At 36.2% G+C, this 288,358-nt stretch overlaps 6 protein-coding genes and 2 long non-coding RNA genes across 20 annotated transcripts in view; 5 read left to right on the top strand and 3 right to left on the bottom strand.

The window, feature by feature from the left end:
• olfm3a (olfactomedin 3a) overlaps window positions 1-14,575 on the top strand; it is a 24,872-nt gene extending 10,297 nt beyond the window's left edge. Inside the window, 5 exon segments of the mRNA NM_001111172.1 lie at window positions 688-831; window positions 8,929-9,084; window positions 9,310-9,529; window positions 12,400-12,506; window positions 12,672-14,575. Of these exon segments, the coding sequence (NP_001104642.1) occupies window positions 688-831; window positions 8,929-9,084; window positions 9,310-9,529; window positions 12,400-12,506; window positions 12,672-13,349 (1,305 nt within the window). The 3' untranslated portion in view covers window positions 13,350-14,575.
• The window catches only part of LOC137490644 (uncharacterized), a 127,595-nt gene extending 77,840 nt beyond the window's left edge, over window positions 1-49,755 (bottom strand). For 2 of the 7 annotated variants that reach the window (XR_012399450.1, XR_012399452.1), the window contains exons 1-3: window positions 49,678-49,755; window positions 48,299-48,374; window positions 46,112-46,189 (exon numbers count right to left, since the gene is read on the bottom strand). This is a non-coding gene — a long non-coding RNA (uncharacterized lncRNA). Of the gene's footprint in view, window positions 1-44,929; window positions 45,268-46,111; window positions 46,194-48,298; window positions 48,375-49,677 lie in introns of those variants that run through there. The other 5 variants (XR_012399448.1, XR_012399449.1, XR_011008654.2 and 2 more) reach the window with 4 other exon arrangements.
• tecrl2a (trans-2,3-enoyl-CoA reductase-like 2a) lies at window positions 45,196-55,501 on the top strand. Of its 4 annotated transcripts, XM_001339010.7 has the most exons (13): window positions 45,196-45,296; window positions 49,219-49,269; window positions 49,347-49,398; window positions 50,199-50,243; window positions 51,509-51,612; window positions 51,687-51,802; window positions 51,907-52,012; window positions 52,202-52,274; window positions 52,351-52,394; window positions 53,441-53,498; window positions 53,577-53,665; window positions 53,732-53,777; window positions 53,891-55,501. In XM_001339010.7, the coding sequence occupies exons 1-13, from the start codon at window positions 45,273-45,275 to the stop codon at window positions 54,016-54,018; spliced, it is 936 nt and encodes a 311-aa protein (XP_001339046.3). In that variant the 5' UTR covers window positions 45,196-45,272; the 3' UTR covers window positions 54,019-55,501. The 4 variants fall into 4 exon arrangements, with proteins under 4 accessions (XP_001339046.3, XP_073796986.1, XP_073796984.1 ...); XM_073940885.1 differs by lacking the exon at window positions 49,347-49,398; XM_073940883.1 differs by lacking the exons at window positions 45,196-45,296; window positions 49,219-49,269; window positions 49,347-49,398 and adding an exon at window positions 49,606-49,855.
• Window positions 55,502-82,303: 26,802 nt separating this feature from the next.
• On the top strand, window positions 82,304-83,873 carry LOC110438354 (uncharacterized). Its single transcript, XR_002456638.3, has 3 exons — window positions 82,304-82,381; window positions 82,452-82,602; window positions 83,603-83,873. It is a non-coding gene; the product is annotated as an uncharacterized lncRNA (long non-coding RNA).
• Window positions 83,874-125,699: 41,826 nt separating this feature from the next.
• abca4a (ATP-binding cassette, sub-family A (ABC1), member 4a) lies at window positions 125,700-140,054 on the bottom strand. The gene is given in 8 exon segments (NM_001002206.1): window positions 125,700-126,108; window positions 126,143-126,412; window positions 131,104-131,231; window positions 137,090-137,229; window positions 137,307-137,448; window positions 138,841-138,934; window positions 139,099-139,208; window positions 139,961-140,054. Coding segments are annotated over 7 exon segments (843 nt in total). The 5' UTR covers window positions 139,165-139,208; window positions 139,961-140,054; the 3' UTR covers window positions 125,700-126,105.
• A 3,346-nt stretch (window positions 140,055-143,400) lies between these two features.
• Window positions 143,401-257,649, bottom strand: arhgap29a (Rho GTPase activating protein 29a). Of its 4 annotated transcripts, none has more exons than XM_688135.10 (23): window positions 257,537-257,649; window positions 252,494-252,870; window positions 191,221-191,364; window positions 178,571-178,667; window positions 175,535-175,607; window positions 174,229-174,289; window positions 172,760-172,906; window positions 171,046-171,110; window positions 170,814-170,924; window positions 169,999-170,079; window positions 168,686-168,856; window positions 166,424-166,561; window positions 163,967-164,157; window positions 159,556-159,710; window positions 156,090-156,218; window positions 153,004-153,102; window positions 151,168-151,331; window positions 148,725-148,913; window positions 148,485-148,622; window positions 148,152-148,384; window positions 147,741-148,056; window positions 145,476-145,590; window positions 143,401-145,390 (listed from the first exon to the last, which is right to left on the bottom strand). In XM_688135.10, exons 2-23 carry the CDS (start codon window positions 252,777-252,779, stop codon window positions 144,459-144,461), a joined length of 4,035 nt encoding a protein of 1,344 aa, XP_693227.4. In that variant the 5' UTR covers window positions 252,780-252,870; window positions 257,537-257,649; the 3' UTR covers window positions 143,401-144,458. The 4 variants fall into 4 exon arrangements, with proteins under 4 accessions (XP_693227.4, XP_009295801.1, XP_073796982.1 ...); XM_009297526.4 differs by having other exon boundaries at window positions 145,476-145,587; XM_073940881.1 differs by lacking the exons at window positions 191,221-191,364; window positions 252,494-252,870; window positions 257,537-257,649 and adding an exon at window positions 186,781-186,889.
• A 5,717-nt stretch (window positions 257,650-263,366) lies between these two features.
• Window positions 263,367-274,651, top strand: fbxo45 (F-box protein 45). The gene is given in 3 exon segments (NM_200595.1): window positions 263,367-263,856; window positions 268,707-269,063; window positions 274,355-274,651. Coding segments are annotated over 3 exon segments (876 nt in total). The 5' UTR covers window positions 263,367-263,523; the 3' UTR covers window positions 274,541-274,651.
• A 7,096-nt stretch (window positions 274,652-281,747) lies between these two features.
• Window positions 281,748-288,358, top strand: part of nrros (negative regulator of reactive oxygen species) — an 8,482-nt gene continuing 1,871 nt past the window's right edge. Inside the window, 3 exon segments of the mRNA NM_001003775.2 lie at window positions 281,748-281,869; window positions 286,063-286,183; window positions 288,122-288,358. The exon segment at window positions 288,122-288,358 is cut by the window's right edge and continues 1,871 nt beyond it. Coding sequence (NP_001003775.1) covers window positions 286,076-286,183; window positions 288,122-288,358 — 345 coding nt within the window. The 5' untranslated portion in view covers window positions 281,748-281,869; window positions 286,063-286,075.

The raw sequence follows: 288,358 nt of genomic DNA, 5'->3' as shown, positions 1-288,358 counted from the left end.
AATCCCTAGGAGGAGTTTGTTAAAGTACAATGCCAGGAAATAGCAAAAATGGCACTTTTTCGGCAGAGGAAGTTAAAAATACCTGACTTTCTTTTGGGTTTGAGATTTCGCTCCAAGAGACTTTTTTGTAGGGTTTGGCATGTTGTGTGTGCCAATTTTTGTGTGTGTGCGTTAATCGTAGTCCAGGGGTCAGTCTGTCAAATGTGCATGTCAAATGTGTCCCACTTCCCTATAACAAATGTAAATTTACGCACTTTTGGGGCGTGTGAAAGTTTTTTGTGAGGTTTCGATTATGTTTAGACCCTCAAAATCGCAATTCATTCCGTAGAAAAAGAGCAATTCCAATAGGGCCTTCGCACCATTTTGGCACTCAGTCCCTAATAAAAATAAGAAGAAGAAGACAGAAGAAAATATAGATTATAGAAGAAGATTAAATGAACACTAAATGTTAATTTTTCTTGCCCAAAGTTACTACACAACTCAAAATTAGATCAATGAAAAGTGCTTTTTCCCTACAAATGTTTCCTTTTTGAGGCATTAAGGTCTGTTCACTGGAAAAGCCCATAAAACTTCTCATTGAAACTGAACAATGAAATCCACACAACTCTGACATGAGAGTGAATGGTAGAAATGTCTTTGCTGGGTGAGCTAGTTTTTTCAAGTATGTGTGTGTTTGTGTTTGTGCAGACGATAGGTCCTAAGGAAGGATGGCAGGTGTACAGTTCGGCACAGGATGCAGACGGACGCTGTATCTGCACTGTGGTCGCACCGGAACAAAACCTCTGCTCCAGGGATGCCAAGAGCCGACAGCTCCGACAGCTGCTGGAGAAGGTTTTATGCATAAACACACTTTTATTTTCTGCTCTGTTTTCTTTTTTTTCTGATTTATATCATATATATCACATATTGTATACTGAAAATGTTTTCATATTTACACCCAGTTGAAAGCTCTGACATCAGTAAGATTTTCAGCAATAAATGAAATGCACTGAAGTGGCAATGCAGATTTTCAGACTAATGCAAAACATTTCAAAATATTTCAAATAAACGCTGTTCTTTTGAACTATCAATTCATCAAAGCATCCTGGAAAAAAGTGGTTTCAATAGCAGTGTTAATAAGAAATGTTTCTTTAACTAGTCTCTCTGTAGGACTCTCATACTTTCATCATTTCATCTCTTTGTTGTCTATTATGAGGGAATTTGTGAGTGCACTGAACTCAATCAGTGAGCATTTTCAGCATTGACTATTTTAAAATCTTATTGGCTGCTCCATTTAACTTAAATCTTTATTATTGGTTAAAGGCTGGAGGGGGTGCCATGAAATTGCTGCATTTAAAGTTATTTATATTGTCAAGGAGTTGGGATTCTCACTCAAATCAGATGATTTGCACTTACGACAGAGTATTTCTTTGTTAAATATTGTACTTACAGGTTGAAGCTCATTTTTAAAATGAATTTTTGAACATGTCCTTCAGGACACTTTACTCTGTATAAAGAAGTCACCGGCACCGCACATGACTTGCTGGAGAATTGCACCAAAGAAATGCATTTTCGGTTGTAAAGCAAAGTTGATCTTGTTAATTTAACCCTTTCACGTGCACGTTTTACATACTTTCATTATTTTGAAGGCATCACTTTTATTTTTTCCAAACTGTAGCCCTGTGTTCTCCAGTGAAGAGAATTGAGCTGCTGGATTTACAACATGTCAGTTCATCTACTTCTTTCAAAATAAATGAAAATAAGTGTCTATTGACAGGAAAAAAGAATAAAGTAAACAATCTAATGCATCTGTTATTAATAACATAATCAGATTTTGTGCAAAATTATTATATGTTCTTCTTTCATAGACATGAGCTTGCATTTTATGAAAAGGCATAAATGTTTTGGTTTGCTATTTAATATACAGTAAAGTCAAAATTATTATCCTTCCTTTTTTCATTTTCAAATATTTTCCAAATGATGTTTAACAGAGCAAGGATTTTTTCACAGTATTTCCTATAACATTTTTTCTTCTGGAGAAAGTCTTGCTTGTTTTATTTCAGCTAGAATAAAAGCAGTTTAGAATTTTCAAAGCCATTTTAGGGTCAATATTATTGGCCCCTTCAAGCAAAATAATTTTTTAATGGTTTACAGAACAAACCATTGTATACTTTGACTTGCCTAATTACCCTATAACCTGCCTAGTTAACCTAATTAAGCCTTTAAATGTCACTTTAAGCTTATTACTAGTATCTTAAAAATATCTAGTAAAATATTATGTACGGTCATCAAAGATAAAAATAATCAGATAATTAATTAGAAATTATTTATTAAAACTATTATGCTCAGAAATGTGGTAAAAAAAATAAAAAATAAATAAAAGTTTTCCGTTAAACAGAAATTGGGTGAGGGGGTGTACAGGGGGGTAAATACTTCAGGAGGGCTACAATTATGACTTCAACTGTATGTAATAAAATGTCTGCAACCTAAACAATGATTATTTAATTGACAACACTGATAATTTACACTGATAAATACTTCATTTACAGTGATCGCACAGGTTGTAGTCAAAGCTGCACCACACTTGTTGTTTGAATAGTCTTTTTCAACAGATTCAGAAAGCTGTATTTTTCTCTTAGAAGTATTACAAAACTACCTTTCAATGAAAAGATTGATGTTGTACTACTCTACTGTGTACGTTCTCAAGATTAATATTACTTTTTCTTCGGCTTAGTTGAGTGAAATGAACCAGCAACTATTCCAGCGGATGCCCCATACACTCCCAAAACAACCATGCTGTATGCTCTCTCATTCACACATGCACTCATACACTACAGCCAATTTTGTTTACACAATTCACCTGTAGTGCATGTCTTTGGACTGTGGGGGAAACCGGAGCACAGGGAGAACATGCAAACTCCACACAGAAATGCCAACTGGCCCAGCAACGACTCGACCCAGCAATATTCTTGCTGTGAGGCAACAGTGCTAACCACTGAGCCACCATGCCACCTCAAGATTAATATGAAAATTTAAATAGTATTTGAATACATCCCTTCAAACAGATCTAAACGCAGTTCACAAATGTATGCGCAATTTCACAAATGAATGAGGGATGTGCAATATTTATGATACATGTATTTAAAAATACATATTTTAAATACAAAATAGTATTTTGTAACTTGTATTTTATGGGGTTTATGAAAAAGGCTTAATATTTTGTATTAAAATACTTTAGTGTCTTGTATTTTTGTATTTTAAAATACTGTAAAATACTTTGTGTGAAGTCTACATGATGACATCATAAAAATGCAGCCACTGATTGCCCCTTTTTAGTTGTTTGCCTAGGCTTGAGATCAGACCAGAAAATTGATTAAGAAGGTCATCAGTGGTTGGAGTATGGATGGAAATTATGCACACATAAAGAAAATAAGAGACAAACGGTATGGGCATATTTAAGAGCAAGTTAACAATAATTGAAAATAGTGAGCACGGGGAGAACGCGTAAACTCCACACAGAAAGGATGGTTGGCTTGGTAAGGACTAGAACCAGTGATGTTCTTGCTGTGAGGCAACAGTGCTAACTACCGAGCCACTGTGCCACCCATCTAGGAAAGGAGGAGGAGTAAGGGTGGAAGGGGGGATTCTTCAAAACGAAGATGGCTGTTATATGGAACTTAGGGTATTTATAGTGGCTTAGGAATCGTCTGATTGGTGAATCATAAATTTAAAAATGTGGGACCGGCTGCAAGCAATCATAAGCACGTGATCCTCTCGAAATAAGTTTATAAATAAACTTTACTTATGGTGAAGGGATTGATCCAATATGCCTATTGATGGAAGGTTTGCGAAGATATGTCATGCTCCCTAGTTAAAGTATTTTGTAGTACATTTGTGGCTGCTGTATTTTGTCGTGTATTTTGATACATGTAAAAGTGATGTATTTGGTATATTATTTTAAAATAAATTTCAATGTATTTTTGCCTATCTTAAAAATGAACAGTCTGCATTTTCTCTTCATTCATTACAACTATTATAGTTTCATTTAATTGGCATTTTTAATTTTATGGCATCTTAAATTTGTGGGGCTCTTTATGTTCAGTTTGGTTGTATGTTTGCCACAGAAACCCATAAGTGTCTGACCCTGACATATACAGATTTCTTTTTTCCTTAATATTTTCAATGAAATTACTTAAACTTAGTAACTCTAATGTCAATTTGCAAAATATATAGATTTTTTCTGTCTTAATATTCTCATGGTAAAATAAAACTACTGAACGTTTATAGTTTTTGTACATGTTATGGCCTCATTAAAAATGTGTAGTAAAATCATGATGTTATTAACCATGCATTGCAAATGTAGTGCAAATATTTGAAACATCCCGAAGCCCAGTAATAGCCAAAGCTTTAGTTTCCTCTCTGCCTTTCTCCCTGCTTTCTCTCCTTTCTATCAATCAATGCACACACAAACCGGCACCATTTGGCTAGTACATATTGTGTGGACAACTAATGTACTGTTTTGCCTCAGGGACTCGCACACTTGCACTGGAACTACTGTAGCCTGCCACTAATACTGAAATGAACACACACACATATACAGAAACACACTCACACACACACACACACACATACTTGTCCTTTTGCTCTTTCTCTCAATCACACATTACATATTCACCTCCCCTATGGTTTTTCTCTTTTATCAATCTCATTCACACTTAGGACCTTTAAACACACACACACACACACACACACACACACACACACACATACAGAAAAAGTGCTTCCACCGTGTTCGTGAGAGGCTGATTTTATGCAGGTCATTAATACCTGATTTTATGATAAATGATACATGCCTCAATCCAGCGGGAGCCTGACTGCCGTTAATATTGATATGTACATTTATTAACGCCTCCGTTTTCCCTATAGCCCGAAAAGAAAGTGCGGGCCTACAGAGGACGCATCTCATTCATGATTCATGGGTTTCTGCTTTTCAAGCGCCCCAGTCAAGGTAGCTAATCAGACCGTTTGACGGGGACAAACAATGTGCGATTGTTGCAACCTTTCAGGGTTTTTTTTTTTTTTTTTTTTTGATCAGCACCTTTTTAAAGATTCATTAATTGTAGTCAGTTTATCCACAACTTATGCAGAGAGAGGTGTCTTTGAAAAGTGCCTCCCATTACTTATTACTCAGATCCACTGAGGCTAAAGTTTTAATTTACACAATAATAAATTCATCTACTCACAATTGTGTCACTTATATAATGCATCTTCCATGCAAATGTCCACAGTGACCAGTGATTAATGGAACAAAAAACAAAGGAGTATGGTTCATTTAAATTTTCAGTGGATTTCAATATTGATTGGTGCAAAGGTTCAAATAACATGCTTTAGTTTACATCTACGGTGGTTCCTTCCGATGTGGCGACCCCTGATTAATAAAGGGGCTTTATTAAAAAGCTGAAAAGAAAATGAATGAATGAGTTTACATCTACACTACTGTTTAAAAATTTGGGGTTTGTATTTATTTTCTTTGATTTTGTGTAGTCATCAACATAAGCTGCATTTCTTTGCCATGGAACAGTAAAAAAAAAAGTTATTGTGAAATATTACTTATTACAGAATTATATATTGCATAATATTACTGTACGTTTACTATTTTAAAGGGATATTTCACACAAATATGACAATTCTGTAATGACTTTACTTAGGGTTGCTTTTTTTGTTTCAAACCTATTGGAGTTTCTTTATAAAACCAGTAGACATTGACTTCATGACCATTGATGTACAGTACTTTTTCCTATTATGGATGTCAATGGCTACTAGTTTCCAACATCCTTTAAAGTAAACAGATCAAAGAAAGTTATGAGGGTTTGGAACACTCAGTTAATGAAGAGTAAATTTTAATTTTGGGGTTGTACAATCACTTTAAAGGGCACCTATGATGAAAATCGTCTTTTGGGAGCTGTTTGGACAGAACTCTGTATAGATAGTGTGTCCACAGTCATTGGGGTGGTATAAAGACAATAAGTCTCATTTTTGTAATTTCCTGACATTAAAATAGGATCCAAATCCCTCTCATTTTGAGGCCCTCCTCAACGTGACGTAGGTCTGTGGTTTCTACGTCCACCGAATTAATTGACAGCCGTGTATTAACTTGTATTATTATTATTATTATTATTAACCGTGTATTATTATTATAATACATATATGTTATACATGTATTAACGTAGTAACATGTATAATCATATCAACAAGACAGGATGTCCACAAAGCTGATTAAAAGATCTGTTCAGCTCTCTGTAATCATCATGAGTTTTACAAGTTTAAAGCATTTTTAAAACAGTGCATGCTTGTAAGGAATTATAGCGATTTTACCATCTTTATCACCACAGCCGCATGTCAGTACAATTATAAAAGAAGATGCTTCAATCCTGGTTGGTTAAATCAGGTTTATTTGTACATTGACATAACGGATATCCATACAGCAGTGTATATTATCGTAGATCCTTTCACATTAGCCATGCAAAAACAGTGCAAAGATTAACATGTGCGCTGTGTGTGTCCACTGTGTCTGTGTGTGTGCGCGTGAACTTTGTAATGACATTGTCTGTGACTCATCGTTGCAGAAAAGCTTGAATTAACTCCACAACAAATACATCAAATAATCATTGGGAAAGTTCTTACTGTAGTTTTTCTCACAAAATTTACATGAGATCTGCTTCCTTCATGTCTGTCACTGCTGTTTATATGATGAAGCCGAGGCGGAGATTGAGGCACACTCTGACAGGCACATGGGAACGGTTGGCGGGGAGAACCAGCATTAAAGGTGCAGGCAACAAAAACAGCTATTGTGTTGAGAGCAGAATTTTCCAATGTTATGATAGATATAATAAATAACCTGATGGGTGTTTTGAGCTGCAACTTTACAGACACATTCTGGAGACCCAAAACACTTGTCTTAAATCTTGAAAATGGGGTAAAATAGGTGTCCTTTAAAGGTATATTACCAAATATGACATTTTTTAATGTCTGTCACCCTATTTAGTTTAAAACCTATTTGGAATTTCTTTAAATGACCAGTAGCCACTGACTCCATGACCATTGATATACAGAACTTTTTTTTCCTATTAAGGATGTCAATGGCTACCAGTTTTCAATAAAAATAAACAAAACAAAGAAAGTTATAAAAGTTAGGAACGCTCAGGTTTGTTAATGAAGAGTACATTTTAATTTTGGGGGAGAAGTATCCCTTGAATATACTTTAAAACACTTATTATTATTATTATTATGAGTTTTCAGAATACATTACCAAGTGTTCAATCTCACATGGTCCTTATGAAATCATTATTATGACTGGATGATCAAGATACATTGTTTTAAATATTTCTTCTAAAAAAAGTTTTGCAACAACACAATAACTGAGCCATTGTACGTATACTGTAAGTCACGAGATGTTCATTTAGTATTATGTCCTGTAACTAGTGGTAAAGAGGAAACCGGGGGGCCTTTAAACAGCATTATTTGTTTAAATTTCCTGATAAAATGGACAGAATAAAAATGATAAACTTCTTATTCAAACTAACAAAACCCAAGGGTGCCGGATATTAAATTATACAACTGAAGCAGCTTAACTGAAAAGACTAATCTTGGGATTTAGCATGAACTGATATTAATCTGTTAAAATTAAGATAGATGTGAAGACTTTTCTAAAATTCCACATAGTCAGTAGTAAAACAACATAGCATTCGTTTGGTACACATTTACACTAGGCATGGGACGATAACCGCTTTCAAGGATTACCCCGGTTTGGAAAAGTCAGTGTTAAAATGTTCTGTTTTGCCATTTTAAGGTGTATCCACATCAACAGTTACTGATCAGCCCACGATTCAGCAAACATCTGAAAAACAAACCTCTTCCTTACCAACATCCTATAAACCTGAACAATGCAGTGGCTTATTTATATACGCAAAAAATATATATATTCAAAGATGCCTTTTTAAGTTTAAAACTGTGCGTTTATTTAACAAAAAACATACACTCACCGGCCACTTTATTAGGTACACCTTTCTAATACTGGGTTGGACTCCCTTTTGCCTTCAGAACTGCCTTAATCCTTCATGGCATAGACTCAACAAGGTACTGGAAATATTCCTTAGAGATATTGGTCCATATTGACATTATAGCATCACATAGTAGCTGCAGATTTGTTGGCTGCACATCCAGGATGCGAATCTCACATCAGTGAGTGATGTGTACGACGTGGTCATAAAGGGATAGACATGGTCAACAACCGTACTCAGGTAGGCTGTGGCTTAGACACAATGCTCAATTTTTACTAATGGGCCTAAAGTGTGGCAAGAAAATATCCCCCACACCATTACACCACCACCAGCAGCCTGAAACGTTAAGACAAGGCAGGATGGATCCATGCTTTCATGTTGTTGATGCCAAATTCTGATCATACCATCCAAATGTCACAGCAGAAATCGAGACGCATCAGACCAGGCAATGTTTTTCCAATCTTTTGGTGAGCTTGTGCAAATTCTTAGCTGACAGGAAACCCTAAAAATGGTTGTGCGTAAAAATCTTAGTAGATAAGCAATTTCTGAAATACTCAGACCAGCCTGTCAACCAACAACCATGCCATGTTCAAAGCCACCTAAATCACATTTCTTTCCCATTCTGATGCTCTGTTTGAACTGCAGCAGATCATTTTGACCATGTCTACATGCCTAAATGCATTGAGTTACTGCCATGTGATTGGCTAATTAGAAATTTGTGTTAACAAGCAGTTGGACAGGTGTAGCTTATATAGTGGCCGGTGAGTGACCCGAAAGACCTGAGCTGAACAATTTAAGTAGGTGTTAAGTAGGTATTTGTGTACAATTACAGCCCAACCGTTAGTTTTGCTAACTGCTAACGTCATACCTTGTGATCTTTGTGACATAGGTGCAGAACATGTCTCAGTCCATTGAAGTCCTCAATCTGCGCACACAGCGTGATTTCCAGTATGTCATGAAAATGGAAAACCAAATGAAAGGCTTACGGACCAAGTTCCGGCAAATTGAAGAGGACAGGAAAACTATAATGGCCAGAAACTTCAAGGTACGTATTTATTAGGTTACAAAAGACCGGCTGCTAGAAATGCAATCATCAGCATCGGTCATGAATATTGTATGTGCCATGTCAAAATGTTAAATATATGTATGCCTGTAATTGAACAGCTTTCACAACAACCGCATAATGGAATGCATTTTACAGCTAAATGCTGTTTATTGGAAGCAACCTGTAAAGTTAACAGCCTCTCTTTTTCTGTGTGTGTGCCTACAGGAGCTAAAGGATCGTATGGATGAACTCCAGCCATTGATTCCTGTGCTGGAGCAGTACAAAACAGATGCTAAGCTGATCTCTCAGTTCAAAGAGGAAATCAGGAATCTGTCTGCGGTTCTGACGGGCATCCAGGAAGAGCTGGGAGCTTATGACTACGAGACCCTCTATCAGAGAGTCCTCAGCCTAGACAGCCGTCTGCGAAACTGCATGAGCAAACTCAGTGAGTATAATCCAGTTACAATAAGAACTGAAATGTAGATGCAAAAAAAGGCTGGCGATAAAATGATGACTGTAATTAGCAAGTGTTTGATATAATGTTTATGCTCCAAAGCGGAACTAATTGCATTGCTTCCCAGAGGGCACCTTGATGTCAAAACAACATTCAAAAATACATTTTAAAAATGTCAAAAATGCTAATCGATATGATATCAAAATCTCAACGTCCACTTGACATTCACACATTGATGCCCTTCATTCATTCATTTTCTTTTCAGCTTAGTCTCTTTATTAATCAAGGGTCGCCACAGCGAAATGAACCGCCCACTTTTCCAGCATATGTTTTATGTAGCGGATGCCCTTGCAGCTGCAACCCATCATTGGGAAACACCCATACACTCTCATTCACACACATGCATTATGGCCAATTAAGCTTACCCAATTCACCTACAGTGCATGTCTTTGGACCTGTAGGGGAAACTGGAGCACCCTAAGGAAACCTATGCCAACACGGGGAGAACTTTCAAACTCCACACAGAAATGCCAACTGACCCAACTGAGGCTTGAACCAGCAACCTACTTGCTGTGAGGTGACAGTGCTACCAACTGTGCCACTCACATTGATGCCCTTTTGACCACTACATTTCGATTCAAAAAGAAAATTTTCATTTATTTTGTATCTCAACAATGCATGTAAACTACCTTCATGACAAAAACTGCATCAATCTGACATCTAACATTGCCGTCAAAAAAAGTCTTGTAATCGATTTTTGACACATTTTTTGACACCAATGTCAATTTGATGTCATTTTGACATCAAGGTAATCAATTCACATCAAATTGATTTGCATTTTTGACATGTTATTACGCACCTTTTTATGTAGTTTAGACATCAAGGTGCCTGCTGAGATTAATTGCCATTTATTGATTTTCGCATTAATCAGCAGCAGAGCGCATGTTTAGGTTTGTATAAATATGAATAGTTCTCAAATCGATCATATGATTGCCTAAACATGAACATAAATTTTAGTTTTAATCTGGATTAAACAGTGCTGATATTCTCTAAGGCACTGATAAAGATGAGAAACACTGAAACCAATCCAGTTAAAAAGCTACAGTTGAAGTCAGAATTATTAGCCCCCCTGAATTATTAACCCCCCTGTTAATTTTTTCCCCAATTTCTGTTTAACAGAGAGCAGATTTTCCATTTCTACACATTTCTAAACATAATAGTTTTTATAATTTATTTCTAATAACTGATTTATTTTTTCTTCGCCATGATAACAGTAAATAGTATTTGACTAGATATTTTTCTCAGGTAGATCTCGAAACTCCCTTGCTGTTGTAGCTAATGAAAAATGGGGATTGCTATGAGATAACTAGAGATAACTACTAACTAAGAGCATGTCGATGGTGCCGATTTGGATTAGTCAATAAACTTAAGTTGCATGTTTTTGGATGGTGGGAGGAAACCAGGGGACTTGGGGGAAACTCAGGCGAGCATGGGTAGAACATGTAAACTCCACACAAAAACGTTGACTGGCTTGGTAAGGACTAGAAACAGTGACACTCTGGCTAACCACTGGGCCACCGTGCCACCCATCTTTGGTTGGTGAATCATAAACTGAATAATGTGGGACCGGCTGCAATCAATCATAAGTATGTGATCCTCTCAAAATTAGTTTATAAATAAACTTCACTTAATTTGGAAAGAAACAGATTTGCCATTTGCTATCTGCAGGTTATCAATATCAACTGATGTAAACATTTGCATTGTTAAATTAATCTTTTGGCCTTATTGTCCAGCACTATTCACAGTGAAAGCTTTTTGATTTGATTTTATAGAACAATAGTTTAGTTTTATATTATTTTGAATGAATAAAGGCTCACAATGTATTCCATATAGAGATATTTACAGAAGATAAACCCCTGCGTTCAAACACATCAATACATGGAGGTGATAGAATGGAAAAATAATACCGGGTTTGAACTTTAGTTGGACTGTTTTTAAAGTGACATGTTATCTTTAAAATGCTACACTCGTGGCAGGCAGGAAGCTCAAAAATGATGTGAGACAGGTCAAAACAGCCAGCGGCATCTGTCTGAATGTTTATGGCTCTACTGACAGAGCTTACAAAAAGTAGCAATTTATTGTACACCTAAAAATTCTGCAAAAACACAACTTTTTCTGTTTTAATATATTTTAAAATGTAACATACTCCCTGTTTCTTTTTTCAGAATTCTTTGATAAATAGAAAAGAAGCCGTTTTGATCATTTTTACCTTTACTGAATAAAATAAATAAAAATATTTGATCTCGAGATATTGAATGACAGTGTACTGTATGTGAATGCTTATTCAAAAAACAAGTTCCTCTATGATTTGTGTGGCATTGTGCATTTATATTTATTGAAATTAAATTAGTTTGAAGCACATTACAGTACAGCTTCTAAAATAAAGTCGCAAAGTGATGTTTTATTTAGAACTAAAAATATCCCGCCCAAAGCAAATTATAAAAGCTCAGCTTCTACCTCCAGCTACAGTTTGTCTGCACTGGATATTCAATTAATTCAATGCAATGAAACAACAATGGGATTTCAAGCGGCCCTCAAATAACCCTCCTAATTCTGAAGTGCTAAAAAGCCTTACAATATTAATAAGTTGGTTAGGCAAATTTAACAGATGTTTCAATATGTTATTAATATCTCTGATAATTGCATCCTTGCATTGGGGGTTGAACGCACGAAGCTAGTACATCATTAAGAGTTGCTGTTGTTTTTCACAAGCAAGTCTTAAAGCATGAAATTGCTTCTCGGGAAAGAAGACAATGTTGTTAAATAATAACATATATTAATTTTGAGGTTTTGTTTTCCAGCTTGTGGTAAATTAATGAAAATCACAGGGCCTGTGACTATAAAAACATCTGGAACAAGGTTTGGCGCTTGGATGACCGACCCGTTTGCTTCTCCAAGAAACAACCGGGTGAGTTCTGAAGGAGGCGGAACTAGCCTGATTGATGTTCTGCTATATATCGCTGATTAATCTTCTTGCCTTGGGTTACTAATTCCTGCTTTCCACCAGGTGTAAAATAATTAAGTGTGCCGCTCATCTACATACTTCAATCTCACTCTTGTCGTTTTCCAACAGGTTTGGTATATGGACACTTACACCAACAGCAAGGTGGTTCGAGAGTATAAAAGCATTGACGACTTTGTCGCCGGCCAAGAATCGCGTACCTATTACCTCCCCTTCAAATGGGCCGGAACCAACCACGTGGTCTACAATGGCTCTCTGTACTACAACAAGGAGCAGAGTAACATCATTGTCAAATACAGCTTCGATACCGGACGGGTTCTCACCCAACGTGCCTTGGAGTACGCCGGATTTCACAACGTCTACCCCTACACCTGGGGAGGCTTTTCGGACATCGACCTCATGGCGGATGAGCTGGGTTTGTGGGCTGTATATGCCACCAATCAGAATGCAGGAAACATTGTGATTTCGCAGTTGGAGCCGCAGACGCTGGAGGTTCTCCAGACGTGGAACACGGAATATTCCAAAAGGAACGCAGGCGAGTCTTTTATGATCTGCGGCACGCTCTACATCACCAATTCCCACTTGACTGGAGCCAAGGTGTATTATTCCTACAATACAAAGACCTCGACGTACGAATACATGGACATCCCATTCCACAACCAGTACTTTCACATCTCAATGCTCGACTACAATGCTCGAGAACGAGCGCTTTACGCTTGGAACAACGGACATCAGGTCATTTTTAACGTCACGCTTTTTCATGTCATCAAAACCGAAGATGATTCCTAATGGACTTGCGGATGATTTGGTTTTCTACTCATTCATGGTTCTTTTTCCAAAGTTAAACAGACATTCTTGCCTTTTTATCACTGTTTGAGTCTGAATGATAAGACACGAAGACTTAATTATGAAACGCCATTAAGAACTGAGTTCTTTTATTCATCTGCTCATAGCTGCTCTGAAAGTTAGGCCTTACTCGCAATATTTTCCAGACGGATTGCTCTACTGCATGAATGTCTGATTATTTCGCCATTTGTTATTTGTGATCTTTGTATATTAAGAAATCCCATTTTCTTATATAGTGACGTGCTTTTGGCGGCTTTAATTTCTCCAGACTTCTCTGGTGATCTCCTGTTGTGTCAAGTTTAGTTGTACAAACTGTAGAGCTCTGAATATGAAGCTATGTAAATGATTGTAACATTCATTGTCACTGTGAGAGGAAAGATTTTATATTAAATCTAGAAAGAACAACAATAAATCAACGTGAACATAACCACAAATCTACATCCATAAACGTAAACAACAGCACGGGAAGGAGCTGTGTGCGACACAGAGCAATTTTGTCAGCATCCAACCTGAATTCACAGGGGTTATAATGAGGTCATTTGCTGATGATTGTGACAAGCCCGACCGAGGCTGCGTTCACATTCATTTACGGCCAGCCCTCCTCACTTGATGACTTTGAATGCTGTCCTTTGGCATTTTCAATCAAGATCAAGGGCACGGGAGCCGGGAGGGGATGATTCCAACTCCTCTTGGCAATTTCCTCTCCCTTCATGTCTCTGTCAAGCGTCTGCTTGGGCACTGGGAATTTAAATGCACTTTTACCGTCATCAATTCAGCACTGGGAATAGATCACCCACAGGGATTTACTACTGCTGTTTCCTACATCGCACCAAGTATATTTCTTATGAATATTTGCTGCTTGCAACACAGTCTAGCAGAATGTGAAAGTTATTGTGGAAGTTCTATTGCCTATATAATATTACAGATTTTATAATCCTGTAACAAAGTATATCTATACATGGTCATTTATTAATTACTTTTTTTATTGTAATTTGTGAGTAGCTTGTAACAAGACTTAAAATCACAACTTGTTTTTTGTAAATGTCTTCAGTGAACCGACCACAAGAATCAACTGTGAACAAATCCGATCACACTGTTCACTGAAATGAAATACCTCAAAGCTATAATTTACAAGTAATCTGCTTTAGAAATTTTTCCACACAAAAAAAATAAATAAATAAAAAAAATAGAACATAGCAGTTTGGAAACTAGAACTATTCATTGCTCCTATGAAAGCACAATTTCCTATGGGTGTGTAAAAAAAACTAGTTGGCTATTTTTTGGACCTCAGTTTAATAAGGCTTATTTCACAAATGCACAAATTGAATGGCTCAGCAGGGAAGCAATATCTATATGCCTATAATTTCTTCATCATAATACTGTTTTATCAGATGACAAATCCAATACGGATTGATATTCACATTCAGCAGCCACCTGATAGTTTCGGTTGAAGCAACCGAGTGCATTGTGCTCCACATCGCAACTCATTTCAAATTCCAGAGAATGTGCAAAAATATGAGAAACTCAGTGGGACGCCATACTATTTCTATTCTCCATCCTTACACTGATATTTTTAGCCCCTTATTCTGTAACCGAATGGAAAAACTTTCCAGTGGAAGAAGCACAAATCATTTCATTTCAATCCCATGAGGCTTACCTACACAAAGTGATGTTAAATTCATGCTTTATGATAGTATTACTGTGAAATATTCATATTCAGACATTTGGTAGTATGCCTGTTTTCTGTTTTTTTTCTGCCATTTTACAAGCTTATTCTGCAACCCAGGCTGATTCTGAAAACGTACCCCTATATACTAGAGATGCGCGGATGGGCTATTATTTCATCCGCAACCGCATCACAAAACTCATTATCCGTCCGCCATCCATCCGCACCAACATTTTTGACCAATTTTTAAAACCGCACCCGCCCGCCATTTGCTGATTGGGCTCTTTATTTGAATGGCTTATTCCTTTTTTATTATACAGTGAATGTTTCTTTATTGATTATTAGATAATAGAGAGTGCCTTTAATGTAAACATGTATTTAATCCAAACTTGCAAGTCAAATCCAGCATTAATTGACGACGCTTTAAAGTGACGCTAAACGATACGAGGACGTGTCATTTTCGCTTGATTCAATTCCTCGATCCTCGAGTCTTTTCCTTGCGTCCTTCCTTCGCATCCCTCGAAACGAGGATGCACAAATAAGAAATGAGAAGCACCCTATAAAACTCTCAGAATATCAGCAGTGAACTCCGTCTCCGGTCGGCGCACAGGTTCAAAAATAAATAAATATCCCACATTAAACGCACTGTACTGTACAATTTCATTGTAGCCTAATAGAAAACGCATTTTGACACATCATTTCAACATGCTGCTGTTTAGCCTACTACTAAATGCTTATTTCACTTTATTTTTTAGCAAATAGATAGAATAAGTCATTTACATTATAGCCTAATAATGTTCACATTTGCAGTTGTCTATAGCAAGCCCAAAAACGTACCTGCTTCCCTTGCACATCTAATTAATGGGCACAGTTTTTCGACTATTTATTTATTTATTTATTATTTTTGTTGTGGATGTTTTTGAGCTTGTAGAAATCGGAAACAACACCAATTCTGCGACACAGATGAACTTTTATTGATATCTCTATCAGACAATGCCTATTTTGTATGCCAAAAGAAACAACAGGCAGTAAAAAAATATTAACATAAATATCTTAATGTAGGCATAGGATATAGTCGCATGCTTTGGAGAACAGTTGAAAAAAATATATATAAAAACGTCATATCGTAGATATAAGCCTTAATAAGAAATTATATTAGAAAAATAAATATGCTCATTCCGAACATCGAGTCTGACCAGACTAAACTGGCTGTATGACAAGGAACTTAGGATCATCCCCACAAACTTGAAGTATAATGAAATACTACGCCATCACAGTTGCGACAGAAATTCTGGCAAAATAACCTTAGCCTCGGAACGTAAAAGCGAGGCCAACATGAATAGAATAGGCTAAACCATGAACGTAAAATTATCAGCTGACCGAACTCAAAAGTTTATATTAAACATGGGCTATCTGTAGCCTAAAAAACATAGGCTAGTTGGTTTAATACACCTGACCTAGGTCTAGCTTGAATTTTTCTTGGCACTATGCAGGAATAAAATGGCATCTACAGTGTCAGGATTCAGACGAGAGCGCCTGGCCTCTATAATGCGCCCTGCTGCACTGAAGGAGCGCTCGCTCGCAGCACTTGTTGCTGGAATGCATAAAATTCTCTTGGCAAGGTGCTGTAGTCGTGGGAATGCCTGGCCTTGTTTCTCCCAAAAGGAAAGTAGATTTTCCTCTGCTGATCTGTCTATAAGGAAGTTTGTAGAGGAATACTTCTGTACTTCATCCAGAATTTGTGTATCCGATTCCTCCTCCCATTCTGTGAAGTCAGTCCTAGGCTTTTTTGTTGGTGCGCCAGCTATGCCTACAAAAGACAGGTGAAATCTTAACAATTGATCCACGTTAATAATTAATCCACGTCAGTATACACAGCCTAATATTTTACACTTAATGAAAAATAACCTACACAATCGAGAATAAATTAATTTATGAAACATGGATTAAAATTAAGATACAATTAATACAAAACGAAATTCGCTTTAAAGAAAGGCTTTGCCTTTGATCTTTCTGTTTGAGGTCTCTGTGAAAGTTTGAAAGTCTCAGTGCCGCTTTTTAGAGTGGTCGCGTCCGTAATGGAGAACTGTCACATGTTTTTCCTCATAAATGCAAACACGAAAACTAAATGACAAAAGACTTTTAAAAAAGGACAAATCATACATTAATATATACATATATATATATATATATATATATATATATATATATATATATATATATATATATATAGAGAGAGAGAGAGAGAGAGAGAGAGAGAGAGAGAGAGAAGAGATTTATAGCGTTTTGAAAAGGAAAAAACAACTTATTTATCATTAAAAATACTGTTGTTGGATTTATTAATCATCTTTCAACATGTTCAGAGTCAGACTAAGCAAAAAAAAAACTTTATCCAGGATAAATTGAATATTCTCAAAATGTGTGGGTATAGGTAAAATATGTCATGTTCCTGAAACCTTTTGAAATGAATTTATCGCGTTTTGAAAAAAACAGCTCCTCAATTATAAATTATTATTACATTACAATACAATTAATGAAACAAGTTATACTATATATATATATATATATATATATATATATATATATATATATATATATATATATATATTTGGCACTTTATAACGAAAAGGTTGCTGGACCCTCATAAGCAAAGTATCGACTCACCTTCTGTTGCTGGCATAGGCTCGGTGACAGGGTCTTTTCCATCACTTACACGGACGTCTTCCTCTGGTAGAAGGTCACGAACTTGCTTCATCACCTCTCGTCTGTCATCCTCTACCAGCATTTTCAGGGACTTAAATTTCGGGTGGAGAAAAGTGGCGATTTTATGAGTAGCATTAGGGCACATCTTCTCATCAAGAAGGGCAGACGCGCGAGAACGGATACTTTTCATGTAAGGTGGGTCTCCAAACTTGGGCTCACAGTGTTTTTTGAGTTTAGAAAACCATAGCAACACCATGTGAATGGTTGGGTAATGTTCCCCTTCAAGCTCGCTGATTGCTAACTTGAAAAGGGTGAGAAAGTCGATCAAGTGTGTGAGTTGATCCTGGTGGATGCCACCAAGGCGATGTTCTTGGTCTCTGTTCTTTAGCAGCTCTCTTATGTCTTGGTATTGTTTCTGTATCGATTCCAACATAGTGACTTTGCTGTTCCATCGCACATCACATTCTTGATTTACAGTGTGCTTTAGGCTGGCGATAGCACCGGTTCTCTTTAGGTATGCAACGAGCTCTTTGCAGTAATCGATCATGTCGACTATATCTTCAATGCCATCGGACTCGGAGTCATTCTTTGTACTGAATGTATGTCTTAGCACCGTGTTAAGGATGTGTGCGGAGCACGGAATCCAGTGGTATGAACGAAGTGCAGCCTTTATGTTCGCGCCCTGGTCAGTGACAAAAACAATTTTGTCTGTTTGTATTCCGTAGGACGTTAACACACTGGTTATCTGCTCATTAAGGTTTTCGCTGGTTTTTTTCAGGGTAGGGTCAAATTCCACCGTTGCCAAAATACGATTTTCCAGCTTCCACTGACTGATGTAGTGACACGTCAAGACTGTGTATGCCCTCTTTTTAAACTCATCTGTCCACATATCTGTGGTTACGGCAATACCACCGTTGCTGGTTAAAGCTTTCTGGATGGCCTCTGAAAGTTTCTGCTTATCAATGGAAGCCTGCTTCTTTGCCCGATCGCACACTGTTTGCCGATGGGGTAAGATGGCACCAGCGTCAACAGCACCAAACTTAGCTCCAATGTCAATCAACGTCTGGGCCACTTGGTGAAATCCTTTACCAGAAACAATATCGAACGGGCGCATATCAACAGAGCACAGGTTCACACATGCATCCGTCAGCTTTGATTTTACATCCTGTGGTACTCTATTGGGATCTCGACGGACAAAACTTGTCAAGGTGTTTGTGGAGGTTTGAGGTTTAGCAGCACACTTGTGATGCACCATGTTAGACGTACCCGTCTTGTGGCTGTCATGAACATAAACTGCTTCACAGGTTTTGCAAATTACATAGCCTGCACTGGTGTCATCCTGATTTACCACTTTGTAAAACTTAATCCAGGCAACACTTTTCTGACCTTCTATTTCCTTTGTTTTTAATTCTCCTTTTTTGAGTTTATCACGTACCTCCTTCGCCGGCGTTGCCATCTCTGATAATAACAGGCAGTCGATTTGCATTGACTCGACTAGCCATATACTGCCTGATGAAAAATTGACTATTTCAAAGTGTGCTCGATTTTTTTGGATGTAGGTATAGTCAGATCATATTTAACAATTTATAATTTTTTTTAATTTGATTGATACAACCGCCCGCCACCCGCCCGAATTTAATTAAAATATTATTTTTCGTCTCGTCATCCGCCCGATCCGCGGTTTATCCGCGGAGTCCGCGGCTGTAACCGCCAACCGCGCATCTCTACTATATACATTTCTGGAGAGCGCCAAATACATCCCAGGAGGTATGTTTTTTGCAGTTTAGTTCGCAGTCAGCCTGATTTTAACTACGTTTTCAGATTTTACTACATTCTCACCCTAATATTTACTTGATCGTTTATTCTTTTTTTTTTTGTCTTTTTTCTTTTATTGTACCTATTCCTATTTTATGGAACCATTTTTTGTCTGACTCAAACCCTGTCATCACTGTCAACACTGCTCTGCGCCTCAAATCCTCCAACGTACGTAACAAGCCACTATACAAGCTGGTAAACAGTCCTTTTAAAGACGAAATCCAGCCATATGTTTCTCTGGCTACATAATTCGCAATCTCCAGAAATGTATAGAGGGGTTTGTTTTCAGAATAAGCCTATGTTGTTTTTCTGACAACAATTTGTAGAAGTAATTTATTATACTAAAAAAAATACAGGGTTCCACACAATAGATTTGTGTTGAGAAAACATGAAGGAATCAAGGTAACTTAATTGTTTTATATTTAATCCATTAAAATTTAAGAAAACTAATAAGTTGTCCACAATTAGGTTACAAACAGCAGACGTCATTTGAGCGCACATGAAAATTATTTCAATCTCTCAAAAGCAACTCCTTACAAAATTAAACTGCATTTAAATGAAAATCAATTGCACAGAATTCCTGCTATCTTTTTGATGAAATGAAATCATTCTGAAATCTGTTCTCCATTCACGGCATTTGTTGGAGCTGTCTCTCCATTGACTGGTGCTTCAAAAAAATGAAGCCTGACTTTTAAAAAGAAAAACACAGCCAGAAGGGAGTCTGCATAATACATGAACAAACTTCTGACTTTTCAGTGACTTTAAGAAAGTGTTATTTTATTGAGTCTTCTCACACAGATTAAACACACCAGGTCAATTACATAATGAGAAGGGGAGGAAAAAAAACGAACACCAGTCTGGCATTCGCTCTTTCAAGAAATAAAGTCTGCAACACTGATCAAAGAAATCTGTCTGTTGTCTTGATAGCATCTGTCCTTAAAACATTCTCATTCCGAGAGATCGGTACTTTTGTGATTATGCAGATGAGTTCGAATATAGCAGGGCTTTTGAGATTCAAGGCTCATTCTTGTGAGCGTCAGATCTTTTCTAGAAAGACAAACTTCTTCAAGTGTTGCTGCTCTCAAGGGAGTTTCTTCTCTGGCCCTCTGAACCACAAATTAAAAGGCAGATAGCGTCAACTTGGACTTTTAAGTCTCAAATGTTTTTCTTCAACAGCAGGCTTATCTCCCAGCAGAACTTTCAGATCACACATCTGCTGGTGGACTGGAGTCTTGATTAAAGGAATTCCCTTTTCTTGTGAAATTGAACAATTACTGGTAGTTTAATCACCCTAGTTTTATAGTTGTAAACATCAGCGCCAAATGGTTTAAATGCAGTATCACCATTAACGATGGATGTTAATTTAAGATTGTATGTTTTAGGGCTATCTGTTCTTTTTTGGCACTAATTAAAATATATACAGATCATAAAATGAATGATTAAAGTCCCTGTGAACTGGGAGCTGCAATTGTTATTAATTTCATTATGGAATGCAGCTTCTAGAGAAGCAGTGGGTGTGGCTTGTTTTTTGTACCGCAAGCTGAATGGACATAGGAAAGCAGATATTTCATTCAAAAGATCGGGAAGGGGGTTTTAGAAGAGTTATTACAACCTAACAGACTCCTCCTGCTCACCATTTCTGTTTGTTGTCAAAACTGACAGTTCTAGCAGCGTTAGCCATGCCCATTCTCTCAAAATCATGTTATCCAATAAATTAACTGGGAACAAACAGGAAGTGCATTTTCAGATTTCAATTAAAGATTAGAAGGGCAATTTTTTGTTCTTAATGACATGTACAGATTTGTTCACGACAAAACTAGTAATGTGAGCTAACAAATCATATGGTTAGTTTAGACTTCTTAGGGACTTTAATATCATTTAAAGCAATCATAAATCTTGCACCTAAATTTTATTTATATTTGAAAAAGATTTGAAGAATAAAAGCAATTTTATTTATTTTATTTTTATTTTAACGGTTTGTGTTGGGTCAACATGAAGGAATTAAGTTAACTTATTAGTTTTTACAACTTTAAGTGGATTGAACATAAAACAACTAAGTTACCTCAAAAAAAATCTAAAGAATTGTGTTGTTTGAGCTCATTTTAAAAAAAAGCCCTTTTAACAAACACTATTTTTTGGAGTGTAGTCAATTTAGTAGAAATATTTTTCACTGAAAAAATGTCAAATATAAAGAATTATTTTTCATGTTAACCAAAAGTTATAAAAACTTATCATAAAGCACCCGCTTCAAATGTTGTCACTCGATTGAATGGGCGTTATCATTGGTTATCAGCTGATAGATATGGGTTAGTAGAGGCCTTCTGTGCCTACTAGTAGGTTCAAAAGGCTGTTTTTATCCAGCCACAACGCCCATTCAATCAAGTAACATTTGACATTTGAACAAATAACATTTGAATCTGCTGTAATAAAGCATTTGATAGCATTTAGTAAATTCAAATATTTAATATTTATATAAATATTAGAAATAAAACTAAAGTTAGTAGAAATATTTCATTGAAAAAACTTGAATATAAAGAATTATTGGTCATGTTAATAGTTATGAAACCTTATTATAAAGAATTTGATAGCATTGAGTAACCTCAAATATTTAAATATTAATAAGAATATAATTATTAAAAACAAACCAGTGAATTGCTTTTTGGTTTTTGCTTTAGTAAATATTAGAAATAAAACTAGTAAAGTTAGCAAAAATATATTTCATTGAAAAAAACTTACCATATACATAGAACTATTGTTCATGTTAACTATAGTTATAAAACCTTATTATAAAGTGTTAACCATTATTCTAGATCACTGAAGATAAAGCTTTGAGTATAAAACTTTTTCTCATATGGTAGACATGTTTTGTTTGGGTCAAGTATATAAATAATTGCATCAAAATAATTTTTAAATAGAATAAAATGCACTCAATTAACATGTCAAATTACGGCCCTGGAATGTAAATCTGACACATGCAATTTGCTTTCATCCAGAAATCCCCACAGCTCTAGACAGAACTCTGTAATTTTAAGAAAAAATGATGAAAGCAAAGTCTCATCATACATGATCAAACTCAATATGTCACCGCATTAAGAATGTGTATGGGGGGGGGGGGGGTGTATTTACAGAGCAACCTTTGATTATTTCTCTACATCAATTCCAAAACTGCTTTTTTGCTATCATGTCACTGGCCCAAACTAAAGCTGAGAGTAATTCTCCAGTAGATCAACAGAGGTCTGCATTTCAATTAACATTGAAAAAGAGTTACAAAAAAGAAAATCTACCACTGATTTCCATATCAATCAGCGTAACCTGTTATTCCTCTATGTACCTGTGTGTGCGTATGTTATTCGCTTCTCACTGCTCCCCAGTGTTGTGATATTGGCATTCTTTATGATTCCTCCACTGCTAGTGACGCCCAGTGTTATGTTAGGAAATGTAAAGTGTTACGGTTTTTCCCCCCCTGACAAAGGCGCATCAAATCGTTGAGAAGGATCTTTGAAATGGAGAGAGGTAAGCGCCTGAGGGAAGGGTTTTCCACTGCCATGAATTTCAATAAAGACGCTGGGGAAAGGCAGGGAACAATCAGCACCAACTCCATAGTCCATTTCTGCCTAATCAGGTCACATCAAAACTAACAGTGTCAGATTAATATTCTCTCCCTCAATGTTCAATTACTGCATATTCTATTTAAAAAAAATAAAAAATCCAATTATTATTCTTATCATTGCTGTTTCTTATCTGTCTTTATGTGCCAGCGGGCCATGTTTTTCACCCTTGAGGTTTTTGCCATCGATTAGAATGTGAGATTCAGATTACTTTCGTGAAAACACCACATAGATTTGCAGATCATCATAAAATGGACACAAATCTAGTTGGAGGGTGACGCATTTGGTGGAGATGTAAGCATAAAATTCATTTAAAGTGTGCTGTGTGCATACAAAAAGGTGGTTTCATAACCGAGATGAAACAAAGGCACAGGCAAATCAATCTCTTGATTGAAATTTATGCAATGCAACTCAAAGAACCTGTTTCTGAGGGAGACGGAATATTGAAATCAAGGCGAAGACTCTCTTTCATTCTTTAGCAAGACTCTGGTATTATTTTATGTTTGAAAAGTTAATCGAAACATCTTTTTAACTATTCTAAATGTTATGTCTAAATGGTCCAGGGAAATAAATGGCTTCATTTATTTGGGGGTTTAGAATTTTGGAAGGGAGAAAATTATATTTGAGCAACTGAAAAATCAATATTGAATTACAAGATGAATGAAATGAAAACTCAAAGCTCAGCCAATGAACTCTCAGGTAATGGATTTTTAAAAATGTTAAAAAAAAAATTAAATAATTTTTTTTTTTAAATTAAATATATATATATATATATATATATATATATATATATATATATATATATATATATATATATATATATATATAGAATTTTAGAATGAACTCTCAGGTAAAGGATTTTTAATAGTTATGAAGTGATTATAGTTATATATTATAAAGTGTTATAGTTATAAGCTATACTTATGAAACCTTATTATAAAGTGTTTACCATTATTCTAGTTTATTCCAACAGATTTTTTAAATGTTATACTAAAATAAATTTTATTCATCCAAAATTTAATGCTTTTTTGTTAACTTAAAGTTATATATTATAGATTTTTTAATAGGCTAGCTACCTTCCAGATACGTTCACACAGTAACAACTCATACATTTAAAGTCAGAATTATTAGCTTTCCTGTTAAATTTAAATTCTTTTAGAATTTCCCCCATTTTTGTTTAAAAGAGAGAAGATTCTTTTCAACACATATTCAATTATCTACTTATCTAATAATTGATTCTTTTATCTTTGACATGACGACAGTACATCATTTCTTAGATGTTTTTCATGATACTAGGATTCAGCTTAAAGTGCAATTTAAAGGCTTAACTGGGTAAACTAGGTATAGTCCAAATTTAGTAATTAGGCAAGTCATTGTACAACAATAGTTTGCTCTGTAGACAATCTGAAAAAAATGCTTAAGGGGCAAATAATATATATCTTTAAAAAAAAGTTGTGCTCAGAAAAAAGCATTCATGAAAATTACTATAAATTGTGTATTAATTATGCCTGTCTAGTTAGTGAGGGAAAAGGTTCAGCATGACTGTTGCATGGTCTAAAATCTAAAAAGGTTTATCTCTACTCTCTTAGAGTGTACTCGCACTATGCAATCCGAACCATGCCCAGGCATGTTTGACAAGTGTGAGTGCTCTGAATCAGACCCAGGCACAACTCAGTTGACCAGCTCTGGGCCATTTGGTAAAGGTATGCCAGAGCACTTTTGGCATGTGCTTTGGTGCGGTACGCTTGTAGTGTGAGTGCAAAGCAAGCCTGAATGCAAAACCAAAGACCCAAAGTTACTTTTAAGAAACTTTTACATATGGATTTATCAATCATTCTTACTGTACAATGAACGCGAACTGTCATATTTTATCAAAGACGCAAATGCCATGCTCCACAACAGCTGCACCTTAAACAAACCTCCTAATACATGCAGCTCGGAGGGCGAACAGTGGTTCAAGGAAACCATGCCTATTGTGAGTGCACCCTTAGTTAGAAATGGCTGCGTGCATGCCGAAAATTGGCATGAAAATATGTTATGCCATTTAATAGACTTTCTAATTTTTGGTACTTCAGTCATTGTTGGGACACTCAATCTGGAAGCATCAACAACTTATATCAAAATATATATCGCTATCGTTTAATATAGAAAATAATTATTGAGATTGCATTTTTGCCATATCGCCCAGCCCTACAACAAATTGCCAAAATTAAAGGCTAATGCAAATAAATGTAGTTTTTAGGTTTAAAATGGTGTTGTATAAATACCATCTTAATGACAAAATTCTATTTCACTCTGTGTGGTCTAGTATTGTTGGACTCTCTCAGAAAAAGGAAAGTTTATGAGTATGTGCAAATAAAAAATTATTAGATTTATTGCTAATGTAACTGGATGATACATTTCAGAAAATAATGTATGCTTTTAATTTATAGGTACATCCTAATTGTTCTCATAAATTGTACCACCCCTACTACTGTATATTTCAGCTGGAGCTCCAAAGTTGTTGGAGGGTTTTGTGCTTTTCTTCTCAGGGGTGTTGGTGGATGTTTGTGGAGGATTTCTGAAAATGATTTTTTATCGTGAATTGCTGGTCAGCTAATAGTAGAACGAAGTGCTAAACATGTCTGTATATCCAGGCTAAGAAGCACTATAAATGCAAATTGAGGGAACAATGTAAATACCATCACATTTGCATCAAAAGGCAGACTGAGCGTGGTACTTAATTGGAAAATTAATAGATTCCACTTGATCAGCTCCAATCAAAGGGATGCAGTTTGATCAAGTGTTGTATCGAATAATTGCTGCGGTTTTGTACAGAAAATTGGTCAAGAAAAACTAAAACCTTTAAGATGTCCCTGAATATTGTATTGCGCTTATGGAAACTGATTTTTAAAAAACTGATGAAGCATTGAAGACAAAGCTGCGATGCTAATAATAGTGGCAAGTCTGGCGATTGAGATGAATGAGAATTAACTATGTGCACGGATGATGAATTGTGCTACCTGCAGTACCAGTACCACCTAAGCCTTGCATCCAACAAAAAAAAAAAAGAAAAAAAAAAAAACAATTGAACCTAGTTGGCTGGCTATATTGCACACAATTCCCTACTCATCCCTTTGGCGTTGACTTACAATGGCAGTTTGCTATAAAGGGATGCTTAAAATGTCATTGAGAATAATGGATCCAGTTCCTGTCTCTGCCATGCAGGTGCACTGCCAGCAACGGCATCACTTCAAACTCATCATTCCCATGCTGATCACTCTCCTGCACGAGTCCAATAATAAACTCTACTTGAAGCCAAGCATCATTTGAGACCACAACAAGGTCCCAAGGGAGAAATGAGCAGGTCGCTGAGCGGTTCTGCAAAGTAACTGTGAATAATTGTTACAGCTGCAATCAAGGCATTGAATATGAATCCTGAATAAATTTATTACCTCACCTTGTTCCAGTTTATCTGGGTGCCTTCTGCCTCCATAATTGTTTTCAACAGGGAGCAAATGGGGCATCATTGATTCCAAATAGATGAAAGCAAGTCCAAAGCATGTTGGATGTTTTATTTGGTTGGCAACTTGGGTCAAATGAACGAGAGAAAGAAGAAGAAAAAACATGGCTTCAAAAAGACCATTATTGTTTGCCCTGACCCCTTATCTTGTTCCAACAAAGAGAGATGAACTTGCGTGTTTGTGCAAGGACTGTGGTGTTTGTTGATTGACTGTGTTGTGTTATCGTATGTTGGCCAAGGTCATGTTTGAATGACATACTATATTGGTCAGTTCCATCTCAAATAAAAAAGGCAGCTTAGACACAATTGTGCTACAGTGGGTGGTTTACATTACAGGTAGTTCAAGTCTGGTCTTCATAAAATCTGCTTACAGATTTTAATAAAACTAGGCGATGCATTTAATTGGACATGGATAAAATACAGACTTTGATGAATAAAAGTACAGTTCAGTTTATTCAGACATTGAAAAACTTTGACAAGGGACAAATTTAAGGTTAGACAACTGGGCTGGAGCATCTTTACACTTGCAAGGCTTGTTGGTTGCTCCTGGTCAGGAGTCGTAAAGATTAATTAAAAGTGATTCAGGAAGGGACAAACTAATGAAAGAGTGCTGGGTACCCAAGGGTCATCACTGCACAAGGACAAAGACTAGCCTGTGAAGTCCGACTGAACAGAATAAGCACTGGAAACAAGTCGCACAAAATTGCAATGATGGTTACAAGAGGAATGTATCATAACACACACTCTATCACACTCTACAATCAAAGTGACTATGAGGAGTCCTGTCCACCATAAAAATGGGCACAGACATGTCAGAATTGGATCTTGAAGCAATGGAGGAAGGTCACCAGGGCCTGTATGAACAAAATATTTCATCTTCCCAATGAGTTATCCTGAATAGCAGTAGAGTTTTCTCCTAAAACCTGCTCACAAAGCTGCTCAGGCAAACTTTAACTAAAAAATCGGTAAAGTCTTAAGCTGAAAGTAATGCCTGACTCACACTGATTTCTTTAATAAGCATAAATGATTGTAGCATGAAGAAGACGACCATGTCAAACTGCAAGATCCTAGTTGTCATAAGGTCAGACTGAACAACAGTGAAGAACAGCAAACAAAGCAACAGCAAACAAAGACAAAAAAGCAACAACAAAAAAACTCACCCTAATTTGATGTCATCCATCTGTGATATTTTCACTATCCCGCATTCTGACATGATAACTCACAGCAAACATAAAGAGATGCTGTAATTTTATTGACAGCATGCCTCAATAATAAAACCATAAAAAATGTTTTTATATTTCCCTATGCTAGTTTAAAGTTGTTGCGCTGATTACATAATCAGATTCTGTGCTCCTATTTGTTCTTGGTTTGATGATCGTCATAGGCGAATCTGACACTACCAAAACTTCATTGCAGCAAAAATTGTAATCGCAATAGCCAATAAGCAACAGTCGATGAACATGTCAATCCAACAATCAAAAACAACAGATTTTAACCTAGAATACAGAAATCTTTCCCAATTTTTTATTTCCCAAATTTGTCTCAGACAACCAAATCGTGTCTGAAATTGCAAAGTGTAAGCAGGGCTTAATGGCATGTTTGACCTTGTTGAGGCAATTAACATTTGGTCAATGTTTCCTTTTCAAAGAGTCCTCTTCACTGAATTAGAAGCTATTTTTGTACCAAAATGCAATGTGCAGCACTTCTAGAGCAAAGATTTAGGAATCCCAACCTTATTCGACTGACACAACATTTGTTTTAAAGATTTTCTCATAAATCAGTTAGGAGCTACTTCAGATGCTTTCTGAAAAGGGCCCTTGGTCCTATAGAAGTGTAATGCTCTGGCCAATGTTCTGCTAAAAAAAAAACAAGTCTTGTTAATTTGCTATGTGCTACCTATCTAAACATTGCTGCAGACCACATACACCCCTTCATAACAATGGTGAAAAAAGTGGCCTATTTCAGCATATGCCACACTCCATATATTGTTCTGGAAGAATTTGGATAACATGCTTAAGAGTTCAAAATGATGCCCTGGCCCTAAATTCACTAGATCTCAATCCAGTTGAGCATCTGTGGGATGTGCTGAAACAGCAAGTTTGATCCAAGGTCGGTACACTCTACAAGACTTGAATCATCTACTGCTTACTTGGTGTAAGACAACAAAAAACACCTTCAGGGTCCCTGTCGCATTGTGGTCGATGCTGTTTTGGCAAAACACAAAGATCAACAGCATAGTAGCGGGGATTCAGACTGTGAGTAAGCGATCACCTTTTTACACCATTTTTAACCATTTCACTGATGAATAAAGCAATGATATGGTGTCAAGTATGAGATTTTTTTTATAAAACGTTCACATAAGTTAAATCTGCTTTACTTGTGCATGACCTCTCAATTCAAACTATTGTAATAATGTATGCCAATTTCTAAAATACAAAACTCATAATAGTTTCCTAATACTGGGTTATTGCTGGAAGGGCATCCGCTGTGTAAAACATATGCCGGAATAGTTGCCAGTTTATTACACTGTGGCGACCCCTAATAAATATGGGACTAAACCGAAGGTAAATGATGGAATGAATTTAAAAAAAAAAAACTCATAATAGTATATATTTTAACAATCTAGGCGCAAAGTTTGAAGAGCATGACACAAAAGAATTCAGGGTTTGTCCAAATCCACTTTAGCTATTTTAAGGAAGGAAAATTCTTCACTAGCAAGAAAACAGGTAAACAGACCATCTGCAGAGCGAGGATAAAACATTTGCCCCCTCCATTCGGCCTCTTTACTTTCTATTTACTTTTACTCTTCACGTTACTCTTTTACTTTCACTCCACTAAAGACATCCATTAGTTTACATATTTAATTTTATTTGTTAAGTGCAAAGACTTGTTTTAAACGATTTCTAAATCCCAAAAACACATCGTATTCTTATGCCCCATATGGTGATGCATATGTCTTAAAAACGTATTAAAACAAATATAAATGTGCAAATAATAAATAAAACTGCTAATAATAAAAATAACATTATAAGAAAAATGCAAATTGTCATGAATAAACTGAAAAAGACCCGTGGACATGAAGCCATGGTGGATGTGTTATTTATATTTATGTAGTAAATAATAATTTTTGTAGCATTTTAATTATTCTTTTCCATATATAAAATATATTTGTATTTGTGTATAACTAACAGTTACTCAGAAGAGCAATGCACCAACAATGCGCCTTAACACACCTCCTTAATAAAGCGTCACACCCATGAGTCCATGGATTTGCTTTTTAAACAACAAGGTGCAAAACGCGAAAATTATAGTTGCACTGGTCTGAAAATAGCAACAATCCATGCCAAACACATCTTGCGCTATATTGTGCCGGGTGTATGATATGGTCTTAAGTGCAGTTTATTTATAAACTAATTTCGAGAGGATCACGTGCTTATGATCAACACGGCTGGCACCTCATTATCTCTGTAATTTGCCCTATAAATAACCAGAGCTTTTCACTTCAATTACCTATGCCTTGAAGTCCCTTATGCTTTTACCTTTAACCTTACTTCTCTTTTTTTTTTTTCCGATAGGGCGACACTTGCCTCACAGCAAGAACGACTATCGGGCCGGTTGCCGTTTCTGTGTGGGTTTTGCATGTTCTCCTTATGTTTGCATGGGTTTTCCCCGGGTTCCCCGTTTTCCTCTCACCGTCCAAAAACATACACCATAGCTCATCAAGTAAACCAAATTATCACCTAAGACAACCATAGTTTACACTTCTCACACAGCGACAAGCAGGAGAGTTCTCGAGACCTACCTGTGCTTGAACTCCCCTCTCGCCCTTCTAACAGGAGGGAGCCCCGGGCTCTAGGATATTACGAGCTCAGGGCTCTCTCCCGGGACAGCATGCCAATTACGCTTTATTGAACATCAGCTAAGTGTGAACTCTTGATATGTATAATGTTAAGAAATCAGTATTAAGTTGGTACCACCATCTGTAGAACTTGTTTGGAGCCCAGCATTAGGCAGGTGGTCATGATGTTCTGGGGTATATTAGAATGCATATCTATTTTATATTCATATATATATATATATATAGGTAAAAGGACTGTAAATAAACATTGATAATTTTAACATGTTGATTCAGTCTCCTTGGAAATTAATTAGCGGAGTCACTCACCTGTTTTCCATTACTGAACAGTCTGTATGGCATGGAAAATGTTCTTCAGGTCTGTAATTACTTTCCCCTCTATGCACCGACTTTAAACGAATTAACTTTTTGTTCCACAATGGAAAAAAACATGTGAATGTGTCACAGACCGCATGGTTCAGTGCGCGCCTTTCTTTGTAAATAACATCATGTAATCTTGCTTCTCGACTGAGAGAAACAGCCTGTGACATGATAGATGGGCGGCAGAGATGAAAGATGCTTAATCACGTAAGATGTTTTTAAAAGTCTGGTGCATTTCAAGGACTAGATATTCATTCTATGTGACGATAAATAAACCCAGTCTGAAGTCTATTTTGGTGAAGAAAAAGCCATGCGGTATAGAAAGGAATGCAGAGGCAGAAAGGGGACGGTTGTTCATCTGCTTGTTTTCATCATTTTACTTTTCATCAGATGGTCTTCTGGGATTGCTGTGTTCAGAGGAAAAGGTCTGTGGGTCCGGTTTGACCTAACGTACTAGTGCCATGGTAACCGCCAGCTAGCAGGTGATGAAGGGCTTACCGAAAGCTACAGGCAAGACTTGCTTGAAACACAAACATAAAAACACATCAGTGTGAATCAGTGCTGTCAGGCTGGACTCCATCACCATCAGGTTTATAGTTCTGCTTCATCTCAAAGTGTATGTGACCTTATATTGAATATTTATTATATTGAATCCATTTGCTTCATTTTTTTACATTTGTTTTTTGTGATGCTTGCTACAGATGGTACTTTAGATACACTTTTTGAAACCAATTGAAAAACCAATTGAAACCAAGTAAACAATATAAAATATATTATGTTATCATAACAATCTAATGTGGCAATAAGATCGTAATTGTACTGTGCATTTACACAGTGGCCATATTTATCGATGTAAACACACAAAAAAACAGCATTAACATTATACCAGACATTGTAAAAAGGTCATTCCCAGCCACTATACTTTTCTGACAGGGTATTCGAGTGTCATCGAGTATCAGAATGTTGTGGCACTACTATACAGGAGTTATTATTATGGATTATAGATATCGAAATTTTGCAGTTTTTATTTTAGCAGGGTTCTTTAAAGCATGATGGTAAAACACGAACAAGGTTATGAATGTATTAAAATATCCTTTTTGTTGTAAAAATCCATAATAATTTTTTTTTTTTAAATCTAATATGTGCATCTCCTTACCTCCAGGTGCAGCTATACTGCCGCTGAGACTGGTGTATTCTGAGAAATTTTCTTACCCTTTGTTTTTGAGTGTGGTCCTTAAAAATCTTCATTCAAAGGGGTGTCTACCCCTTCCCCTTAGCCCTATGCCTTCAAGTTAAAGAGAATTGGAACACGCCTACCCCTTCACGTGAACGTGAAAAATGAGAGGTAGGGGAAGGGCTAAGGGGTACAATTGGGATTGGGCCCAAATAGATGTTAAATTAAATATTGTTGATCACTATTATGATATTATGGTCAGTATATTTAATATTTTAATTTATTTAAAACATGTTGGGAGGGGGTCTTAAAATATAAGTATAATATATTAAATAATTATATAAATATTTTTGAGCTTGTATTTTTAAACTAATTTCAATAGAGGTTGAAGTTACGACAGGGTTGGATGTTTCAGCAGGACAATGACCCAAAGCACAGTTCTAGATCTACCCATGAATTTACTTAGACACGATACAATGTTCTAGAATGGCCATCCCAGTTCTTGAACATCCTTGAAAATGGATCTATTTGAAAAGGGCCTTTCACACTCAGCCCCCATCAAACCTGACTGAAGTGGAGAAGTTTTTCAAAGAAGAATGGTCCAAAATGCCTTTAGCAAGAATTCAGGGACTTATCCTTGACTATAAGAAGTGTCTACAGGCTTATATTACAGCAAAACATGGCAGTAGAAAAGATTGATGTAATTACTCTATTGGAATACCCTAATTTATGCACCTGTGTGTTTTTGTTAAGATTTAAATTGCATCGCTTCTGTTGATTAAATACATGTTATGTCAGAACTGAAATGTTGCTTTTTCCCTAGGGTATAACATATCCAAATGAAATTGATGCTTTGAAAGGCCAGCAGGCTATGGCTTGCATTTATGAAAATTATCAGAAGTGGCCAAACTTTTGCATAAAACTGTATTAGTGCTGCACAATATATCATTTTAGCATCAATATCGTAATATGCATGTCCACAATAGTCACATTGCAGGATCTGGAATGTTAGGTTTAAATGTCGAGATTATATTTGACCAGGAGGCCCAGTTTTAAACGTGATATTTGTGGAGTCACTCCAGAATTGAACTATAACGGAGTGAAGGTTTATCATTCGCATATATTAAGACCTGTAACATTGTAAGCATTCAGGCACAATAAATTGTCCATTTCTATGTTTCTTAAAGATTTATTTTTCATCAAATTATTTACTTCACTACAATGAAGACTACAGTGTTTTTACGTTTGATTATTCAATTTCTAAACATGAAAGTTGTTAGACTCCCCATAAAGTGCTGAAAATATGACTTTTATCTTCGCTCTATTGTATAAATCTATGCTTTTATGCTGTTTATTTTATGTGTGATTCCCTCCCATACAGAATTATCCCAATCAATCTAAATTAATTAATTCTATCCAAAACTATTCAAGCTATCTGTTGAAATTGTATTAATGTCGCACAAAATATTGCAGAAAAACAAAATTACTCAATGTCATATTTCTTCCAATATCATGTAGCCCTAATATACCATATTATTTAATATAGATTTGAAAGTTTGACTAAGCATGGCTTCTTCCCCTCACTGTATTAAACGAGTCGAAGGTGTGTTAAAGGTGATTAATCCATGACTTAGGCCAGTAAACAACCACCCAATAAGCAGACTGTTGTTGTTTTTTTGTTTTTTTACTTGGACTTGGCATTCCTCTCACCACTGATTAGCAGAGGCAAGTTCAGCTGAGGTTATTTTCTTATATCTCTCTCTTTCAGCATACAGCTCTGGCGGTTCCCCACCTCCACTGAGCTGAGAGAGTCTGGACTTCATCCAGATATTCAATATGCCAGGAGCAATGATGTACTCTGACATAGCAGGTGTGGAAGAGCTCTCGGTCTCTCTTGCTTTGAGTGAGGGATCCTGCCATGCTGTTAATAAGAGCTTGACTGTCATGGTTGACCAAGCTGGAACAAGCGATGACTTCATCATAAAACAGTGAGCGGGGACTGGCCGAGCCTCGGAAAATGGGCCACGAAGAGAAATGGATCACGATGCTTTCAGCTCTCGCTGTTCAAAAATATGAATGAAACCAGGCTTGTAAACATCAGGCAGAATAGCAAGCATGTGCACATCAGAGTGCTCAGATCACTGGCTTTGGTAGAAAAGCCTGGTTGAACATAAAGAATTTATGTGTATTGTTGACTTATTTGGCCAGCTAAATAACAAGTGCTGGGATGTTTTACTCATAATATGGATCAACTCAATGCTGGGATGAAAATTTTAACTTTAAAATTGAATTAACATTTTACCCTGGAGTTAATTTCTTACTGTACCGAGCATTTTGTAGTTAATTAATTCATTTTCCTTAAGCTTAGTCTCTTTATTAATCTAGGATCGCCACAGCGGAATGAACCTCCAACTTATCCAGCATATGTTTTACGACATCCATACATTATTTACACATATACACTATGTACAATCTAGCCTACCCAATTCACTTATACAGTACCACATGTTTTTAGACTTGTGGGGGAAACTGAAGCACCCGGAGGAAACCCATGCCAACACGGGAAGAACATGCAAACTCCACAGAAACAGCAACTGACCCAGCCGAGGCTCGAATCAGCGACCTTCTTGCTGTAAGATGAGATTGCTAACCACTGGGTCACCGAGGCACCCCACTATTTTGTGATGGAATTTTTATTTATTTTTTCATATATTTAAAGTAATCGTATTGTGGATATGACTGTCAATAAAGTTTTATTTATTGTGGCTGAAATACATTTGTTTGTGACACAAGAATACGTTAAAAACATAGGTTTCACCTGGTGGCTGTTTTTAATATCATGCCTAAAAAAGTTTTGTGATATCAACTTCAAATTAGGAACATAATGTGGTTTGACATGTCAGAAATAGGTTGTTTAAATTTCAATAATTGTTTAGGAACATACACCAATGCTAAATTGCGTTAACCCATCATTGGGTCAAATAAAACCCAACATAGTTTTTTTTTTTTTTTATTTAAAACATTTTTTGTATATATAAGATTAAATATATAAAATAAAATCCGTTAATAGAAGATTATAAATAAATGAGTTCTGTATTGTTTTGTTCCCAATAAATACTCTAATTGTAAATATATTATATCTTTAATTTAAAATTACATTGCAACAATTATTGTTTTTAGAATAGATATACAGAATTTTGTATTATTTAATTACATGCAAATAACTAAATATATATGTAGCATATATAGATTCATTTTCTCTTCGGCTTAGTCCCTTTATTAATCAGGGGTCTGCACAGCGAAAGAACTGCCAACTTACCCAACTTATGTTTTACGCAGCGGATGCTCTTTCAGCCGCAACCCAACACTGGGAAACACCCATGCACTTTTGTATTCACACATATAGACCACAGCCATTTTAGCTTTTTCAATTCACCTATAGCGCATGTCTTTGGACTGTGGGGGAAACCGGAGCACCGGAGGAAACCCGGAGCAAGGGAGGAAACACAGGGAGAACATACAAACTCCACACAGAAATGCCAACTGAACCAGCTGGGGCTCAAACTAGCGACCTTCTTGCAGTAAGGCAATCGTGCTACCCACTGTGTCACCGTGATGCCCCTAGCATGCATATATATGTGCACAAGTTGAAGCTTAACATTTATAGTCAGAAATATATACCTTATATGGCATTAATACAGTTAAATCAAACAAACAATCTAACCAAAACACATGAGTATGAATCAACACATTTACAAACACCATTTTAGAAAATGGCAGGTTTTGGAGAAAAATGTCTTTTTAAAAAAAGTGTCAGTTTATGCTAGATAAACTTAGATTAAACCCATTAGAAACCATTTTTCCCTATAGAACAAGCTTGAAATCTTCATTATACTGATGAGGAGTAAAAAAAAATAGTTGATCAAAATGAATCATATGCTTATCAGTCATAAATGCATATTATCCAAAAAACTTCTTTGCATGCAATTAATGCAATGATCGTCTAACCATGCTTTGGCTTCTCTGCTTGCTTTATTTCTGAAGGGCACTCTATCTAAAGTTTGCCTTTACATGTAAATTTTTTGTTTATAATTCTAAATTGCTAGAGGGCTCACTGACACCACAAAGTTTGATTATCCACTATAGGTGCAAAGAGATTTGATGGCTCTCTTAACTGCAAATGCACGTAACAGCAGCTCTTTTAGAGCACTTCTGGCATTGCTTTTGCTCCAGCACAGAGGTACTGCTGAAGACCCAGGCCATTTTTTCATCCTCTTCCTGTGGGGTATATGCCTGCATGTAAACGCTAATGGCCACACAGTGCACCCAACTGTCACCCACCCCTGTTTTATCGTACTGCGACTCAGTCGCCTCCGGCAATAAATCTGATCGCCACCAAAACACCAACAGCAATCTACACATTTCACAAAGCTGGATGCCTCGGTGCAGCGCTCGACTGCTCGCTTTGCATGCAAATGCAGGTGAACAGAAGAAGGTGGGGCGTCCAGAGAGGACCGCAGGTTTTTCCATTGCTCAGCACGCTCACGAAAGGACCAAATGCCTGTGAGCACTCATATGTGAAGACAGACGCGAATGATTGGGAAAGATTCAGGAGTTTAAACACAAGGTGTGCGGGCTGAGTAATTGGGTAATAAATCACCGGAAGTCTGGCTGATGCAAGTTACTGAAATAAGAAGTCGCTTTAGAGGCAAATGATTCATAAAAGTTGCAAGATTCTTTTTAACTGGGCAGAATTTGGGGTTTTTGTCAGATAAAGATAGGAGGTCGGGTTGTGTTGCAGGTCTTTTTGTGTTAACAGAAACACAAGACTTGCCATTGTGGCGACTCACAGATGGAGACATCAACGTGGCTTTGTTAAATGAGACATACTGAATACATTTGTTTACACAGACTCTAAATATGAAATTCAATTCTTTAACAACAGTATTTTTCAGCCAAATGTGGGAACAAAACATCAGTTGGACGGGCAAAGAATACATTTATTTCCGAGCATGAAAATAAGGAGCGCTGGAGGGATTTCCCTGCTGTGCCAGCCGACTAACATTAATTTACAAATTAAGTTAAGTCCCATGGTATAATGAAGGGAAAGTGGTGTGAAGCACAATGGTTGCTTTTAGTGCCACATCAGCACATTTTTATTCACAACGATCTTGGTGACATTAAGATGAGGCAGCAATTAGCCTTCTTCAGACCCTCCATGAAAATTTAATTTAGCGCTCCATCCACTGCGGCCAAAATGCACCTACCAGGAAACACTCAGCACCTCAGATATATATGGATTTTCTCTAATGAGCCATCTTAAACGGCACAATGGAAAGCAGACAGATGGTGAAAGAAGCAAATGAACAGGTGTTGGTAAGCTCGCATTAAGCCTGTATGAATTCAGGCAAAATGATTAGAGAAGTGAAAGTAAATTCTGACACTTCATTAGCCTCGAGTTTGAAATATCAAAGATATCAGAACAGAGTGAGAGAAAACAAACATCTAGCTAAAATCAAAGGGGATTTCAAAGAACATGAAGACTGCTTATGTATATGCAACAAAGCCTTGGGCTACAAACACCACCATCATATATCGTAAATATCACAAATTATGCCAAAAGCAGCAGCACCATAACACATGGTTAAAACAAAATAACAAAGAATATAACAGATGGTAGTGTGCCTTTTTTATTCATGAACCTTCAGAGAAATGGTCTTTTCATATGTCAAATACAGCTACTATTCAAACCAATTAAATTAATTACTGAAATTGCTCAAATTAAAATATCTGTTTTTCAAAATCACGTATATTACATGCTTTAAATTTAGATTTAGCTAATGTTTTTGATTATATTGTAGGATTATTAAGTTTTCTATTATTCAAATGGTCGGCACAGGGTTTTTTTTTTTTCATTTAGACAGTTTGAACTAGTGAAATTTCTGGCATGAAACTCTATGCGCGTGCAGGCTGACAGGTGGTGCAGGAGATGCACCTCGGCAGCCAATGAGCTTGCTCCTCATCATTTTAAAAGCTCTGCATCATTATATGCTGTTTAAATTTAGTGATGTGAAGTTCAAATCATTTTACTGACCAAGACCTTTGATTTTCATTCATTGAAACATTATTAAAATGTTTCAAGTTGCATCCAAACTCAATTAAAACTACACCAAACATTGGTCTCACTACAAACAAGCCATAATAACTAGAATACTATAATAAAGAGAAAGTAAGCGTTTATTTGTTTACCTGGTCTTTTGTCTAGGAGTATGTTAGCTCACCTCTTTTGACAGGTCTTCAAATTTGCGTGTTTTTTTTTTTTCACGTCACACTGACAGTCCCATATAAGCTTAACCAATGCACACAGTCTGAGCTGTAAGGAGCCATGATGATAAGTTCACCTTTCGTGTCTTCTGGTTTTTGAGACATTGGTTCATCATGTGACACCATGCAAAGAGAGATGACTCAAACCGAGGACTCAAGAAATTAACAAATCTTTTTTCCGGCTCTAAATGCACATGATTGGCTTCTATCTTTCACGTGATGAACGAAGGACTCAAACCGAAGACTTAAAAGATAAACAGATCAAATCTTTTTCCAGCTCTAAATGCACATGATTGGCTTCTATCTTTCACGTGATAAACGAAAGAACTCAAACCGACGACTTGAAAGATAAACAGATCAAATCTTTTTCCGGCTCTAAATGCACATGATTGGCTTCTATCTTTCACGTGATGAACGAAGGACTTAAACCGAAGACTTAAAAGATAAACAGATCAAATCTTTTTCCGGCTCTAAATGCATATGATTGGCTTCTGTCTTTCACATGATGAACAAACAACTCAAACACAACAGAAGACTAGAAAAAGAAACTAATATTCTACTCCACCTGCACAAATGTGCGCATGCACAAATGAACAAATCACTTCCTGAGAGGACTCATCGTTCTCGACATATACAAAAGATTTGTTAAAATTAAACTATAATCGTTCAAGAACGACCCATTATTTATGCTGCGGCACGTTTACGAAGACCCTCCTCCACCCGAGCTCCACCTGTGTTTACATGTATATTACATGTTTCCAGCAGTAGCATGTTATATTCTTAGATGGCATGTCGGTGTATATACTGGCAGTAGCAGGTCTCTATACTTGCTCTGCCATAATAATCAAAGCAGCAGCAGCATAGCAGATCTATAATGCCAAGACCAAATACATCAACATTGCCATATACATATTCATTACTGTATTAAATCCCGTTCATGACAGAAACAACATTTTAGTTGAATATTTTGGCCTTTTTTGCTGTTCATTTACACAACAACAGCAGTTTGGGCATTGAATGAGTTAAGTTTTAAAAAGAGGTGATATCATATATGGTACTTTACATGTTCATTCTATTGACCTCAGTCTTTACGTACAAGCAGACGCAGCCATCGGAATCATTTTGGCCCGAGACTTCTAGGCTGATTGACTTCCATTGATCGTCAGCTTTTTTTAACTTTAAATAAAATAATATTTATTTTTTTATATAATTCTACTTTTTATGTATAGTCATGGACACATTGGTTTGTAGAGTCGTTTGACCACTTTCTTTGATTTATTATTCCAAGTAATTTTTCCCATAGGATACTGAATAGGAAGTTTTAAAGAATCACAAAAACAAGCGCACTTCTACATTACAGAATCGGTCACGGCTTGTCAAAGTACTTTACAACCAAACTAAGGCCCAATCCCAATTCTGCTTTTGTACCCCTACCCTTCAAAATTTACCTCTAAGAATTGAGGCACCACCTGCAAAGTCATCTTATGTCATCACAATCTCTAGTTTCATATGAGATCGACGATGGCGACTGCTGTAGTTATTCCAGTTGCGTATTTATCTATGTTCATTTTTTATATTTATCTTGAGGAAATCAAGGAAATTTATCTGAAGGCAATAATATCATGTTATCATAACAATATAAAGTGGCAATAAGCTCGTAACTATATTGTGCATTTACACCATGACCATATTAATATGTAAATACACAAAAACAATATTAACATAGCAGAAAAAGTCAAAAGGTCATCCCAGGCACTAGACTTTTTTTACAGTGTATTCGAGTGTCATCGAGTGTCAGATGTGAAAGTTTGTTGTGGGACTTTTATACAGGAGGTATTAGTATGTTTTAGCAGTTTTTATTTTAGCATTCTTTTAAAGCATGACGGTAAAACATGATTGTGAATTTATTAAAATTTATGCTTGTTTGTTGTAAAAAATTATAATGACAAAAAATACTAATTTGTGCATCTCCTGACTTCCATGCGGAGCCATGCTGTCGCTGTAGATGGTGTATTTTGATATATATTCATATCACTTGTTTTCGAGTGTGGTCCAGAAGTGTCATCGAGTGTCAGATGTGAAATTTTGTTGTGGGACTTTTACACAGGAGGTATTAGTATGTATCAGCGGTTTTTATTTTAGCATTTTTTTAAAGCATGACGGTAAAACATGAACGCGCTATTGAATTTATTAAAATTTATGCTTGTTTGTTGTAAAAAAATTATAATGACAAAAAAATACTAATTTGTGCATCTCCTGACTTCCATGCGGAGCCATGCTGTCACTGTAGATGGTGTATTTTGATATATATTCAAATCACTTGGTTTCGAGTGTGGTCCAAAAAAAATCTGTTTCGAGGGCTATCTAATCTATCCCCTACATCTTCACGCTAATGAGAATTGGGACACCCTTACCACTTCACGATGAACGTGCAAAGCGAGGAGTAAGGAGAAGGGCTAAGGTGTAGAATTGGGATTTGGCCTAAGACTGCACACAGGCAAACAAAATTTCTTTACAAGTTAACATCACCAGCTTCTGGTATAACATGAATAATACAGCATTTTTCCTATTTTTATTTTTCTGTGTCTGAGACCTTTTCCCCATTTTAGTATCTACAATTCTAAAGTCAAAACTAATTCCTAGCTAAGTTGGCAACTAAGAGTGTCAGTGCTTTGAAATGCAAATCTGATAATATGCAGCAAAAACTGAGAGAAGAAAAAAAACATATTTAAGATGCAGCCCAGGTAGGCATGTGGGTTCAAGGATAGAACTGCTGACTGCTGTGGGCTGAAATCATAATGAAAACAAAATAATGGATTAATTGAACAAACCTTAAATCAAAGACATGTAATCATACACTCAAAACACTTTCAGAAAGCCTTCGTCAGAGTTCTTCCACAGAGGAAGGACCCAAGGGTTCAGGGTTTAGCTGATTAGCACAACTCAACTGGCCCCCATTGACGATGGCATAATTACACCATCTAGCATGAATGTAAAACGAACAAACTATCCTTACATCAGATGCAGAAACTGGTGCGGAGATTAAATTAAATGATAGCTAGCTTTTATTTACATATATTAGATTATAGTTCTATAGATCTTAGTTTATCCACCAAGTTGGTCAGGGTAGACTATATAGTTGAAGTCAGAATTATTAGCCCTCTTTTGATTTTTTTTCTTTTTTAAATATTTCCCAAATGATGTTTGACAGAGCAAGGAAATTTACACAGTATATCTGATAATATTTTTTTCTTCTAGAAAAAGTCTTATTTGTTTTATTTTGGCTAGAATAAAAGCAGTTTTGAATTTTTTTTAAACTATTTTTGGGACAAAATTATTAGCCCCTTTAAGCTTTTTTTTTTGATAATCTACAGAACAAACCATCGTTAAAGAATAACTTGCCTAATTACCCTAACCTGCCTAGTTCACCTTATTAACCTAGATAAGCCTTTAAATGTCACTTTAAGCTGTATAGAAGTGCCTTGTAAAATATCAAGTAAAATGCTATTTACTGTCATCATGGCAAAGATAAAAAATAGTTTTTTAAACTATTATGCTTAGAAAAGTGCTGAAACAATCTTCCTTCCATTAAACAGAAATTGGAGAAAAAAAATAAACAGGGGGGCTAATAATTCTGACTTCAACTGTACATACCCTTACCCCAATCACGTTTATGTCAGCATTTAAGCAAGATTACAGCGCCCTCTCGTGGCAGATTTAATAAGCACTCCATGATGTTGACCAGAGTGATAAAAGATCTTTTCCTGTTTGTCTCATAAATTCACTAATACGTTCATATTTTACAGCACATGTCAGTGAGACACTTACGCAGTTGTAGCACAGCCTTTTATCTAATAAACACTCTCTGGGCTGTACTTGTGGACTCATTTCGCCCTTGAACACTGAATAGGAACACTCTGTCAGCTGACTTCCAGTTCACTTTCCCTGAAGTGGCCTAAGTGCCTTTGGCAATTCAGAGAGTCTCTTCAACTGAATTTCACATCTCAGTGGCAGCCGGTTCAGGGATTCTGAAAGGGGGCTTTTCTTTGTGGCTGAGAAACTACAGACAGGAAAAAGATGAAAAATAGAAATGCCCATCATGACAGGACACCCTGTCTGCACTATTAAAAATAAAGATTCCAAAGGTTTTTTTTGTAGTGATTCTATATAAGAAATCTATATCTTTCAGAAAAAGTTCAACTTAATACAATCTGTCAATCTATATATCTATATATTGCCAGCTGAACTTTTGGTTTCTTTACAATGGCACATATGCTGTCATGGACACTGAACGTGGTCAGAACAGCAGATATGCGAGCTCTCTGAAGTGGTGGCAGCTTCTGAATACATGCTTTGCACTCTAAGTTTGCTGGGCTGAGACCAAGGCCCTTTGCCTCTGCACTGCACACGAACAAAGAGTCAAGCTTCAATCACCATGTCTAAACCACTTGACGTGACCAGACACACCTCACAACAAAGACAAAAAATGCTTCAGATGTGAAACGCGTGAAAAAACCTGATGAAATGCAACATAACGAACATGGAAATAAACAAATATTGAAAACAAATAAGGCTGTGCAATTTGGGGAAAATATCTAATTGCAATTTTTTATGACAGATATTGCGATTTCGATTTGATTTGCGATTTAATTTTGTAGTCAAGCTTCAGCTCAATTATCTGTATCATAGCTTCTTAAAAATGCAAACTAAAAGTGTTAGTTTAAAAAAAGCAAATGAAAAGACATTAACTAACTCCAACACCTATTTAAATTTGTTTAGAAATATTTTTTTAAAAATTACACACTAATTTTACTTACTTTTAGTAAGTGATGGCGTTAGTTATCTTCTGGGGCCTTCTGATGTTTCTTCATATGGTGTAACAGCTGCAAACAACTCTGAAATTGCACTTTCCTATTGCTAGCTACTAGATTGAGTGTCACTGGCAATACTTTTAGTTGACTTTTTGCCTGTGGTGCTTTTTTAGGTGCTGGTTGTTGTATTTTGTCGTGCTGTGGCAACAATTCTACAACAGCTCTCACAAATTACCTGGTGTCTGTGATTTTGAAACCAAAATATTCCCTGTCATGCTGTATTTCTTTGATATGAATTCTTCTATTAATGCTTCTGAAGTGGCAGACTCCATCATCCCACTGGTCCACGCTTTACTACTGGTTTATTTTATTGTGGGCTTTCTGCATAGTTCGGTCATACAATTCTGATTGGGCAAAACAATAGTGTGCTCACTCATTTAGCTAGTAAGACTGTTACACACAGACGGCAGTCATGCATTTGCTCTGGGTGGGGGAATTTATATAATACATATATTTTTCATATTGCTGCCTCTTGCGATTAGCTAATGTAATTGCAACGTTTAGAATAGCAATTACGATTTGATTTCGATTAATCGCACAGCCATAATAACAAATGCAACAAAGTTTGTCAGTTCTTACCCTTTTGGAAATGTTCATATTTTACAAGTTGAATGTTTCTCAACACACCATTGTGGCATTTTTGGACAAATTTGTGCATTTTTGTATAAAGTTTTTTGCGTGTAAATGCTGCCAAAATAGCCAGGATACAGAACACATCCATCCATCTACCTATCTTTATTTCTCTTCCTCTGCCTGTGGTCCATGTGGTAATACAATTTCATCCTTTTGACTTATTTGCTTTCTCTCTCTCTCTTTTTAATCAAGTTTAATATGATTTCTCAGTGGGTGTTGGCAGAAGACTCCACTGGAACTTGTGGTCAATCATAAATTAGATTTTTTTTTATTATTATTTCTGCATTTATATATCGTATGGTTTCGAATTCCTAATTGATTTCAATGATTAATTTAGAAAATCCACTGATTGCTTTTCAAAAGTTCATAACAGAAACAAACCTAGATTATTAGCTGCAAAGCACACACTTGACCTAAAACTCCACGGATAATACCCTTGATAAAAAAGCACTCCTGGTTTACGTAAAATTGACATTTAGAGATCATATTACCATACTAATGATGCTCCCTTTTAATTATTCATCACATTTTCATTACTTAGTCTTCAAAAAAAGTCTTAAATTAACCTTAATAAAAACCCTGAACTTGAATAATTTATAAACTAACATCACTAGCTACTGATCCAGTTCGCATAATACAGCACTTTTCATGGATCTGTGTGAACGGATTCATCTTTCCTTTGGATTTTATGAAAGGTATGGAAACTTTATTTTAATGGTCCATATGAGTATTACTAGACTGTCTGCTTAATATCTATTGATACTGCTCCTTCAACAGACATTTAACTGACTATAAGAAACTTTGCAAGAACAAGTCAACTTACACTTACCTAAACCCCAACACTAACCCCATTATAATCTAATGAGAATTAGGTGACATGTAGATGCTATGTAACAAAAGGGCCATCAAAATAAAGTGTGACCAAAAGTATACCTTAGTACTTAGAACATATAATCAATGAATGGATCGATTACTATTCTTGTTATTATTAATTAAAATGATTTTATCTTTCATGATTAATTTGTTTATTTATTCATTCATCTCAAACTTTAGCAGAAATCCTCCATTCACGTCAGACAAACATTCTGGGGCCTGCAATCACATCAAGGACAAGATCGTAGACCATGACAGGTTTCAGAAGCACATGTCCTCTTCAGACAGAAAAGGCATGAGATTAAAGGGAAGAAAATAAAAGCAGAGGCAGAAGGAGGAGGCGAGTGTGGGAGGGGAGATGGAGAGCGAGGGAGGGAGGAGGGTTGGAATGGAGATTTAACACTGCCATTGCCACAAGGAAAGACGAAGCTGCTTGTCCAACTCTGAAGAACCTTCCTTTAATTTAAACAAGGGCCCTGGAATGAGCAGAACAATATTTTTTGAGGTAAGACATCAAGTTAATTTAATTTCAAGTTAAATAAAGCATTGAACTGGAAAATCTGCAGTCTCAAGAACTATGAATTGGTTCTAAAGTCTAGTAATGCTTCTAAAAAGTGGAGATGATTTACTTTGTGGGTTTACTTAAATATACTTTGGAGTTAATTCTGTTAACATTTGACAATGCGATTTAATCTGGTACTATTTTTCGACATATTATACAGTTAAATAAACTAAATATAAAACTTTTAATGTGGGTAGTTGCTAGGCAGTTCCTACTGAGTTTTGAATTGGTTTATTGAATCCATGACTTAACAATAGATATGAGTGACTGCAAATGTTAAATATTAATATTAAAGGTAAATATAATGCTGAATGCCAAGCTAATTAACAACTATTAAAAAAAAATTCTGATGACAATCCCCAATTCTTACAATCGGGTGTCGTAGTGTTAGATCAAATTTGCTGTACAGTGGTTTGCTTTAGTTTTACGCATGCTGAACATAAGCAAGTCGCTATAATTCAGCAAATAACCGACAGGCCTGTCATCTGGTGGATTAATGGCCCTCTCAGGCGTTTTCATTGCCGGCTGTAACACCACCAGAGACAGTGCTATTGATTAACACACACTCTATATAATAAACAACTTTAAAATCAAATCTTCAAACAATTCAACATTTAAATGTAATGCTCAACTGTTTCCATCAGCATGAAGTCAGCAAAGAATGAAAGGTTATATAAGCCTGAAAGCTTTCAGAGTGGATACACATATATGGCTTGTTTCATACCTGGTAAAATCGTCATAATTACTCTTGTACTTACAGTAGTTGGGGGAAGGGTTTAAGGACGTCCTGTCAATAGCACTCAGAAATCCACAGAGTGCTTTATTGATTGCTCTGTCTGACTGAAAACAGGACAATTTTACTGCATGGTCTTTAAATTTGTGTATTACAGAAAGAGTCACATACTTCTAAACGGGCTCAAAGAAAATTTCAAACTACATGTACATGGGTCAAAGGCAGTCTGGTGTCTGCATCAAAACAACACACTCATAATAGTGATTTTATGTTCATAGAATGTAGGGTTGCACAAATCGTTTCAGCATCGATATCACAAAGTGCTCATCCGCAATAGTCACAACGCAAAGATATGCAATGTCCAGTCTCTAACTTATAATTGACCAGGATCTACAAAGTTGTATTTCATCACTGTACTTACATAGAATTTATATGGATTTTTTTCTTAGAATATTTGTTTTGTTTATATTGCAAATATGTACATTTCACAGTGAAAAGCATGTGCTCATGATAGACCCGGCTGGCCCACATAAGCTAATATGATCTTCCAACCAAAGGATCCCAAGTGTATATATATATATATATATATATATATATATATATATATATATATCCTCATTTCCTTCCTCATGGTCCTACCTGGGCCATCTGGTATTTCTGTGCGGAGTTTGCATGTTCTCCCCATGTCTGCGTTTTGCATTGTTATTATTCAATTTCTGCACCTGAATAATGTTAGACTGCCCAGAAAACCATCTACTGAAACGATATTCATATTGCAATATTTATCGCAGAAAAATAAAATATCACAATATAAGATTTTTCCAATACCATGCAGCCCTAATATATTGTATAAGCAAACTGTGATACTTAATTGTCAAAAACTTGAAACTTTAAGGAAATATTTTGGTCCATTTGAGGAAAACAGCTCATATATCACACATACATGTAATGAAGTATTTTGAAAATGTAAAAATGCAGATTGTTTTCTGTTAGGGTTGGGTTTAGGGGTAGAGTAGGGGGATACCCAGCAGGCACACAATATCATAAGACTTAATATTACTGTAGGTTAAATTTAGGTTGTGATGTCAGGTGACCAAAATTCAGTGTCCAGTCAGCGCCCAAGGCAATGTCATTTTGATGTCCAATAACGACGTCAAATGACGTTGATATTGGGTTGATTTTAGGTTGTGTTGAAAAGTGACCAAAATTCTACATCGAGCTAACATCCAACCAACGTCATATTGATGTCAAACACTGACATTTATTCGTCAGGTTTGGCAACTAAAATCCAACATCTGATAGATATCATAATGGTAGTGTCCACACAATGTCAACAGGGTACATACAAAAATCAGAGAGTGAAATTTAATACTTCGTAAGACCTTTTTAAGACTCTTTCCATATATTTTAAGACCTCATAACTTTAGATTTCAACTGGTAACATGGGTGACATTTTAACTCAGTATATTTACTAAATACTGATTGTAAGAAACTAATCTTAAATTAAAACGTTATTCATATACTAAATATAAATTTTAGAAATAATGTGTTACCTTGGTTAAAGTCAAAGCTAACAGGACTTTGCCGATTTTTATAAACTGCATATCACCCCAATATTCATAGATTAAATTCAGGCAAACTTACATACAACGATACATTGTACAATTGAAAATTTATGAAATTGAATACTTTGTAAAATAGAATTTAAGATTTTTTAAAAACTTTTTAAGGGCCTTAAATAAAAAAAATTGATTTATTAACTTTTAATACTTTTTAAGACCATGCAGACACCCTGGTCAAGCTGCAGCATCAATACACATTGAAATTTGGTTGTTTTTAGGTTGGGAACGAGGTTAGACACTGTCTGACCTCAACACTATTTTCATTTCCACCCAAAATGCAATGTTCCCACGATATTGAGGTACAATGTCAATCTGACACCATGTTGATGTTCTATGCCGGCTGGGATTACAGTGTACAGTTTTTAGAGTATAAAAATCATTACATCTGTAGGAAGTCTTTATATAGACAGCTGTACAAGTGTGTGTGTGTGTGTGTGTGTGTGTGTGTGTGTGTGTGTGTGTGTGTGTGTGTGTGTGTGTGTGTGTGTGTGTGTGTGTGTGTGTGTGTGTGTAATAAAAATTATACAAAAATGTATGGTATGTATAGATGTGTGGATGGATGGACAGAAATGATATAATTTATTACTTACAAAATTAAACTGCTCAATCTTTAAATGACCAAGATGTCTTTACAGGAGAGACTCAAGCAGTCTTTTAAACAAACACCTGCCAAAAAGAAGCATAAGAGTTTAGAAAGGTTCCTGCTAAATTTAGACAAGCACCATCAAGAGTTAGTGTGCTTAAATAATGCTCGCAGGCATCTCCATCTGCAAAGTAATGGTAACCACTCCATTGGGATTCTTCCTTTAAGTTAAGCATTAGGCTAATCGCATGTGTCCATTAGAAGATTATTACACTAGCCAGTATTAGAGCAGTTTCATGGTGACAGCTCTGCTGAGCTCTACAATATGTAGTGCTTTCAACGCAAATTGCAGCAGGCTCAGTGCGTACTTGTAGATCAGCACTGACACCTTTTAATTAAGACTAAAAAGATCCCTGCACTGCAAAAAAAGATGCATCCATAGAATCCAGAGCTCTGCCTGGAAGGATCAATAATGAGATCCAGTGTTTGTTTTGAGATGATTGATGAAGCAAATACAATGAACTAAACTGGGCCAGATCTGTCAAAACAGAAGCTCTAAACAATACAATCGGATTCTGCGATACATTTGGAAAATTGTCAGAATGAAACCCCTTTAAATTTTCACTTCACAGACATCTTTCATCAACTTTCATCAAAGAGAATTTTGCAAATTACTCCTTAAACTCTCCTTAGATTCATTTTAACGGCTGATATGTGGAAAAAGATATTATGTTGTCAGTTGTGTGAAACATCTTAGAAGAGAATTCTGGGAAGATGCAATGAGCAGCTTTACCCTGAGGCCAGCCAGACCTTCACTAAATTAACTTGATTTGTGTTGATTGGATTAAAAAAAAAAGTGTGTTGGCTTCGTGGTGTCTGTGCCATGCAGCAATTGATCCAGCTGAAATGATGACTCTAATCTTCCAGGTTGAAATTCTAGACTCAAAAACCAAAGAACAGCTCTGTTTTCTTGACAAGGTAAGCAGATTTTTATAGCCTACAATCAATGACTGCTGAGCTCAGCTAAACTTATTTTTCTATTATTATTATTGCAGGTTGAACCCCATTCAAGCATTGGTGACATTAAGAGCTTGTTTCATAAGTCATGTAGGTTTTACTTCACCTTGGCTTCTGTTATTGTTATGTTATCTGGTCAGTCATGAAGTCTAGCTAGGTCAGATTTTGTTGTAACGTTAATGACTGTAACGTTATATTTGTCAAGCTGAACAAACATTAACTGACCGAATAAACTGACTGAACATTAAATGCTGATTATAATTCAAACGTGTTTTGTGTCTGTAAATTATCGTTAAGGCTTTTGCTAAACAACCGACATAGCAACAAGATGAACACTGCAAGTACAATCATTTTAAGTAAAAGAATTACCTGAGTCACACGATGTCACCGTTTGAATGAAGAGGTGTGCGCGGGCTGTATGCTAAACACACGAGAAAAACATGAGAGAACCGCTAGTGTCTGTTTACACTTTCTATTGGTTGGAAATACATCAAACTAGTCCTCTATTCGGTCCCTGATTGGTTGCAGTTTCCCGGAAATAGTTGCTGTGGGTATTTGACCATTGACCTATGTTAAGCTTATTATAATTATAACTAACATTATTGTTGACTTGTTATTAAATTTTAATGTCGAACAGGATTGTTATTAATCTTTTAATAATCTGTTATTGTTTATCATAACTATTAGGCTTGCTTTTGTGTGTCTATACATAATTTTTGGTTAGTAGTTTTTATTAGTTCAGGTGGAGACAATTTTATTTAGAATAAATTGTGATTTATGCGAAGAAAATATAGTAATACTTTAGTCTTTTGTTATTCTGCAGTGTAGCTAGATGTTGTTGTTTTTTATATACAAGTATGTACTGTATCACTTTTCTTTCTTACCGACAGATCCAAAATGGTATCCAGCAAGACAAGCCCTGAGGCTCGACCCCAGTGAGTATGAGTAACTAATTTTATCTCCTTATAAATATACTGTATGTTTGTTAACATTCCTTAGGATAACCCCCCAATCTTTAAATAGTCTGCTACCCTGACCAGAAGTGAATAATTAACAACAAAAACAATAGTCCATTAATTAAATATTAACATATTTTAAATTTCGAATAGGAAGACTTTATGAAAGACATGGTGGCTCAGTGGTTAGCACTGTCACCTCACAGCAAGAAGGTCGCTGGTTCGGGTGCCGACTGGGTCAGTTGGCATTTGTGTGGGGTATTTTACAAGTTCTCCCCATGTTCGCATGGGTTTCCCCCCACAGTTGTGCTGTATAAGTGAATTGTATAAACTAAATTGACCAGTTTATGTGTGTGAATGAGTGTGTATTTATGTGTGTATGTATGATTGCCAGTACTGCGTTGCAGCTGGAAGAGCATTCGCTGTGTAAAACATAAGCTGGATAAGTTGGTGGTTCATTCCGCTGTGGCATCCCCTGATGAATAAAGGGACTAAGCTGAGGGAAAATGAATGAACGAGACTTTATCAAAGGGCATTCATTGTGCTGCCAGATATCTCTTGTGACCGAAATTGCTCTCTGCAACTTTTAACTGGAATCTGTAATTTTTTAGCACAAATTTACCCATTAAACAATTAAAAATATACATATATTAATGGAATCAGATGGATTACAAATGGTTTCCAGTCAACAGACCTTTAAAAGTCTTTCATATACCTTCAAAGATTGTAAAGGTTTAACAGTTATTGTTAAATATGCCATTGTTACATTTTTTTCTTATGGGGAAAATGAATAACGTTTTCTCTTCCAGAACCAGACCGTTGTGCTACACAAAGAGGGTGGAATTCTGTCATATTTATCGCTACTTTAACAGCAATTTTAGTACAGCTGCAATATATTTCCTTAAATCTGTTTCCTTAGAGATAACCAAGAAAATATGTGAGTAAATACGGAATCAGAAAAATCTTTCATCTGCTCAGTTTCCACCAATTGCTAATGCCACACACTAAATTGAGGAATATTATTAATCTATGCCATTCTGATGAAGGCAGTTTAGTAGACAGAATGTTACACAAACATTGATCTCAGATTATACTATTTGTGGAGCCGAATTTCTCAGCTTTCAGAATGCAAAATAAGTGCTACCTGTTGTATTCTGCATGATTGCAGAAATTCAAAACCTACACTTACCTAAAACCATAACACTGCCTGTAACGAATCAATTTCTGTGCTTACTTTGTTTTAGAAAATAAAGCACTCAGAGATGATGACATCCTGCAGAATCTGCCTGCTGGGACCTCAGTGACCATGTATTTCAGAGACCTTGGTCCACAACTTGGATGGACAATGGTAAAAATGGATTTGTTAAATAAAATTCTGACTGTATCGAACATACAATCACTAAAAATGTCAATCCTCTGCAGGTTTTTCTGGCAGAGTACATAGGACCTCTTCTGATATACCTCCTCTTCTACGTTCGTGTCCCATACATCTATAACCACAAATACACCTTTACCTCCAGCACCCATCCTGTGGTCAGGTACATTATTTGAAAGCATTACCTTTTGAAGAAATCCGTCATATGCATTTTGAATGACATGAAGAAGAGCACTATAATTGACACACTATTCCTTATCTCTTTAGTTTGGCTTGCGCTTGTCACTCGTTCCACTATATCAAGAGGCTATTTGAAACAATATTTGTACATCGGTTTTCTCATGGCACAATGCCTCTCAGAGCCATTGTAAAAGTGAGTATTTGGTTACTGGTTTGGTTTGCTAACAATATTAATTTAAAAAAATAAGTTGTGAAGTCTGTCATGCTTGTCTACTTTTGGAAGACATTAATAAGCGTTTAATACAGTTTATACATTTGCGGAGCCATTTCTGAATTGTGATTTCTGATTGTGTTTAATTTTCTGATGATTTGTGCTTCACAGAATTGTGTTTATTACTGGGGTTTTGCAGCTTGGTTAGCATACTACATCAACCATCCCCTCTACACACCTCCATGTGAGTACCAGAAGAGTCAAACTACTTTAGAAATCGATTAAATGTAATGTATTGCATTTATTGCTATGCTTCACAGCATATGGAGAGATACAGGTCAATTATGCGCTCATTATCTTTGTGGTAAGTAATGTTTGTTTACTAAAGTCAGCATGAAATCAAAATGTACTCTTTTATTTTTATGTGTATAGTAGTGCTTGTTAAAAAAAACATGTATTTGTCTTTCCTTCCTTCGGCTTACTTCCCTATTTGTCAGGGGTCGCCACAGCGGAATGATATTTTACATAGTGGATGCCCTTGGCGTATTTGTGCACTTCATTATTTTGTGAAGATTCATTTGTGCTCTTAATCTTTAATCAAATATATCACCTTCCCTCATCCCTTGAAACTACTTAACTTCATTTGGTCATTTTGAATACCTTTGGGGCGGGGCTATCAGTCCTTTTGGGGTGGGGCTATCAGTGTGTGTGCTGTCTCTGACCTGCTTTCGTCCATTCGTCAATCTTCCTCACTTTTGTTAGCAACACCCATCTTTCAATTATCCAATCGGTCATCAAAGAACGAAATAATGCACAATCTTCATTTTAGGACCGTTTCAATTAAATATATGTCACAAAACCACCATTTTATGATGACTTTAAACACTATTGGTGCTTTCCAAACATATATTGCCCTCCGATGGGCACTTTAGAGTGAAAACATTCATGGCCACCATGTTCAAGTGTTGTTCCAAACAAAAGATTTAAAATCTGGAGACTTTGACGGGCCCCTCAGAAGTTGTACAACACTTCAGACCTCCATGATCCTTTGCACAGGGACACTGTTTGATGTCGAACAGCATGTTTTTTTCAGAGGGGCTCAACCCCATGCACTAATCCCTTCGAAGCTGTCACTCCAGAATAGATATACTGTAGGTATGGTCATCCAAAAATCTGGTACCACCATGAAAACTGAATATAAAAATAAATAAATAAATAAACTACATTGGTATATTTGTCAAGTATTACCAAAGGTGTACCTGATAAAGTGGTTGGTGACAGCATATTCAATAATACTTCACACAATCTTATATGTGCTTGCAAAAAGGAGCTTTATAATCTCAAATGATTAACAACCTTTAAATAATAAAGGTAATTAAACAAACTTGATGTATATTGTTTGTTTTCCAGTTGTGTGAGGCAGGTAATTTCTCCATCCACTGGTCATTGAACAGTTTAAAATGTGAAGGTAAATGCAATATATTCAATATCTATAGAGATAAAGCTCAAGATACTCATGTATGATGCAAATGTTTTTGGTTAAAAGGTTCAAAATGTCGGAGGTTCCCACATCCATCCAAAAACCCTTTCACGTGGCTCTTTTTCTTTGTATCATGCCCCAACTACACATATGAGGTAACCATATTGCTATAATCAAATAAAGTTTACAGTACTTGAACTCTCACTTTTTTTTTCCATTAGGTGGGTGCTTGGGTGGGACTGTCCATTATGACCCAGTGTGTTCCAGGTGAACATCACCTATCATAAAGCTGTCAGCTTTATTTAACATACACTGAGCTAGACTTTTAATATTTTATTATATATGAATTGATGTTGATTCTTTTGTATTGCTTTTTTCAGTTGCTCTCTTCACATTTGTTGGATTCATTCAAATGACTATCTGGGCTAAAGGAAAACATCAAATTTACGTCAGAGAGTTTAAGAACTATCCAAACCTCCGCATGCCTATCCTGCCATTTATTCTCTGATTCTTACATATCTATGATAAATATCCAACATTTTATGATCTTGGCTTAGAGAGCACGGATGGCATCCAAACAGCTGCATGTAAATGAAGTTAATTTATGAAAGGATTATGAAAGCTAAATCCTTTTTTTTAGCAATATCCCAGCGTTCATCACAACATCAGTTGCAAGATGATGTGACAGTTGATTGATTACACTGGTATGCCACTTAAGATTATAAATATGTAGATTAAATACACTTATCTGCTACTTACATGTAGCATACAGTATTCTACCTCTATTAACCAGAAAGCATATAGAGTGATTACATCAGGGAATTTTTATGTAAATACAGATTGCTTGGAACAAATAAAAATGTGAAATCTGGTTGTTTAACCATAATGAATGTATCTAGACTATATTGACAATTGTAATGTTACTTCATTAATTCTTGACAAGGTGCACAGTTGCAAATTACACAGATTTAATATTATTTTGGGACTTTTTACAAAAAAAAAAAAGATAAAGAAAAATTTACTTTCTACAATCCATTTCCTTACCAATCCATGGCAAACATTTCTAGTAAAAAAAACTAGAAAACTGAACATATAACCATGCCTTCACACGGGGCTTCAGCGTCAACGCTTGACGGAGGGCGTGTCTGAAGTTGGGGCTTACGCGATCGTCATAGCAGCATCAGCCAATGAAATCAGTCAGCAATCAGCTACTGTCTGAGTTGGGGTATTTGCATAAAGCGATCTGATTGGCTGATGTTTCCGTTGGCTCTTGAAAAGTTTAGAAATTCCCAACTTTTGCAGCAACTGTGAAAGATGGGGTCTCTCTAAAACGGTATCCCATATATTAATTGAATGTACATAAGTAATCCACGCAAATAATTTTTTGAAGGACTAGGAGAGCTAAATACAGTAAATTTTTCCTTAAAAGATATTTTAGAGGGCCAAGATAAAAAGGTAAATAAAGAGACTTTTAGATAGTTTATTGAAATAGATTTAATGGATAGGATATAATAATTTTCATTTATTTAATAAAAATTTTCTCCCCTCTCTTTAATAGTAAACCCCTGTAGTATCCCCTTACTAATCCCTCAAGATGTCTAACCAAGTTGAGCTCCATACTCCAATTCAGTAGTTGGCGGAAAATGCACCTAAAGTTGGTTTACCGACCACTAAATAAAACTCCAGATAAAGAACTTCTGCAGTGAGCAACGCTGGCAATGCTTGATGTCACCCATTCAAAGTGAATGATAAGTGTTGACGCTAATGCCCCATGTAAATGGGCCGCAACATTACTTCAATTTAAACTTCTGTTTGTGTGTTACAGTTTTCAGGAATTTTCAAAGCTGTAACTTGCAATGTGTTATAATGCAATATGCACTTTCAATAGTAATAGCCTATGCAATATAATCTATTGCACCATTTGATTTGTTTTAAAAACAAAATATTTTGTAAAAAAAAGTTGTATTGACAATAAAGTGCTACAAAAATTCATAAGACTATTCATAAAAGAGTCCATCTTTGTCTGTATTTTGTTGTGGTATTAGTTGCATTCTATTTTTTTAAGAAAAGGCCAAGCATATATGGCGCGCGAAGCTGTTGCTTCGTAAACAATCAGAAGTCTCACACAGAGAGTTTTGTAAAGAACAAAAAAATCATCTCTTTTTTTATGACTCTTTTGTGTGCCCCAGTCAGATGACTCCAATTGACCTGCTCAAATGATCGTCTTCAAGCTTTCAGGCTTTCGTTTTCACTGGAAAGACTCTGACGTCCCGCCGGGCACCGGCTGCCCTCGGGTGCAACACAACGGCATCATCTTCTCCGGATTGGTGCTTGGCGAAATTCACAAATACCTACAGGGAGTGAAAGAAAGAGAGCGAGACTACATAAGGAGCCAAAAATGCCCTCGTTCCAGTGCATTTGTCAAATGCAGGCATAGAAGCAAATGGTGGTGGTCAAAAGATGGATGGATGCTCATGGCAGTTTCCTGACCCTGAACTGGGCTATTCTATTCTGTGCTGGTCTAGTTTAGGACATTTTCTCTCAGGAGAGAAGCGCCATCAAAATACTGCTAGACCTGTAATAGACAGCACCATTTTTGACCACTTAAAGGGAGTTATAAATTGTTCAAGCTTAAAGCGAGTTCACCCCTAAAAAAATGCTTTATTTAACAACCCCTGTGTTGTTTGACCTACTTTATTTTTTAAACCAGAAAAGTAGAAGTTTTAAGAAGTACTGCTTGTGCTCTTCCGTGTAATGGCAGTAAATAGCAACCAAAATTGTATTTTTTTAAACAAAGAGAAATAACCCCAGGGAACATGCCATATATTCCCATCCATTATTCCATGAATTTATACTAATAACTAATTATACTAATTACATATCTATAGTATTTTTAAAAACACATTAGTATATATTATTTAATGAACATCATGACCTTTACCATTTGTCTCTGCAGATGTGCACAATCTACATTGTAAAAGCGCTATACAAATAAAGCTGAATTGAAAAAATTGAATTGAATTCTCCACAGTCAACAAACTAATTCTTGTTCTAGTTCTTTTTATCTTTTTATCTTATCTTTTTATCGTATCTTTTTTATCTTTTTATCTTTTTTATCTCTCTGAAAAATCACATGAGCATGCAGTAAGTATTGACAGCCTTTGCTGTGAAGCTCTAAATTGAGCTCAGGTACATTATATTTCCAGTAATCCTTCTTGAGATGTTTCTGCAGCTTAATTGGAGTTCACCTGTGGTAAATTCAGTTGATTGAACATGATTTGAAAAGACCTGTCTATATAAGGTCCCAGGGTTGACAGTGCATGTCAAAAACACAAACCAAGCATGAAGACAAAGGAATTGTCTGTAGACCTCCGAGACAGGATTGTCTCGAGGCACAAGGCTGAGGAAAGTTACAGAAAAATGTCTGCTGCTCTGAAAGTTCCAATGAGCACAATGACCTCTAAGCTGAGCGGTCTGGGAGAAGGGTCAAGGAGGTGCTCAATAACCTGATGGACACTATGTCTGAGCTCCAGCGTTCTTCTGTGGAGAGAGGAGAACATTACAGAAGGACAACCATCTGTGCAGCAATGCACCAATCAAGCCTGTATGGTAGCGTGGCTAGATGGAAACCACTACTTAGTAAAGGGCACATAGCAGTCCGCCTGGAATTCCCAAAACGCAACTGAAAAAAATTATCTGGTCTGATGAGACTAAAATTGAACTCTGGAGTAAACGCCAGGAGTTATGTTTGAAGAAAACCAGGCATCGCTCATCACCAGGCTAATACCATCCCTACAGTGGAGCATGGTGGTGGCAGCATCATGCTGTGGGGATGTTTTAGCAACAAGAACTGGAAGACTAGTCAGAATAGAGGGAAAGATGAATGCAGCAATGTACAGATACATCCTGAATGAAAACCTGCTTCAGAATGCTCTTGAACTAAGACTGGGGCAAGGGGTCATCTTCCAGCAGGACAACGACCCAAAGCACACCACCAAAATATCAATAGAGCAGCTTCACAAAAACTCAGTGAATGTCCTTGAGTGGCCCAGCCAGAGGCCAGACCTAAATCCTATCGAACACCTCTGTAGAGATATGAAAATGGCTATACACTTTCACTTCCCATCCAACCTGATAGAGCTATACTGCAAAGAGAAATGGGCAAAAATTCCCAAAGACAGGTGTGTCAAGCTTGTGGCATCATATTCAAAAAGACTTGGTACTGTAATTGCTGCCAAAACTGCATCAGCAAAGTATTAAGCAAAGGCTGTAAATACTTCTGTACATGAGATTTTTCAGGTTTTTTTATTTTTTCCTTGCTCTATTACAAAATATTTGAAAAAGGAAAAAAAATCACAGGAAGACTAATAAATTTGTATTTATATTTGTAAATATATGTATATTTATAGGAAAATATAGTGGAGACAGTGAAGCAGAAAGAAAGGAAGCACCAGCAAAGCACCTCAAGCCAAGAATCGAACTTGGTTCACCATGAGCACCTATATATGTCGACACACTAACCACTAGGCTATTGACTTTTGTGATACTTTTTAAATGCTGCCTGATCCTCAAATAGAGGTAAGGGCACACTATATCAGAACAAATCCAGAGAGAGTAAATGATGCCTTAGGTAAAATCTAAATGGCACACATTGATCTAAGCCATCTGTGTCGTATAAAATACCTGGTCCAAAGTTGTCTGGGAAACAGAGTAATCTTCGATATTTAGCATTTCCTTGTTGGCCAAAACGACCTGAAAGATTTTGGCCAGGGATGAAGAAGCAATCTCGTACTGTAGAGTATTATAGTGTTTCTCCCTCTGAATGCAGCCAGGAAATGTGCTCTCCATGAACGCTTCGGCTGGGTTCAAATCTGGTACTGCACCTACTTTGGCAGCCCTGATTTTCATGGTCACCACATAACCATCACCAAATCTGCAGGGAACGGATTTTAAAAGACATACAGAGAACAGCAATCCAAAATAATGATTGTGGATAAAATGTGTAACAAAACTGCACCTACTGTAGTAATAAAAAATGAAATACGGTAGTTTGGGATCTTACTTGTATTTGAGGTGTTGAATGGTGCCAAGACACTTGAAAGTTCCATTCACCATGATGGCCAATCGTGTACAGAGAGCTTCACATTCCTCCATGCTGTGGAACAGAAAAACATTGACTAAATTATTGACTGAGAGCATATATATGGAGCAAAATAGGGTCGAAATTTTTCCCCCGGAGTTGAGCTTAATCTGGCCAAACCTAATTTAAACAATATCTAGGGATGTTAGTTTGTAGGTTTTGTTATACACTAATAGACAACTTTATTAGGTACTGTTCAACTGCTTCCTAATGCAAATATCTAATCTGCCAAACATATGAGGGTAACATTTTAAAAAGGGCTGTTAGTTAATACATTAGTTGACATGATTTATTGATGAATAACACATCTGTTAAGCATCCCTTAATCTTTACATATATTAATTTGTTGTTAATAGATTAGTTAACATGAACTAATGATAAACAGTGACTTTTTTCAGCATTACATAATCTTTATTAATGATAACTTACTCATATTGTAATGTATCTCTTTAAATTTACAGCTTAATTAGTTAATGTTTATTTCCACATACTTTAATTGAAAATAAATTAAAGTAGATAAGATAACATGACATAATAATGAACAATTTTATTCAGCAACACTACATCTTTGTTTATGTGAACATACAAAAATAGTAATGTGTTAGTTACCAAGAACAAATAATGAACAATGGCTCTGCACTTCACAATCTTTAAAAAAAAAACTAGCAAAAAATAAGTTGTGGTAACTAGAAAAATAAGGTTGCTTTAACTAAAAAAAGGTTATAAGCGCTAAAAAAAATGTTGCGCTAACTAAAACAATAAAGTTGTGACAACAAATAATTAAGTTGTAAACTAGACAAATCAGATTACAAAAATTAGAAAAATGTATTTGTTCAAACCAGAAAGATTAATTTGCAGTAACTCGAAAAAATAAGTAGGGGGAACAGTTGGCGTGACTTGAAAAAATCTAGTGGGTCAAATATATAAAATATGTTGGGATAACTATAAAAATTAAGATACGAGAACTATAAAAAAATTAGTTGGGCAACTGGAAAAAAATAAGGTATGAGAACTATGAAAATTAAGTTGGGGTAGCTAGAAAAAAAATTTAATTAATTACAAGAACTAGACAAATGAAGTTATGAAAACTAGAAAAACTAAGTTGAGGCAACTAGAAAAACTAAGTTACAAGATCTAGAAAATAATAAGCTGTTTTAAAGTCGACTAAACTTTGGGACAAAATTATTGGAACTAAAAATTTTGTAGCAAGTTTTTGCAATTGTTGCAGTATTTATTTTATTGTTTTGTTGTGAACATATACACAAATTAACACATTTTAATTCTTTTTTTTTTACCTTGAGAACCATTGATTTCTGTAATTTATATTAGGAATCATTGAGAATGGGCGACTTAATGGCGCAGTAGGTAATGCTGTCGCCTTATAGCAAGAAGGTCGCTGGTTCGAGCCTCAGATGGGTCAGTTGGTGTTTCTGTGTGGAGTCTGCATGTTCTACTCCTGTTCGTGTGGGTTTTCTCCGAGCGCTCCGGTTTCCCCCACAGTTCAAAGACATGTACAGGTGAATTGGGTAGGCTAAATTGTTCTTTGACTATGGGTGTGAGTGAGTGTGTATGGATGTTTCCCAGAGATGGGTTGCAGCTGGAAGGGCATCCGCTGCGTAGAACATGTGCTGAATAAGTTTGTGGTTCATTCCGCTGTGGCAACCCCAGATTAATAAAGGGAATAATCCGAAGAAAAAAAAAATAAATGATGAATAAATGAATCATTGAGAGAAACTAGAGTTTACTCATAAAGTATAATTATTACTTACTTGCTGTAATATATTTAAAAAAATAAAACCAACTGATTGAAAATAAAATGCTAATGTCTTCCATGTTGTTTGATGGATTTGCGAGCTCCACAACATTCTGAGTCATTTGCTTGATTTTGCATTAAATTCAGTGGCGGTCACTAAATCCTGGTGTCTGATATTTAATAGAAAATGTGTCTTTTCTTGCCTGTGGGAGGTAAGAACCACTGCTCTGCCGCCTTGAATTACGCTCATGATAGAGTTCCAGAGGAATCTGCGAGAATGAGGATCCATCCCTGTGGTTGGCTCATCCTAGCACAGAAAAAAAAAACTACTAGTCACTATACTTCTCTTACTCTAAAATAAATCAACAGAAAGGCTCTTACCAGGAGCAGAAGAGCCGGACATCCAATCATTGCAATAGCTGTTGAGAGTTTCCGCTTGTTTCCGCCACTGTACGTGCCAGCAGTGCAGCCTGCATACTCAGACAAACCCAATTTCTGGATTCCCCATTCAGCCACCTGCATCAAAGCCAGATAGAGGTCTCTGTCAGAAATCCTCACAGAAAGAAATAAGAGGGAAGAGATAAGAAAGTGAAATGTTGTCTCACTCGGCTGATCTCGGATTCTGGGACTCCTCTGAGCCGTGCATACAAGTGCAAATGCTCTCTTCCTGTTAGAAGATCATCTATGGCATCAAATTGGGGGCAGTAGCCCATGTTCTGGTGCACATCCAGGATGTTGGTGAGAATGCTGGATTAAAATTGATTTAAAAAATAAAAATAAATAGCAAAACTAATGTTAATAGCTATTATCATTAATGATAAGAACAATATTCAATAGAAGTCAATGACTGCCAGTTTCTAAAAGTGTTCAAATAATCTGTAACTAACATTGAAATATCCATAATTAATGCTTTAAATAATTGTTACAACCTTACTGTGAAGTGTTACTTAATATCTTAATATGAGCTGTAATGTGAATCACTGGTAAATGGTTTTGTAAATATATATATGTCAAACTTTTATACATAATTATGTTTACTAGTGAAATTGCTTGTGCTCTAAATCTGCTTATATTGCAGTTGTAATCATCTAAATTAGCCTAATTATATACAGTAGCGTTGATGTCAATGCAAACTGGCAAGATACCAAATACCCGCTGAGATTTTTCTTCATTGCATTGAAGGCCTATTGTATGCATAGCCTTATGTTAGCAGTCAGTCAATAAAACTTTGTGATTAGCTAGTTAAACAAACCTGTAACCAGCCACATCAGCTTCCCCTGAAGTGACGTCTATGTCTCCGGTCAGCATTTTAAATGTGGTCGTTTTTCCAGCACCATTCACACCCAGAAGTCCAAAACACTGTGAGGGATTAAATAATAATGTCATGCAATACGTACTACTGTGCTCACAACAATGTCTGCTTTGATTACCTCTCCTGGTGACACTCCTACACATATCCTGTCCACTGCTGGCCTGAATGTCCCAGTATATGTCTGTAGAGAGAAGGGGAAATTATGTTAAGAGGACATATGAAAAAAAATGTATGTAATAGACTGCTTTTTTTCTTAAGGACTCAAGACATTATTTTGCCAGGAAAATCAATATGATGTGCTCTCTGACACCATTAAGAGAAATACACCACTTTATTGAAAATAGGCTTATTTTACTATTCCCCTGAGGTTAAACAGTTGGGTTTTACCATTTTTGAATCCATTCAGCTGATTTTAGGTCTGGCTGGAGCACTTTTAGCTTAGTATAGCATATATTATTGATTTAGATTAGATCATTAGCATCTCACTGAAAAAATGACCAAGGACTTTTGATAATTTATATAATTTATATGGACTCATCCATAGCTCTATCTTGTACAAAGATGGACACAAAAATGAAAAGTGCTATATATAGTTTCTTGCCATATCAGCTTAAAAAATATATATATATGACACCATTGAAAGTGAACAGTCCACTCTAAAAAAATAGTCTCATTTTACAATTCCCCTGTAGTTAAACAGTTGAGTTTTACCATTTTTAATCCATTCAGCTGATCGTTGAGTCTGGCAGGAGCACGTCAAGCTTAGCTTAGCATACATCTTTGAATCATCATTTTACTTTTTTAAAAGCCATTTTAAGGTCAAATTATTCGCCCCTTTAAGCTATATATTTTTTGATAGTCTACAGAACAAACTATCGTTGTACAATAAATTGCCTTATTATCCTTATCATTTTTAAATAAGAGTCTACTGGTCAAATAAAATTCAATGAGTTAAGCTGAGCTAAACTAAAGTGCTCCCACCAAGACCCAGAGATTGGCTAAATCAGGGGTGTCCAAACTCGTTCCTGGAGGACCGCTGTACTCCATAGTTTAACTCTAACTTCCTTTAACAAACCTGCCTGGATCAAACCTGCCCTCCGGGATCGAGTTTGGGCACTCCTTGGATAAGTAGATAACAGTTTAAGCCAGGAGTGCTTAACCCTGATTCTGGCGACCTACCTTCCTGCAGAGTTTAGCTCCAACCCTGATCAAACACACCTGAATCAATTAATTAGGATCTGAACAGCACTTGATAATTACAGGCAGGTGTTTTTGATACCTGTAACTGAAATCTGCAGGAAAGTAGATCCCCAGGAACAGGGTTGTAACTAGATCAGATATAGTTGTGGACAGAAGGTAACAAAGCACTTACTTATATTATTTATTAAATTTCCCATTTATTGTATTTTATTAATGCCTACCCTAACCCTAAACCTAACTGTCACAGTAATGTAAAAATATGAATTATTGTGATACAGTGTTACAAAAATTATGCTATGGTGATGTCTGTATCCGCAGTTGTATCCTATCTAAACTTTACTCAGCAACAGGGTTGGTCAGCCCTGGTTTAAACTCTAGGGGTGTTAATGAAATGAGTCTATTTTCAAAAAAGGTTGACAATAATGTCAAAATTTTCCATCCTAGATCTCTGTTAGGTATAATATTACCCATCATCATTCATTAGTATGATGTAGACAGACTTACCTTTGACAAGTCTTTAATCTGAAGAATGTCATTGGAGCTTCCTCCTTTATAAATTCTCTCTCTCTCTTTGGCCACATCCACATCTTCATCAGTTATTGGTGGCTTCTTAAAATCGGACATCCTGTTGAAACACACAACAAAAATATATGTGTACACACATTTTCCAAAGAACTGACTCAACCCATAATGTCTTTTAATGCATTTTTGTCTCACCAGTGATCCAGGAAGAACCGGTACTGTATCAAAATGTTCAGGATGAAATACACAAATCCCTCTACTGCCATGAAAGTCAAATTTTCTCCAACAAAGTCCCAGCTGAATGGATCCAGACTGAAGTCCTCACCTTAGATGCACGAGATAAACATTAACCTCAAAAGAACCACATTCAAACCAATCAACCATTGAGACCAACATTTAACAACATGGTTGCCAGGGCGTTGCTAGGGTACTCTCAATAGTTGATAAGGGGTTGCTGAGCAATTGGCTGTTAGAGTTAGATTTGACAGAGTTGTTGCCAGGGTGTTGTCAGTTAGTGACTGGGAGATAGCAGTGGTTGTTCAGGCATTGCTATGGGTGTTCTGGGTGGCCATGGTGTTGCTAGTTTTTATGGTACTCTCTGTGGTTACTAGGGTATACTAGGGCATACAGTACAGTAGAGTATGCTTAATTACTATAGGGATGTTGCCAAGAACTTTCTACGGTGGTTGTTCAGGCATTGCTATTGCAACATACAGTCCGAAGGTGAAATTCCTTTGTTACTTCTAAAGGGGTCTGGGTTCATTCTATGTGAGTTTATGAGACCTGGTGCCAGCAAGTCTGCTGGTGAAAGTCTGTTTGTAACCTCTGATCCTTAATTTCTCTTTTAATTCTTACACTGGTCTATACCCTTTTCAAGACATCAGACAAACTAAGAATGCATGAATTACGTTTTATGTGTTTCTAAAAGTGTCATGTTTGGTGTTATTTTTCTCCATACATAATTCTACAGCCCATGATCTAGGATACAGGATGATAACTTGTATGCTTGGTGTAATTTCAAACCATGAGTTAAAGTTGTATCTGTCTTGGGATGGTACAGACCAGCGAAGAGGAACAAAGGAAGTTTCCCACGCGGCTTTTCCTCTCACGCCATTGGTCAGTCAGGAGAGACTGGGAGTTACCTGACGAATACCTTTTAATACCAGTTACACCTTCACATCATAGCAGAAGGTTCCTGACACAAAAAGCAGACCGCAATTCTGTACGTTTCTTATTTTCCGGCAAATTAAACTGCGTATCCTCCGATCTGCATCGCAAACTCCACGCAAATGACTTAGGGGACTTCATCTTCCAGGCATCAGAGAAACTCGCACAACATGAGAGAGAAAGTCAAATACAGGTATTTAGTTGTGCGTTTACGATGTGCGCTTTTCAGGTGTTTAAATGCATTTCTTGGTTCTTAATAGTTGTATGGGACTGAGTAAGATTTGCCCTTTATCTGAATTCTCTATTTTCCTCACTTTTCTATGCTTATTTTGTTGTCATGTTTTGTACATTTGTTTGTTATTTGTTAGGGTGCTTTCACACCTAGACTTTTGCTTCAGAACCTGGTGTGGTTCCCCAGTTAGCGCAGTTCGTTCGCTCGGATCTGGGCCAAAACAATTGGTTTGAGATTGCTGAATGACGAATTCTGGAGCGGATCCGAACCAGGAGTCACAGAGTATTATGGATATGTAATAGGCATTAATAGGGCTACAGTATATGAAGAGAGAATTATAGGTAGTGCAGGATGTCATTTCTACTGGTAAGAGTGCGTTTCATGTCAAATAGGAAAGTCAAAGCATGTTAACTATTACCGAGAGCTGTTTATCTGTTAGGAAAATTAACTGAAATACAGTTTTGGTTTGTCTATTATTTCTCCCTATAATGTAAAGTCTAATGCATAAGCCAACTGCTATGGTTGAGAAAGTCTTTCCTCTTAATTATATTTGGTGACAATGTCTGTGGGTGTCACTATTTAAAATTAAAGCACAGCTTTTTTGCTTATAATGTCTTATTGCTCATCATCATAAATTAAAATAAGAACGTATGACAGCTGATCGGGACTCAGCAAAATAAACTGTGAAACTCTGACCAATGTGAGGAGAGTTTACTCGCACTTGGATTGTTTTAGCTCTTTTGGTCCATTTAAAAACTTTGCTGTGTGAAAGCGAAGCACACCAACAACAAAAATTAATATTGTAACAATTTTAATCTCTGTTTCGAAACAAGAGAATCGATCCACAGGTGTGAAAGCACCCTTAGACTAGTTAATAGATCACTCTATATAAGCACGATGGATTGTCTTTTTTTTGCCTTAGAAAAGTCACTTTAACAATAGACCCTTGCTACCAGCTTATTAGATTTTACTAAACTTGTAAACTACTCATCTACTTCACAAGGAGTAGTTATATTTTTCTTTCTAAATAAATAAATCATTGCAGAGCCTGCTCAGACGGGCGGGCAAAGTCATTTTTATATTTATTGTGTTGCATTAACTATAAGTTAATTCTAAATATTCATAACTAATAACAACTTATTATTATAAATCATTAATATTCATAAATTGAGCTAATTTTGATACACTGTTTATGCTAGGGTGGTTTTGGTTTTTTCTAGAGTGATGATAATTTATATAATGAACAATGTTGTTGCAAAGGTGTTAGTAGACAACTCTCGACAGTTGTTACAGTATGTGTTGTCAAACACTTACTAGGGTGGTTTCTCACAGATTGTTATGCAGATGCTAGCTAAGGTTTTCTAAGTTGTTTCCAAGGTGTTGCTAGGGTTGTCCCAAATGTTGCCCGGCACTTTCTTGGGTGTTCAGTGTGGTTGCTCAAGCACTGATATGCAGATGCTAGGTTTTTCTAGTTGGAGTATAAGGTGTTGATAGGGTTTTCAGGATGATTGCTAGATTGTTGCTATGCTGATGTTCTGTGGGGTTTCTAGTCAGTTGCTATGCAGTTGGTATGGTTTTCAGTGAGTTACTATTCTAGAATGTTTGAGGTGGTTACTAGGGTATTGCTGAAGTATTTGAGGTAGTCGTTAGTGTGTTGCCAACAGTTGTAGCTGGTTGCTAGGAAGTCTACCTGTATAGTAACTTGCATATGTGCCTGTGTGTTTCTGTACAGATTCTTGTGTTCTAAGTGTACACTAAGACATTCAGAGTGATTGTTAAAAGTGCAACATGCTTGAGGGAGTTTCCAAGCAGGTTTTTAGAATATCGCAGTTGTTTCTAGGGCACTAGTCTCCAAATCCCTGCATTTTGCTGTCAAAATATGGCTTAAATGTCTTCTACATTGTAAGTCAAGAGGACTGCATGCAAGTTCATATGAAATCTAAGACGTTTGATGGATGTAAGGTGTTGCATTTCCATTAGGTTTACATACAGACTGAAGCTCAGTGACTTTTAAGGAGGTCAGATCACCGGGTCTGAACCTTGCTACTGTTGCTCTTGGCAGCTTCAGTATGACCGAAATTGAAATGTGAAGCAGGTAAAAGGAGCAGGACTCACCAAAGCGTGCATACACGTCCATCACGGCCTGGTTCATCGCCATGTCAATGAGCCCGCGGCCCAAACAGAAGTGAGGAAAGACAAGCAAAGCCTTCTTCAGCACCTGGTTACACTTATACAGAGCCTGCAAGAGTAGACACAGATGGAGGAGGATATGAACTTCAACTTTAAGCCTGAACTTTCGACCTGCACTTAGTACATGTTTGAAACTCGAATGATAATATTAGTGAGAATTGTGGGTCTTGTTCAAAATGAGCGGTAATTTAAAAGCTAATGGGAAAAGCTTGAATGTTTTACCTCTGTACTGTCAAACAGGTCTAAAATAAAGGTAATGGCACTGCTGTTGATGCCAATGAAGAGGTTGATGCAGGACAGAGAGACGTACGCTGTGCTGGGCACGTTGAATATATAAGACATTGGATACATCATTGGTGTCACCGACCAACTGTTTCACACATAAAAAAAGCACATATCAATTTATTAGTAATGTGCATAAGGGTCAGATTAGGTCTAGAATACAGGTCTAGAGAGTAGAGAAACTAAGTCACACTTCCTACAGTACTTTTCAATGTCTAGTCAATACACTTCATCTCTCAAATCAATATGTAGTGTTTTACATGAAGTATTTTTGACTCAGATGCTGTGTTCAATAGACTTATATATTCCTAGAGGGTCTGTTCCGCTAATGCAATGTAAACATATCAATGAAATATGACTTTACCCATAAAGCATCAGCAGAGCTATCAGGGCTTGTAAGTTGCCAGGCGAGGTGTAGCATTTTTTGTCAAATGCAATAAAAATCCCCACAACCATCGCTGCGCTGACAGAATAGTTTATCTGGAATGACAGGACAACAGCAAAACTGAAATATCTACTGAAATCTATTTTGGAGAACAAGACAGTGCTGTAAAACAAATACAATATTTTGTATTCTACATTTATTGTGCATTATAAATACTAAGGTTCAAAAATGTGGTTGTAGTTGCAATATGTGGGGATTTGTCATCATGATAATGTTTTCAAGCTGGTTTACAGATTTTGGTAAAACTTTGTGATAGATTTGTGATAGTCTGAAAGCTAGCAGGGGGAAAAAATCAATCAATGGTGTTTTGCATCAAGAGGTATATTTTGTTTTTAAATGTAAGGCATTACATTTAGAATTAAAATGTATAAATTTTGCTTGTTTTAAATTTGTTCAATAATAAGTGATAAAATAATAAGAGTAAAATTCTGCTTCATTAAATTATTTTTATTTGTAAACTAATTAGTACTTTTACTTAAAATGTAAACAAAAATGTATTCTAAATTAAAAAATAATAACTTAATGAACAAGAAATGACAATTACCATAGTATATTACAGTAAATTTGGTATTTTTTGAACAACCTGTAATAAATAACACTATAATGAGAAAATGTTTGAAAATATGACAAAACTGTCTTTTAAATAAATGATGGCTAAATAAAAAAATAAGAAATTGTAATGAAGGTAATAAAGTAAAATGTAAATATGACAATATGAGGTGAAATTGTAGCAAACTGTAGCAAATATAACTGGAAAAAAAACTAAAAGTGCACATAAAAATAACAAAGAATTAAATGTAGCAAACAAGAAGTTGTAAAGAACATAAACAGATATGAAATACAAAAATATTTAGAGCAATTCTAAAACAAATTCAAATGTTAATAAAAATAATCAATTAATTTAAAGCTAAAGAACATAATATTTCATGGATATTTTCTTTTAATTTGTATACAAGTACATATTTACAAGATGGATGGATGGATGGATGGATGGATAAATGGATGGATGGATGGATGGATGGATGGATGGATATAATATGTAGTTGATAGACAAATAGAACAACAGACACACAGAAAGACAGACAGGTAGGTACGTGGGTGGGTGGGTAGGTGGGTGGGTGAGTGGGTGGGTGGGTGGATGGATGGATAGATGGATGGATGGATGGATGGATGGATGGATGGATAGAATATCTAACTGATAAACAAATAGAACAACGGATGCATGGATAGATAGATAGATAGATAGATAGATAGATAGATAGATAGATAGATAGATAGATAGATAGATAGATAGATAGATAGATAGATAGATAGATAGATAGATAGATAGATAGATAGATAGATAGATAGATAGATAGATAGATAGATAGATAGATAGATAGATAGAATATCTAATTGATAGACAAATAGAATGATAGATAGATAGAACATCTAATTGATAGACAGAGAACTATAAAACAACAGATAGATAGAGCGATAGATAAAAAGGTAGAACAATATGTTTTTTTTTCATTTAACCAGTGATAATGTCAGTATGTTAGGGTAATATCATACCATGTCCCAAAAGAAGTTTGCAGTCCAGTACACCAGAGGACTGACGCCGCTCACAAACTGCAAATGTTTGGCCTGCGTCACCCTCTCCTGGATCAAATACAGCACAAAACCAGCCGGCACGAAGGACATGGCGAAAATCACATTGATGGCAACCACTGCATCCACTGAGGTGGTCAAACTGACAGAATAAATAAGTAAAAAATACTTTAAACTTTTGCATGCATAAACAATCTCAACTGAGCCTAATTTGCAAGATCTGTCAGCGTTAAACTCACACTGTGACCTCGGACAGCTGTTCTTTGGTCAGGTTTAGTGGATGATTGATGGCAGTGATGCCGTATTCATTTAAATCGACACCAGGAGGCAGGTTTGCTCGAAGGATTGCGTTATTTGCCACGTTCATGAAGGCCACCATTGCGTGCCAGCCTTTGTTATTGAACCAGACCTACAGGAGATAACAAATGGGTTGTTTATCTTGAAATGGGATGAGCTCAGTAAAGTGTGACAGGACGTGAGGCCGCAAAGAAATCTCACCTTGACATTGTTTTCAGTCTCCATGTACCTCAGAAATGTGGCAAACTCGTCCAGAGCAAGCTTTGAGTATCTGCCCTGAGAATTATCCAAATATGAGAATGAAGTGAGCTTGAACGGTATTTGTATTATTTAAAGAACATGTTAAACGGCGACTTTACATAAATGTGATTGCTAAAATACAATAAAAGCCATTTTCATGTGTTTTTATTCAACTTTCGATGGATCCTGGATTTACTGTGTAGAAACTTTAAAAAATTTTAATGATCAAGAAATTGTAAAGTATAAAAGAATAACTTTTAAAAACAGTTATATTTGGATTAAAGCAACCTGCTTCTGGTTTATTAGTACTTCAGTTTATTTTTTGTACTATTTTCACTTTTTTTATTAAAAATGCAAATTAAATTTTTTTATATATATTTAATGACCAACAAATTAACAAGGTATAACAAAGAATATAAAAATAACAAAAATATTTTATTTAAAATATATAAAATAATGTGAGTTTAAAGCAAAATGCTTCTGATCTATTAATACCTAATGTTTTATGTTTTACTAGTTCTTCAAAATGAAAATAGAAATAAAAATAACTTTTAATGATCAAGAAATTGTAAAGTATATAAAAATGAAAACATGAAAAAAATATCAAATAATGTGGGTTAAAGCAACATGCGCTCTGCTTTATTAGTACTTCCGTCTATTATGTTTTACTAGTTTTACTATTAACTAAAACTTAACTAAAATGTAAATTTAAAAAAAAAAATTAAATATATTTAATGATTAAGAAGTGGTAAAGTATAAGAAAACTTTTAAAATATATATATTTTAAAATACACTGTATAAATATTGTGGGTTAAAGCAACATGCTTCTGGTTTATTAGTACTTCAATTTGTTTTATTTTTTACCAGTTTTAATTAAAAATGTTAATAAAAATAACATTAAAAATATTTAATGATCAAGAATTAAGTATATAAATAAAATAACGTTTACAAATATATATATATATATATATATATATATATATATATATATATATATATATATATATATATATATATATATTAATGTGGGTTAAAGCAACATGCTTCTGGTTCATTAGTACTTCTTTTTTTTACTAAATTCTTAATAAAAATGTAAATAAAATCTTTTACAAATATTTAATAATTAAAAAATGGTACATAAAAAATTTATATATTCTGGTTAATTATTACTTCAGTTTTTTATGTTTTACTATTTTTAAATAAAAATGCAAATAAAAACATTTTTAAATATATTTAATGATCAAAAAGTGGTGAAGTATAAAAAATATATATTTTTTAATATACTGTAAAAATATTGTGGGTAAAAGCAATGCTTCTGGTTTATTAGTACTTCTTTTTGTTTTATTTTTTACTAGTTTTAATTAAAAATGTTAATAAAAAATAACATTTAAAAATATTGAATGATCAAGAAATAGTAAAGTATATACATGAAAATAGCTTTTACAAATATATATATATATATATATATATATATATATATATATATATATATATATATATATATATATATATATTACAAATTTCTTAATTAAAAATGTAAATAAAATACTTTACAAATATTAAATTATTAAGAAATGGTACATAACAAATGTATATATTTTGGTTTTTTAGAACTTCAGTTTATCATTCTTCCCCTAGTTTTACTATTTTTAATTATAAATGTAAATAAAAAAAATAACTTTTAAAAAAAAAAAATTGTAATGAAAATAAATAGTGGACAATATAATACTGTACTGAAGTACCCGATTAATGTCAAAACATGGGTAAAAAAAAATCTAGGTTGCACTGTCATTTAGCATAACAGAAATTTGTAAAAATGAACAACACATTTATTCCAGACTCTGACTTAATATATGCAAGCAAACAATGATCATCTAGATTTTATTATATTTTAAAAATCAAACACCTTCATACTAACAAATGGTTTGTCACATTCTAATAAATGTGTAAGCAATGAAAACTATTTAAAACATTTACCCCGGTGACATTAAGCAAGCGTCCAATCTGAGCAGCTGCATTCTGAATGGATTTAGGATCCAAATTAAGAACAGGAAGTCGCCCTCCAACAGAAATGCCACCATACCTGAAGTAAAAACAAACACATGCTGTCAAACTTCCACATATTTATTTTGCTAAATAAATATATATGTTCTCCAAGTGTCCACAAGAGGGAGCCATTGTGTTTTCTACCCTTGGTTTAAGACTTCAATACCTTTGTTCGTTCACCCAGTACTTGCTCTTCAGGCTAGACAAGAAAAACACAAATTAGATGAATTCCTGGAATCATAAAGTCTGGTTAATCAATGATTTGTCACAAACGAGCCATAATACCTAGTCCGTATTAAGTTTGGGTACGTCTTCACTAAATAATCAGAGATGTTCCTGCCTGTAAGATCCATCAACATGTCACCAGTGGACTGAATCCTCTGAAACAGGAATGAAATACCATCTTAAAGACTTTATATCTGTTATATCTACAGCTGAATATTTACATTTTCATTATGATTGTTCATTTTGTACAAGGAAATTGCAATTAGTTTTTTTATACAATTCTTTTAAAGCTAATAACTAACAATTTCAAATATGATTATAAGTCATGCTAAATGAATGCAACTATTCAAATTAACAATCCACTTTCTTTTTTGGAAATAGGCTTATTTACTTATATTTAGAGTTCAACAGTTGAGTTTGCAGCAGGCACAATGATATTACGCTGGGTGAAAATTGGAAAACTGTCTGTTTTCTGTGTGAAAATAGTCCCCAGCTAAGGGTAATATCATTGTGCAAGTCGCAATGTAGTTAAAATGATCAAAACATATATTTTTGCATGGTCTGAGTAAGATGCTAATGGTCTAATCTGATTCAATGCTTTATGCTAAGCTAAGCTAAAAGTGCTCATGCCACATCTGGAGAAAAGCTGAATAGATTCACAACTGGTCAACTGCTAAACTCTAGAGGACTTAAAATGAACTTATCCTTCCCCACGACACCCCCCCCCCCCCCCCCCCCTCTCAGGTTTCTTCCTCAGGGGGTTTCTTCCTCAGGGATGTTTTGCGTTTCCTGACGAGATCGCCCTCTGGCTTTCAGAGAAACTTACTTTGGATCACACTGTGCTTCCATGAAAAGATGTGCATGACGATCTCAGCTTTGATCAAAAACATTTGCCATTTTGTTTGGATTAATTACCCAGCCCTACTTTGTACTATAAAATGAATGTTGTTTAAATGCAAATCCGATTCAGAGATCGGCTGAATTAAAACAACAACAAAAAAGTCGATCAGTGCATTTACAGTCAAAAGACAAACCTGTGGAGGAGGAAGACCTCCAGCACCTTCTGGACACACAGGTAACATGGTGAGTTTGTTTGGCGTGCTGCACTGGCAGCTGGGAGAAGGACTGATGTCCGTCCACTCTGAGTTGCTCAACATCTCAATGAGCATCGGGTTCACCAGGGGCATCTCCCACTCTGTGGTAATGTTATTACATGGATATTCTCTGTGGGAAACAAGATTGGGCAGTTTTAAAGATCAAAATGTAGATAAAGATGTCATTCCATGACTGTTTTGCATTTGTAAAAAGTTTAAAAACTTGAATCTTGACGTATGCAGACTGTTACACTAAAAAAATGCTTTTCTTACTTAGATTTTTTGTCTCGTTTCTAGTCCAAATATCTACAAATTCTTAAATCAAGAAGCATTTTCTGGACAAGCAAAACATATTGTCTTGTTTTAAGAAATAAAATTCCAAAATAAAGTGAGTTTTTCCTCAAATCAAGCAAAATTATCTGCCAATGGGGTAAGCAAAATAATCGTTTTTCGATTTGTGATAAGATTATTTTTTGTGCTAGCAAATTAAACATTGTAAATTTAGATTTCGCACAAACTTTAAACTGAATGTATTTTTGAGCACATAAACGTGGGCTTAGTGAGCGGTAGAAATTATTTCACAAACTTCTGACATTTACATTACAAACTTTAAAAATTGTAGTGTGAAAAAAAGCAGGCTAACAAAAGCACCATGCATATTAAGACAGATAATGTAGGCTTACAAGGACATAGCATATACAATGCGCAATGACCAATCCATTATAGGCTTGTAAATTATTAATATTTATTGTCATTTTAATGGTTATATTTTATCCAAGGCAAATTATCCTTTATACCCTCTACTGCATGGTGTTGCCATATGACAACATGATACTTATGTTCATTTCTCTGCCACTGTTTCTTTAAGACCAACATTGAATTTTTTTGTTTTTGGAAAGAGAAGACCTTAGTTAAGCCAATGATGTGCTTTTGGTTAAGTCATGCAGGGTTTTTCTGTGGCGTGATTTCTGACACACTGGCGTTTTTTGTGAGTAGTTGCTGAATGCAAATGTAAACGTGAATAAAACCAAAGGATTAAATTATGTGAGATCCACAAAAAAGCCTGAAACATCACTGTCATCTGAAACATCATCATCCAGTAAGTTATGATGACATATTCACAACTCAATAATGTTTTTAGCTGTGCAATAGTGGAATGTGCAATATTGCAATGGGTTAGCTAGCTAGCAAGGTCAGCTGTGAACTATTAAGCTATAACAATAACAACATGAATGCTAGTAATATAATGTTAATTAGTCATTTGTTAATGGCATTTGCATTATGGATAAAATCTAGTTTTGATGGCAATACTACTTTTGAATAGATATGAATACAGGGAACAGTGTATTAGCGAGCACCACCATGTTCTATGGTAAATGAAAGAAGAAAAGTACAGAACTGGCTCTTCCTGCTGATGAAAGTGAGGATGAGATGGGTTTTAGTGACCATGAGAATGATGTATATTGGACATTTGATAAGAGCAGTGATGGAGACAATTCATGTAAGTTAGCTCTGAGGCAGATAAGACAGGCGTAGTATAGTGTATAGAATACTATATAAACATTGTTAGCTAGTAGCTACATTATTCTGATGCATCTGGATATATTAGACTTGTTATTTATTTTTTATAATATTTACTGGGGAAAATATTTATTTCTACTTTATGTTGTATATATGATAATATTTTTTTTTCAATAATTCTCAGCAAAAAGAATGGATTAAATGAAAGCTGTTGGAATATCAGTTGTTGGAAAGTATGTGTCATTTATAATTTATGTGTCAAAGCTTATAATACTGCACCACCAATGAAATAATTTAAAACAACAAAATTATTAATTATAAGGAAAGTTCTAAATTAGAAATGTATAAGTTAGATTCACTGCTGGATGTTGTTGCCATATGGCAACATATCATAAAGTAGAGTTGCTAAAGTTTGCCCTGCGCGCTTGCAGTTTTTTAGAAACTTCTTTGGTTTGGTGTGTCAATCTTGTCAATGCTATTATTCAAAAAAAGGTAATGATTCGCATTCAAGTAATTGCTTCGTACTGTTTTTTATTTTTTCTCTTGCTTACATTCTACGTGTGATTAAAAGGCAAAGATGTTTCGACACAATGCCTTCCTCAGTGTGACAGTACAAAAACAGTACGATGCAATCACTTGAGTGCGAATCATTAACTTTGACATTAACATTAACATTAACTTAAGTACATAAAAAAAAAGATTGTTTTCCAAAATTTTTTTACAGCACTTCAAGTTAAGCCATTTTAAGAAAAGAAGAACAGTCAATTATTTTGTTTATAGATCTATCATAATGTGTGCGGAAGAGGGTTAGAAATCTTCAGTTATAGTTATCTTTAGTATATTATTATTTATTTTTAACTTGGATGCATATGAACTTATGGCATTTGCAGACAATCAAAACAACAGTAGGAACTTTAAAAACAGCATAAATGACACTTTATTATTGAAAACAACCATGTTTCTTACTCAAGAGGTTCATCCACCATACATCGGGTCCCAAATCCAGGTCTGTTTAAAAGAACTTCGCCAAAATACCTCATGTCTGGGCTTTGCATCTGCTCATTACTGGAAAAAGACAAAAAAAAAAAAAACAATTGTTAGCTGCTTATGTGCTGAATAAATTAAATAATGTCAATTTGTCAATGTACCTAAAGAAGGTGAACTGTCGGCCGTACATCCATGGACTGAGAGTAAGACTGGGATATTCACCGAATGGGGGAACAATCAGCGTGAACATCAGAGAAATAAACACAAAGCTTGCAGGCAACACAATCTGAGAAAGAAAATAAACCAGTTTTCAACCAAAACCTGAAGACTTCATCTGTGTTAGTAAGTTTGGAAACTAAAGCTATAATTGTAACCTGGGCGAGAAAGTCTTTGCCGGAGCGCGTGGTGTGATGAAACCTCTTAATGAGAAGAGCGAAAAACTGCTTCACAACCAGAAAAAAACCCTTCACCTGCTGGGATCCTCTGCCCTCTTTGCTGATTACATTTGCAGAGTTTGACTGGCCGTTAGCATGTGATCTATCTGTATCTGCACACAAGATCAAAAACAGTCAAAAAGATATCTAAAAATACCACCATATATACTACAGTATATACAGGGTTCCCACTTTAAGTAAAATATTAAATTCTCAGATTTTTCTCTGACTTTCCCTAATTAAAGAGCTGAATTTCCATGACATCTAATGGACTTTAAGTCCATATTTATTAAGTACATATTTAAAAGGTTTTAGCTTGATTATACGTTTGCATTACCTTAATAGCCACTATGAGCACAACAATAGATAATTTACCTCAGATTTTGACAATTTTACTGTATGTACTGTACTTACTGTTATGTGTAATTCTGTTACTGTTATTGTTTGTGTGATAGCGCAATAGTAGTTTTACAAACTTTACATTTAGATTTTCTGTCTACTTTTTCAGAGCTTTACCATTATTCTGACATGTTAGCCTTAAGTTTTTAAGCTGTTAATTAAGTGACTGGCAGTTGATGAGTGTAAAAGGAACAAAATGGAGCTGAAAAATAGTCTAACCATAATAGGCATGAAACAGTGCTGAAAAAAATAATTAAATAGATACTAGAATCACTGAAAAATATTTGATCTTAAATTTACAGTAAATGCATTATTTTCACAGTAAGGTACTGTATGTAAATTCACAGTAAATAACTGGAATTACCTTGGAATTATAAGGTTCTGTCTGCATCCTGAATGATTTTGAGATATTGAGCTTCAAAGTTTTTGCATTCCATAGCAAACGTGTGTAACCTTTTGTTTTGTAAATAAAAAGTCTTAAAATGTAAACAACTTATTAAAAAACACCCCATTATGTAAATAAGTTGTCATTGAATAAAAATGTGTCAATAAATCAATTTTAACAAAAATGTCAGATAGAACTTTATAATTCTAAGGTGACAAATAATTCTGTAAATATTTCTAAACATAAATAAATTGCCTGTACTAGCATAAAAGTTAATGTGTATTAATTTCTATGTTGAATAAAATATGAATAGTGTTTGAATTCATATAACTAACGTGCAAAAGATTATTACAACGTATTACCGTAGTGAAATTCTGGGACTTTATTAAAGTGATTTAAATAGACGAAAACAAAACTTCAATGATTTTGACCATTTTTTTTCTATCAGAGAACCATGTATATACAGTACTATAATTACTAAAAATAATTGTGCAAAATACATAAAAACTAAACAGGCAATGCTAATGACTGTACAATTATTGAGCTTAACAGCTATGAATATTGGTTTATACAAAGCCTTAAAATTGCTCTAATATCTTTTGTTTTCACATTTATGGGTTTCTCAGCAGCGCAAATTATCATAGTTGGGTAAAAACGTTTACTTTTACGTTCGTTTTTTTTTTTTTTTTTGCATTCTAATTTGCTCAAAAAAAATCCATGATAGTGTTTTCATGACTTGACATGAAGAAATTTTGTGTGTCTGATAAAGGCAGCTAGAAGAAAAAACAATCCTAGGGGGCACCTTGATGTAAAAAAAAACAAAAAACATCAAAAACATATAAAATATGCACTTTTACTTAAAAAAGGGCAATTTGATGTCAATTTGCATGTAAACTACCTTGATGTCAAAACAACATTAAATTGACATGTCAAAAGTCAAATGCAGCACTTTCCTGTAATTGGTTTTTGACATGCTTTTTGGACACCAATATTAGACGTTATTTTGATGTCATTCTGACATCAGTGTACAGTAGTTTGCAAGCATTTTGTAGGCATAGAAAATCCAGAGTGAATTGATCCTTTGGAATTGAATCTTTTAGAAAAATCAGTTCATGCATCAAAGTGTTAACTGCCACTACGCACTATTTAGCACTGAGTCTAGCCAGCGGTATGACTGAGAATGCATGAAGCTTTATAAGCCTAAGAGACTAAGTCATCACCTTCTTCTATATTCACTTTGACTGTGTTGTCTCTATAGAGACTCGCAAGAGATTTCTGTTGGAGGATTCTGACGTCTAAGGGGTTCAACCACAAAAAACAGACATCACATGGACAAAGAAAGACGGCACACTCACTAGCACCATAAAAGGATGCACACAATACTCTGAGACCGAATGATAGATCAAGTCTGAAATCTTACCAGATGCCGTATTGATGTGAGCAGCCTCTCCATCAGCAGTCACTTTAAGAAACACCTGCAGAAGACAAGAGGCAAAACTTCCATTTTCATTCGTTCATTTTCTTTTCAGTTTAGTCCCTTTATTAATCTGTTTTTTTTTCCTTCACTTTCGTTTGTTCCTCGCCACTGTCGCCACTGGCTGGCTTGGTTTGGGACTTGTGGAGCTGCGCATCGATGGATTTACTCTTCAGTGTTTGGACTATCAGCAGGGAAATTTAAACCACAATGAACTGAACTAAACTGAACTGAACTGAACTCTGAAAACTTGACTGACAGTTTCAATTTACTAGAACTTTTATGTTAAGCTGCTTTGACACAATCTACATGGAACAAGCACCATAGAAATAAATATAAATAAGCTAAATTGGCAGTAGTGTATGTGTTTGAACGTGAGTGTGTACGGGTATTTCCCAGTACTAGGTTGGGGCTGGAAGAGCATCTGCTGCGTAAAACAAATGCTGGATGAGCTAGCAGTTTATTTCGCTGTGGTGACCCCTGATAAGAATAACTAAGCTAAAGGAAAATGAATATATGAACGTAATAAAATATCCTTTCTAAATATATAAATAAAGGTGGCACAGTGGCTCAGTGGTTAGCAATGTTGCCTCACAGCAAGAAGGTTGCTGGTTTGTGTCCACGCTGGGACAGTCTGCATGTCTGTGTGGAGTTTGCATGTTGTCCCCGTGCTGGCGTGGGTATCTTCTGGGTGCTCCAATTTCCCCCACAGTCCAAACACATGCGCTATACGTGAATTGGATTAACTTAATTGGCCATAGCATATGAGTGTGTGTGTCTGTGTGTATGAGTGAATGTGAGAGTGTTTGGGTGTTACCCAGTACTGGGTTGCAGCTGGAAGGTCATTCGCTGCGTATTACATATGCTGGAATAGTTGGTGGTTCATTCCGCTGTGGCAAGCCTTGATAAATAAGGGACTAAGCTGAAGGAAAATGAATATATAAATAAACAAAAAATAGTACTTTTATATTGTATTGGTACAAACCAACACAGTGACACGTTTACTTTATTTTCTTAGTTAATAGCACATTCTGTGACTGACAGACCTCCTCCAGTGAAGTGTCTGACACTCCGAAGCTGCTCAGTCCCATGTCGGCAAGCGTCTCCTCCAGCTCTCTAAACAGACTGGCATAAGAGCGATGTTTGAAAGCACGGCTGGGCAGCAGGAAGGTCAGCTCCTGTCCGATGACCTCTATCAACCTGGCCTCTGGGACGTGATGGTGGACGAGCGCTGTGATGCTCTCAATGTTTCCTGAAAAAGAAAGATTATATGTAACAATTTGCAGTATAATTTTATTGATCTAAAACTTTGTTTATAGTTGATTTGTGGAGACTTGTATTTCAGTATGGTAATGCACCGACTTCCAACCAAAACAGAATAAGGATTGGGGTGGCTTTCTTTTTGCCTCATATCATTCCCTCATAGCAAACTATTGGTGAGAAACTTGTGATTAATAATATTGTGGCTGAAGCCATCAAACTAAGGTCAACAGAGAAGAACTGTCACTCCAAACACAGAAGCATATGGTGAATTTGATTGACGATAACCAAAACAAACTTAAAGAATAACAATGTGCACAAGCAAAATAAACACTGTTCATTTAGATTTCACATGGACTTTAAAGGGCACCAATTTTACTCCTTTTTCAAGATTTAAAACAAGTCTTTTGTGTCTCTAGTATGTGTCTGAAAGGTTTCAGCTCAAAATACCCATCAGATTATTTATTTTTATCAGAATATTAGAAATTTGAGCCGTTTTGACTTTGTACTAGCTGTTGTTGTTGCCTGTGGCTTTAATGGAAATGAGCTGGTTCTCCCCACCCACCGTTCCCACGTGCGTGTCAGAGCCTAAGAGATCGCTCACTAATGCTATAATGGGTGTAGCTTCTCCTGCTGCATCTCATGCATAAACAGCACAGTGACAGACAAGAATGAAGCAGATTTTCCTCACTACAGTAAGAACTTTCTCAACGGTTATTTGATATATTTGTTGTGGAGTTAAATCAAGCCTTTCTGCAACGATGAGTCACACACAATATCGTTATAAAGTTTACGCGTGAATGCGTGTTTAGCTTTGCACTGTTTTTGTACGGCAAATGTGACAGGATACAGATTCATATCCAATGCTGAATCGACATCTGTTATGCTATGTACAAAATAAACCGGATTTAACATTCATGAACCGGTATTGAAGCATCTTCTTTAATAATTGTACTAACACGTGGCTATGATGATGCATTACAAAATGATTTTACTGTCTTTATTACAAACATACACTGTTTTTGAAACGTTTTAAACTTGTAAAACTCATTCTTGAGGCTGCCAGTCATGAGTTGAACAGATTGCTTAATCCCAGTGGCTTTGCGTACTTCCTGTCTTGTGGATATGATTATATGCCTTACTATGGTGGCATGTTAATATGCGGCTGTCATCCAATTTGGTGGGCGGGGAAACTGCACTCTTACTTCACATTGCGTTGGGCTTCAAAATGGGAGGGATTTGGATCCTATTTTAACGTCAGGAAATCAAAAAAAGAGACTTATTGTCTTTTTATCACCCCAACATGCCTGTAAACACACTATATCCACACACAGTAACATAAGATGATTTTCATTATAGGTGCCCTTTAAAATGCTCCTTTTGATATGGTTACACTTGGAACATTCACTACCCTGGAGTTTTTGTACCCTCAAAAACTGTGTTTTAGTTGAGGTGGTGTTTCAACATCAAAATTCAAAGAAACCAAGATGACAGAATTGATAACAATGAGAGTTTTAAATAACTTACACTCTTTGACCAGATTGTTTAGGTTGTTTTTATGCAGAAAAAAGTGACACTGTGTATCTAAATGGTCAGTTGTTCAGTCATAAAATAAAGCTATCACTGCCAACTTAAAAGTGATATTAAATAGCCTGCATATATAGCAAATGTATGCAGTATAAATGTATATAGACTACAGTTTGTACTATAATTTAATAGCTAAATCATAATTGAAACAGGGGTATCATTTTCTGATCACAGGGATCATTTTCTGTTTAAAAAAGTACATGATTTTTTTTAAATGTCTTATTGGCAGTTTGTAAAATAGCTATCCCTCAATGGTTTACATGGGTACCATCTGCAAAGACTTGAGGCTGTAATTGCTGCCAAGGTACATCAACAAAGAATTGAGCAAAGGCTGTGAATACTTCTGCACATGTGAATTTTCAGTTTCTTTCATTTTTAATAAATTTGCAACAATTTAAAAAACTCTTTTTCACATTTTCATTATGGGTATTGTGCGTAGAATTTTAAGGAAATAAATCAATTGAATCCCTTTTGGAATAAGGGTGTAACATAAAAAAATGTGCGCTATGAATACTTTCCGAATGTGTTTCTGATTATTTCACCTGCTACTGATTATACTTAAACAAGAAGTTAGTTATTTGCATAATCCTGTCTACCCGTGATATAAATACATGCTAAAATTGGTGTTTCATATTACACATGGAATAGATTACAGACATGGTCAGCTGACCCATAACAGCAGAGTTGGCTTAAGGAAGAGCAACAGGTTTACAAACCTTAAGGACTCTTAAGTTGATTTAAACAAACTGTATCAAAATATTTTAAAATATGATTGATTGAATGATATTAACTGCATATTCTGAGAAATTTTTTTAATATTTTCTGACTTTAAATGCATTTAAACCTGTTGTAGGAAAGTCCAACACATTATTAGGACACTTAAAAATAACACATGACCTGCTGTTTAAAAGCACACAAGTGTAAATGCAGCCTGATATAAACATACAGTGTAAGCACTTTACCTTCCATCTGTCTCTCACTGACTCTGGGCTTCTCAGTGTCGCTCGCTTTAAATTTGGTACAGAGTGAGCACTTACAGGAGCAGTCATCAGTACAGTCGCATTGACCCTGGAAGACCACAGCAAACATGTATGTAGGTGTATTATACGGTGTAAGATTAATAAGGTAGATAATTAAGGTCTTACCTCCTTTCTGACAGGAGCTGGCTGCTCTTTAATGCGTCGCACTAGAGTGAGGTAAAACCCAGCGCCCAGACAGTTCTTGAGGAAAAGAGGAGAACCACAGCAGTACAGTCGACCCTGAGAGATGATGGCCACACGGTCACTCAGCAGATCCGCTTCATCCATGTGGTGAGTGGACAAGATCAACGTTCGGCCTGGATAACAAAAACACACACATACAGTACACAAAGTTGGTTGTACATGTGTGCTTAGAGAAAAAAGATGCACAAAACAAAATAAATATACTACTACTACTACTACTACTACTACTAATAATAATAATAATAATAATAATAAATAATGCTACTAATAATAATAATAAAAATTACAGTAATAACAAAATAATATTAATAAAAATAATAATAACAATTACTAATATTATTATTATAATTTATTAAATGTTTTAAATGAAAGATATATAGATTTTTTAAATACAGATTCAATACTATTCAAATGCTGGATTGGTGGATTATTTAATATTATGTAGTTTGCCAGGAGTGTAAAAATAACATAAAATATTTTTCAAATGCATTTATTACTATTACTACTAAAGTTTATAATATAGTTTAATATAAAGACTGTCAGATTGATTGATAAACTGAGGTCAAATATATGAATAAACAATTATAATTAATGCTAATAAATGATAATATTATATATAATATACATGTACATTGAATATATTAATAATAATATAATAATAATAATAATAAAAAAAATAATAATAATAATACAAAAATAAATGACATCAATATAATAATAAAATATTATTTAATACAAAGATGAACTGACAGATTGATTGATAAACTGAGGTGAAATATATTAGGCAACAATTAAAATTAATGATAATAAATGCTAATAATATAAATAACATGTAATAATAATAATTATAATAATTATTATAATAATAATAATTATTATTAATATATTACATATGATAATAAAAATATAATTTGAAACAGGGATGGACTGACATGTTGATAAACTGAGGTGAAATATATTAATAAACAAATATAAATATTGATAATAAATTATAATAATTTACATGCACATTCAATAAATAAAAATAAAAGTCATAAATGGATGGCTCAGTGCATTGATTTATCATAAAATTTGATGCAATTCTCAGGTACCAGCACGGTATTTCAGCAGAAGGTCCCAGATGGAGCGTCTGGAATATGGGTCCACTCCTGATGTGGGTTCATCCAGAAACACCACTTTAGCACCTCCAACAAAAGCCATGGCCACAGAGAGCTTCCTCTGCATGCCACCTGCATACGAAAACAAAATCCCTTTGTTATTCTGCACAAATGTAGCTTTGAAGCAGAACTAGGTTCAGACTGCAGAGGAAGGAATTGTAAAATAAAATAACCCTTCTAAGATTCAATGATCAAACCTGACAGGTTTTGTGCCTCCTCATTCCTCTTGTGAGGGAGACCGAGATCTTCCAGCATGTTTTCCACCTCTAGCTGGGCTTCAGGTAATGGCCTTCCCTTCAGCAGAGAGTAGAACAAGATGTGCTCTGCTACTGTCATACTTCAGAAGAGAAAGATATCAAATAAACAGGATAAGTAAAGTATGACAGACTTAGATTTTGTCCTCACAAAGCCAATCAAAAAGTGTCACATAACAAGGAAATAAAACATTGTGTATCTGTAAAATGCTACTAACATGTTTTACCATATAATGATAGCCATAATGATAGCTGATAATAATAGGACATCATTAACTTGAAATATTAACATACCATTGTTAACATAATGCTACCAAGTTTATTACACTGGAAACATGATGCCACCATGTTATAACACATAGCTAACAGGTTTTACAATATACAAACATGTTCAGACATCCCAAGTCTCCCGGAAGTTCCGCGTGTCACCCGCAAATGCATAGAGACTCCCGGATGTCCGCAAACGAATGATAATCTCCCAGAATTTGAGCGTCCCCCGCCCAGTCCTTAAATACGTGCACACCCCTCTCCATATCGCATCCCTCCTAGCTCTTCAGGTAAGTCGGGCGCAGCTCACTCCCACCGCTCTTCAGGTACATCGCACGCACACGCCCCCACCGCTCTTCACGCACCCACTCTCCCGCAAATCCTCTCTGTCTTCCCCGGATATGACTTTTCCCAACTTGGGATGTCTGCATGTTTTTAGCTTGAATATACAAGTTGATACTTTGTTTTACTTGTTTTTTACTAGATGGTTGGCTTTTTAGCATAAATGTGTAGCATATAGCTTGTTTGTGATGCTAAAAACGTTTCTAGTATTTTGCTAACATTAATTAACATGTTGCTAACATATTTCTATTATGATTTCCACATTCCAAGCATGAATTAGCAAGTTAATTGCTAACATAAATTAAGACAAGTTTTTTTCTTGAAAAATATATTGCTATATATATTGCTAGTTTGTTTTATTTTTTTACCAGATTGCTAGCATTTTAGCATGTTAGAGGAAATTAATTATTATGAAACTAGCATCCCTGCTGAAAAATCCAGCTTAAACCAGCCTAGGCTGGTTGGCTGGTTTTAGCTGGTTGACCAGCTTGGTTTTAGAGGGGGTTTGGCCATTTGGTTTAAGCTGGATATAGCTGGTTTTGGCTGGACTCCCAGCTTGGCTAGGCTGGTCAAGCTGGTTTTAGCTGGTCATCTCCCAGCCTGACCAGCTAAGACCAGGCTGGAAATGGCTGGAAACCAGCTTGGAAGTGGCCAAAACCACTCTAAAACCAGCTAAAACCAGCCAACCAGCCTAGGCTGGTTTAAGCTGGATTTTTCAGCAGGGTATAGCATGACTAACAAAACACAGACAACCTTTCTAGCATTCATTAGTATTTTCTCCGCTAACATTAATTAGGATGTTGCTAACATGTTTCTAATATGTTGCTAGCATGAATTAACAGATTGCTAACATGTTTCCGGCATGAATAAAATATGTTGGTACATGTTTCAGTTAGCATTCTGTTAGCATGTTGTCAACATGTTTCTAACTTGTTTCACTATGTTGTTAACATATTTGAACATCACTAGCATGAATAAACATGTTTTTTTTTCCCCATGGTTAGCGTATTGCTATGATTTAACACATTGCTAATGTTCTAGTATGCTGCTAGCATGATTTGAAACCAGTTTAACCTGATTTCAGACACAAAATAAAAAACATTTAGAGTCAGACTAGTCCTGGTTTGGGGGTGGTAGCTTAATGAGATCATAAAATGTTATCTCAGAAGAAAAAGCTGCATAAATAATAGATCAGTATTCTCACAGCAGATGTATAAACATCCTTCACAGTGAAAACACATAAAGGTTTACGAACTGGTGAAAGATGATATTATGCTGAGGGCACATTCCCAGAGATTTACGAATGGCGTCCATGTCAGTTCGTATATCCTTCCCATAAATGTATGCTGTGCCAGAGGTGGGAGGAAACATGCCGGTGAGAACAGACCTGTAGAAAAGAAGAGAAAACATCCAACGCATGATGTTACCATATATAAACAAAGATCAATATCGGTGAGTTTGGAGACTGTACGTACATTGTGGTAGTTTTTCCTGCACCATTGTGGCCGAGGAAGGCAGTGATCTGACCCTCATAGAAGGTGAGACTCAGACCATCCACAGCAGGTCTAGAGCTGCCGCTAAACACCTTATACAGATTCTCCACACACACTCCAGCCACCAAACCTGATGGTTCGGGCTCAAAAAATACCTTCCCTAAAGGAATACAAGATTGGAAAGTTATTAAGATGGCTCCACACCGTAAAATAAACTCTTGTTGCCTTTCTTTTAGTCGAATCTCATTAATTTTTCTAGTCATCTCAAATTACATTAATCAAACTAACTAAAAATATTAAGTTAAACTTTGTATAACCTAAAAAAATGAGATTAAAAAACGATTATTTTAAGTCAGAATTGCAAGTTATGAAGTCAGAAATCTGAGTTAGAAAGTCGCTATTCCGAGTTATAATGTCACAATTCTGAGTTATAAATTCGAAGTTATAAAGTCGCTATTCCGAGTTATAAAGTCGCTATTCCGAGTTATAATGTCACAATTCTGAGTTATAAATTCGAAGTTATAAAGTCGCTATTCCGAGTTATAAAGTCGCTATTCCGAGTTATTAAGTCAGAACTCCGAGTTATAAAGTCGCTATTCCGAGTTATAATGTCACAATTCTGAGTTATAAATTCGAAGTTATAAAGTCGCTATTCCGAGTTATAAAGTCAGAACTCCGAGTTATAAAGTCGCTATTCCGAGTTATTAAGTCAGAACTCCGAGTTATAAAGTCGCTATTCCGAGTTATAATGTCACAATTCTGAGTTATAAATTCGAAGTTATAAAGTCGCTATTCCGAGTTATAAAGTCAGAACTCCGAGTTATAAAGTCGCTATTCCGAGTTATAAAGTCAGAACTCCGAGTTATAAAGTCGCTATTCCGAGTTATAAAGTCAGAACTCCGAGTTATAAAGTCGCTATTCCAAGTTATAAAAGTCACAATTCCAGGTCATTCAGAATTGCAACTTAATAACTCTGAATTCTGACTTTATAATTCGGAATTGCATCTATAACTCGGAATTCTGACATTATAACTTGAAATTGCTACTTTATAACTTGGATCTGCGACTTTATAATTCAGAATTCTCACTATAGCTCGGAACTCTGACTTTATAACTCGGAATTACAACTTTATAACTCTAAATTTTGACTTTATAACTCAAAATTGTGACTTTATAACTCGGAAATGCAACTTTATAACTCAGAATTCTGACTTTATAACTCGGATTTGCGAAATTATAACTTGGATTTCTGACTTTGTAACTCGGAATTGCCACTTTATAACTCAGAACTCTGACTTTATTACTCGGAATTGCAACTATAACTTGGTATTGTGACTTTATAATTTATTATTTATATTTAATTATTTATATATATTTTTTTACATTTTATTAAACATTTATTTTTTTATTATTCTGTGGCAGAAATGGGCTTCCATATTTTCCGTTAAACATCACCTGGGGGAAAAAAACTGATCAGAGGGTTTTATATTTATTCTTAGTGTATTTATAATTATTTTAAAACAAATTTAAAAAGCTTTTAAAATATTATTAACAAAGAATGAATTGGAAAAACAAAATCTGAAGTATCTATTATTTTGTATGAAACCATGGCTACCATGGTAAATGTTTAATAGGAAAAGCTACGTTTACACCATGATCCGTGAGAAGAAAGGAATGTTACAGTCACAGGTAACAGAATAAACATCCCTAACGTTTCTAATATACATTAACTGGTAATAAGACAAACACAGAAACCAGCATTCCAATCCACCAGCCGAACAAACAGACACAAGGTCAGTGTATTTCCAGAAAGGACACTCACAGAGGTGAATTTGTGCATCAAGTGTGTACATGTGGACTTGTGAGTCATATACATGCCTGGCGCCACATTATACAGTGTGCTTGAACTTAAGACAGGCTGGCAAGTGCTGATGGATAATGCCAGCCAAACTAAGACTGCAGTAATTACTCCCATAGGACTCCGTCGGTTCAAAGCCAAGAAACCTGCTGGATGCCTGCGCTCTAGTCAAGCAGATAAGCCTGGTAAGGTGTAGGGATTCATCTGATGGGATCCTTTCCAAGGGGTAAGAAAAGAAACAACACCTTCCTGTTTGTTGTAATAGGCTCCTTCACAAAATACTGTACAGCAAAATGAAAGTTTTCCCCTGAAAGATACTATATATATTTTTTAAGAAAGTATTATGTACTTTGGAGAGCCACAATACATCTGACAGAATAAACAACGAAATATGAAATTATTTATAGGGTTTCTAAATTTAAACACATTTCAATCACTTTCCAGGTGTATTCTCGAACTTTTTTGGCACTTTACAAGTGTGGCAAATTACCAACCCAGTCTTATTATTGATACATACCCCTGCATACATTTCTGGACAGCAGGAAATACGTCTCAGGAGCCACGTTTTTTTGCAGCTTTTGTTTTCGCGTATCCGCCAGAAGCCACTGTGTACGCTTTTTCAGATCTCAAATTTGTCTCACGAGTGCCATTCGAGCCTGCTGTTGTTGTGCAAATCTACCAGAGGCCGCTGTCGACTACCTGACTGACTGACTGACCGACAGACGGTCCGACCGGCCAACGTATATCCCCACCCACCCCATTCTCTATACCCAACCGACAGTGTTTCCAAAAGCACTGATCCACCCACCACCTTCCCTAAACCCTTTTAAAACTTAAACTTTTAAAAACAATCCAGAAAAAGAAAAGCCCTCGTGGCCTCCTGATTTTTACAACGTTTTCAGATCTTACCATGTTCTCGCCCTGTTATTTACTTGTTTGTTTATTTTTTGCCTTTTGTTTTTGTTCTACCTACTTTATTTAATCGTTCTTTGCTGGAGTCGAACCCCGTCATCGTGGTCAACATCTCTCTGCATCTTACATCTGACGACATACAAAGCAAGCCATTGGGCAAAGTGGTAGCAGCAGAAAAGCAGTCCACATGGAGGTAAGCAGTCAGCTAGTAGCGCGAAAAGAAACAGAAGCCGTCGGTGGCATTATACCGCCCCGTAGCATTAATTTTAAAGACGAAATGCAGCCATACTTAGCTTTGGCTACATAATTTGCGCTCTCCAGAAACGTATACAGGGGTACGTTTTCACAATGAGCCAGTGTTGCAAATTACATAATTAAATACTTTATAAATAAATAAATCTGACTTCAACACTGTTTTGTCTCGTTTCTAGTCTAAATATCTAAAAATTCCTAAATCAAGAGGCTTTTTTTAGTCTAGTCAGGAAAAAATATATAGGCATGTTATCAGAAATAATGTCAAAATGAACATAAATGAAATTTTTCTTTAAACAAGCAAAATAATTTGCCAACAGGTAAGTAAAATAATCTTGTTTTAGCTTTGAAGAAAGTTTATTTTCCGTACCCAATTAGCAGATTATTTAGCTTGCTTTAAGGGAAAAACCCAATATATTTTTATAATATTTCTGAAAACGAGGCAGTTTTTGCTTTTTGGTTTAAAAGTTTTTTTTAAACTAGAAGCAAAACAAAAACTTGAACAGTGAATGTTTTTAATCTTTTATTTTATATATTTTTTAGTTTTTTAATTTTTGCATTTACAAAGTGGTAATCTTAGTGCATTTGTTTTCATTTTAATCAGAAAGCAAAACTATTTTGCTTTATATAAATAGTTTAATAGATCAATTAGTATGAAAGTTTACATTTTCAAGCAGTTTCAAGCACTTTTCAAATGCTAAAAAAACATTAGATTCAATCCATGTATTTACCACTTTCATGCTAGATGCTTATGTTGCATGGCTATCATGGGACCAGTTGTATAAACAGTCACTACGTTTACAAGGATATCACTAATCAAATAAATTGCCTTAATCCGAGTAAGACAATAATGTGAATAAGGACATGAGTTGCTTTTTGAATGTTCCTTTCATGATACCGTTTTACATGTTATAATGCAAAGTTTGAGTAATGTAATTGGGTCACCATTCTATTTACGTTTCCTCTGGAGTTTCGTGTCATTTTGGGTGTTTCAAGCAGTCCAGCAGTTTAACTTTCATTCAGGAACACTTCATTCATGCCCCCGCGTGACAAACTGAGGTATTGGATGCGCGTATGAAGTAAGAACTGCTGGAAAAGTGTACTGCACTTCAGTTTTGGGACCAAAATCGGCATACTCCACATGTCTTAATTCCACTTCTGTTTAGTTCAACCTTATTTTTAATCAGATTAAATGAATCAAAAATCACTGTTTATATGGTAGACTCAGAGTATTGTCTTAATCATATTAAAATTTTATTATTGGTGTCCATGTAAATGTACTCATTGTCACTATCCTTAAAGCGTACCTATTATGACCCTTTTTACAAGATGTAAAATAAGTTTCTGATGTCCCTAGAGTATGTGTGTAAAGTTTAAGCTCAAAATACCACACAAATAACTCTTTGAAACTGCCCCTTTAAGGCTTTGATCCTAATTGTGCTGTTTTGGTGACTGTCGCTTTAAATTCAAATGAGATTGCTATTTTTTTCCAAAAGAGGGTGGAGCTACAAATACCTATGCATTAGCATAGTGGCAGATTTAAAACCTGAATGAGTTTTTATGACTCTTAAAATGCTAGTAAACTAAACCTCTTTTCAAATGGTTGTAATAATGCGAAAAGTGACCTGCTGTACATCTTGGATGGCCAGAGGCTGAGTAATAATTGTAATAATTATACAACGCAATCAGTATTGCGTTGTATAACACACCTGATGAATCTGTGCTCATGCTCCTATTGATCTCCTCTTCCACTATCCTCTTCTGTAGTTTCTCTCTCTCCAGTTTCTCCCGTATGTCTCCATGTTTGCATGACCCGGGGGGCTCTGGAGGTTTTTCGGGTGCTGTGTGGTTTTTGGCCTGGTCATCAGTGTTGTTCACTAGATTATCAAAAGCAGGTTTCTCCACAGTTGGCTTTCCAGGGACTGTGCAGAAAGATTGATTTCCCATTAAAAAAATAATAATAATAAGATAAGAAGCCACTTACAACATAAAAAGTCACTCACCTTGTTTTAGAGGCTCGGGTCTGTTTAACCAATAAGAAGGCTGGATTGGAAAGTAACAAGGCCGACCAATACCGTATTGCCCTGATGATGAACATAATGTGTTAAATTGTATTCTCTGATATTTTTTTAGATTAATAAATAAGAATGAATCTAAAATAGGGCTGTATGATATTGTAAAAATCTGACATTGCGACATTTTTTTTTTCTGTGATAAATATATTGCGATGTGAATATAATTTCACAATATGACTTAAGTTAAACACTTTGGATAGTGTTACATTAATTGGGATGATTTTGTAGAGGAATGTATCAGCATAAAACTATCCATAAATATACAAAATAACTTAAATTCAATTAAAGCAGAGGAAAACAACAGAACAAAATGTAAATATGTAATAAACAGCGTTTTATTGTTTTCGGTGGAGTCTAACAGTATTGAGGTACTTAAATTCAATAATCAAATCTAAACTGATTAATCTATTTCTGCAACACTTAGTATTATTAATGAATTTGTCAACATATCAGGCTACAAAATGTCCTTTACTAAGTGTAATGCCTGCTTATTATCTTCGTCAATTACTTAAAATCTCCACAATATATCACCTTTCACTTGGAGTCAGATGGGTTATACATTTTTGGGCGTAGTGAAATCTCCTGACCTTGAGGATCTGTTTAGCAATAATTATGTCACAATAAATGAATAATCATGGATGATTTAGAATATTGGTCTTTATTGCTAATACTGTATCTCTCCTGGGAAGAATAATTGTGTACAAAATGAATGTATTGCCACATTATAGTTATTTATTTCTGTCTCTACCCTGCTATTTAAATAAATCATTTTTCAAATCTTTAAATAAACAAATTAATTCAATTCAATTCAGCTTTATTTGTATAGCGCTTTTACAATGTAGATTGTGTCAAAGCAGCTTCACATACATGGTCCTAGTAACTGGATCAGGGTAGTTCAGTTTTTAGTGTTTAAGTTCAGTTCAGTTTAGCTCAGTTCATTGTGGTTTGAAGTCATTATTGAGAGTCCTAACACTGAAGAGCAAATTCATTAGCAATTTTATTTGGAATAACCATCCACAAAGGATTGTTTTTAAAACGTTGTGCAAATCTAAAAAAAATTGAGGTTTACGGCTCCCAGGTTTTCAATTATACTACTGGGCAGCACAAAAAAAAAAAAAAAAATATATATATATATATATATATATATATATATATATATATATATATATATATATATATATAACAACTTGACATTCCAGATCTTTTGATGTGACTATTGCAGATTAGCACATTGCAATATCGATGCTGAAATTATATATTGTGCAGCCTTAACCTAAATATAATTTACCTGGGAAGACGCTATCGAGATACCAGGCGAGAACGCCATACAGAACTGTATCCACTGCCATCATGATGATGGAGTTGAGAAAAGAAAACTCGTCACCCTCCAGGAGACTGGTTTGGATGTTATCCCACTGCAGGCCGAGGCCCTGCTCTTCATACCGAGACAGATACTCCGTTCCAAAGCCAAACGCAACCTGGGACATCAGACTCTGTGGACGGTACACAGTTTAAGATGTAGAGAATCACTTTTAAACGGATAATTCCTCCAAAAAATTGGCATCAATTTACAAAAAATATTTATTAGTACATTATACAGGTTTTCTGCAGGTTTCACCAAGTTAAATTTAAGACTTTTAAAGACATTTTGAAGAGCATTATGAATTAAATTTTAGACTCATACAGGGCTACATGCCAAGGAGTTTTTCTAATAGCCCAAATAGATTTTTTTTATTTGTCATATGAAAAAAAAATTATAACTTAATACATTTAATAGTACAATAATAATTATTATTATTTAATTTATTTTTCTTAGTTATTTCTTACTTTAAATAATGTTTCAAAACAAAGCAAGCTCTAGTTTTTTTTTACATACACTTGTTTTTAACAACCGTTGTTCAAAATAAAACTTTTTTTTATTTTTTATAACAATCATTTTTAAAGTGGAATGTTAGTTATGGCCAGATTGGATAGCTATATTTTTAAGGCCTAAAATTTTGTTTTTAAGATTTAAGATATTTTTATTCTGTCATCGTTTACACATCTTCCTCTTGTTTCAAACCTGTTTGAGTTTCTTATTTTTTCTTTTTTATTATGGATTTCAATGGCTGCTTTTTCCAAACATTTTTCTGAACATAATGTTTTGTGTTCATTCATAAAAGTTTATAACCACTTGAGCGAGTTTAGGAAAAGTTTAGGAAATTTTCTTTTTTTAAATGAACTATCCATTTAGTAAAAAGAGAGAGAGCTTAATGTGCTGCAACTTAAGAAAACAAGTGAATAGAAAAACAGCACCAGCAAATTAAGACAACATCTTCATCGATTTGACAGCACAGATAAAGTGACAGAGAGTGAGAGTGGACACAACTGGGATTTGCTTATTGTGCAGTGACTATACTGTAGCTCAGTGACGCTGTAAAGGACGAAAAGGTGAGTGTTTTTGTTTATTTTAACACCCTCTTTTTTTAATTCCTTTGTCTTTTGCATATTATTAGTCTAAATAAACTTACGATTAACTGTGAATCATTATTAGATTGCTTAATATCCTCTACTATGAGTTGAAGGTTAATGAAAATAAATTCACAATGTTTCATTGTTGAAACAAGGACAACATACATTGCAGATAAGAATAATAGGCGATTAAAAATAAGGTTTTAGCCACTGTACATACAGGCAAAACTAAAATAATACCAATCACAGTGTATTTTAGCAGAGATTTCATTATTATTCAGCTTGCCATATAAGCAAATTATACTCTTGCTCAAGATTTTACATCTGAGAAGAAATTGCATTAAAGTACAGTTAAATTACAGTTTAAATTAATCTCAACATGAGGAAATAATAACTTAAAACATTCAACGTTCAAAGAAACATTTGTCTTTCTCTAGAACTTCAGTGACAGAAACTGAGATAGACATTAAAAAGTCATATTAAAGATACTAATATTTAGTTGTACAGTTTTTAGCTGTATGGTCCTTATTTCCATGTCACTTATCTGTGTCTGACTATTTCATCAGGCCTACAAACATTCATTTCCTTTATGTTCAGAAGCCATGTGAATGACTTGTATTTTGCCTGTAGATGTTTTTTTTTTTTTTTTCACTCTAAAAGTGCCAGAAACTGATTACTTGATTATTTGGAATCTTCAGAGATCCAAAGACCATAATACAAGTTATTTTGAAGAATTTTGGGGGAAAAGCAGCTATTGGTATAAATAGTAGTAATAAAAAAACAATGGAAGACAATGGCAGTTCTTTTCCAGCAATCTTCAGTATATCTGCCTTTGTGTTCAACAGATAAACTCAAACAGGTTTGAAACAAGTGGAGGATGAATAAATGAAGACCTTTTAAGTGCCAGTAGTCATTGATTCAGCATTATATGTTGTTTTTATTTGCTCTAATAGTGCCAGTAGCTTTTTTTTTAATCCCTCAAAACCCCATTTAAAAATCTCCTTTAATGTTCTCTAGCCTCAAATTGCAATTATTGGGCAAATTTTACCTTGAAGTTGCAGTTTTCTTCATTGAGAAACCTTTATAAGAACTTACATTATCAGTTCAGTTCAATCATGAGTTTTCGTGTAACATACCGCCATGATTTTCATGTCTTTGGTAATGCGGTCCTGCCAGGCGAAGCAGACTACATGCGGCAGGTACAGGGTGAAGTAAATGATGCCACTGCAGGCCGCCGCCAGATTGGCCTTATTAAAAAACACACTCATGAGGAAGCACTGCATGATGGTTGCTGTGGTGAAAGTGAGCAGGAAGAGGAAGAGGATGATGGGATTGCTGTAGTTCAGCACTTTTCCTCCCTGTGAGAAAACAAAGATGCACATTTATATTCTTGAAATTACAATATTATCATTATATTCTTTATATTCTATTGCCACAGCCATATCACCCTGCAGCCCAAGACTGGTTACTCACTGAAGCTACGCAGGGCTGAGCCTGGTCAGTACTTGGATGGGAGACCACATGGGAAAACTAGACTGCTGTTAGAAGTGGTGTTAGAGAGGCCAGCAGGGGGCGCTCAACCTGTGGTCTGTGTGAGTCCTAATGCCCCAGTAAAAGTGAAGGGGACACTATACTGTCAGTGGGCTCTCTGGGGTCATTAAAAATCCTGTGGCACTTCTCGTAAAGAGCCGAGGTGTAACCCCGGTGTCCTGGTCAAAGACCCTTAATCGGCCCTTACGATCATGGCCTCCCAATCATCCCCATCCACTAAATTGGCTCTATCACTGTCTCTTCACTCCACCAATAGCTGGTGTGTGGTGAGCACACTGGCGCCATTGTCCTGTGGCTGCCATCTCATCATCCAGGTGGATGCTGCACATTAGTGGTGGTGTGGAGAGATCCCCCCCTAATGATTGTGAAGCGCTTTGGGTGTATGGGCATACACAATAAATGCACTATATAAATACACATTACATTACGTTGAAACATTGCATTGTGCCATACTCTGCCGCTCAAATGTTTTACACTATTTTTAAAAAAGATTTATTTTGTTCCACGATCCAAAAAAAAAATCAATCTAACATGCTTATTCACCACTCAAAAAGCTTTAATATTTTGAAAAGGAGGAAAGATGTTTATTTAACATATTAATGGCAACAATTAAAAAAGCTTGAACCTGGAAATAACATAAAGAAGTCTTTCTGATGAAAACAAATTATTCAAAATAATAACACAAGTTGTAAAAAAAAGGAAAGAATGACATATGTGCTCAGGACACAAAAACAAGTCTTTGAGAAAACCTTGAGTAAATTGCTAGTTCTCTCCTTAATAACATTATTAATTATTTTTGAAAATGTACATGATTATGGAGGTATTTCATTGATAAATTGATAAAATATGTTTGCTAACAGTTAATGCTGATATTTTTGATAATATTAATATTGTTGCTATTTGTTGGTGCCAGACAAGCTGGTCTGAGTATTTCAGAAACTGAAGATCTACTAGTATTTTCATGCACAACCATCTCTTTACAGGGTTTACAGAGAATGGTCCAAAAAAGAGAAAATATCCAGTGAGCGGCAGGTCCGTGGGCACAGATGCCTTATTGATGCCAGAGGTCAGAAGAAAATGGCCAGACTGGATTGAGGTGATAGAAAGACAACAGTAACTCAAATAACCACTCGTTACAACCAAGGTATGCAGAAGAGCATCTCTGAATGCACAACATGTCCAACCTTGAGGCAGATGGGCTACAATAGCAAAAGACCACACTGAGTGCCACTCCTGTCAGTTAAGAACAGAAAACTGAGGCTTCAGATCGCACAGGCTCACCAAAACTGGACAATAGAAGATTGGAAAAACGTTGCCTGGTCTAGTGGGTCTCGATTGCTACATTCAGATAGTAGGGTCATAATATATATATATATATATATATATATATATATATATATATATATATATATATATATATATATATATATATATATATATACAGGTATATATTTGATATGTGTGTGTGTATTAGTATAAGTAGGTATGTATGTGTATGTTTTGTTTTTTTCTGATTTTACTGGTTGTTTGTTCCTAATAAAAAAATAAATAAATAAATAAATAAAAAAAAAAAGTATAAATACCCTTTTACTATTATTATGAACACTGAAAACTGCTTAACATCCTTATGGAAACCCTTCGCCGAAGGATTTTCTAAATAGCACAGAATATCATTCATTTGAAACAGGAATCATTCATTTTCTTATTTTTAAACAGTTTAGCAAGCTTTTGCTCAATAAAGTAAATATTTGCTTAAAAATAAAACTATTAAACTTACAACTGGAAAAACTAACAAAATAAATAAATACATGTACAAAAAATATCTAGATGGTTAGAAAACTATTAAAGCCACAAGAGGTCAGTATAGCACAAAAATGAAATCTGAAATCTCAGCTGAAAGCCTTTTACTTGACCACAATATTTTATTTAAGCAATTCTATTCTGCTAAAATTTAAAGCTGCACACTTTGTTTTTTTCAGTTAGCATGTTTTAGTGTGTTTTTGGACACCATCTCTCACCATGATGATAAGAGTGAGCAGGGCTGTGCTGGAGGCCATCATGAAGAAGGTGTCAATAAACCACGTGCACCAGAGCACGCGGTTTGTGACGCCCATGGCCTTCAGGGTCTCCTTCAGCCTCATCTCCTTCTCCAGCACGATGCTCTTCACCGTCATCGACACAGAGTAAACCCAGGCCAGAACCATGAAGATCGGAAAGCAACGGTTCAGGGTCAGCATGAAGCTAGAGCGTGGGTTATGAATAAAGGTGAAGAAAAAAAAACATTACATAATAGAACAAATAGTAAATATGCAACAATATAAATGTTCTGTTTGATTGTCATATTTTATATACACCCGACATTCGGCTCCTCTAGATTGAAAGAAGAGACTAAGACAAAAAAATATATTATTTTAAGGGCCAAAATATGCCAAAATATGCAATTTGAATAATCTTAAAGAACAAATGGATAGTTCAGGCCAAAAATTAAAATGATGTCATCATTTGCTCATATTTCACTAAGTTTCTTTCTTATAATGAACACAAAAGAAGATATTTTTTTAAATGTTGGAAATCGGTAACCATTAACTTCCATGGTATTTATTTTTTCTACTATGGAAGTCAATGGTTGCTGTTTTTTTAGCATTCTTTAAGTATCATGTTTTGTGTTCAACAAAGAAAAAGTTTTGAAATCACTTGTGCCTGAGTAAACAGTGAGTAAATCTTCATTTCTGAGTGAACTATCACTTTCATTTATCACAATAGATATCTAAATGTGAAAATGAGAATGATCATATAATTATACAATAAATTACGATAAACATAATCAGTCTGAAATATCAGTCTTGATATAAGCAATATCAAACTCGTAGCAGTGCGATGTGGCTGTATATGCCTTAATGTCCTTTCAGTGACGATATACAGCCACATCGCACTGCTTCGAATGTGATATTGCATTTATACAACAGTTTGATGGCATAATTGTGTATATAAAAAAGAAAATCAAACACATAGAGTCTCAAAATCCTTTTGTAAGAGGAACTACTTTCTTCTGCCCGTCATTCACATCTGCAGCTGACGGTCAGAACAGCAGAAACTGTTGCTAATTCTCCACTGTCATTTTTGAGCTATTATTTGAATGATCTAGCGTAATGTCTAAAGTGAAGACAAAATAGGTGATTTTTGCTCACATTTTAAGATTATTAGGCTAAACGGCATGAAATGCCATCAGTCTACAGAGATTTCCCAGTATTTCTCTGTTGCAATCAGGAGATCACAATATTACTATGGTATAAATACAGCACAGCAGCATACAAAAGAGAGAGGTTGACTTAGAAAGTCATTTACCTGTTTAATAATGATTTGATCATCTGCAGTTTGAAATTACGCTGTTTTTCTCTTAGGGTGCTTTCACATCTATAGTTCGGTTCATTTGATCCGGACCAAAGGCAATGAAAGATAGATTGTTGCATTTTCTGCCGTCTTTGAGTCGTTTTCACTCCACACTGCTGGCTTTGGTCCGAACCAGTTGAAAAGAACCAAAATGCAAAACTCAAAACCCTCATCTCTCATTGGCCAGATGTTGTTAAACGTATTTCCTAAACTGCTTATCGATTGGTCAGAATTCACGTGCGGGAAAATGCCAATGCAACTCCCGCAAGTAAACAAACCGGCAGACACAAAATGTTGCTTTTTACTATGGAGGGACGACTGCTCTGACTGATTGTATCCCTGCTTTAGACAAACTATACATTCCGAGAATGAAGCGCGGCTGCGGCTGGAAAACAATGTTTTAATGCATTGGTTTGATGTCTTGGTTTGTTTTGTTCCTGTTGTATCAGATACTTGTCCTTCTTGTATAATATGTCCTGCATAACATGTCCCTGTAAATATCATTAATGTGAAAACTTGTACTGTGAAAGTACTTGTTGCCATACCACCCCGTAGGGTTCATTTTGCCTAAAACTGCATGCAAGTTTAAGTGCATTTTTGCGTTCTTTTCTAAGGTATGTTCAATGAGTCTTTGCTGGTAAATTCACAATGACCGACGACGAATAAACAATGTTAATATAATTTTTTTTTAAATATCTAATAAAATCACGATTTTGTCACTCACAGGTCATCCACATAGCAGGGATAGGGCATCTGCTGCAGGTAAACTCCTAACGGCCATTCCTTCCCTGTGTGTGTCTTTATTATTCCATGTTCAATCATGTCCTGCAGGTAAGCAAATCCTCCCCAAATATACCGCAAGTCATCCATGGGATCTGCTCTTGGGCCAGGATCCCAGTATCTGAACACAGGATATAGAGAGGAATAAATGCAAAGAAAACCAAGATTTGAGGAATGGCTCATTGCAGGCTACAGACCTGTCTTTAATCTTGTTGGTGCGCTCCACGACATCAATGTCCATGCGAATCTTGACTTTGACATGAGGGGGAACTTTGGTGGTCCAGGAGTACATGTCAACAAACACTAGGCCGGCCCAGAACTTGCCCTCCTCTAGAAGGTTCAGCGCTCGATGGGTGAGCTGATCCTCATCAGAGATACTGGAGAACTTGTCCAGGACTAGACACTGGAGATAAAGGGGTATGCAGTAAGTGACAGTCACAGTGTAAATTGCAACATTTTATTAGTTTATGTTATGAATAAGTAATGAACTTACATACATAAAGTGCATCTGGAGAGGATTCATAGCACTTCACCTTTTTCACATTTTTTTATGTTCAGCCTTATTCCAAAATGGATGAAATTCATTTATTTCCTCAAAATTCTACACACAATACCCCATAATGACAATGTGATCATAGATTCTTTGAAATTGTTGCAAATTTAAAAAAAATAAAAAACCTGATAGATCACATGTTGATGCACCTTTGGCAGCAATTACAGCCTCAAACTGGCACACCTGTCTTTAAAGGGCCGTGAAACCCCCTCGTTTCAGCAGGGTGTTTTCACACCTCTACTTTGGAAAAAGTCAGAAAAGTGGGCGTGTCCAGCTCTGTTTAGGGGGGAGTGTCGGAGGAACTAAAGTGGGAGGGTGTGGGAGTGTCTATTTGGGCACGCGCGAGTTTCAGTCAAAATATTCCGGTCACAAAAGGCGGTTAAAAACCCTACACGAGGTTAAAGTTTGGTTGTGGTCCTAACATGTTTGCACTCGGTGCAATAGTTAACTTAGTTCGATACGAACAAACTGAATAAACAAAGAGCACTGGTCGCTCACTTACCAAATTTGTAGACAGGACAATCACCAGCAACTAGAGCCGCGTCTTTATTAAGAGAATACTACAAGCGAATCTGATCTCAGCGTTTGCAGATGAGAACAGCTCTCAGGTAAACAATAATCCTCCTTAGACACGTAAGTTATTGTTGTTGAGCGTCGCATACACTGTCAATCCACATGTGACTCCAGCTGAGCTCTCACAGAGAGAAAATGAAAACGAAACTTAACGGCAGCAAACTATAAAAGCAACACTTCAAGCTTGTTTTGCCTCACTCTGGCACAGACGTCCAGTCTGCACGCTGGAATACAACGCTATTATGTCATGACCGTGATGCAGCTTCAAAAATTCGCTTCAAACCGGAAGTACGAATTTGCTTGAAATAACGCAAAAACAACCAATTTACACTTTTTAGTGAAATATAGGTGTCCTAATAGTGTTTTTAGCAGTGTGGGACACATATACGACTGTCAACAGCTCAAAAAATGTGTTTTGGTGTTTCGTGACCCTTTAGGAATTTTTGCCCCATCCACTTTGCAGTTCCTCTCAAGCTCTCTCAGGTTGGATGGGAAGCGATGGTGTACAGCCATTTTCAGATCTCTCCTGAGATGTTCAATAGGATTTAGGTCTGGGCTCTGGCTGGGCCACTCAAGGACATTGACCGAGTTTTTGTGAAGCCTCTCCATTGATATTTTGACGGTGTGCTTTGAGTCATTGTCCTGCTGGAAGATGAACCATCGCCCAAGTCTGAGGTTAAGAGCACTCTGAAGCAGGTTTTTATTCAGCAAATAATATTGTTTCTTATGGTCTGAGAGTCCTTTAGATGCCTTTTGGCAAATTCCAGGCGGGGAGTGGCTTCCGTCTGGCCTGATTGGTGCATTGCTGCACAGATGGTTGTCCTTCTGTAAGTTTCTCCTCACCCCACACAGAAGTACGCTGGAGCTCGGACAGAGTGACCATTGGATTATTGATCACCTTCCTGACAAAGGTCCTTCTCCCCCGATCACTCAGCTTAGATGCCCAGCCAGCTCTAGGATGAGTCCTGGTGGTTCCAAACTTCTTCCACTTACGGATAATGGAGGTCATTGTGCTCACTGGAACTTTCAGAGCAGCAGAAATTTTTCAGTAACCTTCCCTAGCCTTGTGCATCGAGACAATCCTTCTCAAAGGGTCTACAGACAATTCCTTTGACTTCATGCTTGGTTTGTGCTTTGACATGCACTGTCAACCCTGGGACCTTATATAGACAGGTGTATGCCTTTTCAAATCATGTTCAATCAACAGAATTTACCACAGGTGAACTCCAGTTAAGCTGCAGAAACATCTCAAGAATGATCAGTGGAAACAGAATGTACCTGAGCTCAATTTAGAGCTTCTTGGCAAAGGCTGTCAAAACTTCTGTACATGTGATTTTTCAGGTTTTTCATTTTTAACAAATTTGCAACAATTTCAAATAAACTTTTCCCACATTGTCATTATGGGCTATTGTGTGTAGAATTTTGAGGAAATAAATTAATTTAATGCATTTTGGAATAAGGCTGTAACATTAAAATTGTGGAAAAAGTCAAGCGCTATGAATACTTTCCGGATGTACTGTACATACTGTAGTAATGATTATGTTGCAGAATTAGGTCCCATATGACCCATTCTTATACATTTAATACTTTTTTAATAAATATATTTAATTAAAATCTGCGGTGCAATTTATATTTTATATTTAATTAATATAAAATATATTTATTTTTGTGACATGAATTATTATAATTTCTTGAATGCCCACATGTAAGTGTTTTAAGAAATAATTTATACAAATCATAATAGTATGTAAATAGAAATACAAACAGTACAAAAATATACATGTATAAATGTTATACACAGTATTGCTTATATTTGTATATAATAATATTAATTTTCTTAGTATATAAAAATATATAGACATGTGTATAATAATATTATTCTTATTAATATGCATTACATTTTTTACGTCTTTTTTCTGTTAATGTAAATTTAATATTATTAAAAATTGTATTATTATTCATGATTTTTTTTAAGCCACCAGAAACAATATGGAACAAAATGAAACTGTGTAAATGTCAAATAGAGACACTTTAAGTATATTGAAATTATGTTAATGCATCAGAATCAAACACAAGACTAGCATCCAAAACCCCTCCACTCAACGCGTTTAAACTTCTGTTTAATTAAATAGTTTGCTGTTAATTAGTTTCCAGCTCAGCCCTTTAAATAAGACAAAGGATTCCTATTAACTTTAATACGAGTCTGTCTGAGATCTCAAAGCCATTTTGTTCTTCATACATTTGCTCTTCTTTGCCTTTCTCTATGTGAAGGCGGACAGACTGACAGCTGTATCGAATCGAACTCATTTGTTGGGTTTGTTTGTCACTCCTCACGTGTTTCTAACTGAGACTGAGACAAACACTTTAGCCGTATGGTTGAGACGGCAGAGGTCCTGCCCTCGCTGGCACAGCCGGCCTTAAGCTCACACTCATTTGTTTTGAAGGCTTTCAGCACTGAGATCTCCAACACTGGCAAACTCTCAGACAGAAATCAGACGCTTTGCTTTCTTCTACTTGACATAAGAGAAGCCGACCGCTCACTTTTCACACTTGGAAAGACTGACTTTTTTTTGGATAGAAATTTATACCTTTGTTCATCAGGGACAGATTATGTTGACCAAAAGTGCACTGTAAACCCTAATGTTGTCTTAAACGATTAAGTAAAGTTGACTGAACATAACGTAAAATTTAGCATTTCGGTCCAATCACTTAAAAATATGAGTTAATTTAACTTATGTACCATGAAAATGCATAAACTTAAGATTTGTAGTGTAGTGAGCTCAAAATCATAATTAATCCTTTAAAAAAAACAGGTCATTTTCACAAATGTTGTCTTGACTGTAAAATTCTAATATGTGCAACCTTTTAATACAAGGTCTTTTTAAAATCAGAATACAAACGGCTTTAAGTATAATTATTCATCATAATGTGAATAAATGGCTGCTTATTTTTTGTTTAAAATTTATTTTGGTAAACTGAACATTTTAAGTACAGTCTACAAAACCGCAAGTTAAATAAACTTAAATACTGTATGCAAGTTTTGGGAGACTCCCTTAATTAAATTGAGGCAACGAGTTTACTCAATTAATTTAGTTCAGTCAACTTATTAGAGTTTTCAGTGTGAGAGTGAAGACTAATAAATGCTGTACCTTTAAATAAATAAAATAAATCCATAAAAATGTGAATATTTAAAAAAAATTATTAGTATTTTTTATATATTTTACATGGTTTTTCACGTTTTTTATTTGTCCAAAAATACAATAAAAATATAATATTAAGCTACCTGTTTTTTACTCATTTAAATGACCTTTTAAATTAATAATTAATACTAAACATATGCTAGCATTTTATATTAATATTTCACAGTAATTATTCTCAATATTTGACCGTTTTTACTGTATAGATATAAGCATAACACTGATTATAATGCCAATAAACACATTTTTTAAAGATATTTTTTCTGAGCATGACATGTTAAATTTAGTGAGTGCCATCTATACATAATATTTGATAATTGTTAAATAGAATTTAAATCAAATCAAGTATAAAGTATAATGCATTGTGGACACAATACTGTACTTTAAAGTGTGCTCTGTCCTGTAGTACTTCTACTAGCACTAATAATAATAATAGTAATATTAATGCTACTACTTTTCCCAGAGATAGAGTGCGGCTGGAAGGGCATCCGCTGCGTAAAAACTTGCTGGATAAGTTGGCGGTTCATTCCGCTGTGGCGACCCCGGATTAATAAAGGGACTAAGCCGACAAGAAAATTAATGAATGAATGAATGCTACTACTAGAATAATAATATATTAATTAAATATATGATATTCATTTTCCTTTGGCTTAGTTCCTGATATATCAGGGGTTGCAACAGCGAAATTAACTGCCAACTATTCCAGCAAATGTTTTACGCAGCAGATGCTCTTTCAGCCTGGGAAACACTAATACACTCACATTCTCACACATACTCATACACTACGGCCAATTTTGTTTACCCAATTCACCTATAGCACATGTCTTTGGACTGTGGGGGAAACAGGAGCTCCTGGAGGAAACCCATGTAAACACAGAGGGAACATACAAACTCCACAAAGAAATGCCAACTGGTCCAACTAGGACTTGAACCAGCGACCTTCTTGCTGTGAGGTGACAGTGCAGTTTCCAGCAGTAGTAGTAGCATTAGCAGTAACTGTAATATTGTTACGCATTATATTTTAGTGTTTATAGATTTCAAGTAATTCGTATTCTTCTAGTATTTGATACCTCGCCGTATCGGTTTATGAGTCGAATCACTTGGTCGGTGAGGTTAAAGATGTTCCTCCAGTCAAAGTTTGGCATGTCCTGCTCTCTGTCCTCCTCTGGCCCGCTGTACAAGAAGTTGAGGATGTGTTGACCCGTGAACGCAGCATTTCTGAGGCCTTTGTTGATATGATCCATCACTGTTGGGTTTCTGATGGAGTCCTGCCATTTGAAGCACAGCATTACTGATCTGAATCCATGCGACTAAAATGAAATTGGTGCAATAAAGTGACAATGTTTACCCGAAGCATGTTTATCTGCACACTGTCCTGAAAGAAGCTCCAGATCTGTGGTCCCACCTCCTCCCAGGCCCGACCCATGTTTCTGAGCCTTTCTAACTCCTCAAAGGTGGTGTTCGCCTAAATAATCACACACAAATGTATGGATAGAATTTAGATTTAAAATATAAGCATATAAATTACAGCAGGTGAGACAAAGCGGTTGTGTTTTGCTTATTAACAGGTCTCTTGGTTGATCCTTAAGGTCTTTGTTAAGTCAAATGTTACTTTGTGTTTTATTTGATAAACCACTGATAACATGTCTTCAATTATTTAATCTTATTTAATTTTATTTAATTATTTAATCAATTAAATCATTAGTTTAAAGTATATTTTTGTATGTTTTTAAAAGAGTGCAATTTTGGATGAAAAATATAGTAAATACAGGACTTTATTGGTTTAAACCTACAACATTTTTGCATGTGAATATTTTGTAAAGCAACCCTGGGGAGGAATGGATGAATTGATAAAAAAAATAATAATAATAACAATAAATAGTTATTATCATTATAAAGTAATATTCTAAACAGTTATTATCATTTAAAAATTAAATATTTTGATAAATGTATTAAATGTGTTGTTTACCCAAATAAACAATATACAGTTAGATTGAAATGAAATTATAAATATCCAAAATCATAAAAATTGTCTCATATTTCTAATTCTCTTTCCTCTTTTGAATACCATTGAAAAAGTGAGGGTAACTAATAAATATTTGCAATGTATATAAAGGTTTTGTGTTATTCAAGGCAACTGGTATTGCCTAATTATTACTGAATTAAAAAAGAAAATGTGATTTCTATCATGTAAAAACTGCTGAAGTCAATCTTATAAGCCTTAACCTAAGAGAAAAAAAATCAGTTGGCTGCAGAAAAATCCGTTGACTTGCCTAAATTAGCCTACATTAACTTGTCTTAACATAACTAGTAAAATAGTCTGTACCTTTATCATGGCAAAGACAAAAGAAATTAGTTATTATAAATTAGTAATTAAGAAGTAGCGGGGGACAATGCTCACATATTTTAGGAATGTCCAAAAATACAACTTTATTGGCAGGAGAGTAACAGGGAGCTGATCAATTCAGAAAGTCTCACCTATTTGCACTACATATATTATTAATAACGACTAGGAAGATAATTACAGTGACCTGGATGAAGACCTGCCAACTTACTTTGACAGAATGGACATAAATGCTGAAACAAATATATCTATATATATATATATATATATATATATATATATATATATATATATATATATATATATATATATATATATATATATATATATATATATATATATATATATATATATATATATATATATATATATATATATATATATATATTTGAGAAAATTACTACAGGTTTGCAGTTGAGATCAGACTTTTTTTAATAGACTGGCATTAATTAAAACATCCTTTTGACCTTTGAAAGGCTGTCAGGGGCTTTATCTTTGTTGTAGTTATTGCCTTTATTTATTTACGGAATTTATTTATTTTTCAACTTTTGTTGTTCCCCCTTATTACTTTATATTTATTTATTTATTTATTTATTTATTTATTTATTTATTTACTTATTTACTTATTTATTTATTTACTTATTTATTTATTTATTTATTTATTTGTTTATTTTAAGCTACCACTATTATTTATCTATTATTATAATTTCTATCAGTGATTATTTTCTATTTATTTGTTTCTTTTTTTGTGATTGTAAACATTCTAAGTAAATGTTATTTGTATACTATGTTTATAAAAACTTTAATAAAAACACAGTTTAAAAAAAATATTAAATTAGTCATTAAAACTATTGCTTAAAAATGTGTTGAAAAAAATCTCTCCATTTATCAGCACCTGAGAAATATTTGAAAAGAATTACAGGACTAATGATTTCACCATCAACTGTAGTTAAAAAAAATGGAGTTAATTACTATTAATTTGGCATGTATGGTTTGTTTCCTTCTTTCCTCTCAACTGCACGTCCTGCTTGCTTGAGAATCTGTTTTTTCAGCATTCAATGTCATAGTCAGAGCGATACACTCAGGCTGTGGCAACTGGTCGTCTGCTTCAAGTTTGACCACAGAATGGCTACATTCCCACCAGGAGCAGTTTACAGAGTCCCACAGAAAGCCCTGCTGCATAAATAGAGAAACTGAAGCCCTGTAGAGCTGATCTGATGGGAGCAGAGCCATGGCCCATTGCCCAGGGCAAGCATGTCCACACCTCAGCCTGTCCCACAGACCACTCAAGCCCTTGCCGCCCTCCTTCCCTTTCTCTAGCACCCTTCCACTCTTTCCCAAAGAAAAGATTTCCAAAAAGCTGAAGCTCATGAGAGAGACAACAGTGTGGCTTAGTGGTTAAAATATCCTGAAAAGCTGTAGGTGCAATCATCACACAGTAAAAAAAAATGTTGCTGCCTTAATAATTTTTGTTGAATCAAATGAATTTTTCTAGTCATCTCAACTTACATCAATAAAACTGATTAGAAATCTTAAATTAAACTTTAGTTAAAACCTGGTTAACTTATTAAACTGTTGTCTTGAATTTATGTCATTACTATTTTTACAGTATATTGTGGCCTTGATCAAAACTCTTCATGGAGTGGGACTAAATCTGAAATAAATATACAGTAGTGTTTTGTACTGTAAATGATGGAATGTAGCACAGAAAGAGATTATATGTGTGTAAAACGTCATTTTGTGTTAAATACTGATATTACAAATATTACTATGATTTTGGATCATTTACTTGTTGAACATTTTAATGCTTTTGAAATAGGCCATTTATACTTACAAATTAAGGCCACATAGCATTTACAGTTGAAACCAGAAGTTTACATACACTGTATAAAAGGCACATAACCATTTAAAATAAGTCAGATGTCAATGTGACTAGACTTTTTCCTTTTAGATAAGTCAGGATTATCAAATTTGTTTCTGTTTAATAGCAGAATAATGTGAGAGATATTTTTTGAGAAATTGTTATAACTATTATAACTAATAGTATATTATAACTAATATATAATACTATTATAGACGGAACTTGCAACCTTAGTTGGCTAACGATGGTTTTGGGAAACGCATCCCAGTACGGGTCGGTACGCTTTATTTATTATTAATTATTTAGTAGTCTCTTTATTTATTATTTTTTTAAATTTTATATAATTACAGACGTTACAGTGGGCTATTTCACATTATCACTGATCTGCAGCTATAATCAAACCCTGTTCATAGAAAGGCTAGTAATTAACATTTATTTATACATAAGTATTTATTATATTAAAGCCTTTGTTTAGTAAGAAGTGCTTCTTATAGGATGTGTGAACTTCAAGCAAAAATAATGTCGACTGCAACTTTCTCGTACACCACACCTACCACCGATTAAGTACCATTTGGTAGTAGAGACAACCCGTCAAGCCTGATAACATACGTGTCAACATTGGGATATGAAAATAAGGGATGTTCAGTTGTTTGAGTAATATAAATGCTAAGATCATGCGGTTAAATGCGTAAATTTATTCACAAAGCACCCAGCCACAAAAAAGCCTGCATTCCTGCTTGCATAACAATATGAATGAGCTAAAGGCAGTCTGCTGGCTCTCATGTGCTCTTAAACACACGTAGCCTCTATGGGAACCCGCCAGTCCTGCGTCATTTCCCCCTCGAGCAAACCTGCTGACACTTCAGCAGCTATACACTGATTTATCTGACAGGCCCGGAGCGAGATTAGCCGTTGCATCATTACGCTGTTGTTCCAGGTGTGTGTAGTCAAAAGAAGAGCTTTTCTCTCTTACGTTTTTAATGATCTGTCTGGCAGCGGGGGAATCGGGAGCGTACAGGATTTTGCCCATCAGGAAAGGCTTGACCGAACGCCACACAATCCTTGTGACCGGATTGGACTCCAAATCCTTCATGAGGTCATTACAGAATGGAGCTGAAAGAAACAGCAGAAACACAAACAATCACACCAGTACCATTCATCTGTGTGGAATTAGAGCGTTTTTATTGTTGAACCTTTTAGTCTTTTGCTCTAAATATTAACTAAAAAAACTGAAAATGACTGAGTTTGTTTTTTTGTTTGAAACTCTTTTAATTTTGATTTTTATGTTTGGAGACTTTTTGACCTCAACTAAGCACTGCAATTCTAAAGCTTTGATTCCTGGAGATTCTTTGGCTACTCAAACCATCCTCATACCAGAGATAAACACAGACAGAAATCTTTTTCCCGCTGATTTACAGCACTTCTAGTTGACTAGAATGTCAACTTATTGCCTTGATGGTGGGAATGGGCATTCTGCTATTTTCTCGAAGCCACTTCTCCATTATGTGAAGCTTAATTACCTTTTGCTTCAAAAAACTAACAAAAAACCCAGCTCTGTTATTTGTTTTTACCAATTGTGATGAATGACTGAGTTATTTTAGTCTGTGTTCAACCTTATATTTACACCCTAATGAAACAGAAGTTCAGGGTTAAACAATCTCCTGTTTCTAATCACGCATTTGTGTAAAAAAAAAACTGAAATATCAGTGAGAATAAACTTCAAAAATAATTTTTTTTTTTTTTTTTTTTTTGTGTTCCTGGAGATTTGAGTCATGTGTGCATACAGTAACATTCCTAATCTTCTCAACGCGCTGCAGGTGATGCCACCCCCCTTAGATAAACTGTTTAGTTAAATTGTCATGCACACATAAAGTGCAGTGAAAATATAAATACCCCTTTATTAACCATAGGCTGTTAAACAAACAAAAACAGTTTGAGATGATGACGTATGATGTAATCTAGCAACATTTAGTAACTTTTTTGGGCAGAGCTTATCCCCTTTTCGTTTAAAATAGTTGGCAACACTGCACAAATGTAAATATATAAAACATATATATGTTTTATATATATAGTAACATATATATATATATATATATATATATATATATATATATATATATATATATATATATATATATATATATATATATATATACATTACTATGATACTATACTATATTTTTAGTGTCTGTGTCTGAGGTTTCTGTCACTAGCACTTCAAAGGTCCAGAAAGGTAGTGAAAATAAATCAGTTTATGAGACTCCATGCTTTTTGTTTAATTCATTGATTAATTAATGCAACGTGTAGTTACATTTTTTGAGAGGTGTGCATCAGCCACGGTGAAGGCTATGCGACCAAGTAAAGGCTGCACTGGACCATACGCTTGTGCTTGACGCAAAAGTATAAATCAGCCTTTAGAGTAAACACTCAAGCACCAAACTGCCTGTCGTAAACACCCACCTTATTCTGACGTAGATAAACAAAGTTGTTTTTACAGTGTTTCTTGCCACAAAACTGTTCTTGGAGCTTTGCATGATTACAATTTAACCACTGATGTCACATGGAATTTTGACAAGGTTTTTGGCACCTGCTCTAGACGTTAAATGTCTCTGCACCATTGCTTTCTATGGAGGATCAGAGAGCTCCGGGGTTTCATCTAAAATATCTTAATTTATGACATACAAAGGTCTCAGTGGATTGGAATTTAATTAATTAATATCAGAATTCTCATTTTTGGGTGGACAGTTTAAACAATGAAGACATTTTTACAGCAGTTTTATACAGTTGAAGTCAAAATAATTAATTTTTCCAAATTGTTTTTTTTATTGGAAATTTTTCCAATAAATTTCCAAATTGTGTTTATGAGAGCAAGAGTTTTTTCACAGTATTTCCTATAATATTTGTATAAATTTTTTATTTATTTGTTTTATTTCAGCAAGAATAAATGCAGTTTAAAAAAATAATAAGGTAAATAATATTATTAACCCCCTTAAGCATTATAATTTTTCAATTGTCCACAGAACACTGTTACTTAATGACTTGCCTAATTAACCTAGTTAAGCCTTTAAATATCAGTTTAAGCTGAATACTAGTATCTTTAAAAAAAAATCTAGTAAAATTTGATGTACTGTCATCATGGCAAAGATAAAATAAATCAGTTATTAGAAATGAGTTATTAAAACTATTATGTGTGGAAATGTGTTGAAAAATGCTAATAATTCAGAAGGAATAATAATTCTGACTTCAACTGTATGTATCAAGGATGTCAATATTAGTGGAAGTCACAGTAGTTTACTCACTGGCCGCGTGATCATAGATGTACTTCCCCTCTCCTCTTGTGCTGTTAATGCCCAGAAAGGCTTTGTAGTTGTTATCCTCGTACCAGTTAAAGGAGGTGACCCTGGAAAAGGCCCCTTCCGTATATCCGCAGAATAAGCTGGAAGTGGCAGACATGAGCTGGCTGAAAGACGGGCCTTCATAGGATTGAAAAAGTGGAGACACCAACTGCAGCAGGTCTTTAGAGCTCGGTCTGTTCAAGAGCTGTTGATAAAAATAAAAAAAGAGTTGAAATGAACACTTTAATTAGACTAAAATTATTATCACAACACTTTAGAAACATTTGAAACAAAATAATGTTTCTTGGACAAACTGACTGCTTCACTTCCCTTAATGCAATGCATCTCACAGTGTTTTATTTTGCATTGGCTTTTTACACTCTTAAGGTACTGATAGCAATTGACTTGCATTTTATGAATTGCTAAGTTACCAAGTTTCAGTTAATAAACCTAATTGTGTTTGTTTTGCTAGTTAACTGAACGAATTTCTTTACAACATAAATGTTTATTTGGTAACAATTTACTTGAAGGGGTGTTCATAAGCAACGATTACATTATTTGTTATTACAGTTTGACGTAAATACATCACAACCTGTTTTAGTCTTTGTCTTGACAACTTGACATAACCAAGACAACAAAACTTCTGTCATAAGCATGATTGTCATAAAGCCATTATAAATTTATTTATTCATTCTCAGCTTAGTTCCTTTATCAATCTGGGGTCGCCACAGTGGAATGAACCGCCAACTTATCCAGCATTTGTTTTCTGCAGCAGATGCCTTTCTAGCTACAACCCATCACTGAGTAACACCCATAAACTCTCATTCACACACCAACAGTACAGACAATTTAGTCCAGACAGAATGACTTACAGCTGATAAAGCGATAACAGTTCACTTTTAGCTTCACCTAAAATGCTCCTGATGTTATTTATAGAGGAAAATGAATTTCCAATCAAATTTCCAGTCAAAAGGCAAAGCAAACTTTTTGGCACCGAAACTAAAATCCCTCCGGGTGGGAAGCTCTATTATCCTCCGAACTAAAACACATGAAAGCCTGCAGATAGCGGACAGATAATCTGAGCCTCTGGAGTGCACAAATACAACAGCAGGTGAAGAGAGAGAGAAAACACAGTGTCTGATAACAGCAGTCTCTCCACCAGCAACTGCTGCACATTGACCATTTTTCCTGCACACAAGGTAGGGCCCTGTGATTTCTGGGATGCAGAAAATGAGGCTAAAATTATGGAATACAGTTATAAAAAATAATTAGCTGTATAATGTGGAATGTATTATAACATTCTGAATGAATTATAACATTCTGAAGCCATTAATCAGCTGTACACCTGATGAAATCATAAAGTGGACTATTAAACCACTATATTTGACTCCTATATTACATTTAAATATATTGTGCATAGAATGAACACAACTTGTCAAAATAAAAGTTCAGTTAACCAAAAAACTATTTTTCTAGAGTAGATTTTTCTCATGAAAGTCATAGAAACAGTATCAGTTGTCAATAATTTACCAATAACGCCTTTATTTTTTCACATTTTAGATTTTAACAGGAATGATAATAATAAAAATAATAATAATAATAATAATAATAATAATAATAATAATAATAATAATAATAATAATAATAATAATAATAATTAATTCATTTATTCATTTATTCATTCATTCATTCATTCATTCGTTCATTTTCTTTTCGGCTTAGTCCCTTTATTAATCTCAGGTCGCCACAGCAGAATGAACCGCCAACTTATCCAGCACGATTTCGCAGCGGATGCCCTTCCAGCCGCAACCCATCTCTGGGAAATTATTATATTATATTATATTATATTATATTATATTATATTATATTATACTATATTATATTATATTATATTATATTATATTATATTATATTATATTATATTATATTATATTATTTTGAGAAAAAAGTTTATCATGGGATACATAGTAATTATCTTTAGAAACTCTCAATAAATTGTTAGAAAATTTTATTATTTCAGTTAAAAGAATCAGCCGTTTTATTACTATAACATTTTATAATCATTACAAATTAAAAAAATGGAATCCAGAAAAATGTACATGAAAAAAATATCTAAAAATAAACAATTTTAAATAAATAAACCTGACTTATTAGTGGCTTGAAAAACACATTATTTTAGAGCAGGGGTCTCAAACTCGCGGCCCGCGGGCCATTTGCGGCCCTCAGTGCAATATTTTGTGGCCCGCGCCGACCGCTGTACACTGACAGAATCAGAGGAGCGGGGAGAGAGAGCACTCCCCGCTCCGCTGATTCTATCCGTACACAGCGGTCACTGGCATTCCCCGCCCGCCGTGTAAACAAAGGGGCGGGGATGCCGGTGACGTCACCACGCACCCCGCCCCTTTGTTAGACGCTGTGACGGGCGGGAAGTGTAGTAGGGAACTCGCGCCGGCCAGAACCAAGGTAAGCTGTTCCCGCCCCTGCCTGCCACTTAGCTACCTATCTGCAGCCTGCCACCTACCTAGCTACAGCCTGCATCTTATATATATTATAGGTAGATACAGACTGGCACAGACTGATGTGACTGGAGTGGGGTGGGGGTGTTTTATTTATACACATATACGCCTTTTTTTAGGTGAGGGAATGGAAGTTTTGAGTGTGTGAGAAGTTTGTGAGAAGTTATTCTCCACCTTGAACTTCAATAAGTCAAAGTACAGGTCTAGACTTAATGATGATCATCTTCAAGACATACTGAGGGTCTCAACTGCTTCCGCTCTAAAGCCAAATGTGGTTCAGATTTGTGAGAAGAAGCCCTGTCAAGTCTCTGGCAGCAAAGAGTAGGCAAAAGATGCCATGTTCAGAAGAACTGTTCATAATCTTCATTCAATGTTCTATTAATGTTCAGGACACTTCATGTTCAAAAGAAATAATTAAAGCTGTTAATAATGACATTTGAGGACTTTTTTTTTTGTGAAATCCCTTATGCGGCCCAGTCTCACCCAGACTTTGCCTCCTGCGGCCCCTAGGTAAATTGAGTTTGAGACCCCTGTTTTAGAGACATGTGACATGTGGAGTTTTTCATCACATTAGTCTTGGCACATCTGTCCCAGCGGCACAAGGAGAATGATGGAAAAGGAATTCGGAAAATGAGTAACTGGCGTCGAGTCTCTCATCCGGGCGACAGACTAAAAAAACTCACCCCACAGGAAGACCCTCAGTGCAGAAACACACTGACACCATTTCACAAGACAAACACTGACATTTACTGTCTGCGATGCACATCCTACACAAAACACCCTCACCTGTACATTAACCACATAAACATGAGCAGAGAAGACTGTAAAAATAAAGTGTTTATGGTTCAACATTAAGATCTTTTGCTCAAAATATGAATAGAATAGACGGAGCTTGAGTTTGTTTTTGAATGAAAGTAGAGGCTTTTTGTAAACCCTTTCAAACTGTAAGCAATGTGGACAACTAGTTTTGGAAGACTTACTTCTCAAGTTCTTTTGTTTAACCTTTTGGTCTGTTGCTAAAATATAAACAAAACCTCTTCTCTCAAAAGTTTTTTCAATCTTAATGTGAAGCAAATCTATTCGAAGTTTGAACAAATAAAATAAAATGAAAATCCCAAATGTGAATTAGGTGTATTAGTTGTTAGAGAGGTTATAAGTTGTTCGAGAGGCTCACTGCAGTATTGGTAACCTAGTAACCAACAATACACAAGGCACCATCTGAGGAGAATGTGTTTCCAAATGTCTTTCCATCTCCCATTATTCCAGTTCAGTTTTTTCCGCACAAGTCCAAAACATCCTCGCTTGAGTGTTATTTTTGCAAATACATTTCCGAAAAGGTGGCATTTCCACCCCTCATTTCTCATGCAATACTTCAAATGGTGCTTTATGGTGATATAACTCCAGATACTGAGAATATACAATTGCAACATTGAGACAGCACAGTTTCAATTGGCTACGAAAAACAAAACAAAACATTGTTGTCCAATAAGTAATTGACTAATTGATTAGCCTAACTTAGTTAACCTCATTAACCTGGTTAAGCCTTTAAATGACACTTTAAGCTGAATACTATCTTGTGAAACAAAAGAAAATAGAAGACGAAACAAATCAGCTATTAGAAATCAGTTATTAAAACTATCATATAAAAAACACTCTCTGTTAAACTTATAATTATACGAGTTAAGCATATGAGAAAAATATTTTTGATATTTCCATTTATATTTTACATTTCTTTTAGCACACCTTGGTGACTAAGCACATTAAATGTTTCACAGGGGTGTAAAAATACGGTAAAACACAGCCCAAGCTCACTCAGCCATTCATCACAATGGGTAAAAGCAAAGAATAGAGCTGTGTTTATTATCAACAGGGCTTCACATTAACACCCGCCAACCCGCCAAATACGGGTAGATTTCAGCTTTGGCGGGTAAGACAGCCGCTCCCACTAGCCACTTTGGCAGGTTGGAAATCATTTTTACATTGTAGTTTTCTTAAAGCAGGGTTTGACTCGACAATAAGGATGGCCCAATATGCGTGGAAATGTGATCTTAGAATCGAGAAACAGCACGACTGAAAACAACTGTGTTCGCGCGAGACAAAGCAGGTGAATACCGTATGAGAGGATGATTACTCGCGCGCACGGGTGATGTTATGCGCGCGACTTTAAAGCGCGCGCGCTCCCGTTTACTTGCGCTTTTTTCAAGTGGTGCTCGCTGCAGAGCCATTTGAGGAGAGCTGAGCTCCAGCGAGGGGGAGCTTAAGCTTGAGCTCCACCTTTTTTGCACTTCTTCTACGAGTGATGTCACTGGGGGTAGGGTTAGGGGTGGGGTTGGTGTACGCATTAAAACCAATGACTGTAAAAAATAGGGACGACGCGACAGCCCTTTTTCCCATTGAACGCCTTGAGGGCAAAACGCCTGCTTGACGGGCACAAACTGTCGCAAAAGACTGCTGAAATTGGAGCCAGACTTGCGCAGAAGGATTGTCTGATGGAGCCAGAGGAGGAGCCGCGAAAATGAGCAGAGTCGAGCTTCCAATCAAACGCTTTATGTAAAATCAACTACGCCCCCCGAACTTCTCAGCATGCGTTTGCTGTCATATCAACACAAACGGATGTAATAACGTTAACAAATATGAGGGTTTTATATATTCAATCGCGCCAGCTCCAGGCCGCAGCGCATAACTTACTCGCGGCGTCGCGGGCTGATTCCGGCTCGCATGCGGCAGCGCCTGCTCGCTCGGCCGCCGCATCTGGCTCGATTGACTCGGACTGGAATCGGGCAGTGAGTCCAGGCATCCGGAGTAGGTCCAGCAGAGGTAACATTAGTCAGTCTGAGCTCTAAGAGATAAGTCTCCGGCAGGCGAGAATCTAGCCGGAACTGTGTTTTGTTATCTGGGTGGCTAGGCGTGTATCAGCAAACTAATAAAGCCCGAAAAAAGCCCTGAACTTAGCGAATAAACAGTGTTCCACCAGGATCATGTATGTCAGAAACTGTAGTTTACTGCTGAACTCATTTTGTCATGGTAAAATAACACAGAAATCGAATAATAACATTTCAGTCTACTTCAGTCTCCTGCCGAAGCTCAGACGCCGCGCTTTGAGAAACTGTCAATCACAGCTGTCAATCACGATGACACGCCCAGCATTAAATTACTGCTAAAAACAAAGTGTTTACAAAAATGAAGATCTGCACCTATTTCAGCACAATAACCAGTGCCTTAATCGACCAGAACTATCTTTCGGGACATTTTATTGCAAGTGTAATATTTTTTTTTTTGGGCTCAAGTCTCCTTCATTAACACGGAGGAGGCGGGCTTTATGACTTGTACTGCAGCCAGCCCCCAGGGGGCGATCTAACGGCCGAAACCTTCACTCAAACGTAGGCTTGCGGCACACTTGATTAAAACAGCTTACAGGAGGAGGAGCGACAGCTCAAGCTCCCCCTCGCTGGAGCTCAGCTCTCCTCAAATGGCTCTGCAGCGAGCACCCTCTCGCTTTTTTCAATCACTTGTGTTCGGTTCTCTTTGAAAAAAACTAGAAAAAAAAAACAATGCTCGTGTACCCACAGTCCTGCTGCTTTTAAGAGCTCAAGATTGAAATATATATATACATACATATACATATATATATATATATATATATATATATATATATATATATATATATATATATATATATATATATATATATATATTTTATATATATATATATATATATATATATATATATATATATATATATATATATATATATATATATATATTTGTGCAACAGCAGCAGTCACTGCTTTCGTTTTAATTATTCTCAGAGTCAGGCATGTGATCATCCTTTCACTATCACTCGTGGTATTTTACCTGCTTTCTTTTGCTTACAGTTATTTTTGTTAATATAGTTTAATTATCATCCTTTACAATAACATTTCTTTAATATGAGATTAACCAACCATTTGTGTGTAGTAACTGCTGATCTGGGACAACACAACATCTAAATCAAGTCATTTTAGCATATCAAAGTCACATTTATTTATATAAAATATATATTCCAAACAACAAAATTGTGGCTAGTGAAAATAGCAAGTAGCTAGTAATGTTGGAAATCTACTAGCCGCAGTGGCTGGTGATCAAAAAAGTTAATGTAAAGCCCTGATTATCAATGATAGTTGAGCTTTACAAAATAGAAAGTGGCTTCAAGTGAATAGCAGAAACACTATGACAATGCCCATTTCCACATTAAGGGTAATCTTAAAGATGTTCCTGTCAACTTGAAGTGTTATGAATCAGCCCAGCAGGCACAGGACGTCAACATGACGTTAGATTGACGTTGTACCCCAAAGTTGGGGGATGTTGCATTTTGTTTGAAAATGAAAATCAGGTTGACATAAGAACCCAGCTTCAGATCAACGTCAATGTTCAACCAAAAATCAACCAAATATCAACATTGTTTGGACGCCTACCATTAAGACGTCTATCAGATGTGTGATTTTGGTTGCCATATCTGACGAATAAATGTCAATACTTGATGTCAATATGATGTTGGTTTAAGATGTTGGCTTGACGTTGGCTTTTGGTCACTTACTAACACAACCTAAAATCAACCAAAGATCAACGTCAACTGACATCTTTATTGATCTTTAAAGCTACATTGTCCTTTAAAGCTGGCTAGACATTGAATTTTGGTTATCTGACATCACAACCTAAATCTAATCTGAAATTAACATGTCATGATGTTGTGTGCATGCTGGAAGCCTTAAGACATGAGACGTGCCCACAAGTTTAGTATAGCAGATGTTAATTTGATCAAAAAGCCAACAAAACTTCAATCCAACATCACCACAAACCCCTTGACAGAGTTTTTTTTAAGCCTCTATTTTCACCCCCCAAAAAACAAACATCTTTAATTTTTTGTTAATATTTAGGAGCAAACAATATAGACATTTTTTTTTCACTATACCTTCTTTTATCATATATACTAAGTCTTCCAGAATCAGTACAGTCAGTTTAAAGTGGCAATCGGACTCAGCAGTGGCTGAAATTAGCTTCAACGGACACGCACATGATATCTCTTTATGTTTGCGTAAAAAAAACAAAACAAAGGAAACCGTGATTTCCTGATAGCTAAAAATACCGTTGAACTCCTGAAGGGCTTCAATTACGCACCGCTTTCAGCTTGTCAGAGACATCAGGCAGTAGCCGAGCCCAGAAGTGCAGGTCGAGTCCATTAGAGTAGCTGTCCAGAACTAGAGGAAGCTGGAAATGAGAAAAGAAGAGGAAATGAGACTTACTGTATATAGAGATTATATTAGTCAAGGAAAACGTATAGACAGAGAGATATACAGTTCATGGAGTACATTAACAGTAATGTCAATGCATGCAAGAACACAGAAGTGTTTTTTAATCTGCTGGATGTTTTTAAGGGGACATTTTCAGTTAAACTAATCTAAAATGGTTACAATTTAAGTCACAAAATGGTGGCTTTTTGATAAAATTCTTGAGTTATACACTGTAATTGCTGGGTTTCATGAAATGAATTTGTGTTGGAGCAACATGAAGGAATTAAGTTAACCTAATAGTTTTAAAAAATTTACGTGGATTGAACATAAAACAATTGTCCCCAAAACAAACCTCAAGAATTGTGTTGTGTTAGCTGATTTTAAATAGGTAGTTTGAGCAAGCAACAAACATCATTTTGTGAGTGTAAAGTGATGTGTGTTAGTAATATTTTATGGCAGAATTGGTTTAGTATTAATTTACTAACATAGTTTTTATTGATTTTGAATCATAGTTTTTTGCATATTTAATTTTACTAACGTTTTAGTTTAAGTCATTTTTTAGTCATTTTTATTAGTTTTATTTAAAATGTCTACATAGTTTTTATACTTTTTTGGGTTGTTTTAGTTATACTTTACTGCATTGATTACTAAAGTATCCAAATCAATTTCAGCTAATGTTGCAGAGCAGGATTTGGGAAATGCGTGTGCATTTCTTCCTGTCTTTTGAGACGTAACACTTCCAGAAACAATCTTTCTTCAGGGTCTTCCCCAAAAAAAAAACAATTTACAATGAATCCTGAGGGACCAGGTTCAGGAAATGATGATGATGAGTGTGTGTGTGTGTGCGCGTGTGTAGAAACAATCTAAAATCTGAGACATCCTTCCTATCAGCCTTTCTCTCCATCTCCCAATCTGAATAACTTGCTTTTAATGTGTTTTATATTCTATATGGGACTCTTTAAGTTATTTTTTATACTGTTTATATCTTTTTAATTATATTAAAAACTTGTTATTCGTTGTCAAGAATTACAATGTTATACAGGTCAAAAAAATATCCTATTTTCAGCAATAAATGATTTATTGTCAAAATAATGTCCTTTTTTTCAATTATGTGTTACTTTGTAATGGAAATATTTATTTTTTATTTTACTTCCGCTAACATTTGAATTATTTTATTTTATTTATAAAAGCCCTAATAGTAATTTTCCTAATTCTATAACATAAAATTTTATTAAAAAAATACAATTTTGCCTTTAAACTAATGTATGTAAGATACAGAAAATAATATCACTGTTCACTAATTTGAACTAAAGCACTGAAAGTTATGTTTGTCATCGCAAGAAAAATTTTCATCTAAAAGGTTCTTACTCTAATAGTGGTGTAATGTAATGTGTATTAATATAGCGCATTTATTATGTATGGCCATACACCCAAAGCGCTTCACAATCATAATGGGGGGTCTCTCCACACCACCCCACAATAAGATTTCATGATTAAACACAATGAAAACAGCACTAGTGTTATATTATACAGTGCATCTGGAAAGTATTCATAGCACTTCAATTTTTCCACATGTTTTTATGTTACAGCCTTATTCTAAAATGGATAAAATTCATTTATTTCCTCAAAATTCTACACACAACACCCCATAATGACAATGTGGAAAAAGATTTTGAAATTGTTGCAAATTGTTTAAAAATAAAATACCTGAAAAAATCACATGAACATAAGTAAACAGCCTTTGCACAATACTTTGTTGATGTACTTTTGGCAGCAATTACAGCCTCAAGTCTTTTAAAATATGTTGCCACAAGCTTCGCACACCTGCCTTTAAGAATTTTTGCCCATTCCTTTTTGCAGTACCTCTCAAGCTCTCTCAGGTTGGATGGGAAGTGACGGTGTACAGCCATTTTTAGATCTCTCCAGAGATGTTCAATAGGATTTAGTTATGGGCTCTGGCTGGGCCACTCAAGGACATTTACAGAGTTGTTGTGAAGCTGCTGGAAGATGACCCGTTATCCCAGTCTGAGTTCAAGAGCACTCTGAAGCAGTTTTTTATTTAGGATGTCTCTGTACATTGCTGCATTCATCTTTCCCTCTATCCTGACTAGTCTTCCAGTTCCTGCTGCTGAAAAACATCCCCACAGCATGATGCTGCCACCACCATGCTTCACTGTAGGGATGGTATTAGCCTGGTGATAAGTGGTGCCTGGTTTTCTCCAAACGTAACGCCTGGCATTCACTCCAAAGAGCTCAATTTTAGTCTAATCAGACCAGAGAATTTTGTTTCTTATGGTCTGAGAGTCCTTCAGGTGCCTTTTGGCAAATTCCAGGCGGGGAGTGGCTTCCGTCTGGCCACTCTACAATACAGGCCTGAATGGTTGGATTGCTGCACAGATGGTTGTCCTTCTGTAATGATCTCCTCTCTCAACAGAAGAACGCTGGAGCTCAAACAAAGTGACCATAGGGATATTGATCACCTCCCTTACTAAGGCCCTTCTCCCCTGATCACTCAGCTTAGATGGCCGGCCAGCTCTAGGAAGAGTCCTGGTGGTTACAAACATCTTCCACTTATGGATGATGGAGGCCACTGTGCTCATTGAAACTTTTAGAGCAGCAGAAATTTTTCAGTAACCTTCCCCAGCCTTGTGCCTCAAGACAATCCTGTCTCGGAGGTCTATAGACAATTCCTTTGTCATCATGCTTGGTTTGTGCTTTGACATGAACTGTCAACCCTGGGACCTTATATAGACAGGTGTATGCCTTTTCAAATCATGTTTAATCAACGGAATTTACCACAGGTGAACTCCAATTAAGCTGCTGAAACATTTCAAGAATGTTACTTCTATCATTGTTGTTACTTTACTTTTTTTCCCATGAAAACTAAACAATGATAGTAACTTGTGTTTGGCAAGCACTGAAGTATTAAAACTGTGCCCAAAATAATAGAACTAACACAAGTTGTAAACTACTGCAATATAAATGTACATTACACCAGTTAAACTGCATAGATTTAACCCAATATTCCTGATGGTTGTACAAAACGGAATGAACAAGTGGGAACCTTTTATCATTGTGTAAATGCAATGAGATCCAAACATTTTGGAAAGAGATCCTTATCATGAAATAATTGAAGAAAATATACAGTACATTTTGTTCTCAAATTATGTTTATTTCATTTATACCCTGTAAACCTGTATCTGAACACAAGCAAATGCAAACTACTAGATTTTAGTTTACTCTAAATGCAAACTACTAGATTTTTGTTTACTCCAAGCAAAGTTATTGCTTTAAATTGAAAAAAAAAAAGATCCTGTGGCCAGTAGATTGAAGAAATGACTAGCAATCTTGCTCTGATAGACACTGCTAAAGGAAAATTACAGGATTTTAATAAAATATGGACCCCCTTTCAACACTTTCTTAACCAGGTGGACCATGCAACATTTTTTGATGTTTGAGCTTTCAAACTCTTGTTGGTGTCTTATCATATTATTCAGATGTCTTGGATTTTAGCAAAAATTAACACATTTGTTTAACCAGCAAATGACAAACTTTCCCACACTGGAAAAATGTGAAATGCAATATATGAAAATATGTAATAACATTGTTATTATTTATTTATTGTTTTGAAATGATAAATTTTTAATTAAGGTAAATTATTTATATATTAATTTCAACTTTTCAATAACTTGTTAGACTCCTATTGTTTTAATATTTCATAATAAGCTTTTTTATTTTTACTTATTATTATTTATTCATATATTTGTAATGTATTTTGTTCTATACTTCAAACTAAACCCAATAAATATATTTTGATATATTAAAGTATTAAAACTAAAAGATTTCATCATAAAATTCGGAAAAGTATTTCTGTTAGTAAACCTTTTTTTTTCACTTAAATTTATAGACTCATATGGCACTCAGAGACAAGAATAGTCAACATATTTACAGTTTGCAAGTGTAAGATGCTAACAACATGAGTAGCTTTGGCTAAAAGTGTCCAGCAAGTGAATGAACAATGGAAAGGATAAAGTCCAGTGTGTCAGAGTTATTATTTAAAGCTCTGTGAGGGTTTAGTCTAGCAGGGGAGTGTGGACTGTAAGCTCATTACTGAAATATAGGCCAGTTCTGCTGCTGACGGGGTGATTCAGGCTAGAGGCTCTCTGTCCTTCCCCAAGCTCATCTGGAAACCACAAACCAACAGCAACAAACCGGAAGGGTGTGTGGGACTCAACCGGGCAAAAATGTAGGATGTGACATCAAACAGGGAAGTACAGTAATTAATCATCATTCTTCCTTTTTTAGGATTTACCCTAACCTAGGATCTAACCCTAACCCTAACCCTTTTTTAGAAGTTTGGAATTTTATAAAAATTATAGTAAGATGTGATGACGAGCTAATAAACTTCTTTTTTCACGTTCATTTAAAATAATACATTTTGAAACTAAAACTAGAAGTTATGTTACATATATAATATAATTTAGTATATATTAGTATTAGTATACAGTTGAAGGCAGAATTATTAGCCCCCTGAAATATTAGCCCCCTTGTATATTTTTTCCCCAATTTCTGTTTAACAGAGAGAAGATTTTCCAACACATTTCTAAACATAATAGTTTTAATAACTTATTTCTAATAACTGATTTCTTTCATAATATTTTACTAGACATTTTTCTAGACACTAGTATTCAGCCAAAAGGGCAATTTAAAGGCTTAACTAGGTTAATTAGGCAGTATAGGGTAATTATGCAAGTCTTTGTATAACGATGGTTTGTTCTGTAGACTATTAAAACAATATGTAGCTTAAGGGTAATAATATTAAAAAAATAAAAACTGCTTTTATTCTAGCCGAAAAAAAAAAGACTTTCTGCAAAAGAAAAAATATTATCCAAAATACTGTGAAAAATGTCTTGCTCTGTTAAACATCATTTGTAATAATCAGTTGTAATAATTCTGACTTTAATTGTATATAGTATTATAAAATGCTATAATTAATTCATCTTAATTTTATGAAATATTCTAATCAATAATTAGTCATTTACAATTAGACAAAAATAAACTTCTTTAATTATTAGTTTCTGTTATGTTAGTTTCTGTGTTATTTACAAATCACTTTATTAGGAATATTGATCATTTGAAAATTGTAATAGATATAATATTTTAATAAATATATACACAACACACAAACACACACACACGTATTATATAAAAACAAACTTTTATTTTGTGATTAATGTAATTAATCACAATTCATTTTTGCCAATCACTATAAAAAATGTTTTGTCTTTCTTTCAGTTTCACTAATAAGTATTCCAATAATTTAATGTAAAATATAAAAATTACAATAAATGCTGTAACTTATTACACATTTTCACTTACCACTGAAACAAAGTGTTATTTTCACTTTTTAAAACATTATAATAAAATACTACAATTAATCACCAACCTTCTATTTTAATCCATCACGCATTGATGTTACACTGTAAAAACTGCTGGGTTCTACACAATCATTTTGTGTTGGGACAACATGAAGGAATTAAGTTAACTTATTAGTTTTTACAAATTTAAGTGGCTTGAACAAAACAATTAAGTTGTGCCCCCCCCAAAAAACTCAAGAATTGTGTTGTTTAAAATCATTTTAAGTAAGTAGTTTGAACAAACAGCAAATGTCATTTATTTTGTGTATTAAAGAACATTGAAAGCGACATGGTGGCTCAGTGGTTAGCACTTTCACACCACAGCAAGTAGGTTGCTGGTTCAAATCCCGTCTGGGTCAGTTGGCATTTCAGTTAGCATGTTCTCCCTGTGTTGGCGTGGGTTTCCTCCGGGTGCTCCAGTTTCCCCCACAGTCCAAAGATATGTGCTATATGTGAATTGAATAAACTAAATTGGCCGTAGTGTATGAGTGTGTGAATGCAAGAGTGTATAGGGGTTTCCCAGTACTGGGTTACCGCTGGAAGGGCATACGCTGTGTAAAAACATATGCTGGATGAGTTGGCAGTTCATTCCACTGTAGTGAATCCTGATGAATAAAGGGACTAAGCTGAGGGAAAATTAACAAATGAATAAAGTTTTTTTTTTAATCCCCAATAAAACATCTATATGAAGCTTTTTTAGCACCAATGCAAGATCTCTTAATTTAAAATCAAACACTAATCTTAATATAGATTTACTCCTAAAATATCCCTGTCTGTGTTCTTTTCCCTAGATCAAGATGTCCTTGGTCAACATGCCTGACCAGTCTATTTTTTGCTGATGATCACCAAAAAAAAAAAAAGGACAAACATAAAAGTCACTAGACCTGCATATATAAAGAGACGCAGACTCACACAATTTGTGTTTTTGCATTTGCTGCCTTTTCGTTGATTTTCTAGGAAATGTTACAGTCATCCACTTAACTCTTATCTCACATCTTATGACGTGCTTGAGCTACATTATGTAATAAACACATTGTGCTTATATGAAATGACATTGGTTTTTAGCTGCCCCCAAATAACAGCTAATCTTTTAACTACATTTTTACCAATAACATTCACTGTTGCCTCCCATCAAAACAAGCACTGATATGATTTCCCTCATAGTTTGCATAGTTATGTGTCAGCACTTCCTCTACACCCAAACCCACTTCCAGATATCACTGATTTTACTGAGCAGACTGACCATGCAACAAAAATTAGTGACACTGTTACTGTTTACCATTTTAAAATGGTACACAGGATTTCTACTCCAAATAAAAGTTCTCCGAATACCAAATCAATATATACTCACTTTATTAGGTACAACTGCGCGTTAACGCATATTTCTAGTCAGTCAATCACATGACAGCAACTCAAAGCATTTAGGCATTCGCACACAACCATCTCTAGGGTTTACAGAGAATGGTCTGAAAAAGAGAAAATATCCAGTGAGCAGTAGATCTGTGGGCGCAAATGCCTTGTTGATGCCAGATATCATCATGTTTCAACTTAAAGTGTTCGTGCTGCCTAGAAATTTTACGTTTACTTCACTTAAATAGTGAAGATGTTTTAACTCCGGTTAAAGTTGACAAGACTTGACAATTCACATGTAATAAATGGTGGTTTAAGTTTAGTTAACTAGATAGGTTGTGATTAAGAATGAAAGGACTTTAGAATTCAAGTGTAGTGGACATGATTTAAGTTTAGTGAACTTAAATATTGAAGCTGTCTTATCTTATACACCCACTCATCCTCTACACCCAAAGCCATTTCCAGCATTATAGTTTTCACTAAATGTGTCAACAGACTGACCAGGCGGAAAAGCTTGAAGAAGTCCAGGTTGGCGTAGAATTTGTCCTCGATAATTTGAAGACGCTGCGGTGTGAGGACACACATGGCGTTGCGGACGGCATATAGGCCCCAGCGGTTGGGGAAAATGAGGAAACGCTCCAGAAGAGTCTGGCTGCAGGCAATGTCCTTCAGATGGAGATCAGGGACTCCATACGCAAACTGACAGAGAGAGTGAAAAACACAAGGAAAAGATTAAGAGTTCAGGGAAGTTAATGCCATTGTGCTAGTCTGAGCTGGACTTAATCGTTCAGTAGTAGTAAAACGCTTCTGGAAAACACACACATATCTCTTAAATCGGGTTTTCCCAAAGGCAGTGCAATGTTGGGTCTTATTGATTTTTACCGTCATGTTTATGTTCCAACATGATGGATGTGTTGACATGGCAGAGATGACAACAGCCATAATGCTGCAAATAAGACTTCAATGCCGTTTATATAGCATGTATTTGTATTTGTTTGTTGTTTTTGGTTTATTTTTTGGGGGGGTGGAGGAGGGGTAGTTAAGATTATTTACTAAAGTAACAAAATTATCTAGAGCCACTATTAAATTATCATTCGCTGCCGAATAGCATATCTTAAGAATGTATACTACTATTTTAGCTGGGAAATGTCTAATACTGTTTAAAATGAACCTGTATAAACCGTGTTGTTTGGCATTAATTATAACTTTACTTATATGATTGAATTATGGTTAATGCAGCAAAACTATGATTCATTTTTGGATACCACGATGGATGTGTTGACATGTCAGCAACCATAATGCTGCAAATAAGACTCCAATGCCATTTGTATAGCATAAGGGCCATAATTATTAGGTTTTTTGTTTTGTTTTGTTTTTTGTGGAGGTCTAGTTAAGATTACTTACTAAAGTTATAAAATTATCTGGAGCCACTATTACATAAGCATTAGCTGAAAAATATAGCATATCTGAACGATAAATACTATTTATATACTATTTTTGCAGGAAAATAATCTAGTCCAATAGTCTAATAATCTGTATAAACCATGTTATTTGACATTGATTATAATCACACTTCTATGGTTCTGTGTAGCAAAATCATGGTTAAATTTTGGATACCACGATGGGTGTGTTGACATGTCAGAGACGCCAATGACCGTAATGCTACAAATAAGACTCCAATGCCATTTGTATAGCATGAAGGCCACAATTGTTTTTGTTATTATTATTATTTTGTGGGGGCCTAGTTAAGATTATTCACTAAAGTTGCAAAATTATCTTGACCCACTATTAAATTAGCATTAGCTGAAAAATATAGCATATCTGAATAAAAACTATTTATAAACTATTTTAGCAGGAAAATAGTCTAGTCTAATAACCTGTATAACCCATGTTATCTAGCATTGATTATAATCACACTTCTATGGTTAAAGTATGGTTAATGAAGCAAAAGCATGGTTAATTTTTGGTTAGATCTCTACAGATGCTAATGCTAACAGTGCAAAAAATATAGTTTTTGTAGTAAAACTACTGTTTATTTTTTTATAAACCTCATCTACAGTATGTTATCTGCCTAATGCTAATGCTAACTGAACAAAAAACAAAAATAAGGTATACAATACACAAAACATGATGTTTTTTTCACAACTACCACAAAAGAAAGACTATCGGGCTTCCTTTGGAACCGTTTTTTCAACTTGGGATAGGGCACAGGGTGTTGGCAACAAAATTGAAGGAAATCATTAACATCTCAAAACATCCTGAAGCACCTTTAGCCCTTAGCTTAAAACACACAAAAATTGTTCTGAGGTGTGGCTGTCTGCTGTATTAGACAAAACAATATCTGCTGCTTATGAATTTGACATTATCTCTATGTTGTCCACAAGAAAGCAGACTCTGCAAAATTTAAAGTGAGCTAGGCCACACAAAGTCTGCATGGGATTAATATGACCAAATTAACATATTTGCATGATCCCCATCCTCCATGGACTTACAAACACTCTGAAACGAGCAGAATAGATGCAGAAAAACCAATCAAAACACTTAATCAGCTGACCAATTATTTTTGGAAAATGGAAGCGAGTGGTTAACAGATCTTAAGCACTAAATTGATTGAAATGAACCAAATATTTATTCAAATGAACATAATAGCAATGTTTACTGACCTTAGTTACTTTTAAACCTGTTGTAGGGGACTCCAACACAATATTTTGAATCTCTAGTAATAATTGCATCACTAGTAATCTCTATATCTCACAAAACGACAAGACACCAGGCACCAGACACTTTACTTAAAGGAGTGGTTCACCATGATATCATATTTTAAACTTTCTTTGAGCATCAAATCAATGTATTTGAATGATTTTAAATAATCTGATTATGTGTATAAATTAAAATGAAAGAGCTCATCATATGGGTTTTCTAAAAATATCTTATACACAGTTTGTAACCTGCTTTGAAGTAGAAAGTCTGAAGAGTTGATAAATAAAGATGTTGTCTCTCAAAAAAAAAAGAGTCAGCTCTGTATCACCTTAACAAGTCATTATATTTTTGAATCTTTTGACAACCAATGTATGCAAATATGACCAAATTAACATATTTGCATAATCCCTATCTTCCACAGACATACACAAACACTCTGAAATGAGCAGAAAAGAAGCAGAAAGACCAATCAAAACAAACTTGGCCAGCTGACCAATCAGAGTCCAACGAGCCAAACTACAAACTAAAAATCTCTCTTCTCTCTATATGCACCAGACACTTTACTTGAAGGGGTGGTTCACTACGATATCATATTTTAAACTTTCTTTGAATCTTTTGACAGCCAAAGTATGTCAATATGATCAAATTAACATAGTTGCATAATCCCTATCTTCCACAGACATATACAAACACTCTGAAATGAGCGGAAAAGATGCAGAAGGACCAATCAAAACAAACTTGGCCAGCTGACCAATCATCGTTGGCCTATATAAGCGAGGAGTTAACAGATCTTAAGCACTGAATTGATTCAAATGAACCAAATATTGATTCAAATGAACATAAAAGCAATGTTTACTGACCTTAGTTGCATTTAAAACTGTTGTAGGGGACTCCAACACAATATGTTGTATCTCTAGTAATAATTTGTGTTTGGACATCATTTTTTACAGTGTAAGATCACTCCATTTTGAAATGTTTATTTTTTAAAAATGTATATGCAAACTACGACTCCAAATAAAAAAAAAACGATTTAAATTCTCCAACTTCCTCTCTCTCTCTCTTTCTCTCTCTCTCTCTCTCTCTCTCTCTCTCTTCCTCTCTTTCTTTCTCTCTCTCTCTCTCTCTCTTTCTCTCTCTTCCTCTCTTTCTTTCTCACTCTCTCTCTCTCCATGTCATTAACAGCTATGGACTTATCCATCCAGGACATTCCTTCTTCCTCTGTTCACCCCCGCTGACTGACTGGCAGCACCTCTGAGAAATCCTTCAAAATGCCTCACATTCCTCTCCCTTACATTTCCATATGAAAGTGACCGGGGTCCTGATGTTCCTGCTCATGCTATCACTTCCCCTAGACCTGCTCTACTCTCTGACCACAAGATCAAAAGGGAACCGGCCTCGTGCAAACCACCATCAGTGCTTTGTTCTCGCTGCAATAAAACCCACAAAGAATCTCGGGACTGAGAAATAAGAGGCCGAGGTTTGATCAGAGTCCTTCTGCCACTGGTTGGGGGGTCTGATTACTCGCAGGACAAATATATACATCACAAAGGGTCCGTAAAGAGAGCTGAGAAACCCAAACACGAAGCCGAACAAACGGGCACTTGAGAACCAGCCAAGATTGCCTCAGTCTCAAACAGAGACATTCAAATCCACCAACAAAGTCTGTTTACATGCTGGAGAAAAAGATGAATTTTTATCCTGGCGTGCGGTGAAGTCAATCTGCTTATCATTCATGCCTTAATTAGATGATCACAAAAAGGGCCGCTTCGAGTCAGTGACCTCTGAGATTCTGAGACTTTAAGCTGAACCCGGGGAGGTGATGTGAACACAGCTGAGGATACACAGATATTCTTATTCGTACAAAGATTCAATTATTTTCATTAATGCTGTTGAATGCTTGATTCTGATTGGTTGATGAACATTCTACGCTTAGGCATGCAATATATCTGCTCGATTGACAACATGGCATAGCAAAATGTTTGATTTGGTTAGCAGCAGCACGAGTGGTCTTCAATGAACCTAAAAGAGCATGTCACTCCGCTGCTCATCCATTTGCACTGGCTGCCAGTTGCTGCTCGCATCAAATTCAAAGCTCTGATGTTTTCCTACAAAGTGACTTCTGGCTTTGCTCCTTATCTACTCTCACTTCTGCAGATCTATGTGCCCTCCAGAAACTTGCGTTCTGTGAATGAACGTCGCCTCGTAGTTCCATCCCAAAGAGGGAAGAAATCACTTTCCCAAACACCCGCGTTGAGTCACTCGCTGTTTTCAAGAACCAACTAAAAACTCAACTATTTAGTCTCCACTTCACTTCCTTATCTGCAATTGCCTCTCTGGATATACCACTAACTGTACTAAAAAAAAAAAATTACTAATACTTTCCTTCTTAGACTTAACAGACCTGAAACTTGCCTACAGAACTTATTCATTGTTGCTCTTATAGTTGTGTAAATTGCTTCCTTGTCCTCATTTGTAAGTCGCTTTGGATAAAAGTGTCTGCTAAATGACTAAATGTAAATGTAAATGTTAGCAGTTTACACCCTGAATGAAAGTAAACAAATGATAGACGTGATACTGTCAGGACTCTGCCACTTCATTCATGTTTATTCTTATTTTTGTGGCATGGGCACTGCTCATTTCTTGTCAGTTACATGTATTGACTCCATGTCTGAATTATTTAAACAGCTTACCTGCTCGGGTCGAATCTGTGAGTTGATCAGCTGTTGTACCACAGATTCAGTGAGAGGAACATCTCTGAGCAGGTATGCTGTGAGAGTTTCGTCATCCTTTAAAATGTCTTCCACTTTTATGCCTCGACCTGCATAAGAAGTGAACAAAAATGCGTGAACAGGATGCCGGAGTGAAGAATTTCAACAGGCTAAAAGAATGCAACACTTTAACACTTAAGAGATGATCAGCTGGAAGGACTTCAGGAACATGACAATTATTTAGATGAGACCAAAAGACTTTGGTATGCCAGACATCCCCATCCTGCTGAAATACGGCCAAGATATCAGTCTGTCTATGCTTATTTTTGAAAAGGAAAGTGGGAAGATAATAGATTGTGGTTTTAAATCAGAGCCAGGAATCAAGAGGATCCAGACACCATTTTACATAACAAAACCTTTTTTTTTATGAATAGATACAAAGGTGTTAGTTCTTTGAATGCCACATGCTGCACGGAGGACTAAGCTTAAGACACGTTTTTCTGCCAGGAACCAAATCTTCAGTCACTCCTGCCATCACCATAATGCCTTGGACAATCTTACTAAAGCCTAAAATATACTTTGGTATGCATGAGCAACTCACTGTGGCTTTGCAAACGCCAGCGTTGTTGTTTTTGCTCTACTTAGTTTGTCCACAAAGTGTCAACACTGAACAGGACTGTTGTTTCCAACCCAGGCTCCTTCTGAAAACGTATCACTATACATTTTTGGAGAGCGCTAAATGCGTCCCAGGGGGTATGTTTTTTTTTTGTTTTTTTTTGCAGTTTTTATTTTCGCGAATCCACCAAAGGCCACTGTGTATGCTTTTTGAGATCTTAAATTTCTCTCGCGAGTGCCATTCATGCCTGCTGTTTTCACGTAAATCCACCAGAGGCTGCTGTCGACTGACTGATCCACTGACCCACCCTCCTCCTTCTCTAAACCCAACCAATAGTATTTTCAGAAGCACAGATTGATCCACCCACCCACTTTCCTTAATCCAGCAGGCAGTTTTAAAAAGCAACACGAGGAGAACATGCAAACTCCACACAGAAATGCCAACTTGCCCAGTCAGGGCTCAAACCGGTGACCTTCTTTCTGTGTGGTGATCATGCTACCCACTGTGCCACCATAAAGCTCCATGTTGTATTTCAGTTGTATTTTTAGTCCTGATACAGCTCTTGTGTGCAGGACTAGTTTCTTACACATTAAATCCAAATCCTTTTGTCTTGTTTGTTTTCGGATTTGAAATAACTGAAGTCAGTGAGCGTATTAATATGGCCAAGACCTGCCTGGAACTACAGTGCACAGTGCACAATTATTGCACACCTTAGAATGTTCATCAGCCAATCAGAATCAAGCAGTCAGCACCCCAGCATCCTTCTTCACTGTCTGAGCTTTGTCTCTCCAAAATCTCCCTTCTTACTTGTTTAAAATACTTGCTCCATCTTCACCATCTCTTTTCTGCCTGTAAAATAACAATCTTTTTCCAGTCTTAGACTCGAACCCAAACAGAGCTGCACGTGTCCGACCCGTAGCTGTTACGTTGTTTAAAAATGAGACCTAGAGACACAGGTCTGATTGCACCCTGATCATATCACTGTTTACATTACACATACATTATCAAGGCAATGACTGATGCAGTAGTATTAAATTCAAGTTCCATTATCTGACCACTGTTGAAACCAAGCTCTGCTTCTTGTAGCTGAGGTAATAATTGCAGGTGTGTTTTAACCACCTTATTTCCTGCTTGCATCCCATCCTAATTTTATAAACTGCAAGTTACAAAACACATACAAAGTGCCACTGACTGATCACTGGTAGATGGGATTCTCCCTGAGCATAATCGACTCAGGTATTACACACAGACCTGTTTTATTATGTAATAAATAGGTACCTGACCAGCACTGGTCCTGGGTCCTTGGGTCCACTGTGAAACATCTAGTGTTCAGTGTAGACTCTTTGTGGACAAAGTAAGTAGTGCAAAAACACCCATAAGTTGTTGATGCAAACTAAAGCATATTTGGGCATTAGTAGGATTATCCAAGGCATTATGGTTGTGGTAGGAATAACTGAACAATTGGTTCCTAGCTTAAACTTAGTTTAACAGGAAGCAGATGGATGCACACATTTTTTAAGCCTGTGGTGAACACCACAGCAGTTCTCATCCTGGTTGTCAAAGCAACATTATGGTACCAAACTGCTGATTTTGAGGAGGTATGCAAGGGTTTTGGGTGCAATGAGGCAAAGTATACTCTGGGTTAGAGTTAAGGCTGATTTATACTTCTGCATCAAGTGCATGCGTATGCCTTGTTTATACTTCTGCGTCAAATGATCAGCGTGACCCACGACACCAGCCTTGTGCTTTGCCATGCATTTATAATTTTGCTTGCTGTTTGTGTTGATCTGCAATAACACTTCCAAAACGCTAGCTTACAGTGAGGTTTTTATTTTCCTCTGTGTCAAGTTTTTTTTTTTCTGGTGTTTTTTTTTTCTGAACGCTACCTTAAATGTACAAGTGGCTCAAAGTCACTCATTGTGAGGGGAGAACTGGTGGATGTGCATCAAATTTAATCATAAGGTATACACAAAAAAAAAGTTTCCATCTGAGGCTCCTCCACGGGACTCAACACTTGTGAATACTCACTCCAACAGGTTCACGCGGCTCTAGCTCTCGCCCACACTCATCAGCACTACCAAGCCGACCAATCACAGATTTTGAGCTACACGTCGTGTAGGTGCGTTTCAGTGTCGGTGTCAACCACGGTGAGAGCTATGGAACCGCGTGAAGGCTGCACCTGATTTATACTTCTGCATCAAGTGCATACTAAGACTGCAGCTCTGCACAAGACTTTTGGCCAGCGGAGAAATTAAAATGGTCATGCCGAACTGAGTCTGGTTCTCTCCTATTGGAAAAGTTTTTTTTCCCTCTCCACTGTCGCCACTGGCCTGCTTTGTTCAGGATCTGAAAAGCTATGCATCGATGAATTTGCTCTTCAGTGTTTGGACTCTCAGTAATGATTTCACACCACACTGAACAGAGCTAAACTGAACTGAACTTAAACACTAAAAACTGAACTACCCTGATCCAGTTACTATGACCATTTATGTGAAGCTGCTTTGACACAATCTACATTGTAAAAGCGCTATACAAATAAAGCTGAATTTAATTGAATTGAAGCCCTTGCCGTGGCTGACGCTATGCGAACCCGTTGGAGTGAGTGTTTACAACATTGGTTTACAAGTGTCAAGTCCCCTGTTTTGTGTTTTTCTTATGATTAAAGTTGTTCCACGTCCACCAGTTCCTGCCTCTAAATGAGCAAGTTTGAGCTACTTGTACATAAAGGTAGCGTCAGTAAAAAAAACACCAGTGAAGAAACTCGACACAGAGGAAAATAAAAACCTCACTGCCAGCTAGCGTTTCAGAAGGGTTAATGCAGAGCAACAGAAACAGCGCGCAGAAGTATAAATGCACGGCAATGTGCAAGGTATGCACCATGTGTCACGGCAATCACTCGATGCGGAAGTATAACTAAGGCCCCGTTTACACTAATGCGTTTTAGTTTGAAAACGCATAAGTTTTGCTACGGTTACGCCAACCGTCCACACTACGCCGGAGTTCTCGAGCGCCGAAAACGGAGCGTTTCGAAAACGCTGGAGAGGCCGTTTTCATTTTGAAACGCTGCTGCTCCGTCTCAGTGTGGATGATGGAAAACGGAGACATCTGAAAACGGAGGCGGGGCTGCAGACGTTCGCCTCTCTGATTGGGGCTTTTCCTGAATATTAAGTAGCCCAACACACACAGTTCAGTCCTGCTTTCTCTCCGTGTAAGTTCAGACTTCGCAAGTTTGATCAAGGCTGCAGTCTCTTCTTCTCAGTTTGATATGGAAAAGCAGACTATACCGAGGACACGGGTAAATCTTCAAAGGGAACAGTGTACTTTATAACTTCATTCACATCACCCTGGCTTCGTTGTTTCACTTTCTCAACAATAAAATGTAAACATGATTTAAGGAACTGCCTATTTTCATTTTAATATTAGCAACTTAGACAGCAGACATGTTGAGGCGCCGTGCTGTATAAGATGAGCGTCATCTTCACTGTCTGGATATTTATAACAAAACGGAGCCGATAACAACTGCCTCCTTTCAATTTCAGTGAAAATACGAAACATCCCCTCTCTTTTGCTGAGTATCAGTTTTAAGAATCGATAATGGCCATTTTAAAAGTATAACATACAATAAGTTTATACATTATAGGAAATAAAGGCAAGCGATAAGTCAATATACAGAATGTACGTGGTTACATTAATCATTAACTTATCTTTGCGCTCAGCCAAAACACGTTACCTGAGAACAAGTAATAGATTCCAATGCCCAAAGTCAGGGAATATGTCGTTAGATAAAGACAACAAGATGAATGAAATATCCCGTTTAATAAATATAGTGAGATTAGATCCAGCGGGAGATGCTTGATGAGAAGTCCGACTAGCACAGCTCTCATCTGGGTACATGGGCTGCAGCGCTTGCCCGAGAGTGTCTGTGTGGTCACGTGATGTGCGTTTTCAGCGTTTTGGTGTGGACGGAGAGCAGTTCAGAAACGCTGGGTAAAACGCGAGTGTGGACGCGGATCGTTTTCATTCTAAAACGCCGTTTTAAAACTAAAACGTACTAGTGTAAACGGGGCCTAAGCCTTTACGCTCCACAGCAGTATTCTAGCCAACAACAGTCAAAGCAGCCATCCATGATGCCTTTTGGGACAGGGTAGAGATATACTTTGAGCTAAAATCTAAGAGATCATAGGGTGTCCCATTCATCACTTCCGAAAGGTAATCACAACCCATTTGCTTCATGATATACGATCTAATTGCACACCTTCTCAGGGTCAAAATGGCATGCATACTTAGAGGAACACTGTGAATGTTTAAAGGACTATTTGGGACAGGACTAAATTATTATTTGGGCTCAAGTCCACAAGACCATAGTGCATCCTATTCCTTAGCTTTCCCCCTTCCCTTTTGCAGCAACTATATCTTTTTTTATACATGTCTTCTGATCCGAGCATGCACTATTCAATAGTCAAAGTACAACATCCCAAAATATGGACTTGAGCAAAAATGGAGATTTTGGACAGATGCCTCAATTCAACCTCAATGCAAACTTCTGCTGAGCCTACACAAAGGTGAGCTCCACAGTGGACTTTGTCTACATTAAAGTAAAAGTAGCATTACATTAGAAACATGTGCACTCAGAGGAAGACCGTACAGCAAGGGTGACCAACTCTGTTCCTGGAGCTCTACCTTCCTCCAAATGTCAGTAGCAACCCATATCAAGCACAGCTGCCTGTAATAAGTGCAGTTCTGGCCTTAATTAATCGGTTCAGGTGTGTTTAATCAGGGTTGGAGCTGAACTCTGCAGGAAGGTAGATCTCCAGGAATTGCCTTGACATTTGGTATAAGCTTACTTAGTCCACAAGTCTGTATGGTCTCACATGCACTCCCTCTGTGGTCACCACATACTCCTAATGTGAATTTCTGCAAAGGCTGCACCACAATAATCTCCACAGCCAACATCTATGCAACAGTCAAACTAAGGTTATGTCAAGACTGCATGCATTTGGGTGGCATGTTGAAGTATACTTTTGGGCTTCATTCCAAAATCCTGAGGACAATCCATCTCATTTTCACTGATGGCAGCAGACGTTTGTTTTTCTAGCAAGGACAGACTCATTAGAACTGTCGGGGTAAGAATGTTGAACTCAACACCCAGACGACTTCTATTTGTGTGCACTGTGAAGACGTAAACAAATCGAAGTGCTTTCTCTAAAAATAATAGTATGGAAGTAGCGTAAGCTTCTTAGCATTCCTCATGAAAGGACCTCTTCAAGGCAGATTGAGGACGTAATCTAAAAGAGAGTGGAGTACACAGTGAAAGAGCGGCTGGGAAACTGAGGTGACTTGAGATTTGCTGACCTGCAATTGCCTCAGGATTGGTCCGAAGAGTATCCATAAAGCTGCTCATAGCCATAAGTTCCTGCCATAACCGTCCCAACTGCAGAAACTCGGTATCTTCAAACAGCAGCTCCTGTGCGTCTGACCAAAAACGAGCCAATCTGAGCAAGAGGAATGCATTGATTAGAGCAGTAGAAGATTAGCTTTTTGCATAGTTTGCACATGGAAGTCAAATCACATTGAGTTGTTGTAGTTGGACACCAGGCCTGGAGATTCTCCACGAGTCGTGTGCTGGAAACAGGGGTTGTTGGCATTGCAGACGATCCCCTGGATCCATGGAAGGACGCCAGATGAGGGCATAGCTTTGTTTGGAAAATGACCTGAGGAAAAGCAAACTGGTTAATATTGCCAAAAAAGGAGCATATTATGTAGACAAATAGCCAAGAAACGGTAGTATCGATGTTTCCATCAAAAATTGCACAGGTTTCCATTTCTTCTGTTCAAGATTCCCCCTTCTTGGGAAATTGATGCAAAATATCAATAACAAAAATGGAAGCCTGATGTGGCTCTTTTTGTAGATATAATAAATTGCTTTAGTATGAATACAAAATCGAACAAAAGGTGCTGCCAAGTATTTTTTATCTGATAAAAATGTTTCTGAGCATATATTCTACAATTTTACGTGTATGTACGCAGGGGTAGCAGCCTTAGGAGAGAACCCCAGACACTTCCTCCAGCTCTTCCGGGGGAATCTCGAAGCGTTCCCCGGCCAGCTGAGAGACATAATCCCTCCAGCATGTCCTGGGTCTTTCCCGAGGCCTCCTACTGATGGGACATGCCTGGAACACCTCCATAGGTAGGCGTCCAGGAGGCATCCAAAACAGATGCCTGAGCCTCAGCTGACTTCTCTTGATGTGGAGGAGCAGCGGCTCTCATTCGAGCACTTTCCAGTTGACAAACCTGGGACTATAGGTGAGAGTAGGAATGTAGACCGGTAAATTGAGAGCTTTGTATTTTGGCTCAGCTACTTCCTTTCCATAACGGTGCATTACTGCTGCCTCTGCACCAATCGGCCTGTCAATTTCACGTTCCATCCTTCCCTCACTCGTGAACAAAACACAAAAATACTGGAACTCCTCCACCGTGGGTAAGGACTTTCCTCCAACCAGGAGATGGCAAACCACTTGTATGAAGATGGCAAACCATCGTGTGTGTTGCCATTTCTATAAAATACTTACTTTTATGCTACAGTATATCCCAACATGCACAAAAAGTGGATGAAAAGATGGTTAGTAAGACCTGTTACTTGGCTGGAATTGTTTTATATTGAGTAAAATATAGAGTTTAGAGTTTTAAACCAATATCCTTGAAAAATGTATTGTGTGTCTGTAAACACCATGGTAAATTCGTAACATTTTCAAAAAGATATTTAACTTAAAAAGAACCAAAAATGAAAATTCTGTCATCATTTACGCTCCCTTCACTTGTTTTAAACCTTTATGAGTATCTTCTGTAGACTTCACTAGTATTTGTTTTCCCTACTATGGAAGTCAATGGTTACATATTTACAAATTTCTTCAACATATGTTCTTTAGTGTTCACCAGATTAAAGAAATCTACAGAGGTTATTGGAACCACGTAAAGATGAACAAACAGGGAGTAAATTTTTATTTTTGGGGTGAATTATCCCTTTAATTTAACTGTCTAGTGATCAAAATAGGAATATTAAAATAGTATACAGTAACTACTAATTTCCTAATCGGCATACATACATTCATGTTGTCTGTAAAGGGGGTTCGCTTTTCTCAGCCAAACCAGTCCAATAAATAGCACCACAGGCCACATAATCTCCATAAAGAGCCGCGTCTGAGTGAAAATCCAGAGAAATCCATTAGAAAGGCTCAAAAATAAACTGTTTGCTGACAGACACATATAATCAATCTTTGAATCATTTTCAATATAAAACATTGTAAAGCAATTTCCTTTAGAAAGAAAATAGTTATTTTGTGTAAAGTGAATGAACATTTCACCTTCTGTCTCTTGCGGACGGTCCAGTTTTTCCAGAGGAGCAGCCGCACCTGGCTGTTGGTCCCCATGACTGCTGCTCTTCACCCCCACAGGGGTCACACACAGGACCTACCTGCACAAAAGCAGCAAGAGAGTCACTCCTGCTCATTTTTACCTTCACCAAACATGTCAAGATGGTTATATGTGCGAAAAAATGTAACAAATACATGCATCAGTGGTTTAATATCACCACAGGAATTCTCATTTATTGATTTACACGATTTGCACTTAAAAAAAAAGAAAAAAAAAAAAAATATATATATATATATATATATATATATATATATATATATATATATATATATATATATATATATATATTTTTTTTTTAAACTGTATGATCCAAAGCAACCAAACCATTTATGCCTTTAATCCTTCATAATAATAATTATAGTTTTCCAATACTTATTTTATATTATTCCTTAGATTTCCCACCACAAAATAAGAGCTCAATAATTCTGAAAATAATAATTATTTAATTTCAGTTAGTTTTGCAGTGACTGTTGTTAGCTAATCTTGTCAGTTATTTGTTGTGATTTTAATGTATTTATTTTAGTTCTGTTTTTTCGGTTTTTGTCTTAATTTTGGCTTTCGTTTAGTAAAATAGCCTTGGTACAGTACACACTCTCATCATAAGACCAATCATGAGACATAATGAGACAAGAAATGAATTGTGTGCGCTGTCAATATAGTTCAGCGTTTAACAGACAAACGCAGCGCTGTTACGTAACAGGCCCGAATGCTTTTTTACGTAACACCCGATCACCATTCATTCGGAAACAACTAAAAGACACACGTAAAAATGGTAACAGTGGCAAGACTCACCTCAGGAGAAGAAGGCTCTTTTGTGCTTGCTTCTGCTGAAGCTCATGGCCGTGTTTGGTCGACCGACTGCAGGCTTGCTGCAGACGCAAAGCAGGTTTGTAATCAGATTGATTTAAGCTCCTTTCACCAGTGTGAGAGCGGCTACTCCACGCTTCACTGAATCTGTGACCTAACTAACAACCAATAACTGGCCAATATGAACTCTTCACTCTTATTTGCTGGAGATGAAGATGTCATATCTAGTAAAGATTGAGTGGGGCTGTCAAAGAAAACCTAGAAACCTCGTTTTTTCCCGCTGCAATTCTGACTTTATTTCTGTATCTTGAATTTCGAGTTTATAGTTAGGTCAGTTGCAATTCTGAGGTGGGGGAGTGAGAATTACACGATGTAAACTTTAATGGATAGTTCAAGCCAAAAAATTAACACTGTCATTATTTATTCTCCCTCCACTTGTTCCAAACCTGTTGGAGTTTCTTTCGTCTGTTGAACAATAGAAGTAATACTGAAGAATGTTGGAAAGCAGCAGCCATTTCCATCCTCCTGTCAGTGACTTTGCATTTGTAAGTATCTAATGAGATGGAAGCTAAAAATTTATAATAAAAATTAAAAATAGCAACAAAAAAAAAAGTTTATACAGGGCGTCACGGAGGCGCAGTGAGTTGCATGATCACTTCACAGCAAGAAGGCCGCTGGTTCGAGCCTTGGCTTGGGTCAGTTGTCATTTCTGTGTGAAGTTTGCATGTTCTCCTTGTGTTCACGTGGTTTTTCTCCAGGTGCTCCGGTTTCCCCCACAAGTCCAAACATGTAATGAATTGGGTAAGCTGTCCTTAGATTATGTGTGTGTATGGATGTTTCCCAGTGATGTGTTGCAGCTGGAAAGACATCTGCTGCGTGGAACATATGCTGGATAAGTTGGCGCAGTTGGCGGTGAACTCCACTGTGCCGATGTCAGATTATTAAAGGGCCGAAAAAAAAAAGAATTAAGTTTATACACTCACTTGCGGTGGTTTCGGAAGTGTGCAAACAAAAAGTTGTAATATGAACGATTGAAATCACGTGTCCAGCAGTGTTGGGGTAACATTACAAGTAACCTGAGTTATGTAATAATATTACTTTTTTAATGAAACTCAAGTTAATTTTTTAGATTGTAGGCTTTTTTTTAATAGTTTGCTGAAATAAAGTTATCGTAGTGTAATCATGTTGAATCACACTTAATGAGAAAACTAGCTCCATGCAGGAACAGACAAACACCAAAATGGCAGAGCCTTACATTTCTGTATTCTCATTATTTTGAACACATGGAAGAAAAAGGATAGTCTCAATGGACAGTGATTTTACTCAACTAATAAGACAAAAATAAAAAAGTAGTCAACACATTGCATTCAACTTTCATTAATCCGTATATGGCATGTATAGAGAATGGAAGTTTGCTTAAAAAAAAAAAAAAGAAAAAGGTAAAAGAAGGTTATACAGTGTGTCATTAAATGTAGAGCTCCTCATAAATTTAATTAGAGAAAAATACCCTGTAAGTTCTGAAAAAGATCAAACCTCAAACAGGTATAAAAAAGTAACACAAAAGTAACATAATAACGCATTACTTTTCATAAAAGTATTTAAGTAACGCAACTAGTTACTTTTTTTGGGGAGTAAGTCAGTATTGTAATGCATTACTTTCTAAAGTAACTCTCCCCAACACAGGTGACCAGTCAGCTGCCATTGTGCCTATTATGCTTGCCTTGTTTACTTGGTTACTAAGTTACAAATACTGCAGTCAGCTTCTCTAACAACTTGATGAAATCATATCTAAATGTGTAAATGGTGAAAAAAATCTATTAGGTGAATTATCCCTTTTATTCTGCCATTACATCTTTTAAATGTGAAAAACAAACCAGCAATTTCGAGGTGAAAAGTCCTAATTGAGAGACTCAAAATGGCAAAAAAGAAAAAGGAAGCCAGAATTCTGTGATGAAAAGTTGTATGTTCTGTGGTGGAAACAAAACTTAAATAGACATGACAAAAACTACAAGTTCTGCAATTGTGACATAAAGATCAGTGGTGTAAAGTAACAAATGACAAACATTCAAACTACTGTCATTTTGTAAAGTTTTTCTCAGGAATTGTAATTTACTAAGTAGTTTTAAAAATGTGTTTACATACTATTGAGCACATTTTTAGAGCTGTATTGATACCTTTACTCCTTTACTTTCATTCAACTTGCTGTCACTACTTATTTTCTTCTTGTGTACTGGAATTAGAAAACATCCAACCTAAAATCAACCAAATATCAATGTCTAATGATGTTACAGTTTGACGTTGTGTGGACGTTACCACTATGACATCTATCAGATATTAGATTTTACAGTAGTTGCCATACCTGATGAATAAATGTCAGTGTTTGACGACAGTATGATGTTGGTTTAAGATGTTGACTCAACGTTGTATTTTGATCACTTTCTAACACAACCTAAAATCAACCAAATATCAAAATCATTTGACGCCATTATTGGACATCAAAATAATATTGTGCTTAGATGCTGGCTAGACATTGAATTTTGGTCACCTGAAATCACAACCTAAATCTAACCTAATATTAACGTCTTATTGTGTTGTGTGCCTAATGAGCAATAATTTAATGCACTACAGAATGTTACGTTTACACACACATGCACAAAATACATGTAAATGCATCAGCTTTTTACAGTGTAATACTGAATATTCGCAACTCTTGAGTACTTTTGAAAGGGCTTCATTTTACTCATACTTTGAGTAACATTTACAACAGATACTTTTACTCTACTTGCACTACATCTTTAGGCAACTAATGGTACTTTTAATTAAGTATGATTTATCAGTACTCTTTCCACCACAGATAAAGATGCAATCAAGTAATATGAGAAGATCTAATTGTTCACAATTCTCCAGAAATGTAAAAAATCTGACATTTAACCTCTTAATTGTCAGATATGAAGTCAGAATCGAAAGAAAGCCCTCAAGTTTAACTATAAATTTAAAAAGCTATTGGGCATTTACACTGCCACTTTTCCAACAGATTATACAGTTCATTAAACACACATGCTCCAATGACACTTTTAACAATATTCTAGGTGTTTTCGTCATGTTAAAAAAATTACACTCCTAAATAAAACATTGCAATATGATTGTAGCCATAGTTAAGCATTGTAACAGTGTTTCAAATGTTTGTTTCATACAGTGTATTGTCCAAAATGAGGTATAAAATAGTGAAAAGATGCACTAGTAATTTCAGGATGAAATGAGACATAAGAAATGAGAGAAAAAACACGCGATGATGGTCATAATTTTAAACTCATATTGCCATTCCAAAAACGGGCTTCAAAGACACACTTGTATGCATACATTGAGGGTAGTACAATCCGATAGGTAGATCAAAATCATTTCAAGTAAAAACACAAAATCAAGTATGACATCAGCTGTGGTTTTAATAAGTTACAAGTGTGTATTTTCACATGTACCTGTTTTTACACTTAAGGGAAGGTAAGACGTTTTGAAAATGCTGTTAAAACACTAGCATCACATCCGATGCATGGGTGCCGTTTACAAGAAACACTGAATAAACTAGTCTTAAATGTGGTTTAGACCAGCTAATTTGTGTCAGTGGATTGTAAATGAAGGCACTTGCTTTGGTTTGACTTGCTTGTTTTGGGGTATAATGACATTTTAGTTGACATGAAACATACAAAAGAAATAAGAAAACGAAACTTTGGGCAAACTGTTGCAATATTATATGAACATTAGAGAATGTGGGCCAAATTGCATGTCTGAAAGCTTTCTACTGTATTACGAAACGTATAAACAATAATTACTATTAACAGTATTTGTATAAAAAGAAAAAAATACCTTTGCACACTTTAACAAAACAAGTGTATAACATTCAGATTACATCCATCTGTTGTTCTTGAATAACACAATTAACACTGCGCGTAGTTCGACAATTCAGTAGCCAGAAACATGTGGTTCCAAAGTCTAATAAGTGCATTTTTATGATTATAATAAAGTGACGATACTCAACTGTAACAGCTTGGTCGATTTGGTTTTGGTGTAAAACATAAAAATACAGAAATATACAGAATATATATATATTTATATATTTTAAACAATATAAAAATCCATATACAGTGTAAATGAAATTGCACAGTGACAGTGACGTTCTGGAGTTATAATGAGAAATAAAATGGATTGTTTTGTCCTTGGTGCATAAGTGATGCGATAAAAGTAAAAAAAAAGAGAAAATATTAAGTGCATACTGGGTAAAAACTGTTGTCCAAGGGGTTTGTTTGATTATTTCAATCAGCAGACGTGGAATATATTAATATATAGTATTAAAACACGTCCTTGGATCTCTTCACAGTTATGGAAACAGATTTCCACATATACAAAATGAGGCTGTCACAAAAATTCATGCGGTCGAGTTGTTCGCCCATCGCCAACAGCTCTAAAATTATCCATAATTGTTCAGATCTCAAACAAAATGAGCCTCGCGGTGCTCAAGATCCTGCATGCGCCGTGATCGGAGTCTCTGGTACACAGGTTTGGTCTCATTTTGTCCGAGTTCCTCGGGGCTGGAGCTTGGCGATTCAGGAAGTGGACTTGTATCATGGGCGTCCACTGATGTTTCTTGGTCTAATTCTGGCTCAGGTTCATCAACCGAGACTTCCACGCCAAACTCTTCTTCCTCATCGTCATCGTCATCATCCTCTTCTTCTTCTTCAGTACTGTTTGCGGTTGCTCTAACAGACTGGAGTTCAACCTCAGTTAACGATTTGCTCTTGCCTCCTGGAGGTTTGTAGAACGTTCCAGGTGGAGGCTGAAGAGTTCTTGGGGGCCTGAAGGCTGTAGGAACCGGACAAAACTCACTAATGTTTCCTTCCCTACGTAAAGTACGTCCAGGCCTCACAGCAATGGTGTAGGGTCTGTTAGCAAGAACTGTGCTGGGGCTTTTGCTGTGTTCTGAGAAGGATGACGATGTGAGTGATGAAGTGTGAACATTGGTGTCATTGGACCCAGAATCTACAGGACAGGTTTTCGGAGTGATGTCATGATGCTTGTATTGCTTGTCCCAAGTCCGCCGTAGAGTTTGCGTGTCGATGTATGATTTCCTGTAATGGTTTCCCGCTCTGGACTTGGGCTTCTCCTCTTCGGATACTTCCTCGATGACGGGATCTCGACTGTGGGTTTCTTCCTGCTCTACGGAGTTCTTCACATTACATTCGTCCACCTTGGAGAGGTTGAGAAGGCGTTCGGCCGGCATGCTGATTGGTCGAGAGACGAGCTTGGGTCTTGGAGGTCGTAGCTGGACTCTGGTCACATGGTTACGGCGAGTGAGACCAGGTGAGTTTCGCATTTCAGGAACACTTGATGAGAGGAGCTTGTTCATGTCCGATTTATCGCCAACTGCAAAGAGTGAGAGAAGTTGAAGCTTTTGTTTTTCACACTATGTGACTGTGGTTGTTTTTTACCCGGGTTAAAAAATACTGACCTGCAGCGAAGTCTTTGTCAGATCGTATCTTTCCCTCTTTCACCTCATCCATCAGATGCATAGAAGGTATTACGGAGGAATGCCTTTTATACATCTTAGCTTTTGACTGTTGCTGCTTTTTGAAAACAAAGACAAAAATGCAAATAAGTTAGGAAATGTAATATTTTTGTTAGAGAAGTGTTCAATGTGGTATTTGTGGAGTCTTTGAAGTTCTTTCTTCTGGAAAAAGAAACAGCTGGTGAACCTAGCTTTGATGAGCTAAGCTGGAAAAGACATCTTGAGCAAGAAAACCCAACTGTTTAAAACTGGTCTAACTAGCACAGGGGTGCCCAAATTTTTTGCAGTTTTGTTCCAACCCCAATAACACAACTGAACCAGCAAATCAAGCTCTTTCTAGGTATACTAGAAACTTCCAGAAAGGTGTATGGAAAGAAGTTGGAGCTAAACTATGCAGGACACCAGGCCTACAGGACTGAGTTTGGGCTTCCCTGAACAAGCAATAATAAAGATCCTCAAAGCCAGGTCCACCAGCTGGCAGTTTAGCAAAACCCAATTGGTGGAATTGTCTGTTAAAACTCGTAGACCGTCTTGGACTTAAAAATCCCAACTGTTACTGCTCAACAGTTTCTAACCAGATCAAAATAGCTTTTCAAGAGGAGTTCAGATCACCCCAGGTACGTAACCTGGGCATAACATTAGACCAGAACTTAAAATTTGATAAACATATCTCAGAAGTGGTTGGAAATAGTTTGTACCAACTCCGCCTTCTCTCAAAAATGAAATCCTCTCTTCCTTCACACTAGAAATTTCCATGCACGTGCTTATAACCTTCCAGTTGGACTATTGCAACTCTCTCTATTTTGGGCTGCCTAAGTCTCAGATTACTCGCCTACAGTTAGTGCAAAACCCAGCAGCCAGATTCTTAACAAAAAGGCCGAAATATGCACGTCACCCCTATTCTGAGGTCTCTACATTGGCTACCGGTGACACAAAGAATCGAATTTAAAATCCTTCTCTTTGTGTATAAAGCCCTACATGGTCTAGGCCCTCATTATTTATCCCAACTGATTGTTAATTACACTCCTCCAAGACACTTGCGTTCCACTGATCAGTTTTTATTAAAAGTTCCAAAGGCCCACCTCAAAAGTAGGGGCGAACGTGCTTTTGCCATAGCAGGTCCTCGCCTCTGGAACACCCTGCCATTAGAACTAAAAAAGGCTTCATCGCTGCCTATTTTTTAGTCTATATTAAAGACGCATTTATTTTCTAGGTTTTTTGAAGCTTAAGTCCTTCCCCTAAGAAGGGGAGGGGGGTGTTGGGAGTGGGGAAGGGGATCAAAACGGTCATGTTCTTAATCGTGTTTAGTGTTGGTCAACTGTGGTAGCATCTTTTAATTAGGCAAAAATTATTTTAATATTTCTTTATTGTATTTTATTTTGCTCTTTTATTGATATACTCGATGTTCTTTCCTATTATGTGCCGATTACTGTTTTTACTGTTTTATGCTCATATCATGTGTTTATTTTCTTTCTGTAAAGCACTTTGTGTAGCCTTGTGGCAGTTGAAAACGTGCTATATAAATAAATTGAACTTAAAACTTTTTCAAGATGCTCAAAACCAGGTCCATCAACAGTTCAGCTAACGATACTATTAGCTGGTTACAACTGATAAGACCATTTTGGAGCACAAAAACCCAACTTTTGTCAGACTTGGTCTACACAGTCCTAACTAGCTTTATCAAGAATATAACCAGTCTCACCCACTGGCAGTAAAGTTAAAACACATTGATAAACTTGGTTTTGTTGTGAGAAGTTAGAAAACACGGGTAGATCTTGGATCTCAAAAGCCCAATTGTCACTAGTCAAAAGTTGTCTAACTAGTGGTATCACACGTTCTAATTAGCTTAATCAAGATGCCCAAAACTAGCTCCATAAACCGACAAACCAGCTAAAACCAACTGGTGTATCTCTCTTTTTTTTTTTTTTTTTAGGCAAGCTGGATAGAACTCGCAGATCATCTTGCACCACAAAATTCAAAATGTTTATTTATCAAAAGTGGTCTAAAGTTTTATTTAGCTCAGTTAAGTTTGCCAAACAAAGTCCATCAGCTGGTAATCCAGATAAGCATCTATCTTGAACAGGTATTGACAAGATTGGGAAAATTTGAATCCTACCAGAGTACCAGGATTTTGATGTGCTTTCCAACTTTAAAGCAACTTCCATTATCATTAAATGCACAATATCCTAAAATATCAGTCTGCCTCACCTCCTTAATGTCCACCAGGGACTTTGAATGTCTGCTAAGCTGTTGCCCCTTCTCCTGAGGGGTGAAGCGTGATTTAACGGGCAGCGGAGAGCTCTCTGCTACAGGCGAGGAAGGTGGAAGCGGACTCAGAGGAGTGTCGAAGATCATCTCATAATGGCGGATCAAAAGCTCCACGATCAAGGCCTGGTAGGGATAGTCCACCAAAGAGGACAGAGACACCTCAGCATCGGCCTGTCGGGGTTTGATCAATGTGGGACCGAAGATGATGCCCAAATTACTGGAAGTCATTTTGTTCTCATCTGCCCTTTCTGACACTCTATTTTAGAAAAGAAACGTGGTGTTGTTAGCATTAAAATTCTGATTAAAACACACATATGCAATAGGTTTCATCTCTGTGTGGGAGTCAAAGACCTGTGCAAGTGCTGAATGAGGAACTGCAGGGTCTTATAATGGGCTGGAGGAAGCTGGCGCAGCAGGTCTTTAATCTTGAAGAGGACCCGATTGAGCTCTACGCTGATCTGTGGAGTGTCAGAGGTTGGACATCCTCTCGATGCCTCCACTTCATCAACAATGATACTCTGACTCTCTTTAGCCAGTCCGATGAAGTCGTTATAGTATCGGAAGAGAATGAGAGGCTCTGGGAGCTGAGGGAAGTTAAAAAGAAAAAAACACATGTAAATATAAATTGTATTATTAAAAGAAAATAATAAAAAACATTATTAGAATGGCTACACATCAAATCACCTGGCGTAAGTAGAGTTTGAGGACGTTGCTGATATCGTGAGGGTAGAGATCCGAAAGCTCCACCAAGTCTTTGCCATTTTCAAAAGCCTGACAAAGCTTCTCCACCCGAGATTTGGCACCATTAACACGGTAAATTCCCTTTTAGAGACAAACAAAAACAAAACCATCTTTCAGTCTCGATCAATATCTACATCTCATATCCTCCAGGAAATACATCAGATAAAGACAGGAAGTTCACACCTTGATGTTAAGCGCCCTGTTTTCGATCTCCGAGGTGCATTTTTTGATAATGAAGGGGATTCCATCAGGACTGTTCTTCGCCGCCTGAGCAAAGTCGATCGCAAATAAATGTAGTTTTCCCTGGAGCTTCTTATGACCACACTGGATGGCCAGAGTCTCCAAACACTTCTTATGGCAAGCCAGAGAACACTAAAAAAACATGAGAATGAAGATTAAATTATATGATTAAATGGTCCAAATTAACTAAATTTATTCTTCATCTTAAAGCAAGACAGTACAAGCAAAACAAAAAAAGATCAATTTAGATAATTCTAACCGGTTCAAGGAACGGAAACGAAAAACAGAAATGAATGACATTTTTCAGGAACAGAAACAAAAAATGGAAAAAAGATCAACTTTAATGGTTCTGAAAAGAAACGTTTACAGTTAACGGTTAATAACGTTATTTTATCGATCTATTTATTATATGAATTTGGCAGACAAAAAGCATTCATTTAAAACATGTGTACAAACGCGACGGTGATGCATACAACGTTTAAGGCAGACGTCATAAGGGAGAGTCATTTCTGATGCAACAAACTTTTCTTAAAGGTTACCGAGATCCTGCTCTTATGTACAAAGGTATGTTTCGGTTTAAGTTATTGTAACTAAAACTTGTATTTATAATAAATAAATTATTTTATTTTTTTATTCTTATATGATTGTTTTTAAATGGGTCTCCATAAAGAAAATCCTTTTGTTAATATTTCTCTATGACAAATCATCTGATAAATCGATCTGTAATATTGCAGGATGAGGGGCAGATCATAAACATGACGCATAAAGATTGAATGACGATATATTATCAAACCACTCAAGCACTTTCCATTTGGAGAATTACAGTATTTAAAAGCTTAGTCCTTATAAACAATTCATAAATAAAATACATTATTTACAAGGCTACTGAAGAATTAACCGAATATGCAAAATGATCCGCATAATGATCACAGTCAAATGAGGTAAGCGCTCGTTTTTATATAAACCATAAATGTCTGGCCGTGATGCGCATTTAGGCCTATGCCAGTCTATAAAAAGATAATATAGCTTGAAACACTTTAATATTTTAGAGAAAGTAATTAAGTTTGCACAACCAGTGTTTGGTCTTATTAACCTGCCCATAATTAAACATCATGCAGCCTACTTTTTGATTACTTGACCCGTGGATTAATGGTACAAGCGGACATAAACAAGATCTGTGCATAACAGGGTTTTATGTGTCAGCAATATGCAGATAAGAGGGTGCACGACTCCATAGGGTAACGTAAACTGCACACACTTGATTATGTAATGTGTGAAATCGAAGACGCGTCTCACAGCGCAAAGCATAACTTACTAAATGCCCATGCTTAATCGGTCATCGATTACGTCTATCGGTTTTAAAGGGTTAACGACAGTAAATCAATCGAGTAATCATTAGCATCGCTAGTTTAATCAATCGTAAAAGTAGTGTCAATGTTATTAAATGCGCACACAATCTATCACTTAATCTATTCAATAGAGGGCTCTCGCCTTTTTTTCTTATATATGAACCACGCATTGTAATGAATGTTTACAATTTTATATTAAAGATAAAAAAGGCAAGAATATGAGAATGATACTTTTTATATTTTAACACCTACAAAAAAATATTGTGGTAGTGCACTTGTTTAATAAAAATCTTTGTAAATAGGTTATCTGTAAAAACGCAATCAGAGCCAATGTTATGTAAAAGTATGCTAGTGTTGCCTAAACGGCTATTCAATTTCTAATAAAATTAAAACCTAAATACATCTCATTGCATTTTTTGTTTGATAAAAGTATACGGAAACGAAATAAAATCAAAAGGTGGCTATTTTGTGATTTGATTTAATATTAATAAAAAAACAAGCTTAGACTATAAGCTTAACGGCAATACGCTGCCAATAAGCCCTGCTTGAAAGCCTTGGAAATATGTACAAAAAATTAATTAAACATGAATTTTAAATCTGACTTTATCCAGATATTAATTTCATTAATTAATTTTTCTTCGGCTTAGTCCTTTTATTCATCAGGGGTCACCACAGCAGAATGAACCGCCAAGTTATCCAGCAAATGTTTTACACAGTGGATGCTCTTCCAGCAGCAACTACTGGGAAACACCCACACACACTTATTTACACTCTAGTTTATTCAATTCACCTGTACCACATGTCTTTTGACTGTGGGGGAAACTAGAGGACCCGGAGGAAACCCATGCAAACACAAGAGAGCATGCAAACTCCACACAGAAACGCCAGCTGGGCTAGCCAGGACTCGAACCAGCATTCTTCTTACTGAGAGGCGACAGTGCTAACCACTGAGCCACCGTGCCACGCCCAAATAACATTCGTAAAAAAAACAACTTTATAATAACATCTTGCAAATAATGTTCAGTCAATGATCTCACCTCCTCGCATTCAGCACCATGAAACACCACAAGACTGTCACACTCCCTGCACTTTGATGGAGCCCTCAGTTTCCTCAGTTTGTGCGTCTGTGCAGCTTTCGACATCTGTGTGTTGCGGAAAGGTCCCGGAGAACTGGCCGCCTCTGTCACCATTTCGCTCAGACCTAAGAGACGACATTCGCTGCCTTCATTTTTTGGACTTTGACAAATGTAACCAGCAGCCAGGGCCGGATTAACCAATGGGCATTATGGGCACAGGCCCAGGGGCCCGTGCGCACTAGGGGCCCCTGCGAGGGGGGAGAAAAAAAGGACAATTTCGGAGTGTCTTTTTTTGGCTAATTGCAAATAGCGCATCTAGTTGGAATAAGCTTTTCAGGGTTTACGCCCATCGATGCCTGATTGATAGAGACAAGATGAGTGAAGAGCTGTGAAATATTGTAGCCGCAGTGGCGCACTTGTAAGGCGCACAGTTTCGTCTTTTGGCGCGATAAATTATAAACTCGGTTCGAATCCACCATCAGCTGAACTCGTGCTACTTTTTTTCTCCCCATTACATATCAGATTGGAAATATATTTATTTTTAACAGGAAGGAAACATTTTTAAAAAATAATGGAAATGTGATATAAAGTCACAAGTGTCTCGTGGGTATTTAATAATGTTTAGTCTTATTATAGGTGCTTCCCTCTCTGCAAAAACTATATTGCTCAGACAACTGTATTTCCTCTGAGCAAAAAAATCGCGATCACACATTAATATTATTATTATATTTAAACAGCCTTTTTTTCTTTAACTAAACAGAATGCTGTAATTGGTCAAGCGCGGAAACGTCAGTTTTGTAATAACCCGCACTAAACTAAGCGGACTTTAGTGTAACGTTATATCTGTCATCGATCAAAAATGAGTGGACAAGTGGATTTAGCAAACGCGAGAGAAAGAGGAGAGGAGGCATCTTTATTGAGGCATTTTCCATACACACCATCTTTAAACAGACCCTGGATCAGGAGAATGAGGTACAGAAGAAGACGTTATGGTAACTTTAAATGATGAGATAGCATTAACCAGTCGGAGGAGGCTAACGGCAGCGCAGCGCGGACTGGATTCATCGTGTGAGAGACAGACAGAAAAGGAGAGAGAGAGGGAGAGAGAGAAAGGCCCAAAAGAGGAGGGAGACGGGAGAGAAGAGGTGTGTGTGATTTCGGATACTTTTAGGTTTATAATCAAGTCTTCATCACGAGAAGAGTAGAGAAAATACAGGGAGAGGAGGAGATACAGTAAATCAGTGTTTGTATTATGAAAGACTCAGATTCATAGAACTGGATTGGAGAAGCATTGTGCGTTATATGCCATGGCAATAATATGCTTTATAAGTTTGTAAAAGCAATACATTAAAATACCATATATATATATATATATATATATATATATATATATATATATATATATATATATATATATATATATATATATATATATATAGTTTTATTAGTATTTTTATTCAATGCTTTGAAAAATAAGTTAAATCTTTGTAGACTATAAATACATATGTACTATATAGCATTTATTTAAATTTGTGGCCAACAAATTATAGATTCATTTTATTTAAAAATTATTAAATTATTCTTATTTTTTAAATTCAACTATAGGGGTGGTAGGGGGCCTTACAAGACAATGTGCCCAGGGGCCCCTGAGTTCTTAATCCGGGCCTGCCAGCAGCCTACAACATGCTCGGACTGCATTCTCTACATTGTCTGTGGGTTACAGTAATAAAAGCTGTGTGTGCAATGTCACACAGCATGTTTGGAAGAAGTGTTAAAAAAAAAAAAAAAAAATCTCACCATTATCTGAAGGAGACGGAGGTTCTCTCTCGTCCAGATCATCTGCTGAAGACATGGTGCCTGTGGATGGGGTCCTGGGAAGCCTTCTCTTAAAGTCGCCTGGTAAATTGCAGATTAAATGCAATTAAGCAGGTCATTTACAAATAAATACAGTGATGATTACACGTTTGGAAATGTTTTGAAAGTCAATCTAATGCTTATCAATGGTGGAATTTAATGATCAAAACATGTTCACTTAAATAATGCTGCAGTGTTGGTTATATTTAACGGTTCCCTGAAATTAAACAATTTTTTTATGTTACTTTCAGTCTGTTAGCGTTAAGGATATCTATTAGCTAGTGTGCTCCGAAACAGTGACACAATTCACGTTTAGAACATATGAAACTGATATAAACATTCAAAGCTTGCAGTTTGTCACTTCCACCTTAATAGATCAATGATTTTTTTTCCATGTCACCTCATACTTCAGTTTCTCATCACATCTTGACCAATCATATGCTGTGTAGTTTCTGACATACCCCGCCCCCTTCAAAATACTTCACATTAGGTGCATTTGACTTCATGCTGCGCTGAGCAGATAAATCGAAATCTGTCCGATTAAACGCTGTAACGACGTCACATGTGGCATTAAAATACAGCGACAGAATACCCCGCACTGAGATCAGATGGCAGACTCAGCCAATGCAGCATCTGATCTGCTGACAACACCGATTTTACACAATTGGCTGCATTCACTGCATGACAACAACTACGTGTGTTTTGGGTTTATTACTGGAACGTCCATATCAAAAAATTCCAAATAAACAATTATTTTTTATGCCATCTCAATCTTGTACAAAGACTACAACATTTTTTTGTTAAATAATTTGTTTATAAAAACGTAATTATTTGCGTAGATTTATTTTCAACCTTTTTTTATACAGACCATATACTGTATTCAGCTTCATAAACTATTTAAATTCTATATTTGTAAATTATAAAATTAACCCAAGTGTAATTTGTAGAGACTATATTCAGTTTTATTTGTGCTGTAACTCTTGTTGTTATTGCAATAAATAAATAAGTGATCTGTCATGAGTCATGACTGCAGGTACAAGCCCCGAAATGTCCGACCTGACGGACAATTTTCAGCTTCGCCCCCGCTTGCACTCGGCTAATCTCATTGATTGTCGGCTGCAGCCGTGGTTCATGTCAAATGCAGCTATGTGCTTTTTATTTGTTAGGCTTGAGCTCAACTACAGCTATAGGCTGTGTTTTTAAAGGGGAGGAGCTACTTTATGTCCCGCCCTCTCATCATTTTTTTCAGTTGAGATTACAAACATTGTTCAAACATTGAATAAAAAATGCACATTTCAAAACACTTCACAAAAACATTAAAGCTTGCTGTTGTGTTTTGTTTTTTTTTCTTGTGACTGCTTGCATATAAAGGGCTTTAGAAAATATACATTTAAATATTAATATTCTTCTTATTTTTATTGGATATATTTCAGTGCAATCTATTGCACTACAATATAGGTTTTCAATGTAGGTCCATTTTTTTATTAGAACTTGTGCTCCAACATTATATCTTGACAAGACTGATAAATTACATTTTCAATATTTGTATGCATATGTTATTTTTGAATTAAATAATATATTAAAATTAGTGCTTGTCAAAGATTAATTGCATCCAAAACAAAAGTTTGTTTTGACATAATATATGTGTGTACTGTGTACATTTGTTATGCATATATAAATACAAAAATCATTTCAATTTATATTTAGATATAAAATATACAGTTGAAGTCAGAATTATTAGCCCCCTGTTTAATTTTTCCCCAATTGCTGTTAAACTTTTAATTCTGACTTCAACTGTATATGTATATGACAAAATCTATATATAATAATTTAAATACCTTTATAACAAAATTGTTTACTTTGTTTTTATGTATGTACATTATGTGTATCATATATACATAGTAAATTAATCTTTGCGATTAAGTACGATTAATCTTTGCCCAGCACTAATTAAAATATTAATTATTATAATCTAAAAACATAATTAATAATAATTAAACAATTAAAATAATTAAACTATTAAATAACAATTGTAAATAAAATAAAATTTTTTTAAAGTAATTTGTTTATAAAATGCAATTTAATCAGGTGGTCACAAAGCTGCAGTGTCTTTAGATCCTTAAAAAAAATCTTTATAATATACCCGGTACCGGGTCCCTGATGTCATTTACTTCCACATTCTTTAAACTTCAGAGGTCTGTACTAGCCCAATACCCCATAAGTGGTTTCGTTCTCTCATCAGTTGGAATAGAATCACTTTTGCATAGCTTATGATAGAGATATTTTTCTTTTTGCCTATGATTACTGACATGTTTGCATAGAGATTACTGACTGTATGTACGCGACATCGGTTGTCTTTGTATAACAGTGTCAAGTTTATTGTCCCTGTTAAATAAACAAGCAAATAAAAAAATGTGCAGAAACCACCAAAATTAGCTAACAGAAGCTAAAAGGTACACTTTTAAATTTGAGTTTACAAAAAGCCTCTTCTTCTCTTCGTCTCTTTTTTGGAAGGGTTTATTATAACACAGACAACATATGCAACAATTTTAATCACTTTTAACAGTGTTTTATGAAAATTCAAAGTGTTTTCTTTAAAATGATACCAAACCTTTGCATTTGCACCTCTGCATGTGGATTTGGGTAGGCAAAATCCAGATGGAAAATAACACTTTTAAACAGCTCTCTTATTATCATCTGTGTTGCTTACTGTCATGTAAAATCTGTGATCCACTGATACATAGCAAGTTTCTATTTTTAAAAACAATAATATTTTTTCTGTAACTTTGTAAACGTCTTTACTGGCATTTAGTTTAAAAAAGCATCTTAATGACGCCAACCTTCTAAGAGCAAGCATGAAGACAATGTTACTATAAGCAACAGATGGGATCCTGGGTAAATATGCACCGGAAAGCGTGACTAGTCTGTTTATCATTATTATGCTATGTACAATTGTGACACGTGAGCTGTCGATCATGTGTTTTTTTACAGTAGATTTACAGTATAGGAGCATGAGGGATCGCTGTTACCTGGGCTTGCTGTAGGCGAGTCCATAGAGCGAGATTCACTGCTTCCTCCAGCACTCTCAGAGTCACTGCACATGCCTCCACCCTGACTGCTGGTCCTCCAGACACGGAACGGACCCTGGATCCTCAGAGCTGGTAAACAACACATGATAGTAACAAACCTTTAGCTGAATACACAAACTCTGCTTTCATGTTCATATCAATGATAACAATTAACTATATAACATGGCACATATCAATGATTCACAAACAAATGACTTTTTTTTTTTAAGAACCATATAGTGTACCAAATCAAGTCAGGTTCATTTATATAACATTCTAAAATTTAGCCATGCATGTACTTTAAAGTGAATCACAATCATTTACTGTAAGTGTAGCCTGATAGACAAAACAAATGACTCATTTTAGTCAATCTTATTACCAAATCCCTTTAAACGTTTTAATGAACCAAAACAATATCGTGTACCAGTATAGTTCAATTCCTGAGACAAATGACTCATACGAACTGGATGATTTAAACCGATCCAAACTGCAATATATATGGGAAGTTTCTGAAATTAATGACTCTTATAAACCAGTTCGTATAAGTGAATCAAAATCATACCCAAACCAAATGATTCTTTAGTATTTCCTAATGCTAAGAGCACCAAATCAAGTCAGGTTCATTTATATAGCATTCTGATACTGAGCCATGTTTTTCATGGAAATCACTGTTATTTACTGTACAAGTGTAGTTATATACAAAACAACTTACTTGTATGAACTGATTTATTTTAGTCAATCTTAAAACCATGTCCATTTAACAGAATCAAAACTATATGGTGTACCAGTTCAGTCTTATTTCCTTTTTTTATGGTAAGTCAAAACCATATAGTGGGGAAGTGCAGTGATATTCTTGAAATTAAAGACTCTATTGAACTTGTTAATGAACCAAAACAATAAAGTGTACCAGCATAGTCCTGAATTTAAATGACTCATATGAATTGGATGATTTTAATTCATCCAAACTATGCAATATACATATGAAGTTTCTAAAACGAATGACTCTCATGAACCAATTCTTATAAGTTAATCAAAATCATACCCAAACCAAATCATTCCTCCGTATTCCCTAATGCTAATGACTCTTATGAATCTTTCAGAACCATATAGTGCACCAAATCAAGTCAGGTTTATTTATGTAGCATTCGGCAAAGCCTGTTCTTTCAAGTGAATCAGAATCATTTACTGTACAAATGTAGCCTGATTAACAAAACAAGTTGTATGAACTGGTTCATTTTGGTCAATCTTATAACCAAGTCCATTTAACAGAATCAAAACTATTTAGTGTACTAGTTCAGTCTTATTTCTTAAACTAATGACTCCTTTTAACCTTTTTTATGGTAAATCAAACACATATAGCGGAGAAGTGCAGTGATATTCTTGAAATTAAAGACACTATTGAACATTTTCAAGTTAAAGGCTCTATTGAACTAAAGTGTACCAGTATAGTCAGAAACTTGAAACAAATGACACATACAAACTGGATGATTTTGATTCATTCACACCATGCACTATACATGTCAAGTTACTGAAACTAATGACTCTCATGAACCAGTTCTTATGAGTGAATCAAAATAATGCAGTGTAGCTGGATTCCTAAAGCAACTGATTCTTCCATAGTTCTTAATTCTAATGACTCACGCACCAGTGCAGTTTTAATTCTGAACTTAATGACTGATTGAACTGGTTCACGTAGTCAACTAAAGTTTTTAAAAAGTTGTCAGGATATAAACAGTTACTACAAATAATAATTAAAACACTAAAAATTACAATACAATCACTGTAAAAAGTACATTACAACGACTGTAAAATGCTTAAATTACACCATAAGCAAACTGAATTGCAAACTGAATATTCCTCATTGGTACTGTGAGCAAAATACATGAATATGAATACATCCACATTAATTAAATAAATCTCATTCGAATCAGATGTGGGTTGAATCGAGGGATTTAGAATTAGAATTCCAATTAATTAAGAGCACTCAAAACAGAATCAGTGTTCTAATGAATCAAGTGCTTTTGAATCAGTACTCCAATGAATCAAGGACCTTCTATACAGAATCAGAATTCTCCTAATTCAAGAGTTGTTGAATGAGACTCTGAATTCTATTGAATCAATGATTTTAGAATCAGAATCACAATTCCAATTAGTCAAGGGCCATCAAAACAGAATCAGGATACTCATGAATCAAAAGTTATTGAATAAGACTCAGAATTCTAATAAATCAAGGCCTTTTAAATCAGAATTCAAACGAATTAAGGGCATTCGAAACAGAATCAAGATGAATCAAACGCTGTTGAATGAGACTCAGAATTTTATTAAATCAATGACTTTTGAATCAGAATCACAATTCCAGTGAATCAAGGGCCATCAAACAGAATCAGGATACTCATGAATCAAGGGTTATTGAATAAGACTCAGAATTCTAATAAATCAAGGCCTTTTAAATCAGAATTCAAACGAATCAAGAGCATTCGAAACAGAATCAAGATGAATCAAACGCTGTTGAATGAGACTCAGAATTTTATTAAATCAATGACTTTTGAATCAGAATCACAATTCCAATGAATCAAGGGCCATCAAACAGAATCAGGATACTCATAAATCAAGGGTTATTGAATAAGACTCAGAATTCTAATAAATCAAGGCCTTTTAAATCAGAATTCCAACGAATCAAGGGCATTCGAAACAGAATCAAGATGAATCAAACGCTGTTGAATGAGACTTAGAATTCTATTAAATCAAGGACTTTTGAATCCGAATTCCAATGAATCAACGGCCATCGAAACAGAGTAAGAATACTAAAAAATAAAGAGGAATAAAGGGAAACTCAGAATTCAATTAAATCAAGGACTTTTGAATCCGAATTCCAATGAATCAAGGGCCTTCTAAAAAGAATCAAGACATTTTTGAATCAAGAGCTGTTAAGTGAGAATTCTATTAAATCAAGAACTTTTAAATCAGAATAAGAGTTTTCTTGATGTAGAATTGTAATGAATCAAGAACTTTTCAATCAGAATCAAAGTGAATCCTTACTGAGTCATATACCTAGCCCAACAAACAGGAAGATAAAGTAAAAGATGAAGTGAATTCAGGAAGTGAACACAAGATGATCTGTTCAGCGTAGTGTGCACATCAGCCTTTCTTTCCTCGCAGCTCGTAAAGCTTAATGAGATCTCCTAAAACACTATTGTGTCCAAATGATACCTGCTGAAACAGGCGTATCTCAGAGCGGAGGTTTGATTCTGTCATTAGTGAAAAGAACAAACTTGTTCATAAAAGAGACAAACGAGGGCTCATCCTGAGGCAGCCATTCACTTACAGCATTCCAAGGAAGTCAGCCAAACCCTGCAGCGATGCTAGATGAGATGGAAAAAACAACAAAAACATGCTGTATTTTTGGGGAAAACTGATTCTGCTCTACCTTGAACATCCGTGGTGCTGTGCGAGCGTCCGTCCGGCATCTTTGCAGTGCGAGCCTGAACGTGACTCTCCACCTCATCTGCACTCAGGAAATCTCCAGACACCTGCGATAAGTGCACTAGGGCTGCGGGAGTGCTGTTCACCGCTCGCTTCAACCTGCATTAACATACAAAAATTAAAATTTCTGGGAAACTGTTTGGATTGGATGAGACTGATTAAACGCCCCAAACTTGAAATGAGAACAAGAATAGTTGACCATACAGACCAGACGTTAAAAGAATATTAGATTACATTAGATTAGATTAGATTCAAGTTTATTGTTATTACACATGTTCAAGTACAAGGCAATGAAATGCAGTTTAGGTCTAACCAGGAGTGCAATAACAGCAACTGCAGGATATAGGTATAAGTTATTAAGTGCAATTAGAGAAAAACTATTGGTAAAATTTACAGATGGATGTACTTTGAACATTTTATACAGGCTGTATAAACTATGAACAGATTTACAATAGATGCATATAAGTACAGGCGGCTATTATTAATCAGAAGTATCCAGATATATAAAAACATAATTACAAATGCATATTTAAATTGTGGGGGGGGGAGTAATTATTTTATATTTTCAAAATATGCATGAGTTTAAAATGTGTTTAAAACTAAGAAAATAAATGATTAGCATGTTTAAAAAATAAATTAGAAAACTTGTTATTAAATAAATCATTTTAAGGGTAAGTTTTTATTTTATTTTTTTTGGCCTTGGTGTAACAATAGTTATATTAATGTATAAATATTATTAAAAAGGATATATATGTAATACTAATATATTATTATTATTACATCTTAACATGTAAAATAATTATATAATATAATAAATAATAGTATTATATAATGTAATATAATTATATAACAATGTTAAAAGAAATTAATTATAAAATTAATAATAATTTAATAATTTTAGGCTTTTCACATTCAGAATATTTTTTTGACAATATACAGTCTATAATGTAAAAAAGATGTTTTAGATGCGATAAATCAAGATTAATCTTTGCCCAGCGCTAATATATATAGTCTGAACTAATATATAAAGCCTGAAACCCCAGGAGAATAAATAATTTCGGGCTTGGCTGTATATATATATACACACATATATATATATATATATATATATATATATATATATATATATATATATATATATATATATATATATATATATATATATGTTTGTGTGTGTGTGTGTGTTTTTTTATGCAATTTTTATCCATGGGTGTTACATTAATTTTCTTATTTTATATTCATTTGTACACAGATTATTCTTGCTTTTATAGAAAAAAGTTGCCCTTTATAAACATTTTAAGCATTTTCAACAGTTTTGTGTTTACAGGAGAGACGTTTTTAGCACCTTCCAGACACATCCATAAAACCTCTCAAAAGTGCAAAACAAAAACCACAAATGAAAAAGGCCCTCATGTGTAAATGGGACTGTTTTGACTGAACCAAGTTTCGCTTCAGGAATGAGAGGTGTGTTTTCAAAGGGTTTGCTGCGAAACCTAGGCTGTTTCTCAATATACGTTCTTCAGTGGTGTTATGTTCTCGTGTAACGTCATCATCAGCTGCAAAAGATCAGTTCCAATACTCAAGACCGCAAGAACAGAGGACGTGTGAAAGTTCCCGGATGTGTTCTTGATATAGAGGACGCATCGATGCAGATTTGAGCACCGAACTTGCTCTAGAAGTCCCAGAAGTCACTGCAACTGGAGGTGGGAAGCAGAGCATCTTATTTAGATTTATTATTACAGTTCAGAGATATAACTTATTTATCTTAGGAGTTTCCTTTTAATAATGGAATAATTTATTTGTAGTGTGCAACATCTATTTATAATGTTTTTGCATAGTAAATATTTTAAAAAGGGGGGGGGGGGGGGGGGGAAATCGTTGTATGAATTCTGTAATGTTTAAATAATTTTCAATTAAAATGTGTGAAGGTCATGTGATTATCAGGAAGAACACAGCATCTCATTTCTCACAGGACGCGTTCTCTGTTCTCCTGAGTTTGTTCTTCCCAGGACACCTGGCAAGACCTGTCTCCACAGGAACGCAAGTCCGTTCGATGCGTTCTTAAAATTGAGAAACTGCTCTAGTCCCCAAAACAGCACAGGATATCAACAACCCGGATTTAAGTGGCAAAAGGAGCATGCGTGGACGTGAGATCAGCTAAACAGAAGCAACCCAACACATTCCTCATTCCTTCCCCGATTCCCTCTCTCTGCCCGGCCGCAGCCATTTCCTCAGGAAGACCCGAGGGCAGTGCACAATTGTGTGACATTCTCACTAACACAATTCATGTTCTGCTTGCTCTTTCTCCATCACTCAGTGACCGAAAAATCAAAGATCTGGAAATAAATACGCAGGCTGTTGCCAGTTTAGAGAAGCACAGCTTGGCATAGTGATTCCACAACACAGATTTTCCTGGATAGCCGTGGGAATGTCCTGATTGAACACTGAGTACATACACTGTATGCTCTTTTGAGTTCTTGTCAGGCACACAAGAAACCTCACAGTTTTGTTTCAAAACAGGGATTAAAATTGTTACAATGTTGCATTTTTTTCTTGGTGCGCTTCGCTTTCACATGACAAAGTTACTAAATGGACCGAAATAGCTAAAACAAGTCATGTGCGAGTAAACTCTCCTCACATTGGTCAGAGTTCACAGTTTATTTTGCAGGGTCCTGCTCAGCTGTCATGTGTCCTTATTTTAATTCATGACGACATCAGGCCTTTGTGATGGCCACTCCACAACACTCACTCTGTTGTCACTAAAGCACATTTGAACTAATTTGGCAGTATACTTAGGGTCATGGTCTGTTTGAAAGACCCATTTGTGGCCAACTTTTAATTTGCTGGCTGATGTTTTGAGATGCTGCTTCAGTATTTCTACATAATGTTCTTTCTTGATGCCATCTACGCTGTAAAGTGGACCAGTCCCTTCTGTAGCAATACAGCCCCACAACATGATGCTGCCACCCCCATACTTCACAGTTGGGATGGTGTTCCTAGGCTTGTAAGCTTTCCTCTTTGTCCTCCAAATGTAACCCTGGTCATTATGGCCAAACAATTCAATCTCAGTTCCATCAGACCACAGGACATGTCTCCAAAAATTATTCTGTAATTTAGCAAATTGTAATCTGGCTATTTTATTGATTCTGGCTTGTTGATTTTCCCATGTTGTCACACAAGGAAGCAGCGTGTTTGAGGATTTACTTAAATACTATTCTACAGTTGTGCCTCCAATTAACTCAAATGTTGTTAATTAGCCAATCAGAAACTTCCAAAACCTTGACACCATCATCTGAGCTTTTTCAGAGGCATAATAATCTTATTGTATGTAAACTTGACTTTCAAGAAAAGTTATAACAATTTCTCAAAAAATATCTCTCTCATTATTCTGCTATTAAGCAGAATCAAACTCAGAACAAAATATAATATACAAATAACAAATAACAGAAATAAATGTGATAATCCTAACTTACCTAAAAGAGAAAAAGTTTAGTCACATTAACATCTGACTTGTTTTTAAATGGTTATGTGCTTTTTTTATACAGTGTATGTAAACTTCTGGTTTTAACTTTATAACCATTATGCATCCATAATGCACTGTGATATAGCCTGGTTCGTTAGCTCATCGGGTCTTTTTGCTTTCTCACTACAATCGATCCGCTCCAGAGTTCATTTCAATTGAGCCAAGACTACCTCATTCAGGCGATCTTGAACCGATTGTTTTGGCGCAGATCCGAGCGTGATTGCTGGATTCGCATTTGCCAAACGAACCACACAGGGAAAATGAGACAGGATCCAAAACAAAAGTCTAGGTGTGAAAGCATGCTAAGTCTGAAGAAAATGATTTAATGTGTTGATAATTATGTGAAAACCCACCCATAGGACACATTATTTCCTCTTTGTATGCATCAGAAACTTTCTAACACTCCATGTTTGTTAAAATATTGTGCAATACTGAGTCTGCTCCACACAGGTGAGTGGGTCTGACAAACCACTTGTAGGACACACTCGTTCCTCTTTGTATGCTCAGGAAAAAATCTAAACTAACTTAAACTTTAGTATTTATATACTTCTACTCCCTGATGGTTTGAAGTGCTTCTTTTATCCTCAATTGTAAGTCGCTTTAGAAGTATCTGCTGAATGAATTAATGTAAATGTACTGTGATCACTCTCACTCCTTCATTTATTTTCTTTTCGGCATAGTCCCTTAATTAATCTAGGGCCGCCACAGCAGAATGAACCACCAACTTATCCAGCATACTGTGCCACTGCAACGCAATACTCAGTTTGTTGTTTATGGGGAGTTTTTGTGACTCACAGTGCAAGCATTTTTATGGATAGTGATAGAGACGTACCCTGTGTTGTGTGTGCTGGAGATGTCGAAGGAGAAGGATTCGACCCTGGACCTGTCAGAGGGCAGACTCTTCACAAATTCAGTGTAACACAGACCCGGTTCATACAGTTTGGAGTTTTCACATAGTGACTGGAAGTTGATGGGCAGAGACGCGACCTGAGCTTGCTGCATCTGAAACCAGTTCACCGTTACCTGAAAACAACACAATCAACTATTATTAATTATGAAATGACTACAAATGAGGCCATTGACAAAACCCCTGGTCAAAACTCTCTTTTGTTTTATCATTTCAAAAGATCAGGAGCAAATACTACAATATGTTGTAAAAATGTTACTAGTCAGATGTTCAGGATATCAGGATATTCCGGTGATGATAACTATATGTACTTTTTAAAATTTACAGTCAGCTCCATAAATATTGGGACATTGGCACAATTCTAACATATTTGGCTCTAATCACCAACACAAGGGATTTAAAATGAAACAAACAACATACGCTTTAACAACAGACTGTCAGCTTTAATTTGAGTGTATTTACATCCACATCAGGTAAACGGTGTAGGAATTACAACAGTTTGCATATGTGCCTCCAACTTGTTAAGGGACCAAAAGTAACTCTCTCCTCTCCGCTCTCCTCTCCGCATGCACCAGACACCTTCCATCGCTCCATGTTTCTTGAAATACTGTGCAATACAAAGTGTGCTTCACACAATTTTATGGGCTTGACAAACCACCTGTACCTGTAGGGCACACTCTCTTCTGTCTGTATGCACCAGACACCTTCTATCGCTCCATGTTTCTTGAAATATTCCACTTGTTAAGGGACCAAAAGTAATGGGACAGAATAATAATCATAAATCAAACTTTCACTATTTCAAGAGTTCACACTTAGCTGATGATTGATAGTAAAGCTAGTTTGGCGTGCTGTCCCAGGAGAGAGCCCTGAGCTTATAAGATCCTCGAGCCCTGGGCTCCCTCCCGTTGCAAGGCGAGAGGGGAGTTTGAGCTCAGGTAGATCTCGATGACTCCCCTTCTTGCTTGTTGTAGCTAAGTGTCAGATATGTATACTGAAAGGTGTACTCAGAGGTTAGCTAATGTATTTTGATTAATTATTTAGAGTGCTTGTTTTTGAACTGTGGGAGGAAACCGGAGGACCCGGGGAAAACCCACGCGACCACGGGGAGAACAAGCAAACTCCGCACAGAAATGCCATCTGGTTTGGAAAGGAATTAAACCAGGGGCATTCTTGCTGTGAGGCAACAGCGCTAATCACTGGCCACCGTGACGCCCGTTTGAAAGGAGGGAACGTAGGGTTGGGTGGGGGGGGGGGGGGGGGGGGGTTTCTTCGAGACGAAGATATTGAGATGAGAAAAGTCTGGTTATTTATAGTGAGTTAAGAATCGTCTGATAGGATAATCAGTCATTAGCTAAAGTTGGAACAGGTGCGAACAATCATAAGCACGTGATCCTCTCGAAATTTGTTTATGAATAAACTTCACTTAATATTTGGTTGCAAATCCTTTGCAGTCAATTACAGCCTGAAGTGTGGAATGCATAGACATCCCCAGATGCTAGGTTTCATCCCTGGTGATGCTCTGCAAGGCCTCTACTGCAACTGTCTTCAGTTCCTGATTGTTCTTGGGGCATTTTCCCTGCAGTTTTGTCCTCAGCACATGAAACGCATGCTCAATCAGATTCAAATCAGGTGATTGACTTGGCCATTGCATAACGTTCCACTTCATTTCCTTTCAAATCCATTGTGTTGGTGTATAGAGCCAAATTTGTTTTAATTTTGTTGATGTCACAATATTTATGGACCTGACTGTAAAACGTTAAGTGGAACTAAATTTTGGTCTAATGATATTCAGATTTGTTACCATTGGCTGAAACTAAACTATTACTTAAAAACTATACTTAAAAAAGACAATATAATGTAATGTAATCATATAATTATTATGTAAAACTTATTATAATAAAGAAATCTCAAAAGCACATGATGTTGATTTAAAATATAAAATTATAGAAAAATAAATATTCAAACCATTGACACACATTATTAATGTAATATTAGTGACAATATAAATATTAGTGGCAATATAATACCAAAATAAATAAAAGAAAACACTCAAAAATGATTTTGCTGCTTGTTCAAACTATGTCAAATAAGCTTAACACAATTTTTGAGATTTTTTCAGACAACTTAAGTGTTCAATCCACTTAAATTTATTAAGTTAACTTAATCGCTTTGGGTTGGAACAACCTGAATGAATCGTGTGAAACCCCGCATTTTTTGTCAATTAAAGGTGAAATGAAAATAAAAAAGGTGAAAAATAATATCTGTAGCCTCAGGGTTGTTCTTTAAAGTGAGGTCAAACAATGACACACAGCCAGGTGTGCAACTTTGTCTGAATGAGCAGATATACGTCAGATTGTATCTAACTGAGAGTGTTTTACTCACTGCTTTGAGGGTCAGATCGCACTGAAACACAAGCTCTCGTATCTGCGTCAGGATCTCGCTCTTGGTTTTTGCGAGATCGACTCTCTTCACCCCGACGTCTGTGACGCAGAGCTTATAATGATCTTGAGCTTCCTCTGCCTATCAACACATACACACACACACACACAAACAGCAGTATATTTAGAGCGGCACATTTCCTGTTTCTCCCATTTCAGGACCAAATCATAAAACTGCAGATTATTTGGGGATAGTACATTTGAGAATAGTTTGCAAAGCCACAAGAGAATTGAGTTGTGACTTTGATGCATTTCTGGGGAAGTTAGCTATGCTAGTTACAAATAAAACAACAATGAAGCGACTTAAAAGTGAATTTTATTGCATTATATCATACAAACTATTTATGATATTTTAAAATATCTTAATAAGTATATCAAAAATATATTATGACAGATTGACAGAGTTGATTTTTTTAGCGTTGGCAGATAAAAGTTGTTTTTTTAATTCTTTTTCTTGATTGAATGCTCTTTATTGAATACTATTTTATTAAAGACCGCTGATTTAAATTATCCAGGGAATATTTTTAAAGTGATTAAAACAACTGAACACAATAAAGGTAAAGGATGCAAAAATGTAATTTAATTAAACAAAGTGACTTATGAACAACATCAACAAAGTGATTTATGAACACTGTGCATTGGAAAATATCAATATAATTATGAATTATCAATGTCAAAAAAAGTTTTAAAAGAAAAAATGTATAAAAATGAACGAAAATATATTAAAAACGAATTATAATTATAAAAACTAAAATAGCATCTCCACAATATTATAAAAAACTATTTAAAATATGATAAAAACAAATGAAAAATAAATAAAGATGAAACAAACTAGAATAGTATCTTGATAAAACTAAAAACTAATTAAATTATACTAAAACTAAAAATTTTATATTTAAAAATATATAAATATATAAAAACAAAAATTTTATCTCAATAATATTAATAAAAACTAAGTAAAATATATTAAAATGAAAAAACTTAATTAGTAGCTCAAAAATACTTACAAAAGCTAATTAAAATACACAAAAAACTAGTTAAAATGATAAAAAACTAATGGTATTTCAAAAATACTTCTAAATACAAATTAAAATATGCTAAAAGCTAATTAAAAATGAAAAAAAACTCAAATATTATCTTTATAATACATCTAAAAACGAATTATAATATACTAAAAACTAATTCAAAATGCTAAAAACTAAAATAGCATTTTGATGTTATTTATAAAAACAAATAAAAATTTACTAAAAAGGATTTAAAAAGGCTAAAAACTAAAACAGTATCCCGATAATTCTTTTAAAAAACAAATAAAAATATACTACAAATGATTTAACAATGTTAAAAACCAAAATAGTATCTTAATAATACTTATAAACACAAATTAAAATATATTAAAACTGATAAAAACTAAATTATGTTAAAAACCAAAATAGTATCTCAATAATACAAAAAAACTAATTAAAATATATTAAAAACAAATTAAAACTGATAAAAACTAAAATAGTGTCTCAATAATACTTCTTAAAACCAATTCAAATCTACTATAAACTAATTGAAATGCTAAAAACTAAAATAGTATCTCGATAATTCTTTTTTAAAAAAAACAAATGAAAATATACTACAAATGATTTAACAATGTTAAAAACCAAAATAGTATCTTAATAATACTTATAAACACAAATTAAAATATATTAAAACTGATAAAAACTAAATTATGTTAAAAACCAAAATAGTATCTCAATAATACAAAAAAACTAATTAAAATATATTAAAAACAAATTAAAACTGATAAAAACTAAAATAGTGTCTCAATAATACTTCTTAAAACCAATTCAAATCTACTATAAACTAATTGAAATGCTAAAAACTAAAATAGTATCTCGATAATCCTTATAAAAACAAAAAAATATATACTAAAAATGAATTAAAAACAATAAAAACTAAAATATGATCTTGTATAGACAGCAAATAGTATACATAAACTAATATATAAAGACAATATATACAAATATATAAAGATGATATATAAAAACAAATTGGTGGATGAATTTTCTTTTTGTGTGTGTGTTCTATCAGCTGTTCTGTTACCTATTCACTCTCCGGCACAGACTACAAGATGCATGGCAGTGCAGGGCAGGGCAGGGCAGGGCAGGGCAGCATGTTTGAGAAAAAGCCTGATAAAAGTAATGTTTTGTGCGTGTCTGACCTTCAGCAGAGCCTCCTCCTCCAGCTTGCGTCTCTTCTCCAGCTGTTTTCCCCCAGCACCGCTGATCTGCTCCTCTTCTACTCGGCTGGTGGAGCTGCGAGCCTTTTCATACTCCTCCTGCCGCTGAGCCTGAAGGAGACGAGCTTTCCTCAGTGCAGAGTCGGCTTCATGCTGGACACACATACACACAACTTCTACATCAATACATTCAACCAACTTCATAGGTGAACATATGTTATTCATTTTTGAGTAAAACTATACAATATTAAACTTTGAGTCACCTTAAAAAAAAATAATGATAATAATAATAATATAGATAACTGATCTTTCAGGTTTTTTATTTTTAATAAATTTCCAACAATTAAAAAAAAAATTCACATTGTCATTATGAGCTATAGAGTGGAGGAACTGTGACGTCAATTTGTATGCAAAAACCCAGAAGTGAGTTAGCATTTTAGCAGCTCCGGTTCCCTTGTTCCAAAGTCAATGGGTTTTTTTCAGTGGGATTTTTGTTATATCGCTTAAATAAGGTTCGTGCCGGACACAAACTCAAGAAACTTTCATGTTTTATTCTGTGACATAAAACACATCAGCTACAGCACACTCTTGGGGCACTATCATACACCCGGCGCAATGTGGCGCAAGGCGCGAATAGAATTTTGAGGAAATAAATTAATTTAATCCATTTTGGAATGAGACTATAACATTAAAAAAATGTGGAAAAAGTGAAGCACTATGAATGCTTTCCGCATGCACTGTATATCTATTGATATTCCACTAAATCAAACGGAACTGAAATTATATCACTGAATAATCTGATGTACTGTATCGATAAATATGTATTGCTATCATAACATATCGTGATGAGACAGCAGGAGAATCTGAAGAGCAAACAAAGGCTGACATTCATTCATTCATTCATTTTCTTTTCAGCTTAGTCCCTTTATTAATCTGGGGTCGCCACAGTGGAATGAATCGCCAACTTATCCAGCATATGTTTTACACAGCAGATGCCCTTCCAGCTGCAACCCATTAATGGAAAACATCCATCCACACTCATTAACACAAATACACTATGGACAATTTAGCCTGCCCAATTCACTTATACCACATGTCTTTGGACTGTGGGGGAAATCAGAGCACCCGAAGGAGACCCACGCGAACACAGGGTGAACATGCAAACTCCACACAGAAAAGCCAACTGACCCAGCTGAGGCTCGAGCCAGTGAGCTTGGCGATCGTGCTACCCACTGCGCCACCCGCAAATGCTGACATATACTGTATATTCCTTTAAAAAAAAATTATCCACTCACCATTTTCTTCTGTTCCCTCTGCCACTGTTCCTTCACCTCCTTCCTCAGTTTATCTAGCTCACTTTTTCGAGCTTGCAGAGGCTAAACAGCAGACAATACAGTCATTAAGGAGCAGTGCATTTTAGTGCATATTTAACCTCCTATAGTGGCCACATACGTGGACAGCACGTTAGCTCTTAAGTGGCTAATTAAAATACTTTGAATGCTTATTTTTTGTTACAGACATAGTGTCATCCTGCAACTGTTTTGCAGCATATGAAATGTCCCAAACACTATTTTTAACTGTCCAAAATGGGCAAAAAAAGTAGTTTTTACTCTCTGATAGTCAAAACATGTTCAAAAAAATTTATATGTTATATATGCATTTAAAAAACAGTCAGGAAAAAGTGTTGTATCTAAATTCGGACCACGAGTCCACATATATGGACATCGTTTTTCCCTAAAAGTACATCATATCAAAAGATGACACTTTGATTTTTATTGTAATTAAGTTCCAATAAGCCCAAATAGCAAAGAGAAATAAAAAATGCATGTAAAATGCATGTAAATGTAAAATGCATGTCTTAACAGGTTAATTCAATTACTATTTCAATTATACTTCAATTATAATTAAATTCAATTGCTTATGTCATGTTGATCAAAATGTATTATAATGGTTTCTGTCTGAATAGTCTCACACGCCACAACATTCAGGCATTAATTAGCAAGCCTTTACATGCGAAATGGCTGAACAAGTTGTGATAATACTGCCATATTGCCATTAGACTATTTTCCAAACCTGTCTTGAACTTGTATATTGTCATTGGTCTCCATACCTGCATGAATTTGTTGGCCTGTAGAGCGGCTGTGGTTTGCATGATAAGCTGACTGTATTCAATGTCGTTCCTGAAGGCAGAGATGTAAATATCCCTGAATGGCATGTGCTCCTGGATTAAAGAAAACAGATATAATTTTGGGTAAACCCACTGCTTTTTTAGCAAAGACTTCCAGAAAGAGAACGTGTGGGGTTTTGTGTTTTCATGAAGTGTGGATCATTATAATATTGACCTGTTGAGACGCCAGCGCCTTTGCAGATTCAGCCATCTTGGCATAGCTCTTTGCACACTCGATGTCTGGGGAAAAAAAAAAAAAGAAGAAACTTGGTTTGTCAGTCATATGTTCTGTTTTAATTGTTTTCTATTATTATTTTAATATTACAATTATGTAGTAACTGTTGTAGTACTTTTTAGTATTTTATTATTAGATTGTGTTTTAAATATCAAATAAATAACATAATATTATTTTAAAATATTCCGTTATAAATGATGCTTTATTTTCAACTTCAAGTATTTTTTTAAGTTTGTATAATAGTCTTTGTAGTTGTAATTACTATTTAGTTAAGTTTTTAAAAATGTTATCAATCAGATGTTAAATTACCATATGCTTTTGTAATTTAAAAAATGTAAGTTGCAACAATTATGTAATGTTTACAGGGTTAAATCTGTATATTTCAAGTCTATTTTAAAAATAATTCTTGACTATTTAGTGTGCACAAAACATATTAATATTAGACAAGTATTATGAGTTGAGTAGCAGTTAAAAAAATAAAATTACAAATATAATGAACCTTAAAAATGACCAAAAATACCAAATAAACAGCAAACAGAGCAATTAAAAAATATATATATAATAAAATATAAAATAATGAACCTTTAGAAGAACCCAAATTACCTAATAAACAGCAAACAGAGCAATTAAAAAATAAAAATAAAATAAAAAAGAATGAACAGCAATAAATAATGAACAGCAAACAGAGCAACATTTAAAGTGAAATTTAATGCCCTCTAAAAATGTTCTAATTAGATGTTAGAACAGGGTCCAATATGTTTCTATATATTAATATACACTGGATTGTGTTCTGTGCCCTGATTGGCTGTAGACCACTGTAAATCAATCTCCTCCGTGCTGTGTCTCCTGTACGGCACAGAATGCATTCAGCTTGCCAAATTTACATAAATCTTTGATTGCTAGCAGTGTGATTCTGAAGTGCTCTACTGTATCAAAAATCAGTCCAAGGCACTCGAATAAAGTGAAAAATGTAAAAAGCCTTTATTCACATGGCTAAATCTTAAAAACCTACGCGTTTCGGCAGAAGTCTGCCTTCATCAGGGTAACGTGTAGGTTTTTAGAGATTTAGCCATGTGGATAAAGGCTTTTTAAATTTTTCATTTTATTCGAGTGCCTTGGACTGATTCTTGTTGCTGTTTTGATTAATCCTTTACCCAAAGAGCACCGACCATACATTTGAGCTTCCCCAGAGCGCTTTTTGTTTGTTTTTTCTGCTCTACTTTATGTTTGCAAGATATCTTCCCAACAAACGACACAATGTCGACAAATCGTTCTGCATTGTCAAACATCTGCGATAGTACCCAAAATGCAGAGGAAGATGCTAACCATCGCACAAAAAGCTGGACTTCTGGACATACTAAAGAAAGGTAGAAGTTACACGAGTGTTTCAACAAGATAGAAAATTGTGAAAATGTTAATGTCTGTCTGAGAAAGTAGTGTGTAAAGTGTGTTGTGAGAGGTTTTACAGCCTTTTACAGCCTACAGAAAACAATTTATTGTAGTATGTATATTTTACATGTTTCTAATATATAAATTATATATATATGATTTTGTTTTCCTATTACTTACAAAAAATTGACCTAATTCTTAAGATACAATTGATCAGCATCTAATTTTGACTCCCTCCGTCATCCCTTAGCCATGCTTCACTCACCCATGTTCAGGCGTTTGTCCACCCAGGCCAGCAGCTCCTTGGTGTATTTGGACCAGGCTTTGGCATAAAGCAGAGCCGACTCCACCCCGCTGTCACTCCTGAGCAGAGCTCCATCCATCTGCTCCACCCGCGCTGGTGGAGACGGGCCTGTGAAGAGGACAGAAACACAGGTGAGGGTCAGTGGCATCGGCCCCCAGGAGCCCATCACAGACGTGGGCACTAGTGTGTGTTTGTGTGTGTGTGTTTGAGAGAGTGTGTGTGTGTGGCAGACGGAAAGTGTTTACTGACCTTGGGGGTGTATTAGAGTGGATTGGCACTAAGCAGCCCGGGTAGGATTTAAAGTGACGGCGATTGTGTGAGGCGAGAGTTTATTCACACACGCTGAGAGCGATCAGGGAAATCTGAGCTGAGAACAGGGAGCTGTTTGATAAGTGTGTCTGTGTTGGTGCGAGCCGCATAAAAAGTGTTGATAAAATAAAATAAAATAAAATAAAATAAAATAAATTACAAATAAAACAATTATAAATTTTCCTTCGACTTAGTCTCTTACAGTGTATATCAGGGGGTCGCCACAGCAGAATGAATTGTCATAACAATATTAAATACAATAGAAATAAAATATATAATCAACAAGAGAAAAGTGGAGAAATAAAAACAAAGTCACTAAATAAGAAAGCTGTATCATAGGCAAATAAAAAAGTACAGTAAAACATAATCAAAATTAAAAAAAAATATTAAATAATATAGTAAAAATAAAATAAATGTAAGCTGACAAGGAAAGTAGTTTCAGAGACAGAGAATTAAAAAGAGTACATATAAATAAATAAATGATTAAATAAATGGTTAAATAAATAAATAAATAAATGATTAACTAAAAATAAAATAAATGATTAAATAAATAAATGATTAAATAAATAAATAAATGATTAAATAAATAAATAAATGTTTAAATAAATAAATAATTAAATAAATGATTAAATAAATAAATCATATAAATAAATTAATGATTAAATAAATAAATAAATAAATAGATAAATAAATAATATATTAAATAACATAAAATAAATGTCAGATGGAAAGTAAAGTGGTACAAGTAAAGTAGTTTCAGAAACAGAGAGCTAAAAAGAGTGTATATAAATAAATAAATAAATGATTAAATAAATAAATACATGATTAAATTAATTAATTAATTAAACAGTTTGAAAAAAAAGTTAAGAGAAAGGCAGAGAATTAAATCAAAGTCACTAAAAAAGAATGTTGTTTCATAGGCAGAAAAAATACAGTAAAATAAAAATAAAACAATAAAATTAAAATTAAAAAATACAATATCAAATAACAAAGTATAAAATAAAAAATCTCAGATCAGATTTCACTGATGTGTGACTAAATTCTTGCTTCATACATTTGCAGCCACTCTAAATCCTACCAAACCAAAAATAATCTAAATAAACAAATGAATTGTCTCTTACCTGGAGGGTCATCTTTTTCCGGTCCACATCCGCCAGACTCCAGCGTCAGGTTTTCAAAGGACTAAAATACAAAAAAACACAATCAAAAAGAACAGCAGGACGAACAAACAATCGCAGACAGAAAAAGGAAACACATTTTATCTATCTTTATCTGCTTTATCTGAGAGTGCTCGGCCAAATGACAATGCAACAGTGTCACTGGCTCTTTCCATGATATACATCAGGGGTGCTCCAAACAGGAAGAGCCTCTTCTCCAAAACAGAGCGTGTTTCTATTTTTCTTTACTGAGCTTTGCACTCTCTGACCCCCGTCTGTAAAGCACAGAATGCAGCCACCGAAATGACGTTCAGCCACCTGCTGATCACAATGCTTTAAAGTGGGCATAGCTGTGTTTCCATCCACCTATATATATATATATATATATATATATATATATATATATATATATATATATATATATATATATATATATAGATATATATATTGAACCTACTAATTTAAGTTTAAATTTTTTTTTGCTTTAGATCAGGATTTTTCAAATATGTCTGTCCATCAGGATGTACACAATCTGTGTAAATCTGTGTAAATCAGGATGTAAATCTCCAGTTATGCTTACTGAACCTATATTTGAACATATATATATATATATATATATATATATATATATATATATATATATATATATATATATATACTACAGAAACACTAGCAACTAACAGGATTGTAAATATTGAGTTTTAGGATGCACAAATGGACACTAATATGAATTCACGACCTTATTCTGAGACACTTTTTTTGACATTTACAGCAGAGATAACGTTAGTCCTGTTTTGAATCTGTTGCCTTTGCTGAGACATAGACATTTAAATTTAAAGCAACATTTTTTCATTTAAATTTAAAGCGACAGTCACTGAAATGGCACGATTTGGATCAAAGCCTAAAAAGAGTCTGTTTCGAAGAGTTATAAAAAATGATTTGTGTGGTATTTTGAGCTGAAATTTCACATAGACACTCTAGGGACATCTGAGACTCATTTTACCTCTGGTAAAAAAAGGGCATAATAGGTCCACTTTAAACACATCATCAGAACTATGATTGGATAACAAGACAAACCAATGAACTAATATCATCTCACACCATCTCAAATGTTACAATAATAATTCTGCAAACATCTGTGCAAAAATCTCTCTAAATGATTTTGTATGGTTACCTCCAAGAACTTTCATGATCATTTTTATTTATTATAAAGAAAAGAAGTGATAAAGTGGTTTCTCATGTTGCAAAAATGTTCATTTGTAAACCTTACCCTGCTCCTGCTGGCCTGAGGAAGCCCCGAGGCTGAGCCGTTCTCTACATCTCCCATAAGGAAGTCCGACACGCTGAGGAAGACAAGACAAGATGCATTAAAATAACTTACAGCAACAACTCAGATTTGTTCCAAAGGAAGCAACCTGACAGTCATGTCGGGGTTGATTTAAAACACTCTACATAGGTAGCTATTCAATACTACTGGCCTTATTATTATAATACTATGTAACCCCCATCTGAGCTTGGATCGAGCTGGCAATACTTTCCATTGGAGTTTGTATGGGAGATGGTTGCTCTAACAAGGAGGCTAAAGACTGTGGCTTCTAGCCTTTCGCTAGAGAACCTTTGAAGGTCAGAGAAGTGAAGTTACCCTGCATAGCACTTCGCTAGCTGGCCTCCATTACAATCAACCCCCTAAACCTCACTCCCATCCCGCACGAGCCCCTATATGTAACCCACTGGTCCTTCTGCACCCAACCCAGTCTGAGCTGGGATCGAATCAGCGATTCCTTGTATGGGAGTCCCTTGCTCTAACAAGGAGGCTAAAGACCATGGAATCTAGTGTCTGTCACTAGAGCACATTTTGAGGTCAGAAGAGTGAGGTTTACCTGCATAGCACTTCACTAGCTGGCCTATATTCACCTCCCTAAACCTCACTCTCATCCCGGACGAGCCCCCACATGTAACCCACTGGTCCTACGGCACCCAACCAGGTCTGAGCTGAGATCGAACTGGCGATTCTCTGTATGGGAGTCAGCTGCTCTAACAAGGAGGCTAAAGAGGTCAGAGGACTGAGGTTTAACTGCATAGCATGGCTAGCTGGCTACCGTTCCAGCTATTATTCTGTAATAAAAGCATACAGGACAAAGCTTAAACAAAAATAATAGAACTCATCACAGAAATTGTAATCGTTTTTCTGTCTTTAAATACAAATGTATTGACTTTAATGGTTCCTGTAGGTCTTTACTAAAAATCTGACAAGGTAAAACCACTAAGGGGATGTTTACATGACAACATTTCCAGCCAAAAATGGAAATATTGTATGCATTTTGCCAGTTTTTTTTTTACAAAACAATATCCTTTACTTTATCCTAAGTAAAGAGAAAGTAAAGAGGCCGAATGGAGGAGGCTCGTTCTGTAGATGTTCTTTATCCTCGCGCTGCAAATGGTCTGTTTATCTGTTTTCTCATAGTGAAGCGTTCAGTTTTTCCATTTACAAAGTCCGCCATGTAAATAGCAAATGCACGTTTATGCTGAGTTCAGCCTGCATGATTTTCAAACTAGTCGTGTCATGGATGTTTTTACACTGCATGACTATCTGGGCTAGCAATCCGTCTGTGCTTTGTTTACACTGCAAGAAGTAGCGATGACAGGGTGGTTCACGCTGCATGATTTTAAAATAGAAAGAATCGCCGACAACTTTGTCTCACAACCAAACACACGTGAGAAGACATGGAAACAACGCAAGGTCACGTAATATATATCTTGTTATTAACAACATAGTGAGAATGACACCTTTAGTGGGGTAGAAAAATTACTTATTTTGCTCACCTGGCTTTGAAGGGAGCAATTTCTCTTAAACTTTTTTTTATTTTTCGACCCGGTTGAGCGTATAGCTCAGATGACATGTCAAACAGACACAGCTCCAGATGTTTAGCATGGCAAATATTTCACGGGCATCTGTGACTCATTGGCGATTCTCTCAGATTGCATCTTGTGATAGTTCATAGTGTGTGATTGTTACTCGCGTGAACAAGAACTGATTTGCCTGTGATTTCAGGCATTTGTCAGCGATTTCTCAAAACCTGTCGCCGAGTCAAAATCAGGGCTAAAATCATGCAGTCTGAACTCGGCATTAAAGAGAATGGTGGATGAGACTCTGATTGGATTAATTCACGTTATGCTCAAAACACCCATAACTCATTAAAAGAATAAGTTCAACCCTGTTAGACCATGCGGTGCGCTGCAAACCGAATTCTTCCGTCCTTAAAACAGCAATAGTGGATTCGGACATGTCCTTAATGCTTTTGCGCTATGCGCTTTAGACTTTGCACCTAGATCATTAAAATAAAGCCCCTAATTTCCAACAACAACATATTTTAGCAAAACTGTATTTTTATATTTGATGTTCATTCAAGAATTCGATATAGATGGGTAACACACTATTTTTGCAACTTGGCTTTATTTTGACAGCAAAATAGAAATGGTTTCATTGTTTTGTACCATTTACAGATCAAGAATATACCTGTGAAACTATACATTAGATTTGTTACTGCTTCAAACTATATGTTAACTATCTCACAAATTATTTTAAAGTTCTTAATACAGAGCATGACCCATCTTTAGGACAAATCCGATTATAAATATCCTGGCGGCAGCTATAAATGTGTCCTCCGCTGTTTAGCAGGCAGCAGATTAATACGATTAGCATGCCTTGTGTAAAGCATACAGGAGTATTTTGCTGTTAGCATGTTGCTAAGCTAATAACATTACAAAACACCCTGTCATGCGAAACACAAATCTACACAAGCTTGTTTGGACAAATAATTACTTTGTGAATGTTAAAAAGGAATGTTCCATACAGTACGAATGCCAAGGTATTTTTACAAGCTTTTTTACTTCAGACGTACTGCACATTCCTCTTTTTAACTATGCAGTCTATGCAATGCTTTCTTGGAATTTGTCTAAAACAAGATATATTAAGTTGGTTATATAATTAAGCTGTCGTTTGAAACAGCTTGATGCCTTAAAATGCTGAACTTGACTATGTTTAGGGACAAAACTAATGGCACACACAGTATCATGCACACTCCTGACGTCAGAGACAACAAGAGACGCCGAAATCACACAGAGTCAGTGTTATCTTATTAAACAGACATGAGCTGAACACACACTCAGCTCGCTGACTCAGGAAGGTCACTTTCCTCTCTGCAGATGTTTCGGAGGGTTTGTGAAATGACTAATCGCACAGTGTTTCATGACAAAGCAATGAGTTTACAGTAAACCACAAATGAAGCAAATGTGCTGTACTTACACATTGCCAAAAGTGAAGGCCAATGTATCTATAGAAGTGTAGATCTCAGAAAAGAGCGTCTGCTTGTTGTCTTCATTCACTTCCTTGTAGTTCACACCTGTTTAACGACAGAAAGAAGAGACTTATTTAACATAATATATGGAAATGCATTGTCTTATATGGGTCAAAGACATGTATTAGATCTGCAGAAGAATTTCGATACATACACTGTAAACCCAACAGTCAACTTTATCAAATGAAATAAGTGTGGTTCACTCAAAATTGACTAATTTAAAAAGAGTTTTGAACTCAGTGTTGAAGGTAATGAGTTATTTGAATACCTCATGACTTCAACTCCCTGCTGAAAAATCCAGCTTAAACCAGCCTAGGCTGGTTGGCTGGTTTTAGTTGGTTGACCAGCCTGGTTTTAGAGGGGTGTTGGCCATTTCCAGGCTGGTTTTCAGCCATTTACAGCCTGGTCTTAGCTGGTCAGGCTGAAAAATGACCAGCTTAATCCAGCTAAAACCAGCTTGACCAGCCTGGTTTAAGCTGGACATAGCTGGTTTTGGCTGGGCTCTCAGCCTGGCTAGGCTGGTCAAGCTGATTTTAGCTGGTCATCTCCCAGCCTGACCAGCTAAGACCAGGCTGGAAATGGCTGGAAACCAGCCTGGAAGTGGCCAAAACCCCTCTAAAACCAGCCTGGTCGACCAGCTAAAACCAGCCAACCAGCCTAGGCTGGTTTAAGCTGTTTATTTTCAGTAGGGCTTAAATGGAGTAAGTTCACAGTACTCATATAGATTAGTTTTTTAACTCAAATAGTTTGAAGCAATCCTCAAATGGTTTAAGCTGCCTTAACTTATTGGGTTTTACAGTACTCGGTTGGTTTGAGTTCTCTTCATTTAGGGTTTTACTGTGCTCAAATTGCTTCGTGGACTCAAATGGAGTAAGTTCACAGTACTCATTAGGATTAGTTTTTGAACTTAAATGTTTTGTTGCAATCGGTTCCCTCAAATGATTTGAGTTACCTTAACTTTTTGGGTTTTACAGTACAGAAAACATTAAACGCAGTTAAAGTGTACTGGAATTTATGTAAGATATGTAAGAACATGTAAGATATATAAGATATATTTTGGTTAAAAAATTATCAAAATATCAGCATTTAAAAGAATAAATGATCATATGAAATGCAAATCATGATCATATGCAATATAAATCATGGTAAAATGTTTAATAATCCTTAACAAAATCTAATTGGACACATTTTAACGTATTGAAAAAATTGTGTTAATTCTTGAACAACTTCTTTGTCTTTGACTCATATATCAATTAATTATATTACTATTAAAAATATGTCATATATTCATTAACCCTTCTATCCAATTCCTCCATAAAACATGTTATGAGTAAGTTTAAGATGGGCAATAACATTATAGCTCAGTCTGCAATTAAGAGAATACTTGGTTTCCTGGGTCTAAACACTGGACTGGTAAAAACGGGGAGGAACTAAACAGCAGTGTAAATAAGCTACAATCAGCTCCAATAATAAACACTGTGAAAATAAACAACTGGCAGACCTCACCAAAACCATTGACGCCATTCCTATTTCAACACCCTCCCCCTTCCACTCCAAATCCACCGCAACACACCCTCCAAAAAGCAGGAGGGAAAAGATTTGTTAAGATAAATATCATTTCAGCAGATTTCACCTGTTACATATCTAGTTTCTCCCTTCAATCTGGCCAACACCAGTTTGAATTTGATTAACAGCCAACAAGTAACCCAATTTGGTTTAACTTACTGGTTGAATTCAACTGAAGGAGCTTCAGGAACTCTTAAACCCCATATTCAAAAAATACTGGGACATTTTAAACCAAATTTGACACAATTATTGACAAATCCAATCATGAGGTCAAAATTGTTCCCAAACACTTGGGTTTGTCCATATTTCAGCTTAATTTGAGTTGAAACAACAACAAAATATTGTGGAACAACTTAAAAAGCTACCTTCAAGACCTTCAAGCAAGTCCTCAAAGTGAATACTTACCAACCGCCACACTTCCCATCCAGTTAGCAATCTCAAAGCCCCCCAAAAAGACAGATGAAAAGTCAATATAGAAAAGTTTCCTGGAAAAATGTTGTCGAAATTCTCCAACAAACTTGATTTGAAAGCAATCCTGACCCAAATATGAAAACTAAATCAGTCAGGCTGATCTTCTGGAGCTTTTGAGATCTTCCCAGTAATATTTTAGATTCTGATGCGGACCAGAAGCTCCTTCTACCTCGGTTACGAACTTCTGTCTGGTCCTCACGTCCCTCCACATACCCCTCCCCAACAGGACATCCTGAAGCTCGCAAGAACACAATGGCAGCCCTCACCGTCCACACACAATCCAAACGTGGAAGTTACATCATTAAGCAAAAATGGCATTGTTTTTTTGCGTTTTTCCCCCTTCTCTCTGGGAAATCAGGCACCAGTCAGGCTTGCTAATCAATTTCACCTCTAAATCTAGAGGGAGGAACTGATAAAACATGGAGGAGACCAAACATCGAGCCCCCCGGAGACCCAGTTTTGGATGTTTCCCACAGAAGATACCAGACTTATCTTTTCAGATAAGGATGACACTGACACGTCCTCACATTAGAGGTGGTTAAAATGCAGTACTATTAGGGTGTGAAGAAGAATTCAATGAATTTGTCTCCATAAGCCCTGTGTACATCTTGTATTAAGACGTGTTTTTGCTCATCCCTTTACAAGAGGACAAGGCTGAATACAAGTGATAATGCGTTTTCAAACATTTGGAGCTTATTGCAAGTACTATTGAACTATTATAACTACTATTATATAACTACTATAAGAAGTACAATTCTAGTCTTGTGAGAGATCAAATGTGTTATAACTAACTCAGGCTCATTCTGAAAACGTACCTCTATATACATTTCTGGAGACTGCCAGATATGTCCCAAGAGCTACTTTTTTGTAGTTTTTGTTTTCGGTGTATGTTTGTATGTATGGTCTGTGTATGCTTTTTGAGATCTCAAATTTCTCTCGCTAGGGTCATTCGCGCCTGCTGTTCTCACGTAAATCCACCAGAGGCCACTGTCGACGGAGTGACAGATCGACTGACCCACCCTACATCCTCCTTCCCTAAACCCAATCATCAATTTTAAAAAGCAATCCAGAAAAAGATAAGCGCTCGCCTGATTTTTACCACGTCTTAAGATTTTACCACATTCTCACCCTGTTATTTAATTGTTTATTTTATTTTTTGGCTTCTGTTTTTGTCTTTTCCCGCTTTCCAGAACCGTTCTTCACTGGACTCGAACGTTATGGTCATGGTCAACTCCTCTCTACGTCTCAAGTCAACTGACGTACATGGTGAGCTAACTGGACAAACTGGTAACAGCGGGAAAGCCGTCCATATGGAGGTAAGCGGTGAACTGGTAAGCGCGAAAAGGAATGGCATCATACCGCCCGGTAGCATTCGCTTTAAAGATGAAATGCAGCCATACGTACTTCTGACTACATAATTTGCAATCTCCAGAAAGGTATATAGAGCTAAGTTTTCAGAATGAGCCTGTGTTGGTCAAAACTGACAAAAAAACAAGAGCCTTATTTGTTTTAACTTGCCTAAACATTGCAAATGATCAGGGAAAAAGTGGGATAATTAACGGCTTGCCGTGTGTTAAAGAATTTTAAATCTGAGTTGTTCTTTGCCTCTGCATCGTGCATTTAAATCCTTTAATGCAAAACAAACTGTGGATTACATTCTTGTCCACTTCCAGAGGTAGTCAAAAATTAAAAGCATTTGTTAAAAATGCATGAAGACTGAGTAAATATCAAATAATTTCTAATAGAAGTCAAAGCATTGGTGACCACATATTAAAAATGGTTACTAATATTAGTAAAGTGATCATTAGCACAGTGTTGTCTTATTGTATTATAAAATTAAACACAGCATAACATTGTACCTTGGTTGCAAACGAATCCTTTGTAAAATGAAGTGAACAAAGGGCCAAGTTCCAACTGATGGGAGCTGAAGCTTGATTAAAAACAGCGTTCATCCTAATGTTGGGATCCCAAGGAAGACATTTCAAAGACTGTGTTTGTCCACAAAGCGGCATCGAACGGCATCTTGTTGTCTTCAAAATCATCTTTTTCATTCTGACAAGACCCTGTGTCTTTCTCATTATTTACTTTTTTTCAATTCAATTCATCTTTATTCCTATAGCAATTTTACAATGTAGACTGTGTAAAAGCAGCTCAACATTGAAGTTTTAGAGAATTGAAATTGTGTCAGTCCTGTTTTCAGAGTTGAAGTTCAGTTAGTTTAGTTCAGTGTGGTTTAATTTTCACTGCTGAAAGTCTAAACACTGAAGAGCAAATCTATCGATGCGCAGCTCCAAGTCCCGAACCAAGCGAGCCAGCGGCGTTAGTGGCCAGAAACAAAACTTCACCAATTGACGAAAGTGAAGGAAAAAACCTTGAGAGAGACCAGGCTCAGTTGGGCATGACCATTTCTCCTCAGGCCAAACTTCTTGTGCCACAATTTTTTTTGCAGATTTACGTACGGTTTTAGGGTAGGATAGGATCAACTTTATTTGTCCCCGAGAGGAAATTTGTCTGGGGCAAAAAAGGTGCTACAACATTGCTCTAAACAGACATTAAAAATAAATAAAACAAAACAATTAAGAACAAACAGTTAAGAACATACATTGTTTACAGAATAAGACCGTATTTAAGTATAAATATATAAAACACAGAACCCAGTCAAGTGCTAACGTATTACAGGAACAGTGTTATTGAGTTCAACATTTTTATCGAGGTAGGAACAAACTGGAACAAATTTGCAAAACTTTTGCAAATCAATGTTGTTGGACACATGGGTACATTTTGGAACTTACATAACCTCCAGTATGTCAAAAGATGAAGGCGAATTTGATTTCTCAATTCCCTACTTGCTTAAAACATGGGAATGTGTCCACTTCATTAACTTGTGATCAGACCAACTAAAAAAGCATCTTAATAGCAGGGTCTTAGTAAGAGTCGAAAGCACTTAGCTGAAAGGTCCCGACTCCATCAGATGATAGGGGGTTTGAAGCGTCCCCGAGGGATACAGGTGATGAGAGGTAAAGAGGCACAGGGCTGATGGGAACAAACACACCCGCTTTTTGTTGGCAGCCCATGAGAGACGCCGTACCACAGGGAAACTTCAATTACTTTTGAAACCCAATCTGTGCAAGAACAGTGCATGAGAGAGCCTCAAAGTTGCATAAAAAAAAATAATCCTGGTGGCTCATGTTCAAGAAAGCAAGCCTTTTATTTTTATTTTTACAGAACATTGAGCGCTAAAATCATCAAGGACACGTTCGTCAACATCAGCACATATCTTCCCATCAGGACATTCGGCTTTCGGGGAGTTTGCGTTGCGATGTTCACATAACATTCTGGACCGCAGTCCTCCCTAGAGTCTCGGCGAAGGTTTGCCTAAACTCATGCTGGTCCCTATCTCATCCTGAGGCCCCGCCAGGAGGGTCAGTGTCACATTTCTGCAGCGGACGCACATGCCGGGCTGAACATGAGAGACTCGGGCCTGTTCAAACTCCACAGCGGAGTTCTTATCATGCTTGAAGCTCCCCAATCCGGATATTCAACTTTCTCTTATTCTAATCTCCGAGACACAGAGCTAGAACACTGATTATTCAAGTGTCACATTACAAAGGTTTCAGTGTGTGTGTGTGTGTGTGTGTGTGTGTGTGTGTGTGTGTGTGTGTGTGTGTGTGTGTGTGTGTGTGCTTTCTGAGTGTTAGAGAGACTGGAAACATAAGAATTATTTGTCCCTCTAGTGGTGATACATGAAATTGCAGAGATTTAATAGTAAAATCAGTAGGTTTTCACACAGAATGTTTAAACATAGTTCACACAAACATATATAATATGATTGTATAATGTTAATAACATTTAAAAAGCAAATGTTTTTAAATGTATGAAACAGAGGCACACATTTTTAAAACTCTTTAAGATGTTCAATAAGAGAAGTTTGCACATTTATTTTCACACATTTATCAGATACTTATACTTATATACTGCGATTTATCAATACTTTTATAAATACAGATAGTTTTACAAATTAAACCCATAATTACAGTTTTACAATATCAGTTTTAAATGTCTAGGTCATTTGTTTTTACAAGTTTATCAATTATTATTATTGAGAAATTATTAAGAAGCTTACATTTTTTAAAAGACTAAAAAAAAAGACTTTAAGGTAGGGCTGCACGATGTTAGAAAAATCTGACATTGCTATATTTTGTGTTTCTGCAATATATATTGCAATATTATATACAATTTTACCAGATTAATTAATTAGCCCTATTTGCAAAATGTATTAATTTTCAAATGACATAATTTTTTTAGGGGAATAAAAAGTGAAATAAAAACAGTGGTCAAAGGTTTTCAGAGTATAGTCAAATCATATTCTCACTGTAAAACCCAAAAAGTTAAGGTAACTCAAACCATTTGAGGAAACCGATTCCAATAAACCATTCAAGTTCAAAATCAAATCCTAATGAGTACTGTGAACTTAATCCATTTGACTAAACGAACCAATTTGAGCATATTAAAACCCAATAAATGAAGAGAACCCAAACCAACCAAGTACTTTAAAACCCATTAAGTTAGGGCAAAAATAATCTTTATGAGTACTGTGAACTTACTCCCTTTAAGTTGACATAATTATGTATTTAATTAACTCATTACCTTCAACACTGAGTTAATATTAAATAGTTTCTGAATGCTCTTAGTACTTAAAAACATGTGCAAACGATAAACTTTTACTCCATTAAGATTAAACTCTGCAGTAACTCCACAAATGTCATGTTACATAATATGAATATATATAATTATAATTATATACTGTAAATATAATCCCAATATAATAATAAGTATAATCCTAAACAATACAATCCCCAACCCAGATTGCGATATCATTGCTTAAACAAAATATTGTGCAGCCCTTCAAAGCACAGAAAATATTCAGTCATTTTCTTTTGGCTTAGTCCCTTTATTCATCAGGGGTCACTACAGCGGAATGAACAGCATATGTTTTACGCAGCGGATGGCCTTCCAGCTGCAACCCAGTACTGGGAAACATCTATACACACTCATTTTCACACACAATACGGCCAATTTAGTTTATTTAATTCACTCGTTCACTTTAGTTTATTTAAATGTCTTTGAACTGTCTGGGAAACCGGAGCACCTGGAGGAAACCCACGCGAACATGGGGAAAATATGCAAACTACACACAGAAAAGCTAACTGACCCTGCCGGGACTCGAACCAGCAACTTTTTTGCTGTGAGGTGACAGCGCTACCCACTGCACCACTGTGTTGCCCCACAGAAAATATGTAAGAATTAAATAAAATCATAAAAAAATCATTTCATTTACAATCTAACAATTATTTGAACTATGTTTTTACTTTTAATAAAGGAAACTAATTTGGTGAGGAAATCAATGAATTAAATGTTTTGATATTTATATTACCTCAATAGATCCTCATTTGCATATATTTAAATGTTTTAAAAGCTATCGATACTTTTCAGTAGTATGCACATGCAGAAAAAGGCTTTACACACATTAAATCTTACTGGGTTCCAGCTGGAAGGGCATCAGCTTTGTAAAACAAATGCTGGATAAGTTGGCGGTTTATTTCGCTGTGGCAACACCTGATGAAAAAAGGGACTAAGCCAAAGGAAAATGAATGAGTGAATGATTTTAAACCTTAATAAAAAACAAATTCGAGAAAACAGCACTGAATTACACTAAGAAAACTGCCAAACCACACAGCTACATAACTATTTAGAAAGAGGAAACCAAAAGGTTTGGCCTTGTGTTTATACAGAAACATCACATGACCCGCTATGAGCCCAATTGTCAAAACAAAGCTAAGCATTTAGCTTCAGTTCCCAATAACAGTGCAGAGTGCAAGTGAACACACAAAAAAAGCCAAGACTCAACATTTACCAAGTTCTCCTCCTGTTTGTTAACACGTAAGAACCCACTGTCATTATTGAAAATATGGAAACTCAGAGGCTAAAAATGACAAAATGCAGTCCCGTCTGTAGAATGAAAACTGACAAACATGACAATAGTCTTAAAAAGTATGTGCACACTCAAGCGACACCTAAACAATGTCAGTGATTTCGATGTTAAACTAAGCAAAACACTTACAGACGGACGTTTATTAGATGCAATGCAGATACTTCTGAGATTCTTGTCCGCAAGCCAAGTGAAGCATCGCCATGCATGGAGATGCTAATCTCTCACGGTGGACCCGAGTGAAACGGGATTCCTCTACTCTGACAAGGACATTGTATTCTGAGCAAGCGTTTGCCCCCACACGTACATGCACACACACAAACACACTTGCAGGCGTGCTTTGTTCTGCTTTTCTAATGTCAGCCCTGTGAGAAGCTTGAGGAACAAAGATGTCTCTTTTTGCGGGATCTGATTCTGATCTGAGTCCTCCTGGAAAAATTATGTTTTGGAAACAGTTGGTCGATCATACCATGTAGTTGATGGTACACATTTGATAATAAAATATTAAATATGACTTCAATAAAGACCTCATTTACAATTTTGTTTTGATATTATAGTAATTCATGTTTAATGTACTTAAGAATTAAAGGAAAATCTGAATCTACAAAGGCACAGATGAATCATAATATTTCAGTATATGAAAATGATATACAGTGAGCCTCAAACACTCAAAACGCGCTACTTGTTCAAACTGCTTATTTAAAATGAGCTCAGTCAACACAATTCTTGTTTTATGGGGAACAATTGTTTTATGCTTAATCCACTTAAATTTGTAAAAACAATTAAGTTAACTTTACCAATTTGTGTTGGGACAACATAAAGGAATTGTGTGGGACCCTGCATTTTTTACAGTGCACCATTAGCCGTATTTCCACTGTCAGGCCAGTGCAAGCCAGGGCTTTTATTGGGCATGGGCCGGGCTAATCGCCCGGAAGGTTGAGCAGTAAGGTCGAAATCATGTCGCGTTTCCACTGTCGAGCTAGTAGCTCGCAGTGATCCACCCAAACCCCGCCCCCAGATTGTCTCCCGAATCAAACTTTACACAACCCGCCCACTTCAGCGGGAATCAGGCAGATAAAGCAAACCATCACGAAACCATTAAAATGAAGACAACCGAAACAAACAAATGACGCGTTACTGTACAGCATTACATATATCTAGATGCACAGCCCTGTGTGTTCTCATTCATCATATTCATTTACTCACCGAACGACTGTTGGCATCATACATCGAGTGGTCTCGCCAGGGCAGGGAGCGCACCATCAGGCACGAGCACACATAGGTCTCAACCTGTGCAGTGCACATGCCCTTTTTAATCTTGGATAGAAAGTGCCCTTCCAAAATGATCTGAAATGTCCCCGCGAATTTGTTAAGTTTTATGTCTTTCTTTTGTATTTATATTGTTTATTATCTCCAAAATAAATAAATTTAAAAAAAAGAGAAAGCCGCTCGCGGCATCAACAGAGCTGTAAAGTGAATGCTCTTTTGCTCGGTCTCACATTCATATACAGGCATCTAAACGCGCAAAAACACACCTTTTAAACTTGACAAAAACTCTCGAAAACCTTTACTGCATGCTGTGTCTTTAATATGGTGTAAAGATTATTATGTGCTATTAAAACATCAAGGAGGACGCAGCAAAGAAAAGTCACCTATAAATTAAAACTTTATTATTTTATGCAAAAGCCTAACATTTAAAAGGGAAACATAAGGACGATTATTTGCAAAAAGACCCCAGCCTATGAGGCTAGATGTTTTCTTTTCCTTCTTTATTATTTGTTTATTTGTTTGGTGCATGTACTCGTCTGCGATCAGAAAACTAGTGTCCGCCTCTCCTTTCACTCCACCCTGAAGCCCCAGCTGGCCCTCTTTGGCCCAAGGCTATTGATTCCTTGTGCTTGAAAAATCCTGATGAAAAACAGCCCAATCAGATTGCAACCTGCATCATTAATATGCACGCCCTAGGTTGCGTTTGATTGGCCACAATGTTTCCTAGTGACATTACAACAATGATGATTTTTTTCTAAGCTTGCAGTAAACTTACTATGTATGTGGGACATGGGTTTTCCTATAGATTTTCTCTATATCTTAGTAAGTTGCGCTAATAGATGTCGAATTACAGTGCTGGTGTGCGTCAATTCATGATTTTTTCATTTCCAAATTTTAAAAGACGTTGCAAGGTGTGGCGTTTTGTGTCCGGTGTTTGATGGGCTTTGATAAGGAGTTGTTTTTACCCAACCATCTGTTCACATCACGTTACAATACAAAATATGGAATAAACAGATAATACATTTATTCAGCATCCCCACGAAGAGGCACGTAGTCAATTTTTTAAAATTGTTATTTATTAGGAGTTTTTACCTTTAATGGACTGGACAGTAGAGAGCATTGACAGGAAAGCATGGGAAGCAGAGAGAGGGGAAGGATCGGCATAGGACCACAAAGCGGGAATCAAACTCAGGTCGCCGTGAGCACCAGAGTGCATATATCGACACCCTAAGTGCTACACAACTGGCACAGACAGCACATGATGTATGTTTTGAAATTTTCCTCTTTCATTAATTTAGATTTTTTTTACATACCTAAGCCACATACTGCACCTACTATGTAGTTACCAGAGAACAATTAAATTTTTTAAATCAGTGCACTCTATTACACCTATAAAAGTAAAAAGTACTAATTGATAAATTACGCAACTGAAAAAACTGAAAGGATCTCTCATTTTTGTCATTTTTCTTTTTTTGACTAAGTTTGTAAATTTAGTCTCACTGCACACTCCTCGCTCCGACCAGAACATTTGTGAGTCATCAACTAAAGACTCATTCTAAATGAATCATTTGAATCAGTGAGTTGTTGGCTTATAAACAGATGTGATCAGATCTGACTACTTGACAAATTAGGAGGCTGATCACACCGAACACGCTTTTACTTTCCAAAAATGCAACGAGCAACGCAATGCTTTTTTGTTGACAAAAAGAATAAGGGTTTGAGTAGGAGTAGGCTTAAAAAATAATTTGTAATAAACAATTTATTAGGTAATTTAATAGATAGCATAAATAATAGTCGGTACAACTACTGTTTTTATGTTACTGTGATGGTTGGGTTTCAGTTGGGGTGTGGGTAGACATTAAAAAATACAATTTATTTGGTAATTTCATAGATAGCATAAGTAATACTTGGTACAACTACTGTTTTTATTTCACTGTGATGGTTGGTTTTAGGTTTGGGGTGGGGGTAGGCATTCAAAATTACAATTTATTGGGTAATTTAATAGATATCATAAGTAATACTCGGCACAACTACTGTTTTAACGTTACTGTGACGGTTGGGTTTAGGGTTGGGGTGGGGGTAGACATACAAAACTACAATTTATTTTTTAATTTAATAGATAGCATAAATAATACTCGGTACAACTACTGTTATAACGTTACTGTGGCGGTTGGGTCTCAGTTGGGGTGGGGGTAGAAATAAAAAAATACAATTTATTTGATAATTTAATAGACAGCATAAGTATTACTCGGTACAACTACTGTTATAATGTTACTGTTACGGTTGGGTTTAGGGTTAGGGAAGGGGTAGACGTTAATAAAATACACAAAATGGTAAATTTAATAAATATATTAAATAATTCTCCTTAACTTCCGGCTACAACCTTATCCGATCTAGCAACAATCCTTCCCTGTCTTCAGAAGTCTCTGTAGTTGTGGTGACAACACAAACACTGCTGTTACCTCAACAAAAAATCTGCCTCTGCTTTTATTTGATGGGAGAATTAAACAGATGGAACACGCTTTTTCTGCTCAGAGTTGACTTTTTTCAACTGCAAGCACAGCAGGCGCTTAAAATGTGAGGCTTGAAGGGCGCATAAGCAGCACGCAAAATGCTTGTGGCCATTAGTAAATCATTCAAAATAGGCGTCTCGCAATGCAAAAAGCGTGTTTAGTGTGATCAGCCCTTAACTGTATTATTTGTGAATCATTTCAATCAGTGAGTTGATCACTAGTGAACAGATGCACAATTGGATCTGTCCAGTTTCATCTCATTCATGAAAAGGACACCATATATAACAAATTTATGAAGTGTAGTGCAGTAAAAAGTACATTGTAAAAAAAGCTGGGTTCCACACAATTCCTTTATGTTGTCCAACTTAATCATTTTTACAAATTGAAGTAAATTAAACATAAAACAATTAAGTTGTCATAAAAACAAAACTTCAAGAATTGTGTTGTTTCAACAGAATTTAAATAACTAATTTAAATAAGCAGCAAAAGTAATTGTAGTATGTAGTGTATGTAGGGAAGAAAAAATATTTCCAAAAAAAAAAAAATGTTTGGATAAAGTACACATTCTTATAAAACATACTTAAGTACAATAGTGAAGAAAAAAACTTGGTCGCTTTCCACCTCTTGTGATATGAGATCATTTAGAGCTATCCGGAGTGCTAAATGTCAGTGGGAGGCATGTTAGAGGGAGTTTGAGGACCAGGATGTGTAAAGTCAATGACTATTTCTCCCTCATTCCTCTGCACTGTGTCATATAAAGCGGAAGGTGGTGAGTGAGACAAGGCTTTACCTTTGACCTTTGCGATGAGGGTCCCTGCTGCGCTGAGGATCTCCACTGAATTCAGGGAGTGGTGTTTGGAAATCACTGCTTTTAATACACGCAGCAGCTCTCCCAGACGCTCGTGAACCACCTGATGCAGACAGTCCTGGTGATCTGAAATGCATAGATGGAGGAATTTTAGTCATGGAATAAAAAAACAAACTGAACCAGACTACATTTTTATATATTCTGAAGAAACGTTGATCCTTAATTGCTTAAAAAGTTGCCACCATGATGCCAATGTTATATGGTTCCTGAGGTGTTCTGGTTCGATTTAAAGGGGTTTCTAGGGTGTTCTTGGTCATTTGGGGTGGTTGCTAGAGCACTTTGATGTACTGTATTTGGTAGGGCATTGATAAAGTGTTCTGAATTGTTGCGAGGGTATTTTTCCTGGGATTCTCCTGTATTTCAGACCCACCCCCCGCCATCTACCCCGTTTTGTCATTTCTCCTATTTCCATCTCCCACAGTAGGTTGTTGGTAGGATGTACAAAGTACTTGCTAGGACATTGCTAGGTGGTTGGTAGGGTATTGACAAAATGTTTAAAGTGGGACACTAGAGTCATACTAAAACTATCTGAGTTAAGTTAGGGCTGAGGTAGGGTGCTCTGTTGTCCCGTCACATATCTATTATGCTGTGTTCAAACCAGACACGGATAAAGCATCAATCGCGAGTGATTAACATGTTAATTCAATGCAAAGATGCAAATAGACATCCTGCGGTGCGATACGCATGAATGAGGCAGCGCGAATGATGCGATTCACCTGAATGAAGCGATGCGAGTTGAGTGTTTCCCGTGATTGATGTGCTTATTGCACGAATCACTCGGGTTGAAAAATCTGAACTTCACTGGACATTCGTGCCATATTAACCAATCAGGAGCTTTGTCTTGTAGGGGCGTGATTATAATGTAGCACCTGTTGTTGGTGTCCTGAGGCGAAATCCTCTTGCCGACACCGGACAACAGTTCATTAAACTGGGCTCAGCTCAGCTCGAAGCACTGCTGAAAGCCTCCATCATCTAGGTACAGTTTCTGGAGGAGTTGATGAACTTACAGTGCTGGGTGCACCTTCAAAAGAATTTAGGGGACTCAGACACAGTGCCGAACAAATGTACGCTGTTTTTCAGCCTTCACACATAAACACAACTACACTCTCGATAAAATCCATGTTATCCATTTAGCACCGAAGCTAGTCACCGGGCAGACAGAAGCCCCGCCCATGACGTGAATCCATATGTATTGTTGATCTATGAATGAAGTGGATTTGATGCACGAAAAAAGCAAGTAAACTTAAAATGTTCACGCGTCTAATATTAAATCTATTTAATATTGCGATTTATCTGTGTATGCCACATCTGGTGCGAACACAGCATTAGGATAACTTAATTGTTTTTACAAATTTAAAACGGAACGAACATAAAACAATTAAGTTGTCCCAAAAAAACTCAATGCCCTTCATCTGTAGGGCATTGGCAGGGTGTTCGGAGTAGTTTCTAGGGTCTTACTATGAAGTTCATTACAAATATAGATTCCATGACACTACTGTGTGGTTGGAAGAGTGTCTATAGCAGTTGCTAAGGTGTTGCTAGAGTGTTCTAGGCAGTTGCTATGGTGTTCAAGGGAGTTTGTAGAGTTTTGCTAAGTAGTTATAGGTGCTTGCAAAATAAGTTGTAGTGAGGATATTTTGAATGGTTTGACAGGGCATTACTGTGTGTTTGGTTGGGTGTACTGTGTGGTTACTATGGCTAAGCATGGGACGATAACCGTTTTCAAGCTATACCAGGGATTGGAAAATTTTCTGTAATGCCCGTTCCTAAGGTATGAGTAAGATTTATTATTGACATTTTTTGAGGGGGTTGGGGGAGGGGGGGGGGGGTGCAACAGTATCTCCAACAGAAAAATATTACTTAGCCTGACATGTTTACTGCTCAAAAATATTTTTTAAATGTTTCTCAAAATAAAATACATTGTGTTCAAAGTTTTGAAATACTGCTAATTTTATGTAATTTTGCCCACATGGATAAATTAATATTAATCAGATGATGTCATTACGCTGCTGTGCGTTAGCCAATCGTTGCATTGCTGATTATGATTTCGAGGATCGATGGATCTGTCCTTCACAACACATGCAGCGATCTCAGATCAGTTTTAGACATTTTAATCAGATTCGCAAACTTGTTTGAAGAACCAAATTAGCCAGGGATCAGTTATCAAGATTAAAAGATCCAGGATCTGCCAAATCATCTTAGATTATTTAAGCAAGGTATGAAGAACGGACCCCTGGTTTAATTGCATGTCAACAGCTCCTTTAGAAATATTACTCCCAGGAAAAATCATAACATGTCAATACTTATTTTCCCCACTGTAAGTCTGACAACTTACAATAAATAATTGCAATAAATAATTTTGGTTATTATTCAAGTCTGCAATTGTGAAAGAAATTGACACAGAAATCTCATGTGTATTCGTGAATTACAACTAATATTAGCGAGATAAAAAACGTTCTGAACACAGGACACAGAAAGGACAGAGACAAATAGCGATAAGTGCAAATACCAGACATCTACGTTCAGCTTAAGCAATACAACAATAGTTCTTATGTGTTAATTAGACACCCAATGCCAACTAACACGTCATCATACACTTAAAACAGCCTGAAAGAGGAAGAGCTTACACTAATTCTGAATGAATCCTTTGTTGAGATTAAGTACTGGTGGTCTACGACATCACAATGGCACGAACCTGTCTGATCACTACATCTATACTATCAAATCTCATTTCCTCAGACTAATTCAGTGCTTAAGATGACCATTTCTGCTTTCATTATGTAATTTGGGTTTGCTGTCTGCTCAGTCCAAGCACGCACGGTACAATCAAACCAAAACTGTTCATTTTTTAGACATGTTCAAATGAATGCCTTCCAAACAGCTTATTTTGACCTTTTCCCCCCAGATTTGCACACAAACACATACCCATGCAAACACTTACCCATAACCACATTCAGGGGAACCATCGCACCCTCTCCCATCTATCAAAGCCACATTTGTGCTGACGTGGGCCTCTGGATTACCCGGCGCATGGAAAAGGGGATCAGGGAGACTTTACCCCCTCTACCCTCTTTTTTCGCTCCATCTCTTTTCCGTAAAGCAACAAAAAGAGCCCGCGGTGGAACTAATGCTGCCGTAGATGGTGACTAACAGGGAAATGACAGTTGCTCTCTGGGGTCAACAATGTCTGAGCATTATAGTTACATAAGAGGAGTCACAGGAAAACTATTTTTTCATTATGTTAGCTATGCACTGATATTAAAGTTTTTTGGATGATTATTATTTTCATGTTATGGCAATTAAAAGCAGTGAGTGTTCAGTAATATATGAAACTTTGTTTTCTTTCTTTCTTTTTTTAAATATCAGCAAAAAAAGAAGTTAAGAAATAGCGTGCATACTAATATTTAGTTTAGGCACAATGACATGATAATATAAAGTATTAAAAATACTATATAAACATAATATTATAATATATAAAAAAAAGAAGAGTACATTTATTTTAATTAAATTACTGCCTGCTTTATCATGGGTCACTACAGCAAAATGAAAAATAAAATAAAATAAAATAAAATTTAAAAAATTAAATTAAATTAAATTAAATTAAATTAATTAAATTACTGCCTGCTTTATCATGGGTCACTACAGCAGAATGAATAAAATAAAATAAAATAAAATAAAATAAAATAACATTATCACTTTTCTTTGCCTCTTTTCTTTGGTCACTACAACAAAATGAACTGTATAAAATAAAATAAAATAAAATAAAATAAAATAAAATAAAATAAAATAAAATAAAATAAAATAAAATAAAATAAAATAAAATAAATTAAATAAAATTAAAAAATAAAAACTCACTGCTTTATCATGGGCCATTACAGCAGAATAAAATAAAATAAAATAAAATAAAATAAAATAAAATAAAATAAAATAAAATAAAATAAATAACATCTTCATTTTTATGAACACTTTGCCATTGGCCCATCATATGCGAATGTTTTTGGCATCAAATATTTGAAAAATGCTGAGCTAAATGACTACCTACATGAGTCAATACACTGAGCTCACAGAGTGACATATCCACATAACACTGACGATCACCCCTGCTGCCCTTACCAGCATGAACAGCAGGTCTGCCACTGTCCTGCAGCTTTAGCACTCATTTATCTTCATCAAGTGTCATTCATAACCACTTCCTGATGAGATAACCTAGTGCTCTCTTATGAGATCCGAACCAAGCTTTTGTTTCAATCCTCCACAGTCAATCTTCAGCAGCTCCCCTCCTGTTAAAGGGAGGCCAACCCTGCACTTCTGACCCTATAAGAGCCCTCAACATGAGTGCTATTACGCATCAGGTGGAATTACTTCTTTTGTGAGTGTGTTCCTGTAACACCATGTCCTATACGTACAATAAACTAAACAGATTTATATGAAATTATATGACTTATTTCATCTTCATAATATATGCCATCCTAAGCCACATCCCTAATTAAATGCATTGTGTATTGTAACAAAGAGGAAAGTAGGCATCTCAAACAAAAGAGAACTAGGAAAGAAAAGGTGATCAATTAAATTACCTCTATCCAAACGAAAACACAGAGAGCTTACCTTCCTCCGTTAACAAAAGCAAAGTCAAACGGATTCTCAAAATAAACAGGCAGGCCACCCCTACGCTCCAATTTTCAATGATCTTATCAACATCAACAAACATGTACACGTCAACAGTCTTAGTGAGAACATCGGAGCAAGTTTGGCCATTGGAAAGGCCATTGGAGGAAATCCACAAGCAATCAACCCCCCCACCAGCACACCTGCCAGCAGTTTCATTTATACACCACGACTCAATGGAACACCCGATAATGGAAATACAAAAACACAATTATGTTTGGTCTGTTGAACATAAAGGAAGATGTTTTGAAGAATGCTGGAAACCTGTAACCATTGACTGCATAGTACAGTTGAAGTCAGAATTATTAGCCCTGATTCTGTTTTAAATATTTCCCAAATTATGTTTAACAGAGCAAGGAATTGTTCACAGTATTTCCTCTGGAGACAGTCTTATTTCTTATATTTCGGCTAGAATAAAAGCAGTTTTTAATTTTGTAAATAACATTTTAAGGTCAATATTATTTAAAAATTAGCTTCACGGTGGCTCAATGGTTAGCACTTTTGCCTCACAGCAAAAAGTTCACTAGTTCAAGTCCCGGCTGGGCCAGGAAGTGTTTCAGTGTGGAGTTTGCATGTTCTCCTCGTGTTCACGTGGGTTTTCTCCGGGTGCTCCGGTTTCCCCCACAGTCCAAAGACATGCGACATAGGTGAATTGGGTAAACTAAACTTGCCATGGTGAATGAATGTGTGTGTGTGTGTGTGTGTGTGTGTGTGTGTGTGTGTGTGTGTGTGTGTGTGTGTGTGTGTGTGTGTGTGTGTGAATGTGAGAGTGTGTATGGGTGTTTCCCAGTACTGGGTTGCGGCTGGAAGGGCATCCGATGTGTTAAACATACTGTATACCGGAATAGGTAGTTCATTTCACTGTGGCGACTCCTGATAAATAAGGGCCAAGCCGAAGGAAAATGAATGAATGAATGAATATGTATTATTCAACACAGACTCATTCTGAAAACGTAGCCCTATATACATTTCTGAAGATTGCGAACTATGTTGCCAGAAGTATGTGTGGCTGCATTTTGTTTTTATAACGAACGCTACAGGGCGGTATGACGCCATTCCTTTTTGTGCTTACCAGCTGACTGCTTACGTCCGTATAGACGGCTTTTCTGCTGTGACCAGTTTGTCCAGGGGCTGCGAACGCGGCAGACTTGTGACATGGAGCAGAGTTTACCGCAACAATGGGGTTCAATGGCCAACAATAGTTCCAGAAAGCAGGTAGGACAAAAACAAATGCCATAATAATACAATAAATAAATAAGTGAATAACAGGGTGAGAATGTGGTTAAATCTGAAACCGTGGTAAAAATCAGGCAGCCACGAGAGCTTTTCTTTTTCTGGATTTCTTTATAAAACACTATTGGTTGGGTTTAGGGAAGTGGATAGGTCAATCTGTGTATTTTCAAATACTATAGGTTGGGGTTAGGGAAAAAGGAGGGTGGGTCAGTCGATCGGTCAGTCAATTCAATCAGTCAAACAGTCAGTCAACAGCGGCCTCTGGTGGATTTACACAAGAACAGCAGGCACGAATAACACTCACATAAGAAATTCAAGATCTCAAAAAAGTGTACACAGCAGTCACTGGTGGATTTACTCGAGAAGAGCAGGCACAAATAACACCCGGAAGAGAAATTCAAGATCTCAAAAAGTGTACACAGCAGCCGCTGGTGGATTTACTCGAGAAGAGCAGGCACAAATAACACCCGGAAGAGAAATTTGAGATTTCAAAAAGCATATAAAGCAGCCACTGGTGGATTTGCGAAAACAACAACAGCAAAAAAACGTAGCTGCTGGGATGTATTTGGTGCTCTACAGAAATGTATATAAAGGTACATTTCAGAATGAGCCTGGGTTGGATCAGTTGGTCAACAGCGGACTCTGGTGGATTTACGTGAGAAGACCATGAGGGATTGGCACCCACTAGAGAAATTGTTGAGATCTCAAAAAGCGTACTCTGTGACCTCTGGTGGATTTGCAAAAATAGAAACTACAAAAAAAAAAAAAAAAAACGTAGATCCGGGGGCATATTTGCGCTCTCTAGAAATGTATGTAAGAGTACATAATCAGAATGAACCTGGGTTGAAGTAAATGGCTACAGGTTTTCAACATTTTTCAAAATACCCTATTTGTGTTCAAAAGACCAAAAAAAAAAAAAACGAACTGGTTTGGAATAAGTCAAGGTTAAGTAAATAATAAATGCCAATACCGAGCCTTTAGGCTTTCTCTTACATTTCTTCTAAAATAAAAGCAGGAGCTATAACACTTACTAAAGAAATGTTCCAAAAGTTTGGCATTACTACTCAAGAGAAACAATCTGGGAGAAATTCGTCAAAACAGAAGGACCACAAGACAATTTCACACCATGATGTGAAGACGGAGAGTATAATAAGCAGGTGGGTCAAAGGTGACCGCCGGCCAGCCTGAGCCTAAATCTCTTAATTGGCGGGGGTCAAATTAAAAACCTTCTTTTAAACAACATTACATTTCGAATGACAATAACACAAACACAAAGCGCGGCCCCATCCCCACACACAGGACCTCCATTCACATGCACACACGGTCACGCATCCCAAAAGAAAAGGGGGGTTCGGTTGTTCTCGGTGTGGCTGAGCAGAGAGAATAGAGGCCACAAGACCCAGAGCCATCAAACACTTTAAATGGCTCCATGCTCGTTTGAGCCGATCCTAAAAAAAACAACCAATTAGCACAACCGAGCTGTGGAACTGCGGGAAGGATGGGAAGTAGAGCTGTAGGATATTGAGGAAAAATGTGATATGCAGTAACATGCTAAATAGTGTAATAATCCAGTCTAACCTCACGGGAAAACATAACTATTTTATGTATCGGTGGAAATGTGGTTACTTTATACAATTTCATAATATGATTTTATTAATATGAAAATGTATATTTTTTTAAAAGAAGGCATGCCTCCAATACTCCACCCCTAAACCCAACTGTCATTGGTGGATGAGCAAATCATACTAAATTGTATGAAAGCATACAAATTAAGTCTAATTAACCATTAAATTAAAAAAATGTTATGATTTTGCGATGCGATTGTGTTGTATATTCGATATCCAATCCATAATGTGATTTTTTTTTTTATTAAAGCGAACATAAATTTGATATTATTTCAGGGAAAAGAAACTTGTGAAAGTGAACAGTCATGTGTTACTGTTGCATGAAACAAATAGGACATTTTAATCAACCCAAGCTTATTATTGATATGTACCCCTGTATATATTTCTGAATAGGGTGAAATATGTCGGAGGAGATACGTTTTTCGCAGTTTTTGTTTTCGTGAATCCACCAGAGGTAGCTGTGTACATTTTTTCAGATCTCAAATTTCCATTCGCGCCTTCTGTTCTCGCATAAATCCATTGTTCTCGCATAAAGGCTGTTGACTGACAGACTGACTGTTCGACCGATAACACAATCCCTCTTTCCCTAAACCCAACCGATAGTGTTTTCAAAAACACAGATTGACCTGATCACCTACTTCCCTAAACCCAGCCGACTGTTTTAAAAAGCAATCCAGAAAAAGAAAAGCCCACGGACGGCTGATTTTTACAATGTTTATAGATCTGAACCATATTTTCACCCTGTTATATAGTTGTTTATTTATTTATTTTTTGCCTTTTGTTTTTACCTGTTTTCTGGAACCATTCTCCATCAGACACAAACCCTATTGTTGCGGTCAACTCTTTGTATCTCAATTCCGCCTACGTACGTACTGAGGTAAGAATCAGCTGGTGGCATGAAACGAAACTAAAGCTGTTGGTGGCATCATACCGCCCTGTAGCGTTCGTTTTAAAGACAAAATGCAGCCATATGTAGCTTTGACTACATAATTCACACTCTCCAAAATGTATACTAGGCTACGATTCACAATGATCCTGTGTTGACTTTAACAATGTAAACAAATAAAAATAAATAGATTAAATATCTGGTATAGTTTTATTAACTAAAGTGTGCTTCACACAGGTGAGTGGGCATGACAAACCACCTGTAGAAACACTCTTCACTTTTCTCTCCAAAAAAAACTCTCCCTTATTAGCACTTAATTCTCTGAGCATCAGGTGCAACAAAGTTTCTTTGAATAATTAGCACTTCCTGTGTGTACCGCCTTCTTGTGTTGATTTGCTGAATGTCTTTTCAATTGTAAGTTGCTTTGGGCAAAATTGTCTGCTAAATGACTAAATGTAAATCTAAATGTCATTAACCTGAAAACAGAAGAATCAGGAAAACAAAAACACTGTTTATTTTTTTTCTAAACATGTCTTGAGGGACTCAAAATTCTGCCCACTAGTCTATTGGCGCCAACATAGTAACAGATTTTTAGATAAAAACAGCATGTCCTCTCTAAATGGTTTCAGATATGCACGTTATCATGGGCTAAAAAGTCTTTCAGATGTTCGGGCAGCTAGTGGCAAGCACTCAAATGTTTTTTTTTTTGTATTAAAAAACTCATTTTTTCCATACCATATCTGATATAAACATTGCTATCTTCACATTTTCAATACTTTGATGTAGGGAAGTGTAGGGAAGTTTTAACCCCTGCAGTTCCCTGTTTGGGGTGGTTACAATAGCAGCAACTTTGTTGTCATCGAGGCCAAACGCGATCACTCACCAGCAGATTGGTATAGCAGGGAAAAGACCCCTCACCAGTGTTGACGGGAAACCTTGTTTAACCAAGAGCGAGCTTTCAGCAGGACAAGAAAAGCCCTTCTGATTGGGGAACCTTCCTTTTGTCTCTGAGGCCATTTGCAAACAGTAGGGCTGTCTCCTTTTGGGGTCTCCAGCATGAGGCATTTATTGAACAATAAATCTGGGAACTAAACAGGGTAAAGGAGAGCGAAGGAAGGGGGAAGTTGGAATCATTTTCCTGGATCCACCTGGTTCCTGAGGGACGAGTGTTTTTTGGGGGGAAATAAAAAACCACCCTGCAAGTCTGGATTCTCAGAGTCACTGGCACATTTTTACCCCATTAGCGTCATGGAAACCCAGCATTCCAGCATGGCGACGCCTCATCAAGTGTAGGAGTGGGAAAAGAGGGGCCACACGTAAACACATGAACACACAGAATTACCAAATAAGTCCAGCAGTCAAGACTACTTTTCTCTGGGAAGACAGGAGTTCCGCGATTTGATAAATCATAGAATGTATGTAAAATTGTGATGGATGTGTTTACAAGAAGCAAACTGAGTACTGCTGACATTTTTATAAATTTATAAGGATGAGCTGGCATTAATTATTAATTCAGTTCAGATTTTCAGATTTAATGTTGATATTAAAATTGTAAAAAATAAATAAATAAATAAATAAATGTAATAAAGAAAACTTATTTTTTGTACATTTACACAACATTTAGACAAACAACAATAATTTATGTCTAGGATAAAAAATGAATTATTTAGAAATTCACTTTAAAAAACATTAAACAGTTATTAAACTATGAAAATATAAAATAAAAAAAATAACTTTAAAAATGTATAAAATAATAAAAGTAATAATAATATTAATAAATTATGAAATAATAATAAATTAATACAAATATTTTTAGGTGAAATATAAAGGGGACATCTTTTCCCCTTTTTCATGATTTAAGATATACCAGAATGTGTCTGTAAAGTTTCAGCTCAAAATAATTTATTATACCTTTTAGAATATTGGGTTTATCTGCTTTAAACACAATGATGTTTTTGTGGCCTGCGCCTTTAATGCTAGTTCTCCACGCCGACCGTTACCACATGCCTGTCAGAGTGTGCCTCAATCTCCGCCTCGGCTGCATCAGATAAACAGCAAAGTGACAGACATGAAGGAAGCAGATCTCACGTAATGTTTGTGAGAATTATTACAGTAAGAACTTTCCCAATGATTATTTGATGTATTTGTTGTGGAGTTTAGAGTTGGGCCGATAGACGATGCCATCGTGCACGATGCTGAGCCGGCATCGCCAATCCTCCGCCCCGCCCCTGTCGCAAACCCGCTCACGAAAAATACACATTTAGGCCCTGTTTCCACTAATATGTCTTAGTTGTAAAATGGTGTTTTAAAACGACAATTATCCACATCCACACTGGCGTTTCACCTAGCATTTCTGAACAGCCCTCTGTCTGCTGAAAACGCACATCACGTGACCACACACACACACACATACACAAACACATACAAACACACATAGACACACACACAACCACACACACTATCATGTGCTCGTCTGAGCTTCAGAGAGCAGTGCACGTCAGACAGTTTATCAAGGATGCACCCCTGGATCTTGTCTCACTATAGTTGTTAAATGTGATATTTAATTAATCTTGTCTCTGTCTAACGCCTCTTTGGTCTTTTGAATCTATCAGGTAACTTGTCCGGGATTGAAGCGTATCCTTTTTTTTGTCTTGTTTTCACTCCTACGTCACATTGCGGTCGGCCTCAAAATGGGAGGGATTTGGATCTGATTTTAATTCAATTAAAATTAAAATTAAAATAAAAAAGAGACTTATTGTCTTTATATCAGCAGACACACTGTGGACACACTGTACCTACACACAATTATGTCCTAACAGCTTACTAAAAGATTATTTTCATCATAGGTGCCCTTTAAAGCATTAAAGAGGGTAAAGGAATTTTAAATAGTAAGAAAATACAATAATAATAATAATAATAATAATAATAAAGTAATTAGATAAATATATTTAAAATAAATAAATATGATATATCTAGAACAGGGCTCGAAATTAACCTTTTTTTTTTAGTATAGCACCGTTGCTCCTAACTTAAAAAATGTAGGCGGACCAGACAAAATTTTGTCGCACCCACCAAAAATTATGAGCACTGTTACTACATATTTTATATTAACAGATTCTATTATATATTAACACTTTAATCACAACTAACAAATAAACAAAAATCTGCATGCGCTCACCGGTCCTGCACGCACTGCTTGACGTGAATGAGATGAACTGAATTAACTGTGTTGTTCTCAAGGGTGGTGTCTGATATTGATATATATAGATGATATTGACATTATTAACTTATTATTTGCATACGTCATCTTAATAGCAATAACAGTCTTTTCGTGAGCTGCAATATTAGTTTCATGCTCTTTAGCAATGGTGATTGCAGTGTCAGTCGCACGACTGACATCATTATGACGATTAAATGAAGGATTAAATAATGTTAGAGCATCTTGTGATTAATGTATCGATTCAGTGGCAAACACTGTTACTTGAAAACTCCGTCCCACCGGCTTTATGGTAAATGCTTTATTCATTTTCACAACGGACTTTAACCACTGGAAGTCGTTTATACACTCTTCGAAAAGTGTAAATGCTGGATTGACGTTCATTACATGATCACTAATCAGTCATTGTTTTTTTCAATGACATTGTCAATGCCATTATTTGTAACTTTAGGTGGTTTCTAAAACTAAATCTGTCAGTGTTATTTTCATTCTCTTGTATCCAGACCTGTAGCTCCCTGTCATCGGAACTGAATGATTGACAGCTGATATTAAACAATCCATTCGTGTTCTGTTCAAGCGCAGTGCGCCAATAAGAAGAGCTTGAAAGTGGAGAAGGCATTGCGGGCTTTGTTTACTGCAGCAAGTTGACATGTAAACTGTTTTAAACCATTCCTGAGTGCTGCGTTTGGACAAAGATGTTTAATTAGTGAATGCCTCCTAATTCCGCGCATGTGCTGAACATTTTGCTGTGAAAACTGGTCGCATGACATCAATTTTATGCACTTGCACAAATGCTCCCAAATATATTTTGAGGTCGCATCAATAAAATTTCGGGTCGAATATGCGGCCAAATAATCGCAATTTCAAGCCCTGTAGAGAGAGAATGAAAGAGGGAGAGAGAGAGAATTTAGTAATGTAATTAATTATTAAAATAAACGACTATGATTTCTCTTCCTGCAGCTCAAACAATTCTCAATCATGCATGACTAAAAAATAAACAATGTTATAATAAATCTCTTTAAAAATATGAGATGAATGACAAGGCTATGGTCACTAAAATCACAAAATATCTAACAACTGACCCTGCCGAGCTCCAATCCAATTACTTAGAGATTATAGTCCTTAAAGTCATCACAAAGACCAGCAAGAAGTCTCATTATGGTAAAGGTCTGCATCATCTGATCAGAGGTCAACAGCATTACAATCTGCTCCAGAGTGCAGGAGTCAGTAATTTGGTGATGAACATCTTTGGTACCAGGGTTCCTTTATGTCTTAAAGTCAAAAGGCTTGGTCAAAAAAACGAGGCTGCTTAGCCTTTAACATGGCCTTTTGACCAGAGCAGGCAGGCAGGACGGTTTAATGCGTTCTTTAGGGTTCACGGCTCACCCCGGGGCTCTTTCTGTTGATGTAGGTGGGCCTGTGACAGGGAAGCTCCAGGATATTACATGCTCCATGGTAAAGGGGCCTTTAGCGCTTACCATCTCCCCCTGGCCCAGAAAACCCTGCTGGTCCACCTTTCATCCACTCTTTCCCATGACTGCACACAAAGGGCCAGCATTTTAAAAGAGCCCCTTGTGTGCACATATTCACAAACTCACAGTCATGGCTCAGAGGTCAAGCGAGACCCGGCAGGTACAACGTCCACCAGCAGAAATTAAATGCGCCATGGTTAATCAGAAAATGAACTGTCATCAATGAAAATGAGGTGAAAGATGTGCATCAGGTATATTTAAAACAATATTAAAAAAGGAGTGATGTGCTGACAATGATTTATGAAAAAACTAAACAAAACAAACCATAGACTATAGTTTTTAAGAATTCAATCTAGTCAATATTGTCAAGAGTACAATACAAAAATTAGGAGATCCTATGATTTTATATATGGTGTGTGTGTGTGTGTGTGTGTGTGTGTGTGTGTGTGTGTGTGTGTGTGTGTGTGTGTGTGTGTGTGTGTGTGTGTGTGTATATAAATATATATATATATATATATATATATATATATATATATATATATATATATATTGTATTCCTTACATCTCCACAAGTACAGCTATACTAGTCAATTTTGACCTCATGGGTAAATTTTTTGGTCCCTATAAGGAAAACGGCTTATAAATCAAACAGAATGAAATATTTTGGAAATTCATTCATTTTCTTGTCGGCTTAGTCCCTTTATTAATCTGGGGTCACCACAACGGAATGAACCGCCAACTTATCCAGCAAGTTTTTACGGATGCTCTTCCAGCCGCAACCCATCTTTGGGAAACATTCACATACACTCATTCACACACACACAATGGACAATTTTAGCCTACCCAATTCACCTGTACCGCATGTCTTTGGACTGTGGGGGAAACCGGAGCACCCGGAGGAAACCCACGCGAACGCAGAGAGAACATGCAAACTCCACACAGACACGCCAACTGAGCTGGGCTCGAACCAGCGACCCAGCAACCTTCTTGCTGTGAGGCAAACGTGCTACCCACTGCGCCACTGTGTCGCGCTATTTTGAAAATGTTAACCTGAAAATGAAAATTTTGACCACATGGGTAAAATCTTTTGGTCTCAATGGGGAAAAGAAAAATATTTTGAAAATGTAACAATATAGTTTGTTTCCTGTGATGGTTGTGATTTTGGGTAGGGGTATACACTCTCAAAAATAAAGGTACGAGTAGGCAGTAGTAGGCAGAGTATAAGATTCTGACAGTATGATAAACTTGGATAAAAATATCACGGTTTCACAGTTTCACGCTATTGTGATCACTGCTCTAAAATATATTATTTTTAAATGTATGGGTAAAAACTAAAACTTTTTTCCCTTTTGAACACAATGTATTTTATTTTGGAGCATAAACATGTCAGGCTAAATAATGAAAATAAATCATTTACTTCAGCTGTCTTCATTGGTTTGAAAAACACAGATTTCTTTACCTAAACTACAAAAAAAAGTAAACAAAAAAAAAATCTTACTCATACCTTGGGAACAGTATAGCAGAAATTGTTGGTGGTTTAAAAACCTTGACTGTTCTAAATTGCGGTATATCTTGAAAACAGTTATTGCCCCATGCCTAGGTACGAGAGCTGTCACAGGGGTGGTACCTTTTTAAAAGGTACACATTTGTACTTAAAGGGTCCATATTAATACCTCAGGGATACATTTTAGTACTTAAAAAGTACAAAATTGTATCTCTTAAACGTTTTAGGTACTAATACTTTTGAGGTACCAATATAGAGCCTTTGAGTACAAATGTGTACCTAAACAGCTCTCATACATGTATTTCTGAGAGTGTAGAATATACAGTCTGTACAGTATAAAATCATGAAAAATCCCCATAACGATTGCTGTACAAGTGTGTGCATGTGTGAGTATGTGTGTAAAGAATAATATTATATATAATACATAAATTATTGTGTTTATTAAACTAAGCCCACTTTCGTCCTCTAATTGAATCAAATGTTATTTTTACTTGTTAGTCAGGATTGATGTAAAATAAAATGTTTAAAAAAAATCATTTAAAAACAGAATAATAATAGCTTTTTTTTTTTTTTAAATAAAGACTGTTTCTTGTGATGGTTGTGAATAGGGGTAGGGGTATAGAATATACAATCTGTACAGTATAAAATCATTATGTCGATGGGAGGTGTGTGCAGAAATGTGTGTAGAAAATAATATTATATTTAATACATAAATTATTATTTGTATTTGTATTATATTTATATAAACTAAGCCCAATTTTGCCCTCTCAATAAATTAAATGTTGTTGTTTTTTTGTTTGATATAATTTATTTTATTGATATTTTCAGGATTGATGTAATGTAAAAATAAAATAATAATAATTAGAATAATGATAATAATAATAATAATAATAATAATAATAATAATAATAATACCTATTTTTTAAATATATATTTAGAAAATAGGGTAGAGATTACAGAAATACATAAATGTCAACATAATGTCTATTTTTTAATATATATTTAGAAAATATATAAAACAAATAAATGTTAGTATTATAATAATCAAGTTAGTGCCGGTCAAATTCGGCATTCTCATCAAATGAAATGTTACAAGTATGAACAAATCGGAAAACATGATAGTATAGAACTTGCTGGTCAGGATTAATGATTTGTTTGGTTTTTGTTTTGATCCTTTCATATTTAACTTTGTTTTATTATATTGCATTATATATTACAATTAAAATATTATACATTACAATTATGTTACATTGTACAAGATACAATAAATATAAAGATATTTTCATTTAAAATATATAAAAAGCAAGGACACATTGTTCATGAAGCGCTCTTAGTAATCAGTGTGCGAATCAGTGTCCTGATTGTTGAGGAGTCTCATACGCTCTTTGAGAAGTTGCTCAGATTGATTATGACTCACTTCAGTGGAGACTGAAGGACTGCTGATTGTGACACCGAACAATTCTTTGCTAAATCCAACCATTTTTGGCAAACCATCACATCTTCACTCCCATCACAAATTCCAGATTTTTCCTCCTAAATATCCTTCTGCATATAAATCATGCGTTTCCTCATCTCAGACCAAAAAAAAATAAAGGTGGTTAGGATTTATCAAAACTCAAGCAGAATCAAACATGATGATAAAATGATAAATTTTTTTTCTTGAAAAAGCCTCTTAAACAAGTCAACGATCAGATTTGACAAAAGATTATGACTATCAAACCTACTTTTAAAAATGTTGCTCCGGTATATGGTCAGTCATTACAGATATGTTCAGTGTTGGCACTTCATACAATGCAAGTCAATTGCTAAAAGCAACTTCAGAGTCAATAAAACCTTAATACTGCAAGTGCACAGGTGAATGTAGGTGATGCAGGTGAAATAAATACCTGAAAGCAAATTGAGCTCTTATGAAGCAACTGAATATTATTTACCGATCATTTTTAATCCAGTGCAAACAGTCCTGAGCACATTTATGGCAGTCAGAATTCAAATGCCTTATGCCCCTTTTTACAAGATGTAGATGTCATTATGCCCCTTTTTACCAGTTTCTGATCCCCCAGAGTGTGTATGTGAAGTTTCAGTTTAAAATACCCTTCAAATGATGTTTTATAACTCGTTGAAACTGCACCTTTTAGGGTGCTTTCATATCTGTGGTTTGGATAATTTGGTCCGGACCAAGGCCAGCAAATGATACACTGTAGCATTTTTAAGTCCTTTTCACACTACACTGATTGCTTTGGTCCGAACCAGTTGAAAAGAACGAAAATGCAGCCATGTGACAAAATCCACATCACCCATTGGCCAGGTGTTATTGAACATATTTCCTAAATTGTTTTTCGATTGGTCAGAATTAACTTGCGGGAAAATGCTAATGGGACTCTCGCAAGTGAACAAACCGGAGGGACTCTGGAGGGACGACTGCGCTGGCTGATTGTATCCCTGGTCGTAGTATACTTTACAGTTTGTATACATCACTTTAGGCAAACTATACATTTCGAGAATGAAGCGCAGCTACGGCTGAAAAACAATGTTTTAATGCATTGAAAACAGTGAAGGTACGTCAGTCGCAAGTCACTTCAGGAGGAGGCGTGAATTAATTTTGCTTAACTATGCTTTTGCTTAAAATAGTTGATTAGGCGCTGTCAACAAATATTTTTTTTCCACATCCCATAATGCACAGTGCATCAAACAGGCAGCTGGATTACTCCGAAAAGGTGCCGTACTTTTTGTGGTTGGGTCTGTTTAAGTTCGGATCATGATCTCACCACAAACAAACAGCTCCAGGATTTGTTTGCTTTTGGTGCGCACTTGAGTGTGATTGCTACATTTACACCAGCCCAAACGAACCGCACCAAGAGGGAAAATTAACTCTATGATTCAGAGATTCAACCGAACTAAATAAGGTAGGTGTGAAAACAGCCTTAGGCTTTGATCCTAATTGTTTGGTGACTGTTGCTTTAAATTCTAATGAGATTGTGCTCCTAGACCGCTTTTAAAAAGAGGGCGGAGCTACAAATGCCTATGTGTCAGCATAGTGGCAGATTAGAACAACTTAAACCAATAAAAGAGATTCTCACTAATGACATGTATAAAAGAAGAATGCCAATCAGTGTTTCTACAGGCTGTTCTTATCAAGTGTAATTATAAAAAGTTAAATTTTTATATAAATTTTATATAAATTTTTATAAAGTTTTTACTATAAGAAGCTGATTGTTTTCACAGACTAATGTTGCCACACAACTGTTAAAATCCCTTACAAAAGGGGTTTTTGCATAAAAGGTGCCCTTTATGTTTTTAATGCACATTTTAGACTTTTTATCCTAGCAGTTAGCTCTGTTCACACAGCAATGTTTATGCAAGATGCCAGAATCTGCATTAAAATATGTTAGATGCATCTCAAAATTGATCATTACACATTATATTTAGGTAATACCATAAATTTACACACAACAAGAGATTTGAGCATTTAAAGGAGCGGTTCAACCAAAAATGAAATGTCTCCATTCTCACCTCATTCCAAACACATACACATAGCTTCCCTCTGCGTAACCCACATATACATTCAATCTGTCTTGACACCAGTGGTGCAACTGGCCATAAAGTCCGTGAGAAAAACCAGACGGCCGCTGTTGGGCCAAGGATAAGCTGCGGACAGGGTTTCCCCTCTCAACGTGAAGCTGTGTCTCTTTGATGGGCTTTCCAAGGCTCAGGCCTCAGATGCAAAACAGGGGCCAATTAATCTTCAAGCACTCATCTTGTACCAGGAACCCACAGCTCGAAAACAGGATTTAAGAACTCAGATCAACCGGTCCATTTGGTCTAGCAGAACCACTCCACATGTGTATGGCAAGCTGATTAAACGTTTAACCTATGAACTGTTCTAGTATAATTTTTTATGCGACTAGTACTAATATTTCACATTAGATACTGTGTATGTATGTTTCGTATTATGTCCTAGTACTTGTTGATTATCTACTAGTGTTTATCTAAAATCCTTCATTTATTTATTTTCCCTCGGCTTAATCTCTGATTTATCAGAGGTTACAATAGCAGAAGGAACCGCCAACTACTCCAGCATATGGTTTACCAATGCCCTTCAGGCCGCAACCCTGTAAAGCGAAACACCCGTACACACTCGTTCACACACACACACTCATTTACTATGGCCAAATTAGCTTATTCAATTCACCTATAGCGCATGTCTTTGGACTGTGGGGGAAACCAGAGCATTTTCATTCCATTTAAGAGCAAGTAGTTGTCACGCCTTGGCAGATTAATAATTTATATTAAAGAAAAACTGAACACTTCACTAGAGAGGCTTTGATATTGGTTACTGGTTGGTGATAGACACCCTTAACCTGACAAGTCAGTTTAAATACATGTGTGTATTACCTGGATAGGTCAAATAATTTGCCAATGTCATTAGTCATTATTGCAAATTGGTAGGTGGACTTATATGGTTGACTAAGACTATCCATTATGACATGTAGTATTTTATATTTATGTAGTCAATAATAATATTTTACATGTCAATTCTTTGATTTTTCATATTTAAAGATGTTTGTGTGCTGCTGCACATCCCTGTAAGTGTAATAAGCAATGACTATCCACTATGACATGCAGTATTTTATATTTATATTGGCAATAATAATCTTTTACATGTTAATTATGTGATTTTTCACATTTAAAGATGTTTTTGTGCTGCTGCGCAACGATTATGAATTTTAGTTGTACGATTGTAGTCTAAGAAATAATCACAGTTTCACGGTTGTCACGATTATTTGCATTCATTGATTTCAAAACCCCACTAGTTTAAAACTAGTTTTAAATTGTTTTAAATTTCATTTTGTAGTTCGGGTCCAACTAAATATTTGTTGTTGTTTTAATCGTTTAAGCTAATTTGATCAATATTTAAAAGTCGATTGAAAGTTGATGCATTTATTGGGTAAAATTGCTCATTTCATGTGTTTTTGGTCTTTATTAATACAACAGCAAAAACAGAACCAGCGGTGAAACTATCGCGCAACGGCTACTTCAATGATGCTCATGCCTCGTGCTGATGCACTGCTTCTGCGTGCAGTATGAAAGCTCTAATCTGTTAACATGAATGCCAAAAAAAAACTTTGTGGTGTGAAACAGGCTTGAGTCTTTCAGCACTCTCTCGAAAATACTTGGTTGATCTCGGCAGGTGGATCAACATTTACCACATGATCGCTCTCATCAGCACCATCAGCCCCGTGCAGAGACTATCCAAGTGGCATGTGCAGAAATAAAATATTTTTTAAAATATTTTTTAAAAAGTAGAGCGGGGGGAGGGGAGGGGGAAGTCGCGCGCAAACTGAAGAGCGGGTGGGGGGGTTATGTTGCGCGCAAAATGAAAATCTATGGGGTGCAGTGTGGGTTTGCAAACCTGTGTACTTTCCACTGCTTCTTCCTCAAACTTTAGCCATTTGCAATTCCTGCGGTCACAAAAGCCCCTGTCATCTCAACTACGAGTGTGCTGCGTTGCGTGCATGTCCCTCCATTGGAAATAACAAACTTGGACGAGTTTGCCTTAGTTAATAGCCCCATTCATAGTTAGTCCAGTTGCTGCAGTTTTGTTCCTTGCAGAAACGCGGTGTTGAGAAGCCTTTTCGATTAATTAACCATGACAAATTAAATCGCAGTTAATAGTGAAACCAGTTAATCGTTGCATCCCGAACCTGTGTGCTATAAGCAATGACTATTTACTATGACATGCAGTATTTTATATTTATATAGGCAATGATAATCTTTTACATGTCAATCCTTTGATTTTTCATATTTATAAATGTTTGTGTGCTGCTGCGCATCACTGTGTATGTAATAAGCAGTGTGTATGAATGTTGTGGACCTGCCTACAGGTGCATTCCACTAATGTACAACAATAAAAACTGCATAACTGACTTTATAACAGCTTTTAGTTAGTCAATGGCACTGTCTATTTTAGTTGCCTCAAAATAGCAACGTGTCAACAATGCTTCCTATAATACACCACTTGGGCGCTCAAAAAAAGCATTTTCTATTTAAGAAATGTTGTGAAGGATGTGAAAATGATGTCGGCGCTGAGCTGAAACTAGCAAAAAAAAACACGTGGGTCATGCCTGATGCTGCATTATGCACAGTTTTTGATAGCGCCCTAAATGTTGAATTGGCTTGCCATATCAGAGAGCGGTAGATGAAGCATTTTGTGAGGGGGACACGTTAAATCGACCGCTTTCCAGACTTTTTTAATCTTGGAGGGCCACTTTAATCTAATCTTCAGGATAAATTTGCTGTCTTGGATTCAAGTTGCTAATCCGGGTCTATGGGTTTGATTGGGGGGAGGGTTCTTAGTATTAAGGTTAATCTGTAGACCATATTTGCTAGCTTGATCTGGAGATAAAAGACAAAGCTATTGAGAGCCTCAGGTGTGGATACTTGTTACCTTTGACTAACGTTGTCATTTCCTTTTCTAAAAAGTATTTAACATTCCTTTGTGTTCGCTGTTTGACCAGGTTACAGTTTTCTAAACTTCACTTCCTGCAATAAACTTTCCTCATTCCTGAGATCCTTAGGAGAGACTTTGAATCTGTGTTTGTTTCTTTCTCAATCTTTGGAAGCACAAGCCTACAGGCCACAAATAGGTTCGGTGAAGTATTGACGACTATTTATGTTTTTATTTAGGCATGAGGATCAAGAAGAGAAATTTTGAGATGATTCGAAATTGGAAAGTTTAGAATGAGAAAAAAAAGTTGAAACATCGAAGTGATGATATTTTATTATGATATGATATTTATTATGATATTTTAAATTAATATAATGCTGTTATTAATTATTTTAATTCTGCCTCTAAGAATAAATCGAACTATTATGTATCCATATAGGGACAATCAGTAGTATATTATATGGTATAAGACGAGATGAGAAATGGAAATTAAAGAAAGTAAAAATAAAAAATATATATTAAATAAAACTTTTAAATGATCACATTGTTTAAAAGGTTTAATTCTTGCATTATAATTGATATGTTTTATACAGATTTATATAAAAATACTATTTTTAATAACTTAATTCATTCATTTTCCTTCGGTTTAGTCCCTTTATTCAACAGGGGTCGCCACAGCAGAATGAACCACCAACTTATCCAGCATATGCTTTGCACAGCGAATGGCCTTCCAGCTGCAACCCAGTCCTGGGAAACACCCATACACATGCATACACTATAGCCAATTTAGTTTATTAAATTCACTTATACTGCATGTCTTTGGACTGCAGGGGAAATCGAAGCAGCCAGAAGACAACCCATGTGAACATAGGGAGAACATGCAAACTCCACACAAAAATGCCAACTGGCCCAGGACTTGAACCAGCAACTTTCTTGCTGTGAAATTTAATAATTTATTTCTGCAATTGTTTTGTCTTTAACATTATGACAGTATATTTTACCAGTTATTTTGCAAGATACTAATATGTGCTTTTTAAGGCTTAAACTAGGTTATATAATTTAACAAGGCAAGTAATGTTAATTTGGCAAGTTATTTTAAAACAATGGTTTGTTCTGTAGCCAATCAAAAAATATAAATTGTGTCATTTTAATAATATTGACCCTCAAATTATTATTCCATTATTTCAGCCAAACAAGTTGAACATCCATTGAGAAATATTGAAATTTCACAGGAGGTCTAATTGTTTTGCCTTCAATTGTATAAATAGATTTACATCAAATAAAATAAAAATGAATCAAATAATCATCATTTTAGTGTAACACTAGCTTCTTCTTTTATAACAAACTCACTTTGAGAAAAAGCAGTCCTGCAACTTACTGTCCAAACTGTAACCAATTTGGCAACAAAACTCAATTCAATATCAGAATGAGAAAGAAAAATCAGCCTGCAGATGTTGTTGTTTCAGTGTTAACTTTCAAAACACAGCTCTCCGCAGCCCACATGTGAACACTGGTACAGCCGGCCCCTGAAAACTCACACTTGTGCCTTATCTACTCCTTGTGTTTTGCTCAGGATAGGAATGAATGAATGTCACCTTGCCCTACATTCTGCTCCCTAAAGGCTGCAATCTCTCCTCCTGCAAGAGCTCTGCTGAAGATAAGACAATAAGCCCAGGAGAAGAAAGATCAACACAATTACAGGGCTCAAATTTAAAAGCATAGTATACTGAATACAGGCTAATATAAGACTAATTCTACAAATCAATACATATGATAAATATACTCATTTTTAGAAGAATATCTAATATAGTATTAAAACAGAATATTCCCAAATGTCCAAAACTTTGCATACTAAATCTTTTACCAGCTCAGATAAGAAATTGTTGAGTTCCTGTTTATTACATGCAAATTTTATAATAGTTAAAAATAAACATATATAATTAAGAGAAAACCTTAAAAAAAAAATAATAATAATATGAAATCCCTTTGATCCCTTTTTTATAATATTGCTTCTAATATTTATTATACATAAACTCACATACCACAATAAATATATTAAAATATTTAAAGTATTTATTACACTACTCATTATATATTTACATAAAATACAATAAATAATATCTAATAATATATAGTAAATTCATATTTATTGGGCATTTCTGTGAGGAGTTTGCATGTTCTTCCTGTGTTCACGTAGGTTTCCTCAGGGTGCTCTGGTTTCCTCCACAATCCAAAGACATGCGCTATAGATAAATTGGATACACTAAATGGCCTGTAGTGTTTGTGAGTGTGTGTAAGAGTATATGGTTGTTTTCCAGTGTTGGGTTGTGGCTGGAAGGACATCCGCTGCGTAAAACATATGCTGGATAAGTTGACGGTTCATTCCACAGTGGTGACCCTTTATTAATAAAGGACCTAAAGAAAATGACCAAAAGAAAATAAATGAATAAATATTTATTATTATATTGTATTTAATTACAGTATTATTATTATTAAATTGAACTGGTTCCAAATAAGACTCTTGTCCCTACTTTGGATGTAACAGAAAAGTGTAATGTGATCTTCAAAGATGATCTGGACTCATTTATGACTGCCTTTGAACGGCAATATCTTCAAAGCCGCCCATTAAAGGAGCTCTTTATTAGAGAGGCGACCGGTGGCTTTCACCAATCATCTCCTATCAGAGCAGATCTGCCATCCACAGCTGCATCACAGCTGCATTTCAGATACCAGAATGAGCCACTCAAATGACAGAGGACGGCTAAATTTAGGCTGGAATTTCACAATGGATGATTCTAAATCGCTCAAACAGCATTTTGGCTTTCTCAGAGGAACTCGTGCATAACTATTTTCCCATCAAACCTCGTAGTGGGATAAAAAAAAATTGTAATTCTCATTGTTACATAAAAATCGACACAACATAAGAGTAAAAGATTATACGAGAAAGAAACGAACCATAATCCCAAAAAAATGGTACTTGGTAGTATTTATTTTTCTTATTCTTAAAGGTCCCATAGAGTGCCTTTCTGAAAAATGAAATATGAAGGAATATGAGGGTGGGGCATGGAGTAGCTCCTCCCCTTTTAAAAAACAGCCAATATCGTTTTGTTTCATCACTGCTCTCTAATTGAAAGTAGTTGAGATCAAGCACATTAAATAAAATAAAAAAATCAGATACTAGAGAGCATTTGTTTGGTCAGAAGATTTGATGAGAAACCGAAGAATGAGCTGACGACAAAAAATGTCTATCTATTTAAGCGGAAGTAACAATTACAAGCGTGTTCTAACTGAAATTGTTAACTGGTTTCAGACTAACAAACTGACGCAAACATCTAGAAAAATTTATTTTTGTTTTTACGGGGATTAAAATATTACGTTTTATAAGCAATAGAGGGTTAGTAAATATTGTTTACAATTAAATTTTTGGGTGAACTGCCCCCTTAATGTGTGATATTAGTCTTGATTTGTATTACTGTTTTTAGGAACCCAGGCTCATTCTGAAAACCTAGTCTCATGGACGTTTCTGGAGACTGCAATTTAGGTCCCGGGAGTATTTTTAAAGTTTTTGTTTTCGCAAATCCATGAGAGGCCGCTGTGTGCGCTTTTTCAGATCTCAATTTTCTCGCGCCCGAGGTGTTCTTGCATAAACCCACCAGAGGCCACTGTCGACTGACTGTCTGTCTGACTGACTGAATGGCCGAATGGGTGATCGACCAATAGACTGACCCACCCTCCTCCTTCCCTAAATCCAACCAATTTTATCGATTGACCCACCCACCCACTTACTTCCCTAAACCCAACCAACGATTTACAAAAGCCGTCCAGAAAAGCCGTCCATCTGATTTTTACCACGTTTTCGGATTTCACCACATTCTCACCCTGTTATTGACTTGTTTATTTAATTTTTTGCATTCTGTTTTTGTCTTACCTGATTTCTGGAACCGCTCTTCCCCAGACTCAAACCCGGTCGTAGTCATTGTCGTGGTCAACTCCTCTCTGCGTCTCAAGTCCACCAATGTACACGACGAGCTTAATGGACAAACTGGGCGCAGCGGGAAAGCCCGGTCAGCCGGTAAGCGCGAAAAGGAACGGCGTCATACCGCTCGTAGCGTTCGTTTAAAAAATGAAATGCAGCCATATGTACCTCCGGCTACATAATTCTCGGTCTCCAGAAATGTCCTTGGGACTACGTTTTCGGAATTATCCTACGTTGGTTATAAGGTTACTGTTTTCATAGCAATGGTTAAGACGGCATTAAGTTAGGATATGTTTGTTTTTCTTTTTTTCCCTTGACTATGTCTGTAAAAGCACATTGTACAATCATTTTGATAACCTTAAATAAACAATGTTACAAAAAAAGTCGTTATGCTTGTGAATATTGTGATCTGCAATTGTATAAGATACTTTTTTTTTTTCAATTTTGTTAATGAAAATACATCTGAATCCCAACATGAGCTCATACTACTTAGTCAGGGTACTGTCATATGTGCATTTCTAGACAAAACTTAATGTTATTATTATTAAGCATGTAGCACTATACTGCAAAAAGTAATTAGCTGAAGTTACAATTATAAAACAATTATTATAAATTACCCTCATTATAAAAAATGAGTAGTCAAATTACTACAATTAGTTCAATTTATGTAAAATCTAAATTATTAAGTAAATTAACTGTGTAAAATTGGAAATATTAAGGCCACTCAACAGTACAATGAGTTTACTTATTCTTTAAGTAAAGTGACTAGTCGGTTTTTACAGTGTATCAAATAAGGTGTTGGTGCAAAGCATCTGCAAAGAAATCATCTAAAAAATAATGTTCAGCTTCTTTCATAAAAAGATCCTCATCTTCATGAGATCTCGATGCATCTTTAGGAGTTACAGGTATTCATTTAGTTTCGCCTGTATGCATAATAAACACACACATAAAATGACTTATAATTACTTATAAGTACTTATAATTGGTTTATTATTTTACTTTATGATATTGTTTATATTATTTATTATACATATACACACATTTCACAATAAATATATTTTACACATTTAATAAATAAAATACTTATTTAGTAAACCATTCACTATATATTTATATAAATTACAATAAATATGATAAAAATGTATAGTAAATACATACTTTAAATAAATATCTATTATTAGATTATATTTGATTATATTTAAATGTTTTTTGCTGTCGTTGTTCTTGTTATACACTGTAAAAAAAATGGCAGGTTCCACACAATTGATTTGTGTTGGGAAAACATGAAAGAATTAAGTTAACTTATTAGTTTTTATAAATTAGAGTGGATTGAACTTTGAAAGTTAAGTTGTTAATCTCAAGAATTGTGTTGTTTCTGCTCCTTTCAAATAAGTAGTTTGAGCAAACAGCAAACATCATTTTCTTGAGTGTATAAAACATCAAACTGCGTATTATCACATGGGAAAGAAGCACAATCCGATAAAAAAAAAAAAAACATTCCTGGCTTGACACCAGGAACTACTCACAGTGACGTCTAACAAATGATGGCATTGTGAAACACCTGCTGAGATGTTCCCAGCACCTAACAAGTTACACATTATCAAACGCAGCGCAGAAATACTATGAAAAAGACCATTCAGCTGAACTTTTACTGTTGAAGCGAGCACTGAAGTCATCCAATACCAATGACTCATTGAGAAGAGAAAGATTTACGCAGCCAAACCCTTAAGATGCAAATGTGAGTCACATTAAACAGCGTGACTCATGACCCGAAAATCAGCTGTGCTTTACATTAGTCAGCATTCAAGGGTGAGTTTATCCAACATAGGCTCACTGGAAAAATGTGCCCAGGGCTACATTTTTGAGAGTCGAGAAATGGACTACGTCTTCTTGCAGTTTTTGGTTTCACAAATCCATTAGAGGACGTTGCGTACATTTTTGACTATATGTTCGGTGGTATGGGTAGGTTTAGGTGTGCGTTAAGGTTTAAGGCATGGTCAACAGATGTAATTAAATGCAGCTATTTAATCAATAGTAAGTACAATGTAAAATATGTATTTGAGGCCTCGAATTTAACTTTTTTTACTTGGTAGCACCGGTGTTCCGGACTTTAAATATTTAGGAGCACCAGAAAAAAATTAAGGAGCAGCAGAAACCGCTGCAAATTGTATATTGAAGGATTTATTGTATTTGAAAACAACATCAATCAGGACTAACAAAAACCAAAAACAACTATATAACTGTGATGGCTTAATATTTGTGCAATAATTCCAAAATAAATGTCAAAATAATTATAAAATATTAATGATGACAATGATGTCAATAATACTAACCATGAATTACATTTCTCATTATGATGCTGCCTTGAATGTGTTTGAGTGTGAGTTATCTGCTATAAAAAAGTCCTACTGTTACATTATGAAAAATAAATTTATGGTTTACATTAAACACAAATGCAGCATTGCAGTAAGAATGATTTATTTTTCACTATTGTTTTTATATGCATGTCAATTTAATAAATACTATTTCTGCTACAAAACAAACGAAAGATTATTATAAACCATTTAATTCAAGGCTGAAAGCTGCATAACAGTCATCAGTAACTAAACAGAAAAATAATATACATCTCAAGAAACAACGGACAAAGAAAGGGAAAATCTCACTTTTGAAAGTTTTGGTTTTGGTTTGTGTCATTTTAAATGCTCGGTCTCGTTATTCACTGATTTTCATTTTTTCTGTGTGGAAAAAAGCAGGCGAGTCAGCCGACCCAATATATGAGGGGGGCAGAGCAGGATTCTCCAGATGATTACCGGCGCAATACTGTTCTTTGTTATAAGCTGCATAAGTTTAAACTTAGTAAAGGCAAGCTTCTTTGGCGATGATGTACAGTGTTAGATTTTACATTTAGTGCACATTTGTGCTGAACACACAGTGAATGCAATTTTGCAACTTTCACTCTTCAGCCGTTTGCATTTCACACAGTCTCCCTGTCATCTGAGAGCGAAAAGTCTTGAGTGATTGACACCTAATATGAACCAATATAGCGGCAGGGAAGAGCGATTCAGCACGTTTTAAAAAAAAATCTTAACAGGTCACACTACAGCCACTATATGCAGTCGCACATATGCTCCCAAATATGTTATGAGGTTGCATAGCTTAAATTTCAGGCGCATATAGGACCAAAATGGTCGCAATTTCGAGCCCTGTATTTGCATAATAAGTACATGCAACAATTTTTTTATTTGAGTATAAGCACATTAGTTAAGGCTACCTAATATAAAGTGGCACCTTGTGTTTTAAAAAATAAGAATGTGCCATTGAATTGCATTTTATAAACAGACAAGGACTAAAATTTATTATTTTTCCAGTTAAAAATCTTCTTTAATATTTTACTAAAGAAAAAAGTCACATCCATCTTGAAGCGTGGGTAAATATGCATGAACATGTGCTACGCTATAGTAAAAATACTCCAAACACATGTGAAATCTCTTCGGGATCAAAGTGAGCCATATGTGTGGTTCCTGTGGTCCCACATGCCTGGGTTTGAAGGCTGACGTTCATAGGGCAAGCGGTGTGGGTCAGCAGCCCCCAAATCACCACACAATGGGGGCCAGAAAATAACTTTTAGCCGATCAGAGGAAGCCCCACATGCACGGCAGGCTGGAGCACAATGTGGTGCCGCTAGGGATGAAGAGGGGTCTAATCCCACTCATAGACTCGACCTGCACCCCACCGCGAGGGCAGCTCGGACCCTCCACAAACTCCACAGACACAATCTCAGACCTTTCTGACCCATTTTTTACACGTTTGACCGCTATTGGATATTAAGTGGCTTCTTTTGCTCTTTATAAAATAATATTCATTCATTCCTTTCGGATTAGTCCCTTATTTGTCAGGGGTCGTCACAGCAGAATGAACCACCAACTATATATGTTTTACACAGCGGATGCCCTTTCAGCCACAACCCAGTACTGGGAAATATAATAATATTAATAAATAATAATAAATGAAGGGGGCTTTGATCTTATATTGTTCTGGCAATGGCAGCATGATGATAAATTATACCACAAATGGCAATTTTTATACATTAAATAAAATCGTAGGGAAATAAACAGTACAATGACTAAATACATTTATGTCTATTATCATATATTATATTATTTGTATTATATTATTTGTAAATGTATTATAAATCAGTATCTATTACTATATAACAACAAAAAAACTGTAAGAATTTAAAAATATACAATTATTATATGAAAATTTAAAAATGTTGGGGAAAGAATGAAAAGCAAAAGCTTCCTAAGAATAAATAAAATATAATTAAAATCTTATATTCTTTTCTATATATATATATATATATATATATATATATATATATATATATATATATATATATATATATATATTTGTATAATATATTTTATTATTTGTAAATGTATTATAAATCAGTATCTATTACTATTAAATAACAAAAATTTTGTTAGAATTAAAATTACATATATTTCTTAGATGACAAATGTAAAAATGTTGGGGTAAAGAATGTAAACAACAAGCTTCTTGAGAAATAAATAAAATATAATTCAAATATTATATACTTTTCTACATTATAGCACAAATAATAATTTCTATACATTAAAAATTTTAGGGAATATAAATAGTATGAGGATTAAATATATATATTTTTATAATATTATATAAAATATAATTTTTAAATGTATTATTAATCAGTGTCAATTACTATTTAATAACAAGACATATGTAAGGATTTAAAATTAGATAATTTATTATAATTATATACTTATATAATTATTATAATTATGAAAAAACTTCCTAATAATTAAATAAAATATAATTTTTAGATGATAAATGTAATAATGTTGGGGAATGAAAGTAAAACAAAATAGCTTCCATAAAAAAGTAAAAATATATAATTTTTAGATGAAAAATGTAAAAATGTTGGGGAAAATATGTTAAAAAACAGCTTCTTGAAATATTAATAAAATAGAGACAAACATATATTGTAACAACTAACAGGTGCATTAAACAAACATATATATAAAAAACAAACACACATACACACATATATATATATATATATATAAAATAAATAAAAATTAAAAAGTCAATAATTGAAAAGTAATTAATTCAAATATAAAAGACTAAATAAATGATAATAAATAATAAATGTTTAAAACAATGTATTAAATAAATAAATAAAAACTAAAGCTTTTTTTTTTTTTTTTTTTTTAATAGTCAACTTGCAGACCACATTTATATTTATATATTTGGCACACTGTAAAACCCAACAGTCAACTTTATTAAATGAGATGAGTGTAGTTAACTCCAAATCTACTGACAGTTAATTCTAATTTTCTAAATCTAATTTTTTTTTTTACTCAAATGGTTTGTTGCAATCGGTTTCCTCAAATAGTTTGAGCTACCTAATTGGGTTTTACAGTGCAGACAAAGTGATTCAACCCGATTCTATAATTCCATATTATAGCTATATAATTGATAAATTCATACACTGATTCTAGTTAAATGGGAGACTTGAAACCCATGCTAAAATGTATAACAAATGGCCTATACAGACTAAATGACGACGGCAGCACATTTTCAATGAAAACCAAGACAAACACATTTAATCTTTGACTCCACACATTTCTAATCATCATAATAGACTATAAAAAGACTGTACTAGTAGAGGACAGTAGAGCTGTCATGGTTTCATGCCGATTCTTTTTGTCCAAAGTGTCCAACATCCAGCAACTGTTGATCTAAGACACTAAAGCAACAAGTGAGCGTTTGTTCTGGAGGAATGCAGAGTATGTGGGGGGATGGGAGAAAACAGGGCTGTGTTTCCCACCCTGATCAAAATGATGAGCCGAGACCGCGCTAATGGACGACTAGGAGAGGGTCAATATTGATTTAGCAGTTAAAAATACACCAGCCTGCTCCTCTCAAGGTTACACTGGTGCTAATAAACAGACACCTGCAGTGAGAAACAATCTGCGCTGAGATATGCAGGAGTATGTGATTAATCTGAAGTCCAGATAACCAAAAAAAAGAGTTTATGATTCTGGAAAACAGAACGGTTTTGAAGAGTTAGTTCACCCTGAAAATAAAAATGTGGTCATCATTTTTTTACTCTTGTGTTGTTCCAAAACTATATGAATTTGTTTATCTTTGGAGAAAAAATTTAAATATTTTAAGCAAATCTTTGATTTCTGGTCCACTATTTCACTATATATACAGTTGAAGTCATAATTAATAGCCCCCTTTGATTTTTGTTTCTTTTTTAAATATTTTCATAAATTATGTTAATTTAATTTAAATGATGTTTAACAGAGCAAGGAAATTTTCACAGTATGTCTGATAATATTTTTTCTTCTGGAGAAAGTCTTATTTGTTTTATTTCGGCTAGAATAAAAGCAGTTTTGAATTTAAAAAAAAAAAACATTTACAGGTCAATATTTTTAGCCTCTTTAAGCCTTTTTTTTCGATAGTCTACAGAACAAACCATCGTTACACATAAAAAAAGATCTAGTCAAATATTATTTACTGTCATCACGGCAAAGATGAAAAAAAAATATATATATATATAAATATCTTTAAAAAAAGCTTCTTGAAATATTAATAAAATAGAGACAAACATATATTGTAACAACTAACAGGTGCATATATATATATATATATATATATATATATATATATATATATATATATATATATATATATATATATATATATATAATATATATATATATATATATATATATATAGCTAATTTTGACTTTTTTAAATCAAGGCAACTGAATTTCTATTAGGGTTGTGCAATTAATTGAAATCATATAGAAATGGACATGGGTGATTTCTAAAATGCCTTATTGCTTGATTTTCCTGCTGTATGCTACTTGAACCAATCATAAACAGAGCACGAGAATAGAAGACTGAGCTTAATGGCAAATAGCTTGCATGATGAGTTCAGCACAGGAGGACAGAAGGTGCCAAAAAAAGTCAACATCTGTGGCGTTGGATTACATACAGGAAGGCTGATATATCCCAAAACCAGGTAATTTGTAAGTCAGGCATATATTGCGTCTAAAAGCGTGTAGCTTTTCCTTCAGCATTTTCAACATGCTTTGCGCTATCGCCACTTTGTCGTTTGTCATTGCCCAGCAGCCATCAATCGTTTTCTCAGAGGATAAGAAACTAACAAAACATTACTGCAGCTCTGATACAGGTTTTATTTATGGAGATGAATCAATGAGTTGCTAGTATTTTTTCTTAGTCTAGTAAAGCCTGTTTTTCATTAACATCCATTCATTCATTCATTCATTTTCTTTTCGGCTTAGTCCCTTTATTAATCTGAGGTCGCCACAGCGGAATGAACCGCCAACTTATTCAGCACACATTTTACGCAGCGGATGCACTTCCAGCTGCAACCCATCACTGGAAAACCCCCATACACACACACACACACTACGAACAATTTAGCTTACCCAATTTACCTGTACGGCATGTCTTTGAACATGTGGGGAACACTGGAGCACCCAGAAATGCTAGTATATCCACGGTCCTAGTGTCCGTCCCTGTGGTATACTTTGTATTGCTGATCTTGCAAGCTTAAGTTCAAGTGGTTCACTCTGGGATCAATGATTGAGGTTTATTCATGAATAAAATCATGTAAAGCGAGCGTGTGTCTTCAGAAGAATTGGAGTTAAATTAGACCCTTATGAATTTATAAATTTCCCAGAGATTAGTTGTGGCTGGAAGGGCATCCGCTGCATAAAACATATGCTGGATATGTTGGTTGTTTATTCCGCTGTGGCGACCCCGGAGTAATAAAGGAACTAAGCCCAAAAGAAAATGAATAAAGGAATGAATTTTAAACACTTTGAAGCATCAAAGTTTTGGACAAGCATCTCTCAGATTTGATTAAAAACCTCTTCACTTGAGTTCCTAGATAAACATTTTTGCCTATGGAATTGCGACGACGCAAGGATAAATAATTGACAGAGTTTTAATTTTGGGCTTTAAAACATCTGTAAGCCATAAAGCGTCTGAAATATGAGGGAAATTACATAAATGACCATTTGATTATTTACCCGTCCCGCACTTTGGGGAGAACAGAAACAGTTTACGGTCCCTTGGGAGCTGCTAATAAACAAATCTCCGCTCTGAGAAGATGCAAGTTCACACAGACTTCGGGACGACCGGAGCATTTAGTGGATTGATAAACACACACTCCATCCGCGAATAACAGGTTTCACCAGCCAATAAGCAGCTGAATCTGGTCCGGTGCGAGGGCGGTTGTGTAAGTTTCTCAGCATGCTTGACTTTTGTGTATCATTTCAATAAAAGCAACACCTTCTAACCAAATCATGCGTTCACAAAAGTGCTTTCCAAACGATTATGCAGAAGGCAAAAAGCTCGCCGTGATTCCCGTCAGAAATGAGCAGGCGCGAATGGAGGGTCTCCAAACCATCATAAAGAGAGCAGTGAACCTTACACACTTTATTTCCCTCAGTGAATAGGGCCAGTATTCATTACAGGCCATCTTGTTTTTCATTTTCCAAAATAGCTGACACATGCCAAGCAATCCTGCTGCTTGAATGATTCGCCCATGGGACAAACGCAACACCTGACCGGCTCGGCAAATCAAAGACACGCTCACATAGTATTAGACAAGAGGTCAGTCCAACAATTGATGCTCTGTAAATGCCATACGCCATGCTTTACTGAGTTATATTGGCTGATTGATATGAATAAACTGCGAAATGCAGTATTATGGAAGATAAATATTAGTAGTTCTGACCAGTTTAAAGTAATCCCAGCTGCCATGTTTTATAGAAGTAATGTTTGATGGAAATAAATGGTGAAATCCAGATATATTACGATGAACTTTAGATAACGCTGGCTATTTTAATCAATTTAATAAAATATTTAAAACAAAAGGAGGGATGGGTCTTCCTGATTTACAGGATTACAAAGAATATATGCCAGAATATGCTCATCCCCCTTTCCAATAATGAAATAGTTGAACAAACTTAGAAATTTATGCATTGGATGTATCGGACCCCACTTCGTTTGAGTAAACTGTACCCCCAATCATCCAGGTGTCACAGATGTAAAACCAATTCAGGATCAATCATGCATGTCTTTTGGAAATGCAAAAAGCTAACATTTTTCTTTAAAGCAGTACACGACTTAACAGCCAAAGCTTTGCAAATTCTATTGGACAACACACCAACACTATACCTCTTTGGTACAGAACTGAACAAGACTTGATCCTACTTCAATAAAGAGACTCGGCATCCTTTCCTATCCAGCAAAAAATCAATTTTTCTCAACTGGAACCAACAAAGGCCTCAACATTTGAACTGTTCATACAACTCTGGAATGAAACAATGCTCTTGGAATAATATGCATACTACTTAAGAAACAAAGGGGATGTCTTTCAGAAAATATGGATGCCTCTAATGAACCTCTGATACCTCAGATGGATTTTCATAATAAGTGTGACTACTCAATCACAGCAGAACTTTATTTGTTTATTGTGATTTTTATATCTGTCTGTATGTTTATTTATTTCTTTATTTATTCGTATGACTTTTGCTGCTATACTTGTGTTTACTGACATCCTTCTCTTTGTACTTTTTGTATGTATGTTCAATTAAACCAATAAACAAAGAATAAAAAAGTATGCAAAACAAATATCTGTTAAATAAATGTCATTTACCATGAATATACTGTACATACAAAAGCTTTTACTTATTAAGGGTTTTTATTTCATTTTTCATTAAACTTTTATTTAAAGCTTTTATTTTATTAATTTATTTGCTAAATTAATCGTTTTAAAAGATGTTTTTGTAAGTTAACAACATTGTTACTCATATATATTGTCAGGTTATGTGACAATTAACATGAAAAATTATATATACTTTTAATATATATTAAAACAGAAGTATTATTAATATTCAAATATATATTATATATATATATATATATATATATATATATATATATATATATATATATATATATATATATATATATATATATATATATATATATATATATATATTAGATATATAAACATTAGTGTTTGCACCGACTAGTCGACTTTAATGCTCTGCCATGACGTTTTTTTATGGACAGTGACTAGTCATGATGTGCAGATCACATGTTTTTTGAAATGAACTTTACTTTTTCTAAGGTGGTTGCCTAAATGAAACTGCCCTCAGATTATTTAACGTAATTTCTAAAATGTTATTTTTCTCATGTGAACGTTAAAGATTTACGTGAACTGAGTGAACTTTAATCGTGCATCTGAGCAAGTCTCTGACAGAGTAATATGGATTAACATTATAGCCCTTTGTCTTTTGTGTGTTATGAGTAACTTCACAATAATCTGTGTGCTGAGGATGTTTTAATTATTTCTGCACTAAAATATCGATAATTGTTACATTCTTACTAGAATGGGTAGTGTTATATGTGTTGACTTTATTTATTTACAGTAACAGAGAAATTAGCCTGGGTGCTGATGTTGCATTATTAACAAAATAATAGTGTTGACAATGCATTTGTTTTGCAGTAAACTTAGTCATTGGTAATATTGCATTGATTTTGCAACGAGTTATGAGCTGTCAAACAGCATGTATGTATGTATATATATATATATATATATATATATATATATATATATATATATATCGCAAATTGTGGCGTGTTGTAAAACATTTGCATCTTGTGTTTTATCAATGACGTCACCAGCGACTAGTCGATGTCAACTCGACTTCATCCCCTTTCACACATACAAACCTTTCCAGAAAATTACCGGCAATTCTTTGGAAAGTGATCATGCGTGAACAGGCCCTTTTTGAAAATACAGGTAAATTCGTTCTGGCAATTTTCCAGAAAGAGAAGTTGTAACATAACTGGTAATTTGCCAGGATGCTGCGCTGTGTGAACGCAGGAGGAAAATTGCTGGAAAGAGTGCGCTCACGCTTAGAACACGCTGACGTGAGACATCTAACTCCATTCAATCAGAACAGTCAGACGCATTCACATTCGTGCTGTTAATGAAAATGAAAGCCTTTGAATATTTTTCCAGACACATTTAGCGGCTAGATGTTAGAACAGAGAACGTTTCTATGTTCGTACTTAATGCCAACTGTGTAAAAAAAAAAAAGCGATAAAATTCTAATGCTCAACTGCTGTTTGTTTACCTTCAAGCTCTTCTTCAGTAGCTTGACGCGTGTACAGGTGAAGCAGCCAGTGACCGCCAGCATACACACACATATTATGTACCATCAACCATCAACAAAAACCCGACCCCTTTTATGTTTACAAATACAAGCGCAGCCGTTTAGAGCTCATTTCTGGTTAATTATGTCAGAATTTACAAGTTTTTTTTAATGGTTGTGAGAATGGTCTTTTCCGGAAAAAAAATTTGCTACGTTTTTGCCTGTGCGAACAGTGCTTTTTTTGAATATACCGATAAAGTCATTCTAATAATTTTCCGGATATTTACCGGTATCACTGTGTAAAAGGGGCTTTTGATAATATAAAAGTCGACTTCCAAAAAACTGTAGTCGTTCAACCCCAAATAAACATTCTCAATATATAATAAGTCTATTGTTGTTATAATAAGTAAAAAGTATATACATTTATACATGTATGTATATAGCGGACATGCAAAGGATATACATTTTTATTTATAAATAGATATTTTTATTAAAAAAAATTTCTAACAACCCATTTTCAAATAATAATAATAATAAAAATATTTGAAGTGTTTACTATGAATGAAAGTTTTTTTAATAAAAATGACTATCAAATGACTTTAAATGACTATATTTAATATTATTTAATATTACTATTATTTTATATTATATTTTGTGTATGTGTGTGTGTGTGTGTGTGTGTGTGTGTGTGTGTGTGTGTGTGTGTGTGTGTGTGTGTGTGTGTGTATGTATGTATATATATATATATATGATTTTGATGAATAGGACATTTGATCTTATTTAGATACATTCAACCTTTCCTTACCAACAGTATACACCCAATTTACAAAGTTTCTTGGTCTTAAAGAAACTACCCCCCCCACGTTAAACTAAGCACTTTAACTTTTTACAGCTCAAACTGCCAGTAACGTCCCAACCCAGCACAGACCCCCAAAATAATCCAATCCAATTACCAACATGTCCATCATGTGCGGCCCCCAGCCTTGGGCAAGGTCCTGACCTCTTCAAGAAATTCAGAAATCCCTCTCATTGTGAAGACATCTTTATGGAAGCTGTCTAGACCTCATAACTGGGAACGATGTGAAAACAAACCATAAAGATGTTTTTTTTTTTTAGAATCCGAATCCATACAGACTATTAAAAGTTGCTCATTATATGTATCGGTCCGCCTCGGCCTCTTAAATGCACCATCTATAAAAGCTGCCGTTCAATAATTGCCATTTAAGGTGACATGCTTGACTTCAGATAGAAAAAAAGGACTGAATTCCTACTATAGCAGACCACTACTCCCTAAGGAAGGATCTCAAGGTTCTTGCTATTCTTGCATGGGAAAGTCAAGCCATTGCCAGAAGCTGCCAGTTTGCTAGAGGAACACTGCTTTGTTTACACTGCGTTTACACAGCAATTTAAAAAAGAAAATGACATTTGTTCTTAGTGTTTGCACTACATTTCAGAAAAGATCTCAGTAAATCATTATCAAATAAATACTGTATATAGGCTACAGTTTTCTGCTATAATTTTACAGCTTCTACATCATCTGACTTGCATTTTTTGGTCCTGTAATAAGTCAAAAGATGCAAGAAAATGTAAAATTATAGCACAAAATTGTAGCCTATATAGAATTATTGCAAACAAACAAACAAATTATACTAGTATTCATTATAAATATTAAGTTTTAGATTGCAGAGAGAAGGAGAAGTGTGTATAAGCTGGCAGCAAACCAGAACAGAACAAGGTAAAAATTACTATATAATTATAGTACAAAAATGTATGTACAGATATTAAATGAATTTTAATTATGGAATTTATAATTTAATGTAGTATTTATTTAATTATGTAATCAATCAAAATCACTATAAATGTTTAAAATATAATATTTATTATAATTATATTATTATTATTATTATTATTATTATTATTATTATTATTATTATTACTATTATTATTATTATTTTATATTAATTATTTTGTTACATATACATATGACTTTGATCAATGTGATATTTGATCTCATTTAGAAACATTTGACCTGATCAGACCTAAATGTAAAAATCAAAAACTAATTATTATATTAATATTTGCAATAAACAACTTAAGTCTGGTATATAAATGTTGGCAAGAAAATCCTTTCATTTTTACTAATATTCAGAACATGACAAATATACGAAAATATGTACTGTATATACGAATAACAAATAAAACACCAATTATTATTTGTCTGTACTGTATGTGTGTGAATGAGAGTTTATGGGTGTTTTCCACTAATGGGTTGCAGCTGGAGGGACATTCGCTGCTTAAAACATATGCTGGATAAGTCGGTGGTTGATTCTGCTGTGGCAACCCCTGATTAATAAAGGAACTAAGCTGAAAATGAAATGAATGAATGAATGAATGAATGAATGAATGAATGAATGAATGAATGAATGAATGAATGAATGAATGAATGAACATAAAACATTTAAGCTGCCCCCTCCAAAAAATAAACCTCATTTTAAATAAGAAGTTAGAACAAGCAACAAATATAGATATTTTTGTAGTGCAGGCATAGAAAAGTATACCCAATAGTAAAGCTAAACTAAAATCCCTGATTCAGAATGAACACAACTGTTTTATTACTTGCTGATGTTAGCAACTAAATGTTACTCCTTAAATATTTTTATGGAAACAAAGCTTTGTACTTGTTCAAGTATCCATGTAAAGCAACATTATTTGGCAGCACAGACTGTACAACAGTTAGACCTGTGCAGTGTCACTTTTTCTGTTTGACAACAGGCTGTGATGTCAAGTTTGCAATGCTATAATAATAGTATATGTTATATAAAATTATATATATATATATATATATATATATATATATATATATATATATATATATATRTGTGTGTGTGTGTGTGTGTGTGTGTGTGTGTGTGTGTGTGTGTGTGTGTGTGTGTGTGTGTGTGTGTGTGTGTAATTTTACAAATAAAAGCAATTAAACAATGATCAAGGAGTATTAAGAGCGAGAGAAAACAGATAGGTCTTTAAAACAGACTTAAACACAGAAATGGAAGGGGAAAATCTAATGTCAATTGGTAGACTGTTCCAGAGTTTAGGACCAACAACAGTAAACACTTCATCACCTCGTTTAAAAAATAATAATAATTTAAATACAGTACAAATTGTAAAATTGTGAAAAGTTTTTGCACTATAAATCTTCAGTCACATGATCCTAAAGGAATCTCTTTAATATTAATTTGTAATTATTATTATTATTATTATTATTATTAATGGAAGTAGTAATAAAAGCAATAATGATTGGAGTAATAATTTCATTTGAACCTACTTACAATAAGTGATAAATAAGTATTAACAATTTACCTTTTTTTTTTATTTAATAAATGCCGCCTTGATTAAAAAAAAATGTAATTTAAATTATTAAATAAAATCAATAATTAAACAAAATACTTTTGACCAGTAGTGTATTTATATACCTTATTTAAATATATAATTACATATTGTGCATAAGTGAGATGCTCAGAGATGTTTCTTCGTTGCACCTCAATGCAAACGTGGACAATTCGATATCGGTTCAGTAATAATCATAACCGGTTATTATTTACTGACGTCATTTATCTCATATGCGCTATGTCGCCGTGGCTTACTAAGGCGAAGGAGGCGAGCGTGAGTGTTTACAACTCTCCAACTACTTAAAAACACAGAAGCTGTGCATAATTTCAGTGTGTGTGTGTTTGCTGGACAGTCTTTCACTGACACTTACAGTAAAAGCCCCTATTTCATTGTGATTGAGAGAATGAAAGTAAAAGTCCATTTCTCTCTCTCAGCCCATTTGACCGGCTGCGTGACTTTTCCTCTCCTCTCGGCTGTTACAGCGATACTTCTGCATACAGACACGAGCGCGTGAGTTTTCTACACCTCGTCTATCATGGATCAGCTGTGATTGCAGTGTTGCCAGATGTAGCTGACTAATTCCAGCCCAAAAACTATCCAAAACACGCTGAAATCCCTATCCAAAACCGCCCATTCTGGCAACATCACGCCACTGCCGTTTATCAGTGTCACTCCACGGTCAACAGCGCCTGAAGTAAAATATAAAATTGTGTATGGAAAGCATCGTCAATGCAACGTGATGCACTGAGATATCAAGTTGAACCGAATCGATGGCACGATAATCGTAACCGAATCGAATCGTGAGATCAGTGTATGTTCGCACCTCTACCCGATACTGCGTTTGCATGTGAACGAACAGCCAAACCATGATCATAAAGAAATTAACTGTGTTCGTGTGGACAGGGCCTAAAACATGGTCTACCACATTTCCAAAATCTCCATTTTCAAAGATTTAAAAACATTGAATACACTTAAAAAAAAAAATATATATATATATATATATATATATATATATATATATATATATATATATATATATATATATATATATATATATATATATATATAGCTAATTTATCAAGCTACTTATTTATATAGAACTTAATTAAAACAATTCTTAAGTTTTTTAGGGAGACAACTTCATTTATATGTTATGTCCAATCCACTTAAACGTGTAAAAAAATTTGGTTAACTTAATCAATTTGTGTTGAGACAACATGAAAAAATAGTGCAGAGCCCAGCATTTTTTTGCCAGGCGTAACCATAGCAAAAGCTGTGCAATTTAAACCAAAATTGCACTGGTGTAAATGGAGCAACAAAGGACGTCAATCTCACATCAGCGCATCAGAATAAAGTAACAGACTAAATATTGCACCGTCACAAAGAGAGTCGGCTGCTCTTCCTGAAAGCTTTTAAGAAACGAGGGGTGTCTTTTTCTGCATCCACGCACCGTAGAGACAATACAGCCATAAACCCAACGGACCTAAATCACTTTCAATCACAGCAGAGCGACCCATTCCCAACAAGCTCTTTTATGCTCGGCTTCAGCCCCACCCTGTTCACCAGCAACAATCAGCACTTTGAAGATGTGCGCTGATGCAGAGCACTAATCACCCTGATACCGGCCTCATAATGTTCATTTCCTACACATGCCAGTGTAAACAAGACTCTAGAGCCACTTGTGAATGGAGAGCTGGAGTATTTCTTTATTTAAATGGACATCTGAAGGGGCGCGTGTACCATATGTGAATAAATCAGCTGCTGGGGATGAAATATGATGGGATGAATCCGATTTTTGAAGACTTTGTTGATACATGGAAGTGTAGGGTTAAGTAATATTCATTTTTTCATTTTTCTTCGGCTTAGTCCTTTTATTCATCAGGGGTCGCCACAGCGGAATGAACCACCAACTTATCCAGCAGATGTTTTACACAGTGGATGCCCTACCAGCAGCAACCCATTAATGGGAAACATCCAGAGACACTCATTCACACACACTACGGCCAATTTATTTAATTCACCTATAGCACTTTGTAACAATTACCAGCAAACCAGACTTGTAAATTACTTGGAATCATTCACTTTCACTTGGACTACAATCCCATTACCATATGGACTACAAATCCTGTCATGCACCTCACACACACCTGTTCCAGTTTTCCGCTGATGACACACACATACACACAGCTGTAGCTAACCATTGATTCATTACCTGGACTAAAAAGACAACTCTCATTTCCACACACATTGCTGAGTCTTATTTACTGTTTGGTTATACCCTGCAGCATTACAAAGCATTTTTCTAGTCTTGTCTTTCCGTGTTTGACCCTTACCTTGTTCTCTTGTTTACGATGTCTGCAGCCTGTATTGACCATTTGCCTGTGACCTAAATACGCTTCTGGATTTGCCTGTATGTACCCGTTTACCCCTGTGCTCAACCATTACCTGTACGACTATTCTTTGATAATAAAACCTGCATGTGGATCCTTAACCGTTTTCAGTGTCCTACAGTCACAGTAATGTGTGGTTGTATGTCTATATATTATACATGTGTATATATTTTCATATATATTCATATTTCATATATAACATATAATTTACATATTTACATAATGTTTATATTATATAATTTTATACTACATTACCTACAGTGCATCCCGAAACTATCCATAGCGCTTCAGTTTTTCAACATTTTTTTATGTTACAGCTTTATTCCCAAATGAATTAAATTCATTTATTTTCTCAGAATTCTACGCACAATACCCCATAATGACAACGTGAAAGAAAGATTTTTTGAAATTGTTGCAAATTTATTAAAATAAAAAATCTGAAAAATCACATGTACAGAAGTATTCACAGCCTTTGCTCAATACTTTGTTGATGCACCTTTGGCAGCAATTACAGCCTCAAGTCTTTTTGAATATGATGCCACAAGCATTTGTTTTTGCCCATTCCTCTTTGCAGTACCTTTCTAGCTCTATCAGGTTGGATGGGAAGCGACGAATGCAGCCATTTTCAGATCTCTCCAGTGACGTTCAATAGGATTTAGTTCTGGGCTCTGGCTGGGCCACTTAAGGAGATTCACTAAGTTGTTGTGAAGCCCCTTCATATATATTAACATTCTCTATGCATGTACATTTAATTATGTGGATGTTTTATTTTTTATATACATAAGAAAAATACACAGTACATATAATATTAATATGTAAAACTTTTATTTTGTATACAATTAGTCACAATTAATTATTTAAAAGCTCTATTTAAAACACTAATAAAATGTACTCGACTATAAAATGTAATCTAATAGTTTTTAATAAAATGTTGGTGTATATTTTCATAATATATATTCACATATTCAATAACTAAAACTTTCATCTGCATTGCCCAGCTCTAAACAAATGTCCTCAACGCATTTTACTGACAACAGAAACATTTATACAGTCTACAAGTAGAATCGTTTGCCTTTTAAATCTTTTACATCAGAAATACACCCTTGAGTTTTTTAGCACACTGTCCTAAATTCAGCTTCCTGTCCAATTGGCCTGCATTTAGCTGAATTTCAGCCGATTACGGCTAAAAGCGCTGCTCTATGACTCACATGTTAGTGTGTTACTAAGCTTATTTACATAATTCCCGCTGATATGTGCCACCAAGGCAGAAACACAAAGGGGTTTTTTTTTTTAAAAAGCTACACATGGAGTTTAACCGTTAACCTTTCCTCTGTAAAAGTGCAACCACGTTGGCACTTGTCTTTTTTTCGCATCTTTAATAAGGTCACTCTATGGAAAAACTCCATGGATTCGTAAAGCGCCACAGTGTCAGAACTATGACAACAATGTCAGACTGACACATAGTTTATAACTGCTCAGAAAAGGAGATCTGCATCCTGACTTTTAGAAATCATATAAAAGAGACAAAAACAGCCTTCTTACACCTTAGAAATATTGGCTGTAAAATCTAGTAAATTATAAAATTAGTTTTCCATATTTTGTAATAAATGTTTTGTTGTTGTTGTTGTTGTTGTTGTTTATTTATGACATTGTTTTCTTCTCCAACTAATTTTGATATTGAACATTTCGAAGTCACTTGACATTTTTAATAGTCTGATGAGATCTATTTTTAGTATTGTTGTTTTAAATTGCCGGAAATAAACCACTCACATAGTTTCTGTTATTTTAAAAACTTTAAGAACTGAATTTTTAACATCAAAAGTCGACAGAACAGAGATCAAGATCTTATGACGTAACTTGGGAGGAGGGGGTGTGCTAGTCGACTAGCACACCGTTTTCTTAGAGGATAACAAGCTAACAAAACCTTGCTGCAATTCTGATACAAATTTATTTATGGAGAAAATTAAAGTGTTTGCAGTGTTTGTCTAAAATAATTAGTCTACTGAACTGTGTATATTCCATCCCAAATATGAAGCTGATTGGTCAGTTCTTTTCACGTGACTCAAGGTGCACTTGCAGCATGTTTTTAAATGGGTGCGCTTGGAAGGCATGAGTGGCTTGCACGCATTGCTCCCAATATGCATGCGAGCCATGCACCCCCATTAGAAATAACAAACTTAAGTGCGGAAAAAAGACATGATATGTGAACGGCCACCAACATTTGTGATCTCTAGTTGATCTTTTTCTTGTACAGACATGCTGGATTCACCTGATTTGTTGACAAATGGGAAGTGGATCCATTCCCTGGCAGTTCACAGGTTCCTTCAATAGGCTTTCCAAAGAATTGTTCCAAAAACGTCTGTTTCTTTCTCATTTTGCTAGCTTGTGGGTTAAATTTTGGCACTCAAGTGAGAGAATGCGGTCAATTTTTTAAATTAAAAGTTTTTCAAAATAAAAGATCGTTCAGAGACAGTTAATAAATATAATGAAAATAATTTATGATTTCTTGCGCTCCGCAGCCCGGTGGGGTTGGGGACCACTACACTAAAAACGTGAAACTACTAGGTTTATCATTCAAAGTACATTTTTATATTGGATTAAGTGAAAAATTATGGTTCCCCTTCGGGGGGAACTTCAGCACTATAAGTGGATTTGATTTGTAAAATCCACGCATTGGGAGGTTCGGTTCAGAAGCTACTCGTCTGAAAGAGTATTGAACGGGCCAATTAAGAATGAATTGGCAGCGCAAGCCTGCGCAGGTGAGCGGCATAAGCAATCAACTGAGTATATAAGCTCACCTGGCGCCAGCAGACGCTATCCTTTTCGCTTCAGAGACTTTCTGATCGAGTCGATGAGGGTTCCTCCTGCTGTGACCAGCGATTCTGAGCGAACGAGAGCATTCTCCCGGTCCAGAGTGTGTACACGCAGTGGCAGACGGTCGAGCTGGGTTTCTCCCTTGCCTGGCGTTCTTTGGGTCCGGTCCTCCAGAGCGGTGCGTATAAAGTTGCAAACTTCACAGAAAGAGCAACACAGTCGTGCAGCACGTCCTTATCAGGACGGCGCTCCGACTGTGCGTTTCTGGATGCGGTGGTTTCCTGTCCTCGGATGATGGGCGCGGGCACTGCGTTGCATGTCTGGGGGTCCAGCATGTTAATGCGCTGCTCGCGGGCAGTTCATGTCGTCATTGCGATGCCATGACTGTTGCGCAAGATCGCGGTTAGCCTTTGCAAAAGGGTGAACCACCCCAGTTGTCCCCTGCTCTGCAGCGGGCACTCGGGCAGATCTGAGGGTTTCAGCGAGAGATAATCCGTCGCCCACGGGCCCGCGGACCTCCCGCTCCTCTAAGCGCTCCATCCAAGCTTCGGGCGGGGGAAGCGATCCGTCTAACAGATGGTAGCCCTTACGCCCGATGACACCGGAGACCAGATGTCCACCGCGGCATCGGAGGGTGGGCTTTCATTGTCCGATGATGATCCAGACCCGCTCGCCCCCTTCGGGCTGGTGAGCGCTGTCACTACGGATCCTGAAACGGACATGTTAGCCGTGCTTTCCCGGGCTGCTTCGGCCGTGGGTTGGAGATGGTTTATCCCCCAGCTCCGCGGCCGGACCGACTAGAGGGGCGTTCCCTTCTTCCCGGAGGTGCACAGTAGGCTCACGCGGTCTTGTAAAGCACTTTTTTTCTGCTCGTGCTGCGTGTTCCTCCACCCTAACCACTCTTGACGGTGAAACAGCCAGGGGGTATGTGGCGATTCCTCAGGTTGAGTGCGCGATGGCGGTAAATCCGCGCGGCGCCTCTTCTTGGCGGGATCCGCCTCGTCTCCCATCCAAAGCCTGTAAGTTATCTACCTCCCTCGGAGCTAGAGCTTACATAGCTGCGGGCCAGGCTGCTTCAGCCTTGCATGCGATAGCCACCTACTAGCGCTACCAAGCGCAGGCGCTGGCCGAGCTGCACGAGGGTGGGTCCAACCCAGGCTTACGAGCTTCGCACCGCCGCCGACTTAGCTCTTCGGACTACTGAGTCCGCTGCGTGTGCGTTGGGAAGGACGATGTCCACATTAGTGGTCCAGGAGCGCCACCCCTGGCTGATATGCGCAAAGTCGACAAAGTCCGCTTTCTTGACTTCCCCATATCCCCAGCCAGGTTCGGCGACACTGTCTGTGAATTCACCCAGGAATTCAAGGCGGTGAGAGAGCAGTTGGTGGGTGATGTCTTATCGGCGGTCCGTAGCCCGCTCCGCCCGCCGTGCCATTCATACCTGCTCCTCGCCGAAGGCGCCCGCCTACGAGAGCTGCTCCGCCCCCGCACACGCCTCAGGCGAAGCGAGCGCGTCGGGCACCTCCGAAGCAGGCAGCCCCCCTGCCCAGAACGCCGCTAAGTCCGGCAACGGACCGCGAAGCGCCCCTGGGACAGGCCATCTGGAGAAGAGGGAACTTGCTCTTTCCCCGCTGGAGGGCGGGGCCCCATTTCCAACGGCACTTTTTACTGCCATGAAAACATTATGAAAGGGCACTTTTCACTTCCCCAGATGTGACAGCCCGAAATCTGCCAGTCTGGGACGCTATGCTTTCTAGCTTGCAGATTCGGTGCGTTTCGCCAGTGGCTCACGAGCGCTGGGAGGACGGTCTCCTTTCTCCCACCCCTCGAGCCTCCCCTCCGGAGCTCGGGTTTGGAGTGAGAGCAAATATCTCACCTCCAGCTTTTCCGTGGGACCCGCGAGCTTCCCGGATCAGCACACCCACTCCGCGCTGCCCCACTGCTGGTACGTCAGCGATTGTAGCGATGAGTCCATTAGCGAGAGCTCTGCCTGCCTGGTTAGCGCGGGCCAGCTCTTCGCGGTGGCTCATACGCACAATCAGACTCGGCTATGCGATTCAGTTCGCGAAACGGCCCCCCAAGTCACGGGTGTGTATTCACCAGGGTCAGCCCCCTGTCCGCCCCTGTCTTGCGAGAGGAGATTGCTGTCCTCCTGGCGAAGGATGCAATCGAGCCGCTCCCTCCAGCCGAGATGGAGAGCGGGTTTTACAGCCCACGCTTCATCGTGCCCAAAAGAGCGGTGGGTCACGGCCAATCCTAGATCTGCGCGTTTTGAACCGCTGCCTGCACAAGCTGCCGTTCAGAATGCTCACGCAGAAGCGCATCCTCCGGTGCGTTCGTCCTCTGGGTTGGTCTGCAGCATTAGACCTGATGGACGCGTATTTCCATGTCTCCACTCTTCCTCGCCACCGACAGTTTCTGCGGTTTGCGTTTGAAGGTCGAGCTTGGCAATACAAAGCCCTCCCCTTCGGGCTCTCTCTGTCTCCGCGGGTCCTCACCAAGCCCGCGGAGGGTGCCTCAGCGCCCCTTCGGCTCGCGGGCATCTGCATACTCAATTTCTTTACGACTGGCTGATTTTTGCCCTCTCTCAGAGCAGTTGATTATGCACAGAGACAAAGTGCTCTGGCACTTCCACCCGTGGGGGTTTCAGGTCAACCGAGAAAAGAGCAAACTCGCCCCCGTGCAGAGGATCTCTTCTCTCGGGCTGGAGCTGGACTCGGTCACCATGGCAGCGCGCCTCTCCGGAGAGCGCGCTCAGCTGATGCTGTACTGTCTGAGAGAGCTCGACAGTAAAATAGTGGTCCCACTGAAACTATTTCAGAGGCTCCTGGGGCATATGGCATCCGCAGCCGCTTCATGCCGCTCGGATTATTCTATATGAGACCACTTCAGCACTGGCTTCACGATCGAGTCCCCAGACGCGCATGGCACGCGCGCGCACACCGAGTCTCTGTTACTGCGCTGTGTCGCCGCGCCCTCAGCCCTTGGAGCGACCCCTCGTTCCTACAGACCTGGGTGTCTCTAGAACAGGCGTCCAGTCTTGTTGTCGTTTCAGCAGACACTTCCAACACGGGCTGGGGGGCTGTGCGTTGCGGGCATGCGGCTGCGGACCTGTGGAAAGGTACCCAGTTGCATTGGCATATCGCCTGGAGCTGTTGGCAGTGTTCCTCGCTCTCCACCGTTTTTTTCCGGTGCTGGAGCGGCAACACGTGCTGGTCAGGACGGACAGTACGGCGGCGGTGGCGTATATCAGCCGTATAGGGGGTATGCGCTCTCGCCGCATGTCTCAGCTCGCCCGCCGTCTGCTCCTCTGGAGTCATCCGCGGCTGAAATCGCTGCACACCATTCATATTAAGGCAAGCTCAACCGTGCAGCCGATGCGCTCTCACGGCAGCCTTGCGTCCTGGAGAATGGAGACTCCACCCCGAGTCTGTTCAGCTGATATGGGCGCGATTCGGGGAAGCCCAGATCGATCTGTTGCTTCCCCCGAGATCGCTCATTGCTAGTTGTTCTTTCCCTGACCGAGTGCTCTCGGCACGGATGCACTGGCTTACAGCTGGCCTCGGTGCACGCGCAAATACGCGTTTCCCCCAGTGAGCCTGCTCGCGCAGTTACTGTGCAAGGTCAGGAAGAGGACGAGGAACAGGTTGCTGGTTGCGCCCCTCTGGCTCAACCGGACCTGGATGTCAGAGCTCTCCCTCGCGATAGCCCTCCCCTGGCAGTCCCTTCGAGAGAGCACCTACTCTCTCAGGGACAGGGCACCACCTGGCACCCTCGCCGATCTTTGAAGAGATTGTAGACGCGAGGAAGACTTAGGTAACCTCCGATTGCGGTGGCTAATACCGTCACTCGGGCTAGAGCCCCCTCCCCGAGCGCGCCTATGCCCTGACGTGGAGTCTATTCACTGAATGGTGTGTCTCTCGCTGAGAAGACCCCCGTAATTTGCCAGATCAGCGTTGTGCTTTCTTTACGCCGAGAGAAGCTGGAGAGCAGGCTGTCGCCCTCCACACTCAAGGTGCCATCTCCGCTCTCATAACGCGGTGGCTGGCAGCACCGTGGGAACGCATAACCTCATCATCCGGTTCCTCAGGGGCGTTAAGCGAATTAATCCACCCCGCCCCCTCTCATGCCCTCTTAGGATCTCGCCCTCGCTACACAAGCCGCGTCAGATCCCTTCGATCCTCGACTCAGTATTTTCTGTCCCTGAAGACAGCTCTGCTGGTCGCGTTGATATCGATTAGAGGGTCGGGGACCCGGAGGCATTTTTCGGTCAGTGACTCGTGCCTGTAATTGGGCTGGCTTCTCTCACGTATGAGACCCCGCCCGCGATATATGCCCAAGGTTCCTACCACTCCGTTTTAATACGAGGTAGTGAGCCTGCAAGCGCTGCCCTCGGAGGAGGCAGACCCAGCCCTTCTTTATTGTCCAGTTCGCGTTTTGCGTATTATCCGGACCGCACTCAGAGTTTAGATCATCTGAGCAGCTCTTCATCTGTTATAACGGTCGGCAGCAGGGAAGTGCCGTACCGAAATAAGTTCCCACTAGATTGTGGATGCCTTTCTTTCACTATCAGAGCCGAGATGAGCCGCGTCCCCCGAGAGCGCGTGCGCACTCCACTCGGAGTTTCGCATCCTCTCGAGCGCGCGCACGCGGCGCCCCTCTAACAGACTTCTGTAGAGCTGCGGGCTGGGTGACACCCAACACATTTGCAAGGTTTTACAATCTGCGAGTGGAGCCGGTTTCCTCAAGGGTATTAGGTAACCCTTGGTGATTGAGGAAACAATTCGGTAGGGTGTTGAAACACGCTTGCTGCGCCATTTTCCCTAACACGGAGATACGTGCGCCTTTTTATCTGTCAGTAAAGTTCCCCGTCAGGTGAGCCCTGCAGATTCCTCCGTGGCCCCCAGCACTGACTCAGCGGAGGAGTCACTTGCTGGCCCACTACGTTGTAGGTCTGCCCGCTGGTCAGCCCGCGTTTTGGGTAAAGGTGCCTGCTATGCGTGATCCCCACTAGGCGATCCCATATGCTTATTCCGCCACGGTTAAGTCCCCCCCCTGGGCGGACCCGTGTCTTCCCTCCCCGCTAACCACTCTTTTGCTATGCGTACTCCCCCTTTTTAGGGCTAGTCCATATGTAAATTCTGCCATCTATCCCCCCTCGGGTAACGGATGGCCTCCGCAGCGTCCTCCCTATCGGGATTGCACGCTTCCCAACGTACTGTCGTATTTCCTAGAATTATCTAGATGCTCACGACTTCCCAAAAAATATATCTAAATCCGTAAAACTTCTGTTGAAGTAGGATAAATTAGGGCCAGGGACACGTTGGAGGACCGCGCCCCCCATGATGCGGGTGCGTCACGCTTGCTTGACTATCTCCTCATCGGGGGTGTTGGTAAGGTGCAGTCATTATGGCGCTTTCAATGGGCTCCCAATGCGTGGATTTTACAAATCAAATCCACTTATAGTGCTGAAGTTCCCCCCGAAGGGGAACGTTCGAGGTTACTAAAGTAACCCTTCGTTCCCCGAGGAGGGGAACGGAAGCACTATACTCCGTCGCCATAATGACTGTCCCTTAGCTGTTGAAAGTCTCTTCAGCTTAAAAAGGATAGCGTCTGCTGGCGCCAGGTGAGCTTATATACTCAGTTGATTGCTTATGCCGCTCACCTGCGCAGGCTTGCGCTGCCAATTCATTCTTAATTGGCCCGTTCAATACTCTTTCAGACGAGTAGCTTCTGAACCGAACCTCCCAATGCGTGGATTTTACAAATCAAATCCACTTATAGTGCTTCCGTTCCCCTCCTCGGGGAACGAAGGGTTACTTTAGTAACCTCGAACGTTTCTGAGTATAACCTGTTTATTCAATTTATCTTTAAGCAAAAAGAACCCTCTAGCTAAACTCTAGGTAAAAACATTAGTACACGAAAAAAGGCACTGTTTATGTTTTGTAAATCTTCTGAGTTTTGATGTTACCCCTCTGCGTGGCATTTACAAACACTGCTGAAAGCACCAGCATTATTGAACACTTACATTTAGTCATTCAGCAGACACTTTTGTCCAAAGCAACTTACAAGTAAGGAGGCATTCAGCAATTCAACAAGAAAAGGCCATACACAAGAAGTGCTAACTATACAAAGTAATTTGTTTGAGCTCAGAGAATTCAGTGCTAAAGTAAAAGTCCTAGAATTTTTCTTAAGAGACAGAGAGAGTGGTTCTACAGGTGGTTTGTCAAGCCCACTCACCTATGAGAAACTTTTTTTTTTAAATGCACAGTGTTTGTGTCAGTTAATGTGTCAATGAGATGAATGACTGTGTTTTCAACAATTTATTTGTTAAGCCCACTCACCTGTGTGGCACACATAGATCTGATAGTATTTTGGGTTGGTGTGTAGTGAGGTGGGAGAGAGAAGAGGGGTTTTGGTTTAAAATAATTAGCAAAAGCATAGCCTGACGTTGTTTATTTATTATAGTTTAGTCCAAAGTACAGCATTACTTGGTTTCTTATTTTAAGACAAACTAAAGTAACGCAATTTGTTAATCATGGTCTATAAAAACAATATTTTACCTTTGAGTGGCTGTATTTTTTTATGGGCAGAATAAATATTTTAGATTTAGATTTAATTAAATTGTATAGTTTGAACCAATTTTCAATTATACTTCCTAGAAAACTAAAAAATGTTGCTGTAACAAAGTACAGTTATTTGTTCAAAGTGCATTTTTTAAGTGTATATGCTGTCTATTTATGGTTCAGACATCTAATTTGAGCATTCATGTCCTCAAAACTGGTTTACTGTAATGTATACTTGTTTGCATTTACGTCAGGATTTCGTCAAGTTACCCATATGCGTGGCCATACTGGTGATGTAAACAGTATGGATGACATGGTTAATGTACTACTAAATACATTGTTCTGCCTATTTATGTTGTCTAAACATAAAATGTATGGAAGCTGCTAAATCATATAGAGAATGACTAAGTAAGTGGAAAGGGTTGATGATGGGTTGTTAAAACACTATAGTAGCTGGTTGTTCGTACAGTTCAATAAACAAGATACACTCTGATTGCAGCTGCTAAGGTTCACACCGGGTCAAGTGAATATGTCAATATCACCCTAATTTTATTTTCATTTCACTACCTATTACGTTTTGTATTAGATTATAATATACTGCTACATACCTACAAACTTTGAATGGTTTAGATCCTGTGTATTTGACCAGTCTCTTTTAACACTATAATCCATCACCCATTTTTAAGCTCCAAAAAAAAAACTAAAGGCTTCCGATAGTATCTGGGTTAGCAAAGACCACCAAAGGAGTATTTTCACACTTGGATCCAAAGCTCTGGAATAGCCTACCATAAAAATGTCATGAGCTCAGAACCAACATCCAAGTTTAAATCTAGATTAAAATATCTCTAATGTTTTCACAAAATACACTTTTTGTATACATATTTGATGAGACAAAGCAAATTATTTCTAATATATATTTACTAAAATAACTGCTCAGTAGGGATGTAACGGTATTGTAAATACCGTCATACCGCAATATTAATTTTTTTCGATATTACCGAAGTCGCATGACTCAGTAAAACTATAGGTCTTCTGAGAAAATTTGCGCAGGTGAATGAAGCGAACGGGAGATAGCGAAAACTACAATTGCCATCAGCCCATGCTTGACCATCAGCCCTTGCGGTCTGTTGTCGCTACAGATCCAGTAATGCGGAAATGGAGTGTGCTGCTAGAAGCGGGGATGAAAAGAGCTGGAAAACTCTAAGGCCCCGTTAACACTAATGCGTTTTAGTTTGAAAACGCATAAGTTTTGCTACGGTTACGCCAACCGTCCACACTACGCCGGAGTTCTCGAGCGCCGAAAACGGAGCGTTTCGAAAACGCTGGAGAGGCTGTTTTCATTCTTGAAACGCTGCTGCTCCGTCTCATTGTGGATGATGGAAAACGGAGACATCTAAAACGGAGGCGGGGCTGCAGACGTTTGCCTCTCTGATTGGGGCTTTTCCTGAATATTAAGTAGCCTAACACGCACAGTTCAGTCCTGCATTATCTCCGTGTAAGTTCAGACTTCGCAAGTTTGATCAAGGCTGCAGTCTCTTCTTCTCAGTTTGATATGGAAAAGCAGACTATACCGAGGACACGGGTAAATCTTCAAAGGGAACAGTGTACTTTATAACTTCATTCACATCACCCTGGCTTCGTTGTTTCACTTTCTCAACAATAAAATGTAAACATGATTTAAGGAACTGCCTATTTTCATTTTAATATTAGCAACTTAGACAGCAGACATGTTGAGGCGTCGTGCTGCATAAGATGAGCGTCATCTTCACTGTGTGGATATTTATAACAAAACGGAGCCGATAACAACTGCCTCCTTTCAATTTCAGTGAAAATACGAAACACACCCTCTCTTTTGCTGAGTATCAGTTTTAAGAATCGATAATGGCCATTTTAAAAGTATAACATACAATAAGTTTATACATTATAGGAAATAAAGGCAAGCGATCAGTCAATATACAGAATGTACGTGGTTACATTAATCATTAACTTATCTTTGCGCTCAGCCAAAACACGTTACCTGAGAACAAGTAATAGATTCCAATGCCCAAAGTCAGGGAATATGTCGTTAGATAAAGACAACAAGATAAATGAAATATCCCGTTTAATAAATATAGTGAGATTAGATCCAGCGGGAGATGCTTGATGAGAAGTCCGACTAGCAAAGCTCTGATCTGGGTAGATGGGCTGAGTGTGATTAAATGTTGAATGTGATGAGTTTTCAACAATACTAAATTGAAACTTTATTTTTTTTACATGGTTTAATAATTTTTTGTTATTAAAATTGAAGTTCCTGTTTCAAAGCTTACAGATAGATGGCTAATTTGTATGTCATTGACACTTTTGGCACTTTTTTGGAGTATTTTCATAAGTTTTGTTTTTTCCTGTAAATGATTCAATAAATACCGTACCGTGACATTCATACCGAGGTATTACCGTACCGTGAAATTCTGATACCGTTACATCCCTACTGCTCAGTGAAGGAGATCTGCTTCTTGACTTTAGGAAACAGCCTTCTTACGCCTTAGAAATACTGGCAAGTTTAGTAATTAGTAAATTATTTTTTTGTATTTTGTGATAAATGTTTTTTTTATTTATGATATAGTTTTTTCTCCAACAAATTTGGATCTTGAAAAATTCGAAAAGGGACATTTATTGACATTTTTAATAGTTTGAAGTGATCTATTTTCAATGGCGAGGCGCAGTAGGTAGTGCTGTTGCCTCACAGCAAGAAGGTCGCTGGTTCGGACCTCAGCTCAGTTGGCGTTTCTGTGTGGAGTTTGCATGTTCTCCCTGCGTTCGCTTGGGTTTCCTCCGGGTGCTCCGGTTTCCCACACAATCCAAAGACATGCGGTACAGGTGAATTGGGTAGGCTAAAGTGTCCATAGTGGGTGTGTGTGTGTGAATGTTTCCTAGAGATGAGTTGTGACTGGAAGGGCATCCGCTGCGTAAAAATATGCTGGTTAAGTTGGCGGTTCATTCCGTTGTGGTGAACCTGGATTAATAAAAGGACTGAGCCGACAAGGAAATTAATGATTGATCTATTTTCAGTATTGCTGTTTTAAATTGTAGTATAAAAGCCTGAAAAATAAACTGCCCACATAGTTTCTGTTATTTTAAGAACTTGTTGAATTTTCAACATCAAACCTTTCCTAAAATAAAATGAATCATTTAACTATATTTAATCATATATATACATACATATATATATATATATATATATATATATATATATATATATATATATATAGCATTTTCTTTGGCGTTTGGAGTGGCAGTCTATCTCTGTTGATGTCAGTTCGACCAAAGACAAAGAAAACACAAGACAGAAAAATGTGAATTTGGCGAATGAAGCTCCGCCTTCTAGTACATGAGCCATTCATCAATCGATATAGACTGATGATTCTCTGTGGAGAGGCTCAGACCAGACATGTGCTTTTACGGCAGTTTGAAGTTGGTGTTGATTTTGTTTGATTCAAATATTTAGAAACAAAACTTAAGATGTTTGTTGATGTTTAACTTTATTTTATTTTATTTCAAACATGAAATTTATTGTAAACTTGACACAAAGTTTTGGAGAAATTTATGTTTCCCCCCTCAGACAGAATGCCTGACTGTACTGCCTGAGAGGCCTTTATTGAAATGACTTGTCTTATATAGGGACTTTGGTTAGATGGCTTCAGACTAGGGTTGCACGATACTGAAATTCGGTCCCAATCAATACTGAAATTTTTAAAAACTTTAATTTCCCCCTAACATTTGAGCGCTACAGAGCATTTTCTTAAACAGTGCTGATTTGCCGTTGTGTTCACGTGCTCAACAGAAGTGACTGTGATTGCAAACTCACCGCTGTTTATTTAGTGTAACCACAGATACAGGGACACTGAAGCATTTTAAAGCAGTGATTCATCAGCGGATCACTCATATGTCAGGTTAAAGACAAACCAAACCAGCTGATCGACACGACTTTAAAACACACCAGTGTCCCTATTCTGTGGTTACACCAAAGAGCTTAGAATGACCAAGAGGCGACACTCTAGTGTAATTTGGGAAACGGTGGCCATTTTGGAATGAAAACTCCATTAGAACAACAGCATATTATAAGTCTGTAAAATAAACTATTGAAAGTGCCGATGATTGTGATAATAGGTGTTGTATTGTCGTCTTTCGGTTGTATCTCAGCTTTAATACGCTTTTTAAATAGATAAATAAAAAACAAAGCAGCTGCTTGCTATCGCAAAAGTAATGAGATCCAATGGACGGCCGATCACTTTCACTCCAAAATGGCGGAATAAAGGGCTGTTGCTGGGCGCTGCTGTTGCAATGGAATGTTCTTTTGAGTGTCGCCTCTTGGTCATTCTAAGTTCTTTGGTTACATTCAGTAAGCAGCAGTGAGTTTGGTGAACTGATGACCTTCACGGCCAATCACAGTCATTTCTGTTGAGCACATGAACATGATGGCAAATCAGCGCTGCTTAAGAATGTGCTCAACAGCGTTCAAATGTTAGCAGGCAATGCACTTTTTAAAACGTCAGTATTGATTGGTACTAGGGGTGTAACGATATTAAAACCAAACCGAAATATCGCGATACACCAATCACGATACGTATTGCGAAACTCTCGTGGTGTACCGCGGTACTCTCACGCCCCCTGCTGCCCATTGTTGAGGTTGACGTCACTTGTCTCTAACTAATTGAACCAATTTAAACACATCTTTAATATCATATTTGATTAAATTGTTTTAGTAATGATGAGAATTTGTTCTAAATATTATATTCTAAAGTTAGTATTTTAGTGCATGTTATGTCATGTGACTTGAGTAAGCATCACACTCGTTACTACTGGACGCAGGATGGCTGATTCACATAGTACTGAGATTACAGATCCCCCAGACACATTTAAGTCATCTGTGTGGAAACATTTTGGTTTTCCAGTTGAGTACAGGAATAGAATTTGTGTCGTAGACAAAGCGCACGCCTGTCTGTCTCAACTGTTTCTCGAAACTTACTTGTAAGGAAAAACATTTAAAAAGTGTGGTAATTTCACAATGTGAGGGTGTAAGCAACGGAACTGCCAACAAAAGTGATTTAATGTACAAAAGTAAAACCAGAATAATAACCAAATATACAAAAAAAGAGAAATATTTACACTAATAAAAATAATATAATAAAGTAACAAATTCAACTCAAGCAAGGGGGTGATAGTGAAGACAAACAAAAGAAATAAATATAATAAAACAATTCAAACTCATGAATAACCCCTCTTACCTCGCTAAAACTGATGAAAAGAAAAAAAAAGGTCTTCAGCGCCGTGCGCCGCATTCTTCCCTATACTGAATAAAATAAACAAAGATGACCTTCACCTCTTACCTGATGTCTTTAACAATACATTTTCTACGTGTTTGCAAAATGGAAATCGTATGACATTTTCCCTATCCACCTTACACTAAGACTGAACTTGAGGAGATACAGCTATATTGTCGGGAAGGAGCGGAGCTAAAAAATAATATACAAATCAATTGAAATAAAAATGTACAAACCTCACAAAATTTCTTAAAGTGGGCAAAAGTAATGCAAAATAATTTTACCCAAACGAAAGTTAAGCAAAAACAACGAAAATCATAATCATGTCAGAAAAATACACGAAAAAGGAGATCAAAGGAAAAAGCGCTCTCTCTCCCGCTCTTCCTGACATGCTTTTTACATTCCCGCGCTGCGTCGCCAAATGATGATAGATCGGTCTCCTGACCAATCAGCTGTCAAAAAGGCGGACCTACAGAAATGACAGGCATCAGCTGTCGTGAAGGCGGACCTACAGAAATGACCGGCATAGAGGGAGCGGGAGAGAGAGAGAGAGAGATCGGGAGGCAAACATACAGCCGGCTACAACCCTAACATTAGTTTCAGACACAACCGCAATGTATTTTATTGGTGAATATGTCATGAAAAAACACTTTACAAACACAGTATATGTATATTTTTCATTAATTTAAACAGAAACCTATCTATCTAAATGAAACCATATAATCAAAAATGAGCGTCTGTGTCAGCACAGAGATCAAGCCTCTCATCGGAGAATGTGGATATTATGGTGTTTTTGAAGAAGATCTTTCACTAGTCTACACTGCAGTTATTTATTTAATTTTAGTTTACTTAGTTAGGATGGCTGCACTAAAGAGAATAGTTTTTTTTCTGACTAGTCTATATTGGAGGCATTTATTTAATTCTAGTTGTTTACTCGGGTATCCTGACTGTACTAAAAATGCGATGACAAAGTTAATAAAGAAAAAGTTAAGATGTTCTTGTTCTTAAGTGAATTGTCCCTTAGCATTGCTGTTAACATGACATCAACCCTAACCCCACAGCAAACAGAAACCGAACCGTACCGAACCGAACCGTGGCTCCAAAACCGTGAACCGAACCGAACCGTGCCTTTTGTGTATCGTTACACCCCTAATTGGTACCAAATTGCAGTATTGTGACAACCCTACTTTATACACAATAGTCTTACCCACACCCCTTTTAACATTAGTTTGCTACCTGTGAATGATGAGCAAAAAGAAAGCCCCGTCCCCTACTCAATATTCTGTTTCAGTCGGATTTACATCAGCAAACTAAAATAAAAGTCTCAACAATTTCTGGTTCATGTGGACTTTAAACCACATTACAGTTCAATATCACAACACTGAATGATTGCAGCTGTTCACAACCTACAGCAGTCAAAAAATCTGATCAAACAAAACAGAAGGCTTTGGATGAGATGCGTAAGGAACTAAAGGACAAAAACCTTACAAATGTTTTGAAATACAGCATCACCACCTCTAAGGTCCAACAATTCAGCATCCCCATCATCAATTATTCATTAGATAATAACCATATTACAAATTTTAATTTTTAAGTAGAATCAAGCTCTCTTTCTGTAAAGCGTCTTTTAAAAAGATTTGCATCATTAAAAAGCACTATACTATAAACATCAATTGAACTGCCGCTCATGCTGATCAAGGCCCAAAGCTGCAGGAAGGGGAGACCTGGAGGCCAAAAGCAGTGGTCACACACTGGCAGCTCTCAGAGTTACTCTGCTACCCAGCTGGGGTCAAGGACCCTCCATCACCCCGCCAAACAAAAGAAGAGATTCCTACAGACCCTGGACAACATGGCACAGACACAATGGGAGGCTGGAAACACCCCCCACCACATATACACACACACAGAGCCGGCCCTCCTGACTGAAGCAAAGGCAAGGATTAGCGCACTGGATCCCGTCCAAACGGACTCAAACACCACTGCCTTGGGAATGCGGTAATCGCACATGCAAGAGCAATCATCCCGCTAATCTACATTCACTGCTCGATCATAAAAACATTTCTTTCTGTTTTAATACACTTCATTTAAGATTACGGAGTATAAAGGAAAGGCTTATTGACAATAGAAGGATGATTTGATTAAATATTCCCGCTCCTAAGGAAGATGTGATTATTTCACATATAGAGTAAATCATATCGATAATTCAGTCATTACTGATTTCTCTAACATTTACATTACGTTACTTTGACTTTAACCTTATATATTACAACATTGGATCAACCAATAGCACAAGTTTAAAGTGGGATCATCTGTTCGTCTGACCAATTGGTGATAAAGGAGAGACCTGGACATATTAATATTCTAATTATTATTATTATTGTTATTATTATTATTATTATTATTATTATTAATAATAATAAAAGAAAAATTGTTGTAATATTTAAATAATAATAATAATAATAATAAAATAGTAGTAATATTTAAATAATACTAATAATAATAATAAAAATAATAATCTTAAATTGTTTATTAATGTATTTTTATTATTATTATTATTATATAATTAATAGATTTGTAATTTATTATTGACATTTTAGCCAGTTACTATTCTATTGTCTGTTAAATTCTTGATTCTGATTGGCTGGAAGGTAAGAAATAAAATTGTTTAATGCACAGGTAGTTCCAGTCATTTTTAATCACCATTCAAAATAAATGCGCTTCCCTTGAACATTAGTAGTAAGCCCTGTATCTCAGTGACAGTAGCCGGAGCCTTCATTACTGTCACAATTCTCAATTACACCATTGTGTGCTTCGCCAGAGAGCAGATGATTTGCCAACTCGCAAATATGGTCAAAAACATTTGTAAAGAGGTATGCCCTTGTCATTAAGCACTCACACACAATCCATCCCATGCCCAAACTTTTTATATTTGCCTGTGACTGATTCAAAGTGAATTCATCTAAACTGTCATGATATAACTGATGATAATTTGGTTGGTCCAATACTGAGCTGCAAAGAGCAAGAGTTTTAACTTCTCTACAACGGCTTGCTATTAACTGACCATTGTGAAGTGGATAATCCATTGATTATCCTTTACATATACATATGATAATGAATTTATATTTAAAAAAAAAAAAACATAACACATTTACAAAACTAGTATCAGTAGGGGCGCAAGACATTAAGGCGTGTACTTGAGTAAATTATGATGACCATTTTTGAGCTTTCCCTAGATTAAATCTGATTATTGTTAGCTCCACATCTAGCTCTTAGGCACCTGTAGAGTTAATGTGTTCGAGTAATACATATACGAATAAAATGGACCGGGTGCTTTTTAAAATTAATGAAGGTGAATGAAAGTAAAACTGGTGAGCCATATGACAAAAAAGTGCTTTTCTGAATCAAATCAGCAGGATGCCCTTCTGGATGACAAACTGGGGTGTTAGATGCAAATAAGGAGTAAGGACTGGTGAGAGTATTATGGAATTTAATAACGCACGTCGAATAGAAAGAAAAAAAACTTCCGCATGTTGCGTAATGCGTGTCTGCGGCCATTTACTGACAGCCGTGTGTGTGGATCTTTTCGGAAAATAGTTTATTATTCAATAATGCCACTAATATATGCATGCTCCACTTCTTAATTCCATTTCCATTTAGTCCGATTATGACTTTAGTCAGATTAAGGTAATCAAAAATTGCTGTTTACATGGTGACTCTTAATCAAAGTATTGTCTTAATTGTATTAAAATCCAAGTACTGGTGTCCATGTAAACGTACTCAATGTTCGATCCAACCCCACCGTCAGGGTTCTGCAAATTTGGCTTTGCGAAGCAGCATTTTCTGTATGTACGCACATCAAAAGCAAGTATGCGATGGCTCACACTTATTGACAGTGGAAGAAGATTTACGGTTAGTCGTGTCAGGAATTCAACCATGTTGTCCTCACAGAAACAGGCTCAATGATCACACGGAATCAGGTAAGCTGTACATTTATGTTTCAATGTAATTAATGCTTTACTTTAAACGCAGCAAGTAATATGTAAATGGGGAGTGTTGGGGGTGAGAGGGGTTGGGGGGACATGAGTGAAATTGGCCAAACTTGGCGGAGCATGTGTCCTAAAAGGTTGAAAACCCCTGGTGTATATTATAGACTTTGATGAAGTTCAATAACTACTGTAACAAATGCACTGTTCATTTTTAAAACATGAACTAATACAACCTTACTACAAACTGTTACCACATATTTCATTAAAAACCGCTTGAATGTCTTTTCTTTGGCTCCAGTAAAGTGTTAACCTTTCTAAATAAAGACAAAGTCATTTCCGACTAAGGCTTTATATGTATTTAACATTGGTGCCATTGTTGGATGAACTCACACTGTTGATGAAAGATAAAGCGAGGTTGATGACCATGAACCCAAGGCCAGCTTTGACACACAGCAGTCTGAACTCATTTCACCTTACCTTTGGTGTTAAACGCTTCCTTAAGGTGGAGAAGTACATCTGCAAACCTCCGGACATCGTTGACCAGTTGCATGATGTAGTCGGGATCGGCTCCCATCATATTGTCCATATTGTCCGACCCTGAGCTGATGGAGCTCAAAGAGCCGCTCTTCACAGTCCGGCTCAAACCCCACGACCCCGAGCCCGAGGAAAGAGGAAAAAAGCGAGAATCGGGAATCCGTGCCATTCCCAGCGATCGCTTGTTTAGTCCTCCGCTGCTCTGCTGCAGCATCCCAGCAGCAAACATCCCAGCCGCGGCCAGCTTGAAAAAGGTCCCAGAACGACGATCCCTGGAGACTCTCAAATTCCAAGAGTTTCCTTACCAATGACAGCGGGTCCTGTGTGCACAATGGACGCAACGTATGGTTAAACCTCCAATGTTTGAAGACAAGAACACTTCTATTTGCTAGACTTTATCACACATGCACAAGGGAGAAATTTAAGACGGGCTCTAATAGGGATGTCTTACACACCAAATTGCTTTAGCCTTCACTGAGCCTCAACGACGATTTACATCTCAAATAAAAGAAACCCTCAAACAGACCAAATGGGATATGGTGGGATATATTTTGAGACGGGGATATAAGTTACAGGGATCTTAAAGGCATAATGTGACTGCGACCTGAGGCTTTGGAAGAGTTTGATTTCAGTAAAGCCTTGTTCACACTACTTTAAACATCGGCAGTTTGCTGTGCCGTTCATGCCTTGATTTTGTTTCTTTAACACTAGAACTACTAAGGCGGTCATTTTGATTGTATTTAATTTTTGTAACTTAAAAACTTTGTTGAAATAAATCCCACATATCAATAATACCCTGACTTTTCATAAATATGAGTATTTTATGTTATTAAAATTACAAAACAAAAGAACTATGACTATTTCTACCCTGAACTGTACCCTGAGGCTTTGAATATGCATGCCTCTGTTGCCTAGCAAGTTCCTGCTGACGCAAACATAACATTCTGATAGCAAAAACATAACTTTACTTTAGATATGTCTTTCAAAGCAGTGTATTCAGTGCTGCAAAAAAGCCTTCTCCCCTGCTTGTGAAAGTGAAAATGCAATCAGTCTAGTAGCCTAACATAGATATATACACTAGATATCGCATAGGGACCCTCAGCATGCGTCAATAGCGCCGCCACATTGGTACAGTGCTCCAAGGACAAATGTCATTCAACCGCACTAGTCAAGACAGTGTTATTACGTGAAGATGCGGGACTTTAGCGCTGTATACAGGTGTAGTAACGAGCAAACAAAGAAAACAAAGCACAAAGGCAGAACATTTCATAGGTAATATTAAGTTTTTTCTGTTTTTGTATGTTCTGAACGTTTGTGCTAATCAGGTAACGTTATTGATGATGACAGTCACTTACAAAGCAGCTCCAACTCGCATTAAACACTCGGCTTATGCTAGTTTTGTTGAATAAAATCAGCAAACAATGCAAAAGAAATATGACAACGAGATGCTGCGCTGCTAGAAACTTGTATTGTCGGCTAACGTAAGTGAAAGAGTCGTCCGGGGGATTCATTCACAAACGAATCGCTCCCTCCGTCAGTATGAGAAGTGAAAGCAGGAGAGGAGATGTGTTTAGATCAAATTTAACAGGGAGGGTGAATAGTACATTTCTGTACAAACAAAATTAAGCTTTTTGTCAGGAATGCCCGTGCGGTCACTGATCCATCAATGTAGAAAAGTGATGTAAAATTATAATTTTCGTAATTAGAAAAAAAAATTACACACTAACATCCAGGAAAACTCCCGATCATAGAAATATGTGTATATGTGTATATCTCTGGCTTTGGATGGCCACAGTCCTCCACTGTACCTTGGTCCCGCATTCATTTCAAAGGAGCGCTACCCTGTAGCAAGGTGGCAGCGCTATTGACGCATTCCGTCCAATAGACAACAATAGGCCAGGCAACATCTAGTGTATATATCTATGGTAGCCTAACTACACATGTATAGCCTGTATTAACAAAAAGATCATATTTTTTAGAGTAACTAGTCGACTTCATTAAATATGACAACATTCAAAGCTTATTTTAATTTCTCAATTGAAGCTTTTAATGTAAATATGTCATGACATTATGATGTCTTATATGAGAACTGTTAGAATGATCACTATAGCAGTTCTGGTAGTTATATAAATGTAATGTTCTCACTGTGCGACACAACATAAATGATCTAAAAGATGGGGTCACACACTATAACAACACCTCTGTCATACAAAAACTCCACAAACTGCAAATTAAACGATCAGGCCACAGCAGTCAGACAGAGCAGAACACTAATGGCTGCTCATGTGATGATGACATCACTGACACACAGCTTTTAAAATATCTCTCAAAACGATTAAGAGAGCTGATCCAATAGAAGTTCGTTTGCTCATTTATCTACACAGTTCTGCTGATAGATGTGGTTTTCATATGCTCTTGTATACATATAAACACAGGTTGAAGCAAGTGCTTTGATGACTATTTTAGCCTATCAAACATTTCTGTTGATTGCGTGAAAACAATGACTTGCTTTCTCATTGGCTGTAGCTCATTACTTTATCTGACCCCACATGGGGTCGAGTCAGCCGAATGGTCCGGAATATTTAACATGCAAGATATTGGATTTTTGTTTACGAGATGTGGCGATGCACAAGCGAGCTTCTTTGATGTGTCGTTCAGTAGTTTCAAATAAGACTGCAGAGCGTCAATCACATGCTGATTTTACCATGATCACAGTCCAATCTATCGGCAAGCTTGCTAACTTAAAATTTTGTAGTGTGAATTAGGCATGAAAAGCATAGAGAGCATATGCAAATAAAGTGTCAATTGTTTGAGATGAATTTTGCGATATGTTGAAATGTGCGGGATATTATGTTCCATCATCATTCAGTGCAATGGATACATTTTAGTAAAAATGAAACTAAATATTTACTCTGACTTGTTATTAAAATACTATTATTTTAATTACATTTTCTAATTTATTTATTTATCATTTTATATTATTTAACATTATTATTAAAATATGCTAAATAATAAGGTATCATATACCATTTTTTTCTACATTTTTAGTGATTAAAATCTTCAAGTCATTTCAAGGATAGTAGCAAAGTATAATAGTTCAGAATGATTCTTGTGTCTTCTGTAAAGTATAACAATACTTATGAAAGTCAAGATTATTTGGTCAAAATATATATATATTTTTTTATTCACAATGTTTTCACTTCCCTTGAGATAAAACACTTTGAGAATGCTTTTATCTTTGTTTGGGAATTTTGCCATTTTTCTTTTAAAGAATGCACACACTGCGGTAGGTAAATAAAATTGATGACAAAACAAATAAAACAAGATTAGGATGAGTTACAGTCAAAAACATCTATTTTTATAAAATCAACAGTGGGTTTTGTACGAACATTCAAAAATGAAAAAGATACCCAAATCATATTAGAAAGTTCATATTATTATATGTTTTTTCTATGATATACAGAGGGCACACACTAAAATGTCATTTAGTGTTCAGTGTAAAAACAGTTTACACACTAACAAAAATCTTGTCAGGCATACAGTATTTACATCAAGAATCATTAGATGGCACATTAAAAGAATGACAATGAAAGCTTAAATTACTAAGTAATTGCACATTTAGATTTTTATACTTTGTAAAAATCCTTCAACCGACTTGGTTTTGCTCAATTGTCAACAAGATGTATTCCATCATTTAAAACATACACAGTGCTCAGCATATATGAGTACACCCCCACAAATCTCTCATTTAAATTCATATTTTCTGTAAGATGCTTTACAATATTTAATTTGTGCATATAGTTTAGTTAGTGTTGAAGCCAAATCTGGAGCTTATCTGACAAAATAAATTCAAACATTACTAGCCCAAATGCATATGTTGGGGAAAAATATTTAATAAATTTTTTACAAATAGCAAAAATCAAGAGAAACAAAAATATATAAAATTTTGTTAAAATGATGTAGTTTGTATTTTTGTTTTGCAATATTTCGCATGAATATATTTGTATTATCTTTCCATTTCTAAAGATGTTTCTGTGACTAAAATATTATATTAATAAATATATCTGTTTAATAAATCTGTTTTGTTCAAATGCACCAATATATATTACCCATATTCACTGAGAAATTTATAAAAAATATTCATTTTCTAAATGGGGTGTACTCGAGCACTGTAAATCCCATCGAAGTTATAATTATCTTTATCATTAAAAAATAAGTGTACAGTTTACAATTGTAATAGTACTATTATCATCATAGCACCAAATATTTCGAACCAACCAAACTTTTAAAAATGTTTTCTATAAGGTTATGATGAAATGAAAACTGCCAGAGAAACAGAAGTAATCAATTAAGCTTAAAGATCAGATTTTTAATTTATTTTCTGAATGTTGCTTTATGCCAAAGAGGACAGTATTATTATTTCAGAAACAATTCATTTCATTGTAAAGAACTCTAGATTTGACAACTAGTTATGTCAGCTAGTTTAAAACCTTTTCTACAAAAACTGAAAAATGGCATTACCATCACACACAATTTGACAAATCCTCCCAACCATAAATTAGACTATACAAAAAATGCAAACCTTTTATGGTCCCTAACAGAAGAATAGCTTAACAATATGGCATATAACATGTGGAAAAAAGCTAAGCAAAGAAATAATAAATAAATCAACATTAAAGTGTACTGCAATACTGAACACAATATTAAAACACATCAAGTCCATCATCAAATGCCGGACAAAATCCTCAAATAGACATATAAGTTTTGAGGTAAATAAAACTAACTCTAAACTTCGCAAAACTTGCATACACCTCGTAAAGTTGCAGAACTTTTTCTGTGTTGATGTTAAACGAGCATCACGCGTCTAAATGTCTATTCAAAATACTCCTGAAGTAATTCACATAACGTACAGAAGTATCATAACGTATCAAACTCCACTAGTCGAGTACCAATAAATCAGTATAAAATTCTAAAATATTCACTTACTTAAAAAGCACATCTGGATCATTGCAATTGCGCATATACACTTGAAGCCAAAATATATCCGAAACACCGTTAAATCCCCGGTCCCTTCAGTCACGAAAACCGAAATAATGCTGTGTCTGTGTGAGATTCACATTCCGCTCGGCTTCACCCCGCCTTCTAGCGTCCATCCAACTTCTGATTGGCTCTGGTGAGCTGAGAGGCTGGGTTTCCGCCCTCTGACTGCAGGTGTACATGCACTACTGTCGATTTATTGACCCACAGGGCTTCAGTTTTTCTGAAAAAATATTAAATAGTGGTTTAAGTGGAAAGTTTTTATAATTTATTGTCGATGTTTGATATTTAAGACCATCACAAATCGCTAAGGAATTGTAAATCTGTGCTCCAGATTAGAAATTAACTGAGAGCCATAGGAGAGGTTCTGTTTTGGATAGAGATTTGATCCATCTAGTGGCCGGAGCTATAAAACAGGGAACACAAAGCAAAGTTAGCATTTAGTCTTTGGAAAATGGATTACTGTAATCAATCATTTAAATATAAACTGCAGTGAATGAACCACCAATTTATCCAACAAGTTTTTATCCAGCCGCAACCCATCTCTGGGAAACATCCACACACACACACTCATACACTACGGACAATTTAGCCTACCCAATTCACCTGTACAGCATGTCTTTGGACTGTGGGGGAAACCGGAGCGCCCAGAGGAAACCCACGCGAAGGCAGGGAGAACATGCAAACTCCACACAGAAACGCCAACTGAGCCAAGGTTCGTACCAGCGACCCAGTGACCTTCCTGCTGTGAGGCGACAGCACTAAACTACTGCACCACTGCCTCGCCCGTATTATTGTTTAAATAAGTTTGTTTATTTATTACAAGTTTTGTTTTTTATTCACTCATATTTGTTAAACGTTAGCTTTAACTAACAAATCTGAGAATCTGGAATAAAAAATAAAGTAAAGAAAACTATTTTTAAGTTTTTAATTTTAGTTTTCAATAATAACTCACACACACACACACACACACACACACACACACACATATATATATATATATATATATATATATATATATATATATATATATATATATATATATATATATATATATATATATATATATACACACAGGGTGTGCCATTTATATGGATACATCTTAATAAAATGGCAATGGTTGGTGATATTAATGTCTTGTTTGTGTCACATTAGTATATGTGAGGGGGCTTGTAAATAACTCATGAAAGAACACAATTACGTTAAAACCAAGCACACAATTTTATTTTTTTATTTTTTTGTGAATATCCCAATAAGTTTATTTAGGTGTATCCATATAAATGGCCCACCCTGTATATCTGTCCTCCGTTTCCACCCACACCTGCAGTTTTACACATGCAGTTAATAATGGTTTATTGTCTTTAGAGTGCTTCACAACATTAACCAAAGACAAGACAGTGACCAAACAATTCCCCAGAACATTTAAAACATCCAGAAATGTTAAAATTGCCCAAATTTTCACAATAAACCACACTAAAAGAAAAAAAAAGTGTAACTCTGAAATCTAATCATATGTTGTCCCTTATTTATGGTCAAGCACTAATACTGTCATTCCCTCAGCAGATATGGTTTACATAAAGCATCATACATCACTGCAGTGAACCAGTCAATCCGGCCTGACAGCTCATTTCACAGAACAAGGAGACAGACTTTACAAAATATTACATTACAGCGGATGCTTGGCATTTCAGATGTGGCAGAGCAATGCAATATAATCTTATAAACTGACTGATAGTTACATATAAGGACATTATTATTAGCCTGTTGTGCAGGAAATAACAGGAAATGTTAGTATAGAAATATATATCACCATAGAAATATTATTACAGCAAATATTCATCTAAGCGTTAAGGGGGTGGAAGACATCAATCGTCTTGGCCAGCTCAAGCCAATAAATAACCCTGACAGTTTAATAATAGTTAATAATTAGTAACAAGGAAGTGAAATAATTTGTAAATCCTAGCTGCTGTTTTTTTTTTTTCTTTTTCTACGAAAAGACATGGAAAGACAGATATTGTGAACTCTTTGTCTTCTTTTTTCCCTTATCTGTAAGCTTATCAAACCTGCCTAGTTAATTCCTTGTTTTAATAATTTTAGTTGCATTAACTCAGCCATAGCTCATATTTTATTTACAATTTACAATCACAATAGAATATTCTGCATTGTAATACATTTGCATACCATACTTTTTCTAATATTTATTTTTCTTCAGCATAGTCTTTTATATATCTGGGGTCGCCACAGCAGAATGAACCGCCAACTATTCCAGCATATGTTTTACACAGCGGATGCCCTTCCAGCTGCTACCCAGTATGCATACACACTCATTCACACTCATACACTAAAGCCAATTCAACTATACCCGCATATCTTTGGACTGTGGGGGAAACCGGAGCACCCGAAGGAAACCCATGCGCACACGGGGAGAACATGCAAACTCCTTTTTTAATGTGTAAACTAAAGTACAAAATGTTGTCTTTTGTGCTGGATTTTATAAAGATTCTAAACTAAACAGCGCCATCTGACGGTCTTTCCTGTAACATCTCATTTCCCCCTCCCTAATATACGTAATCGCGTTAATTTCGAGGTCCTTGAAGATGAGTACTACATAAAATGTAGATTGTGGATTCATTTCCGCGAATCGGTTCTTTCAAACTGTTCGTTTAAAATAGTGATATTAATGATATTTATAGACCTAAATACAATTATTTGAATATAATACCATAGTCATACATAAACAGCATTAGCGTACAATCAGAAAAAAACAATACAAATAACTTTTTAGAGAATTTTGAAAGCTTTGAAAGCCTAAGCAGGTTTGGACAATGTAAATCATAGGTGTCAAACTCCTGGAGGGCCGCAGCTCTGCACAGTTTAGTTTCAATCCTGCTTCAACACACTTAACTGTAGGTTTTAAACAAAACTGAAGGACTTAATTAGTTTGATCAGGTTTGTTTAATTAGGGTTGTGACTAAACTGTGCGGAGCTCTGTGCCTCCAGGAATTTTGACACTTGTGATGTAAACCGATGTAAAACTAATACTAAAACAACATCTTACAAACACTCCAATTAAAATGGATAAATGTCTAATTGTCTTTATTTAAAAATAATAATAGTTCCATAATATTAGGTCTCCATTGCTAAAGTGGAACAAGAGAAGCAACACAAATGCAGGAGCGAAACATTTCAATAAATTGTTTTTCTTCTTTATTTTTGGTGTGAGGACTAAAAGTTTATTGCAATAAATAAATAAATATATGTATGTGTATATAAAACATTTTAAAGTTAAATTAATACCTGTTGCTCCTGATTATACATTAAATTCTTATGCCGCAGTCTAACTAGAGTTTGAGCGTGCAAAATTCTGTCGTACGGCGCTGCGGAAAGGGGCGGCATATACAAGATGATTAGACATTTAAAAAAGCGAGCGATTGGGCCATGTTTCAAATTTCTGTACAAAGAGGTCATGTTTTGATTCTCGATTGGTTTCACGCAGTCAAGTGATGCGATTTCGCCGGTCAGAGTTCACCAAGCTTGAACTTTCCAATGTATCGAACGTTGCGTTTTCGGTCTTACGCATTAACGTGCATATGAATGGAAGTCTATGGGGGGAAAAGTGAAGTGTGACCGCAGCTTTAAGCAGGTGTGAGTTGGAGGTGGTTGGAGGTAAACTATGCAGAGCTGCGGCCCTCCAGGAATTGAGTTTAAGACCATCCACGTAGTGTGTTGTCATTTGAATATTATGCATTATAGACCATGATTCCAGGTATAAAAAAAACAAAAAAAACTTTTTTAATCTGTACATCATAAATGGCCTGAGAGTGAGTAAATTAAAAGCAAATCTGCAATTTTAAGTGAACTTTTCTTTTAATAAAAGATGTTAAAGGAAAGAAATTCACCCAAAAATTAAAATATATACACATCATTTACTCACCCTCGATGGGTTCCATACATTTATACGATAACTTTTTATTTAACGCAAAATAAAAACAGTTTAAAAATGTAAATTTCCGCTGAAAGCTTAATGTAACTATTTTCAATTTCAAACGGTTCCTTTTACAGCATCGATATTGTAATGTGATTACAACACATTCAGTTAAATAGAGTTAAGCATTCATTTAGTTGTTCAAGCATTAAACGAGATGTCAGGGTCAGCAGGCGAGCGCAGAAACTCCATTAATAGAACAGGAGTAAAATAAACTGTCATAATTTAAAGACATGGCGGGGGAAATGGAATTTAACGCCGGGCTTCTTGTTTGATCTGAAACCCACTTCACAGGCAGTGATGTGGTTCATGGTGGCTCGAAAGACCCACCCCTACTGACAAGGGTACAGAATTTGTCCCACATTGGCTGATTTGTCCTGTTTTGACTGCTTTTTCATCATAAATTGTGAAAATAACCCATCCAAGGACCAAACGGAATCCATTCGTGATTTCAACTAATCGGTTTTGGCCAATGCAAACCAATATTCTTTCATGAGTCCAACATCTGTGCAAGAAAACATACAATCGGACAAGAGTAAAGCCATCTTTCACTACTGACCCTACTGTTTTGTTGGTAAATAGAGAAAACATTTTACAAGTAACTTTTATTCTAAATTTTGGACATTATATATGGAAAAAAAGATCAATAAAAAGGTGTGAAGCACCAAAAGCGGTCCATATTAAAGTTAATTTTAATACTAATCAGGCTTTGAATTTTTTTACAAGAGAAAAATCTATAAAAATTTGTGAAGCTCTACATTAATACTATTATTGTTATTGTATTTTAAGTTCTAACAGAAGAAAGCTAAATGTGCTGGCCAGAATATTTTGCCTAATAAATTTAATTAAGCTACAGTTTTTAATTAAAAATGTAATGAATCCTTTTTTTTTTCTTAATGATAAATCATGTAATAAATAAGTATTTTAAATATGTTTTTTCAAAATGTAAAAAAAAAGGTTTGGTACAATAAAAGGTTTGTTTCTGATGACCATCTGACGAGCTATTTTAACAAAAAGTGCTTAAAATGTCACTAAAATGCAGTATTTAAACCTCATAATTAAACAGAAAATGAGGCGAATAACTGCAAAATTCAGTGGAGTAAATGTTTTCAACATAAAATTGTCTCTTTTGCCCTCTAGTGTGCCATTTACAGTAGTCAAACAAATATAAAGGCATTTTCCTCAAGAGAAAGCAAAGGTCCACTTTTTAAGAAAAAATAACTACCCCTTTTACCAGACTGGCTACAGGCCTGCTTTATATTGTAAATCTAGCATGCAGTGGAAACAACTGATTTTGAAAGAAATCAGACCTTAAATGTGGCAATTTTATAATGGAAAGACAGTTTAGCGGAAGCGCTGAGGCTGGCTGAAATTAAAAGTCAGTGTGCATATACCCCACTGACTTCCATAACAGGAAAAATACTATAACATTTTTATAGGTAATTAATTACGTGCTCAACATTTAAAAAATTAACTGGTCTATGAGTCCAAAAACGATGACAGAATGATGACATTTAGTGGGAACTATCCCTTTAAGACCGGTTTTGTAGACCAGTTCAATCAGTTCACTGAAACGATCCGACTCACAATAATGATTCATTCACGAATCCGTTATCACTTCTAATTTGAAGCAGAAACAGATATCATACCACGTTTACCATATTATAATGTCGGACGTTACGGTACGTGTAAAAAGTTACTGATATTTAAATGAATTTGAAATTTTCTTAAATCCATTCTAATCACTGAACTTGGATTTACTGAACGCACGCCGTCCAGGACCTTTACAATAGTCACATAGCTTAGATTTGATCCGTTTGGCCGCAACTGCAATAACACTGGGAGATGTGTCAAGCGAACGTGCTTCACGGGGCCGCGGCGGGGTTCTGACCCGCTCTTCAACCCGGCTGTGCGGCGATATCAACGCTTGCTCTCGGCGGAGGAGTCTGTCATGTCTGGCGCAGTGGCCACTGGAGGGGCGCAGTCCGCGGGTCTGGGCGCTGCCGCCGCGGGCTGCTGCTCCTCCGCGTCGGGCGCCGGTTCTGCCGCATTATTAAGCGCAGGATCGGGCATCGCAGGCCGGTTACCGAGCCGTGTTCTCGAGCATATATTCTCATATCTAGAGCTGATGGATCTGCTAAACTGCTCGCTCGTTTGCTGGCACTGGAACAACTGTCTGTCGGATGAAAACAGCGAGGTGTGGCGGAGTCTGTGCGCCCGTTCACTGAGTGATGAAGCGATGCGCTCTGATATCCTCTGCAACCTGGCTTCATATAAAGGAAAAGTAAGATTGTGTAGCTCAATTCTCATTAATGCCTTCTTTAACATAAACAACAATGCAGTACTTATGATCATGCATAACATTTCTGAATTCCTGTTCTGTTTAATGGACATATTTTCTTCAGTGCATGAATGGTGAGAGAATGTTGTATTATTTGCTTTTAGTTTAAAGTAAGAAAGGTCAATTTATTATTTTAATATTTTCGTATTTCATCATATCTTTTTGATACAGTTATGTTACTAGGTAAACTACCGAGACGGCGCTAATGGTCTTCAGTATGACGTCATTTGTAAATATTGAGCCCAGAGACAGGCAAATCAATAGGTAGTCTGCAATTGATGGGCACAAATGTCCTGACAATTGGTCATATACATATAGACGACTTAATTTTTGAAATATTCTACTGACAGGTCGTGTGATAGCTTAAGATTTATTCTAAACAATTACCATACTCATGCAATGAACATAAGATATGACTGATGAAAGAAAGCATAAACCATCCTATTCAATAATGAAAATGATAATAAATCATAGCAATAATAATGAGAGTTTTCTTTAATTTTTTTAATAACTTTTGCAAATAAAAATGTCAACACATATGTGAAATAATGTTTCTGTAGTTAGCGTAACATTTATGTAAAATCAAAACAAATGTAATTCTTACCTGGACATCTGAAAATATGTTAACAAAAAGAGATATTTGGAATTATTAAAACCCCTTGCTAACAAATGCATTAAATCTAGCATTTGGCAAAATATATCAATTTAAAATTAATTAGTAGTTTTTATAGACTAGATCTTGTAAGATTCTTGTTCTGAAATGCTTGATTATTTCTCGTTGTATAAAATATTGTTTTCATATATTGTTAATTATTAAAGTTGTTATTTTTTATAGGCATGGGATAATAACCGATTCCACTGTTTACCATGGTTTAGAAAAGTCAAGGTTATAAAACCGCAATTTGTTCTGTTATACCGTTCCTAAGGTATATGTAAGAGTTTTTTCTTTGTTTTTTTTTTAAAACATGATGTAAAGAAATCAGTGTTTTTTAAACTAACGAAGAGAGCAGAAGTCATTGATTTATTTTCAATATTTAGCCTATCATGTTTACTGTTTCAAAATATTTTAATATGTTATAACATATTATATGTTTCCTAAAATAAAATATATATTGTGTTCAATGTGGAAAAAGTTTTTTTTTTTTAACCCAAACATTTAAAATGAACTCATTTTAGAGCAATAATCGCAATACTGTGAAACAGTGATCTTTTTATTTAAAGTTATCATACCGTCAGAAATGCATACCGGCCCATGCCTAATTTTTTTTACCCATATAAAGAAAGTAACACATAGGGTTGTAACAATATACCGGTATGACGGTTTACCACGATTTGAACGTGCATGATTATCATACCATGAACAATTGCATATCAACGGTTTTAACCCTTAAAGACCGAGACAGCCGCCCGCGGCTAAAAATAAGTATTGCTCTTAAATGTTTAATAACTTTTGATCCACTGATCCGATTCATACAATTCAAAGATTGGCATAAAGAAGAGAATTATTATTATTATTATTATTATTATTTATTCTCAGCTTTCCAGTGCTGTATATCACATAACATTCGCGGACTTTCAGAGGCTCCGGAATCAGTGCGGTTACGTCATCAACATTTGACAACGCTGATTTGACAAAGAAACGCTTGTCACTGTGTCTCCGGACAAATCAGACATGATACATTGATGCATTGTCCCTCCTCCATGCCCAGATTGGTTCAAACTCGCTATATCACAACCAATAAGCATAGGTTTCGCTTTTGTTTGTGGACCAACACTGAGCTTTTTGAACAACACGGAATGAGAGAAAGGCATACATTTATGCGCGGCTAAATAAAACGCAAAAAAAAAAGTTTTGCATGAAATAATTCTCATACTAAGTACTTTTGCATGCACAGCAGCACAGAAACATGACAAAACAGTGACACAGCAAAGACGAACTGCTGCTCTTGCTGTTTTCAAAAGACGCAAATGAAGATGCAGCTGTTTGTCTGCATTGCATTCAACCACATCCAAATCCATGCTGGCACATAGAACCTAAGGATGTTCCATATTGAATCTAGTTTCGTTATGTAACTATTTATAGTATAGTAAATATTTATATCTATTTTTTACTGAGGATTTGCACCATGTTTATTTGGACTTTATTTGGACTTTGACACATTATTTATTATTTTCTTATTTTTATTTGTTCATTGTAAGTGGTGTTGTTTATAGTAACTAAAAATATATTATTTGGAAAAAGTCAAATTTGCTTCACTGTTCTATTATTTTGTAACATTTGTAACATACCGTATACCGCGAAACCGTCAAACCGTGGTATTGTTTTAGACGATTATCATACCGTGAAAAATTCATACCGTTACAACCCTAGTAACACAGGACACATTTTACAAGAAAATATCTATTTTAGGCTGTCTTACACCTCTCATTTTTGATCCTTGATGTATGAAGACTTCAAAATCAGATGCAAAAAACCTTTAAGTGCCATCTGCAGTTTTCTTCTAAAATGAGCTTTTTTTTTCAGGCTCTTGTGTGTTCAGTAAAGTAAAGTCACCTTTTTGTCAAAGCATAAGTTATTTTCGATGCATTTAAAGTGGAATAACTAAACATAAACACAGGAGATTAAGAAAAATGTTCATTTTAGATAAAAATTTCAGATGGCAATTAGTAGGGCTAGCTGGGCGATCTGGCCTAAAATCAAAATCTCGATTAATTGACCATTTTGACTCGATTACGAATCATGAATGAACAATAATATTTTTTTTTCAATTTGTTCGTTTGTCCTCATAGTTAACTGACAGGTTTTGTCAATTAAATATGCTCACATATTACAAATGAGAGATTTCTGAATGAAGGGTGCATTACTTGATATTAAAATAATTGAAGGAAACACACACTATCTACTATCTATGGATATTTATTGAACTTCAGCGTTAAACAACTGAAATTAAAACACACATTACCCGAAACCAACACTCACATTTTTCTTTAAAATTTTTTTAAATAAATAGCTTACACTTTTGGGAACAAAATTTATTATTTTTAAATTTTTTTTAATATTAAAAGTAGAAAATAAGCTGTATCTCTTCTAAATAAAATAAATCTTGTAAATAATATTTTAAACACTGCATTTCTTGCATCTTCTGTAAACAAATATTTCCATGTAAATAATAATTTGAATATAACGGATAATATGCCGTCTCAATGCATTTCTGGCGTCAGCTTCCAATCATCGTCAAAGTAGTGCAAAGTAAGGCTCAATAATTCATCATCCTGCTTGACCAGAGAGCAGATGTGGCTGCAAAGTGGCCACAGAGTATAAAACAGAGCAGGGTCACTCGACTCCACAAGCGGTACGGAAAGTAAGCCTTAATACTAAAACCTAATCGACCTGAAAAAATGTGTCGATTTCGATTTCTTTTTGATTAATCGCCCAGCCCTAGCATATAGAGGTTTTTGGATCTGAACTCTTCATGTACTTTACACACACTCATCTAACTCTATATTAGAGGTTCTCAAACTTTTCAGCCTGTGACCTCCAAAATAACAATGCCAATGACTCCCGACCCCCAATATTTTCTGAAGTGGTTATGAATATATAAACCTTGCACACAACAGCGCACACATACCAATATGCCCAAGTCTACTCATTGTTTATATCTAGAGAACGCCACTTGGAGACAATCCTCCATGTTCAGTTGTGCCCTGTATATATTTTTAATGTACATGAGTGCCATAAAGGTGTCAAAGAGTTTAACCTGGTGCCATAAAAACAACGTGCTGCATCTGAGGCCATTGCTATGTCTTAATTTAACATTTTAAATATAACTTAATATATCATTTAATATAATGAATTAAATATTTCCTCATTAGCCGCGTTTCCACTAAAGCGAGCGAGCCAGGGCGAGCCAAGGCCGGTGGCGTTTCCACTGTCACTTCCGGGGCCTAATCGGGCCAACGCGGGGCTTTCTTGGGGCCAGCTGCCAGCCTTTTTCGGCCCGCCAAATACCTTGGGCCAAAGAGGGCCAGCCGGGGCTTCGGGGCGGAGTGAAAGGAGAGGCGGGCACAGTTTTCCGATCGCACTCAAGTACATGCGCCAAACAAATAAATAAATAAGGGAAAGAAAACGTGACCCCGTAAGTGGTCCTGACCCCACTTTGGGAACCACTGCTTTATATTAATACTATATGATTATACAGTTGAAGTCAGAATTATTAGCCCCCTTTGTATTTTTTTCTTTATTAAGTATTTCCCAAATGATGTTGAACAGAGCAAAAAAAATCACAGTTTGTCTGATAATATTTTTTTTTCTGGAGAAAGTCTTGTTTGTTTTATTTCAGCTACAATAAAAGCAGTTTTTATTTTTTTAAAAACTCATTTTAAGGTCAATATTATTAGCCTCTTTAAGCTATTTTTTTGGATGGTCTACAGAACAAACCATCATTATACAATAACTTTTGTATAAATGGTATCCTAATCACCCTAATCTGCCTAGTTAACCTATAGTTAAGCTTTTAAATGTCACTTTAAGCTGTATAGAAGTGTCTTAAAAATATCTAGTCAAATATTATTTACTGTCATCATGGCAAAGATAAAATAAATCAGTTAATGGAAATGAGTTATTAAAACTATTATGTTTAGAAATGTGTTGAAAAAAATCTTCTCTCAATTAAAAAGAAATTGGGGGAAAAATAATTCAGGGGTGCTAATAATTCTGACTTCAACTGTATAAAATGCTTATGTCATTGGACAAAAGTGTGAAACAACTAACAGTAATTTTCTTTTATTCTCAGCTGAAGTCTTTCCAGCACGCTCTGAGCTCCCATGACTGCTCCAGAAATGTATATATCAAGAAAAACGGGTTCACCCTGCACCGCAACCCCATCGCCCAAAGCACCGACGGCGCCCGCGGGAAGATTGGCTTCTCTGAAGGGCGTCACGCCTGGGAGATCTGGTGGGAGGGTCCTTTGGGCACGGTGGCGGTTATTGGCATCGCCACCAAGAGGGCTCCCATGCAGTGCCAGGGCTATGTGGCACTTCTAGGCAGCGATGACCAGAGCTGGGGGTGGAATCTAGTAGATAATAACCTGCTTCACAATGGAGAGGTCAACGGCAACTTTCCCCAGTGCAACAATGCACCAAAATACCAGGTAGCATATTTCAAATAGAATTTTAAAGACAAGTTCATACAAGTTTTCAGGGGAATTGAGGAAAATCAATTATTTACTCAACCTCATGTTAATCCAAACCTGTATGCCTTTTGTTTGTGTTGACTGTCTTTAGGTGTTTCTCAACTCATGTGCACTATAGGGTATATGCAGAAGGACTTTCATTTTCAGTAACCCAGTTTATGCGCTTCAGGTGAACTGTATGTTGTTACAAAATTGCCACGTTTAGGGTCTGTTATCTTAAATCAATGATCTTCGCTGCCTGATTGATATACGATATAAAGTTGGTCTCAGACTGGACAAAAAGCACTGCATTAAATTACACTGTTTCATACCATGTCTTTAAAATCTGAAAATTCATTTTACCACAGTATTTTCAATGGAGTTGCTGCACTAGCCTGCTGCTATGGCACTTGCATTTTCTCAGTCATTTGTCTCGTTTTACTCTTGAACAACTAAATGAATGCTTAAGTCTATTTAGAGTGGGGGTCTCAAACTGCCGGCCCACAGGCCATTTACGCCCCCCCCCCTCCTTAGCCTTCGGCCTGCAACTGACGTCAAAAATATACGGAGATTCGGCCTGCCAAAACATTTTTGAACCTCTATCATTATTGTGCAGTCAATTCTAGCCACTTGTTGTTTTGACCTGCCACCAAGTCGACATTTAAAGTACTGCGTTCAGATTAGTTTTACTTTCATTTTCTCTCAGTGTAGGGTTGAGAATAACATGGGTTTTAATTCTGGAGCTAATTTAAACGTTTATATATATATATATATATATATATATATATATATATATATATATATATATATATATATATATATATATATATATATATATATATTAAAGATGTGCGGAGCAGCCGGTATTTGTATTTGTTGAGGGGGGAAAAGTATTTGTATTTGTATTCGAGTAAAATTCAAAATGGCGCAAAAATATATATTTTTTCTATTACACTTCTAATTTACATTATAGTGAAAGTATTGCTTAATTATACCCATTATATAATTTATAGACATGCAATATTGGCTGTTGTTTTTGAACATGTGACAAGAAATGTCATTGAAAAGAAAATAACATAGAAGCCATTATCTCATCCATGGTTAAACCAACAGCTAATAAAATACCATTGTGAATATTATGAACCCCACCACCACCGTTCTTGTTGAAGGACACTGAATAGAAAGAATAAAAACAAATAATACTTCAAAAAACTGTTCTTCTTTTGAAAGAACTTCTTTCCAATGGACAGAATTCCAAAAACTAAAATTAACTAAATAAATCTAAATGAAACCCTGCCTGGGAGATCTGGCAGAACAAAAGCATTCTATATAATACTAAAAGATACAGCCCTGCTATTGTCATCTGCCAGCCACAAAACAGACACAAAGTTTGTTTTTTGTTTTTTATGTTTGAAACTGACTTGCTGGGGCAGAATGTGGCTGTGTTCATGGTTTGGTGCTTGTGGAGGATTTAGCAGAACATAGCTGTGCTGATTGAGGGGATTGATGCTTGTGGGGGGTTCACAGACAGTATCAGGAGAGGATGCTTTTAGTGCATGTGATAATACATTACATAGAAGGTTGCGCGGTGGCACAGTGAGTAGCACTGTCGCCTCACAGCAAGAAGGTTGCTGGTTCGAGCCCTGACTGGGTTCTCCCCATGTTGGCGTGGGTTTCCTCCGGGTGCTCCGGTTTCCCCCACAGTCCATACACATGCAAGACAGGTGAATTGGGTAAGCTAAATTGAAAGAGAGTGTATGGATGTTTCCCAGTGCTGGGTAGCAGCTGAAAGGGCAGCCACTGCGTAAATCATATGCTGGATAAATTGGTGGTTCATTCCACTGTGGCAACCCCAGATTGATAAAGGGACTTAGCCGAAAAGAAATTAATGATTATGGATAGAAGATGTTGACAGATGTTTAATATCTCTGCCTCTGCTGATTTCACTTTTGCACACATTATACAGTATCAGTTTGTTTTATCTGCAGCTCCACTGACTGTAAAATTCTTCCACAAAGAACATGAAGTTTTTTTTTTTGTTTTTTGTTTTTTGACTGGTGGAGGACCAAGAAATGGCTCAGCTGCAGTCTCACTCTTTTTCTATTCGGGTGCCCAAATGTATTTGAGGAGTTTCAAGTTAATAAAAAGTGACGGGAAGCTATGCTAAGGTTAACTAGCCTATAGCATATATCTTGCTATCTGCAAAAGACAGTAATGTAGACGTACCATATAACTCCCATAAGTGCATACTATTCGACACAACTGCACAAGCATCGTTTTAACCTTTATAAACGAACGTTAACGTTACTCTGTCAACAGTCTATTGTCTAAATTACCGCGCTAACAGAGCTAACGTTGCATAAACAGAGAGCACCCGATTGCAAACTTCAAAAATGCAGCGTAATGGAATATCCTGATCAAACTCCGCTACAAGTTTATAAACTGCATATGGAACCCAATTAAGGTACAAAAATCTATTTAACAAAAATAGTGATGCAGTGAAGTATTTTTTTCGCTCAGCCGAGCCTTCTGTCTGTTGCTGTGGAAAAGCTTGTGCCTGCCCTCCGACTTCTGACTGAGCGTGTCTTTCTCTCTCTCTCTCTCTCTCTCTCTCTCTCTCTCTCTCTCTCTCTCACTCACTCACGCAGGCATGCACTGTGGTCTCATGAGGAAACGCTGCTTTTAAATATATAGTGTTTTTCTTGCTCCCGATTACAAATAATTTTTCAAGTATTTGTTCAAAATAAGTATTCGTAAAAACACGCTATTCGTGCCTTTCCGAATACCGTATTCGGGTTCGGCTCCACATATATATATATATATGTCCGTAAGTGCTCTATTTTCCCTAAATCTTTATTTTTGTAAATATTCAAGGGTTGTTTGATTATTATCAGTTTTCTACCACCTGTATTTTGTTGTTCAAACATTATTATAGGGCTTACACGTTATACTGATGGTGTAACAAATATGTTCATTTTGCTAATAATCGATTCAAATGCTTTCATTTAATAGGTTTTCCACATATGCTTATTAAGATCTGCATAACAACTATGTACATTAGTAAAATTGTAATGCTAGTTGAATTGAACTTGTTAATGTAAATGTGAATATGAACATACTTTTCCTCTCTTTGTTGCAGTTTTACAAAAAAATAAGAAAGATATTGAGAAGAACAATTGCCAGTAAAGTCACTTAAGTAACCTAAACTGCTTTCTGCTGTTCTTACACTATTGGGACAATACAGTTGGTTGGGACAGAATAATAATTAATATACCTATTATTTGTAGTATTTTCATAGCAATTTAAATTCCCCCTTCAATATGTACAACAAGAAACCAAAAGATAGGGTTTTGACTGCATATACTCTGTGGAAGAATGACTGAGTGTGTCTAAGGCACGGCCATACACACACCAACCACAGATATATTTCAGCAGCTGATGTGTGACATGATATACATGCTGATTTGCATTATCACTGGTGACAGGTGATGCTTGAAATATAAACGTCATATCTGTTGTCCTAAGATGCATCAATTATGTCAGGTTTATACTTTTTTTAGTGTACTTGAATGTTAAAATGGCCCTACTATGAATTGTCAGTCACCGAAATGGTCCCCCGCCTGTTTGAGTTTGAGACCCTTGATTTAAGGGATTATTCTTTAATTCCATTACAACATCGATGTTGTATGAGGAACCGTATGAAATTGAAAAAAAAAAGGCCAAATTAACCAGTCACCGAAGTTTATCAGTACAGGAAAAGCACTAGCAGTGCATATAACATATTCCATGCCACGCTTCAGTATAAACAGTGTTAGTATTTGTTCAAAATGCAAAAAGAAGAAAGTGGATTTCTGGATCTGTGAATGATGTGATCAGGCGCTGTTTCCATCTGGCATTAACATGCGTCTTCATTTAGCCAATCAGAAGTGGTCGACGTAGATGCAGGAGTGTTCACAGCTAATATTAGCGTGCATTTAAATTAATCTCTTGTGATGAGATATCATGAGACTTTTATTTTGTTACACTTTACGTTCAAGAGAGCACTCACTTAAGACTATCTGAGATCTCCTACTGCACCTTTATGGCCCGTTGTCACTGAGTTGTACGGTTTGGTTTGGTATGCTTTCCACTGTCAAAAGGTACCAAAAAGCGAAGTTAACGAATCGTACTGTACCACTGTTTGGGTACAACAAAAGGCACCAAAGGGCTGAGCAAGACCCGCAGCTAAACGCTATTGGTTTACAGAGATACGTCACTAGTGGGTGCACAAACCAGGAGAATGAAAACAAAGGTAGCACCACAGCCAAGACATTACACCGTAAAAATATATACATATAATAATGAGCCATGGTCGAGCCGAGCTTAAACAAACCTTGTCATCATCTTGATGAACAGCCACAGAGCCAAGAAGAGCAGAATCTACCCTGTGCCCCATAGTTGTTTACATGGCTGTCTAAAGCATATCTGGTTTCACTTTGTGCGCTCGTCGTGCGTCTATATTTAAAATAACGAAATTCTGTAGCTGATGATAATAACGTGCGTGTGATTATTGAAGTGCTTCTGACATCTGATCCTTTCAGAAAGGCACAAAAGTGATAGTGATGCACGAAAAAGCAAAGGAGAAGCCAGAATCAAAGGAGCAAATGATTGTTTCAGCAACCTAAAACATAAACAGACTGCCGTGTTTAAATATTATCAATGCCTTTTGGACTGTTATGAACTCGAATGACAGAATTACGAAGGTTACATGTGCTGGTCAAGATTAAAGATACAGATGAGAGGTTTGCACTGATTGTAGGCTATATTTTGCGTGTTGTAAGGGTCTGTATGCGTTCATATATGTTGCATTTATTTATTTATGTTATATAATTGCAGATGTTACAGTAGGCTATCATTGATCTGCAGTTATAATCAAATCATGTTCAAAGAAAGGTCAGTAATGAACATTTATACACAAGTGTTTATGTGTATGAAGCATCTGTTTGGTGAGAAGTGCTTCTTATAGGAAATGTGAACCGTACAGCTTTACTTTCACATTTCCTTGAGCGAGAATGACGTCGACTGAAACTTTCTGCCATACGCCACCATTGGTACCCTTTTGGCAGAGGACACGCAAGATAAAGGTGACCCATACCGTACCACTCAGTGAAAACGGGCCATTAATAAAACCAAACCTGTCAATTGTGAACAGATTTATTTATTTTTTTGTGTCAATTTGTGTTTTTCTTGTGAATAAATGTATCTTTAATATGCCTGTCCTTGTTTTTCAGATAGGCGAGAGAATACGAGTAATCCTAGACATGGATGATAAGACACTAGCCTTCGAGCGAGGCTTTGAGTTCCTTGGAGTGGCTTTCCGAGGACTGCCCAAAACATGCCTCTTTCCAGCGGTTTCGGCCGTATATGGGAACACTGAAGTGACTATGGTGTATTTGGGAAGACCTCTCGATGGATAAACATACATATTGGATATCAGTGCCATTCATAACGCCGGAGAGCATCATGGGATCCGCTGCTTGGCATAGATAAGACTCATGGCTTTTCACATTTGGACTAAAAAAAAAAAAGTAAGGGAGTTTGGCTGGTGGGTGGCGGGATTGATGATGGTGAGGATGTCCAACACACATCTGCGGATTCAGTTTTTAATGCATTTTGAAAACCTGGGACACTTTTTTTTTTTAAATACCTGGTTTTAATCTAATTTATGAGATCGCACAGGGAGCAGCTGTTCTATTTTATGAAATAGGTTAAAAAAATTAAGCCAAACTAGAAGAGACACGTGGCAAAGTTTTATAATTCATTACAAACATTTTACACACGCAAGGAATGAGAAGCTACTGTACGAATGAGAGGATGATTCATGCTTTCACACACACACACACACACACACACACACAAAGCATTTACGTGTACAGTAGGTAAATTTAAGACGTAAACATGCCAAATAATGTTTGGATATTTACCGTACTGTTTTTTTTTTCAGAGCAGTTATCTGCATGCAGTATACCAGTCTCTTCCTGTTTTTAATATTATTATTTTTAAGGACAGGCAAAGGTAGTATTTGGCTATTCTGTTTGTTACTGTACATCTTAACTGTGATGTAGAAGTGTATAGTATTTATTTATTGAGGTCTATCTTTGCTATAACCGATGGTTATGGAGACTGCAAATAAACTCTAAATTGTGCCAGACTGTGAACGTATCACAAACACTTCCATTGTTGTGGGATCATTTCTTAAATTATTTGTTGTCCAATTAATACTTGTATGTCGGAATCAATGAAAAGATATCTTTCACCACAAGATGGCATCTGTCCTCACATGTTCACCAACATATCCAAACTATTTTTATTTTACAGCTTTGTTTTCTGAAAGGACAATTTCATCATCAGTTTTACTGGCGGTTTATTAATGTTGTTCACTATATTTATATAGGTATGAGCAAAAGCAATGATTATTGCTGCTATTTAAGTATATAATTCCTACTCTCAAGGCTTTAAATATCATGATGCACTGCCTGTGCTATATGTGACAGTCATATATGATCACATTTATGTTTATGATGTAAATATGCATGTATTTGCCAGTTAATTTTTTAATATAGTATTGTATAGTCTCCACTTGTCTTCACATTGTTTTACTACAGTACTTATAGCAACTAAATAACATAAAGAATTAGGTAGTTGTGAAGTCTTTATACTTGTCATAATATTTTTATTTGTAATATTTATTATTATTATTTATATTTATTATAAGGAACGTGTGATTCATGAGAGAGGGTTTCGATTAGGTTTAAATAAGCCCTGAAACCATTTTTAACACCCTGGTAACACCTCATAGTGCGAGGTAATTTTCTAAGATGCCACAGTTATTATTGTAACTGGTGGACCGTAAAACTGAAAAACATTTGCTTCTTTTTATTTATTTTTATTTTTTGAAAGCCTTCAAGCAACAAAATATCACAGACCAGTGGATCTCAACCACAACGAGGCCTTAAGATCTGCGGGGTCTTAAAAAGTCTTAAATCTCAAAAGCTTAATTTTTGGCCTTAAGAAGTCTTAAATCTACTGAAATGTTGTGTTGTAGGTCTTAAATCTTTTTTAACAGGTCCTAATTATCGTTGTTTATGTATTGCTAACCAATCTGGCCATGGAGATCCATACAATCACCAACAATCCCAATCTCAATAAAACTTTTAACTTTTTATTTACAAATAGCATTTCATTACTTTCCTTACAGAAACATTTGCTTAAAAGTTCTCCATTTATTTACTGCTGAAGATACTGACCTGACCTATATTTTTTTATTATTAAAATTATTATTATTGTAGACTGAAGACAGCTGGACAATTGACAGCTATGTTTTGTTCTATTCTTGGTAAGAGTTATAGGGTTTTCGAATGGATACATTTAAAAATTAATATAATAATATTTTCTAACTGGGATATTGGGAAAAAAGTATCATATGAATAATCCCTGTATAAGTCTAAAATTCTATTCATAATGGTCTTTAAAATATCTTAAAAAGTCTTAAATTTAACTTGCTGAAACCTGCAGAAACCCTGTAAGATTGCTTAAAATTATTTAATGTAATCCAAAACGTGCATAAGCTAATAATAATAACAATAATACATTTTATTTAAAGGCACCTTTCTGGCAACTTGAGGACATTGTACAATAAAACAAGAGCAATAAAACAACAAGAGAAATAATAAAAAATATACACAGCAATAGTGCAGATAAAATTAATTAATTAATCTTAAATAAGTGGGGTTTTAGTCTTGATTTGAATAGTGTAAGAGAATCAATGTTTCTGATGGCAGGTGGTAGTGAGTTCCAAAGCTGCGGAGCAGAGCGGCTGAATGCTCTGTTCCCCATAGACGAGCAGAGGGAACAGACAGAAGTGGAGGGAGGAAGAGGATCGCAGGGTGCGAGAAGGAACAGAAATGTGGATGAGGGGTGAGATTTTGGATAGCTTTGAATGTTAACATCAACTTTTAAAATCAATTCGAAAATTAACTGAAGCTGCTGCAGGACAGGGCTGATGTGATAAGAAGAAGGGGTTTTGGTGATGATATGGGCAGCTGAGTTCTGGACCAACTGAAGCTTACGGAGGGATTTATAAGTGAGACCAAAGAGAAGGGAGTTGCAGTAATCCAAACGAGATGTGACAAGGCTATGGACGAGAATATAATTTGGCCATGGTGCTCTACCGGAAAAAGGTGGTCTGCCCGCTCCAGGTTAGAGGAAATCCTTACCATCTCCAGGTTGGAGGAGTTCAAGTATCTTGGGGTTTTGTTTAGGAGTGAGGGAAGAATGGAAGGTGAGAAAGACAGGCAGATTGGTGCAGCGGCAGCAGTAATATGGTCAATGTATCGATCCGTTGTGGTGAAGGAGCTGAGCCAGAAGGCAAAGCTCTCGATTTACTAGTGAATCTAAGTTCCTACTCTAACCTATGGTCATGAGCTTTTGAGATCTCAAGGACAAGATCTCGAATACAAGCGGCTGAAATGAGTTTCCTTCACAGGGTGGAAGAGCGCACCCTTACAGGTAGGGTGAGTAGCTCTGACACCCGGGAGGAGCTTGGAGTAGAGCCGCTGCTCCTCCACATCGAGAGAAGTCAGCTGAGGTGGCTCGAGCATCTGTTTCGGATGCCTCCTGGACACCTACCTAGGGAGGTGTTCCAGGCATGTCCCTCCGGGAGGAGGCCTCGGGGAAGACCCAGGACACACTGGAGGAACGATGTCTCTAGGCTGGCCTGGGAACACCTCGGGATCCCCCTGGAGGGGCTGGAGAAAGTGTCTGGGGATAAGGAAGTCTGGGGTTCTCTCCTAAGACTGCTGCCCCAGCGACCCGGCCCCGGAAAATCGAACGAAAATGACATGATATATTGTTTTTCTGCAATATATAATGCGATATGAATACATTTTCACCAGATAGCTTTAATAAAATACAATACCTTAATTTACACTGACTTGGGCTTATTCTGGGTGTGAATCATACATAAAATGTGATAAAAGCATAGATAAATGAATAATAACAGAGCAAAGAATAACATTTAAATTTACAGTGTTTCATGTGGAGCCAAACAGGTGAATAAATTGAATAAAATAACACTATTCGTCAATGTATGAACAGTTGAATACATTTTTATTTAAGTTAGAAACTGTAAATTTTTTTGTCTCTGAATGCAGTCACAGGCCTTAAAAACACAAGCAGATGATACACTTTCACTCTATTATGGTTCATCTCCATCAAATAAATTGTTAGCAAAATTATGGCTCAAATATAATGTCAACATGTAAACTCAACATTGCATATCCTGCGATGTGACTATTGTGGATGTGCACATTGTGATATCGATGCTGAAACGATATATTGTGCATTCCTAAAAACCACTGTCATAAAATTTAGGATTCAAAAACCCAGAACAACTACATAGATGTGCTAAAATGACACAACAGCTGCATATCACAACATCAAAAGCTTCAAACACTGTAGAAAATGTGTAATAATATAAACATACGACAAACTCCTCACAACAATATAGCAATGCACTAAGAACTGTAAAGAACACTAAAAAGTAATACTCAAAATGACTAAATCGCTAAAACACGCTAAAATGATTTATAAACACACTGAAACCTACGAAGATCATACACCTAGTAGCACAAACCACACAAAAAGCACACAAAACATAGATCACTACATACTAAGAATGATTTAAGTAGCCAAAATCTGCATAACAGCACACTAAAATATTTTAGCAATGCACTAAAACCCGCTATGAACACCTTAGCAGTTATGGAATTAAGGTAACTGGATAAAAGCACACTAAAAATTACTCAAATCACCATAGTAATGCAATAATAATAATAGCTAGCTAAGCAATGAACTTCTTGCAACTACTTTAAAAGAGATGAAACTTTAGAAAACACGTAAAACCAAAGTAAGCCTTTCTCATATCACCTAAGAAACTGCATAGCAAGAGGGTAAAAATAGCAAAGCAAAGACTAACCAAAGACACTTTGTAGCACAATAAAATAGATGAAATTCTAGTAACCATATAAAAGACACACTTGACATTACTCATATGACGCTAGTAACAGCATAGCAACGCATTAAGTATAAATTAGCAATACCAGTCTGATCTTACAAGGAAACATAAGTACTTTACGTTTGTCAGTGTAGTGGCTAATTTGTACAAAAATGTAGTCATTTACAGTAAATTGTACTATTGAGATCATACGAATTCATACGAATTAGCCACTAGTTCAAAAAGTTACGAATTGCCATGAGATTGTGTTGGCAATACCCTAAAACTACTATTAGTGCACTAACATTTTTTAGTTTTGCACTTTAGTAAAACACCTTAGCAGCAGCCTAGCACTTCTCTAAAAACTAGATGACAACCTACAGTAACCAGCATACACTCAACACCAACAGCTTGGCAATACGCTAAAACCACTTAGCAACCACAGACAACAATTTAAAACTATGGCTAGTTTGGCACAAGTGTATTTCTTCACAAAAGGAAAACTATTTTTGGCCATTTGAGGTTTATTAATGTGAAACTTATTTGTTTGCTGTGTGATTTAAACAATCTAAAACCACCTGCTTATTTGCATGTAGCCTTATTACACTGTATACCCAGCTGAATTAAAAAAACAAAACTGTTCCTCTCAATTTCCCAGTGGGGTCATATTAATTTTAGAGGGGTTTAGCAACTTTTTTTTTTTTTTTTTTTTTAATTTGACTCAGCTGGTCATGCAGATCACATAAAGATCTGTTTTACTAGGTTAGCCTGGGTTAGAGACCATCTAAATCCAGCAACTTTTAGATGAATCCACCTAAGACTAGCAAACCAGCTTGTTTTAGCTCAACCAGCTTAAATCAGCTCATGTGCAGCAAAGGAAACCCATCTTAAACCAGCTCATGACCAGCAAAGAACAAGCTTAAACCAGCTTAAGACCAGCAAAGAACCAGCTTAAAAGTTAGCAAGAACCAACCTAAACCAACTCATGACCAGCAAGAAACATTTTAAGTCGACTCAAGACCAGCTAGAAACATCATAAATCAAGCAAGAACCAGCTTAAATCAACTCAAGACCAGCAAGGACTATCTTAAACCAGCCCAAGACCAGCAAGAACCAACTCAAATCAACTCAGAACCAGCAAGAACCAACTTTAATCAGCTCAAGACTAGCAAGAACCAGCTTAAATGAACTCAAGTCCAGCCATAACTAGCTTAAACTAGCAAATGATGAGCAAGAACCATCTTAAACCAACTTAAGACGATGTTAAACCAACCCAATACCAGCAAGAACCAACTTAAACCAACTCAAGACCAGCAAGAACCATCTTAAAGTCATGATGAGCAAGAACCATCTTAAACCAACGCAAGAGCATCTTACCAGCAGGAACCAGCCTAAATCCACTCAAGTCCAGCCAAAACTAGTTTAACCAGTGAAAGACCAGAAAGAACCAACTTAAACCAACTCAAGACCAGCAAAAAAACATCTTAAACAAGCTCATGATGAGCAAGAACCATCCTAAACCAACTTAAGACGATGTTAAACCAATCCAATACCAGCAAGAACCAACCTAAACCAACTCAAGACCAGCAAGGACCATCTTAAACAAAGTCAAGATGAGCAAGAACCATCTTATACAAGCTCATGATGAGCAAGAACCATCTTAAACCAACGCAAGACTATCTTATACCAACCCAATACCAGCAAGAATCAGCTTAATTTAACCTAATACTAGTAAGAACCAACGTAAACCAACTCAAGAAAAGCAAGAACCATCTTGAACCATCTCATGATCAACAATAACCAGTTAAAACCAGCAGCCAAGGGCGCCGTTAAGCAGGGCAAAGTAAGGACTATCTAAGGGCCTAGTGGGCCCCCAGAGATCTACTTTTTTATTATTGCCAGTACTAGCAGGGGGGCCAATCGTATTTTCCTTCATATGGCCCCAAGGCAGCAGTCATGTGCCAAAGCCTTACCAGTACATGCTGTTGTTGTTCTTTCAGCTGGGTAAAAAGCATAAAAATAGCACATGTGCAGCACTGTAGATTGCTTTGATATGTGCTTTGCTATTGAAATGAAACAAATGTTTATCATGCGAGCATTTTCACACTTCGCCAACAGCAGGACATGACAAGCCACGCTGACAGTTTGAGCGAGCAGAAGTCATGGTCTGCATCTTCACAGAAAGGAAAGGGTGTGAGCTCTCAGTGGTTTCCTCTTGAGTAGTATCTGATGAGTGAAACCAGTAGTGGGTGCGTTGGGTGTGCTCACTTGCTAGGTTTGTGGTCTACTGAGGCTGAAATAAGGACGAATATGTTGTGCTCGGCTGGTTTTACAGGTGCTTTTGCATCTCATTTCCACGGTTCATAATTTCTCCTCTTTTTGGGGTGTATGTTCTAAAGTTCCCACCGATAAATATCTTTCAAACTTTCCTTTTGCACTATTAGGATACTGAAACCGAAATACTACTTGCTGTTGTGATGTGTGATGTGGTCGATAAAAAAAACAGTTAACGCATATATTTCTGACCTTGCAGTGTGTGCGCGAGCGCGCGCGCGTGTGAAATGATGATCTTGACTGCCTTCATGTGACTACGTTTCCGTTGCTTGCTTGCTTCCGCAATTACTAAAGACATTGCAGAGATGCAGATGTCAAGCACAAGAGAGACCAAGCCAGCAGAACCTCCCCGCAAACCGATGTGATGGTCTTCAGTGAGGTTCACAGAGGAGCGGAGGGCGCGATTCTGGCCACTGGGGTAAGCGCGCGCGTTACACACACACGAGATAAACACCAGCGTGTGCATAAAAAAACTGAAAGATTAAAAGTTTAATAGCAGTTTGTCATTTGGGTAACGCTTTGATTCAATATGACTTTCAGTACACTCATTAGTCATTACATTGATATTCGCCTGAGGTAACATGGCGAATCTGACTGGATAAAGCAATATTGTGTATGTTTGTTTGTGACGACTGAGGTAAAATATTGTCTTCGCTTTTATGCAGAAGGTCAGTGGTTTCAAAGGGAGTTGAGAGAGCTGCAGAGAGGTCAACCGATTAAAGACAAAATACAGGCTAAATATAAAACAAAAGCCGTATACAACTCAAATTTCGTAGCTTTTTGGTGACTTTTGTGTTTTGCTTCAAGTGTAATTTTAATGGATGTATATGAAGTTATAAGTCTTGATTATAGTATTAACTATGCTTATGTTACATTAAGGCTTTCATCCAGAATGAGTTGTATTATGGTTTTATCTTCAATTGGAAAAGTGTATGCATGCATTACTTGTTAAAATGTTTGTTTAAATAAAAAGTTGTAATTTGGAGCTTTTTTATTTGCATAAATAACAAAAAAAGTTTGCCATGTTTCAGACATGACATTTTTTAGACGCAAAATACCCCCTTTTTTTAAATCCAGAATTGGTTTTAAAAACCCTGCTTTTTTTACAACAAATAAAAATATTTGCTATTATGTTTGTTGTAATTTTCTGTGAAAATAAAAACAAAAACCCAATACTAAAATACTAACATTTGTAAAAATCCTGACAATATTTGTATTTGAAAAAAAAAATGGAAATGTGACGTATAAAACAGAATTTTCAGGGCGTCTCTTTTCAATGCTTTATTTTCATATTTCAATTATGTTATTATTACGTTTATGTAGAAGTGAATTTAAAATGCTGTCTAATGCTGTGGCATTTATAAGTTAAAACAAACAAACACTTGATCAATTTCTGACTGTGATGAAGAATCTCAGTCAAACTAATCAGACTTATAACCTTTAGTCTTAAATAACCACCATTCATGGCACATATACCACTAGGAGCTGAAGCCATCTTGTTATATTTACAGCCTGTTCCTAATTTGTACTAATTATAGCAAAAATTCAGTAGGTAGGTACTAACTTTGATTTAGCCTGAACCTATGTAGTTTAACATACATTATATGACCCTGTTATGAACCCATAATGTAAAATAAAGCTCAGCTGTATTTGTTTTGAAAAATCAATAAAACATGGAATGTCTTAAAGTAATAATTGTAGAGTATATTTGAGATTTAATTTATTACATGGTTGGTCTACTCATCTGTAATTAAAATTCAATTCAGCAGCAATCGGAATTGTAGCAACATGTTCAATGAAAAAAAATTATCATTTAAATACATTAAAAGACATTGTTACACAAACATTATAAAGTGTCACCAGAAAAAAACAATATATTTGTACATATTGCATAATAAATACACTAAAAATACAACATTTAATGTTAGAATCATGGATGGTCACACACACAAATGAACAAATACACAAACATTCAGCACAAAAAAGTTTCCTTATTAATTAAAATGTCTTGACTAAATACATAAAGATAATGTATAACAGCAACAGAAAAAATAAGAGACCACTTGAAAATTCTCAGAAAATGTTCATCTTTTTAATTCATAAAGTTATGATCAGTGTTGAGGAAAGTTACTTTAGAAAGTAATGCATTACAATATTGAGTTACTCACAAAAGTTGTAACTTGTTGCATTACTTAGTTACTTTTTATGGAAAGTAATGCGTTATATTACTTTTGAGTTACTTTTGCATTACTTTTTCTGACCTGGTTGAGTCTGGATCTCTTTTAAGTCTCTGCAGTTAACAATACACTGTATAACCTTTATCTACCTTTAAAAAAAACACTTAAAACATTAATGTAGGATGATGTTATCTTTGGAGATCTTCTTGATCCCAGAGCTATATACAGTTGAAGTCAGAATTATTAGCCCCCTGTTTATTTTTCCCCCAATTTCTGTTTAACGGAGAGAAGATTTTTTTTTCAACACGTTTCTGAACATAACAGTTTTAATAACTCATCTCTAATAACTGATTTATTTTATCTTTGCCATGATGACAGTAAATAATATTTGACTAGATATTTTCAAGACACTTCTATACAGCTTAAAGTGACATTTAAAGGCTTAACTAGGTTAATTAGGTTAACTAGGCAGGTTTTGATGATTAGGCAAGTTATTATATAATGATGGTTTGTTCTGTAGACAATCGAAAAAAATAGCTTAAAGGAGCTAATAATTTTGTCCCTATAATGTTTTTTTAAAAACTAAAACCTGCTTTTATTCTAGCCAAAACAAATAAGACTTTATCCAGAAGAACACATATTTTCAGACATACTGTGAACGTTTCCTTGCTCTGTTAAACATCATTTGGGAAATATTTTTTAAAATAAACAAAAATTTAAGGAGGGCTAATAATTCTGAATTCAACTATACATGTAAATACAAATTAATGCAAGTTAAAAGCAATGTGTTTGATTTATTGTACTTGTTGTCAATTTTCCATTAGAGAAATGTAAGGCTCTGCCATCTTCCTTTCTGTCTGTTCCTGCATTCTCTCATTGCGTGCAGGTTTCAATGTGACTACCTTCATTTTAATTAACCAATTTATTTTTAAAAGCAAATTAACTAAACTAAAAATAACTCTCATTACGTAAAAAAGTAACTTTAGTGTTATTACCTAACTTTTAAAAGTTACTTCAATCATTACTTAGAAATGAAATATTGTTACATAACTCTCCTTACTTGTAATGTGTTTAATTCAATTCATCTTTATCTGGATAGCGCTTTTACAATGTGGATTGTGTCAAAGCAGCTTCACGTAGAAGATTATAGTGAATTGAAACAGATCTCATGATCTCAATTGATCTCGATCAGAATTTGCAGGGGGAGGGGGTTCTTCTTTTTTTAAAATAGAGGAGCAATTATCAACACACTGTATAACCTTTATTTACCTTAAAAATAAACCAAAAAATAAATATTATGTAGGATAACATTATCTTCGGAGAACTTCCTGATCCCAGAGCTATACTTGTCGTAAATACAAATTAATGGAAGTTTAAAGCAATGTGTTTCAGAAATTGAAGGGGGGGGGGGGGGGCATCTTATCCTTTCTACTAGAGGAGCTCTGCAATTAACAACACACTGTATAACTTTTATTTACCTTCTTTAAAAAACACATAAAAAATTAATGTAGGACAATGTTCCCAGGGCTATATTTGCCGTAAATACAGAATAATGAAAGTTTAAAGCAATGCTTTCCTACTTTTGTACATTTTTGTCAATTTTCCATCGCAGAAATGTAAGGCTCTGGCATCTTCTTTTCTGTTTGTTCCTGCACTCTCTCATTGTCTTCGGGATTTAATGTGACTACCTTCATTTTAATTCACCAATTTATTTTTTAAAAGAAAATCAACTAAACTAAAAAGTAACTTTTATAAAAAAAAAAATTAAGAAATTACTTTTAATATTATAACTTAATTTTGAAAATTAATGTGTTATTTTACCTGTTACTTAGAAAAATAATATTGTTACATAACTCGCCTTGTAATTCGTTACCCCCTAAAAAGTAACTTGTTGTGTTATTTAGTTACTTTATTGTAAAGTAATGCGTTACATTACATTTGCAAATTTATTTTGCATTACTTTTTATCACCTGGCTGAGGCTTGATCTCTTTCAGAACTTGCAGGGAAGGTTCTTTTTCTTTTTTTACCACCAACACTCGTTATGGTTTAAAAAGTGTATTCCAAATTCCTGAAAAACAAACAAACAAGTAAATAACACATTATCATTTAAAGCATTGTTGGTCAAAATAAATGATCAGATGTGTATGTGGCTGTGTGCTTGTGTTTTAGTTTTTTTAAGGCTTATATAATCACAAGTTGCATTTAGACACCTAAAACACTTTTATGAAAACACAGCCAGGAATTAAGGTAGACCTCTGCATGAACAAGTTTAATGCAGGCTTTTTTAGCCAATCAGATTTGAGTATTCAGGCAGACCTTAGTTCAATTATAAATATATATATATATATAAACCTGTATTTACATTTGTGGTCTCTTTTATGGTTTATTCATGTCATCAGGATGCTTTATATGCTTTATTCCCTTTCATCACAGTGATCATGTTAAGATGCCGGTGTGCGGTTGCCTGTCCGTCGTGCTCAGTCACGCTGTGGTGCTGCTTATGCTGGTCCTGCATTCAGCTTCAGGACATCCACAGACCTTCCCCTGCAGACTGGTACGTGAGAAAGAGGAAGACTGCACAAAAACTCAGAAACTGTTGTTCTCAAAGCAATTCACTGGAAAGGAAATGATCATAATTCTTGTTATGTGTTAGTTTTCAACTTATTGAAAAATTTCTCAAGAACTATCAAGAATTTATAGCGGGGGGGAAAAAATGTTGAACACGTCACCGTTTTTCCCAGAAAACATTTTAAAATGATCAGGATGATTGTACAATGTCCTTTTATTCATTCATTCATTCATTCATTCATTTATTCATTTTCTCTTAGGCTTAGTCCCTTTATTAATCCGGGGTTGCCACAGCAGAATGAACTGCCAACGTATCCAGCACGATTTTAGGCAGTCGCCCTACCAGCCGCAACCCATCTCTGGGAAAACAATGTGCTTCAAAAATACAATTAAAAGCAAGTTTTAAAGATGTTTTGACATGGATTAAAGTTCAAAATCAATAATACTAAATAAATGAACTGAGCAGTTAACAAATAAGTAAATAAATACAATTAAAGAGGTATATATAAGTATTAATTATACTGACTAAATAGTTTCAATGTTAAACAGGCATAACCTTTAGAAATGCACAGGAAAAAATCATAGGTATTTCCCAGACATATTTTCTTGTAAATATCTCAAACAGTAAGAAAAGCATATTTCTATTTCTGCTGTTGACTTAAAATTTTCCCCAGATGTCGTTAACAACCAAAGTAATCCGCACGAAAAAAGAAAACAGAACTATTTTGTTTAGAAAATAAGTATGTGTGATAAAATGAAACGACAAAAAATAACATATTGAACAAATGAAGAAAGGGAAGTGTAAAAAAAGCATGGAAAGCCCAGACAGCAGCTGAAATCTCTCGGTAGCTAAAAAAAAAGAAAACAAAGCTGCTAGAATAGCCTAACCAATCCCCTGAACTAAATCCAATAGAAAATAAGATCAGAAATTAAGATCAGACTTCATATAAGAGACCCAGAGAATCGTCAAGATTTTTAGACTCTGTTGAAGTATGGGGGGCGACGCAGTGGCGCAGTGGGTAGCACGTTCGCGGGTAGAAGGTCGATGGGTCGCTGGTTCGGCTCAGTTTGCGTTTCTGTGTGGAGTTTGCATGTTCTCCCTGCGTTCGCGTGGGTTTCCTCCGGGTACTCCGGTTTCCCAAAGACATGTGGTACAGGTGAATTGGGCAGGCTAAATTTTCCATAGTGTATGAGTGTGTGTGTGAATGTGTGGATGTTTCCCAGGGATGGGTTGTGGCTGGAAGGGCATCCGCTGCGTAAAAACTTGCTGGATGAGTTGGCGGTTCATTCCGTTGTGGCGACCCCGGATTAATAAAGGGACTAAGCCGACAAGAAAATGAATGAATGAATGAAGTATGGGGGGAAAATCAAACCTGAATCATGCTTACATTCTCCGTGCCTTGAACCTGTTGTTATGTAAAACAAAGTAATAAATATATTTCAGTAGACAATTTGTATCGTTCCATTGGTATTACGCAAGCTAAAAGTTTTGGTCTATTTGTGCATTTGGAGTTTTGCAACTTTTACCAATATCTGGTCACATTTACTGACAGCAGCACCTTTAGAGATATATTTACTAGTAAAAATCCTAATGTGTTCAATACTTATTTTACACACTGATTTTACCCTACCCTGTCCCTTAAAAATGTTGATTTGCGTGTTTTTTTATTATTTTTAGATTTTTTTTTTCAAATTAATTTGGATGTCATGACAGGAAGGTCATTTTTAGGTTACCTATATAGGCTAATCAGCAAACCACAAGCTATTTCTCCATCTATTTTTGATATGCTTTGCAAGTGAAAAGATTCAAATGGGCCCAATGAACTGTAGTGGAAATATTAGTCACATACTGCTACTGTTTAATTTTTTCCATTGTGTGTAAGATTGTTCTAAATCAGTCCTTCCTTCTCTTTTCTTTCCACAGATCCAAAGTGTAGCTCTGTGCAGCGGTCGTCAGCTCTCCGTCATACCAGACTGTTTACCACATGAAACTGAGGAGATCTTCTTTGACAGGAACCTTTTGGAAAATCTTCAAGATGGTCTTTCAAGATATCCTTTTCTAAGGATGTTCAGCTGTGCAAACAATCAGCTAATGACGGTGGCTGAGACTGCATTCATTGAATCACATCTTTTAGAAAACCTCAATTTGGCCAACAATGAA

Source organism: Danio rerio, chromosome 24, assembly GCF_049306965.1.
Source record: "Danio rerio strain Tuebingen ecotype United States chromosome 24, GRCz12tu, whole genome shotgun sequence".
Taxonomy (NCBI): Eukaryota; Metazoa; Chordata; class Actinopteri; order Cypriniformes; family Danionidae; genus Danio; species Danio rerio.
Note: the sequence above shows the minus strand (reverse complement) of the source record. Positions and strands in the feature narration are given on the sequence as shown.

Coding starts and splice junctions, on each gene's coding strand:
- tecrl2a (XM_001339010.7), top strand. CDS start 45,273: ATGAGCAGAACAATATTTTTTGAG. Junction 51,613..51,686: donor CACAACTTGGATGGACAATG/GTAAAAATGGAT, acceptor AATCCTCTGCAG/GTTTTTCTGGCAGAGTACAT. Junction 51,803..51,906: donor AGCACCCATCCTGTGGTCAG/GTACATTATTTG, acceptor TTATCTCTTTAG/TTTGGCTTGCGCTTGTCACT.
- arhgap29a (XM_688135.10), bottom strand. CDS start 252,779: ATGTTTGCTGCTGGGATGCTGCAGCAGAGCAGCGGAGGACTAAACAAG. Junction 175,608..178,570: donor GCCTTCACTTTTGGCAATGT/GTAAGTACAGCA, acceptor TGTCTTCCTCAG/CGTGTCGGACTTCCTTATGG. Junction 171,111..172,759: donor GGACAAACGCCTGAACATGG/GTGAGTGAAGCA, acceptor TTTTTTCCCCAG/ACATCGAGTGTGCAAAGAGC.